We start from the raw sequence: 273,826 nt of genomic DNA on the forward strand, positions 1-273,826 counted from the left end.
AACGAATACGGGAAAACCACGTTGGAGTGAAAATTACAACTAAGCGCCAAACAAGATACTGGGCACACGTTCAAATACGTGAGATAATGTATGCAAATAATTCAGTCCGGTGCCGGGTGCTCTAAAGAAATGTTACATTTTGTTATCCACCGTTTCATAATGATAACAAGTATATAGCATGTTTATATTATATACTTAATAACTATATTTGTATGATCATTTCAAATGCCCCCTCATATCTGTGAGGAAATTTTTTAAAACTCCCTCTTAAAAGATAAGAAAACTGAGGCTTGGAATTCATGAACTTGCTCAGGGTCCTTGACACTTAAAGTGTCAAAGCTGGAACTACCCCTCTACACCCCTCTCGGTTTCTTCTGGACTTCAGAGATCCTGCATTAAGTAGCCCAGCCAGGCTCCAGCTCTCTCCTCAGCACCCTCACTGGGATGTGTGGAATACACTGTCAGAGACATTTCATAACTTCTAAGAGATGACTTGCCAGAGCTACAGACACTGAAAATCATACTCAATCGTGCTTGTGAAAATTCAAGTTGTACGACTTTTACATTTTTTCTTGTTTTACTTATACTGCTACTGGGACTTCCCTGGTGGTCCAGTGGTTACAACTCCGTGCTCCCAATGCAGAGAGCACGGGTTCGATCCCTGGTCAGGGAACTAAGTTCCCGCATCCTAAGATCCTGCATGCCGCACCACATGGCCAAAAAAATAAGTTTTAAAAAAAAAGTATGCTGCTGCTCACTTTTTGATATTAAGGAATTGCCCATTTCTTTAGTTTAACGATGGCACTTTCTTTTTCCGATGGCACTTTTTAAAGTCCATATCCGGGCTTCCCTGGTGGCGCAGTGGTTGAGAGTCCGCCTGCCAATGCAGGGGACACGGTTTCGTGCCCCGGTCCAGGAAGATCCCACATGCCGCAGAGCGGCTGCGCCCCGTGAGCCATGGCCGCTGAGCCTGCGCGTCCGGAGCCTGTGCTCTACAACGGGGGAGGCCACAACATGAGAGGCCCGCGAACCGCAAAAAAAATAAATAAATAAAAAGTAAAAAATAAAGTCCATATCCTTCAGAGAAATATGCTGAAACATTAATATATTAATTGATCTGATGACCAGGATGTGCTTCACCGTAATTCAGATGGAGGAAAGAGGAGGGCATGGAGGGCTTATAGCTGAAGACATTGGTCATGAGTTTATAACTGATGAGTAGATGACGGTTCATTTTACTATTCCACTTTTGTGTGGTTAGAATTCTCCATGATAAAATGTTTTAACAACTCCTCCAAAAATGGGCCTCATGCAGAATTTGCTGCCACATGGGAGAAGGTTCACGATGCACTGATAAACTCCATATATGAAGTACATAAATCTCTGATTAATGTGCACTCCAGTTGTGGGGCTAATTTCAGCGTCACCCTCAAGGATGCCTGCCTGCCCTCCAAACTAAGGCAGGGCCCCAGGACATCTCTCCTGGATCCCATAGCTTCCCTCACAGCATGTACCAAAGCCATATTTTACCCTCATTTGCCAACTTCATTAGAGAGGCAGTAAAACTGCTTACGAGAAGGGGTGTGCTCACAAGTGTCAGGAAAAGATCCCTTTGTGGCAATTGTATTCAACCCTTTCAAGGACTGACATAGCTATCACGGCACAACTGTGGGTGGGGAAGGGCCTCCCACATTACTTTGTTAGCTCTTGCATAGTTTGAACTTTTTTTTTCATCCAGCTTACATCACTTTTAAAAACTTACTGGGTTTTTTAAACTAATTTATAAAAAGTTGAAAGAGGAGGTGCTCTCATCCCAGGAGATGCCCTACCGGCTTTCAAAGTCTCACACATGCCCACCCACAGCGTTGGTTAGACGTTAAGTAATAGAGGCCTTCTTCCACCAGGCAAGATGTGTGTCCTGATTTCACACGAAAAGAAAAGCCAAGTGTGCAGGCCAAGACTACTCTTGAGGGCATACTATCACAGCTTGTTAGCCCCTCCTTCCCAGCCAGGGGCATGGTGGGGGACCCAGGATAGTAGGGTTGGGGGTGGAGGAGGCCTCTGCCCCATGAGGTCATTTCTACTTTCTAGCCCTTGGCTGTTTAAGTGAAAATGATGAGCTGAGAAACCACATGCAATAAACAAGAAGGAGCAGCCAACAAAATCTCTTAAAATCTCAGAAATGTTCAATAAACATTTGCAGAACGAGAAAATAAATAACAACGAAAAGGAGCCAGCAGCTCTCTTTTTCCCCTCATGTTAGTCAGGTTCAGGGTATATGTGTCTCCAGACAAGTCACATGTCTTGAAGGCAGGCCAGTCCCAGCAGCTGTGCACTTCACCCTCCCCCAACGAGTCCCCCACACCCTCACTGGACAGCTCCTGCCCTCAGAGAGCCCTTCAGGCCTCAATCACTTCTCAATCCTGGCTCCCTTCCCAGACCAGCTGCCCAGAGTCCTGGTTCCTCTCCTCAGCTCACAGGAGCCGCTTCACCAGCTGGCCAGAGCATCCACACCAGCCATGCCATCGAGCGCCAACAGCTGGGAACTTGGGCTCATCCCCAGAAAGGTCTGGTGGGCTTGGTGGCCAACAGGAAAACCCAGGGCTTCCAGGGGCTTTTGGCGGAGGTGGCTCGATCCCAGCCCTGGCTGCCAGACAGACAATGCCAGCCTGTCCACTCGACAGAAAAACACACGCTGGCTGCCTGCCCTGGGGTGTTTCCAGAAGAGAAATTTAATCTAATTTACATACTTCTAGGTACATCGATAACCAAAATGTGGCCACTGAAAAAAGTTAAAAGGTCAATCAGCTCCCGGTTTCTAGCTGGCCCAGGACTGCAAAATAAAAAGATCCACGTTCCTTATTCTCTACACAAAATGCGGTTTTAAAAAAGTGGAAAGGTCTAGGGAGCTATACATAGAAAGCAACAGTGAAAAGAGGGAGGGGAGTGAGGGTGGGGAAGGAGAGTCCCACCCCCACCCCCTCCCAGGCCCTGGAGCCCCCAAGGCTCTGGGGGCCTTGACATGGCAGGAGGCAGCTGTCAGCTCTGAGCTCTTCCCAGCTGGGAAGGCCCCTCTTGTGGGGGTGGCCAACAAGGATTTCCGTGGCATTGTGGGCTCAGTGGGGGGGCTCCCAGGCCCCAGCAGCGGGCCACAGAGGGAGTGTGGCTTCCCCTGAGCAAGCACCGTGGCATGATGTGGTTGTCGTTCGACCCGGGAACTGGAGGGCTGGGGCAGATTCCCGGGTCTCACGAGGTACGTTGAGTGCGTGCGTGCATGCGTGCGTGCGTGTGTGTGTGTGAGAGGATATTCATAGGGGCAAGAGGGAACCAGGACAGGGGTCCTTGGGGTCTTTGCAAGTGGCCACGGATGGCAAACATAGCCTGCCTGGCTGTTAGACGTGGGAGAACGCTGGCCTTCCTCCCTTGTGAACAGAATGGCTGCCACCAGAGACCTGGCCGCTGCCCCTGCTGAACTGGGTGGGCAGGTGGGTGTGGGCTGAAGGAAGATGCCCTGTGTGTGGCCCCAGAGTCCTCAGGCTGGGGGAAGCATGGCTAGCTGGCTTCCAGTGCCCCGGATGTAGTGTGCCCGGCTCCTGAAAGGTGCCGGTTTGAGGTTTTGGCTTGCTCCTTTGGAAACGGAAAAGAAAGAGGGAGGAGAGGGAGGAGGAGACTGCGGAGGAAGAGGAGATAGAGGTGGCACGAGAGGGGATCTGGAATGCTTTTGTGTTAGGGCGCCTCTGCTGCCGCTGTCTGTGCCTGTGGGGCCTGGGGCTCCTCGGGCGGAGGGTCCGCTTTGGAGAAATTCATCTCCAGGATGTGCCGCTGTAAGTGCCGCACCCACTCCTCCTGGATGGAGAGGGGCCCCTGGAATTCCACTTCACAGAACCTGTAGGGGGGGAACAGAGAGAAGGAGAAGTGGCCACTGCAGTGAGGAGAGGTGGAAGCATAGCCCTGGCCACACCCTGAGCATCAGGCACACCTACTGCTACTCAGAGTCAACAAAGTAAGCCCAGGATTTGACAGAAGGGGGACCCAGAAGCTAGATGTTCTCCCATGTACAGCTACCTCTACCCACCATGGGGTCACGGTAGGGTCCCCTGGAGACCCCTGTCTCTATGCTCAGGGCAGTCTGCTGGCTCAGGGACTGGGTATGGGCCATCCAGCTTCCCAAGCACCTTTGCCAGCTGACTGAAGCATGTGCTCTGAAATGGGAGAGGACATAGAGAAGCAGATCCGACCCCACCAGGCCCCAGGAGAGAATGATGGGAGCCAGGGAAAGGGGGTTGGGCACTAACTCCTACCCATCCAACTCACTAGCTCCTCATCCTCTCGGCCCCAAGGGAGGCCTCACAGCATAGGGGCCCAGAACCCAAGCTCATGGCTCCGAGACTTAGGTTCCAATCCTACCTCTGACTTGGCCTGTGTGGCCTGAGGCAGGCACATCACATCTCAGACTCTGTTTCCTGGCCTCTGATGTACACATGGACTTTGGTAAGAATGAACTGAGACCTATTTTTTTCTTAATCCGGCAAATACTTGCCAAGTGCTTACCATGCGCCAGGCACAGTTCGAATGCTTTATACTCAACTCTTTTAATCCTCATAACAAATCTATTAGGTAGGTCTGTTATCAACCCCGTTTTATAGGTGGGAATATTGAGGCACGCAGCAGGAAATCCTTGCTCATGGTCACTAAGCTGGGGTCAGAGCTGGCAACTGAACTCAGGTCTTGTTGACTATAAAGCTCAAGGTCTCAGCCTGATGCTCTGTGGTGCTGCTGTCTGTGAGGAGTCCTTAACCTGGGTCCAGCCACAGCCCAGGGCAGTCCTTGAGGCTACATCTCCTGCCTCCACCAGCCCAAGTCCTGTTCAGAGGCTCTGGAGGGCCAAGCCCCGGGCGGGTAGTCTCTCTCCCTCCCTCCCCTGCGGGCTGCATACCTGCACTTGAGGGTGTAGATGTTGCCAACGAACTTGACGAGTGATGTCTGGGGGGGCCGGGGCACCAGGGAGGGGACTGGCCGGACCCGGGGCGGAGGCTGCCGCACCTCCTCCAGCTTCTGGTGCAGGTCATTGGCCTCCTCACCACCCCGGGCCGCAGAGGAATCTGGAGGGCGGGCTTGTCGGCGCTCAAATTCTGAGGCGGGGAAAGGTGGGGAGAGGGACAGGAGATGAGCCAGAGGGCAAGTCCCCTGAGGAAGTTCCTGCCTTCAGCGAGCAAGGGGCAAATGCTGTGGGGAATTTTAAGTCAGGACAACAGATGACTGGACACCTCCTGGACCTCGGGACAGGTGGGATGAAGGATGGATGACTGAACGGGAGGGCAAACTGGGAAAGCGACTTAAGGGCAGATGCACAGCAGAGAACCCAGGGGGCATCCAGGGGAACCCCAGTAGGTGGCAGCACATGACCCTCCTCCACCAGCACTCACTGTTGATGTTCTGCCGTTGGTGCTCCTCAGCCTTCATAGTGCCTGGCGGGCTGGCTGCCAGAGGCCGCTCACCACTGTCAGCTGCCCGGCCAGCCTCGAGCCCTGGCTCACACCCGGCACTGCGGCCCACCACGGCCAGGCCCCCGGGTGCCAGCCCCAGGGGCGGCCGCTTGTCGCCATCGCGGCCATGGCCGGCACTGCGAAACTTCTTGGTGAAGGGACGGCCGCCCTGGATGTAGCTGCGGTAGGCGCCCACCTTCTGGGGCCGGTGCTTGATCCACTCACTCAGTGTCTCGATGGGTGAGCCGTTCACACACCACTCGGTCACGCCGAACTGCCGCAGGTGCGCCCGTGCATGACTGGCCAGGGCCTTGCGGTTTTCGAAGTAAAGGCCACACAGCTCGCAGCAGGCCTCAGTGGCTGCAGGCAGAGGGGGTGCTGCTGAGCCCCAGCCCAAAGGGAGCAAGGGTACCCAGAAGGCGCTGCCCAGGTCGGGAGCCAGTCCCGCCTCCCACTGGGGCCTTGACCCCCACTGGGGATAAGTGTGTGCACGGCATTGCCCAGCCCTACAGGCCCTGGCAGATGCCCTCCCAGGACCCTGCCAACCACTGCTTACAGGAGTGGGAGGTCTTCTCATGGAGGGTCTTTGCCTTGAAGGGCAGTTCAGTCTGGATGTAGGTCTTGGCCTTAACCTCTGCTGGGAGGAGGCGGTCCTCCTGCAGGGGCCGCTTGGCTGCCACTGAGCCCAGGTAGCTGGTGGCTGAAGGCTTGGCACCAGTGATGGGTGCCAGGCTGAGCTCGCGGGGAACCTGGGCTGGCCCAGCTCCTGGTTTGCCTGGCCGGCCAGCCATTGGCGCCAGCGGCAAAGGGGCCTGCATGGGCCCAGGGGCCACCGTGAGGGGCCCGTCCTCAGCCAAGGCAGGGGCCAGGTCTCCGGCCGGCGGCTCCTTCTTGATGAGGCATGGTTTGGATTTCTTCTTGAGGATCTCCCGCAGCGTGTCGATGGGTGAGCCGTTGACAGACCACTCGGTCACACCCATCTGCCGCAGGTGCGAGCGTGCATGGCTCGACAGGCCCTTTCGGTTCTCGAAGAACTCGCCACAGAACTCACAGCGGATGTCACGTACTGGCTCTGCCCGGGACGCTGCAGGGGGTCGGGGCAGGGGGAGGAGAAGGAGGTGGTGGCTGTTGGCAGGAAGCCTCCAAGCTCAAGGTCAGTGTTAAGTGCCCTACTGTCCCATCCATGCAGCCCCAGACCTGAATGACCCGCTCCTTCATCTGCCTCCAGAGGCCCTTGTGTACATCATCCAGCCCTTCTGCTTGTTCTGTAACCTCAAATTCTAGCTGCCTTCATGATGACTCCCTATGACATTGTGAAGTATCAAGGAACAAGCACTCCCTAGATCCTGGGCTCAGACGCAAGCTTGGCTGTGACCCCCTGTGCGATGCTGGGCAAGCCACTTGCCCTGAGTCTCAGTTTCCTCCTCTGCAAAATGGAGATGGAAACCACCTCCCTGTGTTACTGGGGCGGTGGGACCCTAAAGCGGGAGCAATTCAAAGCACGTGGTATAAAGCAGACGTGAAATGCATGTGAGCACTAAGGCAGAGGCCTGGGCCATCCTCACCTGCTCGGCACACAGCAGCTAAGTGACAGTTTGAGAGGGAAGTGCACTTGCTTGTTATAATAGGGATGTTACAGCTACTGCATACAGAGCTTTAAGCGTTAAAGCTAAGTGCTTTACACCACTTAAAAAAACCCTGTTACAGAGTTGGGACCATGCTGATCTCCATCTTCCAAAAGAGGCAACTGCCCAAGGTCATATACTGCTAGACTCTGGAGCAGCCGAGACCTTAACTTGAACTCCAAATGTCAAGCACTTAGTGACCAGGAATATGAGAAAGACACCCATTTCCAATACTCATATACTCTTGCCCATGGCAGACATCACCAATTGATCCCTAGGAATCTGGATGGTAGCCACTACCAATGGATTAAAGATGGTACAGAGATAAAATCTTTTTGCCATTGCCTAATGACACAATTCTGCCGCCCTCACAGGAATGAAGAATAATCAAGAAGCAGCTCAGTTGGGGGTCTGCATAGCAGGAACACACAGCTAGCCCCTTGTCCTTTGGACCTGTGTACTTCCCTTCCATTGCAACCCTGGGTGTTCTGGGTATCCCCGAGGGAAGTGTGGGGGAAGACTGTTCTCCCTGTCCTGCCCCAGGGTCACACTTACACAGGTTCAAGGGGGTCATGTCTTCCCGAGGTGCCACCCAGGGACCCTCGGATGGGTGCGGCTCCCCATGAAGGGCCCCCGGCAGCATCTCCCGCTTGATCTCCACCCGCATTTGTTCAGGCTTCAGCTTCTTGGGCAGGGAGGGTGAGGAGAGGCCTGGGAACATCTTCCGGGCCGTGGGAGGAGAAGAGGCAGTCGGTGAGTGGCCCAGGGGGCTGCCTGGTGGCGGTGGCAACTTCTTGGCCAGGGGTGAGAGATGAAGGTCCGCGGGGCTGCGGGCTTCCAGTGAGCTGCCAGGACCTCCGCTGCCCACCACCTTGGCCAGGGCTTTTGGGCTAGGCCCTGACGGGTTGGCGTGTCCACCAGGCCGGGACTGGGTCCGTCTCTTGAGGATCTCCCGCAGCGTGTCGATGGGTGAGCCGTTGACGTACCACTCGGTCACGCCCATCTGCCGCAGGTGCGAGCGTGCATGGCTCGACAGGCCCTTTCGGTTCTCGAAGAACTCGCCACAGAACTCGCAGCGGATGTCACGTGCCGGCTCTGGGCCTGAAGCTGCAGCAGGAGAAAGGGGCAGTTAGCACCGTGGGCACTGTTAGCACAGTCACCTGTGGGTCTCCTGGTCGGCTGGGCGTGGACAGCAGCACGTCCAGGGGCTGGGGTGGTGGTGGAGGGCAAGTGCAAGTGAGGGAACTGAGGAGCAGGGCGGGGGGGCCAGACACCCGGCAGGAGCACAGGGAGGCTCTAGAGAGCGCATGGGCCCTTGGTCCTGGCAGAAAAGGACAGAACCAAGACTCGACGGCTCTGCGGGTCCTAACGAGGATGGGGGCAGGAAGTGGTAGCCCTGCCATCCAGACCAGGGGCAACCATGGGCACCTTCCACACCAAAAGGCAGCACCCCACCCTTGGCCTTCATTCTCAGGGAAAGTCTCAGTCATGGAGGTCAAAGGCCAAGAGAGAAGGCCTAGCAGCCGACTGCCGACAAGATCTCTGGGCAGAACCGGTCCACTGCTAAGGGCCCCTGTCCACTCCCTGCCCCAGCAGGGAGGGAGTAGGGATGGGGCTGTGACCCCCACCCTGGGAGGGGCTCCAGGGCCCGCAGGGAGGAGGGGGCGGCTGAAGCGAGAACCTACAGAGGTTGAGAGGAGACGGCTCCACATCAGAGGCCCAGAAAATGCCAGCGGCTGCGGCGGCTGAGAGGTCCTGCTTCCCCCAGGGGCTGGCCATACCCTCGGCCTTCAGCTTGGCCTTCGTGGCCGGCGGTGGGGGGGGGAGCAAGGAGAGGGCCGCAGAGGCGGGAGGAGGCCGCCCCAGCAGGGCCAGGGTGCCACGCCCGGGTGGGAGGCGGATCTGGACGCCGTCCCTCCTGATGAGCCCGTGGAGCACGTCTATGGGGGATCCCTTGGCGTCCGGGTCGCTGACGCCCAGGTGGCGCAGGTGGGCGCGGGCGTGGCTGGACAGGCCCTTGCGGGTCTCAAACCAGGCACCGCACAGCTGGCAGTCCAGCTCTCTGCCCCCGTCACTATCTAAAGCTGCGGAGACAAAACACAGGGGGGTTCACGGCCGCCACCTTGGCCGGCCCTGGGGGACTGAGGCGGGAGGGCCTGGTGTGATTCTCGGCTGCCCAGGCTGCTGGAGGTCCAAGACTCGTGCCACAGATTTAAGAGGTTTTGGGAAGCAGAAAGTCCTGTTCTGTGCCTAGCCCTCTGGCATCAAGGTGAGTGTAGAGAGCGTAAGGATGTGCAGTACAGAGGCAGTGGCCAAATTCCAATGGCACAGTCTGATGCTTCCAAGCCTTCTTCCCAGGGACCTCAGCTATGGAGCTGTGCAGGGTGTGGGGCGGGTCCAAAGCAGGGGCCCACAGGCTGCTGGGCATCATACAGCCAAGGGCACACCTGCTCAGAACGCTGCTCCTGGAAGCACAGCAGACAGTGGAAGCAGCTTCATCGGAATGTGAGGTGCAACTGGGGTGCCCTGTTGGGCAGGGTGTCAGACCCTAGGCTCACCCCCAGACTCTCATGACCACAAATGTGTGGGAAGGCCTAACTTCCTAAGGGATGCCCTTGTTAAACCTGCTCACGCCTGGGAGTTTCTTTGCCATGCCCACAGGCAGCCCAGGAGGCACAGCTCCATCCCTGGGCACAGAGGCACCTCTGCAAAGGACACCAGGAGCAGGAGGATGTGAAGGCAGGGCCAACCATGGGACCTCCTGTCAGGTGGACCACTTGTCTACCTGCAGGACCCAAGGTGCCCCACGGGAGCCCTGGTTACCTTCACTGCCCCAACCCTCAGGCCCAGAGAAAGCCAAAAGCTGCCCCTAAGTGGTGAGGATGACCCTGGCAGACTCAGTAGCCACAGCCAGGCTTCCAGGGGTTAGAAAATCGAAGTGAAATGGGAGACAGATAATATGCAGCATGGCTGGCCCAACAGGAGACGCAGCACCTTGATTAACACACTCTGGCCCAGTCGACTCAGGACACAGGCGCTGCAGTCCCCATTGCCCCCACCCTAAGCCCTGCAGCCCAACCTGAGGCCCTGCCCCTCCCAGCGCCAGGACCTCCCTCGGCTCCCAGGACCCGCACTCACTGAGGTTCAGGGGCCCCTCGTCCTCAGACTGGGGCCACTGTGCCTTTGGGGAGGCCGGCCGGGGGCTCAGGGACAGCTGGGGGCTCTTGTCCTCAGGATTCTTGGGGGTAGGGGAGCCCGCCAGGGCCAGTGATGCCTTCTTGAGCAGTGGGGAGCTGGGCGGGTGGGCCAGGCCCTTGGCCGAGAAGCCGGGAGGTGACTTGATGGCCTTGTTGACAGCAGGGGCATCGAGGGGCTTGGCCAGGGCGAGCAGGCCGGGTCGTGGGGCTCCAGCAACCATTTCCTTCGGCGAGCTGGACTTCTTAGTCAGGCCCGGGGGCAGCCCAAGGGGTGTGTCGGGCAGGCCCTTCTGCTTCACGAGCTCGTAGAGGAGGTCGATGGGGGCACCGCTGCTCTCCGACTCAGCCACCCCAAGCTGCCGCAGGTGGGAGCGCGCGTGGCTGGACAGGCCCTTGCGTGTCTCAAAGCAGGCACCACAGACCTCGCAGGTGGTCAGGCTCTGGGCTGGAAGGTGAGATGGAGGCCAGGAGAGCTAGCTGTGAGGCTGCACAATCTCTGTTCTCCCACTTCTCCTCCCCTTGGGGCCCCACTCACCCAGGCTCTTGCAAGTGTTTTGCTTCTGTCAACACCTCCCACCCTTAAAATGACCCTAATGAGGCAGGAATTAGCCTGTTCAGTTTGCAAATAAGGAAACTGAGTCTCAGAGAGGGGAAGCGTTGTGCCCAAAGGCACACAGCAGGAGCTGAGCGCTTCTGTGGTTCAGCCAGTGGAACGCCTTTCGGATCTCTAACGTACCAGGGTGCCCTGGCAGCAGGTTTTCACACAGATGCTGACCTGCCAGACGAAAGCTAAGGCCTAGCCACCATCTGCAGCTTAATTCATGCCCCAAACGCTAGGCTGGAGGCCTCAGCCGTGGTCTCTGTGGTGCCCTGCCTGCACCCTCTTCTGCAGAGCCCTTATCCCTGCCTATCTGCTTCTCTGCCTCCCTGCTCCCCAACTTCAGTGACTCCCAAGGACAAGAGCCAGGTCTGTTTTGCATCTCTCACATCCCTAGGGTCCAGCACAGTGCCTGTCATTACTCAATAATGACCTGAGAATCAATGGACAAACAAGGCAGTTTCATGCAGAAGATCACATAGCTATCAGCAATCAAAGTCAGCAAATGAACTGGGTCTGGGTGTGAGCTCTGGATGAACATGCCCACTGCTTCTCCGGATGCCCCTCCCTTGACCAGGGCTCAAGGCCATGCATGCCTGTGACAGCAAAAGCTCAAGAGAGAAGATAGCTGGGTGTCTCCTTGGTGCCATGAGAGGCCAGAGAGAAAGCTGTGGCCAACATGGGGCCCCACATTAACTCCCGGGCCCCACATTAACTACCAGGCCCAAGAGCTCCCTGTGAGTGTGACCAGCCTGGCCGGCACCCTTGCCTCCTGCGCCACTCACCCTTAAGGTCTGGCAGCTCCTGCTTACTGCCATGAGGAACCTCTGCAGCCACTTTGCTGCTCAGCCGATTGGCCACCTGCTCCAGGGGCCCAGGGACAGGCAGGCTCTTCTTGGGGAGCAGGGGGGAGCCCAAGTCCATGGCCACCATTGCGTTTTCCTCAGAACCCAAGCCTGTGAGGTTGGGAAGACAGGCTCAGCCCAGGCAAGGTGTGGGCTGTCTACCCCTGTAAGGACTGAGGGCCAGGGGTACATTGGTGGTGGTGGTGGGAGCCTTCTTCCTCATCTTTGGTGCCTGCTCTCACTTTGGAATGCAGCTCACCCCATGAAAGCTGAGGCTCCGTCCATAACCCCGAGCACCAATATGACGCAGGGATGTCAAGGCTGCCAACTGACAGCAGAGACTAGGAATGGCTTCCACCTACCAGAACACGGACAGGTCAGGGGACGCAGTGCTAGTCTGAGCCAAGACTCCCACCTTAGCAGATCTCAGAGAAAATATCTCTCTGGGCAGAGAGATCTCTCTGGGCTCCTCTCTGTGGAGGGAAGCATCTATCAGTCTTGGGGGCGGGTAGGTGGCAGTCAGAAGGGGAATTCAGTAAGACAAGGCCAGGGTCAGAGGCCAGAGAGGCAATGCAGAGGCAGGGAGCTCAGGACATGAAGAAGGCTCCAGGGAACTTGTGGGGAATCTCCACCAGACAAGACAGCTGGGGCTGGGGTTGCAGAGACAACTGGGGATCCTGGGGTGGTCTTATCACAAGCTAAGCCCTAGGTGGGGTAAGGTAAGAACTAGGATCCTGGACCAGCAGGGGACCTTACTGGGGACAGAGAGAATAGGAATCACAGAACTTTATAGGAAGTCTCTGAGGCATCCATCAGGCCAGGAAGCTTCTCCGGGTGAGGCGTATAGGAGGACAGACAGTCAAAGGTGAGTTTTCAGGGTCTAATTTTGCAGAAAAAGGGACTTGAGAAGCCTCCTGAGCCCCGGGTTTAGCATTCAGAGCATGGAGAGAGCGCTGAGAATGAAGGAACTGTGTGTCAGACGGGACCCTGAAGGTGCTCAGTGTTGTTAATAGGAGGGCAGGCAGGCAGGTCCCTGACTCAGTTTGACTCCTACAGAGGCAAGGAGACGTAGGTGGTCGGGGGATGCACCGGGGCACGGGACGCCGAGGACTTTGTCAAAGCCTCCGGGTGGAGTGGGCGCGTCTGTCAGATGGGGCAGGGCCCTTGTCAAGGCTGAAGTGACTTGGAGTGGGTTTCCGCGCGGGAGGTACAGGGACTGTGTTAAGAGACGATCCAGAGGCTCCAAAGGGTTCAGGGGGCATCTGTCAGATGGGGTGAGGGTTCCGCGAAGTGACGGCAGAGAGTGTTTCTGAAGCCCGGGACCCTGCGAGCCGCGACGGGAGGCCCGGGGTCCCCGCGACTGGAGGGCCTGGGGGGAGGGGAAGTCCCGGAGACTGGATGGCGGGCGTCGGGGCGGCGGCGGCGGCGGCAGGGGGCGAGCGGGGCGCCAACTCTGCCCTCCCCGCACCCTCCCCGGCGCGGGCTCTTACCCGGCGCGGGCGCGGGCCCGGGCCCCGGCTCCGGCTCGGCCTTGGGCCCGTCCCGCGGCGGCAGCGGCGGCGGCGGGGGTGGGGGCGGCGGCGGCGGCGGCGCGGGGAGAGCCGCGGGGCCCGGGCTCTGGGGGCCCAGCGGGGGCGCCCCCGCGGGCGCGCGCTCCCGGGCGCCCCCCGCGCGCGGCCCCGCCGCCGCCTTGCTCTCCGCTTTTGTCACTCGGCACTGGGCGGTGGAGGCGGCCATCTTGGCTCCGGCGCACGCGGAGCGGCCGCCCCAGGCGGGAGCAGCCGAGCGCCGAGCGCCGCCGCCGCGGAGTCCGCTCCGCTCCGCCCCGTCCCTAGGGGCGCGCCCAGGGCGGCCGGCCGAGCGTCGAGCACAGCGAACGAAACCCTTGTCCCCGCCAGGCTGGAGGGGAGCTTGCGGACACACGCACGCATTGCTACGAGCGGCTGCCAACTGCTGCCCCAGCCCAGGTCTCGGCGGACCGGGACACTCTTTCCCCACCCCGGACATCCCTAAAACTACTATAGGAATCCTCCGGCCACACGCATCCGCCTGAACAGCATCCAGGCTCCTAGAGCCCGACGGGCGGAGCTAGGACCTGCCCCGGGACCCTGTTCCATTCCCTTCCTTGCAAGTCTCCCCTCTGGCTCGGGAATCCTGGAAGACACCTGATCCCCAACTAGGAGGATCCCCCCGACACCATCCTGGTGTCCAACTGTCCCCCGACGGCGCTGTCCGGCAATCCTGCGGAACTCCCCACAAGAACGGCACCACATTTCAAGCACAACCCGCTTCTCCCTCCCTAAAACTAAACGGATTGCCCCCAGCTGTTATTTGACAGCTGGGTGGAGCCAGCATCTGACCGTTGCCCCGCCCCCAAACTGGCCACGGCTCCCTACCGCCAGCTTAGGGAGGCATGGGAGAGGCTTCTAAGGATAGCCACTTTGCAGGGTCGGTGCCCAGACCGAGCCCTAATCCTGGACATCTTTCCTCAGGCAAGGTTTCCGGGATCTTCTCAACCACTCCTTAATGCCCTCACCCCCAGCGTGTTCACTGAAAGACTGATCATAGCTTCCCCCCATGTACAGGGCCAGTGCAGTACCAGGCTGACTCCTACGTCTTACTGACTTGGCCAGTTCCCTCAGCACTAACTAGGGGCTGGTACATTGGTCTTCTGGTGGAAACAGCTTAGCCAGAGCTGAACCTGGCTGCTGGATGCAGGCTGCCATTCTTGGGGTGCCTGGCCCAGGTGCCGGGTAAAGGGCGTAAGCTTGACATTCAGGCCTCTGCTGGAGTGACAGAGAAAGAAGGGGGCAGTGCTGGAGACTACAGACTGCTTCCTGTGCTCCCCAGCCATCTTCAGAGCAAGCTGCACCTCCTAGCCACCACTGAAACACCACAAACCTAGCCAGGTATGTGAGCTGAATGCCTAGGGGATAGCCTTCACAAAGGCAAGAAGCCTGAGGTCACATCCCCACTCTGCCTCTCCCCGAAGTGTGACCTCAACCAACAACTATCCTCTCTGTCCACTATCCACCATCAAATCTCCTCCTTCTCCAAAGAGGAGAGGGGGCTTTGATAGCCCCCCTCTTCCCTTTGCAGACCCTCAAGTGCCCTTCACTGGTAAGGAGGCTTGTGGATGGGTCCAGCAAAGCCCAGAGTACAGAACTAGGTAGGACCCTGGAAACTCCAGGTAGGAGAAACAGAGATGAAAGCCTCAGCCCCAGGCAGCCCCTGGACAATTCCCTTGTTCAGGCACCTTCTCCATTCCTCAGAGCCCACCGTCTCTTCACTGCTGAGTTTTCTGCTTTGAGGTTCAATAAAGTCTCCCACAAAGTCAGGCTTTGTAAGGCTGGGTCCTTCACCTTTCCACTGCCTCCACGGTGTCCAGCCCCAGGCTCCTTCACCAAAATATTACTTCTGGATTTCCCAAGCCATCCTACACTGGAGAGACCACCGAACATGGTGTGCATAAGTCTAGCTCTGCTGCTTTGTGGCTGTGGCAAAGCAGAGGACCCCCAGTTTCCTCATCCATAAAACAGGAACACAACAATCCTCAGCTCCACAGAATTGTTTTCAGGTGTGAGATGAAACCCTGATACACAGCAAGCACTCATTTACGGGAGGGGTTATCAATGCTGCGGGACACAGTAGGCACCATTGAAAATCTAGAATGTAGACTCCTGATCCGCACTGTCCAACTGGATCACCATTAACCTTGTACTAGCTGCATTTCAAGTGCTCAGAAGCCATATGTGGCCACTGGTGACCCTGTAGAACAGTACTGTTGTCTAGAGAGATTTCCATCGTCTCAGAAAGTTCCACCAGACAGTGCCGTGCTAGATAAAAGATATCATTAACAGAAAGGATTCTGGAGCCTACGCTTCCTGGGCTTTCAAATCCCAGCTCCACATGCTTTCAGCTGTATGACCTCAGGCATGTTAATTGAACTCTCTGGGCCTCAGTTTCCAAATCTGTAAAATGGGGATAATAACACCTGCCTTTAAAGGATTGTTGTGAGGAAAAAAAAAAAAAAAGAAGGATTGTTGTGAGGATGTAAATGAGTCCACATTTGTGAAGTGCTTAGGACAGGATCTGGCTCCTAGTAAAGAGCTCAATAAGCCTATGTTAAAATCACTGTCAGGCAGGGCAGGCAGGAACTGGATCTAGAAGGAGCCCTGGCCCAGCCCCTGAGTAAAACAGCAATGACCCCTAAGTGGCAGGACAGTTGTTGACCTACTTTGTAAAGTGACTTGAAACACTTCCAGGAAAGCAGAGTGGCTGCCCCCTCCCACTCCTCCATCCCTCCGGGCCCCTGGGAAGGGTCAGGGCTCTGGCCCTACCTGCCCCTTCTCCCCTTACCATCTCCGTAGGCTGGCCCAGGGTCCTCAGCCCAGGTGGGTGGGAAGGGCACTGTAAGAGGTAAGCGGGGCCGGCGGGAGGTCAGGAAGCCACTAGGCGGCACCCCAGGTTCACGACACAGGGGGCTGGGGGGCCGCTCAGCAGCTGAGGTGGCCAGCAGCTCTTGCAGGATGTTGATGGGTGAGACAGTGAGCTCCCAGTTGGTGATACCAAAGTCACGCAGGTGGGCCCGGGCGTGGCTGGAGAGGCCGGCACGAGTGTCAAAGCCGGCCCCGCAGAAGTCACAGCGCATCAGGCTGAAGGTGCTTGGGTCGAAGTTAGCCACTGCAGAGAGAGAGAGGACATGGACTGCCTGGCTGGGGGTGGGGGTGGGGACAGCCCCAGCTTTCCCCGTTCCCGGGGCTGCTCATCCTCAGCGGATCACACAGTGCCGTTCCTCACCCTGGATGCCTCCCTCGTCCTTTGCTGTTCATGCTCCTGCCTGTATAGCTCACTCCAAGAAGTCTTCTCTTCTTGACCTTCCATTTTCTCCCCTTGCATAGCTCAAAGCATCAGGGACCCCACCTTCAGAAATACTTCTCCAGGGTGGATTTGCAATCATTTGGGTCAGTTTGGGTATTTGATTAATACCCTCTTTCGTCTAGAGCTCCTATCTATACACCCCAGTGTTATAAATTACATCTTTGCTGAATGAAGAAATGGACAAATGGATGGGACACCTTCCTCTGGGAGTCTGCTTGGATCCCCCAGGCAGAGTCAGGGAGCTTCTCTTGGCTTCCCCAAACTCCTGGTTCCCCGAGCTTCCCCCATCACAGCCCTGGTCACTTAACATTGTAACTGCCTGGTTTTGTGGCTGTCTGTCCCCTGCCCCTTCCCCACAGTGCCCATACACACACACTCTCAAACACCATACCAGCACCTCCCCACGTAGGCTCCATGTCTGCCAGCATCAGAACCACCCAGGGCACTGGTGTTGGAGACAGACCCCTGAAATCAGAACCTTGGTGCCTGGGAATCTGCATACACCACAGGCAGCCCAAGGGGTTCTAAAGTCAGCCAGGGTCCCACCACTCCTGTTACTGGGCTGTGCACTCCAGGAGGGCAGGGACTGCTGTTCCGTTCACTGTTGTGTTCCCAAGTGCCCAGAACAGAGGGGACCTAACTCAATAAATATTTGTTGAATGAAGGAATCAATGAAATTCCGTGCCTGGGGCTGACTTCCCTGCCCATACTCCTTCTTCCAGCTGTTGGAAGGGCCAGGGCATTGGGGTGTCCCCGCACCTCCTCCAATGTGGTGACCTTTGCCTCAGCTCCCAGGTCTTCTGAGAGGGGAGGCCCTGACTTCACCCTGCTTGGCACTACGGGAGGATTTAGAGTGAGGGTTGGTTGGTTCAGAACTCAGCTGCCCAGCTGTGCATCTCCCAGGTGTTGGAGGGAGGTGGGTGCCGGAGTGAAGCTGCCCTACCTTTTTTCTTCTTCTTCTGGAAGGAGAACCTGCGCTCGATAGCCTTCACCTCCTCGGCGGAGATGAAATGCCGCACGTTGTAGCTGACGCCCACGCGGTTCAGGTGGCCCCGAACGTGGTTGGCCAAGCCGATGCCATTGTGGAAGCGATCTGGGCAGTAGGGGCATTTCCGCTCCTCATGCTTCAGTGCCTCTGCTGGGTCCCCATCCAGGAATGTGTCCAGCCCCAGAGGGCCACCCAGTGGTGTGTCCAGGAGCAGGAAGTCCAGGGGGTGGCCACCCCCCAGCCCCAGCTCCTCAGGCTGCAGCCTCGGGGGGGCCCTGGCTGCCGCAGCCATGACTTGCGGCCCGAGCTTCGCCACCAGAACGACCGGCACCATCCCACAGAGTTGCTGCTGCTGTGCCCCTGAGGCTTCAGCTGTCTGCAGGGCTTCTCGGAATGTCCGCTTGAGCTCCAGGGCTGACTGCGGGATGAGGCCGGGGGTGGCTGACGATGCAAAGACCCCATTTTCGGGGGAAAAGTCCATTTCCGAGGCCAGCAGTATGTCCTCCTCCTCGTCCTCTTCGCTCCAAGGGTGCCTCTGGTCCCCCAGTTGGGCTGAGAGCCCCTGTGGGTGGACAGCACTCTTGCTTCTACTGGCCTGTAAGGAGTAGGGGGCAGATGCTAGTGACGAGGAAAAGGCTGGCCTTCCCTGAGGCCTCTGGCTCGAGCCATGTGGGAGTGGCTTTAACAGTGGGCAATCCCTCATGCCCAGCTGCTGGCAGCCAGGGCCAAAGGACAGGCTGGGGTCGTATCCAGCAGGGTTCCCCTGCCACATGGGGGCCAAGAGCGGCTGAGCTTTGCCAAAGTAGTCAGTGGCATCAGAGAATCGGGCATAAGCATCCTGGCTGGTGCCGGGCCGGCTGGCAGGGTCCTCCTCAAAAGCCTCACCATCCTCCTCCCAGTTGGCATGCACAAGCCTCACGTGCTCCCTGAGCAGGCTCTCGCTGGGCGCGGGGAAGCCACAGAAAACGCAGGCACTGAGGCCCAAGGAATCTCCGTAGGGTTGATAGGTGAGGGAGGTGGCATCGGGGCTTGGGCTGCCAGCCCTGCTGCCGCCCCCGAAGGGCTCCTTTGCAGCCTGGCCTTGTGGCTCACGCATGTGCAGCTTGGCATGCTGCACAAAGGCCTTGGAGGAATTGGTGCCAAAGACGCACTTGGGGCACTGCAGCCGTGCCTCCCGGCCCTCGTCGCCTGGGACCTGCTTCAGCTTCTGGATCTCCTCGATAATCTTCTCCCGGGAGGCCTGGTGCAGCTGCCGGTGCTGCTCAAGGGCGCCAGGGTCAGCGAAGGCCCAGCCACACTCGCCACAGGCCAGGGGGGCCAACTCGGCGGGGGGCTCTTGGCCCGGGGCTCGGCGGTGCTGGCTCATGTGCTCCAGAAGGTGCTCCTTCTGCTTGAAGTAGATGCTGCACTCGATGCACGGGAACACGGCTGGCTCGTCGTCCTCATCCTCGTCTGGGCTGGCCACCCCCTCGGCCACTTCCTCCAGCAGTTCACACAGATAGGGCCTCGTCCGGACGGGGGCGAGCAGTGGCTGCAGCCGCTCCACAGATGCCTCTGAGTTCACCGTCCAGGTCTGTGTGGCCACCTCTGAGGCCGACCTGGGCAGGCTCCACTCGGACGGCTGGGCCAGGCCCTCCAGGTCTGCCAGGTGTTCTCCGGTGCCCACCACTGGCACATCCAACGTCTTAGTGGTATCTTCTACCGGCACGAGCACCGTCCGGAAGGAGGTGAGGGGTGGCAGCTGGGGCGGCAGGTCCAGGTGCAGCGCTGCATCCTGGAGTGGGGCCTGTTCTTCTGGGTCTTGGAGCCAGTCGAACCTGGGGCGGCCCCGGGGGACCTTCTCCAAGAGCTTTGATTCACCCTGATGGTACAAGAACCTTCTAGAGCCCTCGAGCTCAGCGTGGGGCTTCACGGTTCTTATAATGACCGAGTCCTCGAACCTCCGCTCAGATGGGATGCCCTCCCCGGCCTCCTGAACCATGGGGTGCTCCCAGGGCCCCCGGCCATCGGGGGGGCCAGGGAAGTGGCCCAGGGGATGGGGTGGTGGGGAGCCCGGCTGGAAGTCCAGGCTGCCTCCATCCCAGCAGCTGCAAGGAAGTGCCAATGGGGACAGGTTAGCTGTGGGCCTCAGTTTCCCTTCCTTGGGCAAGGGAGGGGGTCCCAGGCAGTCTGAGACAGGCTCCAGAGACCCAGCCTGAGGGCTGCCTCAGAGGGGCTTGCGTGTTGGGGTGCGAGTCGGGAGGTAGAGGGAGTACATGTGGACCCTTCCAGGGCCGTTGGGTCAAACGCTGGATTTAGCTCCCAGGGAACACCTGTGTATGTAGCCCAGCCCCGCTGCATGTGGTTGGGGGGGGGGAGTGTGCAGAGACCACAGCGGGGATCACAAGTAGTGTCCCCAAGTCTGGTGGCACAGTCAACTCTCATCCGTCCCCTGGGAGGGTCCAAGGCTCCGACCTATGCTTCAGGCTGCTTTTTTGTCTTGGTCCTCCCCAAATCGGGGTGATCTAGTTTGTTTAGCCTCATCTTTCCAGCAAATTTGGTGAAACTCTGCAGCATAAACAACTCAAGCAAATTTACCTTCCTCCCTGCATCTCCCCTCCTAGAAGGGCAGAGTCAGGAGAGGTGCAAAGTCCCTGCTCAGCCTGTGGCCCCAGTGACCCTGACCTCCTTTGGAGGAGAGGGGAGGTAAGGCAACCTCACTGAGCCTCAGTTTTCCAATCCTAAAAATGGGGATGAGTCCCAAGAACCAGGAGCTTCTGTGCCCTTATGCAATGACTAAGGGAACCTTCTCATACCCATAATCAAAGAAAACCTAACACACTGCAGGTGCTTATTAAAATGGGGACCTTGACCCCATGAAGTGTAGGGTGAGGATGACACAACTCAAGGCTGGGAAACGCTTCACTTGGCCTGCTGCCTGATTCCCAGTAAGCCCATGACCACTGTGGGTTCTTATTATGACTGTTCCTGATCAATCCCCCTCATTTTCAAGATCTTGCCTCCACAAGGGGCTGTGGATCACACCCACGGAACAGATGCGGAAACAGGTTCCACTGAGAGGCTGAGCGGAAATCACAGGGTTACCTCTCTAAGCCCCATCAGTGACATGCAATGTTAATGGGACCATTCCCCCCAGGGTTATGGCAAAGACTCAGTGGGTAAACCTGTGCTGAGGGCCTAGTACGCAGCAAGCGCTAAATAACTGAGAGCTATTATTAATCCCAATGTGGATGTTATTACATATTAGCACCCCCAAGCCATTTAATAAAAGGCTGCTGCCATCAGCATTGCTGTCAATTCCTGCTCCTACCCAACGTCCCTTGGGTCCTCGAGGTGAGGTTGTGAGATGTATCTTAGGGACTCCATTTACCGATGAGGAAACTGAGACTCAGAGAAGCCGAACATTATTCTAAGGATCACCTGGCAGAGACAGGACTCCAAGGGTCCAACCTCCAGGCTCCTGGCCCACTGGCCCTGCTCTTGGCAGGGATAATGAGAGTTGACTGTCTGTGTTAATCCCAATCCTCCCTCCACCCCCTACAAATGCCCAGGGGCTTGCCTGCAGGGAGCCACCTCCTCCTACCTGGCCTCCAGATTCCCTCCTATCCCCTTCTCACTCTTGGGGGCTTCTCTCAGGCCTAGGCATGTCCTGCTTGCCCCCCTGCCCTCCCTGAGGTCAGGGCCAGCGTGGCACTCACCAGCTGCTGATCCGATGGGTGGCGGAGGTGGCACGGGGGAGGGCTTCGCTGAGGCCAGGATGGGGCTGCCCGTCTGCAACAGAGAGGGGAGACCCTGAGGGGCTGGGGTCCCCCTGGCTGGGGCCCTTCACAGCACCCCAGCTCTGGAAGCCCTGCCGGGCACCTCGGAAGGGCCCGACCGGCTCCCCACTCCTCTCCCCTGAGAGGCCTTTGGCCTCTGTACTCCTGAGCCTTGAAAGGGGTTTCTTTGGAGGAGTCCCCTTTGCTTTCCTAGGGGACCACCAGGGCTTGCTGCCTTCAACCCTTCTCTCTTTGCCCCCATCTGGCAGCCAGGGTGATTTTTGTTTAAGTCACACCCTGGTAAAATCTCACCTGGCTTCTCATCATACCTACAATAAAAGCCAGATTCCCGACCACCACCTACAAGGCCCTGTGAGGTCAGACCTCTGCAGGTCTTTCCAGCCTCACCTCCCTCTCCTCCTTACCCCTCACTCACTCTGCCCAGACTCCTCGTGAAGCCTCAAACCCACCTAACTCTTTCTGACCTCAGGGCCTTTGCACCAGCTATTCCCTCTGCCTGGAGAGCCCTTCCCTGGCCACCTGCTAAACTGAGCCCCTACGATTTTCTCTCTCATTACCTGTTTTTTTTTTTTTTTTCTTAGCACTCTCTGAAATTGCCTGTGTCCCCTGCTAGCACATAAGCTGCCCCACCCCCACCCCAGGGCCTCATTCACTGCAGCACCTCAGTGCCCGGCACACGGCAGGTGCTCAACCAATACTCGCCAGATGAAGAGTGAGGAGCCCTCTAGTCTGAGCTGCAGAGGGCCCGTCCCTGCCTCCTGCCTCCCAGAACCCCTTCCAGGCCTACATGGTAGAATCACATGCCCTCCTAGGAACCCTCACACAGATAGAGCCAACTCTCCATTATCCGCCTGTGGAGCCAATGCCTGGAGCGACCACAGGAATCCTGGCCTGTGCCTCCTCTGCCTGCCGCACCCGCCTGCCGCAGGCGAGCATGCCAATCGGGGCACAGGCCAATTGCGTGGGCCAAGGTTAACACACTGGGGGAACTTGTGCCCCATCCAGAGCCCAACAGATGCGATTGCTGGATTAGCTTCAATTTGAGGATGGTCCAGAAAGAGGGCTAGTGCCGGGGTTTGTACTTTTTCAAATCCCCTACTGTCCAATTTGCCCAGGAAATTGAGAGCTGACTGTCAGAGGCCAAAAAATTAAGAGCTGTTGAGGGTAGAGGGTAGGGGTCAGCAAGTTGTGACACTGCCAGGGGTCTTTCCGCTGAGTCTGAGAGAAGGGTTGTGACTGTCATGTGGCCTCTGGAAGGTGAAGGTGGTGATGGGGATACAGAAATTTGCATCATCTAGAACAGTTTCTCAACCTTGGTGCTACTCACATTTGGGGCCAAATCATTCTCTGTGGTGGGGGGCACGCTGTGTATTGTAGGATGTTCAGTAGCATCCCTGGCCTCACCCCCAGATGCCAGTAGCCACCCCCCGCCCTGACCCTTGGCCCTGCAGTCATGACAACCAAAAATGTCCTCAGACATTGCCAAAGTGTCCCTTGGGGCAGAATCGCCTCCATTTGAGAAGCTCTGGGGTAGACTGATGGGGAGCAGGGCCAGGTCGGAGTGTGCTCGGATGAAAGGGCTGGTGTCAGGGTGGGAGGATGGAGTGGGTGGAGCGTTGCAGAGGGTGGGAGGATTGGGAAATCAAGGCCTGGACCAGCTAAGGGAGTGAGACCCCAAGAAATGGGTCTCTTGAGAACACAAGAATCACAGACATGAGTTCTCAGGAGAGGGCAACCATTTCACAGGCAACGAGCCCCAGCACAGGCTAGAGGTGCAAGTCTGAGGGTCCGGGTGTCCTGATTCTGAGATTCTGGGACCCCAAGCTCCTGAGATTCCGAGTGTCCCAGATTCGATGATTCTGCGATTGCCGTTGTCTAAGAATTCCACGAGCCAGGGGGCCGTATTGGCCTCTTTGTTTGAGCGGCTCCAGTGAAGCTCCTATTTTTAGTGGCAGCAACTTTGGAGGAAGCAGACCCAGCAGGGCCCCGTGTCCGAGACACTTGGGGGCTGGGGGCTCATCCAGAGGCCTCCACAGCCGGTGGGGGTCCAGACAAGGCACCTTGGATGCAGCCCCCGGCAGTGGCCATGCCGAGGGGCCCTCATTGGCTCCTGCCATTTGGGGTCCCCGAGGGGCTTTGAAAATGAGAGACTGAAAATGAAGAGCGTGTCCGTGAGCAGCTTGAACCCCAAGCCAGGCAGCTTGGCAGAGTGGCCAAGAATCTAGACATTGGAGTCAGACAGATCCAGTTCCAGCCCAAGAGGGAACCTGAAGGGCATGCCTTTCCCGCTCCAAGCCTGTTTCCTCCTCAATATAATGGGAACAGCTATGGCCCCAGTCTCGAAGGGCCAGTGACCGATGCCAAGGAAGATCACAGAGTAAATGCTCGATCCAGAGAGTCGGCGGTGGAGGGAAGGAAGGGAGATGGGTGTGCCCGGGGCGGGGTTCAGGGCTGGCTGAGACATGTCCCAGGTTGGAAGCTGGAGGCTTGACCGGGAGCCTCAGGCCCACTCACTCCATGCTCTGATTTCCTCCTCAGCCTGGGGCCCCACGAGGGCAGAAATGACGCGTTGTTCATCCCCTAGCCCCCTGGTCCCAATGCCAGGCATGCGCCAGACTCTTCAGCAATCCATGCGGACCATCTCAGCCCCACAAGCTTTGGGTGCACCCAGGAGGCCAACCAGAGAGGCCAGACTGTGGGTGAGGGGCTGCAGGGAGGCTGTAGGAGCTCCAGGCCAACAGCCATAACGGAGGACAGAGAAGGCAGGGGATTCATCCGTGTCTAGGTGGAGTTTGGAGGTAGCCACTCCAGGGGTGCTCTTGAGGGGCTCCAAGGACTAGGTGGGCATGAGGGAGGGCCCAGGCTTCTGCATGGAACAGCAGCCCCAGAGGCTGTTCCTATTAATAGGCATCACAAGACTCCTAGGGCAGGTGCCTGCTTCAGGGAAGGCGGGGTGGAACGGGCTGAGAGGGCAGCGGGGGGAGACACTGTGTCCGACGCCCAGGCCCTCCTCCAGCTTCCAGGCCGCGACCCTACTCCAAGTCAAGCCACCCTTGCCCCATGACCCATGTGCTCAGGGACACCGGTAAGGGTGGACCTCACCCCCCTCAGCAGCCACATTCCCCTCCTCCCCAGGCACATGCACTGGACCCTGGATGATTCCCCAGGGGGAGTGAGGACATACCTACCCACCTACCTACCTTCTTCTCTCCAGACCTGGGACCTCTGCCAGGTACAGCAGAGCGCCCAGTTTCTCAGAACCAGACTCAGAGAGGGCCCCAGGACCCAGAGCCTGTTCCGCAGGGCTCCCACAAAGTCAAAGTCCTGGGCCTGTCTTGGCCAGCCGCATGACCTGGGACACGGTCCTGCCTCTCTTTGGGCCTGAGTTACTAATGGTTTGGAGGAGGGGATTGCTAAGGTTCTCTGAGCAGGGGTCTCACCCCCTCATCCCCTTCAGGTGCCACCAGTCACCTCCACGCCATTGCATGTGTGGAGCCCCCTGCCTAGATGTCTCCTGCCTCTTTGTCTGACTCAATGTTCCTCATCCAGGACTCCTGGGTGTCCCCCAGCTTGGGCTTCGCCCATTGCAACCTCAGTGACTGTGTCCTAGCACCTGGTGGCTGCTCTGTCTGTCTGACCCCAGATGGCAGGGTCCAGTGGGGGCGGGGATGGTGTGTACACTTGGTCGCTGTGCACCAGTGACCCTTAGGAGGTGCTCTGTAAATATCTGAGTGTCATGAGCATTGCCAAGGTGAACTGGGGCAGGTCAAGGATGCCCTGACACAGGGTGGTGGTTAAGGACGAGGGCTGTCAGGTTACTGCCTAGCTGTGGGCCCTTGGGCAACTTACTTGACACCTCAGATGGGGTCTGAGTTTCTCCATCTCTAACATGGGATAATAATAACCGAGGCTACCCCAAAGGGTTTTTTTGAGAATGACATGAGATGATCACATAAAGGGCTTGGTGTGTAGGAAACCCCTGACAGAGTGCTTGGAGATTCCTGGAAACCAAGGCCTTTAGAGCAGGCCAAGGAGATGAAGGGAGGCATGTAGTACATCAGCCTGTACTGCACTCACCACTCTTCACCTACACCAGGCTCCTGCCTGGCCCTTGAACATGCCAGGCTCCTCCTCACCACAGGGCCTTTGCACCTGCTGTTCCCTCTCCCTGGCTTGCCCTTCCCACCATTCATTCCATGCTCCACTCAAATTCTACCCCTTCAGGGAGGCTTTCCCAGGTTCCCCAGGCATGATCCTGGCACTCTGTTTAATACCTTCACAGCACCTGTCACTACCTGCCCGTATGTTATTTTTACAGTTGCTTGCTGTCTGTCTCCCCTACTAGAATGGCAGGTCCCTGAGGGCAGAAACTTTTGCCACTTTTGTTTACAGCTGTATCTCCAGCACCTAGAACAGAGCCTGGCACATAGTAGTTGCTGAGTATTCAATGAAGGAATAACAAATCTTGAGGTGGGGACAGTGTGAGATTCCCTTTTGCTGGGAAACCGAGGCATAAAGGGGTGGCTGTCATCCCTGACTACCCAGTCTCTCCCTAACCACTAGAGGGCATAAGCTGTTTGGGACCAATGGCTCAGGAGCAGGACTCACCAAGACAGTGCAGCAAGAGGGAACTGGGATAGACTGATGGGAATGGGGTATGCCCATAGGGAACAAGTGGGCTCAGGGAGGGGAGCTAGGGGTGCTAAGCTGGGCACCTGGACCCAATTAGTACGCTCAGAGAAGGAAGCCAGGCAGACTTGAGTCAAGTCCCAGCTCCTTGTCACCCACTGGGGGGCCTTGGTCAGGTCATTAGCTCCCAGGACCTCTGTTTTCACAACTGTAAAATGGGAAACTAAGCATAATGCAGAGGCTCTGAACCCAGGCAGAATCAGAATTCCAACTCCGCCCCTGCCGGGCTCAGTGACTTGGCCCTCCCGGAGCCTCGGGGACCTGGCTGGATGCTCCCCCAGGGCCACAGGGCCCACCCTCTTACCGGAAATGCCACCTCTGCCATCCAGAATGTCTCGAGGGCCTTCCTTGGTGACAGGCAAGTAATGGGTGGACCGGAAGATGCAACCTTCCCCCTCAGCAACCTCAGCCCCACCTTCGATGTCCTCCCTCGGCGCTGGGCCAGGCAGTCTCTCGGGGCCTCGAGGACGATCCGGGGCGGCCAGGCCGCCTGCCGGGGGCCCATCCATAGATGCTCTCTGCTTGGCTCCACTCAGCTGCCCGCCTGGCTCAGTGAGGCATTGTAGGTCTGGGGGCAGAGAGACAGGTGCTTAGGGGAGGTAGGAAAGGCACGCAGTCTACCTCAGTTTCTCCTTCCTTGAAGCCCTAGTCCTCACCCTTGCAGCTCAGTGCCTCAGTTTACCTCCCAGCACAGGTGAGCAAGTACATGGTACTGAGGCCCTATCCTCACACATTGTATCCCAAAGGTCCCTAACCTCAGCATGCCTCAGTCTCCCCATCCATGACTCCTCTCTTTACACAGATCCTGCACTGCCTCAGTTTACCCCATTTTACAACATGCACACTCAGCCACCTTGTTTTCTTGCAGCATTAATCCTATCACTTCTAGATGGCTCCCTTCATTCATACACTGCTGCACTTTCCCCAATTGTGCCCTCACTTCCATGCACGTGCATATCCTGTGCGCATGCCTCAGCTCGAATCCCGAATCCCGGCCACTTCTACACTCTGATCCTATACGCTGTCTCAAGTCCCCCCCCATCATTACCCCTGCACTTTTCTTGCTTCTGTTGCCTGTATCAGTTACCCCTGCACTTTTCCCACACTCCAATCCTCCTTCCACACACAACCTTAGGCTTCTCCAGCATTAACCCCTTCACCCTCACACTCAGCCTCAAGTGACCCCAGCATTAAACCCCCTCGCTTCACCCCAACATTACCCCTCATGCATACCCAGCCTGGGTTCCTTCATCCCACCCTCCCAAGATCTCTTTAGTCTGAGGGCAAAAGGGAAGGATGGGGCTCCTGGTCCAGAAATGAGGACCCTGGGGAGGCTGTGGGGGTGGGGGCTGTCTTCTCCACCTATAAATACCTTCAAGGTAACGGCGGAAAGTGAAGGGCAGGAATGAGGCGCCCTCCCCAGGGAGATGGTGGGAGGCCGAGCCCAGGCAACCGGGGCGGGGCCGGGGCTCCAGGCCTGGCTGCAGGCGCTGCCCTCGGGGGCCTGGAGGCTCCCAGGGGGCCCGTCCGTGGACTGGCCGTTGTGGTGGGGGGTCCCTGCCCAGGCCCCAAGGAAGCACTTGCGGGTGCCCACCGGGTGGGCACTGCCCTCGGGGAACGGGCGGGACCGCAACTTCGGAGCACTTTGGCAGCGTGGGGAGGAGGGCTCCCTCCTGGACACCCCCGGGGGTCGCAGGGGTGGTGGCGGCGCCGCGCCAGCGCACCCCTCGGGGCGCCAGGGTCCGGGAGATGCGCCCTCCGCCCGTGCACCTCGGGGCGGGAGACCCCGCGGGACGCGCCGAGGTAGGGGGGACACCTGCCCCAAGACCCCCGCTCCTCCCCACAACCTGTGCGGCCCCGCCCCCGACAAGGCCCCGCCCCTGCAGGCCCCGCCCCCGCCCCCCGCCCCGGGGGGTCCCGCCTGGCCCTGCCCGGCCCGGGCCTCCCCCTCCCCGTGCCGGCTCCGCCCCGCCCGCGGGCTCCCCAGGCCGGGCCGGGCCTCACCGGGGAGGCGGCGCCGCCGGCTGGGCGCCGGGGCTCGGAGCTCCCTTCTTTGGTGCGGCCGTCGCTGCCGCTACGGTCCTCGCCGCTCCCGGTGCCGGTGTCGCGGCCTCCGCAGCCGCCGCCGCCTCCACCGCTCGGGGGACATTGTCCCTTTAAATCGCTCCCCCCGCCGCCCCGCCCCCCCGGCGCGCCGCCGTGACCTCAGTGCGACAGCCCCGCCGCGCCGCCATGATGGGGAGGTCCGGGGGCACTCCCTCCCCCCCACCCCCGCCTAATCCACCTCGGTGGGGGGGCAGCTAGCAGCCGCGCCGCCATGTTGGGAGTGGCCAGTCGGGTGGCCCTTAAAGGGCCCGCGCGGCCTGAGAGTCCAGGGAGAGGCTCTGTTACCATGACAACATTCTTGTCCTCCTGCCCTCAATGGCACTTCATCACCCCACTGGTTCTTCCAATGCTAGGACTGCTAATAGCACCAGAAGAGTGGGGAGGGGGCAGGGAAGTTCCCCCGTGGGTCATTCATAGGTCATTATTGAGGACTCCACATGGCGAAACCTTAGCCTTCAGTCCCCTGCTCCCAATCAGCTACGTTCCAACCACAAGCTCATTCCCTACTTCCTCATTATGCACAGTGAACTTCAGTACCTCCATGCCCCTAGAGCTGCCCTAGGTCCCCAGTGTAAGACCCCCTTCTCCACCCAACCCCCAGGTTCACAGTCACTAGGACTACCCTATAATGCGCACATAATAGGACTGCTGCTTCGCCCACCCACCACCCATCCACATGTCCAACCACCCATCCATCTCCCCACCCATTCATCCACACATTCAGTGGATCAACCACTCATCTACCCAACCAGTCAACTAACCAACCACCTATCCACCCACTCCTCCAACCACCTGTCAATCCATCCATCCCTCCATCCAAATACCCACTCAAACCAACCATTAACCTCCCATCTACATACTCATCCATCCACTACCCAAGTAAATACCTACTTATCCAAACAACCAAGCAAGCATCCACCCATCTCTACACATAATCCTTTCACCCAGTCACCCATTCACCCAACCATCAATTGCATGTTTGTTTGTCTTCTCCAGTAGAGGGTAAGTTCCGTGAGAACAGGAGCCTGTCTATCTAGTATATTATTGTTTCCCCACTGCTCAACTCAAGAGTCTCAGGAGACCTCAACAAGTGTACATGCAATACATATAACCACTTAATTATTTCAAATGTTTATTTCCTATTACCATCCAGACCTTTTCTAGGCAGACATACCCATCCCAGCTAACCACGTACTCAACTAATCACCTACCAGGCCAAACATCCAGCAAATGCTAACCTATTCATCTGCCTTTTGTCCTACCCACCCTATCCCTCACCCATCCACCCACCCATTATTCAAATGTCCACTCATTTTCCCAGTGACCACTCGCAGAGCTTAACCATCTCCACACCTACCCACCCCTTCCTTCATTTGCCTCCCAGACCCACGCCCTCACTGCATGAGGGAGCCGGTGTGGGATTCGGGGTCCTAGGGAGATGCTCTCGTCTGGGATCTGGGAATTAGTAGAGGTGGGATCTGGGCTTCACTGAGAAGCAAGTGCTGCCCCTAACAATGACAAATACCTTTTACTGAACACTTTAAACTATGGGTCTTCTACTGTGTAAGGGACTTTAGATCCATTTTACAAATGAGGAAATCAAGGCTCTGAGAGAGTGAGGGCCTAAGGTCACACAGCTGGTGAGACTCTCCCTATATCACCCCCCTCCCCTGAGACCTCCAGTTAGGGGAGAGTTTGGGAGAGCTGAATGGGGGGGGGGGTTGCTTTCTGATTGGCAACACTTAGGCGCAAAAAAACCCCATCAATTTTTTACTGAAATCAAGATTTTACTGGGCAACCTGATAGTGCCAGACTGGTTGGCACCTACAGCTCCACTCCATACTGCAGGCCACGTGGGTTTGAGGCAGGGGTTGGAAAGGCCCCTAAGACCGCTTTCTCTCTGCTCCCAGAACACGTAGGGCCGAGTGGGCAGCTCAAGTGGTGTCTCCGTTGATGCAGGGTGCTTTGAGGGGCAGGGGCTGGCTCTGGGACCCCGATGTCCTGGGAAGAAGCTGCAGGCTCTGAATGGTCTCCCTCAGCTGGGCCTGAGTACTCTCTATCTCGGCCAGGCGGCACTCCTGGGGAGGCAGCGGCAGTGGACTCAGAGCCGGGGGAGGGTTGCGCCCAACTCTTGTTCCCTTACCCAGCCCAGATAGGCCCCAGGGCTCGGGCAGGGGTCTCACCAGACTTTTCAGCCTGTGGTCCTCATTGGTTGGAGGATCGCGCTCTGGATCCAACTTCGCGGTCCTGTGGGGATCAGGGGCAAAGGGAAAGCGTCAGAGGCTGAGGAACATCCCTCCAGCTCTTGGTAGGAGAGTCAGGGGCTCGGGGGCGAAGCTTGGAATGGAGGCGGGGTTTATCCAGGCTGGGGGATGGGGCCTAGATCAGTCTGAAGAAGGGGCTGCTGAATTAGAGCCTGGACCGTAATGGGATGAAAGGACAAACCAACCAACCGTTGGAGGCGGGTCTTGGCTAGTCCTGAGCTGGGTCATGAGAGGGATGGGGGAATGCCCAGACTAAGAGATAGTGGGTCTGTCCCAATCTGTGTGGGAGAAGCTGACTGAGGGACTGGACGAGAGGCCCTCCCAGGGACTTGGGGCTGGTGGAGCTCAAGAGGCGGGTCTTAGGTGTGTTGGGGCGGATCTTGCAGAGGGGGCGTGGCCGTGACAGGCATGATTTGGGAGGGACTGACTGGGAGGCGGGGCCTGAGCAGATCTCTTTAATAGAAAGCCCACCTGGGGGCGGAGCTAGTGGGAAGGGCGGGGCTTACCCTTCTTGGAGCCTGGTAGCCAGGTTCTGAAGCTGGCTCCGAAGCTGCTCCTGCTGCTCGCTCAAGGCCCGGATGTGGGTGCCGAGTGACTCCACGAGGCCGGACAGCGCCTTCTGATCCTGGCGCAGGGCGGCCACCTCGCACTGCAGCTCCGTCATCTGTGGGGAGGGAGCAGCTGTAACCTGAGCCATCGTCCCGCCCCTTCTCCCCAAGGACCCTGACCTCCCTGTACCCTGTGCTCTGCCTCCTCACCGCCCTGCCTATTGGGGAACGGTGCCCTAATTGTACAGAAGAGGAAACTGAGGCTCAGAGAGGGTTGGGTTATGCCTGGGTCACACAGCACAGCAAGCTCGGTATTTGAACCGAGACCTGCCCATCTTTCAGTCTTTTTCCAATCCTGTCTCCCCACTCTGTGTGCGGGCGGACCTGGGCTGTACCTCACCTTGCCCATGGGTCGGTGGGTGCCCAGCGGTTGGTCTCTGTCCCGTGGCTGGTCCAGCTGGCGCTGCCAGGGAACCGACGGCTTCCGAGGCAGCGATGCTGAGGTTCCGGTCCAGGGCCGGCCGCGGGGCACGGGTCCCGTGCGTAGGGAGCCTTTGGGTCGCGGCCGCGGCCCTGCAGACGGGCGGTGGCGAGCGGGGCGGCCAGCCGGGACGCTCTGCGTGCGCTGCACCGGCCGAGGCAGCCGCGGGGGCTGCTCCTCGTCCGGCCGTGGCCGGGCCCAACTACCTGCGCCGTGAACGCTGCGCAGGGACTGGCTCTTGGAGATGAGAGGGGTATGCTTGGGGAGGTCTCGGGGGGCCAGAAAGCCAGGCTTCTCTCCTGCAGAGATGCTGGGGGTGGGATGGGGGAGCTCAGACGCTCCACCGGTTCCTGAGCGGACTGCATCTCTACCTCTGACCAGAAATAACCCCGCCCCTGATCTTTTACTTCTATGTGACCCTATTGCTGAAGGGATCACATTTTGACTTCTGATCCTGTCCTGGACTTCTGACAATACTCTCCCTTCTATGACCTTTGACACAACGTCAATCTAACCTCTGATTTCTTTCTAGCCTTGTCCCTGAACTCTGACACAGTGTTACCCTTGGCTTGAACCTCTCTGTAACCTCTGCTTCCAGTTTGCCTGAGCTTGGCCTCTGCTCACAACTGTACCCTCTTCCTTCCCAATCTGACTCCGTCTTGTTCCCAGCCTCTGACCTTAAACTCACCCTGTCTCAGCCTCCTGAAAGAACATAGTCCCTGACTTCTGACCTCCAAAATGACTCTGCCCATAACCCTTGACCCCATCTGACCCTGGGCCCGACCTGTTTGCAATATGAACCTGTCCCTGACCCTTGATGATGTGTCTCAACATCCATCTGACCCACTCTGACCCCTGATTTGACCCTATCCACAACCTCTCACTGAAACCTGCCCCTCATTGCTGACCACAATGTCACTTTCTCTCTGACCCCAGACGTGACCTCTCCCTGATCTCTGCAATGCTTAATCCCCACCTCAGATTCCAATCTGACCCTGTGCCCGCCCTCTGACTGTACTGTGAGCCTCTCCCTGACCCCTGAGATGATCCTGTCTCCAGCCTCTGACCTCCATCCTACACTGCTTCTGACACTGACCCCAACATGACCCTGTTGTCTCTGACCCCTGACATGATCCTATCTTCATCTCTGACCACAGTTTGACCCTGTGATGCCTTTGGCCCTTCCCCTGCTCCTACCCATCAGAACTGGATCAGACTTGAGGCAGGTAGGTTACCTGGAATGGACCTGGGCTGGAGGTGGTGCGAGACGCATTGGCACAGACACAGGTACAGGTCGGCCCTCCTCGATGGCACTCAGGATGGTGGGCAGTGGTTCCAGGCTGTCACGGGTTGCCTGGTAAAGCAATGCAGGGAGGATGCTGAGCAAGCTCTCCAGGACCAGAGGCTCCCTACTCTCTTGCCTCCCTACCTCATATTCTGGGCTTTGGGCTCAGGCCACACCTGGTCAAGTTCAGCAAAGATGGTACAAAGCTGGGCATGCAGGACTGCCAGCTGGAGGGCCAGGTCACTGCTGCCCTGGTAACCACTGGGTGCTGTGTGCACATCCACCATGGCCACCTGGTCCAGGAAGCGTTGCATGGCAGGTCCATGATCCTCCAGGAAGCTATTCATGAAGCTCATGTAGGCCTCCTTCTCACCAAACCTAGATCGAGGCCCAACTGGGTGGGTCAGGTCAGGCATCTGCTACCCCCACGGCCCCAGCATGGCCTCCCAGCCTCCCAGGACTTACGGAGCATGGTTGGCGAGGTTCTGGATGACCTTGGCGATCAGCGTGAGGGTGCGGGCTGGGCCAGGTGCCGGGTGCTCTGGCGCTAGGCCAAAGAGGCTGGGTGAAAGAATGGCAGGACACAGGAGCCGCAGGAAGAGAGAGGCACAAACTAGTCGGTACCCCAGTGCCTCAGAGCCACGTGCCTTGCATGCTTCTCGCCAGCCTGAGAACACAGTGCCCAGCTCTGCTGGGAACCAGCTGGGGCAGAAAAGACAATGGTCAGAGTGGGAGGATATGGGCATAAAGTTCATGGATGATCAAAGTGCTACGGTCAGGTGTCAGGAGACACCGGCATTCTGGGTCAGGATTGAAGACATTGGGGATAATGATGCTTGGGGTTATAGGTCCATTTAGGGTCAGGGTTTGTTTGTGGTGTAGTTATCGTGGTGACTTCTGGGGTCAGTAATCTTAGATTTGGGGATACAGGTTCACATGAGGATGGAGGCCATGAGCTTGGGATGTAGCTATGACTGGACATGAAATTGGGGTGCCAGACATGACATGAAATAGGATGGGATTGGGGTTACAGGGTCACCTAGGTTCAGAAATCATGAGATCGATATCCTAGATGGCATGGGGTTAGGCATACAGGTTAACCTAGGGTCAGAGGTCAAGGAATTAGAATCCTAGGAATCCCAGTTACATGGGATTTGGGACACAGTGTTACTTAAGGTCAGGGATCATGGAATTGGGGGTATGCCATTACTGGAATCAGAGGTCATAGGAGTGAGATCCTATGTTAATTGGGGTCAGGTGGCATGGACTTAGGGTCAGGTGGCATGGAATTAGGGTATGGGGTCACCTGTAGTTTAGAAGACAAAGAATTTGGTCCCAGGTTACTTGGGGTTAGGTAGCATGATATTGGGAATGGGTTGCCAAATTTAGCAAATAAAACTTTAGGATAAACAGTTAAACCTGAATTTCAGATTTTAAAAATGAACACTTTTTTTAGTGTAAGCATGTCCCAAATATGGTATCACATTTAACTGGGCATCGTGTATTTTATCTGGAAACCCTAATTGGGAGTCAGGGTTAGCACAGTGGCTAAGAGGCAGGGTTAGGCTCGGGTTCTGGGGCCCTGATTCTCACTCGTAAGAGTGGATGATGCTCTCAAAGACCTCCTTGCAGCTGTTTCGCAGTCTGATCTGGTGCTGGGGCAGCTCTGAGGCCGGGCACTTGCTGGGGTTCACCTCACAGTCCTCAGTGGAGGCACAGAGACGCCGCACGACCTGTCCTGCAGTCCAGCACAGCCAGAGAGGGGCCAGCCCATGACCACCACAACCCACAGCACCCAGCCTCCAATTCTATCTCCAAATTACTCTGGAGGCACCTAAAATCTTGGGGAACCCCTGATTCCTTCTAGGATCTGAGCATCCCCAGGGCACCACCCACTACCAGAATCCAAGTTACTCAAGGATTCTCAGATCTCCCCTGGGGTGTCCTAGCCGGCTCAGCTAGGCCTCTGACCCCTGCCCCACTCTGCTTACCCAGTGTCTTTTGGAGGTAATCCTGTGCTACCAGCTTCATGTACTCATCGATGGCCTTGGTGGCCAATGTGTTTTCCCGGAACAGAAGAGCCTCACGGCCTCCACTGCGTGCCAGCTCCGCGGTGCCCAGGTCTGTCACCAGTGCCTGGGCATAGTGGGGTTACGATGCGTTGGGCGCAGACTGAGTCAGGGGGAATCCCTGCCCTTGGCGGGTCCCTCACCCCTGGGGCACAGGCCCACTCCTCATAGCTGCTGCCCAGGCCCAGCCCTCGCTGCTGGGGCTCTTAACAGGCCGGAACCTCCACCCCTCCAAGCGCAAACTTGGGCCTCGCAGTGCAGAGGCTCAGCTCAGACCCCGCCCCTCAAGCTGCCCAGCCCCTCGAAAGTGCCACTCTGGTATTGTCCCCACCAACTCCCCCCCGGAGCGCGCGATCGGTCAGCCCCTGGTCACCCGGGTTCGTCCCGTCGCAGCGCCGCACCTGAGCCCGGCCGGTGGCCCGCAGCACGCGCACCATGGCAGCCGCCAGCTCTTCCTTGGCCTGAGCGGACAGCGCGAGCTCGAGCGCCCCGCAGAGGCGCGCGTAGTGGAAAGTGAGGAACTCAGCCAGCTCCTTGTAGCGTTCAGAGGGCAGCACGCGCAGGCGCCGCGCCCGGATTCGTGCCCGCAGCGCCGCGCCCGCTGGCGCCCCGAGAAGCGGGAACCAGCGCTCCAGGCCCGCGGCGGGCGCGCGGGGGACGCCTAACTCTTCCAGCGCCAAGGCCACGCGGCCCAGCACCGCGTCCCCCGGGCCCGCTCCGCGTAGCCGCAACGACAGGCGACGCGCGGGCGGCAGCGCCTCAAAGTGGAAGCGTTCCGCCCAGAAGAGCTGGCCCGGGCCAGCCCTCGGAGTTGTGCGAGCCAGCAGTGCGCCGTCCAGCCACAGCTCCGCGCGCACTCCCGGCGCCCCCGCCGCCGCCCGGGGCAGCCCCTTCACTTCGTGCACCCACACGCTCAGCCACGTCTCTTCCCGCTCAATGTTGTCCTGCGGACCGGAGTAGGGGCGGGGGCGTGGCGTCTGTGCTCCACATCGGACACCAGAGGTGAAGAACGGGGCCCGTGCTCCCAGGGGGTCACTGGGCCCCTGGGGGAAGACAGTGAGGCCACGGGGGTGCCCAAGACGGCTATGCGGAAACCCTCTAGCTTTTCTGGGCTCTCCCGGAGAGATCAGGGCTCTAGGGCATGGAGGAGTAGCCGCGGGGTGGGGACTTGGAGACTGCCTGGGGTGCAAATAGGGCTCGGATTGAATACAATCCGAGCTGTGCAAGGGCTGGTAATAGATGCAAGTTGGGGGGGAGGATCTCGGAGTGGCTGCAAAAGTGTAGGGGGGCAGGTGTGTCCAAGGGGCAAGGTTTTGGGGCGAGTGGGATTTGGGGTGGGTGGAAGGGGCGGGGCCCGGGCTGTGGGAGGGGTCTCCAGGTCCGACCTTGCGCACTACCGACCTGACTAGGCTGGAAGTGGCGACGGATGTCCTCTATCCAGCGGTCTCTCTCAGCAGCCGAGCGACAGGAGAAGCAGCGGCTCCCTCCCGCCCACGTTACCTGTTGAGGAGGGGCATCCAGCGTGCGGTTGAGACCAAGGGTGCAGCCAAAGGGTCAGGCGAGGCGGAGAGTTGCCTGCACGTACCTGGAAGCAGTGGGGCTCCTCCAGGAGGCTGGGGTGCAGTGGCCAGACCCGCACGTCCCGCTCGGCGCCCAGGTCCAGTTCCGAAAGCTTGGCCAGCGATTCCCGAGAGCCCAGAGCACTGGGGGGTCTGGTGAAGGCGCACATGAACAAGCTGTCATTCCTACCCACTACCCCTCCCCCACCCCAACTACCCCTTACAGCCTGAAGGGTGGAAGCCAGGAGGGACTTGAACCTAAATTGGACTTGAATCCTCCTTTTGACACTTAATTCACTCTCTGAACTCCACAGTCACACTGGCCTTGTTTTTGTCACTTCATCCATCCTCTTGACCTTTGCACTTGCTGTTCCCTCTGCCTGGAATGCTTTTCCTGACCCTTTCGGCCTAGTTAACTTCCATCTATCCTTCAGATCTCAGCTCAAGTGTCCCTTCCCTGACACTCCCAGACCAAGGTGTTGACTCAGCTGCAGTTTTAGTTATTGTGTCAGACTCTGCCCCCACCATTCAACAGAGGGCTGGCTCAATGCTAAGGGTCTTTCAGTGGCCCCAGCATTGCCCAACATGGGGCAGGACACAGAGGGCCACAGGGGATATTTGGTGAAAGTCAGAATTATAGGCAGGAGGAGGGGGAGGGGCAATGTTGGATCCCAGCCCCTCCAGCTCCTCAGAGACCCTTACCCATCCTGGGAAGCATTGGCTCCTAGCTCCGATTTGGCCTTTTTCTTCTCTTTCAGCCGCTTGAGCAGCCCCTGTGGGGAGGGGGATGTCAGCTGGGCACAACCCTGTGTTCCCTCCTCAGCTCCCTTCCCCCCAGGGTGTCCTGGAAGATCTGTTGGTCTCGAGGGATCACAACCTCAGGCTATATTAGCAGGAATATTAAAGGCAATCAACAGCTCCCATTTCTAAAGCACCAATCATATGCTTTCCTACATTCCCTATGGACTTTTCATAAACAGCCCCAAGAAGGAGCTTCTCTTTCTGGCTCCATTTGACAGATATGGACACTATGATCCTGAGAGGGTCAGTGACCTGCCTAAGATCACCCAGGAAGAGTCCCCCTTTCACCTCTGAAGGTCGGAAAGTCTTTGCTCTCCCCTCCACCCCGCCACTTACCCGAATGTTGTGGACCTCGTTGGGGCCAGCGGCCTCTGGCTCGGTCTTTCCAGAGATCCGATCTGTGGGTGGTCAGGGGTGGAAGTTGGGGGGGTGGGATCGTCGTGGATTCTGCCCCACCCTGAGAGGCTCCCAAATCCCCAGCCCCCATCTCTCAAGCTTACCTGGATCCCTGAGGTTCCCCAAGGCCACCTGGATGCTGCCCTCGGAACTAGCGCTCCCCACCCGGGGCCTGCAAGGACGCTGTCCCCCAAAAAGGGTGGGTGGTCAGAAAGGAGAGGCAGGCAGACAGACAGAGGGAGAGGCAGACGCCTTTCTGTTATGCCCCCTCATCCCCCGCCGTTACCACTGTTCTGTCTCTCTTCCTTCCTCTCCTTCCCTCCCCTTGCCCAGGTGTCCCCTCTTACCTCCTCCTCACCCCCAAGCAGCACCAGCCTCCCATCAAATAGGGTGAAGGCCCCGATGTTCCAGATGGGCACGTCGGGTGCGGGGGCCTCTGGGATCTGTGGGGCAGGGGGCTCCAGCTCCGGCTCAGGCTCTGGGTAGAGGAGGAGGTGCTGGGGACGTGGGAGTCCTTTCTTCTCCCTCAGAACAACCTCTCCACTCACCAAGGCTCATCAAGGGTTGCCTCCTAAGTGCCCCCTCTTCCCAACCCACCCAGCAGCCATGTCAGGTGTTGGACAAGCCTCCACCCCTCTCCGGGCCTTGTCCCCACTAACCATGGGTGGTGATGGGTGGTGGACACAGCCCCACCGACTATGTGCCCCGCGTACTGTGTTTACTGCTTCACACACCTCTCATTTAATCCTCCAAAAGCCATTTGATGGGCTATTAAAACACCCATTTTACCAAGGAGGAAACTGAAAACACATAGAAATTGAGTGACTTGCCCAGGGTCACACAGCTTGTGAGTCACTGAGCTGGGCTTCGGATACAAGCATTCTTCTCTCTCTCTTTTTTAATTGACTTAGTACCATCTTTACACAAATCGAACACACACACAAACACATCAACAACTATGGAACTGTATCCATTAAACTTTGATAAGACAACACAAAGAACTAACAAATAGCTAAGATGTTGCTGAATTGAAAGCATTTCCAATGAAAGTTTAATTTTAAGAGGTCCATATTTACATAGTATGTTAAATGCTTCTGCATCTCATTTTAAATGCATGATAAATAAAGAACAAAGATAAAGGTCGCAACAGATCTTCCGAGAGGGTTCAGCCTTGTGGTGGTCTGATCTCACTGCGAGAAATGCACTGAAAATGGAAATAACGTTACTTGCTAATTTTCCTTCTTTCCTTTTCATAGTTTCCTTCAAGGAAACTAAGCCTTTGTTCCAAGGCCTGGCTGGCACTAACAGAGCCCATACTCAAGGGTCGGGTACATACAAGCATTCTTCTCTTAAGCAAGACAGTGGGCAGGTCCAAGAGGTTAAAAAACAGGACAGCAGCCTTGGTTCCTTACATAAATAACAAGTGTAAGGGGAAAAGTGTTCAAAGTTTGAGAAAGGAACAGAAGAAGGGCAGGGTTGGGAGAGGTGCAGTAGGAAGGCCTCCCAGAGAGAGTAAGTTTACAATGGGTCTTTTTTTTTTTTCTCTCTAATTTTTTGGCCATGCTGCGTGGCATGTGGGATCTTAGTTCCCCAGCTAGGGATAGAACCTGAGCCCCCTGCAGTGGAAGCGTGGAGTCTTAACCACTGGACCACCAGGGAAGTCCCCTGCAATGGGTCCTGAATAACAGATTGGGTTTTGACAAAGATGGAGGAGATCGTGGCATGAATGGCTTGAGCAAAGCCTGGGAGGTGGCACATGGCCTGGCCCAGGGAAATAAAGGGAGGGGTGAGAAGGGCTTGGAGGGCTTGGAGGCTGGAGGGGAAGGTTCAGGAAGAGGTTAGTGCGGGGCTTTGGGTGTCAGTTAGAAGAGCTGGGGTTTTATCCTGGAGGTATGAGGAGCCATGGGAGGTGTTTGAGTAGGGGAGGAGCCGGTCTGCTTGTTAGAGAGCTCTCACTGGATCCTATGGCGTGGGCAATACCTGATACCGTGGAGGGGGCTGAAGGGATGCCTCTGCAAAGTGGGAATATGAATGATGAGAATCAGATGAGCTTCCGGGATAGGAGGGCTGGATCAGGCCGCCCAGGTTACCTGTCTGTCCCATTGTTTTACCACCGGGGGAATAAATGATGACCGCCACTTGTTAACGGATCACATAAAATGTGCTGAGTCCTAGACCAGCGTTACATTCATGAGCTCCAGTCCTCATGATATCCTTTACTCTTCTAGATCCCTCTGTGTGACACTTAGCCCCATCTGTCATTTTCTTGTTTGTTTGCTGTCTGTCACGCCCACTACACTATGAGCTCCACAGGGCAGGCAGTTTCGTCTGTTCTGTTCACTGCTGTGTCCTCAGTGTCTAAATCAGGGCAGGCCTAGAACGTAGTAAATGCTCACAGACCTCTGTCTGAATGAATGAATGAACGAATGAAATAATATATCCTTCAAGGTAGGAATCATGATTCCCATTTAACTTATGGGGAAGCTGAGGCTCAAGGAAGTGAAGAAACTAAGACATGGAGGCTGGAGGGCAGGAGAGCAGGAGGCAGCAGAGATGGGTATCCAGGCAGGAGAGAATAAGCCTGGGCCATTGAATGTGAGGAGAGACCTACTGGGGCCAAGAGCCATTTGGCATCTGGACCGTGCTACCATCAGTCTATTCCCTGTCCCTTCCCAGGGCTGGACCCCCAGCTCACAGGTCCCTAGCCACTCCCACCATGCCCAGGCCCTGGGTAAGGGGGAGAGAGAGAAGAGGGCAGCCAGCCGGGCCCCAGCCACTTCCTGTCGGGCTTTTGCACTCCCCACAACTTCCTGTGTCTGTAAGGCTGATGCTCCGGAGGCAGACAAAACCCAAGCATCTGGGCCTCCCAGCCTGGGTGGGGGAGCCGTGTACCTGAGGTCTCTGGCTCTGGTTCTGACTCCAGCGGTGGGCTCTTATGCCTTCCCCAGAGGGTCTTGGATATTCGGAGGCGGCTCGAGCGCGACTCCTTGTGGGGCGCAGAGAGGACACGACGAAACAGCGAGCGAGGGGCCGGCTGGCTGCTGACTGTGGGCTCCTGGTGGCTCAGCGCCCTCCCCCATCCTGCAAGGCGGCCCCAGCGGAACCCTCCAGCCCCCTTCTCCCCACAACCTCCTGAGTGCCAGTGGTAGGAGGTTAGCGGCGATGGGGCTGCTGGCTGGGTTTGGGAGGCCAGGCTCGGCGAAGGTGGGTCCATGGCAGAGATTCTCCTGGGGGATGATAGGGTGACAATTCTGCCCAGTGTCTGCCCACACGTTGTCTTCATCTTGGCCCCCTCCCTACTCTCAGCTCTGCCCCCAGGGAACCCCCTTGGGGGCCATATGCACTCCCTCTCTTACCTTGATTTCCTGACCAGCCCCAGAATCAGCAGCCGTCTGCACCCTGCCTGGCTTCCTCCCGCTGAACGCAACTCCACGTGACCCTGTCTGTCCCACCCCACCCCACAGCCAAGCTGGGAGGGCACAGTGAGGGCAGGATGCAAGAGGAGAGGAGGTGACAGAGCAGGACTCAGAATCTCTCACTGACCAGGAGGCAGCACATGCCCCTCTCTGAGCCTCAGTGGCCTCCTCTGCAAAACGGGCACATGCTGACTAAATGCTGGAACTCTCATCCACTGCTGGTCAGAGTGTAGACTGATTCATCCAAGCTGGAAAACTGTTGTGACCTATGAACATTGACCACACCCTTCTCCTCTGACCCAGCAGTTCCACTGCTAGGTATACACCCAATAGACATGCCCACCAGCGCTATTCATGATAGCGCCAAACGGAAAACAACCCAAGTGTGCATGTACTGTAGAATGAATAAATTGTGGTCTCTTTACATAGTGGGATATTATGTATCAATAAGAAGGCTCGAACTCAGATGAATCACAATGTTGAGCAAAAAAACCCAAACAATGAAGAGTAAACGCTGTGTGTTTCCATTTATATGGAGTTCCAAAGCAGGCAAAACTCTGTTTAACAATTCAGGATATTGGTTTCCTTTGGAAGGGCCAGAGACTGGGGAGGTGGGGAAGCACAACGGAGGCTTCTGGTAGCTGATCATGGTGGGTTTTTTTTTTTTTTTTAATTGAGGTGAAATTCACATAATATAAATTTAACCTGTTCTATTTCTTGAGCTGGGTGTTGATGACATGGGTATGTTCTGTTGTGAAAATTCATTAACCACACATTTTGGTGCCCTTTCTTATATCTCTATGATACCACAATAAGTATTTACTTGAAAAAAGAGGTGGCCACATGCTGTTCTGAGTAATAAGTGAGATAACTTGAGAGTCAGTAGAATCCTGGCCCGCTGGCCCCAGAGTGGGTTTGAGTGCCAGCTGGTCCTTCTCTCACTGTGTGACCTCAGGCAAGTCATTTCCTCTCTCAGAGCCTTGGTTTCCTGATTTGTACAAGATGATAACATCAGTTTCAGAAGGTTTATAATGGGACACTTTGTTTATTCAGCAAATGTTTCCTGAATGCCTACTATGTGCTGGGTACTGGAAAAGCTACAAGGAACAAAATAAACTGGGTTCCTGCCTTCCTGGAGCTCACAGTACAGCAAGAGAGACAAATCTTGAACATGAAGGCAGGACATTTCTAGCTGGTGAAGACTTGGAAGCAAATAGACAGAGTAGAGGCTGAGCAGAAGTGATGCACTTTGAGCTGGAAAAATCCAGGAGGGCTGAGCATGAGGAGGAGCTGGTCATGGGAAGAACACGCCAGGTAGAAGGGACGGCTTGTGCAAAGGCAAGCGTGACCGGAATTCACAGGGTGGGATGGGTAGGACGGCCTTCACGAGCATGTGACCTGTGCAGTCACCGGGCTCAGAAGGGCTCTGCATTGCGCTTGATTTAACTTTTTGGACAGGGCCTGCATTTTTCATTTCGCACTGGGCCTTGAACATTCTATAACCTGTCCTGAGGAAGAGGGTCTTCAGCGAGGGTCAAAAATCCTTTTCCTGGTGCTGGACATGTTCTTGCGGGTGCACATACCTTAGCTATGCCCACCTCATTCTTACCACACTCAGTCCACTCACTGCACATACAGGTAGAGTCTCCCTGTGTTCCACCGTATCTCTGAGCCTGTACCACTTCACTGCATACGGGCCCCACTCCCAACTCCCTGCATTTTTGCTGGAGGACTTTCTCTGACAGGTGGAGTCCACACTGCCCGTGCAACAAGCAGTCCCAGAGTGCCAACACATTAACACTGCCCTGGGAGCAGCCCTCAGCCAATGACTATGGAAGTTGGAGGATCAGTACTCCAGCTGCCTTGCCCTTTGAGTGGGATGACTCTGCGGTGTGTGACCTACACTGTCCCCCAAAGGTCCCTGGTGGGATTGAGCTCCACGTGCCTCCCATACCCACATGCCTGATAAAGCACCCTTTCCCAGCTGCCTTCCCTTCCCTGTGTCGCTTCCTTATTCCCCAGCTGCCATGTCCTGGGATCACTGCTCAGACGACTACTTATCGACAAGGATTCTTGTCCCAGGGTCTGCTTCTGGGCAACCCTAAACTAAGACAGAATGTGCAAACGCAGATGATGCATGGACACAGGCTTTCTTCCCATGGTCTCTTTATTGGAGGTCTGTGGCTAGCAGGATCGTTGGAGGTGGCCCCCTACTGGATCACCTAGAGGCCCTCCTGGCAGTTCTTGGTTTCACGTTCTAAAAAAGACAAGGGAGTGTGAGGTTTGGCGGTGGGGTGGGTGAGGGGTCGTGGGGCTGGGTCTGCCTTCCTCATGGTGGCACCCTAGATGGTAAGAGGACAGGGGCCCAAAGTGAGGGGGCAGGTACAATGCCAACGGCAGGCCAGCCAAATGAAACGGAGTGGTAGCTTGAAGGTACAGCTAGATAGCACAGGGATGTTATAGAGGTGTTTTTGTGATCATGATCAGAGGTTGGGGTGCAGCCATCAGGCTGAGGTTGTGCTGACTGGGCCTGGATTGCTCCAGCGTAAGAGTTGTCGTCAAGGGTCAGGAAGGCTGGGGCTAGCAAGCATCCTCAGGATTGTCTCTCTGAGACTCTGAGATTGTCTGAGCAGAGGATTGCAATACTAGGTTAGGGGCTGGACAGAAGCTGTGCAGGTAAAAGGGTTTTCTGTAGAGGGTCACAGTCTGGGTCAGTGTTGTGTGGATGGGTGGGGGCGGGGCTTTGGGTGGGGGCAAGGATGAGGGCAAGTTTGGGTGGCTGGGATGAGGTTGTGCAGACAGAGTGGCAGAGTGGGTAGGCTATATTGCAAGCAGAATGACTGGAGTCTGAGTCTAGATTGCCTGAACAGACGAGCTGCAAGGGGGTTCAGGGTCCTGACTGAGGCTGTGTGGGCACAGGGTTACAGGAAGGAGTGAGGGGCCTGCTGAGTTTAGGCAAGCAGGCAGGGATCAGGGGCCGTGCTGAGCTTGTGTGGACAGATGGGCCTCAGGCCGAGGTAGTGCAGGCGTCGGGGACTCACCTTGTCGAAGTGCGGCCAGGTGCGCAGCTGGTTGAAGAGCCCGTCGCCCGGGCAGTCAGTGCGCACGAGCTGGCGGTGGCCGAGCAGCGCGTAGTCTGGCCGCAGGAAGCCGGCGCGCACAGCGCAGCGCGGGAGCTCGTCGCGCACCGCGCGCAGCGCGGCCTCTGCGGGCCGGTCCGCAGTGTAGTTGCCTATCAAGGCCACGCCGAAGCCGCGGGAGTTGTGGCCGAGTGTGTGCGCACCCACCCAGTGCCAGCCGCGGCCCTCGTACACGTAGCCGTCTGAGCCCACCACGAAACTGCGAGGAGAGAAGGAAGCATGCACCACTTGGCGTGAGGCCCCGTCTCTCATCTGGCCCTCTACCCCAGTTTCCGCACCTGTGCCAAGGGCCGCCGCCACCCCAAGTCCCGCCCGGTCGCGCTGACTCTACCCCGTCCAGCCGTGTCCCACTCCCCGACCTAATGCCACCCCAGAAACCGTCCCGTTTCTCTGGATCTACCCCCAACATTGGCCTCATCTCTTTCTACCCAGCTCCCTCCCCATTGTCTCAAGTCCAACTCCTGCCCAATTCAGAGCCCTTTTCTGTCTTAGGTCATATCCCATCACTGCCCCGTCCCAGACTCAGCCGCTACCACAGGTCCTGCTCCTCTCCCAAGTCCGGACTCCTTTCCTAGTTCCCACCCCAAACTCAGGAATCCACTGTTGAGCTATTTCTGCTCCATGTTAAGGCCCGGATCCTAGTCTAGGCCGCTCCCCTCTCCACACTGGCTCCACCCACCCTAAACTCCTTGCCAGCTTGGCTCAGGTCCAAACCCCGCCCCCCTCAGTCAGGCTCTGCGCCCCCAGGCTCTACACTGCACCACCACTTGGTCCGCCCTGCCAGCGACTTGCAGGTTGCCGCCCACCTGTAGCCTATGTCGTCCCAGCCGCGAGTATACTGGTGGAAGCGCTGCATAGAGCGCATGTCGGCGGCGCAGCGCTCAAAGTCCGTGCAGGGTGACGCGGGCACGTATGTGTGGTGTACATACAAGAACCCGAGCGGCAGCTGCAGTGGCTTCGGGCGGCCCTGGTACGGGGCCGCGACCCAGCGGCAACGTGGGTGGATGGCTGGACACCCTGAGAGGAAGAGAGTCCAGCACGGGAGTAAGCAAGCGTTTCTCTGCCTGCCGCCTCCTCCCACACTAAGAGCGCATATAAGGATCATCCCTTCAGTCTCTTCCCAGATTTGGGGACAGTTCAGTCTCACACCACACTGGCCCCCATTGGGATCTAACTTAACTAAATCTACCAGCATCCTAGTCCTGTTGGCCTCCCAGCCAAAGCCCTTATTTACCCCTCTGGAATCCCCCAGTCCTAGATCCTCCTGACCTGTGGGGCACTGAGAATGTCTGTATATATGAGAAGGAGCATTACAGGGGGTGGGGGCCCTTCTCACCTAGGAAGGCCTCAGTGAACTCCTTGGTAGCATGGGTGGCCACCTGTGCCAGCTGTTCTTGGCTCATACCCTGAAGTTGAGGGTGTGCTGGCTCCAGCCTCTGCAGCAGGATGAGGGCCCCCCATACCTGCTGGGTCAGAATGGGAGTTGGAGTCAGAGCAGCTCCGTTCTGCCGTCGGAAGTTGCTGCGAAATCCTGGGTCTCCTGCTACCCCGGCTCCGTAGTACTGGCTCAGCAGGTGGCTGAGGGGTGGCCGGGGCTCAGGGGACCGGCTCAGGTAGTCTCCAAGGAGGGCCCCATCCAGGGCACCATTGAGGAAGGCCGTGGTGAGGGTTGATGCTTCAGGGTCCAGGAGCGTGAAGGTCCGGGGAAGAGAGAGCTGGTCCCAGCAACCCTCAGTTCCCAGTGAATGGCTCCAGGTCTGAGGGCCCTGGAGGAAGTTCAGGCCCAGGTCTCTGGCCAGGGTGACCACTAGGAGGCTGTCCACAGTGGTTGGGAACTTGGCTTTGGTATCTGCTGAGGAGGCTTGGACATCTGGAGAGGTGACTTGGACATCTAGATCTGTGGCTCTAACGTTTGGAGACACAGCTCCGACATCTGCCCAGGTGACATCTGAAGAGGTATCCCTGAGTCCTGGGGAGGTGGCTCTTACATCAGGAACCGTGGCTCCAAAGTCAGGAAAGGTGACGCCAGCGTCCGGAGGGGTGCCCGTGCTGTCTAAGGGCAGGTTTACGACCCTGTTCCCCTGCAGCCCTGCCTCCAGCCCTGCCAGAAGAGGCTCCACAGCCACGGTTGAGCCATCGGGTGCCAGCACCACCCCGCATTCCTTCCCGTCCCACACACCATGTCTCGCCACCTCCATGGTCAGGCCTTGAAGCTCTGGGCTCAGTGAAGGAGGATCCAGCATGGTGGTCTTGAGACTCTGCTCCTCCAGCAAGAAGTGTTGGAGAGGGTTGTGGGCACAAGAGTCCTGGGCTGACAGCAGCCATGAAGAGGCAGTGTGGCCAGCCTCGGTGGCTGGTGCCTTCTGCTCGAGCTCAGCCAGTGCCTGGATGACAGAGTCCATGAGCAGGGGCAGGGTCGCTGAAGGAGGAGGGATGGTATTAGCCCAGCAGCCCAGCACCACCTGTTACTGAGCCTCCCCCTGCCGTTTCTACATCTTCTCAATGCCCCCTGCCTTCGTTGGACAATCTTATGATGTCTGACATTGTCCTTGTGTAGGTGAGGAAACTGAGGCACAGACAACAAGTTAAGGAGCTTAGACTATCAGCGAGCACTGGGGAGCCATGGCAGGTTCATGAGCAGGGGAGATACATGGCCAGGTTGGAATTCTGATTGCTCCTTTGAGTGCTGTGTGGAGAATAGATTTTGGGGGGACCAGAGTAGAGAAGGGGAGAGAGTTTGGAGGTAAGCAATGAAGGTGGCTGAAGCCAGGATGGTGACGCTGTGATGGACAAGAGTGGGCAGAGTCTCCAGATATTTTGAGGGAAAGATGGACCGTTTTTCATGATGGATTGGAGTTTGGGGAATTTTAGAGGGAAAGGTGTCTCAAAGGATGTCCAGGGGAGGGTGGGCCTGTGCCTTGTGGGAGAAATGTCTATGGCTGAACTTGGAACTTAGAAGTCTGGGACTCAGAGCTGGGGTGGGTTGTTGAATAATTAAACCTTTACTATGTGCCAGGCACCATTCTAGGTGACTTATATAACAACCCAGTTAATCTTCGCAAGGACCCTATGAACGTGGAGAGGTTAAATTATCTACCTAAGATCACATAGCTAGGAAGTGGCAGAGGCAGGATTTGAACACAGGAAGTCTTAATCCTTACACTCTGCTGACTGCTGGAATTCAGGTTCTTCTCCAGACAGTTCACTCAGTGATTCCTCTCTAGCTTTGTTCTTCTTTCTGCCTAAAATGTCCTTTCCTGCTTCACCACCAAGTAAAATTCTTCTTCCTGTCCTAGATCTATGTCCCCTCCTGCAGGAAGCCTTCCTGATTTTTGCTCTTTTGGCCCCAGTTTCTTCCCCCAGCCCTTGCCCTGATCCTATGGGGCTGGGAGCATCTGTGTTCCCAGACTGGAGGTTCCTTGAGACTGGGGCCTCCTGGATCTAGCCTCACCCTGTACAGGGCTGGACACAGAGGGGCAGCAGTATACTTCTGCTGAAATAAGAGTCCTGGCCTCAGGCCTCTGCCTTTTGACCTACCTGTGCCTGGCTCCGGCTGCAGCAGCAATCCGTACAGGATCCATAGGATAGCCTGGACCACCATTGTGGGCTTCCAGTTTCCAGGGGAAGTATCCAGTTTACCTCAGTGGAGACTTTGGCAGAGCTGGAAGGAGACAAGCATGGAGAACTGAGAGTGCCTTTGGCTACTGTCAAAGTCCAGCGGTGAATGACACGGCTGCCACTTGCAGAGCTGTGGGCGGGAGGCAGTGGTGGCGTGGGTACAGAGTGCCCTGGCTCAACGTCATATGGGTCTCAGGGGCTTCCCCCATCCTATCCTGTTCCTCCCAGGGTGAGGTCAATGGTCAGTAAGCCAAGCGCATTGCAGGAGTGGCCTGGAAACTAGGTAGCTCAGATTCCAGCAAACTCTGCCCATTCCCCAGGAGTGGTAAACTGAGGCTAATGCAGCAATCCACCCTTCCTATGGTGATCGTTCTGTAGCTGCTTCTGGCCACCAGAGGGGACTCTCAGGTGCCTGCCCGACTGGTAAGACTGGCTGTGATGAGGGTGAGGAGAGAAGGAGAGGCCTGAACTCGGCGCTGCCTCTGCTTTCTTTGATGCCAGCACTTTAGCCTCAGGCAGAGGATGAGTGCAGGGGCCGAGGATTGTTTTTGTTGAAGTAGCGTAGGGGGACCTGAAGATGTCATCTCTCATCTCATTCCAGCTCCGGATCCCAAGCTACCAGAGGTAGCTGAGAGCAGGAATTGGGCTGGGGTGTTTGGGACCCTGGCTTTGTCCCCGGAGCGGACTTCTGGGCTCACCTGGGTTGGCAGTGAGGGGTCCTCCCTCTTCCTCTGGTGCCTGTGGCCAAGTCCTGCTGAAGAGAGCCCTCCTCCTCTTTATCCAGCATCGGGTGGGATGGGCTCATCATGGCTGGGGCTGCCGTGTAAATTACTTCACTGTTGGCCTCCCATCTCGAAACTAGCCTGGGGAATTTCCAGGAGACCCACCAGGCTGGGCACTCAGCACAGGGCGGGCCTTGGGCGGGCCTGGGAGTGCCCAGGCTAAGCCAGGCCTGGGATTCCCCAGGGGACCTGCTTAGATATTGAGTGTCCTCTTTCTGGGCACTCAGCATGGCCTAGCACAAAGCTGGACACACAGTAGGGGCTCACAGAGTTAGATGCTAAGAGAGGAGGATGAATAGAGGCTGCTCCCCAGGAGATTCTGAGGAAATCTCCTCCTCCATGTCCCAGTTTCTGAGGATTTGGGGTCAGGGGCTCTGCCTGACAGAACCATGTGGAAGATGTGGGCTGTGTGTCCATCCGGTGCAGGACTAGCGTGAGGAGAGTGAGGGTGTAAACTTTAAGGTGGTGCCGAAAATCTCAGCATCAAGATAAATAATATTCTAGCACAATGCTTTAAAAGACTAAAAGAAATGCAAAAAAAATCCATGATGAACAAAATATCAACATTTTAATAAAGACAGGGTCAGGGGCAGTGCTGTGCTTGGACATCTTGGAGCCAGAAGTGAAAGGAAAAATCAGGAATTCTGATCCTGTCCTTGTGCCTCCCTTGCCTTAACTTCATCCAGGCCCTACATCCACCAGGGGGTAGCCCCCAGGATGTTGCGGGGTAACCGTCACATGAGATCCTCACCTAATGTCTGCTTGGTCTGGGAATGACCCTGATGTGGCATCATGGACCTTGGGTTTGTCCCTCTGATTCTCCCACTGATTGTGGCTGTGGAGAGACCCTTACAATTTTATTTAACTGCCAATTTATGCTCATTTTACCCAGCAGGAGGGTGAGCTCAGAGATGTTAAGTAACTTGTGCAAGGTCACATAGCTAGAACCTGAGGAAGACTCCAAGCCCAGTGCATGTTTTCACTATCCTGTGGCTAGGTCAGGGTCAGCGTAATTATACCTCTTCATGCTGGGCAAGTGTTTGCAGACTGGCTACAGAGCAACTTCACACCCAGTAATTCTTGGGCCAGCCAGATGGGCAGCCTTGATACCCGTTTAAAGCCTGAAGTTTGTGGTAGGAGCTGGGTTGTATTGGAGTCAGGGACATGTCATGGCCAGCCAACATTTCCCTCAGGGTCTATCTGGGATTTGTGACCTTCTTGGGTAGGACCCTTCCTTCAGGAAGGCTCCTTGATTACCCCTGGCTCCCCACTTCTCCCATTCTGGCTCCCTAGCCCGGGATTCCTACCTTTGACCCAGACCTGTCCATACAAGGTCTAGAGTTTCTCTGTCTGGTTCCATCTCCCCCAGACTAGGAGATGTTGAATTCTCTTGGGATGTCCAGAAATGCCCACCACAGGTCAGGGACCAGATGGGTAGCAGGGAGTGACTGTTGAGTACACCATAGACCTGATTGAGGATGTGGGGTCAATTTGAGGTTAGGCTCTGAAACACACACATGCAGACACCCACACACCAGCGCACCTGGTCTTGGCTGGGCCTGGGAGGCAGCACAAAGGCTGGGATTCCCATGATGAGTCATTCCCCACCCCTGCTTCCCTCCCACTTCATGAGGCCCACTGCCAGGATATGCCAAGGCCCCTCCAGGCTGCAGACAGACCAGGGGTCTCATAAGAGTACCCAGGGCCTGGGGTCATCTCTAATGGAGGTAGCATTGGCACAGAGAGACAGAACCCTGGGCTTTGGATCTGAAGTGAACCTGGGATCGAGGCCAGAGGCCAGAGGAAAAGGAACTTGGGGCGGGGCAGGGCTGGGCTTGGGGCCAAGATCAGAGTTAATAACATTCATTTTGGTAACAGTAATGATAATAATAATGAAGACCCTGATAATAATAATAAAAACTTGTGTGCAGGTCTCTGAGATAAGATTTTATATGCCTACATTTTTTTTAAATTTAATTTTTTAAATTGAAATATAGTTGATTTACAATGTCGTGCCAATCTCTGCTGTACAGCAAAGTGACTCAGTTATACACATAGAGACATTCTCTTTTTTTTTGACCACACCTTATGGCATGTGGGATCCTATTTCCCTGACCAGGGATTGAACCTGTGCACCCTGCAGTGGTAGTGCGGAGTCTTAACCACTGGAACGCCAGGGAAGTCCTGAGACGTTCTTTTTTAAAATATTCTTTTCCATTATGATTTATCACAGGATACTGAATATAGTTCCCAGTGCTATACAGTAGGACCTTGTTTATTCATCCTATATATAACAGTTTACATTTGCTAATCCCAAACTCCCAGTCCTCCCCTCCCCCACCCCCATCCCCCTTGGCAACCACAAGTCTGTTCCCTATGTCTGTGAGTCTGTTTCTGTTTTGTAGATAGGTTATTTGTCCCATATTTTAGATTCCACATATAAGTGATATCATATGGTATTTGTCTTTCTCTGACTTACTTCGCTTAGTATGATAATCTCTAGTCATATCCATGTTGCTGCAAATGGATTATTTCATTCCTTTTTATGACTGAGTAGTATTCCATTGTATATATGTACCACTTCTTCTTTATCAGTTCATCTGTCGATGGACATTTAGGTTGTTTCCATGCTTTGTATATGCCTACATTTTAAAATTCAGCTCTGGGTTTTGTGAAGAGATGTAATATTCCATTGTATATATGTGCCACATTGAAGAGATGTTTTAAAGCAAGACTGGGCAAACCACAGCCTATGGATTGACTATCTGTTTTGTAAACAATATTTTTTGTTTTTTTTTCAAGGTGAAATTCACCTAACATAAAGTGATGTTTTTATTACTTTTTAATTTTTTCACACCTTTATTGGAGTATAATTGCTTTACAATGTTGTGGTAGTTTCTGCTGTACAATGAAATGAATCAGCTATATGTATACATATATCCCCATATCCCCTCCCTCTTGAGCCTCCCTCCCACCCTCCCTATCCCACCCCTCTAGGTGGTCACAAAGCACCGAGCTGATCTCCCTGTGCTATGCAGCAGCTTCCCACTAGCTAACTATTTTACATTTGGTAGTGTATATATGTCAATGCTACCCTCTCACTTCCTCCCAGCTTCCCCTTCCCACACTGTGTCCTCAAGTCCATTCTCTACATCTGCGTCTTTATTCCTGCCCTATCACTAGGTTCACCAGTACCGCTTTTTAAAATTCCATATATATGCGTTAGCATACGGTATTTGTTTTTCTCTTTCTGACTTATTTCACTCTGTATGACAGATTCTAGGTCCATCCACCTCACTACAAATAACTCAGTTTCATTCTTTTTTTTTTTTGCAGTACGCAGGCCTCTCACTGCTGTGGCCTCTCCTGTTGCGGAGCACAGGCTCCAGACGCGCAGGCTCAGCGGCCATGGCTCACAGACCCAGCTGCTCCGTGACATGTGGGATCTTCCCGGACCGGGGCACGAATCCGTGTCCCCTGCATTGGCAGGCGGACTCTCAACCACTACGCCACCAGGGAAGCCCAGTTTCATTCTTTTTTATGGCTGAGTAATATTCCATTGTATATATGTGCCACATAGAAGAGATGTTTTAAAGCAAGACCGGGCAAACCACAGCCTATGGATTGACTATCTGTTTTGTAAACAATTTTTTTTGTTTTTTGTTTTTTTTTTCAAGGTGAAATCCGCCTAACATAAAGTGAACCATTTAAAAGTGTACAATTCTGTGGCATTTAGTACATTTACAATTTTGTACAACCATCGCCTATATCTAATCTAGTTCCAAAATTTTCATCACCCCAAAATAAAACCTTGTACCCATTAAGCAGTTACTTTCTGTCATCTACCAGCCCCTGGCAATTGCCAGTCTGCTTTCTGTCTCTGTGGATTTACCTATTCTGGTCATTTCATATAAATGGAATCAAACAATATGTGACTTTCTGTGTCTGGCTTTCTTTTCATTGAGCATAAAGTTTTCAAGTTTCATTCATATTGTAGCGTGAATCAATGCATTTTATTATGAATCATTCCTTTATATGGCTGAATAATATTCCATTCAATGGATGTAGCACAATTTGTTTACGTAAAATGAAAGTTTATCGGAACACATCCTCTCCCATTTGTTTACATATTGTCTATGATTATTTTCATGCTCTAATGGCAGAGTTGAGTCATTGTGATGGAGACCATTTGTCCTGAAAAGTTGAAAATACTTTGTGCATCCCCCACCTCCAGTTTTATTGAGATATAATTGACATATAACATTGTATAAGTTTAAGGTGTGCAACGTGATGATTTGTTATATGAATGTATTGCAAAATGATTACCACAATAAGGGTGGTTAACACATCCATCGCCTTACTTCACATATTTATTTTTTGTGTGTCTGTGGTGAGAACTTTAAGGTGTACTCCCTTAGCAACTTTGAAGTATACAAAATTGTTGACTATAGTCACCATGCTGTATGATAGGTTCTCAGAACTTATTTATCTTATAACTAGAAGTCTGTACCCTTTGACCAACATCTCCCCATTTCCCCCATCCCCAGCCCTTGGCAACCACCATTCTACTCTGTTTCTATATGTTTATTTTTTTTTTCTTTTTTAAATTCCACATGTAAGCGAGACCATACAGTATTTGTCTTTCTCTGCCTGACTTATTTTACATAGCATAATGCCATCAACTTCCATTCAGGTTGTTGCGAATGGCAGGACTTGCTTATTTATTTATTTTTTTTTTAGGACTTGCTTATTTTTTAATGGCTGAATTGTATATTTATTTATATTTATATCTATCTATCTATCTATCTATCCATATCACCTTTTCTTTATCCATTGAGAGGCACTTAGGTTGTTTCCCTGTCTTGGCTATTGTAAATAATGCATCAGTGAACATGGGGTGCAGATACCTTTCTGGGTAGTGGTTTCATTTCATTTGGATTCATGTGGCCTTTAAATAAAGTTTGCTGACCCCTGCTGAGCCATCCCACCCAGATTCCTATTCTCACACTGTTTCTTACTAGCTAGAGAAAGAGCCTTAGTCTTGAGCCCTCATTTTGTCCATCTCTGAAATGGGATAATAGTACCAAACTCATAGGGTTTTTGTGAGAGTTAAACAAGGAGATACATGCAAAATGTTTAGGACCATGCCAGCATGTGGAAAGCATTCAATAAGTAGAGTCATTTCTGCTCATCCACCTGACTGCCCCAGCCTCCCTAGCAGAGGGTCAGCCCACAGGATAATCTGTTACGGCCAGACTCCATGTCCTGGATGAGTCCAGACTCACAGTCATTTATTATTTCTGCCCCTGGGGTACTAGTCCAAGTCAAGTCTTCCCTACTGGCCCCAGTCCCCCACAATACACACATATCATCTCAGAATAACATAACAACAGTACCTTAAACAATGTGATTGTTGAAAATCCATTTAAGACGTTTTTTTCTGGGTTTTTTTTTTGTCTTTTGGGTATATCCCATTGGGAACGCGCCATCAAATTATTGTCCCGTAATTGTCTCTTGAAATAGTTTCATTTTGTAGTTTTGCCCCTAACCTGAAGCTTTTGATTTTTAGGAAATTTCTTTTGGAGGACAGAAAGTTTTTATTTTTTTTAAAACCGTAACAACAATAAAAACAACACCTCATGATAAGATTGTGCATTATAATTATGTGACTAGAAAAAAATGTGGGATTAGAAAACATCTCAACTAACAGGATTTATATTATTATAATAACTGTTATTATTATTGAAAAATTCACCTCACTATTCCACCACCCCCATTTAAAAATATCTCTGAATATTGTACTATAACAAATGCAACTTAGACTAACTGGGTCATTCAAATAAGGTAATGCCACTTTACCTTTTTTTATTGTGGTTAATATACATAACATAGATTTTACAGTTTTAACCATTTTTAAGTGTACAGTTCAGTGGCATTAAGTACATTCACATTGTTGTACAACCATCACCACCACATCTATCTCCAGAAATTTTTCATCTTCCCCAACTGAAATTCTGTCCTCATTAAACACTAACTCCCCATTCCAGTTTCCCCCAGCCCTTGGCACTCACCATTCTATTTTCTTTCCCTATGAATTTGACTGCTCTAGGAACCTCATATAAGTGGAATCATATAATATTTGTCTTTTGTGACGGGCTTATTTCACTTAGCAAAGTGTCTTTAAGGTTCATCACTGTTGTAGCCTGTGCCACCATTTCCTTCCATTTTAAGGCTGAATAATATTCCATTGTATGGATACATTGCACTTGGTTTATCCATTCATCTGTTGATGGACATTTGGGTTGTTTCCACTTATGACTATTGTGAATAGTTCTGCTATGAACATGGGTGTACAAATATCTATTTAAGTTCCTGCTTTCACTTCTTTTGAGTATACACCTAGAAGTGGAATTGCTGGGTCATGTGGTAATTGTATGTTTACTTTTTTGAGGAACTCCCATACTGTTTTCCATAGTGGCTGCACCATTTTACATTCTACCAACAGTGCACAGGGTTCCAAGTTCTCCACATCCTCACCAACATTTGTTATTTTCTTTTTTTTTTTTGCGTAAGCGGGCTTCTCACTGCTGTGACCTCTCCCGTTGCGGAGCACAGGCTCCGGACGCGCAGGCCCAGCGGCCATGGCTCACGGGCCCAGCCGCTCCGCGGCATGTGGGATCTTCCCAGACCGGGGCACGAACCCGTGTCTCCTGCATCAGCAGGTAGACTCTCAACCACTGCGCCACCAGGGAAGCCCTGTTATTTTCTTTTTTTATATTAGCTATCTTAATGGGTGTGAAGTGAGGAAATTATTCATTAAATCTAATATTATTTTAGAATTATGTAAATACTTAAATGGTTCCAAAGTCAAATCTACAGAATAAGATATATAGAGAGACATCTAGCTTCTATTCCAGTACCCTCCATCATGTTCTTTCCCTTCCTCTCAGATAGCAATTTACAATTTTTTTCATGGTTTACTCTCTCTCTCCCTCTCTCTCTCTCCATGTATATATATACATATATATATACACACACACACATATATGTGTATATATATATGTATATATAGATAGATAGATAGATAGATTCCATTTTGCTGTTTTTCCATTTAACACTGTTTCCTGGAGATCTTTCCACACTGATATACGGAGCTCTTCCTCATTGCTTTTTACAGCTACATAGTACTCCATCATGTGGCTGTGCCACAATTTGTTTATTCGACCATGCCCTACTGTTGGACATATGGACATTTCCAGTCTTTTGACAGTTTAAATGGTGCTGCTATGAATAACCTTGTTCATTCATCTTTTCTTATTTTTGCAAGTAAACCATTGGGATATATTCCTCTAAGTGGATAAATACCTATATAATTTTGCCAGGTATTTACTAATTTCCCCTCTCCAGGGCTCATATCACTTTGCATTTTCCCTAGTAAAGTCTGTGAGTGTGTAAAGTACAAACTTTTTCATTCAACCCAGTGGACTCCTATACATACTTCAAAACCCATCCCCAGTATCCAGGAAGCCTTCCCTTCTCCTCAGGCTTTCTCTTCTTGCCTTTCCCAGCTCCAGAGTCCTTTCTCTGGTTCAGCCCTGACACCAAGAGTCTGTGAGTGTCTATGTCACACTCCATACTCTCCAGACTAGGAGCTCCTTGAGTGCTGGCTCCAGGGATGAGTCTTCTTGGGGCATTCAGCCCAGGACTAGGAACAGAGAGGTGACAATAACAAAGGTTTTCTGCCTGGACAAAGGACAGCCCCTTAGCTCTGGGTCTCCCTGGCTTGGTTCTCCTGGGCCAGAGGAAAAGAACCAGGTCAAGTTAGCAAATATCCTGTGTTCTTCTGTTTGCCTTCTTGCTGAGTCACCTGTGCTTCCAGGGTCACGATCTCACTGTGGGTATCTATCACCTGCATGGCTCCCAGGCAGAGGAGTGGAAACTGCTTGAGGTCAGAGAGACCCCAGGTCCAATTCAGACTTCCCCACTCCCTGGGTGGAGCACCTCCTCTCTCTGTGCCTTGATTTTTCTATCTCTAAAATGGGAATAATAATGTATCTATCTTATGCTTGTAGCAAATGTATGGGTGATATGAAATCACATCAACCTGCTTCCCACCATTTATATCTAATTTATTTATTATTGAGGTGAAATTCATGTACCATAATATTAATCATTTCAAAGTGAACAATTCAGTGGCATTTAGTACATTCACAATCTTGTATATCATCTCTATCTAGTTCCAAAACGTTTTCATCACCCCAGACGGAAACCTCATACTGATTAAGTAATCACTCCCGGTTTCCTCTTCCTCGCTCCTCCCCAGCCTCTGGCAACCACCAATCTGCTTCCTGTCTCTAAGAATTACCTACTCTGGACATCTTATATAAATGGAATCATACATTATGTGACCTTTTGTGTCTGGCTTCTTTCACTCAGCGTAATGCTTTTTGAGTTTCATCCACGTTGTAGCGTGTGTCAGGGCTTCATTCATTTTTATGGCTGAATAATATTCTAATCTATAGATATTTGGTATTTTGTTTATCCAGTCATCATTTGATGGGCATTTTGGTTGTTTCCACTTTTGGCTACTGTGAATAGTGCTGTTAGGAACATGCCTGCACATGCACTTGTTTGAGTACAGTTTTCAATTCTTTTGGGTCTATATCTAGGAGTGGAATTGCTGGGTCATGGGGTAACTCTACGTTTAACTTTTTGAGAAATCACCAAACCTCACCATTTATTTTTACACATTTGATATCTCTAATGCCTCCCAAAGCCAGTGAAGAGAGAATTCTAAGTCCCCATTTTGCAGCCAAGGAAACTGAGGCTGGGAGAGGTGGTGTCACACCATCCTGAGGTTAATAACCATAGAATAGTTCCCATCTGCTTAGTGGCCACTGGGAGCCAGACACTTCCTAAGGAGGGTCTTTGGTTTGGACCCCCATAGCCTCACCATCCCTGGAATCTGACAGATCTAGTTTAACTCCCAACTTGGGCAAGTTATACTCTGAACCTCCATCTCTCTTTATAATCTGAGTCCCAACCTTAATGTGAGAAATGAGTGTGGTAATGTAGGCAGACAATGGAGCATGTATGAAGCCTTTGATTTACAGATGAGTCACGCAAAAAAGTGGTCGACTCAGGCTCAAAGGGGTGAAGTAACTTGCCAAAAGTCGCATAGCAATTGGTGGCTAGATCCAGCCTGCAAGCATTTTTGAGGTTTCCTGAAGTTTAATCCCTTTGGAAGCTAGTGAGGTGAGGTCCATAAGGCAGGTCCTCTTGTGGGGAGGCGTTTGCTGCTGTGTTGCTTTGTTCTTTGGGGAGCTGACCTTTGACAACACAGAATCTTGCTGAATCAGCCTAGGATGGCCTGCGGTCAAGAACAACAACAGATTCCCTGGCAGAGGTCAACTTTGCCGCAAACTGTTCACTCCCTTCCTGCTCTACAGTTTATATCAGCACAGCTGAAGGCAGGGTGACTCCTGGGGCCCCAAACAGGCATGGACCAGGCACCTCCTTGCCTCTAGGCATTGGCTCCTGCAGGTCCCTCTGCCTTGAGGCACCCACCCCGCTTCCCTCTCATTTCTGCCTTGCATACACTAGAATCTTCACAATTGACTTCTTCCCCCACCTCTGATCTCCTCTCCTAGTGCGTTTCCTGCTCCAGCCCACTGGCCTCTTGCTCCGTGAGGATGCCACCCTCACTCAGTCCCAGGGCATTTTCACTTGCTGTTCACTTTGCTTGGAACAGTCTTCTTCATATCTTCCTATCATTCAGGGATCATTCAAACATAACTTCCTCCTAGAGGCCTAGCTCTGACCACCTTATCTAAACTAGGTTCCCAGTCCTTCCCTGCGAGAACATCCTATTTACTAAGATCCTTACCAGACATTATCTTATTCATTTGTTTAATTACTGCTGCCTTCCCCACTTGGATGGAAACTCCAGGAGGGCAGGGACCTGTCCTGCTCAGTGCTGCATCCTCAGGGCTGAGACCAGTGCCTGGCACACAGCATTCAGGTGTTCAATAAACATCTGTCAACTGAGTGACCACTTGGCTCTTCATTATAAATATGAATTTTCTTTCCTCCTAAATTGGATGATGAGTGTGAAGGCTTTTTTCACACTGGGCGTCCAAGTCCCAGAACTCTCAGATGGGTCACAGGAATTAATATCCTGACTCTGTTTTCACCACCAGGCAGTGTTACCTTGGGCAAGTCACTGGCCCTCTGTGGGGCTCCAATTTGTAAAACAAAGTCCTTAATCCCCTTTTTTTTTCAAAATCTGGTGAAAGCTGTCGCTCTCAGTCTCCACTGAAAAAATGAATTCATGATTTGGTACTTGATATTAAGGCATTTAATGATTTCCCCCAAAGTCCAATTCTGGGTTTCCTCTCCAGATAATCAGTATTAAAATTGATTTGTTCATGGACTCAGTTGGTCAGCAGTTATTCAAATGGCAGCAATAGTCTGTGCCCAGTCTCATGCTGGGAGATTCTGGGGTCCCAAAAGACCTAGTCCCAGGCTAGCTGGGAGGGTCCACAGTGGGAGCTTGAGTACAGCATGGGAGAGGAGCACAGAAAGGCTCCTGGAGGAGGGGCTGCTGCAGCTGGGTTTTGAAGGATGAATAGGAGTTTGTCTGGCAGGAAAGGGTATTCTAGTAGAGGCAACAGCTTTTGGGGATTTGAGGGAGAGAGGAGAAATACTAACACACATGTATACAACATATAAGGGAGAATCCACTTTTCAGGTTGGAGTCTCGGGACCACCCCAACAGGGAAGGAGACGACTGCCCTCGTTTTACAGTAGAGAAGAATGAGACACAGAGATGCTAAGAAGAGCACTCCAGTCCACAGAGCTGGCAACTGGCAGAGCCAGGCCTACTGCGGGCTTCACCTAAAGGGGCATTCTTATTGATTGAGGGACAAGAAGGTTGTTTCTGACAGGCTGAGGTGGGGAAGGGGCGGGCTGAGCCAGATTAGCTGAGGGACAGGAAGGTGGAAGTAATTGGTTAGGTGGAGAGACAGGAAGAGTCTAATTGGCTGAGAAGTAGGATATGGGAGTCTGACTGGTTGAGGATTAGGTGAGTAGTTTAATTAGCCAAGGGGCAGGAAGGTGGAGTCTGGTTGTCTGAGAAGCAGGAGAGTGTCTGATTGGCTGAAGAGAGGGAGGGCAGAGTCTGACTGGCTGAGGGCTGGGAGTGAGGGGGGAAGGGGGCGGAGTCTAATTGGATGAGAAACAGGAGATTGGAGTTTGTTCAGCTGAGGGATAGGAGAGCATTTAATTGTCTAAGGTGTGGGAGGAGAGAGTCTGATTGGCTTAAGGGAGGTAGAATGAAGTATCCGCGGATGTCAGTGGTATCGTTTACCCTCTATTTCACATATACTGTGTCCCTGGGCCCTGATGCAGGGAGGTGGAAATTAATCCTCCCGGAACTATGGGGAAATGGAGACAGGTGTTTGCAGAGGAAGGGTGGGGGCTGGGTCACACTAGACAAAGGCCAGAAAGGACACCTTGTTCTTTACTGCTCATTTCGCCTTCTCCATAGTAACTAGGTCACTAAGATTCTGCCCAGGTGGGAGATGAGTCACCCCTGAGAGGGAACAGAATTCTAGGCAGAAGGAACAGCAGTGCAAAGGCTTTGAGTTGGGAGAGATGGCCTTTGTTGGTTTGGAAAAAATGGTCTCAAGTGGCTGGCTACTGTGAATAATGCTGGTATAAGCATCTGTGTTCATGTATGTGTTTGAGTCCCTGTTTTCAGGTTTTTTGGGTATATACTTAGGAGTGGAAATTAGAGAGTTCATATGGTAATTCTATTCCTCAAAAAAGGAACCACCATTGGGATTGACATATATACACTAATATGTAAAAAATGGATAACTAATGAGAACCTGCTGTACAAAAAAAAAAAAAAAGGAATCACCACACTGTTTTTCCATGGTGGCTGTACCATTTTACATCCCCATCAAGAGTATACGAGGGGATTTCTCTTCTTTTCATCTCTGCCCCTTAAAGTCTGCTGTGAGTACCAGACGGCTTCACAGGCGAATTCTATCAAAATTTAGAGAAGAGCTAACACCTATCCTTCTCAAACTCTTCCAAAATATAGCAGAGGGAGGAACCCTCCCAAACTCATTCTACGAGGCCACCATCACCCTGATACCAAAACCAGACAAAGATGTCACAAAAAAAGAAAACTACAGGCCAATATCACTGATGAACATAGATGCAAAATCCTCCACAAAATACTAGCAAACAGAATCCAACAGCACATTAAAAGGATCCTACACCATGATCAAGTGGGATTTATTCCATGAATGCAAGGATTCTTCAATATACGCAAATCAATCAACGTGCTACACCATATTAATAAATTGAAGGAGAAAAACCATATGATCATCTCAATAGATGCAGAGAAAGCTTTTGACAAAATTCAACACTCATTTGTGATAAAAACCCTCCAGAAAGTAGGCATAGAGGGAACTTTCCTCAAAATAATAAAGGCCATATATGACTAACCCACAGCCAACATTGTCCTCAATGGTGAAAAACTGAAACCATTTCCACTAAGATCAGGAACAAGACAAGGTTGCCCACTCTCACCACTCTTATTCAACATAGTTTTGGAAGTTTTAACCACAGCAATCAGAGAAGAAAAAGAAATAAAAGGAATCCAAACCGGAAAAGAAGTAGTAAAGCTGTCACTGTTTGCAGATGACATGATACTATACATAGAGAATCCTAAAGATGCTACCAGAAAACTACTAGAGCTAATCAATGAATTTGGTAAAGTAGCAGGATACAAAATTAATGACAGAAATCTCTTGAATTCCTACACACTAATGACGAAAAATCTGAAAGAGAAATTAAGGAAACACTCCCATTTACCATTGCAACAAAACGAATAAAATACCTAGGAATAAACCTACCTAAGGAGACGAAAGACCTGTATGCAGAAAACTGACACTGATGAAAGAAATTAAAGATGATATGAACAGATGGAGAGATACACAATGTTCTTGGATTGGAAGAATCAACATTGTGAAAATGACTATACTACCCAAAGCAATCTACAGATTCAATGCAATCCCTATCAAACTACCAATAGCATTTTTCACAGAACTACAACAAAATATTTCACAATTTGTATGGAAACCCAAAAGACCCTGAATAGCCAAAGCAATCTTGAGAAAGAAAAACGGAGCTGGAGGAATCAGGCTCCTGGACTTCCGACAATACTATAAAGCTACAGTAATCAAGACAGTATGGTACTGGCACAAAAACAGAAAGATAGATCAATGGAACAGGATAGAAAGCCCAGAGATAAACCCACGCACATATGGTCACCTTATCTTTGATAAAGGAAGCGAGAATATACAATGGAGAAAAGACAGCCTCTTCAATAAGTGGTGCTGGGAAAACTGGACGGCTACATGTAAAAGAATGAGATTAGAACACTCCCTCACACCATACACAAAAATAAACTCAGAATGGATTAAAGACCTAAATGTAAGGCCAGACACTATCAAACTCCTAGAGGAAAACATAGGCAGAACACTCTATGACATAAATCACAGCAAGATCCTTTTTGACCCACCTCCTAGAGAAATGAAAATAAAAACAAAAATAAACAAATGGGACCTAATGAAACTTCAAAGCTTTTGCACAGCAAAGGAAACCATAAACAAGACCAAAAGACAACCCTCAGAATGGGAGAAAATATTTGCAAATGAAGCAACTGACAAAGGATTCATCTCTACAATATACAAGCAGCTCATGCAGTTCAATATCAAAAAAACAAACAACTCAATCCAAAAATGGGCAGAAGATCTAAACAGACATTTCTCCAAAGAAGATGTACAGATGGCCAAGAAACACATGAAAAGCTGCTCAACATTACTAATATTAGAGAAATGCAAATCAAAACTACAGTGAGGTGTCACCTCACACCAGTTAGAATGGCCATCAGCAGAAAATCTACAAACAACAAATGCTGGAGAGGGTGTGGAGAAAAGGGAACCCTCTTGCACTGTTGGTTGGAATGTAAATTGATACAGCCACCATGGAGAAGAGTATGGAGGTTCCTTAAAAAACTAAAAATAGGACTACCATACGACCCAGCACTCCCACTATATACCCTGAGAAAACCATAATTCAAAAAGAGTCATATACCACATTGTTCATTGCAGCTCTATTTACAGTAGGCAGGACATGGAAGCAACCTAAGTGTCCATCGACAGATGAACGGATAAAGAATATGTGGCACATATATACAATGGAATATTACTCAGCCACAAAAAGAAATGAAATTGAGTTATTTATAGTGAGGTGGATGGACATAGAGTCTGTCATACAGAGTGAAGTAAGTCAGAAGGAGAAAAACAAATACCGTATGCTAACACATATATATGGAATCCAAAAAAAAAAAAAAGGTTCTGAAGAACCTAGAGGCAGGTCAGGAATAGAGACGCAGATGTAGAGAATGGACTTGAGGACACGGGGAGGGGGAAGGGTAAGCTGAGACGAACTGAGAGAGTGGCATGGACATATATACACTACCAAATGTAAAACAGATAGCTAGTGGGAAGCAGCCGCATAGCACAGGGAGATCAGCTCAGTGCTTTGTGACCACCTAGAGGGGTGGGATAGGGAGGATGTACCTCTCCACGCCCATGCAAGTGGGAGGAGATATAGGGATATATGTACATGTATAGCTGATTCAGTTTGTTATACAGCAGAAGCTAGCAAGCCATTGTAAAGCAACTATACTCCAATAAAGATGTTAAAAAAAAAAAGTCTTATGTGAGCTTCTGGAGCCCCAGGAAAAGCCCTTCCCAGCACCCATGCCATGCTCCACCTTTACCCACTTCCAGATGTCTTTTTGGTACCATCTCCCTGGTCTGGCCACTGCCTCCATTTCCTCCCCTCCCACTCTGACCTTAGTCTATTGAGCCAGGCTAAAGACTCTGGTGAATTGGTAACCACACAGTTCTGTCTCTTGCTACGGCCTGAGCTCCATGACCTCTGGCACAGCTGATGGAACTTATTACCATGCTTCCTCAGCCCCCCAGATGTGACCCATCTCCACCTCCAGACCCATGCCTCTGCCTGTCCTCTTTCTAAGTGCAGTTGTGATCAACACTTCTGCTTTCCCATCCTCTTCTCAGTCCAACTCCTGGAATAACATCACTGACTCACTCTGCTGGCATCCACTGTCTTCCCAGTACAGGTGACTCACAGATGCACTTCTTCTGATGGGCCTAGCTGCCTCCTGGGTGTCTCCCTGAATGGCCCACAGGCCTTTTAGACTCCAGGTAACCCAGAGTTTCTCAACTGTGGCACTACTGACATTTGTGGCTGGATCATTCTCTGTGGTGGAGGCTGTCCTGTGCATTGTAGGATGTTGAGCAACATTCCTGGCCTCCACCCAAAAGACCCCTGTAGCATCTCTCACTCCACAGTGTGACGATCAAAAGTATCTTGAGACATTGCCAAATGTCCTCTGAAGGGACAGTCTGCCCCAGCCGAGAACTGCTGGGATAGCCCAAATCAAACCACAAACTTGAAGTGCTGTCGTTTGTCCAGCCCATGCTCTGCGCCCATGCATGGGGCTGAGCGCACTGCAAACACCATCTCATCTTGTGGTCATCTCCCCCGTTTTATCTATCAGGAATGGAGGCCTACAGGGGTCACATGACTTGCCCAAGGTCGCGTGGCCAGGAAGTGTTTCCCCATCCCCGGGCCCCTCAACTTGCTCCTCCTTCCTTTTCTCCATCTCTCTAAAGGCAGAGAAGCTGGGCTGACACCCTCTCTTCTCCTCCTCAGTTCTCTCGAAACCCACATCCAGCTAGTCACCCATGTGGACATCCTCCACAACCCTAAAAACTAAATAAGCTCCAATGTGCTTTAAAACAGCCAACCGGGAATTCCCTGGTGGTCCAGTGGTGAGGACTCCGCGCTCTCACTGCTGAGGGCTCAGGTTCAATCCCTGGTCGGGGAAGTAAAATTCCACAAGCCGAAAAACAAGTCAACCAACAGGGGGCTTCTTCCCCGCTCAAGCACTGTCCATGGCTCCCCACTGCTCCCCAGGTCAACCCTCAGCCACTGGGATTGGCCTTCAAGGTCCTGCACCCCTCCAGCCTCTTTGTCTCTCACATCCCGAGGCCAGAGAAAGCCACCCGCCCAGCCACACCCTCTGGTTTCTCTGTGCTCGAGCCCTACTCCCTTTCCTGCACCTGTTGAAATCCAACCTCTCCCTGCCGTCCCAGCTCAGATGTCACATCCCTCATGTTGCCTTTCTTGGCCTCCCTTCTGCCTCCTCCAAAGCAGCAAAGTTTCAATTATTTGTATCTCCTCTTCTTCACCTTGAAACACTGTCCCCTCTCACCCTCACCGTCTAGTGAGACCTTCATGAAAATGAAGGATGAAGAAATCATCCAAGTCTACCACCTGCTGGGGCAAAGCGGGGCATCTTACACTTGTTCTAGAATTCCCTCCTTCAAGTTTTGAGCCCTCTGCTTCTTGTTTTCTGGAATTCGTATTTTTCCAAAACTCAAATTCAGAGATCTTCAGCCTCCTCCTCTGTCTTTATCTTAATCCAGACTGATCGTTTTTGATTCTGAAATTTCAGCCATTCACAATTACCTGTCACCACTTTTTGCCCTATGTACTTATTACCTTTCTATTACTTAATGAATAGTTTTCTCTCGGGGCTCTTCCTTTTAAGCCTTATTATTTTAAGCAAAATTTATAATGCTATTATTATATCCATGAGACTGCAGATTTGATGTTCAGGCCAAATATATATTTTTCTTCTACATATCCAAACGAATCTCTCATTTAATATAACTACATAAACCAGAAAATGAATAGAAAATGTTCCTCCACGTGCCATATACAATTACTGGGCTTGAGTTCGGGTTTTTTGTAGCAGAAGCCACCGGTTTTCCTTACTTGGCCCTGCAAAAAACCTTTCTCTGGTCTAAAATGAAATGAAATGAAATAAAATAACCAGGCTTAATAGCTAAAGTAACCAGGCTTAATAGCTTAATAACCAGGCTTAATAGCTAAAATAACTTGTATCAGCCTCTGGGAACCAGCCAGAGCATTTTCTGTAAGGTTCAGACTTGTAAAAATTCATTCATTCATTCAAAATTTATTCTTTTCTGGCTTTATTTAGGTATAATTGACAAATAAAAATTGTGTATATTCAAGATGTACAACATGATTCAACATTTATTCTTGTTATTCAGGTTTTAGCCAGTGACCTGATACCCAGCCTCATACAGTAGAATCCCTTCTACCTCATGTCAAAACCCTTTGTTATATCCCTTCATTGATGGAAATATCTGTATCTATTTCCCCACTTGAATCTCAGTTCCATGAGGACAGGGATTTGGTCTGTTTTATTCTCTGCCATATTCCCAGCACCTAAAACAATGGTTGGAGCACAGTGGGTGCTCCATTGTTGCACAGACTAATTCTGAGCCAATCACTGCCCAGCTCAGCACCAGCTGATCCTGGGAGGGGGCACTGTCAGGGAGACTGGCTGTGTTGGGTCTTTGTTGCTGCGCACGGGGTCTCTCTAGTTGCAGCGAGCAGGGGCTACTCTTTGTTGTGGTTCGTGGGCTTCTCACTGCGGTGGCTTCTTCTATTGTGGAGAACAGGCTCTAGGTGTGCAGGCTTCAGTAGCTGTGGTGCACGGGCTCAGTAGCTGCGGCTTGTGGGCTTAGTTGCTCTGCAGCATGTGGCATCTTCCTGGACCAGGGATCGAACCCGTGTCCCCTGCATTGGCAGGCCGTTTCTTAACCACTGTGCTACCAGGAAAGTCCCTCTTGAACTTCTTTATGGTTTACGGCAGTTCTAACTCTGGAACTCATTGAGAGGGGAGTATTATCTTCTCAGAGCTTCAGGCTTCTCTAATTGACCTGGCCCTTGCCTGAACCTGGACAGTCATATCTCTCCTCAAGCCTGCATCCTGTGCCTCAGTTTTCCTAGATGGACCTGCACTAAAAGCTTGGGCCTCTGCTCTCCAGTGTTTTTCCTCCGCTTTGATGGATATTTTTGGGCATCTGGTATGTGCAAGGTCGTTTGCTTGGTCCTGGGGAGACGGTGGGGAGCTGGGGGCCAGCTGTGAGCCCTCCCAACCTGTCTGCCCACTTGCCCAGATCAGCCGCCCACTCACCAACCAGGGAATGGTATCTGCCTCACATTAGGGGGCAGGGCTGACTCTGGGCACATCTGGAGAAGATGGGCTGGCCAAGGAGAACCTCCTAGTTGGAGGGGTCAAGGTGGCTGGCAGGGGATGGGTGGGGTGGGAGGAGCAGAAAAAGTGTCTGTGGTGCATTTTTTTTTTTTTTTTTTGCAGTATGCGAGCCTCTCACTGCTGTGGCCTCTTCTGTTGCGGAGCACAGGCTCTGGACGCGCAGGCCCAGCGGCCATGACTCACGGGCCCAGCCGCTCTGCGGCATGTGGGACCTTCCTGGACTGGGGCACGAACCCGTGTCTCCTGCATCGGCAGGCGGACTCTCAACCACTGCACCACCAGGGAAGCCCTGCTTTTTTTTTTTTTTTTTAATATTTATTTATTTATTTAGGCTGCACTGGGTCTTAGCTGTAGTACACAGGATATTACTTGCTGCATGAGGGATCTTTAGTTGTGGCATGTGGACTTCTTAGTTGTGGCATGCATGCGGGGAGCTAGTTCCCCGACCAGGGATCGAACCCAGGCGCCCTGCATTGTGAGCACAGAGTCTTACCCACTGGACCACCAGGGAAGTCCCTGTGGTGCTTGTTGAAGCTGGAGGTCTTCCTGGAGGGAGAGGCTGGCTGCAGAGCTCCAGGCTGGTGCGTTGGACCCAAGATCCAGAGGGAGCAGAACGGCTGGCTCCCAAGGGCTGTGGAGTCTGCAGATTTCTGGCGTCCCAGAGGAGGCCCTGTGGCCCGTGGGGCACCAGGGATGCTGGCTTAGGGACTCCTGTCCCAGCTTGGGAGCAGGCCCTGAACTGGAGGCCCTGAGGGGTGCTGGTGTGGGAGGAGTGGGACCACTAGAGAGTGGTCCAGAGCGGGATTTGGGCGCTAAAGGGAGTCAGGGTGGCAGGAACCCTGATGGTTGGGGCCTCTGGGTATCTTAAGTCTTTGTCTCCTTGCCTGTGTCTTTCTCTGTCTCTGTGTCTTTCTCTCCATCTCTCCACCTGTCACTCTCCAACTCATCCTCTGTTGTCTTTCCCTTTCTGTCCCTCTCCACGCCTCCATGTCTCTTGTATCTAGTTTTCTCCATCTCTGGAGGCCGCACCTCAGTCCCCGCCCAGAGGCTGTTGATATCGGGGGCGTGACAGGGGCGGGCCTCTCCTTGTGGCCGGCTGGTCTGGGTTAAAGAGCTGGGCCGCCTGACGGCAAGTCAGAGCCGAGGTTTCGGTTCAGGCGGATCTGGTTCGAGGGAGGGAGGCCGAGACCCGCAGGGTGAGCGCGCGTGGGGTGGCGGACTGTAACCTGAGGGCGGCCTCAGCCCTGCGCGGTAACCCGAGGTGCACCAGCTCCGGGGCTGGTAGCGCGGGTACGAGGGTCTGCGCGCGGCGGCGGGCGGGTGCACTGCCGGCCCCGGGAATCCCCAGGAACCAGGACGGGACTGCCTGTGAGGGACTCGTGTGTGTGTGTGTGTGTGTGTGTGTGTGTGTGTGTGTGTGCGCGCGCGTGTGTCCCCCCGACCGTCGCTGCATTTGTGTGAGGTTTCTTCTATGTGCGCCTCGGAGTCCTGGGTGTATCCTTCTCTCTGGGTGTCCATGGTGGGAAGGGCCTCAAGAAGACACCTCTCCGAATCAGGGCATCTTAGACGGATCCAAGCCCAGCCCTGTGACGCCTGCTTAAGGCTGGCTGGGGTCACTGGGATTTCACCACTCCACATTGTCTTAAAGGGGAGGCAGTGCGCCCCACTGATGGACCTTAGGCTTGTGGTGCCGCCGCCTTCACAGTCTCACACACATCACAGGCGCAGAGCCTCCAACTGACCCTCTATGAAAAGAGGATGCCTGCCTGGGTCCCCACAGTTGGCCGTGAGGGTCGCGTGAGGTCCTGCAGTTGGTCCCAGCTGATGTTCGTTGGATGTTTGTTTGAAAGAATGCTCCCTGGTGTCCCAGGGGCCTGGCCCTTCCCCCTTGGACCAGAGCGGGGCTAGCCAGCAGGGACCATGCAAAGCAACTGAGGCCCACCAGCTGATAGGTCTCAGGCTGGAGGTGGGAGGGAGACAATGGGGGAGCTGGGATTTGAACAAACCAGCCCCAGCTGACCCCAAAATCCTGGGCACTTTCCGAAGGCTCTGGCCTCTCTGTATAGCCCAGCTTGGGTTTCTGAGCAGTAACATTAGCTCTGGGCTAGTGTGCAGCCGTGACCTTGGTTGGTATCCGCAGAGGGATTTGGTTGACTCTGGAGACATTCAAGAGTCATCCAGACGGTATGGGACCCCATCTCTTCTCCCTGGAAAGACTTGGGCCTGATTCTCGAAATCCTGGGTGGCTGAGTTACAATAATGAATGTGATGGTAGTACCAACAGCCGTGAGAGGTACCTCTGATCAAGGACTTACTGTCCTTGATGAAGCACTGAGCTGAGCACATTAAAAAACGCTTAGTTGTCATCTCAGCCCCATGAAGTTGGTAATAGGGTTCCTGTCTTATGGATGAGGAAGTTTAGGCTCCGAGAGGTGCAGACACTCACCTGAGGTCACACAGCTAAGATGCAGAGCTCCAAGGAGTCCTTTCTGAGGTGCACATCCAAGCATGGCCACATTTGATGGAGATGATGGGCAGAGACAATTGCAGCCCTGGAATGATCTAGATTACTGGTAGTTTTTTTTTTTTTTTTTTGCGGTACGCGGGCCTCTCACTCTTGTGGTCTCTCCCGTTGCGGAGCACAGGCTCCGGACTCGCAGGCCCAGTGGCCGTGGCTCACGGGCCCAGCCGCTCCGCGGCATGTGGGATCTTCCCGGACCGAAGCACGAACCCGTGTCCCTTGCATCGGCAGGCGGACTCTCAACCACTGCGCCACCAGGGAAGCCCTTACTGGTAATTTTTAAGCTTCTTTTTCTGCCAGGATCTCCTTTGGGCCAAAGAATCTGCAGGCAAATGCCTAAAGTATGCCCAAAGCTGTGGTGAGACTCACCCCTCCACATCCTGTTCTGCCAACCTGGCCCTGCCGTCATAACTGCCCCTGAAACTCTCAGAACCCCAGATACTTGGGTAGGCCCCCTCCCAGCTCATAACGTCTGGGGTCTGGCACTTTGGAAAAATATGGGACAGCCCTTTGGCATAGAGGCGTTCGAAAAGGTACCATGAGCCAGCTTAGGGGGCAGGCTGTCTGACTACAGGCTGCTAGAGGGAACGGAGAGCAGGGCTGGGATGTAGGGCAGTGGGGCCAGTGTTGGGTGCCTGGCTGTCAGGCCACCATGTGGGGAGTGGAGGTAGTATGTACAGTGCCTGTGGCTCAAGAAGAGGCAGATATATGGTTTCTGGTGGGCCAGGTTCCACGTTACTGCATTCGTTCTCAGGAGTCCACACACCTTGTATGACGAGTCCCCGTTTGGTGGCTGGGCTAACTTGACAAACCAGCCCTCCATGGGTGTGGGCCGGCCTCAGAGCCAGTCACTGTCACCTCCATCTTCAGATAATGCCCACCCCAGTGGGGTGGGCGGGGCCACCTCTGCCAGGGCGGGGCTGCTGCGGCCCTTGCCTGGCTTCTGGGATGAGATTGGGGGCTGGTGCTGAGAGGAACAGGCATGCCAGCCTCCCACAGCATCCTGAGAGTGTCAGCTTTGAATTTGTCTCACTTTGATAAATATTGTGATAGAAATAGGAATAATGGCTGAAATTTTGCATGTTATGTGCCAAGCCTCATCTCACTGAAGTGTCCCAGACAAGCTTAGGAAGTAGGTCCCTTTATTATTAACCCATTTCACAGATTGGAAATGGGGATGCTGAGGATGGGGACTGGACTCACTCCAGGCTGCTTACTTGGGGAGGGGCAGAGCTGTGATTTGAATCCAAAAATGCATTTTTAAAGAATAATGCAATCCCCAAACACCTCTTCATTTTATTTTTAATTTTTTAAGTTGAAGTGTAATATACATACAGGAAAGTGCACATTCTAGAACTGGGGTTTTTGCAAACTGAACCCACGCATGTCACCAGCACCCAGATCAAGAAAGAGAATAACTGCCTGCATCCCCAAACATGCCCCCCCATTGAAGCATCTTAATTCATTTTTCATTAATTTCAACTAATTAATTTTTTATTGACGTATAGTCGATTTACAATGTTGTGTTAATTTCTCCTGTACAGCAAAGTGATTAAGTTATACATATATATTCCTTCCTTTTTTATATTCTTTTCCATTATCACAGGATATTGAATATAGTTCCCTGTGCTATCAACTAATTAAATCTTAACAGACTTTACTTTTTTTTTTTTTTTTTTTTTTTGGTACGCGGGCCTCTCACTGCCGTGGCCTCTCCGGTCGCGGAAAACAGGCTCCGGACGCGCAGGCTCAGCGGCCGTGGCTCACGGGCCCAGCTGCTCCACGGCATGTGGGATTTTCCCGGACCGGGGCACGAACCCGTGTCCCCTGCATCGGCAGGCGGACTCTCAACTACTGCGCCACCAGGGAAGCCCCAGACTTTACTTTTTAGAGCAGTTTTAGGTTTACAGAAAAATTACCCAGAAAGTATGGGGTTCCAACACACCCCCTCAACTCGACTGTTATTAACATCTCTCATTAGTGTGGTGCATTTGTTATACTTGATGAACCAATATAGAACATTATTATTATTTTTATTTTTAACATGCTAGGTTTCCCCCCCATCTTTCACTTATTTATTTATTTATTGGTTGCGTTGGGTCTTCGTTGCTGCGCGTGGGCTTTTCTCCAGTTGTGGCGAGCGGGGGCTACTCTTCCTTGCAGTGCTCAGGCTTCTCATTGTGTTGGCTTCTCTTGTTGCGGAGCGCGGGCTCTAGGGCGCGCTGGGCTTCAGTAGTTCTGGCTCACGGGCTTAGCTGCTCCGTGGCATGTGGGATCTTCCTGGACCAGGGATCAAACCTGTGTCCCCTGCATTGGCAGGCGGATTCTTAACCACTGCGTCACCAGAGAAGTCCCTAGAACGTTGTTATTAACTAGAGTCCATAGTTTACATTAGAGTTCATTCTTTGGCTTGTACAATGCACTAATTAATTTTAATAGTTAAAACACTTTTGAATGGTCAATATGTGCTCAGGGTATAGAAAATCCAAAAGTCCCCAAAGATGGAGACAGAAAGGTAAGCCTCCCTTCCAATCCTGCCCCCAGTTTTTGCAGGCTCCTTTCAGAGGCAGCCACCATGATAAATTTCTCATGGGTCTTCAAAACCTTTTTTTCTGCATTTAAAAAAATTGAGGCAAAATTCATCTAACATAAAATAACTATTTTAAAGTGAACAATTCTGTGGCATTTAGTACATTCACAATGTTGTGCAATCACCACATGTATCTGTTTTCAAAACATTTCCATCACCCAGAAAGGAGACCTCCTCACTCCCCACTCCCGTTCCCCCCAGCCCCTGGCAACCACGAATCTGCTTTCTGTCTCCCACCTATCCTGGATATTTTATATAAACCGGATTATACAATACATGGCCTTTTGTGTCTGGCTTCTTTCACTCAGCTTGATGTTTTTGAGGTTCATCCGTGTTGTAGCCTGTGTCAGTGCTTCATTCCTTTTCATGGCTGTATAATATTCCACTGTATAGATACACCATATGATATCTATCCATCACCAGTTGTTGCACATTTGGGCTGCTTTCACCCTTTGGTGATTGTGAATAGTGCCGCTATGAATATTTATACACAAGTATCGGTTGGAGTCCCTGTTTTCCATTCTTTTGGGTATACACCTAGGAGTGGAATTCTGGGTCATGGAATGATTCTATAGTTAACTTTTTGTGGGACCATCAAATTGTTTCCCACAGCGGCCGCACCTCCTCAAAACTTTTTGTAGCACTTTCTTTGGGGGTTTGGACAGAACTGCTCTGTTTGAGGGGAGGAGGAACCCAGCTGTGGAAAGTAGAGGACTTCCTCAATGCACCCATTTGTTGAGCTCCTCCCATGAACATCAGATGGACCTCTTTCTTTTATTCCCATTTTGTGGATGAGAAGACTGTGGCTCCCAGGGGGAGAGCCAGTTGGGGACCCACAGCATGTGTTTTTTCTGCTAGGAGTAGAGCCGGTGTCTGTCCCAGGAAAGACTGCAGCCTGCACCTGTCCTGAGGGATGGTGAGGTGGGCACAGGGTTTTCTCTGGCCCTCCCATGCACCCACCCACCTGGAGCAGGGACCCCTTTTTCAGGGCTCACACTTTATCTTGTTCCAATTCCTTCCCATTTCAATCCTTCAGGAAGACATCTCTTTGGTCAGAATATCAGCTGCGATTTTCCTGGGTGGAGGTGGGGGCTTTTGCTGTGACTCCAAGTCCCCCAGCTTCCTCTGAGGGTTACTGGAAAGATGAAAGGCATGCATGACTGTGAAAGTCACTGCGTACAGCAGGTACTCAGTAATTCTTTTGAGAGCAAAGGAAAGGAGGTAGATGATTGCCGTGCAAAATGGGCTGTCAGGGCAGAGCTGGGCCTGGAGGACAAGGGGAAGCTGGTGCGGGCAGAGCTGGGGGAGGGGCATGCAGGGTGGAGGGAACAGCAAGTGTAGAGGCTCTGAGGTAGGAATGAACTTAGCCTGTGGCTGGAGTGGCCGGAGTTGGGTGAGTGAGGGGGAGAGCGGTGGGAGACAGAGTTGGAGGTGTCAGCAGGGGCAGGCCACACAGGGCAATGGGGTCCATGGGAAGGAGTCTGAATTGCTTTCAGAGTGTAATGGGGGGGCCATAGGAGGAAGGGGAAGGTCATGTCTGATTTAATTTTAGGAAGAGCCCTCTGACTTCTGTGTGGAGAATGGACTGCTGGGGGCCAAGCATGGAACTCGGGACCGATGGGAGGAGGCTACCACAGCGGTGAATTGACATCGATTGGGATGATGGATGGAGAGAAATGAATGGATGTGAAAGATGTTTAGGCTGGATAACTGGCAGCAGCTGGCAACAGATCGAATGGAGGAAGAAGGAAGGAGGTGGGGGTGAGGGGAATCTGATACCCGTGGGGGAATATCCAGGAGGTGGCTGGACCTATCAAGGGGGCCACTGAGACATGGGAGGCACCTCAGAGACGAGTCACGGAGGCCATGGGAGGGCGTGAGATCCTCAGGAGGTGTGCACAGAGGGAGAGGAGACCACCCAGGACCAAGCTCTAAGGAACACCAACATTTACAAATTGGGTGAAGAAAGGGGGGGTCCAAAACGGACTGAGAAAGGGGAGCTTTGTGGCTGAGGTGGAGGATGGACAGGGTTCACCTCCCAAAGGGCTTTGGATACCAGGCTGGGGGGAGTGGGGAGCCCTGGAGGGAGTTAGAGCAGAGGAATGACAGGCCTTTCGAAAGGTATCTGTAGTGGATGGGGTAGAAGCCAGACCACAGCCAGCTTGCCCAGGGGTTAGATGTGACCCATGTGACCTGTTGGCTGAATATGTTGACTCCAGACCACACACAGGAAAGGTCATACCATGGTGGACTCAGAGATCATCTCTCACAGCTACCCCCAGTTCCATATGGGGAACTGGGGGTGACAGTAAAAGCAGTCAGTGGAGGAGTTAGGATTAGAACCCAGCTGCTTATGGTGTATGTGTGTGTGTGTGTGTGTGTACATATTTCAGTAAGAAAACCCCCTTCATATAGGTTCCTCACTTCACTCAGGCCTCTGCCCAGATATCCCTCTCCAGAGAGGCCTCCCTGGACCACTTCATCTAAAAGAATTGCTCCCCATCCTCTTACTCTGAGTATTAGTGCCCTGTAGCTGCTGTAACAGATTTCTGGGAACTGGATGGCTTAAAACAACACAATTTATTAGCTCTCGGATTTGCAGGCCAGAAGTCTGCAATCCAGGTGTTGGCAGGGCCACACTCCTTCTGAAAGCTCTAGGGGAGGATCCTTGCTTGTCTCTTCCAGCTTCTGGGGGCTCCAGGTGTTCTTTGGCTTGTGGCCGCATCACCCCAATCCCTGCCTCTGTCTTCACACGGCCTTCTCTTCTGTGTGCTGGATCTCCCTCTGCCTCTCTCTCACTCTCTTTCTTTGGCTGCGCTACGTGTCTTACGGAATCTTAGTTCCCTGACCAGGGATTGAACCCGGGTCCTCGGCTCCCTCTGCCTCTCTCTTAGAGGGACACTTGTGATTCCAGTTAGGACCCACCTGGACAATCCAGAATCATCTCCCCATCTCTAGATCCTTACCTTAATCCCACCTGCAAAAATTTTTCCATATAAGGTCACAGGTTCTAGGGATTAGAATGGGATATCAATGGGGGGGGCCAGTATTCAGCCACTCCCCCATCCCCACTTTACCTTCTTCAGAACATGTAGCCTTTCTGTGGTGTCCTAGCATGTCTGTTGGTGGTCACCACCCCTAAGGGCCAGGACCATGTCTGTCCTGCCATCATTACATCCCCATGCCTAGAACAGAGTCAGACACATAGCAGGGGCTCAGAAGTGATTTGCCAACTGAATTCTGAAGAGAAGCATGTAGAACCCTTAGTGGAAGTCCTGGCCTGTGGAAGCCAGAGGAAGGTCACAATTCTTCGTAGTAACCGCTAGCTGGCTTCCCCGATATTGCTGGCAAAAATCATTATCCATCGCTAAATTGGTAAAGAAATAAATACCCATGGCTACTTCCTGTGGCGTGTGTCACCTAGAGCTGCCCATGAGAGAGGCAGCCCAATTGCACATCAGTGGTCTTAGTTCAGAGCATATGCCTGGGACTCGTGACTTGGAGCTCTCTGTGTTTCATTTTGGAAGGTTGCTTACTCTCTCCCCCTCCAGCCCTCCAGAGGGCATATTGCCTACACCAGGCTTTCTGTATTTTAAAAAAGATTTTTAACTGTGGTAAAATACACAAAACATTTACCATTTTAACCATTTAAGTGTATAGTTCAGTGGTATTAAGGGCATTCACATTGTTGTGCAACCATCACTACCATCCATCATCCCCAGCTAAAACCGTGTATCTGTTAACATTAACTCACCATTTCCCCCTCCCCCAGACCCTGGCAACCACCATCCTCCTTTCTGTGTCTATGAATCTGACCAGTCCAGGGACCTCATATAAGTGGAATCATACAGTGTTTGTCCTTTTGTGTCTGGCTTATTTCATTTAGCATAATGTCATCAAGGTTCTTTGGTGTTGTAGCATGTGTTACAATTTCCTTCCTTTTTAAGGCTGCATAATATTCCGCTGTGTGAATGGACCACATTTTGTTTATCCATTTTTTCATTGATGGATGCTTGGGTTGCTTTCACTTTTTGGCTATTGCGAATAGTTCCACCATGAACATGAGTGTACAAATATCTGTTTGAGCCCCTGCTTTCATTTCTTTTGGGGATCTACCCAGAAGTGGGACTGCTAGAACATACGGTAATTCTATGTTTAATTTTTTGAGGAACCACCATACTGTTCTCTGCAGCACGGCTGCACCATTTTACATTCACTCCTGCAATGCATAGGTTTCCAATTTCTCCACATCCTTGCCAACACTTGTTATTTTCTTACTTTCTTTCTTTAATAGTAGCCATCCTAATGAGTCATCATGTCATCTGCCTTGTAAGTCAGACCATTCCAATGGGGTCCTCCACATTTGGTAATGACCCATCCTCCTGCTTTCCCAGGACACAGCAACCAATAGAAACTTCACCTCTGCCTGGATGATGTGGTTGGACTTTGGCTGGTGGAGGAGCCAGTGGCTTGGAGGTCCTGGGAGGGGGCACCCCTGGCAGGGGTGGGTGGGTGTTGAGGACACAGGTGAGAACCTGCAGTGCAGGGTTTCTTTAGCTCTGTTGTCCAAGGAGGTGGGAGCACAGAGGGAACCCTTGGCTCATAGGACTGAGTGGAAAAGATTGATGAGAGCAGGACCTGAGCATTTTCAGCAGTCTCCTTGGTGTTGTCTGAGATCCATGGGCCCTCAAATTGATTGAGGTTGGCCTTGGTGGGGGTTCAGGGGACCCCGGCCAGCTCCCAACTCCCGTGAGTTGGAGGCACTGAGCTTGAATTGTCTTGAAAATGGAGAGAATGACGGGACCTGCCTTCAAGGATTGCTTTAAGATTCCATGAAATGAGGCACCACCCTGATGGTGGTGCATGGCAGGTAGTAAGCGCTCTACACCTGGTCACTGTGTTATTAGTATTATTGGTACACACCCACTCTGTTTTGGTTCCTTCAGGAGCTGACGCTAGGGCAAGGATTTGAGTGCAAGTAGTTTATGTGGGAAGTGATCACAGAAAAGACGAATAAGGGAGAAGGCAGTGAACCTAAAAGAATTGAAAACAGGGACTCAAACAAATACATAGACATGCAGGGTCATAGCAGCACATTTCATAGTAGTCAGAAGGTGGAAACAACCCAAATGTCCAATAGATGAATGGATAAACAAAATGTGATAAATTCTTACAATGGACTATTACTCAGCAGTATAAGACATGAAGCACTGATACATGCTACAAAGTGGATGAACCTTGAAAACATCATTCTGAGTGAAAGAAGCCACAAAAGACATGAAAAGTCGCTGTGTATGACTCCCTTTATATGAAATGTCCAGAATAGGCAAATCCATAGAGACAGAAAAAAGATTAGCGGTTTCCAGGGGTCGGGGGGAGCGGGGAGTGGACTGCTAAATGGAGACGGGTTCTCCCTTTGGGGTGATGGAAATGTTTTGGAACTAGATAGAAGTGGTGGTTGCACAGCATTGTGAATGTGTTAATGCCACTGACTTGCTCACTTTAAAATGCTTCATTTTATATCATGTGAGTTTTACCTCAATTAAAAAAAGAAGGAAGAGGAGAAGAAGAAGGAGGAGGAGGAGGAGGAGGGGGAGGGGGAGGAGGAGGGGGAGGAGGAGGGGGAGGAGGGGGAGGAGGGGCTGAAGTTTAATGCTGCTGGGGAACCCTAGCAGTGCATGCAGAACCCACATCTCAGGGTCATTGGCCTGGAAAGAAGGAGCTGGGTTATTTATCCAGCAACGCTCATCAGTCATTGATTGAGAGCTACTTTTGGCAAGAAGGAGGAGGGGGAGTTTGTTTCAATTTTCTAATACTCTGGCCACCTGTGCACGGGCAGAGACGTTGGGAGGGATGCCCTGAGAAGTCAAGGCTGAGGGCATATGGGCGGGGCCAGCTGGCTGGAGGTCACTGCTCTGGGAAGAAGCATCCTTGGTGTCTGGGACTTACATGGACTGAGTGCCTACTATGTGCCAGGCACATCACGCTTGGCTCCACAGGTCATCATGTGTATGGCACACATGTGGCCAGAGGGTGGTTCCCCCCTGCACTGACCCCCACCCTGTGTGTCCCCCCAGGATGCTGCCCATCACAGAGCACCTGCTGCACCTCCTGGGACTGGAGAAGACGGCGTTCCGTTTGTATGCCCTGTCCGGGCTCCTTCTCTCCCTGCTCTTCTTCCTCTTCCGTCTGCTGCTGCAGTTCCTGAGGCTCTGCTGGCACTTCTATATCACCTGCTGCCGACTGCGCTGCTTCCCCCAGCCGCCCCGGCGCAGCTGGCTGCTGGGTCACCTGGGCATGGTGTGTGTGGCTGGGCAGGTGGGCTGGGCAGGGCAGGGGAGGTGCAGATGTTCAGTAAGGATGACGGACCTGCTGGCTTCCCTCATCCCCCCAAGAATCTAGTTGGAGCCATGAAGAGACCCATTTTACAGGATCGGAGTGAGACTGAGGTTCAGAGAGGGCAAGCAGGAACCCAGGATCACACAGCTTGGATGAGGCAGAGCTGACTCTAAAGCTCTCTCTACAATTCCAGGCTATTGCTGTAGCAACAGGTACCAGTGCTTGTGAAATCCCAGAGCGGGAGGCGGGGCACCCCTGTAGATTTTGTTGCTTCACCTACCCCACAATGTGGTTTCACACACTCTCTCTTTCTCTTTAATGCTGTGGTCCCAGGTGAGGATTCCAACGCTTTTCTTTCATTTCATTTCTTATTTCACATATATATTCCAGGTATTATTTCAGGCACTTTATAAATATTAACTCCTTTGGTCCTCTTGACAACCTTAGAAGGTAGGCCCTGTGATTATCTCCATTTTTCTCCGGAGAATACTACGGCACAGAGAGGTTAAGTAGCTGGCCTTAGGTCACAGAGCTTGTAAGTGGCAGCATCTGGGTTTAAACCCAGGCTGTCTGGTTCCAGCGTCCCCGATCTTAGCTGTCTACCCTTGCCCCTCTAGCTTCTGGATGAGAAAGGCTGGACTTTTCTAAAAGGGCTTCAGAGGTCAGAAGAAAGAAAGTCAGACTCCTGAGGGTGCTGAGGCTTTGGGGGCCAGAGTCCAGCCCCTATTTCCCTGCTGGACTCAGCTTATCCCCCTTCCAGGCCTAGATGAAACCGAGGGACAGTTGTGGAGACCTTCCTCATGCTGAACTTGGAGGAAGACTTTGGAGAGGCACTTTGGGGCAATGGTCACCAGTGTGGACTTGCCAGTTTCTACCATGTGCCGCCTGTGTGACCCTGACAAGCTATTTCACCTCCCTGTGCCTCAGATGACTCATCTGCAACGTGGAACTATAATCATTCCTAATAATCTCGTGGGATTGTTTCAACGATTCCTGAAGTCGTGTCTGTGGCATGCTGGGCACTGAGCCTGCTACACCGCGGTGGATGTATGTGCTCAATTCTCAGGTCCTGCGGAGACTGGAAGTAACAAGTGATTCTAGACACATTTTAGATACTGCTTGGAGTGAGTGTCTCAGAAGAAGGAAGCAGGAGACATTTCCACTCAATAGTGCAAGAAACAGTCATTTTATTATCCTCCTGCAGCCAGCACTCACCAAGTTTTGGCTGTACCTGAATCTCCTCCCTCTTTCCCATTCTCCAACCACTGCTCAGGCCTCCTCCTCTCCTGCTGTTCCATGGTCCAGCCTCCTCCCTGGGCTCCTGCCTTTAGTCTTACCCCTCCAGTCCATCCCTCATCCTGGTCCCAGAAGGATTCCTGAATCCAGCCATGTCCCTCCCCTGCTTATACACCCTCCATGGCTCCCCATTGCTGTCCTGAGAAAGTCCCAGCTTCTCAGCTGGAGTTCAAGTCCCTTTAGACTCCAACCCCCACCCTCCTCACCTGTTCTACCATCTCCCTCTAGTCCCATAGAATGACTTTCTGCTCCTGGAACAAGCCTCTGACTTTCCACCTCCATGGCCTTTGCCGAAACTGTGCCCTCTGCCCAGAATATCCTTCTCTGTTAGATGAACTTCTACTCATTTTTCATGCCCCATATCCAATGCCCTTACTCCAGGAAGCCCTCTGGCATGGATGGTGGTCCTGGAAATAGTGGCCAGGCTCTGGTGCCATGGGAGGTTGGCCAGCACCAGTTCTGAAGTCCAGCCTTGACCCCGTGGGCCCATCCTGCCTCCCAGGCCATGAGACCTGGATGACGCCATGATCTCCCTTGGGTGTGGATAGGCTCAGGGCTGAACCTGATCAAGAAGGAGACACAGAAACCAGAGAGGAGTCATTTGTTCATTCATTCATTCATTCTACAATTGCTGGACCCTACCATTGGCCAGGCACTGGGTTAGGCTCCTTTATATCTGAGCTCTCCCAATTCTCATAGCCTATGAAATAGGGATGGACCTGCCCTATATTATGGATTCGATCTTTGGGGCTCAGAGAGATTAGGTGACTTGCCCAAGATCACACAGCTGCTGAGGGTGGATTTGAGCTCAGATCCATCTGACATTGAGCCTGAAGTGCTCTGCCTCATAGAACATGTTGGTTAAGAGCAGGCGTTTTGGAGCTTGGGGGCCTGTGTTCAAATCCTGGCTTTACCACTATGGCAGGTGATGCCAGTGTCTGCGCACATCCTCTCGGCCCATGTCTGGCTTCAGTGGGCTGACTTCTAGTTGCTAGCACCCGTGTTCTAGGGCTTTCTCTAGCAGCTGAAGCCCACTCTGCACGGGCGGACTGTGAACTTCAACCTCAGCCGGTGATTATGGGACTAGGGGAGTTGGTATAAAAACACCCCAGCCCCCTCACCTTCAGGTGGGTTGACTCTGAGATGGATGTCCCCCAGAGATCCCCAATGGGGCTGAGCCCCAGTTGCCCATGGGAGTAATTCCCTTGACAACTCTTTGCTGGCTGCCTTTCCTCTCTATCTCACTTCTCCTCTCCCCACCCGTGTTTCTGGGGATCACCCCCCAAATAAACTGCTTGCCCTAGAACCCTTGTCTCAGGTCCTGCTTCTAGGGGAGCCCAAACCAGGACAGTCGCTTTACTCACCTGTATCTTAAGACAAATCATTTGACCCTTCGGAGTAAAGTAAAATGGGGAAAATAGTAGCAACTATGTCATAGGGTTCTTGTGTGGGTTGAATGCATGAATATCTGAAAACTGCCCACAGCAGCACCCAACTGCAAGCATGTGTACGTGTTAAAGAGAACAATACTAGTAATATTTTGTTACGAACGTAGAGGTACTAGATTAAGTGCCAACCGTTATCATTATTGTGTTTACTCTTACTGCTTTTATTTCTTGAACACCCGCCGTGTGTCAGGCCCTGTGCTGGGGCTCTTCCACTTTGCTATTCCATGAATCCTCTCAACTACCCTCAGAAGGGGAGTTGACTTTTCCCCCAGTTTTCAGATGGGGGAATGGAGGCTCCGTGAGGTGCAGCCAACTGCCCACAGTCATACAGCTCTTCCTGGCTTGTTTTGAGGGCCGGGGAAGTGGTGGGAGGGAAGGGCTGGGGGAAGCCAGGGCTGGACACCTTCTCACTACCCTTCTCTACCACCCTCTGCAGTATCTCCCGAATGAGACAGGCCTCCAAGATGAGAAGAAGGTGCTGGACAGCATGCACCACGTGATCCTGGTGTGGATAGGACCTGTCCTGCCACTGGTGGTTCTGGTGCACCCTGACTACATCAAGCCCCTGGTGGGCGCCTCAGGTAGGTGGGCTGGGCCTCTGAGTGATGAGTAAACCCTCAACTCCCAGAGCCTACCTGGGTTTCTAGGCAGGTGGGCTATCCAGAAGAAGGGCCGTTTGAAGGATGAATAGGAGTTTACCAAAGCCACGATGGCAATACAGATAATGGGAACAGCATGGGAAAAGGCGTGACAATAACATTCCCAGGAACTTTTAGAGAATGTTCACCTCTCAGAGTCAGAGCAGACATGTTCGGATAGGCAGTTGTTTGCCCAAGCTTTTGTTAAATGGTTGTTGCTCAATTTTAAGCCATGGCACTCCTATCATTTGGGTTCTGACACTCCCACTGTGGCTATCGCAGCCTTCAGGCTGGCCCTGACTGGCAGAGAGGGAGAGGTAGAAGGATTGCTTCTCCCTTCTGCCATCCACACCTATTTCAAGGTGCAGGATTCCCAAGTGTGCTTGGCAAGCTCTTGCTCAGGCTTCAACATGCAGCTCTAATGACCTTCTCCTCCAGGAAGCCTTCTTTGATTCCCCCAGACAGACCATAGGTCTCTCCTCTAGACTCTCCCATTCTCACTCCTAACCATTTAGTGCTGAATGTGTCTGTGCCTAGCACTATCTTCCTCATGAGAGGGGCTCTGGGCCCTCAGGGGGGCCTCGCATGTACCTGGGCATCTCCAGAGGCATAAGGGGATATTTGAGAGAGGAAGGATGGGAAATAAAGAGCTCCAAGAATTTTAGGACCTCTGGCCTCAGCTTTGGTCTCTGCAAACACACGTATGGAGACCACCTTCAAGGCTGCCCCCTGAGCTATGAAGGAGGAAGGAACTGCCATCCTTCCCTTTCCCAGCTCTGCCCTCCTCATGACTCAGTGTCCCGCATTATTGCATTTGTAAGGGAATGACCATCCCCAATGAACAAAGAGGGAAACCTGGACGCTGGGAAGGGTGACTCTTCCAAGGGATGGGCACCAAGTTGTGGAAAGAGTCCTGGGCCAGGACTTGGGTGGGCTGGGCTTGAATCCAGGCTGGAGCATGTACTTGCTGTGTGACCCAGCAATTCATCTAGCTTCTCAGGGCTTCAGTTTCTGATCTGTAAAATAGGGTGGTTGTGAAGAGTCAGTAATATAGTGTGAGTTGGTGCTGATAAAGGTTTTCTCTCTTCTGCCTTTTTAATATCTTTTTTCTTTCTTTCTTTCCCCCTCCCTCCCCTCTCCACCAGCTCAGAGCATCTGTTTTCTGAGTGTCACCCTGCATGGTTATGAGACTCCAAGCAGACCAGGGAGTAGAGCCCCCATCATAAGCTTGGCAATTTAGTAGATGCTCAGGCCTCTTCTTCTCCTCTCCCCTGCCCTCTCTCAGGACAGGCAGGATATCTAGTGCCTCCTCCACTGGAGGAGCTGGATGGTAGACTCCAGCTTGGGGAGGGTGGGGCTGTGTGAGTCAGGAGGCATCAGGCCTCCTGGCCCCAAGGTGTCCGGGCCCCTCCATGCCTGTCTGCCTGAGATTGGACAGACCTGGTCCTAAGTCGTAAATTCCATCCCCTATTGGGGCCTCCTTGGGACCACATCTCGGGGGTTTGCTCCTCTAGGCTTAAACCCACATAGCTGATGGGCCCTGAGAAAGGCATGGCTCTTCCTAGAACCTCTGTTTCTTCATCTTTGAAGGGGCATTTGGGATATACAGAGAAAGTAGGTGAGAATGCTTTATAGAAGACAAGGCAGGATATACAGGCATTTAATTGTAGCTTGTTTTCATATATTCATTTTAAAAATTGAGCGGAAATCACATACCATATAATTACTTATTTTAAAGTGTAAGGTGTTTAGTGTGTTCACAGTGCTGTGCAACTGTCACCTCTCCCTAGTTTCAAAACCTTTTCATCGCCCCATAAAACACTCCGTAGCCATTAAGTTATCACTTACCATTCCCCCTTCTCTTCCTCCAGTGGTAAATACTTTCTGTCCCCATGGATTTTCCTTTTCTGGGTATAGCATAGGAAAGGAATGATACAAAATGTGGTCCTTTGCAGCTGACTTTCACTCAGAATAGTTTTTGAGGTTCATCCTCATTGTAGCAATGATCAGGACCTCATTCTTTTTTAAGGCTGAGCAATATTTCATCGTATGGATGTACGGATATACCACATTTGCTTATCCATTCATCTGCTGACATACATTTGGGTTGTTTCTACCTTTTGGCTGTGATGAATAATGGTGCTATGAACATGTGTGTACAAGTTTTGGACATATATTTTCATTTCTCTTGGGTAGGTACCTAGTTGTAGAATTGTGGGGTCACATGGGAACTCTATGTCTAACTTTTCAAGGAACCACCAAACTGTTTTCCATGGTGTCTGTGCACTCATTTTTCCCTATTAGGGTCCTGCTGTGAGCTGGGGACCCAGCTATTCATCTCACAAGTTCTTGACACAACTGAGCAATAATTATAGTCACAGTAGTAAAAATAGCCAACAGTTGGTTAGTTATTCATTTATGTGCATGAATATTTAATGAGCACTTACTGTGTGCCAGGAGCACATTAGTTCATTGAGTTTTTGTAGGGTTGCCATGAGGTAGGCAAGATTGTTCGATTTTCTTGCCCAAGTTTACACAACCAGTTAAGGCTGGGATTTGAACCCAGACCTGGCCAGCCCAGAGGTCAAGCTCTCAATCACAGTAATATGAAGCTTCCTGCTGGGCACTTGTGGGGGCTTTTCTTATATGATCTTCTTCAGGGTGGATGTTACCATCTCCTTGTTACTGGAGGGGAAAGTGATGGGAGAGGCAGCCTGGACACAGGCTCTCCTGGCATTGAGTGCTGAGGGTTGGATTAGAGGAGGGACCTGAGGATGACAGAGCAAGGGTTTAGCTGAAGAGAAGGTTTGGAGAAGGTTTCCTGGAGGAGGCATCAGTGAAACTGGGCTTTGAAGGATGCATAGGAGTTTGCCTGATGAGAGGTCCCAGGTAGAGGGTCCTAAGTGCAAAAGTGCAGATGTGTGAAAATACCAGGGGAATTCAGGTGACTTGGGGTGTCTGGAGTGAAGATGACATGTGGGGAGAAGTAGGAAATGAGACAGGAGCTGGACTCAGAGCACCTATGTACAAAGTGAAGGAGCTTGTGTTTTATCTTGGGGGTGTTAGGGAGCCATGGGAGGTGTTTGAGCAGGATAGCCATTGGACAAGTTTGTGTGTCAGAAAGACCCCTGAAGGGCCTAGCGTGGAGTCCAGAGCCCAGAGAGGAGAGGCGTGACTAGACTCCCACCTCCTCCTCCAAAGCTGCCTCTTCCTGGAAGTCTGCCTTGACTTCTAGTAGCCCTTTCTCTGTGCCTCCCTCTGCTCCTGGCACACATTCTACCTTCTTACTAATTACATGGCATGTCTCTGCTTCCCTTTCCCACTACACCCAGAGCTCCTCCAGGCAGGGTGTGGAGCTGAGCCATCTCTGGGGCCCCAGCATGGGTTGGGCACAGAAAGGTGGCAGCAGAGGTGTGTAGAATGGGAGAACGAGTGGACAGATGATTGTGCATACAATTGGCCAATGCCTGGGGAGTGTAGGTGGCTGAATCATATCTCAGGTAAAAGTGACATTACTTGAGTTTCAGGTACTTCCTTCCTGGGCCCTGCCCATCCTGTCCCAGATCTATTCAGCACATAGAAAGGGAATGCATTCACTCATCCATCCACCCACCCACCCCCCCATCATCCATCCATCTATCCATCCATCCATCCATCCATCCAACCATCCAACCATCATCCATCCATCTATCCATTCATCCATCCAACCATCCAACCATCCATCCAACTACCCATTGATAGTTCTCATTCATTCATCCTTTGATTGGTTAATTCATTCATACAATAAAAATTTATTTAGCACCAAGATGTTAGTGATCAACAAGGTCCCTCCCTTCAAAGGGCTTGTAACTGGATGGATACAATCCAGAGTGATTGGTGGGAGAGGGAATGGCATCCAAGCAGAGACTGGAAGAATGAGGAAAGAGTGTTGGAGGCAGAGAGGACGCCTGGTGGAAAGACTCAGAAGAGAGAGGGAACACAGCTTTTCAAGGACCTGAGAAAAGTTCTATGATGTTAGCAAGTTGGGTGTGTGCGGGAAGGGGTGGCTGTGGTGGAGGAGAGAGGTGTTCTGAGAATGGTCTGGACTGGGATACGTCATTCAAGGCTTTGTAAATGGGCTGAGCAGCTGTGCTTGAGGCTGATGGGGCTGTGGGCAGAAAAGGACATGGTCAGATCTAGAGTCAAGTAAGATCCCCCTGGGTCTAAGGTACAGGACAGACTGGAAAGGGCGAGGCTGGAGGCTGGGAGCACAGGAGGTGTAATTCAGATGGCCTGAGTTGGCAGAAAAGAGGGGGTGGATTAGGAGAAGAATCAGGTGAAGAAAGCCATACTGGAGAGAAAGCACAGCCTGGGCAAAGGTTTGGAAGTGAGAGACAACGTGTGGGGTTATTTGGTGTATGCTGAAGGATGAGATGGGAGAGGCATACAGCAGCAAGGTAGGGCAGGGCCCTCAGTGCTAGCCTGAGCTTGACCTTTTTTCCAAAGGTTTTAGGGAGCCATGGGAGGTGTTTGAGCAGGGAAGGCTCATGTTCAGATCAACATGTTATAAGGCTCTCTTTGGGCAGGTGTGGAGGATTGGACTGGAGGAGTGACGTGGGAGGTGAGAGCCCAAGGTGGAGGCCCAAGGAGGTCATAAGCAGAGGTCAAGGGTCAGAACTCTGTTTTGAGACATCATCACCTCTTCTCTCTCCACAGCTGCCGTTGCCCCCAAGGATGACCTTTTCTATGGCTTTCTGAAACCTTGGCTGGGTGAGCTTGACACTGGGTAGCCTGGAGCTGGGGCTTCAGGAAAGAGGGGGCAGGGTGTGGGGTTTGTTGGTGAGGTCCTTAACCTTGGTCTTCTGGGTCCAGGAGATGGGCTGTTGCTCAGCAAAGGGGACAAGTGGAGTCGGCACCGCCGCCTGCTGACACCTGCCTTCCACTTTGACATACTGAAGCCCTACATGAAGATCTTCAACCAGTGCGCCGATATCATGCATGTGAGTCCCAAGGTTTCTTGGGAAGAGGGTATCCTGGAAGTGAGGCTGGTCCAGGCTCCAGCTCACGGGCAAACCACATGATGCCAGGAAGCCTCACTTCCTTTATCTATAAAGTAGTCTTGTAGTGAACTTGCCGCTGGGTCATTGTCAGCCCGGCTGAAGGTCTGTGGTCTCCGTACCCATTTGCCACGTGTCTTTCTCTTCCAGGCTAAATGGCAGCGCTTGGCAGAGGGCTCAGAAGTCTCCCTTGACATGTTTGAGCATGTCAGCCTCATGACCCTGGACACTCTTCAGAAATGTGTCTTCAGCTACAGCAGCAACTGCCAGGAGTGAGTGTGGCCTCCCTGGGGAACATAGAGTCAGTTGCTCCAGGGGCGAGGTGATGAGAGGAAAAAGGAAACTCTTAGCTGTTAGGCACTCCTGCGCGGCTGGTGCTCCGTCACTGACAGGCTGTGTGGTTCCGGGAAACTGACATCACCTCTCTGAGCCTGTTTCCTCATCCCCCAATTGCACATCTCCATCCCATCCCCACAGTCATCGCATGAGAATTATAGGGGATAATGTGAGTCAATAGCTTGGCATACAGTAGGTGCTCGGTAGACGCTAGTTTCACTCATTCCTCCACAGAAGGTACGTGGTCTTTGGAAAGATCCTCCCCACACTTTCTGAGCCTCAGTTTCTTTGTGAAATAGGGATGACAATCCCTGACCTTCTGAGAGGCGTTTAAAGCATAAAATGATATAGCACTGCCCTGGCACATGATGGATGTCGAGTGAATATTTGTTGAATGAATGAAATAACCATAGCTCTGGTTCATTCATTCATTCATCAAATATTTGTTGTGTACCTACTATGTGCCTGGCACTATGCTAGCCACTGGGGATATGGTGGTAAGCACTAAGCCCAATTCCTTGGAGCTTACAGTCTAAGTGGGGATATAAGGAATAAGGGACATAATGCCTGTCAAGTTTGTAGCACATAGTAGGTCCTTAATAACAAGCTGCTGACTTTGTTACTCAGGGCCTTCTAGTGGTATTGTTTCCGTTGGGTAAGGTGGAGATGGCCTTAGTAATTAATTCGTTAATTGATCCAAGAAATATTTATCGAGTGCCTACTGTGTGCCAGCTCTAGAGTAGAATACAGTGGTCAACAAAACAGATGAGGTCTTGCTCACCTGGAACTTACATTTTAGTGGGAAGACAGGCAGTAACCATGAACAAATAAACAAGAAAATGCCAGTTGGTGATTAGTGCATGAAAACAACAAGCATGCTTCAGAACTAAGGACAGCTCTTTGCAATCCTGCCCCCTGCAATTTAGTTTTTCTTTCTTTTTTTTTTTAATAAGAACTTTACTGAGATGTAATTGACATACCATACAATTCACCCATTTAAAGTATACAACCAATGGTTTCTAGTATATTCACAGAGTTGTGCAACCATCACCATAATCAATTTTAGAATATTTTCACCCAAAAGAAACCCTGTACATTTTAGCACTCGTCTCCCACTTCCCACTTCCCTTCCAGATCTAGGCAATAACTAATCTTCCTTCTGTCTCTATAGATTTGTCTTTTATGGAAATTTCATATAGATGGAATTACACAGACTTCTGTTTCTGGTTTCTTTCAGTCAACATATTGTTTTCAGATTCAACCATGCTGTAGTTGAATTATCAATAATTCGTTTTAAAAATTGCTGAATAATATTCCATTTACCACGTCATACCACGTTTTGCTTATCCAGTCACCTGTTTATAGACATTAAGGTTGTTTCCATTTTTTGGCTATTATGAGCAATGCTGCTATAAACATTTGTGTACAAGGTTTTGTGTGAACGTTTTAAATTCTCTTGAGTATATACCTAAGAGTAGAATTACTGGGTTATACGATAATTCTATGTTTAACCTCTTTTGGAACTGCCAGACTTTTTCCATAAGCTGGTTGCACCATTTTACATTCCTTCCAGCAGTATGTGAGGGCTCCAGTTTCTCCACACCCTCATCAACACTTGCTATTATCTGTCTTTTTGATTATAGCCATCCAGTTGGGGTAAAGCGGTATCTCACTGTAGTTTTTTTTTGCATTTCCCTAATGGCCAATGCTTTTAAGCATCTTTTCATATGCTTGTTGCCCAGTTGTATGTCTTCTTTGGAGAAATGTCTATTATATTCTTTCCCCATTTTAAAATCGGGTTATTTGTCTTTTTTATTATTGAGTTTTAAGAGTGCTTTATATATTTTAGATGCAAGCTTCTCATCAGGTATATGATTGGCAAATATTTTCTCCCGCTCTGTGGATTGTAGCCATTTAATTTTAGTGATGCTACCTCTATTTAGAAGTCCTCATCCCTCTTTGGGCCTGTTTTAAAAATGTACCTAGAAACAGATCAAGAAAAATTGCCATGGAAAAGACAGTGTGTTACTTACTGCTCCCAAGATGAGGGGGCATGCCACACCACACAGAGCCACATGGGGAAGCCCCAGAAGAAAGCATGGCCAAAACATTTTTGGGGGTGTTCTACGGGAAGCATTGAGAAAGGCAGGGTATGTAGGCTTAAGATTGGCTAGTTTGAATAATTTCAGCAGGCTCTGGGGCACAGGGGTGCCCCCAAGTTATCCAGTGCCTGGCCCTGGGGTGATTAAGGCAGGGGGATAGTGGCTCCACCCAATAATGTTTGGAGTATGGACTCTGGATTGGCTGGTTTGCAAAAGAAAGGCATGCTCCTGGGTGAGTCATTTGCTATCTCTAAGAAATGGCTAGTCCTGGGAGGGGTGGTATCTCTCCAGTCAGTGAGGCCCCAGATGGCAGAGCATCAAGTATACAAAGAAATAAGGAAATAAAGTGAATTCAGGGCCTCTCTTTGTAACCTGCCCTTTGGGAGAGGAAGCTTGTCTTAGGGTACGGGGCTTTGCTCATGGCCTTTCTTCTCCCTGGCAGGAAGATGACTGATTACATCTCGGCCATCATTGAGCTGAGCGCACTGGTGGTCCGGCGTCAGTATCGCCTGCATCACCACATTGACTTCATCTATTACCGTACAGCAGACGGACGGCGTTTCCGGCAGGCCTGTGACACCGTGCATCACTTCACCACGGAGGTCATCCAGGAGCGGCGGCGGGCGCTACACCAGCTGGGGGCTGAGGCCTGGCTTAAGGCCAAGCAGGGCAAGACCTTGGACTTCATAGATGTGCTGCTCCTGGCCAGGGTGAGGCTGGACCCTGGAGGGTGGAGCTCTGCCCAGGACAGCCTCCTCATGAGTTGCAGCAATTGTGCAAAATGATAAACATCCAAACTTACATGGATTTAGAATGCAGGCAGATGCAAAACACGTAAGACTGTCTTCGTTCGTTAGCGTTGCCGTAAAAAAGCGCCACACACTGGGTGGCTTAAATGACAGAAATAAATTTTCTCAGTGTTGGTTTCTTCTGAGGCCTCTCTCCTTGGCTTGTAGCTGGCTGTCTTCACCTGTGTTTTCACATTGTCTTCCCTCTGTGCATGTCTGTGTCTTCATCTCCTCTTCTTATAAGGACACCAGTCATATTGGATTAGAGCCCACCCTAATGACCTCATTGTAACTTAATCACCTCTGCAAAAGGCTTATCTCCAAATTAGGTCACATTCTGAGGTACTGGGGGTTAGGATTTCAACTTAAGGGTTCTGGGGTGGGGCTGGGGAGGGACAGAATTCAGTTCACAATACAAAGATGCAATACAAGACCTTGAAGAAATGTGACACCGGCAGAGATAGGTGGTCACCTATTTGTGGTGCTTCTGTGGAGTTTCTGAGCAGCACCTGGGTTCTGGATTCAGACAGTCCTGGATTCCGGTTCGATAATAGCTCTGCTGCTTCATGGATGTTTGACCTTAGTCATCTAAGTCTTCCCTCTGAGCCTCAGTTTCCTCATTTACAGCATGACGATCGTAAGACCTGATCACAAGATGGTTGTCAGGCATCTGGCAGGATGCTTGGCGCTAGGAGCTGCTGAAGAAATACAAAGTCCCTTCTTCCTCTTATCTTTGGCTCTCTTTCCATCTTTCTTAGACAAGTTGCATACATCTATCTGCCTGGAATCCTTTCCCCTGCAGCTTGGCTTAAGATAAAGAAGGGGGTGTCTTGACTTTGGAAGAACTCCTAGGATGTGGCGGGTGGGATGAAGTGAGCTGAGCAGAGTCTGCTGCCCATTCCAGGATGAAGATGGGAAGGAACTGTCAGATGAGGACATCCGAGCTGAGGCAGACACCTTCATGTTTGAAGGTGAGGACATGGGGTGTGGCTGGGGAAGGATGGGAAGGGGCCCCATTGTCTGAATACAGCATCTCCTCTATCTTTGGGCAGCATCCATTTAAGCTCCTTACCTGCCTGCAGGTCATGACACGACATCCAGCGGGCTCTCGTGGGTGCTGTTCAACTTGGCCAAGTACCCAGAGTACCAGGAGAAGTGCCGGGAAGAGATCCAGGAAGTCATGAAAGGTCGGGAGCTGGAGGAACTGGAGTGGTTAGTCTGGGGTCATGGGGGTAGTGGGGGCAGGTTGAGTTCAAAGCCTTGAGTATAAATCTCTCTGCTCTACCACTTACTGACTGTCTAACCTCAGACAAGTCACTTAAGCTTCTTGAATTTCAACTTCTTCAACTGTAAATTGGGGATGACAAGTCACGCGTATGCCTACCTCATAATGCAGGAGTTAAGAGTGTCTTAGTCAGCAATGGTTGCAATAATGCTGCCTAACAAACAGCCCCCTAAGTTCAGTGGTTTGCAGCAAGCATTTATTTATTGCTCTTGTCTGCACATATTTCTTGCTCTTGTCTGCATATTACTCTTGTTACTCGGGGCTGCACTGAGTTGAGTGGAGATGCTTCCAAGCTTAGGTTTGGGTTCAGGTTTTTTCCACGTCTCCTCATTTTTCATGGACCAGCAGCCACACTGGGCATGTTATCCTCAAGACAGACTCCAGAAGCACAAAGAACCACACAACTTAAAATCTCTGCTTGCATTGTAACATTCCATTAGCTAAAGCAAGTCATCTAGGGCTTCCCTGGTGGCGCAGTGGTTGAGAGTCTGCCTGCCGATGCAGGGGACACGGGTTCGTGCCCCGGTCCGGGAGGATACCACATGCCGCAGAGCGGCTGGGCCCGTGAGCCATGGCCGCTGAGCCTTTGCGTCCGGAGCCTGTGCTCCGCAACGGGAGAGGCCACAACAGTGAGAGGCCCGCATACCGCAAAAAAAAAAAAGCAAGTCATCGGGCCAATCCCACCATGAATGGGGTGGGACATATGCTCCAGCCATCCGAGCAGAAGATACTCAGAATCACATGGCAAAGGGCATAGTGTAAAATTCCAATGTGGGGGGAAGTGTAAGAATCAGGAATAATAATCCGATTTACTTCAGACGTGTGCTGTGTGGAGCTGATTCTGGGTGATGCAAAGAAAACACAGCATTGAACAGTGAGAAAGTTCCTTTTGGTTCATTGTCAGCCATTTGGATTATGACCTCAGGGAGACACTTTCAGTTGGTACCATTGTGTCTTTAACACCTTGCTAATCCTTGCTAATCTGCCTTTTTAACAAAGGGAGAAGGTACCTCAGGTTCTGAGAATTGGGCAGGAGGTGGTATCTAGCCAGAATTTAACACCTGTCTTCTGTTTTCCCAGTGGTGTTTATATTTATGGATACCTTTATGCCAGGCATGCCATTTGCCCTTTATGGTAGCAACAGAGAGTTTCTATGAAAGATAACCTGTTAGTGTAAAGAAAACAATCTAGATCATTAACCAAGGGTTATAATTAATCCAGTTTTTTTTGCCCTGAATTCCAAAGGAAAAAAAAACTAATGTACTGTAAGAAGAGGATGTATGGGTTTATAAATACTGAAATTGATCTATACAGGCTGGTAAATCGCTGCTACCCCAGGTCCCCCTGGCTGTCCTGGCACCTCCCCAGGGATGCCCCCTGACCTCCACATAATTCATCAGTTAAAGGGTTAATGCTGGGCTCACAGACGTCCGGCTAGTGCTGCTGTGATTGGTCAGGGGTCAGATATTTTACTTGCTGAGGGTTAGAGGTGTGTGCAGGGCACAACTGCAAATGCCTGAAGTTGGGGCAAGTCTGAGATCCTGGACTGGTTTCCTGCAGCTGCTCCTAATTGCCTGTGCACATGTGTGTGTATATGTGTCTGGGGAAGGGAGTGGCACCATGGCCTGGACCCTAGTTACCCACTGTTCCACATTCCCCAGGGATGACCTAACCCAGCTATCCTTCACCACCCTGTGCATCAAGGAGAGTCTCCGCCAGTTCCCACCTGTGACCCTGATCTCCCGCCGCTGCACGGAGGACATTAAGCTCCCAGATGGGCGCATCATCCCCAAAGGTGCCCTCTATGTGCTCCCTGCTGCCTGCCTGCTCTGTTGCCTATGGGGTCCTGGCCATGCCTGCCCCAGGTGCATGGTCCCTGTAGGCAGTTTATAGCCTGTTGCTTCTGGGGTGATGGGGGAGACTCAGTTGTGTGTGCTGGGGAGATAGAGGTTGGTGAGTCCAAGCAGAAAGGAAGGAGTGGGTGTGGCAGGGTGGGTCCTGTGAGGGTGCAGGTAGGGAAGGGTTGATTTCATTCCATTGCCAGATACTCCCTGGAGACCGGGCCCTGTCCTGGGTGGTGCTGGGCATCTAGAGAAGCCTCATCCCCAGGCCCAAGCTTTGAGTACCACCCAGACTGGGGAAGATACATCAGGGCACAGACATTCCCAGACACATGGGGTGAGGAATGGGCTAAGGGGAGGGACAGAGGCTGGAGCAGCCCCCAATAAGGAGCGATGGCTGTATCTGGGGGTGGAATGCAGGGAGATAGGTGTATCTGGGAGGGAATGCAGGGAGGGCTGCCTGGAAGAGGTAACGTGAGAGGTGAGGCTTGCGGGTTGGAAATGAGAGCATGTTTATGGAGCAGAGCCTCAGGGTGCAGACAGTGAAAGGCCTTGAATGCCAGGTTGAGGCACTTGAACTTGATCCTCAGGGCAGTAGGGAGCCATGGGAGGTATTTGAGCTGAGGAGGAGCAATGTCAGATATATGAGTGAGAAAGATCCCTGTGTGGCCAGGATGGCAGCTAGAAAGATGGTGATGGGAACCTCTTATGGAGAAGCAGGGGGAGTGGATGGGGCAGCAGAATGTTTAAGGAAAGAATGGGAAGGAAAGGGTGGCAGATGGCTTGTGGGAATAGCATGGCTCCAGGGAGAGCCAGGGAGGCGTAGGTCTCCAGAGGAGGTCCTGGTTTCCCTCGGTTCCACCGACCCAATGACCCCACCCCTCCCCACAGGAATCATCTGCCTAGTCAGCATCTATGGGACTCACCATAACCCTACAGTGTGGCCTGACTCCAAGGTGAGCTCCTGCCCCAACCCTCTCTTCTCTCAGCTTCTTTCTTCTCAGAAGGGGCAGTCCTTGGTCAGCAAGGCCTCCCCTCCCCTCCCCTCCTCCCCAGGGAGCCAGATGGCAGGGCTGGGTGTAGGGCTTGAGTCCTCCTCCCATTTATTCACCCATTCACTCTTAATTCATTACATCAGCAAATCTTTATGGAGCATCTCCCGTGTGTCAGACCCAGTGCTGGGCACTGAGGCCAGAGGAAGATACTGTCTTTGCTCTCACGGAGCTCACAGTGAAGTGCAGAGGAATAAAATAAGCTGATAAACAAGATCATTTTGGATATTGATAAATGCGCAAAGGAAACAAAACTGGAGTGGGTCGGGGGGTGGGGGAGAGAACTTTAGCTCACACGGTGAGGAAAGGCCTTACCAAAGAAGAGATGTTTGAGCTGAAACTGAAAACATTCACACTGAAAAGTGAGGAGCAGGGAAAAGTGTGTTCCACATGAAGGAAACAGCAAGTGCGAAGGCCCTGTGGTGGGAATGGGAAGGAGACAGGTGGGGCTGGCTTGTAATGAGGTTCTCTCTGTCCTGCTGGTCTGGTCCCCAGAGGCTGAGGGCGGGAACCAGGTTGGGATGGCTGAACCAGCCCTCAGGCTCACCCCCAGTCTGCTCTTGCCTAGGTGTACAACCCCTATCGCTTTGACCCGGACAACCCACAGCAGCGCTCCCCGCTGGCTTACATGCCCTTCTCTGCAGGACCCAGGTAACTTATATTTTCCCCAGTCCAGGTGAAGCGTAGGAGGAACATCGAGGTCAGTGGAAGATCAGGGATGCACCCATCAGGAGCAGAAACCACGTCCACTCGGGTGTCCCCGCCAATCCGGTACCCTTTTTGTGCCCTCAATACACCAGGAAGCCCCCAAATCAGACTCTGCTGTATCATCCATGGGTACCAACTATCTACTGTATGCCAGGCCCTGAGTTCTGGGCTCACATGCTCCTAATGGCTCTATGATGCCTTTGTCTGGAAGTTGAGGTTCAGAGGGGGAGGTCATTTACCACATCCCAGGGACCCCGCACACACAGAGGCTGGGCCTGAGCTCCCTGTTCCCTGTCCTTCAGGAACTGCATCGGACAGAGCTTCGCCATGGCTGAGATGCGCGTGGCCGTGGCGCTGACGCTGCTGCGCTTCCGCCTGAGCGTGGACCGAACGCGTAAGGTGCGGCGGAAGCCCGAGCTCATTCTGCGCACAGAGGATGGCATCTGGCTCAAGGTGGAGCCGCTGCCTCCGCGGGCCTGCGGGTCGGCGCGCCCCTGAGGATCCCCGGGGGCCCAAGCCCCGCCCAGAGAGGCCCAGGTTCCGCCCCCGAGGGCCCAGGCCCCGCCCTCAAGATCCTGAGGGCATAGACCACGCCCGTCGAAGTGCAGGCTCATTAAGCAGCCTGGTGGCGCAGGTCACACCCACTTAAGGCAAGGCTCCGCCCCTGGAGGGTCTGATCCCGCCCCCTGAGGTCCAGGTCCCGACCGCTGAATGCCAGTTTCTGCCCTCTTGTTTCAAGGACCAGGATTGGCCACTCCCCTCGGGTTTAGGCCCCGCCCCAGCATCCTTCGGATTCAGGCCTTCAGGCTCCGCCCATTGAGCCTTCCAAGGACCTAAGACCTGACACCTAAGGCCTCCGGGATACAAGCCCAGTCTACTTCAGATCCCGGCTGGCTTTTAAACTGAGGATTTGAGAACTGGAGCCTGAGATCAGAACCTTGAACCGAACATCACCTTCTTGAGGCCCCCAGCTCATGTGGATGAACTCCTCAGGAATTGGGTTGCATCCCAGGGCCCACGCTGTTTGTTGTTGATTTGTAAACCCAGACTCTCCCTTTCAAGCTCCTTCCTTCCTCCCTTGCTCAAAGGCCCTTTGCTGAGTGTCCTGATTTTTGCAGAATAAAAGCAAGGGATGCAGACATCCCCCATCATCCATCCCCTAGCCAGGTCAGATCCTTACACCTGGATTCCAGCAAGGAAATGAGGGGTCCTGGACAGTTGGGAAGCTGTGGGCTAGGAGGCTGGGAAGCCATTTGTCTTCGGACATAAACTCAGACTTTTGGGGACAGTTTGTGCATTCATTTATTTCAACATACTGCATAGTAAGTGTCTGCTGGCACTGGGCCAGGAGCACAACACCAGGCAAATTTCTGCCCTCAGGAGGTTGGGGGGGGCATATGTTGGACAAATAATTCCATGGGTAAAATTATTTGCGACCTGTGACAAGAGAGGCCTTGGTGCTGCACAAGCATAATGGGGGTGGAGGGTGGCTCAAGGAAAACTACTCTGATGCTGAAGTTGGAGTAAAAGTTGAGTGGTGACAAGAGAGAAAAGAGCATTCCAGGCAGCAGGAACAGCATCTGCAAATGTCCTGAGGTGGGAGAGAGTGTGGTATGCTTGTGGAACTCACAAGGGGCCAGGGTGGCTGGATCTGGGCAGTGGGGGCAGAGTGGAGGAATGGTGCGCAGGGCCCAACAGCACAAGAACTGTGGGCCGCATCACAGTTCAGGCTTTATGCAGAGGGTAATAGGGAGCTATAGAGTGTGTGTGTGAGCAGGGGCAGGGGAGGTTATGGTCAGATCTGGGCTGTCAGGGAGGTGGCTGGGAAAGGGTGTACAGGGGGCTGGAAACTCAGGGAAGAGAGAGGCTGAGTTTGTGGGGAGAGGAGGGGTGACTATCTAGCTGTGAGAGCTGAGGGGAGAGAGGAGGTAAGGGTGATTGCCAAGTCTTTGACTGGGGGAGTAGTGCCTGATATGGTGCTATAGAAGGTGGGCCAATGACAATAATCATATAATAATCATATTAATTCATCAAGTATTTTTTGAGCATCTGCTGTGAGCCAGGCAGTGTTTGAATCCTTGCGTCCTTGACATTCTAGAGGGGGAAACAGATGACAAGTGATAAATAAGCAAATAAATAAGTTCACACAGCCTTGGAGGTCATTGAAAGGATTTTGAGTTTTATTGTGACAGAAGTGGGGAGCCATGGAGGGTTCTGAGCAAAGGAGGGACAAGATTTGTCTTACAGTCTTGGGTTGCTACATTGAATAGAGACTGTGGCAAGGATGGGATGAGGGAGATCAGATTGGTGGGGGGGTGATGTGAGATGATGGTGCCTCTACCCAAGCTGGGAGCTGTAGAGGTGCAAAGGGGTGGTTGGATTATGATGAGAAATGATTGTTTCATGAAGGTAGTGCTGGCAGGTCTGCAGATGGTTGGAATGTGGGGTTTGGGAGGATGGGAGGACCCCATGTTTGGGTCTGAGCACCTGGAAAGATGGAAACACTATCAGTTGAGATGGAGAATCCCAAATGGAATAAGTGGTGTTTTTTTTTTTTTTTTGGTGAGTGGGGGGAGTGAGGTGGGGGTGAGATCAGCCTGTTAGTTTGAGCCAGGAGGAGCTGGAGATGTCAGGCTGGCGGGTGGATAGATGGGTCCTGAACTTGGGAGAGAGTTCAGGGCTGGTGATGTACATCTGGGGAGGCTCAGTGTTTACATGTTATTTTAAAAGCCTCAGGACTGGGTGAGATCATCTGGGGTGTGTGTGTGTGTGTGTGTGTGTGTGTGTGTGTGTGTGTGTGTGTGTGTGTGTGTGTATACAGAGGAGGGGTTTAAGGACCAAGCCCCAGGGGTCTCCAGAGTTAATAATGAGATATGAATCGATTGAATGCTTCCTGTGTGCCCTTCCCAGATATTCTCATTTAATTCTCAAGGGAACTCTTATCATGAAATGTGTACTGTCACTATCTCATTTAACAGAGGGGGAAACTGAGTTCCCCACAGTGAAATGACTCACCTAAGGTCCTACAGCGATATCCTTGGGACCTCAGAGGGGGCCCTGAGTTCTTTCCTACCCCATCTCTCGGGCTCCTCGTCCTGGCTGGGTCCCTAGCCCCTCTTTGCCCAGAAGAGGGTGTCCGCAGGGATGGGGTAGGGTTGGGGGGGCGTGGAGGAGATAAGGCAAACCTAGGATGCCGATCCTGGGGCGCCCCCAGGTGGCGCGTGGTGGGATCGTCGGCCGGAATCCCCTGTCCGAAGCTGCTCGCGGACTGAGTGGGAAACGTGCGATCCCTGGCCTTACAGGAGTCACCCGGCTCTTGCCGATGCTGCCTCTTCCACATCTTCGTCCGGACTCAGGGTCTCCAAGCGCGCATCATTCCCTAAACATTGTACCGGCCTCTCCCCACCCCACCTTCCCTTGCAACTCCATCAGACACCAGCAAAAATAACTTTGCCTTGGGAGGCGACACATGTGGGTTCAAACCCCGGCTCTGCACCTTATTAGCCGTGGGCTCGGCACGTGACTGCTCCTCTCTGCACCTCCGTTCTCCCCTGTCATGTGGATTTTACAGGATCATCATGCTTGTAATGTAGATCGACTTTCCGCTAAAGGCTGTGATGGTGAATGAAAGAGACAGGGAGGAAGGGAGGAGGGCCCGGGAACTACAGGCTCTAAGGCATCTGGTCTCCACTAGTTCGGCGTGTGTGTGTGAGCGTGTGTGCACGCTCAGTCTTGTGTGACTTGGTATGTTGGGGCGCATTTGGGTGAATATGTGAGCATGCATGTGTGTGCAAGTATGTGAGTGTGTGTATGTAAGAGTCAAAATGTGTGTGATTGTGTGAGTACATGTGTGCTGTGTGTGAGATTGTGTGTGCATGCATCAGTGTGTGCATATGTGTGTGGCTGTGTGTGGATGGGTGTGTTGGGAAGAGAGGAGAGGAGACTCTCACTCACCAAATGACTGTCACTGTCCACATCAGGCTGTGTTCATCGCAGGAGCTGCTGTCCAAACCTCCCTCCCTTCTGCTTGCAGCAGGCAGGACATTCTGGAGAAATAATGCCCTTGGAAGCAGCCCTGATGGAGGACTGGTGGGTGCATGTTCTCTGCTATCTCCCAGAGGGACTGAGCCCCAGGTGCCCGCGGTGGGAACTTCCTTGATAAAACACCTTTTACCTGCTGCCTTCCCTTTTCTGTCTCATTTCCCCACTATCTTACTAGCATTTCCTGGAATCACCTCCCAAGGAAACAATTTACAGTTGATTTCTTTTCTCAGGGACACCTCCAAATAAAGTATTATCACTCGAATCCTTGCATCAGAGTTTACTTCCAGGGAACACAAACTAAGACACATACATGGGTTCACTTCTCTAATTCCTATAGACCTAGTCTTATGCCCTTTTTACCAAGAAGGAGATGAGGCTCAGAGAGGGCTAGTTGCTTGCCCAAGGTCACACAGCTGGAGAGTGGGCAAAGGTGGGCTTTGACTGGGCTTTCTGACCCCAAACCCAGTGCTTTCTCCCCTCCTGGGAGCCTTCTCCTTGCTAAGGGCTGTGGGAATGAACGGGGTGGGGCCTGTAAACAGCCAGTAAGGTCCCTGATGTGTGCACCAGAGGGACCCGAAGCTCATGCCTGGTGCCCATGTCCTCATTCTGTCATAAAATAAGAGAAATAATGGCAAACACCAGGCGTGGTGCTGACCTTGTGTCAGGGAATGTTGTTGTAAGCACTTTATTATTTATCTCCTCTCTCTCTCTCTCTCTCTCCAAATATTACCTGGGAAAAAGTTCCACTCGGTTTCTGCTCCCCAACCCCCAGCCCAGCAGTTTGGTGTGATGTCTTTTTAGTTTTAAAAAATTGTGTATACGAGCATTTTCAATGTATGTACAAACATTATGCGCACATAACTATTTTTTGAGGACTCCAAATATATTGGGAAATATATCTGTTTGTGAACTTTTATTGTATAATGAACTCCCAGAAAGTTTAGTAGTTTAAAATGACCAACTTTAGTTTGCTTACAAACTTATAATTTGGATAGGGCTCCACTGGAGCAGCTGAAGATCCACTTCCAAGATAGCAATTTGGTAATGGCTATTGGCTGGGGGCCTCAGTTCCTCTCAGCGTAGTGCCTCTCCAGTGGGGTGGCTTGGGTTTCCTCTTAACATGGCAGCTGGGTCCAAGAGGGTGTATTCCAAGAGGACTTGAAGGAAGCTGCAAGGCTTCTTATGATCTAGACTCCCAAGTCCCCAAAGTCACTGAGGACAGATCAGGTTCAAGGAGAGGGGAATTAGGCTTTACCTCTGTATCAGTCTGGCTTCTTCAGAGAAACAGAATGAACAGCATCTATCATCTATCTATCTATCTATATCTATTTACATCTATCATCTATCCATCCTCTGTTTATACATATATATTTATCTTAAGATCTCTCTATGATATAAATCTTATCTGTAAATTTATGTCTTGAGATTTATATATTTATCTTAAGATATATAATACAGATATTTATTTTAAGGATTGGCTCATGCAATTCTGGGAGGGCTGTCAAGTCTGAAATCTGTAGGACAGCTTGAAACTCAGGCAGGAGTTCATGCTGCAGTCTTGAGGCAGAATTTCTTCTCTGGGAGACCTCAATTTTTGCTCTTAAGGCCTTCAAACTGATTGCATTAGGCCAATTTACATTTAAGTAAAGGAGTATAATTTACTCCTTTACTTAAAATCAACTGACTGTAGATGTTAACTATATCTACAAAACACTTTCTCAGCAACACCTAGGTAAGTGTTTAACTAAATAACTGGGTACTATAGTCTAGCCTAGTTGACAAACAAAAAAAATAATCATCACAATCTCTTAAGGAGAGGGGCAGCAAACAGTTTGCTGCTATCTTTAATCTACCACTTGGGGAGGAGAGGGGGACAAATGGTCTTTTTTCTCACTGTTGTGGGCTCTCCCGTTGCCGAACACGGGCTCCGGACGCGCAGGCTCAGCGGCCATGGCTCACGGGCCCAGCCGCTCCGCGGCATGTGGGATCTTCCCGGACCAGGGCACGAACCCGTGTCCCCTGCATCGGCAGGCGGACTCTCAACCACTGTGCCACCAGGGAAGCCCTAAATGGTCTTTTTTTTATAGCAGTATACTTCCCAATGGTCCGTTCTCCAAGCCTCCCTACTGTGGCTTGGGGTGGTCCTTGGTGGTCAGGCTAGTTTTTGTGAACAATCATCACCCAATAAACAGAGGGGGGCAGAGGAGTATGAAGATGAGGAGGAGGAAGGGGAGGAAGGAGACTATTAATGATTACATTGCCTACAATAATACACCCTAGTGGTTTTTCCTAGCTGTGTGTGTCCTCTGTACTTTTCCTAAGTTTCCTCCAGGCTTTCTGGCTCCCAAACCAGTTTGTTTGATCTGCCACCTGGGCCAGGAATCTGGCAACTCTGCCAGCTGTTCCTGCCTTCAATGTGGCCTCAGGGGCCTGTCTGTTGTTGATCTCAAACCTGCTTTGGGGCTGAGAGTTGGGTCAGATTTCATCAGCCACTATGGGTCTCCAGTATGGCTGGTTCCTGCTGCCCCCACCAGCCCTGATTATCTCAGCACATTTAAGGACAGAAGTAAGAATGAACGTGTTTAAGAACGAACATGTGTGCCCCACTCTGTGCTGGGTCTTTACAGTCCTGGCATGGCTTCAGGGGACAGTCTTTATTGATGACCTACTTTTCCCTGTCATTCAGGTTTCTGCTCAAAGGTAACCTCCTCAGGGAGGGCCTCCCAGATTGCCCCGTCCAGAGCAGCCTCCTTGGTCACTTTCTAGCATGTCTCACTCTGTTAATTTCCTTCATTACTACCACCATCTGACTTGGTCTTATTTCCTTTTGGCTTCCCTCATCAGACATGAGCACAACAATCCAGAGACCTTGTCTATCTTGTTTATCCCATGTCCTGAGTTCTAGCAGTGTGCCTGGTACAGAGTAGTTGGTCAAGCACAGTTTTGTTGCTGAGGAATGAACTACCTGGGTGGTATAAATCCACTTCTCCATTTACAGAGGAGGACATGAGGCTTAGAGAGGGCAATTGACTTGCCCAAGGTCACATAGCTAGTGAGTGGCAGCACTTGGATTTGAACTCAGTTCTGCTGAATCCAGAACTTGTTCCTTCCCAACAGCCGAGGAAGGAAAGGTGAAACTCCAGCCATCAGGCAGCCTGCATGCTTCTTCCAGAGAGACTCCAGGCTGACTCCTGGGAGGTGTGTCTTTACGGTGACACCAAATAAGAACTGCTCATCTGTTTTGTGTGCCAGCTATGTGCCCCTCACTGTGCCAAATCCTTATTTCTTTTTAAAATTGTGCTTTAGTGATAGAAGTTATAGCAGCTCAGTGTGGATGAAAAATGCATTAGAGACTCCAATTCTACTTCCTCCAATTCCACTGTGTTGTGTGGATTCTACTGGATTTTTTCAATGCATATACAAACATGTGCACGCATACACGTTTACAAGTTTTGTTTATAATTGAACCTCTACTCACATACCATTTTGAAAGGTACTTTCCCCTACTCTCTCTGCCTGTGTCTGGTAAGACTCTTGCAACTGTCTGTGAGGTTATTTATTTATTCTTTTGGCCATGTTGCATGGCATGCAGGATCTTAGTTCCCCAACCAGGGATTGAACCTGTGCCCCCTGCTGTGGGAGTATGGACTCTTAATCACTGGACCGCCAGGGAAGCCCCGATGTGAGGTTTTATCAGCCCATTTTATGGATGTGAAGAGTGAGGTTCAGAGGGGTGGTGGGCTGTGCCCAAGTCTGGTGACTCACAGTGACTGCCCCCGCCAGGCTGGCACAGCTTTGCCCACTGCCTGGCTGTGGATGGCGGTAGAACAACCCCTGGAGAAGGGGCAGGGGGTGAGAGGCTTCCCTCCTTCCAACACTGGCTGGGGGACATTCCATAAGCCAGGCTTGTGTGATTTGGCATTTGAGATGTTCCTTGTTTGATGAGAAACCATTGGGGACAGTCCAGCCTCCTCAGGCACAGAACAGAGTGTCCCCACCTGAGGCTTCCCGCCCCCCATGCTGTCTCCCTTTACCCTTCTACCATCTGATCCAGAAAGCTGGGAGACCCGGGTGATGGATCCTGCCCTCCGGTGGCCCCAGAGGCCTGCTGGGTTTTGAGTTCTTGGCCATGATGAAGGAATCTTCAACACCTGCTTCTGGATTAAATGTTGGACCAAATTTTGTCACCTTAGCTGTTTCTCCCAAGGACTCAGCAACTGCAGACACAGTGTGGGTGTTGAAAGAACAAGGACAGGCTTGCTTGTGTCTACTTCTGGGCACTTCACCCCGTGACCATGGGGCCCTTTCAACCACACAGTCCACTCTCCCTCTTCAGTTGGGTCCCTCTCAAAGGTCACCTCCTCCTGGAAGCCCTCATGTCCCTATCACTGTCTGGTACATTCTTGATCATTTATCTGATCATTGCCCTTCTCCCCCTTAGAGGAGCCCCTTGACAGAAGAGAGGATGTCTGCTGTGCTTACTGCTTCATTCTAGCATCTAGAATTGTGCCTGGAACATAGTAGATGCTCAATAAACACATAGCCACAGAGACCTGGCAAGTACAGATTTTTCTCCTCATTTTACAAATGAAAAGACTGAGGGAACAGACAGGGTAAATTTTCCTAAGATACCTTGCAGAGCCTGACTCAGGTCTCTTAAAGCAGTGACTCTCAAACTTTAACAAGCACAGGAATCTCTGGGATCTGGTTAAAACATAAATTCTGATTCGGTAGGTATAATCCTGCGGCAATGATCTGTCACTTTGTAATGAACAGACCCCAAAACTCAGTGACTTAAAACAGTGACTATTTTTTCTTATGATTCTGCATGTCGACTGAGCTCAGATGGATGGTTCTTTTGTACCATGTGATGTCACCCAGGGCTGTGGTCATCTGGAGGCTCAGCTGTGCTGGACCATCCAGGTGGCTCCCTCACGTGGGTGGCAATTGACACTAGCTGTTGGCTGAGAGATCAGCTGGGGCTGTTGGTCAGAGCTTTTTCATGGGGCTTGGGCTTCCTTATCGCATGGCGACTGGGTTCTAAGGGGGAGTGTTTGAAGAGCAAATGTAAACTTAAGCCACCAGGTCCTCCTCGAGGCCCATAACTAGCATGGCACCGCCTGACCACACAATGTTAGTTAAGCAGTAACAGGCCAGTCGAGATTCAAGGAGAAGAGAAATAAGCTCCTCCTCTTATTGGGGACAAGGGCAGAAAATTGCAGCCATCCCCTTTGCGGGTTGGAGCCCCCAGTTCTGCATCTCCTAGATGCTGCTGGTAAAGCCAATGCTGCTGGTCTGAGGACCACATTTTGAGGGGCTGGTTCTTAGCGTTCATGGCTATAAAGGTCCCTTTCTTCCCTAAACACGTAATGAGCACCCATCCTATGCCAGGATTCACTTTCACTAGTGCTGTCTTGTTGAATTACTTCTCCGTGTGGCTGGAGGGAGTTATTGCACCTCTCTGGACCTCCGTTTCTTCTTCTTTCCCTCTGCTTCTCCCGACCTCTATCTGGCTAGCCCTGCTGCCTCTCACCTACCTAGCCCCGCCCCTGGCTCTTCTCTGGATGGACCTGTCAGCAGGTGGATCCAACTCAGCAGAGGAGGGAAAGAATCTCGGGCAGCGCACCCAAACTTGCTGGAGGGAATGTGGGGTGGGGGTGGGGGTGGGGGTGGTGGGGGGAAATTTAGGCATTTTCCCCAATATTGTATTTGTTGCAGGAAGACTGTCCGAATCCTCTCATTCAGCAGCTCCATCCTTCAAACTCACCCTCATCTTGGAGCCTGACCACGAGGAGACCTCATGGGGGCTGAGGCCACTTTACAGGGAAATTTGGGAGCACGATCTGGATGTGATGTGTTCCCTTTTGTCCTTGTTCCCATTTCCCAGGTGGGAAGGCTGAGCCCGGAGAGGGTCGGCACAGCCCACAGTCACAGTGAGGATGCCCACTCAGGATCTCCCAGCTCTGCCCTCCCCTGTATGGACCCTGTTCTCTCTCTCGGCCCCTTGCAGCCTTACCCCTCGTGCCTCCAGGTGCCCTCTTCCGATTGGACCCTTTATCCCCTGAATCTGACGCAGGTAACCCCCAGCCAGGCTGGTTTCTCTCTTCCTGCTTCAGCAGTCATGTCTCGACCTAGGCCCTGGGCTGCTTGGAGGAAGGACTTGAACACCTTCCAGGCGGTGTGCTCTGGAGGGCAGAGGCTTCACGCCTCTGAGCTTCCCAATTCTGTGCTGAGAGATGGTGCATGACGTCTTCCCGGCCCACGCATGGAGAGGAGCCCTGGAGATGTTTGGGGACAAGACTGGGCAAGGCCCTGCTCACCTGCCACCTGAACATTCATGATTTTACTTGTCGCACCCTGGCCTTGGAAGGGCAGGGCTGGCTGTAAACTTGGGGGCGCAGGGTCACCTTTGCCCATCCCCCAACAAACCCGTGTGGGAGGTGCTGAGTCCTGAGAGCGCAGTGTCTGCGCCATGTGACCCTGAGCTGGTTCCTCTCTGGCCTGCAGCCTCAGGTTTTAAGTCTTGGGCAGACGCCAGGCGAGGAGGAGGCAGCCAGGCTTGCAGGGATTGGCTGACTCGGCCAAGCCCAGCCTCCCTCAGTTCAGAGGTCGGACCAGGGAAAAGGCCTCCCAGGAGGAGGGCAGAAGTTGTGATGGACAAGCTGCTCTGACAGAAGGTGCCAGGCTAGTGTTGGCGGGGCTGAGGATTCTGGCCTGGGGCAGGAAGTGTATGCTGCCCTAGACAGGGTGGCTCCCGGGAGAGAGAAGGCCCCAGGGATGATGGTTTCCTCGTAATTGGAGCCCCTGACAACCTTCCATTGATTCACCACTGTTTCAGTTTGGGCATTTCTTCGTTCGTCTCTTCCTTCCTTTCTTTCTTTCCTCCTTTCTTTCTTTCTTCCTTTTGTTCTTTCTTTCTCTTCTCTCCCTCTTCCCCTCCCCCTCCCGTCCCTCCCCCTCTGGGTCTCCCTCCCGTCTCCCAGACCTTGTCTGCCTTCTCTGAGCCCTTCTTGCCCTGCCCCCAGCACTCACCATCCCTGCCCCTCACTCCCTTGTTCCTGTCCCTCTATGTGTCTCTGCCTCACAGCTCACCATCATCGGCCCCCGTTCCTTCATCCTCAGGAGCTCACCCTCCACCGCGTCTGCCCCATAGGATGCTGCAGCTGAGGCTGTCCTGGCTGGGCCTCGGGTCCTTGGCAGCCTCCCCATGGTTACTCCTGCTGCTGGTCGGGGCCTCCAGGCTCCTGGCCTGCAACCTGGCCTTGACCTACACCTGCTACAGCAATTCTCGCCGCCTCCAATGTTTCCCGCAGCCCCCAAAATGGAACTGGTTTTGGGGTCACCTGGGCCTGGTGAGTGTGGATAGCAGGACGGTCTGGGGGATCAGGGTGGATGGATTTCCTGAGGGTTCAGGAATGGGGCTCAGGGACCTGGGGGTCTGGGATTGGGCTGGGGTCTAGGGTGGTAGAGAAGTGAGGGAGACCTCTTGCCTCACTCCCCCACTGGGTCCAATCCTGTCCTCTCTGTTCACTCTATGCCCAATGCTTTTCTTGTTCTTACCTTTCCTCACCCCAAGCCTGTTTGGGGTCATGTTCCCCCCTGTCTCCCCCACATTAGTGCACATCTGAGGGGATCTCTGGGTGGGCTGCAGAGAGCTGGGTCCCCTGGTGGCCTCACAGTCCCCGCTGCTCATCTTTAGGCCTCCTCAGGGCCACTGTCTGAGGTCTGTTCCCTGCCTGGCACATCTCTGTTGGCCTCAGGCCAGTGTCTGCTCCTCTGTGGGCTTCTGCTTCCCCACAAGAATTAACTAAGACCTCCACCCCATCTTCCCCGCATGGGGGCACAGCTGGGTTGGAGGAGACGTGTGGGCAGTTTCTCCTCCTCCCCTTCCTCAGGCACCTTCCTTTTTTTATCTTGCCTTCCACGCCCAAGACATATCAGTGAGCCCCACTGCCCAATTTGGATAAAGGTGAACCACTCCCCCTTTCAGAAGGAATCACTCTGCCCTAATGGCCAAAATTCCTGGGCGGAGGCTTCTGGCCCACTTTCTTAACCTCAGCCCCAGAGGCCCTTCCTCTGTGCTGCACCAGCCTCCTTTTTGCCACAATCCACAATCACACTTAAGATTTTGTCATCACCCATAAAGGCACCACCTCCAAAGCCATTGATCTGAGGGCTACATTCTCTGACCACAACCCCTCTTCCTTCCATCTTCTTTTTTTCCCTCCTCTCCTGTCCTAGACCCTGCCAGGATGTCCAGTCCCCTCTACACCCCAGTTTAACGGCTTCCTTTCCATCCTACTTCCTTGGATACATCTAGCTTAGTTTCTCATCCTTTGCACATGGGCTGAAGTCTCTTGCCACTTGGGCTTTCCTTCATGGCTCTTTGGAAAAGCTTTGCCTTGTGTGAGCTCAACCCTTCATGTCCTCTGATCTCTTATCCACGGTGATACGAGAGAAGGTCACAAAACAGGTCAGAGGGGTGACATGTACATCCCCACCTGCCTATTTCCAACGGACTTCATTCTGCACAAAACCTCTGGTCTGCTTGAGCTGCTGTCTCCTCGTGCACAGAGATGCTTTTGCTCATTGCCTCCCTTTCTCTGCTTGCTCTACCTGCTCCAGTCTGGTCCCCACCTCCATCATGCTCCTGCATGATGGCTGTGACTTCTAGGTCTCCAAATCCCATGGACTCCGTTGGGGCCCATCTCATCCACCTCCCAGCAGCTCTCTGAGCTTGTGGACCACCCTTTCCTCCTGGAACCTCCTTTTCCTCTCGGCTGCTCCTTTGCTCCACCTTTGCATGTGGGGAAAGCCCCAGCATCCTAACCCCTTCTCCTTCTTCTCTCTATCCTGAGGCCATCTCCTTACCCAGAGCTCCAACTCCTAAGTGGACCATCAGTTCCCTCCATAAGTGAATTCCAAGTTCACTTCTCTCCTGAGCCCAAGGTTATGTATCCAGCTCCTTCCTCCTCTCCTCATGTGGGGGGTCTTATAAACACTTCATTCCTTGGTCAGAATCTGAACTCATGTCTCCCTCCCCAACCCTGCCCCTGCCCTCAGTCTAGTCCATCCTTCCAGTTGCCCACATCCCATAGTTTGTGGCCCCTGAGCCTGCCTGTTCCTCTCACCCATGCATCTGGTCCTAATGTGCTGCCCCCCAAATCTCTCCTCAATGTCACCTCTCTGCATCTTCTGTCACCCATGGCCCCATCCACCATCATCTTTCTCCAGGAAGCCCCTCCCAGCCTACTCTCTGGTCTCTTCATTGCCACTATTGTACCCTCTCATCCACTCTCTCTTTAGCCCTGGAGAGCTTTTTCTGAAATTCAGTTTAGATCATGCCACTTTTTGGCTGAAAACTGTTCACTGACTCCCTATTGCTCTGAAGATAAAGACTAAATGTTTTCTGGCTCATCCCGGCTGTCCTCCTCAGCCTTGTGCATGTCATGGTCACTCTGACCTTCTGCTCTATCTCCTCAATGAACCAAGCCCTTCCCACCGCAGGGCTTTTGCTTGTGGAAGCACTTTCCTTCCTGCGGTTACCCAGTGGATTCCTCCTTATCCATTTTCGGCTCAAGTATAATTACCTTCTCTAAGCCTCCCTTGACCCCCACCGCCCCCAGACCCTGACCTATGGCTTAGCCCTGCTCATGCTTAAATAGATAATTGTTCAATTATTTGTTTATTATCCATCTCTCCCACTAGATGGCAGTTCTGGGGACAGACACGATATCTACAGTGGCCCAGCCCAGGGGCTGACATACAGAAGGCATTTAGCAAATGTTTGATAATGTTGTGGTGGAGGCCTGGGTAACTCGCCGTCACTTCCCTTTGTTATCCAAGGCCAAAGGCAGGAGCGTCCAGCTCCTCTCCCCTCCTCCCCCAGACCAGCTTGTCACAGAACGGTATGTCCCAAGCTCATCGTAAAGTTTGCCTGAGATTATGGGTCTTGGGATGTTCTCAGAGAGCCCTGGAGGCAGCGGGAACATTACAAAGTTCCCACAGTTCTGATTCTCCCTCCAAGGGCTTGACTGTAGAGGTTGGTCTCAATCGCTCCTCTCTCCTACAGTCTCTCTTCCTGTGTGACCCTGGCTGAGTCCCTCTCCCTCTTTGGACTGATCTCATCAAGTGCCTCAGGGTCCTCAGGGAGGAGGGAGCAGGGTACAAAGGTGAAAAAGACTTATGTTCACCTACCTGGAACACCCCGGGGCTTGGATGGGGTGTCCTGAAGGACGGGAAGGGATGCCTCACCAGAAACCAACCCTCCCTTCTTCCCCTTTTGGGGGATATGGCCTCAGTTTCATTTGTAATTGACATGACTTATGGGAGTGTCCATGGGTTCAGGAGAGATAGATGGATGGCTCGGATGTAGTACTATGAGAAATGTCTAGACAGGATGTACTAGATAGATAGATAGATAGATAGGATATAGTACTATGAGAAATGGATAGATAGACAGGATGTACTAGATAGATAGATGATAGATAGATAGATAGATAGGTAGACAGGTTGCACTATGCACAGAGCCTCGCCAACAGAAGGGGCTCATAGGTGAGAAGGACTGTCCTGATTGATAGGCAGAGTTCACGTGTGTCCCTTGGGGTCTGCCAGGGCTGGAAGGTCCCAGGACCGTAGACCCTTTACCATGTAGAGAACCGAAGGCTATGCGGATGGGCCAGAACATGAAAGGATGTGGGACCAAAACACAGGAACAAGTCCTGAGGTTACCTGGCTACCCACAAACCTTTTCCATGGGGATCACCTCCTGTGGCCGCCCCTGGGGCTGGAACCACTCCCAAGATGAGAAAACTCCATTTTCTCGAGCTAAAGTCATCCTCCCTGTGGGCAGAGAGCGTGTCTTCTCCCTGTGCCCTGGGATACATCATTGGGACTTGAAGAGGCTCCAGGACCCTCCCCCAGAGTGAAGGAGCGAGAGCAAGCAGCGATTCCCTCCATCTGTGCAGAATCCCACACACTGTCCACTGCAGAGGGTCCTTCTGGAGAGTGATGGCCCTTGCCTTGCCTGCAGGTCCCCCCAATGGAGCAGGGCTTGAGGGACTTAACTCAGCTGGTGGCCACCTGCCCCCAGGGGCTTATGATCTGACTGGGCCCCATCATCTTCCTTATCGTTTTCTGCCACCCTGACATTGCCTGGTCTGTCACCAGCACCACAGATGCCTGCCTGGAACACATGGTAGTGGGTGCTGTGGCAGCATCTGAGGGCTCTGATCCCCTCCCTGGCAAGTTTCTGGGCAGCCCCTGCACGTCCCAGCACGCCCCCCCCCCCCCCCCGCTCTTGGGCACCCTTGGTCATCTTTTTCTTTCTTCCATTTATTTGCCAACCCCATTCTGGTGTTCTGGACATTGCTTGGGGATTCTTGGGGAGAATCAGCCCCAGGCTTTGCCGTGGAGGAACCTCCAACCTTGGGCATACAGGATTAGAGATACCACTAATCCTGTGTGGTCAGGGTGGGTCTGAGGGAGAGACAGGGGCTGGGGGAGCCCAGAGGGGAAGCAAGGCATCTGCTCTTTGGGCACGCTGGAAAGTTTCTTGGAGGAAGAATTGTTGGAAGTGGGTCTGGAATAATTAATAGGCATTTTTTAAGTGAAGAAGAGAAAGTGTATTCTCTGGATAGGACTAGTGCACTCAAATGCCTGGAGGTGAAAGAGTGAACACTTGGCTTTTGAGCAATGGGGAGGAGTTCAGTGCAGCTAGAGTGATGCAGGTGAGAGGCAGAGAAAAGGTGGAGAGGAGAGTAGGGAGAGCAGGACTTCAAGACCAGGCAGGGACAGGGGATTGATTCTGAGAGCGATGGGGAGCCATGGAAGGTGTAGAGATGATGAGAAACAGAGATGGGGAGTTGGAGAGATGGACAGAGAAATAGGGGCAGAGAAAGAGAGAGATACAGAGAAAGAGTGAGGGAGAGAGACAGAGAGAAGGACACAGAGAGGTATACATAAATGGAGCAAAAAAAACATACATATACACAGATACAAACACATCTATCTATCTATCTATCTATCTATCTATCTATCTATCTATCTATCATCTATCTATTTATCATCTATCTATACATTTTCCATCTATTCATCCATCCATCATCTATCTGTCCACCTATCATCAATCTACAACTATCTATCCATCCATCATCATTTATCCATCCATCATCTAGTCATCCATCCACCCATCCATCCATCTTTCTATCCATCCATCTATCCACCCATCATCTAATCATTTCTCTATCATCCATCCATTCATCTATTATCTATCTATCATCTATCTGTTATCTCTCCCTGCCTCTTTCCCCCACCCTCTTTCTCTCTCTCCCCCATCCCTCCTCTCTCTCTTTCTGTCAAAACACAGGGATGAAGAGAGTAAGGGGACAGAGAGAGGTACATAGAGAGACATGAAAAAAAAAAAGAGAAGCCAACAGAGAGAAGCTGACTTAGTGAGATGGAGAGAAGTATAGATCAATAATCCAGGTAGAAGGGGAGAAGGGGGTGAGTGGGTGTGGTGGGTAGGGGGATGTATGAGAAGTTGTAGCTTCTGAGGCCCCCTGCCAGGCCTGGCCTTATTCCCATCCATTCCCAGGTGACGAGCAATGAGGAGGGCATGCGGCTGGTGGAAGATCTGGGCCACTACTTCCACGAGGTCCACCTTTGGTGGATGGGGCCTTTCTATCCCATCCTGCGACTTGTCCATCCTACCTTCACTGCTCCCCTGCTCCAGGCCACAGGTATCTCTCCCAGGAGCCCCCACCCCAGCTTCTCCCCTGCCCCTGCTCCCAGCCCTTTCCACTCCTGGACAGACCAGGTTGAGCAGGGGAATGGGCAGTATCGACAGAGACCTGCTGGGTAACTCTAGGCAGGTCCCTGGCTCTCTCTGGTTGCCAAAGACTTTTTCAGTTTTGAATGGTGGAAACTCAACACTGTTGGTCTACCATGTTGGATGTTCCAGGAGATGTCAGAGAGTGCTGGGGCAAGCGTGGTGTCCTCGGTCCCTGTAAAGGCATTTTGTAGAGCGCTGGGCTGTGCTCGGGTGTTTAGCACATGTTAGACATGTAGGAGCCATGTCAAGGCATGCTGGGACATGTTGTGTCATGTTGGGGTGTGTCTAAGCATATAGGGTTGTGTCTTTGGGGTCTGCCTTTGCTCTACTCTGTGCTACAGCCTTGTCTGGTCCCCCCCCCACCTCCCCCTTCCTCCCTGTTCCTCTGTTCATTGTCCCATTCCAAGCTATACTGGGCTTGGAGGAGAAATGTAGACCCCTCCCTGGGAGCTTCCAGCCCCCACCAAAAGTCCTTCCCTCCCCCTCTCCGTGTTCTAGCTCTCATGTCAGCCACTATCATACCCAAGGATATGTTTTTCTACATCTTCCTGAATCCCTGGCTGGGTGAGTAACTGTGAGTGAAGGGGGTGAGGACAACCTTGGGGGCCCAGGGGAAGGTGCCGCCCTTGCTCACTCCTCATGGCTGCCTCTGCTAGGGGATGGGCTCCTGCTGAGTGCCGGTGAAAGGTGGAACCACCATCGATGCCTGCCGACACCTGCCTTCCACTTCAAGATTTTGAAGCCGTATATGAAGATTTTCACCAAGAGTGCAGACATGATGCATGTGAGTTTCTTGAACTCTGGGTCCCAGCTGGAGCCCTAGGAAAAGGGGAGTGGGCTTACACACATATGGTCTGGAATCCTGGCCCTGCTGGATGGCTTTGGGGGTCACTGATTTTCCTCTCCAAGCCTCAGTTTCCTCATCTGTAAAATCGGGATAATAATCCCTTCTTAAAGAGTCATCAAGATGATGTCGTGCAATCGTGTTCCTGGCACATAGTAGGTGCTCAGAAGGCTTTAGTTTCTAGTCTGCTTCGTGGAGGCTCTGTAAATTCAGGACAGAAATGATGAAGATTGCATAGTAGTTCTTTCTGCATTAGGTACCACCTTAAAACTCACGGACTCGAAAGAATTAGTGTTTGTTATTGTTCATGAGATGATGGGTCAGTTGAGTCATTCTTCTCATCCTAGCTGGAATTATTCATGTGTTCATGGTCATGGGTAGGTTCCGAAGACAGCTCTGCTGATCCAGGTTCAGCTTTGGCACATGTTTGGGGCTCGGGTAGCTCTCGGCTGGTTTAGGATGGCCTTGGTGGGACAATGGACTCCTGTATTTGTCTCTCATCTTCCGGTAGGCTAGCCTGGGCTTGACTACGTGGTGGAGGCTGGGCTCCAAGAGAATGAGCAGAAACATGCAGTACCTCTTGAAGCCTGGTGTCAGAACTAGCACACGATAGTTTCCACCTCCTGTTGACCAAAGCAAGTCCTAGCTCAGCTCAGATTCAAGAGAAACAGGTTCCACCTCCTAATGGAAGAGCTGAAAAATCTCACTGCAAAGACTGAGGGTAAAGGGAGGGATAAAGAATTGGGGACATTTTTGCAATTGTCTACCACTATGATAATGATAAAGATGATGATGGTAGTTAACAATTATTTAACACTTACTGTATATCAGAAATTGTGGGCCAAGTCCATGGCATGTGTTGTCTAATTTATTTTCACAATCCTATGAGGTAGAGATGATTGTCATGGCCATATTAAGGATGATGAAATGGAAGGTCAGAGAGGTTAGGGAAATTGCCCAAGATTGCTCATTAGTAAGTGAGTTGTACGTGGTGGGGCAGGAATTCTAACTTCGTTTGTCCAACACCAAAGCAGGTCATCTTAACTGCTACTAAAATTTGACACTTGGAATTTGGAATTCCAAATTTCCATTTGGAAAAGCCAAATGGAAAGCAATGAGTTGACCAAGGGCACACAGAACATAAGAGGCAGAGCTGGACCTTGAAACCAGGTCTCCTGACTACCAGCTGTGGGGTCTTCTTGTCTTGATAGTAACAGCTTCCACTCCCACTCAAGCCTTGTCTTCCCTGGAGATAAGTGCTTGGGGCAGAGGACCAAGAGGCCAGGTCTGGGGGAGTCCATCCAGGTGGTTGAGATTGGGGAGGGGCTCAGGAGGGGGAAGTCTCAGCCCCAGCTCTGCCCTCTTCTCTGTCCAGGCCAAGTGGCAGTGCCTGGCTTCAGAGGGCAGCACTCGTATGGACATGTTTGAACACATCAGTCTCATGACCCTGGACAGTCTGCAGAAATGTGTCTTCAGTTTCGACAGCAATTGCCAGGAGTAAGTCTCAGCCCGGGGCCTGGGAACATGAGCCATAGACCCAAGGGAGTAGATGGGGGAGGGAGGACTGACCAGGGAAATCAGAAGGGCCTTCCTGGAGGAGGTGTGTCAGAGCTGGACATTGAAGGACAGGGAAAGGGAAAGCAAAGGAGCTATCCTTTCAGGTAGGTAGAACTGTTTGATAAAGACCAGGAGGCTAGGATGAGCAGAACATGTGTAACAGTGAGGAGACGCCTTGGGTATGAGGTTGGAGGAGTGGGCAGTTATATCTTAAGGACATTCTGAAGTCAGACAAAGAGGATATGGACTTTACCCTGATGTTTCCAGGAAGCCACAGAAGGTCTTTGACCAGATGAGAGTTGTGGTCAAAGCTGAGCTTGAACATCCGACTTGAGAGAAGACTGATTGTTGTGTAGACACAGGATGTGAGAAGACCACAGAGGGGAGGAAACTTGAGCTTGGTGGAGAAAATGTGGCAGATTTGGGGGAAACTGAGAAAGAATGGCAGGTCTAGATGTTGTGTGGGAGAGTGGAGAGATGAGCATGATTCCCAAGCTCTGCTCTGAGATCTAGGACATGAGGCAGTTCACAGAGATGGGAGGCAGAGAGAGAAACATGACTGAAGGGCATTCTTTTCTGGATGGGATGTGGTCCTGGGTTACTGACTGGACGTGCTCCTGCAGTATGAGATCATGAAGGGAGGCAGCAGCTTAAAATATGTGAAGCCTAGAAACCCGGAGCTTCCTCCTATCAGGGTTCCCAAGACTTCCTATCAGGAAACAGTCTCTAAGAACAGATGGCCCACAGATACACAATACTGCTTCTTAAGGCTCTCTCTGGTCTGACCCTGTAGGAAACCCAGCGAATATATTGCTGCCATCTTGGAGCTCAGTGCCCTTGTGATGAAATGGACCGAGTAGATCTTCCTGCACATGGACCTCCTGTACTACCTCACCCGCGATGTGCAGCACTTCCATGGGGCTTGCGACCTGGTGCACGACTTCACAGAGGCTGTCATCAGGAGCGGCATTGCACCCTCATTAGTCAGGGTTCCCAAGACTTCCTCAAGGCCAAGGCTAAGGCCGAGACTTTGGACTTCATTGATGTGCTCCTGCTGGCCAAGGTACGCTTCTCTGGGATCTAAATTCAAGAGATAGGCTGGACCTTGTTTTCAAATGTCAGGTCAAAGAACTTGGACTTGATCCAGAGAGTGCTAGGGAGTCATAGAAGGTGCTTGAGGAAGGGAGGGACAGGTCAGAGAGAAGTTTTAGATGTGACTGTGTAGAAGGCTATCTGGAAGGAGTAAACAGGAGGCAGGAGACTAAGGAGGAGTCCTGTGGGGTGGGCTCTGGAGATGAAAAGGGAAGAATCCTGCTTGGACGCTGGAGCTCAGGGACTATCTCAGGTTAGGCTCAGGTGTCCCCAGAACTGGTGTGATTTGGAGGATCTTGCTTTCTCTCCAGGATGAAGATGGGAAAGAACTGTCAGATGAGGACACCTGAGCTGAGGCTGACACCTTCATGTTTGAAGGTGAGGGTCCCAGTGTGGGACTACAGAATAGGCAGGGGTCTCTTCATCCCAGGGACTTGGCAGCTGGGCCCTGGATCATCCCATCTTGCCCATCCTTCCCATCGTCTTTGTGGGGGGTGGTGGCGGTGGGGGGGGCGGGGCTTAACATGGTGCTGTCCACCCTCTGGTGCTGTAGTAGCCCAGAGACCCAAGCCTGTCTGGCTGACCCTCAGGCCATGACACCACAGCCAGTGGCCTCTCTTGGGTCCTGTACAACCTTGCAAAGTACCCAGAATACCAGGAACGCTGCCAGCAGGAGGTGTGAGAGCTCCTGAGGGACCGTGAGCCTAAAGAAATTGAATGGTGGGTGCAGGTCCTCATGGTCTGTTCCTGAACCCTTCTCATTGTCTCTGCTCCCCAGCTGGGATAGTAGAAAGATTTTTTTGTTGATTCTGTCATTATTGCTTAGTGGGAATAGGAGCAGAGCCCAGAGGCAGGGTCTGATACCCAGTCTGAATAGCAGGTGAAAGTTTGTAGTCTTTTGGGACACAAAGATCTGAGTGTTCACATTAATGCCCCACTAACTTGTTATGTGACTTTAATAAAACCAATTCCCTTATCTGAATACCATTTTTCTCCTCTATAAATTGGGGGTGGGGTGGGGAATCTCTCCCCTACAGGGCTACTTGGAGTATTGTGACAATATGTGTAGAACAGATGCCACCCAATACATGTTTAGTATATGAAATTCTTTTCCCCTCTCTTGCTTTTCTGCCTTTGGTCTTCCCCCAAAGACCCTCATTTCCCTTAATTTTTGCTCTTTTCTCTAATTCCCACTTAATAGTCTATTCCAGGGATTCCCAAGAGATCTTTGGGGGTAAAAAAGTCATCCATCTTTTTGTTCAGTAAACATGTCTACACCACCTGCCCTTACCCAACTCAGTGTCTAGTCCCATTGGAGTCCTACATGGGCAAGGCTGGGGCACAGAGGAAAGGAGATGAGGCTTGCTAGTAAAAAAGTGAATATGAATTCACCACTCTGGGTGTGTGTAGTGGACAGTGCCAAAGCCAAGGGGATAGCTTGTGCAAAGGCCAGGATGGAAGCATGCAGAAGTGGGCCTGGAATGTTTGGGAGGAAGTAAAGGTGGCTGGGTCCTTGGGAAATATACAGTGTGAGGAACAGAGGGGCCCCCAGTAAGGCTGGAGCCAGTAATGGAAGCCCTTCTTGGAATGCTTTGGATACCATGTTAAGAGTTTTCAAAGGTGTCAGTTCACGTACTTTGGTAAGCCAATATTGGATAAAAGATAAAAATGGGCAGCGATGCTGCCATTAGGGGAGTGTCACATTGGGCAGAAACGGTCAGGCAGCAGTGGCCCACCGTGCTCAGTCATTGGCTGTGGGCTGCCCAGCAAAGTGTGGACTTGGCTTGAACGCTACAGCAGAGCCCAGAGACCCTATAGCTGGAGGCTATCAGCTAATAGCTCTCCTTGCAGCTGTACCGCAAGTCCTTTCTTGAAGGGAGATCCATGACTGAAGTAGGAGGGCAATGGGGAGCCATGGGAGATGTTTGAGCAGGGGATGGTCAGGTCAGATATGAGTATTAGAAATAACTCTTTGCAGCTACAGGGGCAAACTGGAGGGGATGAACTGCAGTCTGGGGGTCCAGGGGTAGATTCTGGGCCAAGGACTGAAGGATGACGAGGAAGTACTGGGCTGGACAAACGTTTTGGAAGTTGTGTCCTCCTCAACTGCAAGGCTTTGCTCAGCACAGCAGTCCTGTGAGGTGGAAAAATGTTTTTGTGCTTCTCCCAACTTCAAAAAAAATTATGCACTTGGTTAAAATCCAAACAGCACGGAGGGGTTTACAATGAATATAAACCTCCCATCAACTCCCCCCACCAGCTTAACTGAGATATAATTGATGTATAGCATTATGTAAGTTTAAGGTGTACAACATGATGGTTTGATATACGTATATATTGCAAAATGATTACAATAAGGGTAGTTAACACATCCATCACCTCACATAAGCCTCTGTCATATGCCAGCGTCCCAATCCCATCCCTTCCTTCAATGGTTTCCTGTGTCCTTCCAGACGTTGTTCAGTCTATTCCTACATTTATCTGTTCACAGTCCCTCTCACCTTAATCATCCATTCTGTCTTGTCTCTCTACAACCGAGAGTATATACAGAGCATTCAGGCATGCACATTGACAATATAACTTCAAGATCCTTTCTTTTCTTTTTAAGTTTTGGAAAATTAAATTTGAATTGCAAACTCAATAATGAGAATAGGTTTTTTTTTCTTTGCACAAAATGAAACATCCTGCATAAGATTAAGTTATTACAGTTTAACATAAATACACATACACACACATTTGGTCACTTGTTCTTTTCACTCAATAATGTGCCTTAGATTCCTTCTCTCTGAGTGCTGCATAGCATTGCTTAAGGCAGGCTGCTTCTGCTGGGGACATTTATGTAAACATTTTCAATTAGAACAGATATTGCCAAATTGCCTTTTGGTGTCTCTGTACTGATTTACCCTGCATGGTGTGATAGGACTAGTTGATCCCTATATTCACCTTTTCCATCGTTGTATAGTATTCCACCACATGAATGTACCATAATTTATTTAAACATTCCCTCATCAATGGACATGTGTATAGTTTTCTAGCCTTTTGCTATAATAAACATGACGTAGTGAACATCCATTTTGCTTCTATGTGTGGACATGTCTCTAGGACAAATTCCTGGAAGTGGTGTTGCTGGATCAAAGACCATTTGAGTTTTGCAATTTAATAGCTCTTGGCAAATTCACTCCTACAGATTTTGAGACTGCCAATTTCCTTGTATCCTCACTGATAGTGTGCATCATAAAACTTAAAATTTTGCTTTCTGTTAGGTGAAATATAATACTTTGTTTTATTTTGTTTGTTTGTTTGTTTTTTGGTACGCGGGCCTCTCACTGTTGTGGCCTCTCCCGGTGCGGAGCACAGGCTCCGGACACGCAGGCTCAGCGGCCATGCCTCACGGGCCTAGCCGCTCCGCGGCATGTGGGATCTTCCCGGACCGGGGCACGAACCCGTGTCCCCTGCATCGGCAGGCGGACTCTCAACCACTGCGCCACCAGGGAAGCCCCAATACTTTGTTATTTTAGTGAACGTCACTTCAAATATGTGTAAAGTTGAGCGCTGTTATCACATTTGACCAACCCTGCATATTTCTTTTTCTGTGGAGGGTCAGTTTGCATAGTTTGCCCTCTTCACTTTGAGTTTTTTCTTTACTGGTTCATAAGAACGTTTTTTTTCCTATTTATTTATTTATTTATTTTGAGTGGCGCCGCATGTGGGATCTTAGTTCCCCGACCGGAGATTGAATCCGTGTCCCCTGCATTGGAAGGGCAGAGTCTTAACCACTGGACCACCAGGGAAGTCCCTATAAGAACTTTTTTAAAAAACTGAGGTATAGTTGATTTACAACGTTGTGCCAATCTCTGCTGTACAGCAAAGTGACTCAGTTTTACACATATATACATTCTTTTAAAAATATTTTCCATTATGCTTTATCCCAGGAGATTGGATATAGTTCCCTGTGCTATACAGTAGGACCTTGTTGTTTATCCAAGAACGTTTTAAATATAAAGAAAATTAGTCTTTTTCAGTTATGCAAGAATTTTTCCCCAGATCATCTTTTGACTTATTTGGTTTTCATTTATTTATTTGTAGTCAGATTCATTAATTTTTTTTTACAGCTTCTGTGTGTGTGTGTGTGTGTGTGTGTGTGTGTGTGTGTGTGTGTGTGTTTTCTAAATCGTGCTAGGAAAAAGCCTTTCATACTCTAAGACTACAACATAAAACTCTTGGGAATTGCCTGGCGGTCCAATGGTTAGGACTCCGAACTTTGGTGGTCCAGTGGTTACGATTCTGTGCTTTCATTGCTGAGGGCCCGAGTGAGGGCCCAGGTTCAATCCCTGGTCGCGGAACTGAGACCCTGCAAGCCGCGAGGAACAGCCAAAACAAAGTAAAACTCTTGCTTGTTTTCCTCTTCTGGATTTATTTATTTATTTATTTATTTATTTATTGATTGATTGATTGATTGATTGATTGATTGATTGCGGTACGCGGGCCTCTCACCGCTGTGGCCTCTCCCGTTGCGGAGCACAGGCTCCGGACGCGCAGGCTCAGCGGCCACGGCTCACGGGCCCAGCCGCTCCGCGGCACGTGGGATCTTCCCGGACCGGGGCACGAACCATGTCCCCTGAATCAGCAGGCGGACTCTCAACCACTGCGCCACCAGGGAAGCCCTCTTTGTCAGATTTTTAAACATTAGTGTATAGGAATGCAAGAGACTTCTGTGCATTAATTTTGTATCCTGCTACTTTACCAAATTCATTGATTAGCTCTAGTAGTTTTCCGGTAGCATCTTTAGGATTCTCTATGTATAGTATCATGTCATCTGCCAACAGTGACAGTTTTACTTCTCCTATTCCAATTTGGATTCCTTTTGTTTCTTCTTCCTCTCTGATTGCTGTGGCTAAAACGTCCAAAACTATGTTGAACAACAGTGGTGAGAGTGGACAACCTTGGCTTGTTCCTGACCTTAGTGGAAATGGTTTCAGTGTTTCACCATTAAGAACGATGTTGGCTGTGGGTTTGTCATATATGGTCCTTATTATGTTGAGGTATGTTCCCTCTGTGCCTACTTTCTGAAGAGTTTTTATCATAAATGGGTGTTGAAATTTGTCAAAAGCTTTTTCTGCATCTATTGAGATGATCATATGTTTTTTCCTCTTCAACTTGTTAATATGGTTTATCACAGTGATTGATTTGTGTATAGTGAAGAATCCTTGCATTCCTGGGATAAACCCCACTCGATCATGGTGTATGATCCTCTTAAAGTGCTGTTGGATTCTGTTTGCTAGTATTTTGTGGAGGATTTTTGCCTCTATGTTCATCAGTGATATTGGCCTGTAGTTTTCTTTTTTTGGTGACATCCTTGTCTGGTTTTGGTATCAGGGTGATGGTGACTTCGTAGAATGAGTTTGGGAGTGCTCCTCCCTCTGCTATATTTTGGAAGAGTTTGAGAAGGTGTTAGCTCTTTAAATATTTGATAGCATTCATCTGTGAAGCCATCTGGTCCTGGGCTTTTGTTTGTTGGAAGTTTTAAAATCACAGTTTCAATTTCAGTGCTTGTGATTGGTCTGTATATATTTTCTCTTTCTTCTTGGTTCAGTCCTGAAAGGTGCTTTTCTAAGAATTTGGCCATTTCTCCCAGGTTGTCCATTTGATTGGCGTATAGTTGCTTGTAGTAATCTGTTGTGATCCTTTGTATTTCTGCATGTCAGTTGTTACTTCTCCTTTTTCCTTTCTAATTCTATTGATTTGAGTCTTCTCTTTTTTCTTCTTGATGAGTCTGGCTAATAGTTTATCAACTTTGTTTATCTTCTCAAAGAACCAGCTTTTGGTTTTGTTGATCTTTGCTATCATTTCCTTCACTTCTTTTTCATTTATTTCTGATCTGATCTTTATGATTTATTTCCTTCTAACTTTTGTATTTTTTTTTGTTTGTTTGTTTGCTTTTCTGTTCTTCTTTCTCTAATTGCTTTAGGTCTAAGGTTAGGTTGTCTATCTGAGATGTTTCTCTTTCTTGAGGTAGGACTGCATTGCTATAAACTTCCCTCTTAGAACTGCTTTTGCTGCATCCCATAGGTTTTGGGTCGTCATATTTTCTTTGTCATTTACTTCTAGGTATTTTTTGATTTCCTCTTTGATTTTTTCAGTTATCTCTTGGTTATTTAGTAGCATATTGTTTAGTCTCCATGGGTTTGTCTCTTTTACAGATCTTTTCCTGTAATTGATATCTAGTGTTATAGCATTGTGGTTGGAAAAGATACTTGATATGATTTCAATTTTCTTAAATTTACCGTGGCTTGATTTGTGACCCAGATATGATCTATCTTGGAGAATGTTCCATGAGCACTTGAGAAGAAAGTGTATTCTGTTGTTTTTGGATGGAATGTGCTATACATATCAATTAAGTCTATCTGGTTTAAAGTGTCTTTTAAAGCTTGTGTTTCCTTATTTATTTTCATTTTGGATGATCTGTCCATTGGTGAAAGTGGGGTGTGAAAGTCTCCTACTATTATTGCATTACTGTCAATTTCCCTTTTTATGGCTGTTAGCATTTGCCCTATGTATTGAGGTGCTCCTACGTTGGGTGCATAAATATTTACAATGCTTATATTTTCTTCTTGGATTAATCTCTTGATCATTATGTAGTATCCTTCTTTGTGCCTTGTAATAGTCTTTATTTTAGTCTATTTTTTCTGATATGAGTATTGCTACTCCAGCTTTATTTTGATTTCCATTTACATGGAATATCTTTTTCCATCCCCTCACTTTCAGTCTGTATGTGTCCCTAGGTCTGAAGTGGGTCTCTTGTAGACAGCATATATACAGGTCTTGATTTTTTATCCATTCAGCCAGTCTATGTCTTTTTGTTGGAGCATTAAATCCATTTACATTTAAGGTAATTATTGATAAGTATGTTTCTATTACCATTTTCTTGATTGTTTTGGGTTTGTTTTTGTAGATCTTTTCCTGCTCTTGTGTTTCCTGCCTAGAGAAGTTTCTTTATCCTTTGCTGTAAAGCTGGTTTTGTGGTGCTGTATTCTTTTAACTTTTGTTTTTCTGTAAAGGTTTTAATTTCTCCATTGAATCTGAATGAGATCCTTGCTTGGTAGAGTAATCTTGATTGTAGGTTTTTCCCTTTCATCACTGTAAATATGTCCTGCCACTCGCCTCTGGTTTGCAGAGTTTTTGCTGAAAGATCAGCTGTTAACCTTATGGGGATTCCCTTGTATGTTATTTGTTGTTTTTCCCTTGCTCCTTTTAATTTATTTCTTTGTATTTAATTTCTGATAGTTTGATTAATATGTGTCTTGGCATATTTCTCCTTAGATTTATCCTGTATGGGACTCTCTGTGCTTCCTGGACTTGACTGACTATTTCCTTTCCCATATTAGGGAAGTTTTCAACCATAATCTGTTCAAATATATTCTTAGACCATTTCTTTTTCTCTTCCTCTTCTGGGACCCCTATAATTCAAATGTTGGTGCATATAATGTTGTCTCAGAGGTCTCTGAGACTGTCCTCAATTCCTTTCATTCTTTCTTCTTTATTTTCCTCTGTGGTAGTTATTTCCACTATTGTATCTTCCAGGTCACTTTTCTGTTCTTCTGCCTCAGTTATTCGGCTATTGAGTCCTTCTAGAGAATTTTTAATTTCATTTATTGTGTTGTTCATCATTGTTTGCTCTTTAATTCTTCTAGGTTCTTGTTAAACGTTTCTTATATTTTCTCTATTCTTTGTCCAAGATTTTGGATCATCTTTACTTTGACTTCTTTTTCAGGTAGACTGCCTATTTCCTCTTCATTTATTTGGTCTGGTGGGTTTTACCTTGCTCCTTCATCTGATGCATATTGCTCTGTCTTCTCATTTTGCTTAACTTACTGTGTTTGGGGTCTCCTTTTTGCAGGCTGCAGGTTCACAGTTCCCGTTGTTTTTGGTGTCTGCCCCCAGTGGGTGAGGTTGGTTCAGTGGCTTGTGTAGGCTTCCTGGTGGAGGGGACTGGTGCCTGTGTTCTGGTGGATGGGGCTGGATCTTGTCTTTCTGGTGGGCAGGGCTGTGTCCGGTGGTGTGTTTTGGGGTGTCTGTGAACTTATTATGGTTTTAGGCAGCCTCTCTGCTAATGGGTGGTGTTGTGTTCTGCCTTGCTAACTGTTTGGCTTGTGGCCTCTAGCACTGGAGTTTGCTGGCCGTTGGGTGGAGCTGGGTCTTAACGTTGAGACGGAGATCTCTGGAGAGCTCTTGCCGATTGATATTACGTGGGGCAGGGAGGTCTCTGGTTGTCCAAAGTCCCGAACTCGGCTCTCCCACCTCAGACGTTCAGGCCTGGCACCAGGCTGGAGCACCAAGACCCAGTGAACCACACAGCTCAGAAGAAAAGGGAGGAAAAAAAGAAAGAAAGGAAAATATTTTTAAAAAATAAATAAAATTAGATAATTAAAAAATAAAAAATTATTAAAATAAAAAATTAATAAAAACAAAGAAGAGAGCAACCAAACCAATAAACAAATCCACAAATGATAACAAGCACTAAAAACTATACTAAGATATACATAAAAATCAGAAACAAGTCAGTCACAGACAGCAAACCCCAAGGCTACAGTTGCTTCCAGATCCACCACCTCAATTTTGGGTTGATTCGTTGTCTATTCAGGTATTCCACAGATGCAGCGTACCTCAAGTTGGTTGTGGGGATATAATCCGCTGCTCCTGAGGCTGCTGGGGGAGATTTCCCTTTCTCTTCTTTGTTTGTACAGTTCCTGGGGTTCAGCTTTGGATCTGGCCCCGCCTCTGCGTGTAGGTCGCCTGAGGGCGTCTGTTCTTCGCTCAGACAGGACGGGGTTAAAGGAGCCGCTGATTCAGGGGCTCCGGCTCACTCAGGCCGGGGGGAGGGAGGGGTACGGAGTGTGGGGCGAGCCTGTGGCGGCAGAGGCCGGCGTGACGTTGCACCAGCCTGAGGCGTGCCATGCGTTCTCCCGGGGAAGTTGTCCCTGGATCCCGGGACCCTGGCAGTGGCGGGCTGCACAGGCTCCCCGGAAGGGAGGTGTGGATAGTGACCTGTGCTCGCACACAGGCTTCTTGGTGGCGGCAGCAGCGGCCTTAGCGTCTCATGCCCGTCTCTGGGGTCCGCGCTTTTAGCCGCGGCTGGCGCCCTTCTCCGGAGCTCCTTTAAGCAGCGCTCTTAATCCCCTCTCCTCGCACACCAGGAAACAAAGAGGGAAGAAAAAGTCTCTTGCCTCTTTGGCAGCTCCACACTTTTTCCCGGACTCCCTCCCGGCTAGCCGTGGTGCACTAACCCCCTTGAGGCTGTGTTCACGCCGCCAACCCCAGTCCTCTCCCTGCGATCCGACCGAAGCCCGAGCCTCAACTCCCGGCCCCGCCTGCCCCGGCGGGTGAGCAAACAAGCCTCTTGGGCTGGTGAGTGCCGATTGGCACCGATCCTCTGTGCGGGAATCTCTCCGCTTTGCCCTCTGCACCCCTGTTGCTGTGCTCTCCTCCGCGGCTCCGAAGCTTCCCCCCTCCGCCACCTGCAGTCTCCACCCGCAAAGGGGCTTCTTAGTGTGTGGAAACCTTTCCTTCTTCACAGCTCCCTCCCAGAGGGGCAGGTCCTGTCCCTATTCTTTTGTCTCTGTTTTTTCTTTTTTTTTCTTTTGCACTACCTAGGTACGTGGGGAGTTTCTTGCCTTTTGGGAGGTCTGAGGTCTTCTGCCAGCGTTCAGTAGGTGTTCTGTAGGAGTTGTTCCACATATAGATGTATTTCTGATGTATTTGTGGGGAGGAAGGTGATCTCAGCGTCTTACTCTTCCGCCATCTTGAAGCTCCTCCTTTTAAAGAATTGATTGAAGCTGTTCACTTGTGTGAGACGAGTGGTTATTTTACCAGCTAATCCAATGAACCTTAAAAGTGAAAGCAGACTGTTGGCAAAACAGCTACAGGCAACATTCTTTTACAAAGGTGCAGAGCCAGCACGACTAAGCACAGACAACAGAGTACAAAGGTTAGAGACAAAGGACTAGATCCAATGTGGAGTCAGGTTTGTTCTTCCCAGTTTTAATAGGAGTCTGGCCACCTACCTGCAGCCCGAGTCAGAGAAGGAGATGATGTTTGGTCAATGGAAGGCACCTGCAGGCAGTCGGAGGGGATTAGAGGACAGACATCCATCCTCTGCCAAAGGCCACTGCTGCTTTCAGCTTCAGCTAATCCCTCTGGGTTCCAGGAACAGCTACTACCTGGCCCGGAGGTGGTGTCAGCTCTCAGCTGGTGCTAGCCCCCAGGGGCCTACACTAGCCTTGATGGTTTCCCTTGGCCCACTGTCAACTGAAATAAAAAATGCACAACGTCAGAGCAGTGAGATTCAGTTTTATTCAGGGACATTACTGAGGACTGTCGCCCAGGAGACAGCCTCTCAGATAGTTCTGAGGAACTGCTCCAAAGAGGTGAGGAAGGAGGTCAGCATATATGTGATTTTGGCTAAGGGGTACATGCAATCCAATATACAGCATGGTAGTCGTCATGAGGAACAGATTTCTCAGTAATTTTAGTACTTTTCTAAGCATGGGAAGATGCAAGAATTCAGGCTCATAAAATTTTTCCTAAATATCTAAACTATCTAAAAGCCTGTTTTCCCAATGTGCAGAGTGCCTCTTCCTGGTCTCTGTCCTTAATTAGCAACTGCAGTGGCTAATGATTTAATCCTAGTAGAACTAGATGGCAGGCAACATTCCTTATTTACACAGCCAGTACTTTGTAAATGGCCCCTACTTAAAGCCACTCTCATGTAGCCCATCTGAGGTCTCTGCCAGGACCCAAATATTACATTCTGCAAAGGGATGGGACACCTCAGCAATCCAGTTATGTGAGTGTTGATGTTTGTGTAGGCACAGAAAAAAAATGAAAAATTATACCCAACACCTGGAATGGGAGGGCAGAGTAGGAGGAAGAATGGTTCTGCTATATGTCTACATTTACCCAACTGTTTCCTTTTCTTAGATGAAGCCTGCAAAACGTTTTTCATTATAATTACTAATCTATGGAATTACAAATTATTTATATATTTTTTAGATTTATTTCTTTATTATTAATTAATTAAATTTATTTTTGGCTGCATCGAGTCTTAGTTGCTGCATGCGGGATCTTCACTGAGGCACATGGACTCTTCTTTGTGGCGCTCGGGCTTCTCTCTAGTTGTGGCATGGGGGTTTTCTCTTCTTTAGTTGTGGTGCACAGGCTCCAGGGCCCATGGGCTCTGTAGCCGTGGCACGTGGGTTCCAGAGCACGTGGGTTCTGTAGTTTGAGGCATGCAGGCTCTCTAGTTGAGGTGCATGAGCTCAGTAGCTGCGATGTGGGGGCTTAGTTGCCCCACGGCATGTGGGATCTTAGTTAACTGCCCAGGGATTTAACCCGAGTCCCCTGAATTGTTAGGCAGATTATTTACCACTGGACCACGAGGGAAGTCCCACAGATTATATTTTTAAAGGGAAAAATTTTTAGTGTTATGCATAGTACCATGCTACTGCATGCTTAGTGCCATGCCAGAGAGGTGGCAGGATGCAATATATGCAACCTGTAGAAGCCAGAAGGCATCATGGTTAAGAACAAGGACTCCAGGTGCCAGGGTTCAAATCAGCACCAGCTGAGTGAATTTGGGCATGTCTCTTTACTTTTCTGTGCCTCAATTTTCTAACCTGAAAATTGAGGGTAATGACAAGGGGGTTATGAAAATCAAATAAATTAAAATGAGTAAAGTGCTTACAATACTCCCTAGCTCACAGTCAGCACCAAGCATGAGTAATTGTCTTATTTCTCTTATTTTATGACAGAACGAGGACACAGTCACCAGCAATGAGCCTTAGCCCCTACTGGCACACACATCAGCTGTCTTGCAGGCTATGAACATCCCCTGTTCTTTCCCTCTGCCCTTAGCAGGGAAGAGGCTCCTTAGAAAGGAGCAAGCACTGGCTTGGGATCAGAGGGCTCCTGGTCAAGGCTAAGCTTTGCCACTCTCCAGCTGTGTGACCTTGGGCAAGTAAATTGCCCTCTCTGAGACTCACATTCCTCCTCTGTAAAAAGGGAATAATAACAGACTCTTGGAGATTGGAGGAGCGAGCCTATGTGTGTCTTAGTTTGCATCCTCTGGAAGTAGATCCTCATGCAAGGATTCAAGTGCAAATACTTTATTTGGAGGTGACCTTGAGGCAAGAATTCAACTGCAAGTTGTTTCCTTAGAAATTCCTTGGAAATTATTTCCTTGGAAATAATCCCAGGAAATGCCAGTAGGGCACTGTGGAAGTGAGACTGGGAAGGGAAGGCAGCAGGTAAAGGGTACTTTAGCCAGAAAGCTCACACTGTGGCACCTGGGGCTCAGTCCCTCTCGGGGACAGCAGAGAACACACACCCACAAGTCCTTAGTCAGAGCTGCTCCCAAAGGCATTATTTCTCCAGAATGTCCTGCCTGCACTGCACGGCTGAGGTCTGGGGACAGGCCTCCCACAGCAGTTGTTTTCAGGAACACAGTCTGGTGCAGACCATTACAGTGGTTCAGTGACTTCAAGACACATACATTTACACCCTTACACACATACACACACGTTCACCCACACATGCACACAACTGCGTACACAATCACATACACATACACACTGTGTACACACAGACACACACAAACACAGTTACATACACCCACGTGTGCTTGCAGCTACATACACACTTTTACACACACATGCACACACATGAGTGCAAAGCACAATATATGCATGCATGTAACCATGCACACAATTACGTGCATACACTCATATACACACACCATGACACATATGTGTTCACAGTCACACATACACTTACACACAATCCCACACACAGTCACATAGTCACACACACACATTGAACTAATGGAGACCGAATGTCTTAGAGCTTGTTGTCTCCGAATCTTCTAGCAGAAGGAGCCTCCAACACACTCAGAAGAGGAATGGACACCTCACAACAGCCAGTGACTGAACCAGGCCTGGGTGTGTCTTAACAATTAAGCAGGGGACCCATGGGGTCCATGCCTCCCTTCCTCCTTGTCCCTTATTCATTCACCATCACAGCCCTTAGTGGTCAAAGCCCATTTGTAGTGGGAGAAAAGACATTTGACACCCCAAGTATAGATAACTCTTTGAAGGGGTTAGCTTCATGGTGGGGGAAAGAAACTGTGGGTTAACAGGTGGGAAAGTGGGATCAAGCGCAAGGATTTTTTTTCAGAGATTGAGGAAATAGCAGCGTTATTTGTATTCCATTGGGAATGACCCAATAGACTTCAGGATACATGGTTAATATACAAAAATTAATTGTATTTATATATTCCAGGGGGTGGCAAACTATGGTCTATGGGCCAAGTCTGGCCTGTGCCCTGTTTCTCTAAGATATACAAGCAATGAATTGTTTTATATTTTAAAAGAATTACAAAAGAAGGAGAGGAAGAGGAGGAGGGCTGTAAGGCCTGAAATATTTACAATATGGGTCTTCACAGAAAATGCATGCCAACCCTTCTCTACACTAGTAATAAACAATTGGAAAATGTTTTCAAATACCATTTTTTCAAGGATCATGTACCAGAAAAAGTGAAATACTCAGGTATAAATCTAACAAAATATGTGCATGATTTCTTGGATGAAAACTTCAAGACACTGATAAAAGAAATCCAACAAGACCCAAATTAATGGAGAGATATACAATGTTCATGGAGGAGAAGAGTCGATATTGTTAAGATGCTAAGTCTATTCAAATCGGTCTACAATTCTATGAGATCACAATCTCAGGAGGACTTTTGCAGAAATAGAGAAGCTGATTACAAAATGTGCATGAAAATGCAAAGGATTTATCAGTGGCAAAATTTTTCGGAAAAGGGAAAATTTAGTTGAAGGATTTACAAGACCCCTTTCAACACATAGTATAAAACAGTAGTAATAATGACAGTGTGATACTGGTCAAAGGCATATTAATCAATGGAACAGTATAGAGAGTCCAGAAATTTTTTTTAAAAACTTGCAGGGCAAGTCAATGTACAAAGGATAGTCTTCTCAGTAAGTAGCACTGGAAAAATTCGACAACCACATGCAAAAAAAAAAAAAAAAAAGTCATCCCGTACCTCACATTTTATACAAAATTTAATTTAATATGAACCATAGAACTATAAATAATGTAAAAATGTAAAACTTTTAGACGAAAACATAGAAGAGAATCTTTGTGGCCTTAGGTTAAACAGAGAGTTCTTATATATAACACCAACTGCATAATCATAAAATGAAAAAATTGATAAACTGCACTTTATAAACATTTTAAAATTTTGCTCTGTGAAAGAAATTTAAGATAAAGACCAACCACACACTAGGAAAAAAGACTTGCAAATCGCATATCTGACAAAGGATTTGTATGTAAAATGCAACAGTGGAAGGTAACAATCCAAGGAAAATTAATGGGCAAAAGATGTGAACAGGTGCTTTACCACAGAAGATATATGGATGGCCAATAGGCACATGAAAAATTGTTCAACATTATTAGTCATTAGGAAATGCAAACTAAAATCACAGGGACATATCATTGCACACCCATAAGAATGGTTGGGGAAAAACTGACACTTCCAGGTGCCCGTGAGTATGGGCAGCAACCAGAACTCTCACACATTAACAATAGGAATTTTAAATGACACGGACACCTATGGAAAACAGTATGGAGATTCCTCAAAAAATTAAATATAAAACTGCGGTATGATCCAGCAAAACTGAAATCAGGATCTCACAGAGATATCTGCACTCCCATCTTCATTGCAGCATTATTCACAATAGCCAAGATATGTAAACAAACTAACTGTCTATCAGTGGATGAATGGATGAAGAGGATGTGATACACACACACACACACACACACACACACACACACACACACACACAATGGAATATTATTCAGCCAGGAGAAAGAAGGAAAACCTGCTCGTTTGTGACAACGTGGTTGGACCTTGAGAGCATTATGCTAAGTGAAATAAGTTAGAGAAAGACAAATACAGGCAGCCTTCCATATCTGCGTGTTCTGCATCTGCATAGTCAACAAATCCCAGGTCAAAAAGATTCGGGGGAGGGGGAAGTCCAAAAAATTCCAAAAAGCAAAACTTGAATTTGCTGTGTACCAGAAACTATTTACATTTACATTGTATTTGGCATTATAAGTAATCTAGAGATGATTTAAATTATACAGGAGGATATGTGTCGGTTGTATGAAAATGCTACACTATTTTATATGAGGGATTTGAGCATCCCCAATTATTGGTATCTACGGGGAGTCCTGGAACCAATCCCACCATCCCTAGCAGATACTGAGGGATAACGGTACTGTATGATATTACTTTTATGTGGATTCTAAAAAAGACAAACTCAAAGAAACAGAGTAGAGTGATGGTTACTGGGGGTTGGATAAATGGGGAGATACTGGTCAAAGGATACAAACTTCCAGTTATAAGATTAACAAGTTTGGGGATCTAATGTACAGTATGGTGACCACAGCTAATGGTACTGTGTCCGAAACTTGGATGTTCCTGAAAGAGTAGATCTTAAATGTTCTGACCGCAGAAAATAAATGGTAAGTATGTGATGGGGTAGAGGTGGTAGCTAATACGATGTATCATCACTTTCTAAGCTATAAATGTATTAAATCAACGTGTTGTACACCTGACATGGAAAAGTTATGTGTCAATTATATCTCAATAAAGCTGGGAATTTTAATGAAGTTAAAAATTTTAAGTGGCACACTTTGGAAAAAGTTTGGTTGTTTCTTCTAATGTTAAACGTACATATGTAATATGACCCAGCCCTCCCATTCCAAGAGCAGTGAACGGTTGTACACAAATATTCATAGTAGCTTTATTCATGACAGCACAACATTGAAAACAATCCACATGTCCTCCAACTGGTGAAGAAAATGTGGCTCACCACACTATGGAATATTACTTAGCCATAAAAAAACAAAGTATTGATGCATGCAACATGAATGAATCATAAATGTGTTGTAACGTGAAAGAAGCCAGACTACAGGGATGGAGAATAGATCAGTGTTTGGCAGGAGTTGGGGTGAAACGTTTTTGACTATCAAGTGTGACTATGGTAGTGGTGGTTACACAACCCTAGACATTTCAAATCTCAGAACTGTACACCAAATAGAGCTAACTTTACTTTTAGTAAATTTTGTAAATTTACATACAGTTTTAAAATGAGGCTGAGGGTAACTAAGCACATATATTATTTGCATAAATATACTGTGAAATGATATACAAAAAGTATTTACCTAAAGGTGAAAAAACTGGGAAAACAAAGGACATATGGAGGACAAGTATTTTCACTGAGCATCTTATTTTGTACATGAGTGAATGAATCCCCCGTCAAAAACACTACATTTAAAAAGTTAGGCACCACTCATCCAAGAGTGTCTTCTAGTAATCCGGCAGTGGTTCTCCAGGTGATCTGATGCACCTGGGGCTGAGACACCTTGAAAATTGCTTCCTTGGAAGCTAAGGCATGAATTCTGAAGCCAAGCTGACCAAACTTACCCCCACTCTACCACTCATCAACTGAGTGACATTGAGCAAGTGAGTTAATCTCTCTAATCTATAAGATTGGTGTGAGGATGAAATCAGTGTTTACCTGGGGGAGCTGAAGTGTCATAACCTTCTCCCCTCAGTGATCTACTTCTGTTAATAGGACCAAAATCAGTGTCTGTGGAGTCATCAAGCCTTATGTGTTGTATGAAAAGTGTTTAATGACACCCACACCTTACATGAATGCATGTGTATCTATTGCTATAAAAATGAAATTTCTACACCAAAAGTTATGTGATTAAGAGTAACTCAATATGTAATTGGTTGTGATATCTCAAGCTTATTAAGGTGCATAAAGAGAATTCTTGCAAAGTGAGACAAACTAAATGATTTCCTGACATAATGCTATTTACAAAAATAAAGAGTGGCTTGAATACTTAACACAAAGGTTTTAAAGACCCCCAAGATGATTTTATGCTGTTGAAGGATGTCCACAATACATTATTATATGAAAACCCCAGATTAACAAGAAAAATGTAAGATAAAATAACATTTTTTATGTTGAGATAAAACTCACATAACATAAAATTCATTCATTCCTGAAATTCATAACATTAAAGCATCGATTCCATGCATCCAGTACATTCACAACAGTGTGCAACCACCACCTCTCCTCTATCTAGTTCCAAAATATTTTCATCACCTGCAAAGCAGACCTGTACCCATTAGCAGTCATTATTTCCCCCTCCACCCTCCAGCTCCTGAATCTATCTCTATGGATGTATCTATTCTGCACATTTCATATAAATGGAATCATATAATATACGACCTTTTGTGTCCAACTCTTTTCACTTACCATAATGTTTTTAAAGTTCATTCATGTTGTAGCATGCATGAGTGCTTCACTCCTTTTTTATGACCCAATAATATTTCTTGTTATGGATATACCTCATTTTATTTATTCATTCATCTGTTAACAGATATTTGAACTGTTTCCCAAATATCCAACTTTTGGCAATTGTGGATGGTGCCACTATGAAGGGCCATGTACAACTTTTTGTTTAAACCCTGCTTTCAATTCTTTTGGGTGCATACGTAGGCACAGGATGGCAGGGTCATATGGTAATTCTAGGTTTAATTCATTGAGGAAACACCAGGCTGTTTCCCACAGTGGCTGCACCATTTTCCATCCCCACCAGCAGTGTATGAGGGTTCCAATTATCCCACATCCTCACCAACCCTTGTTATTTTCCATTGTTTTATATTCTTGCCGTCCTAGTGGGTGTGAAGTGATATCACACTGTGTCATTGATTTGCATTTCCCTAATGACGAATGATGTTGAGTATCTTTCTATGTGCTTGTTAGTCAGTATAATAGTAATTTTAAAAAGGAGATTATATGTAAATGTGATACATTTAGATGTAAATTAAAATTTTTACTTGTATAAAATTACATATAAAATTAAAATTTGGCAGTATATGTGAGAGAATATGAACAGTGATTGCTTTGACATGCTTGGATTACGGATATGATTTTTATTTCTTACTTTTTATTATTTGTATTTTCTTCTATGGCAAGGTATCATTTGGGGGAAAAGAAAAACATTTTGAATAAGAACTCTGAAGGCAAAGGAAAACATATGTGATTTTCAGCTTAGAATATAGTAAATATTTCCTCATTTCATGTTACAGTGTTTCTTTCTAATTTTGCAACCAGTAAGTCTTCTGGCCCCTGAAAGGCTCTGAGACTAGGACTCTATCCCAGGACCTCCTACAGCCTGATTGGGGCAAGTCCTGAGGCAGCTGCTGTCCCAGGTGCTGAAGGAAGTGGGCCCCTCCCCCCCCCCACTCCTGCCCCCTCCACCTCCTCTCACTATTGTGGACCTTCTTGACCTCCACTTCCTAGATGAAAATGAAGTCCTGGGTCATGCCTCTCCGAGGGAAAAAATTTTTTTTCGGTTCCTAGCTTCGGACCAGCTTCACATCAAAGCCCATTGTAACTATGTAACAGATGTAACTATGGAGATTTTGAATTTACTGAATCTTCTAATGACAGTTACCTTCAACGGCAGGTTTCCACACGTCCCAAAACTTAAATATAACTTTTATAACTTTAAGACATTTTAAATTTGAGAAAGTGATGCAAAAAGTAGGGAAGAAATGAACCCTTATTGAGTACTGATGCTTACCAGATACTGAGTCAGTCATTTTGCTAATGCTTGCTTATAAATCTCCACAACCCGCAATAAGGAGGCTACTATTATGTAATAAAGGCACTGAGGCTTAGAGAGAGACATGATTTTCCCCAAGCCAAGCAGCTAGTAAATAAATGGCAGACTGGGATGGTGACCACTATAGGAGGGAGTGGTGGATCCAGCGTCATCTGAACCTGACGGCATCTAGCTCTCTGCTCCACCTTCCCTAAAGAGTATCCTTGACCTTGTGATCCAAGATGGAGCTCAAGCTACCACATCAATATCCACCCCCTCCCCACCCCCTTCCCCCGCCCCCCCAGGTTCATAGCCTCTCAGACCCGCCTGGATCCCCCCAGGCCCCAAGCCCCCCTCTCAATGAGACTGGGGCAGACATGGCAGCACAGTTTTATTCCTAGGAATCTGCAAAGTGAGGTGTCTAGGGTCAGGGTGGATCGCAGGCCAGACGGTGGCGGGTCACTGCTGACTTGCACTCAGCGGCTCCACACGCAACCAAAGTCCGCCCTCCGCGCGCATGATCAGCTCCGGCTTCCTGCGTGGCTCCTCCTTGTCCGGCAGCACACGGAAGCGCAGCAGTGTGAGCGCCAGGACCACCTTCATCTCTGTCATGGCGAATGACTGCCCAATGCAGTTCCTGTGGGCGAGAGCGGGAGCTCTGACTGCGCCTGGAACCCTCATCCGGGCCCCACCGCACCGGGTATCTGGCCCACAACCCCCATCCCCACCAACAGGGATGGAGAAGGAGGCTAACCGTGCCTGGAACCCCCACGTGGGTTTACATATCCCCAGAGCTTAGCCCACACTCCAAGTCCTGAACTCCGATCAGCAGACAGGGGAACAGGGCTCTCAACACACCTCGGACCCCTCCTCGGGCCCACCACCATTCCCCAGACCCTTACCCATAACGTCCAATGGAGCGGAGGGAAACTCTGAACATCTTAAATTTTCCCTCTTCCTGGCCCCCAAAATCAAGGCTGGAATTTCAGTCCCAGACCCCTGCGCCCACCACTCCATTCCCACCTCAGATGCCCCGTCCTCACCTGGGCCCCGCGGAGAAGGGAATAAAAGCCAGAGGTGACCTCCCCTTGATGTTTTCTGGGTCAAAGCGGAAAGGGTCATAGACCTGGGGGCAACGCAAGACAGGGCTACTTGGCAGATGTTTCTATAATGGGGGGAGGTGATGTCTGATTTACTAAGCCAGAACCCTGTGCCCTCCTCTAGGGCCCCCGAGGGGAGTGGGCTAGGATGAGGGAGGTGGGGGGTAGGGGAGGCAGCACCTCAGGGTCTGGCCACACCGATGGGTTGTGATGGGTCCCGAAAATACTGATGAGGCAGATAACACCTGTGGGAGAGGAGGGACCAGTCAGAACTAGGTCCATGCCACCTGATTGGGCCCCTCTTTCTGACCAGGAACCTCCTCCCCTAGTCATCGTGGGCACCTTTGGGGATGACCCGTCCATCTGGGAGCACAGTGTCCTGGGTACAGCGGCGGGAGATGACTGTGACTGGAGGGTGCAACCGCAGACTCTCCTTGATGCACATGGTCAGGAAGGGCAACTGGGCCAGATCGTCCCTAAGGAATCCCCATGACAATTATCCAGGGAGCAAAAACAGAGACATCGCCTCCCCCAACTCCAGCCCTCCTGCTGTCCCATGAGATCCTCTCTCCCTATAACAAAATTGCAGATGGATCAAATATCTCCAAGCACATTAAGTTGTATACATTAGATAGGTACAGTTTTTTCTTTGTCCATCATACCTCAATAAAATGGTTCTTAGAAAGAAAGAAAGAAAAGCAATATCACAGAAGAACCAGACAAAATTTAGTGAGATATTTTTAGAAGTTTTTCTAAGCAAAACATCGAAAAGCCAACCATAAAAACGTTTACAAATTCTTATAAAAATAAAATATTCTTTATGGCAAGATAGCAAAATCAAAAGGCAAATGAGTAAGAAACAAAAGATCGGATTCACTGTTGACTCTTATTTATTACAGCATTAGAGATACTAGCTAATGCAGTTAGACAAAGGAAAAAGGAGAGCAATGCCATTTGAAATGTGGGGTAAATACGTCATTTTCGGCAGATAATGATTTTATACTTAGAAAACGAGAGAATTCACTGGAAAGCTTTTATAAGCATCGAAGATAAGATTCAGTAAGGGGACTGAATTCTTTTTCTTTAGTCCCCTTCATTTTGTGTGGTGTTTTAAATTCTTAATAGTTGATACAGTTAACTAGTTCAAAATTGGAAAACTACAAAACACCGCCCCCATGGCCCAACAGCCCTCATTTCCCCTCCTCACAGTTTGCCTAGTGATTATTTTATATGTATCCTTCCAGAGGTACTTTTTTGCATTAAAAAAAATATATATAGTAGCATACTATGTACTATACACACTGCTCTGTATCTTTTTCATGTAACAGCATAACAATCTCTTCTTGTACATCTCTTGGGCCCAGTGTCCAAAACAGGGCCTTTCCTCCTCTGGAGCTATAAAATAATTTCCCATGGTTTCCTCTAGAGCCTTTAAGACTCCTTTAGTTTTTATTTTAAATATTTGATTCATGTAGATGTTATTTTCTTATGACATAAGAGCAGGTTGAATTCACTTTTTTCCAGGTAGCTCTCCAGTTGTTCCAAGTTTTTATTAAATGATCTTTATTTTTCCTATTGATATGGGACTCCATATTTAGCATTTACTACGTTCACTGCACAAGAAATTTATATCCATAAATTATTAGTTTTCGTATTAGAAAGAATAGATGATGAAAGAAATGATGATGATGATATAAAATATCTGGATTAAAATTAACAAGAAATGTGAATGTATTCCAAATGAACTTATAAATATTTCTCAATACAGACAGACTAGATGATTCACCATAGCAACCAGAGTATCTAAGGGTTAATTTAGCAAAAGCTGCATAAGATCTCTATACTAAAATTTTAAACTCTATTAAAAACCTAAAGATTATTTGAATATACAAAAATGGGTATTCATTCCACACTCTGGGATAGTGTGTGTTAATATTATGATGTAATCTGTTTTCCACAAGCCAATCATATGTTCATTTAAACCTCCTCCCTCACTTATTTCTCTCTCTCTGTCTCTCTTTCTCTGTCTCTTTCTCCCCTTCCCCAACATCACTTCATTTTTGCCCGGCTGTCTCTTTGACCTAACTGCATCTCAAATGCATCCAGATATCTACTGATCATCTTTCAGGGTCTCAGCTGAGGCACTTTTATCCACCTTCGACTTTGCCTCTCTTACTCTAAACCCCAGCACTGCCCATGTACACTGGGAGTGTCCTGACCTGGGGCTATTCCTCACCAGGCTGGGAGCTCCTGGAAGGCAAAGACTGGGTCTGGGTCCTTCCTGAGTCTCCAGGACACAGAATGGGGCTGGAAAGGGTTGGAAATGGCATAGAATTGGGGATAGAAGGCAGTTTGGCAGTGTTTCCTAAATGGGAACTGGATGGATGAAGACGCATTTGTTCCTGGACAGGAGTTGAATGACTTTCGTCCTCAGGTATTCCCTGTGAATCCTGGACTAAATAATATGAAGAATTAGGGGACAGGAGATCAGAAAACACTCAGGGATGAAGATGTTTGAAAACATGTGATTCAGAGAGAAAAGTAAGGGAGTGGAGAGGAAGTTCACTTACTGAATATGTGCTAAGTGGCATCATCAGCCCTCACACATTGTCACTAATTCTCTCAGAAATCCAGGTCTTTCTGTCCCAAGAGCCTGCAAACTTTCCCCTGTTATACATACTGGGTACTAGACCCTGCCTCTGGGATCTTCTCCTATTCCCACTAAGCAATAATGACAGAATCACAAAAAGATTTCCCATCTTCCCCAGCCAGGGTGCAAGGCCAATGTGAGGGGCTCAGAAAAAGACCAGGAGGACCTGCACTCACCATTCAATCTCCTTAGGCTCACGGTCCCTCAGGAGTTCTTGCACCTCCTGCCGGCAGCGCTCCTGGTATTCTGGGTGCTTTGCAAGGTTGTACAGGACCCAGGAGAGGCCGCTGGCTGTGGTATCATGGCCTGAGGGGCATCAGAAAAGCTTGGGTCTCTGAGCTACTTCAGCACGAGAAGGCGGACAGCACCCTCACAGTAAGGCCCATGGGGAGGATGGGGAGTGATGGGGTGATCTAGGGTCCACTCGCCAAGTTCCTTGGTGGGGGAGAGACCCCTTCCCGTCTGTAGTCTCACACTGGGACCCTCACCCTCAAACATGAAGGTGTCAGCTTCAGCTCGGATATCTTCGTCTGATAATCCCTTCCCATCTTCATCCTGGAGAGAAAGCAAGATCTCCAGAATCACTGAGGGCCCCTGAGCCTAAACTGAGACAATCTCAACCTCCATTATCCATCCAGAAACCCAAGCCCACCCTGAACTCCTAGACCTCGTTTGCTTGCTATCACACGAGGGCCCACCCCACAGGCCTCCTCTTGACCTCTTTGCCTCCTGAATTGTCCCTGGTGAAAGGAATCAATGATCTATAAATATTTTCATGTCTCTACATGATGCAACCTGGGTTACAGGATGATTGAGTGGCAACTTGACTTGGAAGCTATAGCTTGAGCATGGCCCCAAAGCCATTTGCTCATATGTTAGCATAGTAAATCCAGGGATTCCTTATCTCTCCTGGGAATAAGGAACGGGTTATAAACCTGTAGAATCTATAGACTTTGCCTTCTCTCCCACGAGGATTTGTTCAAGTTCAAGAACAATCTCTTCTCGTCCCTTCTCTTCCCTTCTCTTCTCTTCTCTTCTCTTCTCTTCTCTTCTCTTCTCTCCTCTCCCCTCCCCTCCCCTCCCCTCCTGTTCCCTTTCCTTCTCTCTCTCTCTCCCCCTCTCCTTCCCCCTGGTAAGGAAGAAGGGGCAGATGTCCTGCATAAATTCTAAAGTTCAAAACCTGGAGGTACTTATCCTGCAATGCAAGCATGGCTGCATGTATAGGTAAAACATTATGGAGCCCTCAGAGAAATTTAGGAATGGGGAACCATAGCTACAATTCTACTCTGGCTACTGTTACTGCTATAAGCCATAAATGGGCTGCTCTGATCCAGAGTTTTGTATATATACATACATGTATATATACAGTCTGCCTCTGTGGTAGACTAACTTATTAGCTTGGAAGTAGAGTAAAATCTCAGGACTTCACAGTTTCAGACTCAGCAATCCCCTGCAGGGGGATTCCACACACTCATCTCTAAAACTTATCCCTGACCCATCCCTCCCTCAAGCACCTCACATGGCTCCCCAGTACCCTCTGCATCCCGTCCAAGCTCTTTGATCAAATCGAGGTCCATTCTCATACTTCTGCTCAGATACCAGAGGAGCCTACCTTGGTCAGCAGGAGCACATCAATGAAGTCCAAGGTCTTGGACTTAGCCTTGGCCTTGAGGAAGTCATCAATACCCTGACTGGGGAGGGTACGCCGCCGCTCCTGGATGACAACATCTGTGAAGTTGTGCACCAGGCGGCAGGCCCTGCGGAAGCACCGCCCGTCGGGGGTGAGGTAGTACAGGAGGTCTACGTTCAGGAAGATCTGCTGGTGCCGCTTTGCCACTAGGGCACTGAGCTCCAAGATGGCAGCGATATATTCACTGGGCTTCCTGCAGGATGAGAGCATGAAGGAAGCCAACAACATAAAACACCTGAAACCCAGAAGCCGAGAGCTACCTCCCTTCAGGAAACTGAGTCTCCAAGAACAGATGGCCCACAGACACAGTGTGGGGTGGAGCCAGGATATGAGACTCTCCAGACTCTTCTCTCCTACATCCCATCTCTGTGAGCTGCCTCCATGCCCCAGGCACCCAGAGCACAGCTTAGATATCATGCTTCTCCCCTCTGTCTCTCAGCCAGTACCTGCCCCTTCTCCTTCCCCAAACTGTCCACACGGCTCAGAACTTATCCTCTGCTAGCTGGTCAATGGAACAGCCCTTCCCTATTCTCCTTACATCCAATATCAACAACATTCAGTGTCTACATGACAGTTGGTCTTCTATTGAGTCAGATTTCCAAGCTCAAATTTAACCAAGAACTTCATCTGCTCAAACACATTCCCTGGTTCCCAGGAAACTTCAGATAAAGTTCATATCCTCTATGTCTGACTTCAGAATGTCCTTAAGATATAACCCTGCCCACTCCTCCAAACTTATTTCCATGGTGTCTCCTCACTGTTGCACACACTTTGCTCATCCTACCCTCCTGGCCTTTATCAAACAGTTCTACCTACCTGAAAGGTTAGCTCCTTTTCTTTCCCTTTCCCTGTCCTTCAATGTCCAGCTCTGACCCACCTCCTCCAGGAAGGCCCTTCTGATTTCCCTGGTCAGTCCTCCCTCCCCCATCTACTCCCTTGGGTCTATGGCTCATATTCCCGGGCCCTGGGCTGAGACTCACTCCTGGCAATTGCTGTCGAAACTGAAGACGCATTTCTGCAGACTGTCCAGGGTCATGAGGCTGATGTGTTCAAACATGTCCAGATGGGTGTGGCCCTCTGTGACCAGGTGCTGCCACTTGGCCTGGACAAAGAAGGGGACAGAGCTGTGGCTGGGAACTGACTCCCCTGACCCCTCCCTAACCCCTAAACACCAAGATGCACTCCCCCAGATTCTGACTCCTGGGCCCAGGCACACAACCCCAGGGAGGACCAGACCTGGGTAGGTGTGAAAGCTGTTACTATTAGGGCATGAAGTTACCATGGCTGAGAGTCAGGAGATCTGGGTTTTTAAATCCTGGCTCTGCCCGCTATACTCTTTGTACCCTTGGTCAACTTATTGCGTAAAGTAAGTGCTCAACAAATGTTAGCTTCCATCATCTTCATTGTTATAAGTTGATTAGGAAAATGTCCCCTATGTTGAGAGAGGTAGTCCTCCATGGGTCCTGAGTACCTCTGCACATTTTTGCTGGGTATGCCAAAAAATTGCAAGACTCTGATGTTCTTTACCTGGGCTATTTCTCAGAGTTGTGTTTGTAGCAAACAACCTTGAGGAGTGAGGTCATGTTGAAACCTTGTAACCCAGATTGAACCCATGGTCTTTTAACTGAAATCACACGCTTGGTCTCAGGACTTAATGAAGCTCAGGTTCTTGATGTCTCATTGCAGAAAGAATTCAGTGAGAGACAAAGTGATCGGTAAGAAGAGGATTTATTTAGGGAGAAACACATTCCACAGAGTGTGCGCCATCTCAGAAGGCAAGAGACCTTGGGAGAAGCACACTCCACAGACAAAGTGTGAGCCATCTCAGAAGGTGAGAGCGGCCCCAGGGTATTGGGTTGTCAGTTTTTATAAGGGTGGGTCATTTCATAGGCTAATGAGTGGAAGGAGTATTCCAGCTATTTGGGGGAAGGGGTGGGGATTTCCAGAAATTGGGCTACTGCTCACTTTTTGACCTTTATGGTCAGGCTTCCAACTGTCATGGCACTTGTGGGTGTGTCATTTAGCGAGCTGATGTGTTACAATGAGCGTATATTGAGGCTCAAGGTCTAGTGGAAGTCGACTCGTCCGCCATCTTGGATCTATTTGGTTCTAATCCGTTTATGTCATGTCCTCTGGCTATGTCATTCATTTAAAGGTTGTGCCCTGCCCCCTTCCCTCCTGTTTCCATGTCTCCCCCTGGACAAATACCAGGCTTGCTTTTCATTGCTATAAAAGTCATAGTCTCTAAACCTAGGGCTCCTTCCCTTGTAATACAACATACTATCCGAGCAGGCATCTATTGAAGCCCACCTGTGTCATCCTCAGGGTATTTGGTGACTTGGAAGAAGAATGCAAACCAACAAGAAGCACAGGCTGCTTTCTGTGCCAAAAGTAATACATTGTCCTTTGTCTCTGACCCAGGAGTCTCAGGACTTCTGGCAGACGCCACAAAAGAGTAACAAGCTCCCTTGTCAGCTTGCAGGCATGGAAAAATCTGAGGTGCTTCACAAAATCCTACGTCCACTACTCCATTCCCATGTATATATCCAAACCTTTTGCAATGTATTTTTTCAGTAACTTCTATTAGGAGGTGCAGCCTACTTCACCATTCTTCGATTCTGAGCTGGCCTTGGACTTGTTTTGGCCAATAGACTATGGTGAAAATAATGAGGTGATCATCCCAAACCTAGACCCCACGGGCACTGCAGCTTCCTCTCAGTCTTTTCAAACCCTGCCTCTGCCATTTGAACCAGCCTGAGATGTCTTCTGAAGGGAGAGGATCACATGAAAGGAAGTCTAGTTGCCCTAGCTGAGGTCATCCTAGGTCAGCTTGCATCCAACCAAGCTCCAAACATGTGAGAGGACTGACCCCAGATCAGCAATGCTTCGTATCTGTATGGTCAGGCCGCCCAAGATAGTTGTCCTCTTGTTCTCTGTACATCCCTTGCTTGACCAGTCCTTGTTTCACCTACACCCTATTCACGTGGCTGACCTTCCCTCTTAATCATAGAGCCTAATCAGTAATTGCCTAAATACTGGCCCCCAGCCCCAGATAGTCATTGTTCTAATATTTAGATCAAAACATCTCCACCATGATAGCTTATCAAAGGGGTAGTGAGGAGTATGCTCCTCTGCTGGTTTCCTTGGTAACTTATGAGCCAACCTGTTGTCAATTCCCCTACAACTGGTAACCTCTCACCCATCCACCCCCATAGGAAGACTGCTGCCATGTCCTTCCCGCTGTGGGCCGCACATGGTGGGGTGTCACCCCAGGACCTTGCTTCAGATGTGTAAGATGCCCCCGTCCATTAAACCACTGATGTCTCCGTTACTGACTCCAGCTCCTTCTCCAGTCTTGAGGCTGCAGGCCTGTGGGGTGCAGCCCAACACTATCTGACCCACAGCTGATTATAGATACGTGAGTGACCCCATCTACATTCAGAGGAACCAGCCAACTGACTCACAGACTTGCTGTCCATACTAAACCCTTATTGTTTTGAAGTGATTTGTGACTCAGGAATAACTACCACATGATATTCATCGTTATCATCAAACGTGCCTCAAGATTCCATGGTTTCTGTGAAGGTAAAATAGAAACGATTACCTTCTCAGCACCTACTATGTGCCAGGGACATGGCTCCGTTATGTTATCTCTACCACCCTGCAAAGCAGGGATCACATTATACTCATTTTATAGCCAAGGAAATGGAGGCTCAGAAGGAAAGAACAATGGCCCAAGCCACGCAGAAGAGCCAGAATTACAGACAAGGTGTGTCTGAGTCCCCGTTGTCCCCAAGACTCCAGCTGGGACCCTGAGTTCAAGACACTCACATGCATGATGTCTGCACTCTTGGTGAAAATCTTCATATAGGGCTTCAGGATGTTGAAGTGGAAGGCGGGTGTCAGCATGCGACGGTGGCTGCTCCATTTGTCACCGGAGCTCAGCAGGAGCCCGTCCCCTAGCCGAGGCAGCCACGGGGAGTGGGCAAGGACAGCACCTTCCCCCGGGCCCCCAAGGGTGTCCCCAACCCCCTTCACTCACAGTTACTCACCCAGCCAGGGCTTCAGAAAGTCGTAGAAGTGCACGTCCTTCGGTGCGACGGTGGCTGACATGAATGAGGACCATCAGGGGCCAGGAAGAAGGGGAGGGGAGGGATTTTGGTGGGGAGTGGAGGCTCCCAGCCAGGAACCTGCATTCCTCCTCCAAGCCCAGCATAGCAGGAATGGGGCCAAGAGCACAGGAAACTGGGAGGAGGGGGGAAGGGAGGGTGGAACAGACCAGGCTGCAGCACAGAATACGGTCAAGACAGAGCCCATAGACACAACTCTATATGCTTAGACACACCGCAACATGACACAACATACCCCAACATGACTTGACATGGCCCCTTATAAACACCGAAACATAGCCCAGCACTTTACAAAACACCTTTACAGGGACCTGGGACGTTACATCTGCCCCAGCACTCTGACCTCTCCTGAGACATCTGACGGGGCCCCAACATGCACGACACAACCTGACATGACAACACGTGCTCTGCCACGGACCTGAAGACAATCTGACATGACCTCAGGGTGCCCCAGACAGGACCTAATACACTTATATCACAGACCTGAAACAGGCAAGACCAAAACCTACTCTAAGACCTGCATCAGACACGACTCACACAAGGTCTCAGGCATTTCTCAGAGTGACCCTGAGTCCCAGACCTCACACAAACTCCAAATGTGGCCCAGACGTGACCAGCAGGAGAACCAGACAATCTCTAATGGCATCTCACATAAGAATCAGAGACTCCAAGATGCCTCAGATGTCCTTGGCCACAGCTGAGCCCCAGACATGACTGAGACCATCTCCATTTGAGCTCAGGTATAAACATACACAAGGTGTCACCAGGTATAACATACCCCAGCTGTAACCAGAATCCAGGTAGAAACATACGTGACCAGACGTGGCTATACAGCAGACACTGCACAGACATGACCTCAGGTCAGGCAGGTGGGAGTCCGGGGGAGAGGGAGGCAGTGGCATCTCTGCCACAGCCCCTTCTGTCTGCACCTTGGTCACCTGCCCACCTGGAGGCAACACAGAGACCATGGCAGTGGGCAAGCTGTGGCCAGGGAGGTGTCTACCTGGAGCAAAGAGCACAGGCTTGGTGCAGGTGGGGTGGAAGATATGGGTGACCACGTGCCAGGGTCCAACCCACCAACGGCACACATCCCATAGGTGCTGGCCTGGCCCTGTGTGTACAGGAGACCTTCCTCCGAGCTCTGAATCTGGACAGGCACAAAAATGACCCAATTCACACTCTTCCAGGCTGCCAGAGGGAAGGACTTGCAAGGAAGGGATCCAGACCTGAACCTATGAATCACCTCCAGCAGCCGCTCGTCTGTCCTCAGCCTCCTCCTGGGCTCCCTCCCCACACTCTCCATACATGACAATTGGGGTCCCTCAGGTGCAAGGATAGAAAGGGTTTTTCCCTGTTTGGATCCCAAATACCATGTTCACCTGACTTCTCTTCCATCCTCATATTCCAGGTACAGAAACTGAGGCTCTGAATGATGAAGTCATTTGCCAACAGTCTCCCAGACGCTAAGCCTGAGACTCCAGCCCAGGTCTGTCTGAATCCGGGGCCTGAGTTCTTAACCATCCAGCTGCTCTGAGCCCCAAAACAATAGCTCAGAGGACCCTATGCTTCTCAGGGCACTCAGCGTCTCAGGGACACAGAGATTGGTCCCATGACCCAGGCAAGGGAAATTAAAGGGAATCCTGTATCTTTCCCTGGAAATGTTGTGAATGAGGTCACTTTTCCATGGGGGTTGAGTTTCTGGCATTCATCTTTACCATGATGAGAGTGAAGCCATCACAGATAAACACAGAACTGAAAGACGAAGACAGATTTCTGCTGACATCGTTTAAGACCTGGATCCAGCTGGGCCTGAAGACACCCTCCTTGGACTTTACTATCAATTGATTCGCTTTCTTTCCTTAGAACATACAGGGTTGCATTTCCACCACAAACAGCTGAAAGAGACTTCAGCAGCCAGAGAGAGCCAGGGATCTTCCCAGAGTCACTGAGCATCCTGGTGTTTCAACCAAGGTCTCTGTCAGTTGCTGCCTGTTCATTCCTCTGCTTGCCAGGTCTGTCTGGGGATGGGAGGAACAGGGGACAAGAGAAGGGAGACAGGGTGCGGTGGAGTCTCCTCAGGGAGATTCCTGGGGACTGGAGAAGGAGGGCACTGAACTAGAAGTGGTCGAGCTGCAGGATAGAGTCAAAGAAACTGACCCACCAGAGAGGTGGATGTCATGGAAATAGCAGCGCAGATCTTCCACCAGCCAGAGTCTTCATTGCTCTGGGCCTGGGGATGGGTGGGACTGAGGGCAGGCCTGGCAGGGGGCCTGGGATGCTATGGATTTCCACTGCACCACTTTACCCTCTGCTTTAAAAAATGTCTGCTCATCGATCCAGACACAGTTCCAGCAACTCCTCCTCCAGGAAGCCTTCCGGGATGCCCCAGCAGAAAACCTTGCTTCTCCTCTGGGTTGCCACAGCCCATCTCCCTCTGGCCAATTCCTGACCACACCAGGTCAGGGATCTCTCTGTCCAGACCTGTGTCCTCAAGATTGGGGATGTCCTTCACCCAGAACACCAGGGTGGGGGTGCAGACGGCAGTGACAGGAGGAAGGAGGCAATGAGATGGGGGCTGGTGAATACTTGAAGGAAAGAGGAAGATGGCTGAGAGAGAAGAGGGGAGAAAGGGCCGGGGTCCTTTAGGGGCCACATTGAAGCTTGGCAGGGAGGAGCTGGAAGCCCTCAGGTGTGTCATAGCACCACCACCACAAGCTCTGCATGGGTACCTGAGGCATTGGCGACATTCCGGATCAAGTCAGGATGGCAGAAAATGACCAGGGGGGTGATAGGGCCCATCCAGATCATGTATCCCTGGGGGTAGTTGGCCACCAGCTGAGTTAAGCCCCTCAAGCCCTGCTCCGTGGGGGGGTACTGCAAGGAAGGGAAGGGCCATCAATTCCCAGAAGGAACTGTTGCAGTGGACAGTGTGTGGGATTCTGCACAGATGGAGGGAATCTCTGCTTCCTCCTGTTCCTTCTCTCTGAGGGCAGGAGGGTCCTGGGGGCCTCTTCATGTCCCCAGAGTGTATCCCAGGGCACAGGGAGAAGACATGCTCTCTGCCCACAGGGAGGGTGACCTTGGCTTGAGAAGACAAATTTTTCTTGTCCTGGGAGTGGTCCCAGCCCCAGGGGCGACCACAGGAGGACATCCCCAGTGGTGAGGTTTGTGGGTAGCAAGGTGGCCTCAGGACTTGTGGACTGGGTTTTAGTCCCACATCCTTTCATATTCTGGCTGGTCCACATGGCCTCTGGTTCCTTGCATGGTAAAGGGTCTGCAGACCTGGGACCTTCCAGCCCTGGCCAACCCCAGGGACGGTCGTGAATTCTGCCCATCAATCAATATAGCAATTCTGCCCTCTGAACCCCCTCTGCTGGCCATACTCTACGGAGAGTGCATCCTGTGCGTCTATTTCTCTGCAAGCTATGGACATGCCTTTCAATTGTGCCATTTACAAATGAAGAAACTGAGGCCATATGCCCCCAAAGGGGAAGAAGTGTGGGTTGCCTCCTGGTGAAGCATCCTCTCCCCAGGATGCCCCACTCAAACCTGACAAATACCCCCAGGTACTCTAGACAAGTAAACATAAGTCATTTGCACGTTTGTGACTTGCTCCTGTCTCCCCAAGGACCTTGAGGTGAGGATTCAAAGCACTAGATGAGATTGGTCCGGAGAGGGAGAGTGACTCAGCCAAGGTCACACAGCAAGAGGGGCTGGAGGAAGGAAAAGTGACCAAGACCGGCCCCTTACAGACACGCCCTTGGAGGGGAAGGCAGAACTGCAGCAACTTTGTAACATTCCTGCTGCTTCCAGGATGTCTTGAAACCATTCCAAGACCTAGAATCTCAGCACTGTGAATCTCACCTTCACGATGAACTTCGGAATGCCCCCGTTCTGAACTTTGCCTTAATGAACAGTGATTGCAGCAAGTCCCGCCCCAAGTTGTAGTTCTCCTCCCAGGCAGGAAAGGAAAGCTGTCTGGGAGATAGGAGGAGGACACCCATCCCTTTGACCTTGACTGAGGGGGGTGATGGCAAGTTCCTCACCTTGGTCATCAAACATTTATTTTGCATGCCTACTGTATGCCAGTCCTGGACTGGGCACTGTAGTGTCTGCTCCCCAGAACTATCATCAAATTGGAAAGATGGTTAACAAGTAATTGGACAATTAACTGTTTAATTAATGATGAGTGGGGCCAAGTCAAAGGTCAAAGTCTGGGGCACAAGGTAGGCAGGCATGGAGGATGCGGAAGTGTAAGAAGGCTTCTGAAAGAGGAAGTGAGTGGCCAACTTTATCCAGATTGGTCAAGGCGCCCATTGGGACATCTTGGCGGGAGCAGGGGGAAGGGAGTAAGATTAGAAGGAGGGGTCCTGGAGAGGGGAGGGGGTGGGTAGCTGTGCACCTGTAGGTGGGAATGGGGAGGTGATAGCTATTTCCTGTGGGGAAGATGTAGCCCAGAAAAAGACACAAGGAAGTGGGCCACATGCAGAGCAGACCCTGGACAGCGCACCTCATGTGTGGAAGACAGGCAGGAAATGGACCCCAAAGCAGGCTAGGGATAGAAGGACAGGACGTGGGGAAGGTCTCGATGGCAGAGCAGAGGAATGAAGGAGTGAGGAAAAAGGGGGCTTCTCATCCTCCCTGGCTTCTCTGCTGTCCTAGAGCCCCTGAGCCCCGTTCCTGACCTTGCAGGAAGTCCACCCACCCTGATGCTCCGGACTCATCCTGCTGTCCACACTCACCAGGCCCAGGTGACCCAAGAACCAGTTGCGTTTTGGGGGCTGCGGGAAACATTGAAGGCGGCGAGAGTTGTTGTAGGAGGTGTAGGTCCAGGCCAGGACGCGGGCCAGTAGCCAGGAGGCCCCGACCAGCAGCAGGAGTAACCACGGGGAGGCTGTCACCGGCCCGAGTCCCAGCCAGGACAGGCTCAGCTGCAGCATCCTGTAGGGCAGACGCGGTGGAGGGTGAGCTCCTGAGGATGAAGGAACGGGGGCCGATGATGGTGAGCTGTGAGGCAGAGACACATAGAGGGACAGGAACGAGGGAGTGAGGGGCAGGGATGGTGAGTGCTGGGGGCAGGGCAAGAAGGGCTCAGAGAAGGCAGACAAGGTCTGGGAGAGGGGAGGGAGACCCAGTGAAATCAAGGGGAAGACAGAGAGACAGAGACAGACACAGAGACAGAGAGAGAGACAGACAGACAGACACACACACACACACACACACACACACACACACACAGAAAGTGTGTGTGTTAGTTACCCACTGGTATCCACTCATCTCCCAGGCCAGCTCATTCCCTTGAGCAGTGGCCTTCCCCACCCCGGGGCCAGGACCCCCAGCCCTTAGACCCCCAGCCTGGCACCTTCTGTCAGGAGTGCCTTGTCCCACGCAACTTCCTCTCCCCTCCTCTGGGGAAGGCTTTGGCTGGCCCCTGACCTAGAGGAAGCTTCCAGGGGCCGGGCTAAGCCAGCCAATCCCTGCAGCCTGCTTACCTCCTCCCCACCTGGCAGCTGCCCAAATAGAAGGTGGAGGGAAGGGGTTACAGTGTTGTTGAGAGAAGCCTGTGAACCAGCTCAGGATCACACGGTGTGGACACTGGATCCTCAGAACTCAGCACCTCCTACATTGGCAAGTTGGGGTGCGGGCAAAGGTGACTCTGGACCCCAAGTTCGCAGCCAGCCCTGCCCTTCCTAGGCCAGGGTGCAGCAGGTAAAAGCATGAACATTCAGGTGCCAGGTGAGCAGGGCAAACGTGGGCCAGGAGTGTGTCTGCCCCATTTCTTGTCATAGAATCAGGAAGCTCAGAGACGTGAAGCCTCTGGCCTCCGGGGCACGCAGCCTGGCAGGAGTTCAAGTCCTGCCTCCAGGCAGCCCAAGGCCTGAGTGGAGACATGATTGCTGGGACCAAGAACAGAGAACCCAGCCTGGCCGGGGGTTACCTGCGTCAGATTCAGGGGATAAAGTGTCCTCAGCTAGAAGAGGGCACCTGGAGGCACGAGGGGTAAGGCTGCAAGGGGCTGAGAGAGAACAGGATCCAGACAGGGGAGGGCGGAGCTGGGAGATCCTGAGTGGGCATCCTCACTGTGACTGTGGGCTGTGCCGACCTTCTCTGGGCTGTCTTCCTATCTGGGAAATGGGTTGCTAGATGAGAGCCTGAGAGGGGGACCAAGGAGGGTTCTGCAGGAAGATGGTAGGGATCAACAGCTCCCAGAAAGATGGAATGAGGGAAAAGTGCTGGCAAGTAGTACTTGTGTTACTCTGTGCAGTACGCCACGTAAAGTATCCTTATTCTGTGAAGAGAACTATATGCAACGAGTGCCTCCTCTGGGCTGGACACCTCAAAAAGCACCCCTCAGTGTGTCAGCTACTCCACATAAACTGTGCCTACTATTTGTCAGGTGCTCTACATAAAGCGTACCTACTGTGTGCCAGGTACTCTATGTAAAGTACACCGACTGTGTGCTGTGTGCTCTATGCAAATATGCTTCCTGTGTGTCAGGTGCTTACATAATGTGTACCTACTATACATCCCGGGATTCGACGTGAGGTCTCTACAACAAGCATGCAGGCTGCCTGCTGGCTGGCATTTCCTCTTCCCTTCCTGGGCTGTTGGAAAGGATCAAGTTCTGGATCAGCAGAACTGAGTTCAAATCCATGCTCTGCTACCTGACGGTTATGTGATGGGCTAGTCACTTGCCCTCTCTAAGCCTCATGTCCTCTTCTGTAAATGGAGAGATGGATTTCTATCTCTCAGGTAGTTCACTCCTCAACAACAAACTGTTCTTGAACACCTACTCTGTATCAGGCAGAGTGCTTGGACCCAGGACATTGGAGGAACAAGACAGACAAGGTCTCTGGATTGAGGTGCTCATGTGTGATGGGGGAAGCCATCAGGAAATAAGACAGGGTCAGATAGTGGCAGTAATGAAGGAAATTAACAGCCTGAGACAGAATAGAAAGGGACCAAGGGGACTGTTCTGGACAGGGCAATCAGGGAAGGCCTCCCTGAGAAGGTGGCCTTGTGACTGAGTCCAAGCTTGTACTGCTCCACACAAAAAAGTTTAATGAATTGAGAGATGAGCTCTTGGGGTAAGGAATGGTGACCTTTTTGTAAAGTCAGCAGACCAAGAAGTTGGTGGACTAAGAACCATCTTACCTGAGTTAGAATTCAGGCTTCTTTTATACTAAAAGTGGGGTGAAGGTCTGTGTGACTGGTTGCTGGAATTCTTTGTTCTTGCAGCTCTCCAGGAGGTCCAGTCCCATTGCTCCTGTAATCCTCCAACAAGACAAACGTTATTCTTTGTGCCACAACTTTTTATCTCTAATGAATGAAAAGTGTTATACCTTTAAAAGTCAGGCCTGGGAAGCAGAGCCTTGAGAAAGGGCTATCACGTATAGCTCAGGCTACAGGCAACGTTCTTTTATGAAGGTGCAGGGCCAGCATGACCAAGCACAGGCAACAGAGCATAGAGGTTATATAGAGATAATGGAGTAGATCCAATATGGAGTTAGGTTTGTTCTTCTCTGTTACAACCTTTGAGCAGAAACCCGAATGACGTGGAGAATTGGGTAGCGAGTGAATAAAGCTCACCCCACCTCCCTCCCCCCAAGCCTGGCTAGCACTGGAAAGACCCAGCACAAAGTGGGGCAAACAAATGGACTTTAAAAATGTGTGATTCTTGCTTCCTTCCTCAAAGGCGATGAATTAAACAGAGAAAGTGGGGCAGTTTCCCTCCTTGTCTATCCATGGGGGAAACAGGAAATACCCGTGCTGGAGACCACATTGATGGTGAAGTGTGGCCAGACCTCAAGCAGGAAGCAGTTGCTGTATTGCACTTACCATAATAAAGATCAGGAAATCTCACCAGCCCCTGAAGACACATTGAGCCAGGCCAGATCTGTAAGCTGGGGCTGCCAACGTGTTGGCAGAGGTACCAGGAAAACTGATGAGCTGGTTTTGGAAAAAATAAGGCACTAGGAAAGCTTCAGGAAAGTCTAGAAGACCTGTGATAGTTGCCCCAAATGGGACCTATTGGGTGATGCCAGTTCTGAAAAGTAGCCTGACCACCCCCTCCACTGAGAAGTGAGGGGATTGCAGTGGGGCTCAAAAGAGAACATCCCTGTGGAGGGCAAAGGAGGGTTCTCATCCAAAAACCAATGGAGGGAGGCCCCAAGAACATCACTCCAAAGGAGAGAAAAAGCCTGAAAGGGGAGAGACAGAATTTTGCTCCCCATTCAGGGGTCTGCTTAGTCAGTGAGCAAAGGGACTGGCCAGGTGCACAGGAGGTTCATGAATCCCCATCTGTGGGGACATTGTGGAGCTGACACTGACCCAGGCTGAGAAAAGGGGCTACAACAATGTGACCGAATCCAAACTTGTACTGCTTGCCACACAATAAGACAATAAATCGAGAGACGAGGTGCTGGGACAAGGAAAAGACTTTATTCTGAAACCCAGCAGACCAAGGAGATGGTGGACTAGTGTCCCAAAGAACCATCATACTGGAGTTAGAATTCAGGCTTCTTTTATACTGAAAGGGAGGGGGGTGTGGCTGGTTGTTGCAGACTTCTTGGTGCTAGCCAGATCCCCAGAATGGATGGTATAATCCTTTGTTCTAGCAGCTGTCCCTGTAGGTCTGGTCACAATGTTTCTGCAAACCTCCAACAAGGCCAATGTTATTTTATGTCCTGCAACTCTTTATCTCTGTATGAATGAAAAGCGTTACACACTTAAAGGTCAACCCTGGGAGGTAGAGCCTTGAGAAAGGGGTATCATGGATATTTCAGGCTACAGGCAACATTCGTTTACAAAGGTGCAGAGGCAGCATGACTAAGCACAGGCAACAGAGCACAAAGGTTAGAATAGATCCACTGTGGAGTCAGGTTTGTTCTTCCCTGTTCCAATAGGAGTCTGGCCACCTACCTGCAGCCCAAGTCAGAGAAGGAGATGATGTTTGGTCAGTGGAAGGCACCTGCAGGCCGTCGGAGGGGATTAGAGGACAGACATCCATCCTCTGCCAAAGGCCACTGCTGCTTCCACCTTCAGCTAATTCTCTGGGTTCCAGGAACAGCTACTACCTGGCCCGGGGGTGGTGTCAGCTCTCAGCTGATGCTAGGCCCCAGGGGGCTACACTAGCCTTGATGGTTTCCCTTGGCTCAGGTGTCCGTGATTTTAGATAAGGGGGATGTGCAATCCAACATACATCATGGTAGATGGTTACTGCTAGTCGTCATGAGGAACAGATTTCTCAGTTAATAATTTTAGTACTTTTCAAAGCACGGGAAGATGCAAGAATGCTGGCTCATAAAATTTTTCCTAAATATCTAAACTATCTAAAAGCCTGTTTTCCCAATGTACAGAGTACCTCACCCTGGTGTCTGTCCTGAATTAGCAGCTACAATGGCTAATGCCTTAATCTTTGTAGCACTAGATGGCAAGCAACATTTCTTGTTTACAAAGCCTGTACGTTGTAAATGGCCCCTACTTAAAGCCACTCTCATGTAGCCCATCTGAGGCCTCTGCCAGGACCCGACTATTACATTCTGCAGAGGGATGGGACACCTCAGCAATCCAGTTATGTGAGTGTCGATGTTTCTGTAGGCACAGAAAAAGTTGAAAACTCTTTCTGGAATGGGAGGGCAGAGTAAGAGGAAGAATGGTTCTGTCAAATGTTTACATGGAACCAATTGTTTCCTTTTCTTAGATGAAGCCTTCAAAGCATTTTTCATTATAATTGCTAATCTATGTGATTACAAATTATATTTTCCAAAGGAAAAATGCTTAGTGTCATACATAGGTGCATGCTGAGTGCCATGCCTGATGGGCAGCAGGACTCAATACGTACGAATTGTGAGAAGCCAGAGGGCATCATGGTTAAGAACAAGGACTCCAGGTGCCAGGGTTCAAATCAGGACCAGCTGAGTGAATTTGGGCATGTCTCTTTACCTTTCTGTACCTCAGTTTTCTTGCCTGAAAATTGAGGGTAATGACAAGGTGGTTGTGAAAATCAAGTGAATTGAAATGAGTAAAGTGGTAACCACACTCCATGGCTCAGAGTCAGCACCAACACGAATAACTGCCATTACTTTGTGACAGTGTGAGGACATGGGCACCAGCCATGAGCATTAGGCTGCACTGGCACACACATCAGCAATCTTGCAGGCTATGAACATCCCCTATTCATTCCCTCTGACCTTAGCAGGGAAGAGGCTCCTTAGAAAGTAGCAATCACTGGCTTGGGATCAGAGGGCTCCTTGTCAACGATAGGCTTTGCCACTCTCCAGCTGTGTGACCTTGGGCAAGTAAATTGCCCTCTCTGAGACTCACATTCCTCCTCTGTAAAAAGGGAATAAAAACAGACCCTTGGGGATTGGAGGAGCGAGCCTATGTGTGTCTTAGTTTGCATCCTCTGGAAGTAGATCCTCATGCAAGGATTCAAGTGCAAATCCTTTATTTGGAGGTGACCCTGAGGCAAGAATTCAACTGCAAGTTGTTTCCTTGGGAAATAATCCCAGGAAATGCCAGTAGGGCACTGTGGAAGTGAGAGTGGGAAGGGAAGGCAGCAGGAAAAGGGTACTTTAGCCAGAAAGCTCACACTGTGGCACCTGGGGCTCAGTCCCTCTCGGGGACAGCAGAGAACATACACCCACAAGTCCTTAGTCAGGGCTGCTTCCAAAGGCATTATTTCTCCAGAATGTCCTGCCTGCACTGCACGGTTGAGGTCTGGGGACAGAGGCAGGAGCCTTCCACAGCAGTTGTTTTCAGGAACACAGCCTGGTGCAGACTGTCACAGTGGTTCAGTGACTTCAAGACACATACATTTACACCCTTAAACACATACGCACACAGATACACATACACACAATTGCATACACAATCACATATACACACCCACAGTGTGCACACAGCCACACACAAGCACAGTTACACGCACCCACGTGTGCTTGCAGTCACATACACACTCTTACATACACATGCACACACACGTGTGCACATGCACACACAATGCATGTACCTGCACACACAGTTACATGCATACACTGACATACACACATGCTCACACATGTGTGCACACAGTCACACATGTGTGCACACAGTCACACATACACTTACACACAATCCCACACACAGTCACATAGCCACACACACACATTGAACCAATAGAGACCGAATGTCTTAGAGCTTGTTGTCTCTGAATCTTCAAGCAGAAGGAGAGATACGGACACCCCACAGCAGCCAGCGACTAGAACAGGCCTGGATGTGTCTTGAGAATTAAGCAAGGGACCCACGGGGTCCATGCTGCCCCTTCTTCCTCCCTCTCATTCATGTACCAGAAAAAGTGAAATATTCAGGTATAAATCTAACAAAATGTGTGCATGGTTTCTAGGATGAACAAGACACTGATGAAAGAAATCCAAGAATACCCAAATTAATGGAGAGATATACAATGTTCATGGAGTAGAAGACTCAATATTGTTAAGATGTTGTGTCCTCAAATTGATCTACAAATCCAAAGAAATCACAGTCCCTGGAGGAGTTTTTGTAGAAACAAGCTGATTAAAAAATCTACATGAAAATGCAAAGGACTTAGAGTAGCCAAAATTGTTCTGAAAAGGAAAAATATAGTGGAAGGATTTACAAGACCCCTTTCAACACATAGTATAAAATAACAGTAATCATGACGGTGCGATACTGATCAAAGACTGGACACATAAATCAGTGGAACAGAATAGAGTCCAGAAATTAAAAAAAGCAAAACAAAACATGCAGGGCAAGTTAATGTACAAAAGACAGTCTTTTCAATAAGTGGTACTGGAAAAATTGGACATCCACATGTAAAAAAAAAAGTCAACCCATACCTCACACCTTATACAAAATATAACTTAATATGAATCATAGAACTAAAAAATGTAAAAATGTAAAACTTTTAGAAGAAAAAATGGAAGAGAATCTTTGTGGTCTTAGGTTAAACAGAGAGTTCTTATATATAACACCAATAGCATAATCATAAAACAAAAAAATGGATAAACTGCACTTTATAAACATTTTAAAATTTTGCTCTGTGAAAGAAATTTAAGATAAAGACCAACCACACACTAGAAAAAAAGACTTGCAAATCGCATATCTGACAAAGGATTTGTATGTAAAATGCAACAGTGGAAGGTAACAATCCAAGGAAAATTAATGGGCAAAAGATGTGAACAGGTGCTTTACCACAGAAGATATATGGATGGCCAATAGGCACATACAAAAATGTTCAACATCATTAGGGACATATCATTGCACACCCATAAGAATGGCTGGGGAAAAACTGACACCTCCAGGTGCCAGTGAGTATGGGCAGCAACCAGAACTCTCACACATTAATGATTGGAATTTTTTTTTTTTTTTTTCGGTACGCGGGCCTCTCTCTGTTGTGGCCTCTCCTGCTGCGGAGCACAGGCTCCAGACGCGCTGGCTCAGTGGTCATGGCTCATGGGCCCAGCCGCTCGGCGGCACGTGGGATCTTCCCGGACTGGGGCACGAACCCATGTCTCCTGCATCGGCAGGCAGACTCTCAACCACTGCGCCACCAGGGAAACCCAATGATTGGAATTTTAAATGATATAGACACCTATGGAAAACAGTATGGCGGTTCCTCAAAAAATTAAAAATAAAACTACCATATGATCCAGCATAATTGATATCTGGATCTCATAGAGATATCTGCACTCCCATGTTCACTGCAGCATTATTCACAATATCCCAGATATTGAAACGACCTTACTGTCCATAAGTGGAAGAATGGATGGAGAGGATATGATATATATATATACACATACATACATACAAAGAAGGAAAACCTGCTCGTTTGTGACAACATGGTTGGACCTTGAGTGCATTATGCTAAGTGAAATAAGTTAGAGAAAGACAAATACAAGCAGCCTTCCATATCTGTGAGTTCTGCACCTGCAGATTCAACAAGTCCCAGATCAAAAAGATTTAGGGGAGGGGGAAGTCCAAAAAGTTCCAAAAAGCAAAATCTGAATCTGCTGTGCACCAGAAATTATTTACATAGCATTTACATTGTATTTGGCATTATAAGTAATCTAGAGATGAGTTAAAGTATACAGGAGGATATGTGTAGGTTGTATGCAAATGCTACACTATTTTATATGAGGGATTTGAGCATCCCCAATTATTGGTATCCACGGGGAGTACTGGAACCAATCGCCCCATCCCTCGCAGATGCTGAGGGATAACTGTACTGTATGATATTACTTATATGTGGAATCTAAAAAAGACAAACTCAAAGATACAGAGTAGACAGTGATGGTTACCAGGGGTTGGGGAAACGGGGAGATACTGGTCAAAGGATACAAACTTACAGTTATAAGATTAACAAGTTTGGGGGTCTAATGTACAGTATGATGACTACAGCTAATGGTACTGTGTCAGAAACTTGAATGTTCCTGAAAGAGTAGATCTTAAATGTTCTGACCGCAGAAAATAAATGGTGAGTATGTGATGGGGTAGAGGTGGTAGCTAATACTATGTAGCATCACTTTCTAAGGTATAAATGTATTAAATGAACGTGTTGTACACCTTACATGGAAATGTTATGTGTCAATTATATCTCAATAAAGCTGGGAATTTTAATGAAATTAAAAATTTTAAGTGGCACACTTTGGAAAAAGTTTGGTTGTTTCTTCTAATGTTAAACGTACCCATGTAATATGACCCAGCCTTCCCATTCCAAGAGCAGTGAACGGTTGTACACAAATATTCATAGTAGCTTTATTCATGACAGCACAACATTGAAAACAATCCACATGTCCTCCAACTGGTGAAGAAAATGTGGCTCACCGTACTATGGAATATTACTTAGCCATAAAAAGACAAAGTATTGGGGTTTTCCTGGTAGCGCAGTGGTTGGGAGTCCGCCTGCCGATGCAGGGGACACGGGTTCATGCCCTGGTCCGGGAAGATCCCACATGCCGCGGAGCAGCTGGGCCTGTGAGCCATGGCCACTGAGCCTGCACGTCCAGAACCTGTGCTCCGCGATGGGAGAGGCCACAACAGTGAGAGGCCTGCGTACCAAAAAAACAAAAAAAATATTGATGCATGCAACATGAATGAATCATAAATATTTTGTGAGGTGAAAGAAGCCAGACTACAGGGATGGAGAATGGATCAGTGTTTGGCAGGAGGTGGGATGAAAAGTTTTTGACTATCAAGGGTGACTATGGTAGTGTGTTTACACAACGCTAGACATTTCAAATCTCAGAACTGTACACCAAACAGAGCAAACTTTACTTTTAGTAAATTTTGTAAATTGTAGGTCCAGGCCAGGACTCAGGCCAGGAGCCAGGAGGCCCCGACCAGCAGCAGGAGTAGCCACGGGGAGGCTGTCACCGGCCCGAGTCCCAGCCAGGACAGGCTCAGCTGCAGCATCCTGTAGGGCAGAGCGGTGGAGGGTGAGCTCCTGAAGGTGAGGAAAGGGGCACTGATGGTGAGCTGTGAGGCAGAGACAAATAGAGGGACAGGAACGAGGGAGTGAGGGGCAGGGATGGTGAGTGCTGGGGGCAGGGCAAGAAGGGCTCAGAGAAGGGAGGGAGACCCAGAGAAATCCAGAGGAAGAGAGATAGAGACAGACAGAGGAGTTAGTAACCGACTAGTATCCACTCATCTCCCAGGCCAGCTCCTTCCCTGGAGCCACGCTGCCTTGAGCAGTGGCCTTCCGCGCCCCGGGCCAGGACCCCCAGCCCTTAGACCCCCAGCCTGGCACCTTCTGTCAGGAGTGCCTTGTCCCACACAACTTCCTCTCCCCTCCTCTGGGGAAGGCTTTGTCTGACCCCTGACCTAGAGGAAGCTTCCAGGGGCCGGGCTAAGCCAGCCAATCCCTGCAGCCTGCTTACCTCCTCCCCACCTGGCAGCTGCCCAAATAGAAGGTGGAGGGAAGGGGTTACAGTGTTGTTGAGAGAAGCCTGTGAACCAGCTCAGGATCACACGGTGTGGACACTGGATCCTCAGGACTCAGCACCTCCCACGTAGGCAAGTTGGGGTGCAGGCAAAGGTGACTCAGGGCCCCCAAGTTCGCAGCCAGCCCTGCCCTTCCTAGGCCAGGGTGCAGCAGGTAAAAGCATGAACATTCAGGTGCCAGGTGAGCAGGGCAAACGTGGGCCGGGAGTGTGTCTGCCCCATTTCTTGTCATAGAATCAAGAAGCTCAGAGACGTGAAGCCTCTGCCCTCTGGGGCACACAGCCTGGCAGGAGTTCAAGTCTTTTCTCCAAGCAGCCCGGGGCCTGGGTGGAGACATGATTGCTGGGAGCGAGAACAGAGAACCCAGGCTGGTTGGGGATTACCTGCATCAGACTCAGGGAATAAAGGGCGCAGTCGGAAGAGGGCACCTCGTGGCATAAGGGGTAAGCCTGCAAGGGGCTGAGAGACAACAGGGTCTAGACAGGGGAGGGCGGAGCTGGGAGATCCTGAGTGGGCAGCCTCACTGTGACTGGGGGCTGTGCCGACCCTCTCCGGGCTCAGTGTTCCCATCTGGTAAATGGCATGTTGGATGAGAGACTGAGGAGGGACTGGGGAGGGTTCCACTGGAAGATGGGAAGGATCTGGAGCCCCAAAAAGATGGAATGAAGGAAAAGTGCTGGCAAGTAGTACTCGTGCTACTGAGTGCCCGTACTCCACATAGAGTAAGCCTACTCTGTGCAGACAACTGTATGTAGAGTGCCTACTCTGGGCTGGGTACCTCAAGAAGCATGCCTAAAGTGTGCGGCAAACGCTAGATTAAGCATGCCTACTCTGTGTCCGGTGCTCTATGTAAAGTGCATCTACTGTGTGTGAAGTACTCTGCATAAATCCTATCCACTTTATGCTAGGTCTTGTGCATAAAGCATGCCTCCTGTGTGCTGGGTAATCTATGCAAAGCACACCTCTTGTGTGTTGGGTGCTCTATGTAAATATGTCTACTGTGTGCCAGGTGCCCTACATAAAGCATACCTGCTGTGTGTCAAGTGCTCTACATAAAATAAACCTACTCTGTTCCAAGTACGTTACCTAAAGCATGCCTACTATATGCTAGATACTCTACCTAAAGTGTACCTACTATAAGCTGGGTACTCTAAACAAATCCCGTCTATTGTATCCCAGGTGTTCTACATAAAACATGCCTACTGAGTGCCAGACATACTACACAAAGAATGCCTGCTATGTGCTGGGCAGTCTACAAACATCATGCCTGCTCTGTGCCAGTACATTACATAAAGGGCTCTGTGTGTGTGTCAGGTGCACGACCTAAAGTAAACCCACAGTGTGTCAGATATTCTGCCAGCAAGATAATAAATCACCCTCCCCTCACTGGGTCAGAACTCTGGGATCAGGCAGAGAGACGCAAGTGATGGCAGGAGGGAAGATACCTATTCAACAGAAGAGAAAACAGAAGCTCAAAGAGGGCAAACCTCTAACCTAAGTTGCAGAGCTGGAAGGTACCCAGGTCTGTCCTACCACCAAGCCTAAGCCTTTTCCCTCTGCCAAGCTGCTTCACCCCCAACCATAAGGGACGATGCCCTATTAATCCAGGGACATTTATAATGGTGGAATCTCAGGCCATACGGTGACCCCAGTGGGGAGATGCCTTGAGGTCCTTGTATCATCTCATGGATCATCTTCCCACATCCAGGATGCACCACCCAATGGATCTAGAGCTCCCCTCCTGGCCCCCTCTGGATCCTGTCCAGAACTGCCCTGTGGGGTGGTCTCCGGTGACAGAGAACTTGAAGGGTGGGGCTCCTGGCAGAGCTACTGAGCAGGAGAGTGGGGGAAGGACAGTCTTCCTGACACTGGTAGCATGCTGGGGAGAACCCAAAACTTCTTCCACCTCAACACTGGCTGAGGGAATCAGATGGAGGATCCTAAAAACCTTAGTGGAGTGAGGTGCACCATCCCCGCCGAATCTCTACCACCTCCGCAGGGGTAGACTTTGCCTCCTGGCAGGTCCGTCCACATCATGGTCAGGTGGGCATGACCAGAATATAATAAACCAGGCAGGGTGCTGGGACACAGAGGAGAAAGATCCCCAGTGCCCAGATGGGTTCAGCTCACTTCAGACCTACTGTGTGCCGGGAATAGGCAGGCAGCCTGGATCAGGAACCGCAGCCACCGCACCAGCATTTCCCACATAAGCCACTGAAGCTGTTTTAAGCCCCTTAGGTATATTAATTTTTTTTTTCATTTTACAGATGAGGAAACTGAGACTGAAAATCATATGCGTGACTCACCCAAAGCCACAGAGCTCTTGGAATTAGTCCGTGCCCCAGGCTTTACATTGAATACCCTGAACCACTACGCTCTGCTCCTTCTGTATCTATAAATGTGCATTTCATTAGCAACACCTCCCAAGACGGTGGGAATCCTTAAAAGAGACAATGCATGTAAAACACACAGGACAGAGGAAGGGTTCAATAAACACAATCATTATTGCTGTTGTCATTGTTTTTGTTGTAAACATTCAACAGCGCTGCAAGATCAAACTCATGACCTGTGTTTACAGAAGAGGAGCAGGAGATTCAGAGAGCTGAAGCAACTTGCTCCACCCCCCAAGAGCAAATTAGGTAAATACAACAGTACAGGTGACAGCAAAGCCTGGCACACAGGACATGCTCATTAAATATCCGGGGAAGAAATATTTCTGAACTGGGGTTGGTTGAATCTGCAGATGCAGAATGCACAGACATGGAATTCTGCCTGTATTTGTCTTTCTCTCACTTATTTCACTTAGCATAATGCTCTCAAGGTCCACCCATGTTGTCACAAGCAAGCAGGTTTTCCTTCTTTCTCCTGGCTGAAGAGTATTCCATTGTATATGAACACCACATCTTCTTCATCCATTGATGAACAGTTAGGTTGTTTCCATATCTTGGCTATTGTGAATAATGCTGCAGTGAAGATGGGAGTGCAGATATCTCTATGAGATCCTGATTTCAATTTTGCTGGATCATATGGCGGCATTATTTTTAACTTCTGAGGAACCTCCATACTGTTTTCCATAGGTGTCCGTGTCATTTAAAATTCCTATCGTTCATGTGTGAGAGCTGTGGTTGCTACCCATACTCACTGGCACCTGGTGGTGTCAGTGTTCCCCAGCCATTCTTATGGGTGGGCAATGATATATCACTGTGATTTTAGTTGGCATTTCCTAATGACTAATGATGCTGAACATTTTTTCATGTGCCTATTTGCCATACATATATCTACTGTGGTAAAACACCTGTTCAAGTCTTTTGCCCATTAATTTTCCTTGGATTTTTACCTTCTATTGTTGGGTTTTACATACAAATCCTTTGTCAGATATGTGATTTGCAAGTCTTTTTTCCTAGTGTATGGCTGGTCTTTATCTTAAATTTCTTTCACAGAGCAAAATTTTAAAAGGTTTTTAAAGTGCAATTTATCAATGTTTTCTTTTTATGATTATGCTTATGGTGTTATACATAAGAACCCTTTGTCTAAACTAAGGTTACAAAGATTCTTTTCTATTTTTCATCTAAAAACTTTACAATTTTACATCATTTAGTTCTGTTAAATTTGTATAAGGTGTGAGGTATGTGTTGACTTTTTAATTTTGCATGTGGGTATCTAATTTTTCCAGTACCATTTATTGAGAAGGCTATACTTTGTGCATTGATTTGCCCTGCATGATTTTTTTTTAAATTTCTGGACTCTCTATTCTGTTCGAATGATTTATATGTCCAGTCTTTGACCAATATTGCACCGTCATGATTACTGTTGTTTTATAGTATGTCTTGAAATGGGTCTTGTAATCCTTCAACTACATTTTTCCTTTTCAGAAAATTTTGGCTATTCTAAAGTCCTTTGCATTTTCATGTAAATTTTGTGATCAGTTTCTCTATTTCTACAAAAAGTCCTCCTGGGATTGTGACTTCTTGAATTTGTAGATCAATTTGAGGAGACTTAACATCTTAACAATATTGAGTTTTTCACTCCATGAACATTGTATATCTCTCCACTAATTTGGGTCTTGTTGGATTTCTTTCACCAGTGTCTTGAAATTTTCATCCTAGAAATCATGCAAATATTTTGTTAGATTTATACCTGAGTATTCCACTTTTTGTGGTGAATGACACTTGAAAAATGGTATTTGAAAACATTTCCCAATTGTTTATTGCTAATGTACAGCAGGGTCAGCATTTTTTTCTGTGAAGACCCGTATAAGAAATACTTCATTGGCTGCAGGCCATATTCAGGAACTCCTTATCCTCTTCCTCCCCCTCTTTTGCAATCCTTTAAAAATATAGAACAATTCTTTGCTTGCATATCTTACAAAGACAGGCCATAGGCCAGCTTTCATCCATAGACCATAGTTTGCTGACCTCTGGAATATAAAAATAGAATTAATTTTTGTATGTTGACCATGTATCCTGAAGTCTATTGGATCATTTTCATCATAATAAAAATAATGTTTTTATTACCTCAATCTTAAAAAAAAAACCTTCCCTTGACCCCATTTTCCCATCAATTAATACATGATTTTTTTCCCCCACCATGGAGCTAACCCCTTCAAGAGTTATCCATACTTGGGTGTCAAATGTCTCCTCTTTCACTAGAAAAGGGCTTTGACTTTCCACTAAGGGCCATGATAGTGAATGAATGAGAGCGAGGGAGGAGGGGAGGCATGGAGCCTGTGGGGCCCCAGATGCTGCTGCACCTGTGTGTTTAATTCTCTATACACACCCCAGGCCTGGTCCAGTCACTGGCTGCTGTGGGGGTGTCTGTTCCTCTCCTGAGTGTGTTGGAGGCTCCTTCTGCTGGAAGATTCAGAAACAACAGGCTCTAAGAAATTCGGTCTCCATTAGTTCAATGTGTGTGTGTGGCTATGTGACTGTGTGTGACTGTGTGTAAGTGTATGTGTGACGGTGTGCACACACGTGTGAGCATGTGTATATGTGAGTGTATGCATGTAATTGCATGTGCACGTACATGCATGTATGTGTGCACGTGCATGCGTGTGTGTTTACATGAACATGGGTGTAAGAGTGTATATCTAACTGCAAGCACATGTGGGTGCATGTAATTGTGCTTGTGTGTGACCATGTGCACACAGTGTATATGTAATTGTGTGCATGTGTGGGTGTATGTATATTGGTAAGGGTGGGAGTGTATGTGTTTTGAAGTCACTGAACTGCTGTAACTGTCTGCACCAGTTGTGTTCCTTGCAACAACTACTGTGGGAGGCCTCTGGCCCTGTCCCCAGACCTCAGCCGTGCAGTGCAGACAGGACATTCTCCAGAAGTAATGCCCTTGTAAGCAGCTCTGACTAAGGACTGGTGGGTGTGTGTTCTCTGCTGTCCCCCAGGGGGACTGAGCCCCAGGTGCCCCCAGGTGTGAGCTTTCTGGCTAAAGTACCCTTTTCCTGCTGCCTTCCCTTCCCAGTCTCACTTCCACAGTGTTCAACTGGCATTTCCTGGGATTACCTCCCCAAGAAACAACTTGCAGTTGAATTCTTGCCTCAGGATCACCTCCAAAGAAAGTATTTGCACTTGAATCCTTGCACTGGGGTCTACTTCCAGAGAATGCAAACTAAGACACACACATAAACTTGCTCCTGCCATCCCCAAAGGCCTGTTATTATTCCCTTTCTGCTGAGAAGGAATGTGAGGCACAGAGAGGGCAAGTCACTTGCCCAAGGTCACACAGCTGGAGAGTGGCAAAGCCCAGGTTTGACCATGAGCCATCTTACCCCAAGCCCAGTGCTTACTCCTCTCCTGGGAGCCTCTTCCTTGCTAAGGGAGGAGGGAAAGAACAGGGGATGTTCCTAGCCTGCAAGATAGCTGATGTCTGTGCCAGGGGGACTTAGGGCTCATGGTTGGTGCCCTGTCCTCATTCTGTCACAAAATAAGAGAAAATGCCAATTATTCATGCTTGGTGCTGACCCTGAGCCAGGGAGTGCCGTTAGCACTTTTCTCATTTCAATTCATTTGATTTTCACAACCACCTTGTCAAAACCCTCAATTTTCAGGCAAGAAAACTGAGGCACATAAAGGTAAAGACACCTGCCAAAGTATCTCAGCTGGTCCTGATTTGAACCCTGGTACTTGGAGTCCTTGTTCTTAACCACGATGCCTTCTGGCTTCTCACAGGTCGTATATTTTGAGTGCTGCTGCATGCCAGGCATGGCACTAAGCATACAAGCATATAACACTAAGCATTTTTAAAAAAGAAATATAATTTGTGGGACCTCCCTGGTGGTCCAGTGGTAAATAATCCACCTTACAATGCAGGGGATGCGGGTTCAATCCCTGGTCAGGGAACTAAGATCCCACATGCTGCAGGGAAACTAAGCCTGTACGCCACAACTACTGAGCTCATGTGCCTCAACTAGAGAGCCTGTGTGTCTCAAATTACAGAGCCCACAAGCTCTGGAACCTGCGCGCCACAACTACAGAAAAGCCCGAGTGCCGCAGCGAAGAGCCCATGAGCCTTAACGAAGATCCTGCATGCCTCAACTAAGACCCGATGCAGCCAAAAACAAATAAAATGAATAAATAATAAATCTAAAATATATAAATATGTAATTTGTAATAACATAGATTAGTAATTATAACGAAAAATGCTTTGCAGGCTTCATCTAAGAAAAGGAAACAGTTGGGTAAATGTAGGCATTTAGCAGAACCATTCTTCCTCCTACTCTGCCCTCCCATTCCAGGTGTTGGGTATAATTTTTCAACTTTTTTCTGTGCCTACACGAGCATCGACACTCACATAACTGGATTGCTGAGGTGTCCCATCCATTTGCGGAATGTAATAGTCAGGTCCCGGCAGAGACCTCAGATGGGCTACATGAGAGTGGCATTAAGTAGGGGCCATTTACAAAGTATTGACTGTGTAAATAAGGAATGTTGCCTGCCATCTAGTTCTACTAGGATTAAATCATTAGCCACTGCAGTTGCTAATTCAGGACAGAGACCAGGATGAGGCACTCTGCACATTGGGAAAACAGGCTTTTAGATAGTTTAGATATTTAGGAAAAATTTTATGAGCCTGAATTCTTGCGTCTTCCCATGCTTAGAAAAGTACTAAAATTACTGAGAAATCTGTTCCTCACGACGACTACCATGCTGTATATTGGATTGCATGTACCCCTTAGCCAAAATCACATATATGCTGACCTCCTTCCTCACCTCTTTGGAGCAGTTCCTCAGAACTATCTGAGAGGCTGTCTCCTGGGCGACAGTCCTCAGTAATGTCCCTGAATAAAACTGAATCTCACTGCTCTGATGTTGTGCATTTTTTATTTCAGTTGACAGTGGGCCAAGGGAAACCATCAAGGCTAGTATAGCCCCCTGGGGCCTAGCATCAGCTGAGAGCTGACACCACCCCCGGGCCAGGTAGTAGCTGTTCCTGGAACCCAGAGGGATTAGCTGAAGCTGAAAGCAGCAGTGGCCTTTGGCAGAGGATGGATGTCTGTCCTCTAATCCCTTCCGACTGCCTGCAGGTGCCTTCCACTGACCAAACATCATCTCCTTCTCTGACTCGGGCTGCAGGTAGGTGGCCAGACTCCTATTGGAACAGGGAAGAACAAACCTGACTCCACAGTGGATCTAGTCCTTTGTCTCTAACCTTTGTGCTCTGTTGCCTGTGCTCAGTCGTGCTGCCTCTGCACCTTGTAAAAGAATGTTGCCTGTAGCCTGAAATGTACATGCTAGCCATTCTCGATGCTGTGCCTCCCAGGCTTGACTTTTAAAGGTATAAAACTTTTTATTCATATAGAGAGATAAAAAGGTGTGGCACAAAGAATAACATTTGTTTTATTAGAGGTTTACAGGAACATTGTGACTGGACCTCTGTAGACAGCTGCAAGAGCAAAGGATTCCGGCATCAAGAAGCCTGCAACAACCTGTCACACCCCCAACCCCCCTTTTAACATGAAAGAAGCCTGAATTCTATCTTGGTTAGAATGGTTCTTTGGGACACTAGTCCACCAATTCCTTGGTCTTCTGGCTTTCGGAATAAGGTTACCGTTCCTTGCCCCAAAACTCCTCTTGATGCCTGTCATGCATCAAGCAGTATGAGCTTGGACTCGGTAGTAAGGCCACCTCCTCAGGGAGGCCCTCCCTGATTGCCCTGTCCAGAACAGCCCCCTTGGTCACTTTCTAGCATGTCTCATGCTGTTCATTTCCTTCATTTCTGCCACCACCTGACGTGCTTATTTCCAATTGGCTTCTCCCATGAGACATGAGCACATAATCCAGAGACCTTGTCTGTCTTGTTCATCTCGTGTTTTGGGCCCCAGCAGTGTGCCTGGTACAGATTGGGTGGTCAAGCACAGTTTGCTGTTGAGTAATGAACTACCTGGGAGGTATAAATCCACCTCTCCATTTACAGAGGGGGACATGAGGCTTAGAGAGGGCAATTGACTTGCCCAAGGTGACACAGCCAGGAAATGGCAGAGTTGGGATTTGAACTTAGTTCTGCTGAATCCAGAACTTGTTCCTTTCCTTCCTAACAGCTGAGGAAAGGAAAGGTAAAACTCCAGCCAGCAGGCAGCCTGCATGCTTGTTCTAGAGACCCCACGTGGATTCCCGGGAGGCGTGTCTTTATGATGACACGAAATAACTGCTCATCTGTTTTGTGTGCCAGTTATGTGTTCCTCACTGTGCCAAATCCTTATTTCTTAAATTGTGTTTTAGTTATAGAGACTCCGATTCTACTTCCTCCAATTCCACCATGACATGTGGATTCTTCTGGATTTTTTTTCAATGCATATACACACATGCGCACACACACAAACATTTGTAAGTTTTGTTTATAAATGCAAACTTTATGCACATACTATTTTGAAACATACTTTTCCCTACTCTCTCTGCCTGTGTCTAATAGGACGCTTGCAACTCTCTGTGAGGTCTTATCAGGCCCATTTGACAGACATGAAGAGTGAGGTTTAAAGGGTTGATGGGCTGTGCCCAAGCTAGTGACTCACAGTGACCACCGTCGCTGGTCTGGCACAGGCTTGCCCACTGCCTGACTCTGGGTTTGGGTGGAAGGACCACTGGAGAAGGGGCAGGGGGTGAGTGGCTTCCCTCCTTCCAACACTGGCTGGGGGACATTCCATAAGGCAGGCTTGTGTGATTCGGCATCTGGGATATTACTTGTTTGATGATGCTCTAGAACATCCCCAATGATGAACAGAAGGTCCCCACCTATGGTTTCCTGCTCCAGTGCTGGTTCCCTTTCCCCTTCTACTGAAACCACACACCTTGTGTCAGGACTTACTGAAACATAGGTTCTTTTGTCTCGGTGCAGAAGGAATTCGGTGAGAGGCAACTGTCCGGACAACTAAGTAGTTTTTATAAATGAAAGAAAAGTGGGGATGGGGAGAAGACCACCTTCTTCCTCATTTTTTGAGTAGACATCAAGCTTTCATCATTAACTCCTCCTACATATCGGGTGGGGGAGTTTTTGACCCTATACGGCCCAACTGGGACTGTCATAGAGCTATGTAAATGAGCAGAAGGGTGGCAACATATGCAAATTTATGGTGAGTCATCTCAGGTTTCAGGATAATGTCACCTTTCCCCTAGTTTCTTTCACCTTTCCCCTAGTTTCTTTCACCTTTCCCCCATATTCCTATGTAAGCCACTGCAAGAAAGCAGTTTTTCAGGGTCCATTGTCTTGCAGACCTCACAAGGCCAATGCAGTCTTGTTACCATTGTTCTGTGGTACACCTCGTTCCTAATCATATAGATTAGTGACCTAAGTAAGTCTGTTTCGTTTTAAAGTGTTACCCTTGTTGTTTAGCTACCAGATGTTCTGGGCATTTCCTGGTTGATGTCTAACTTACGGTGATCTCCCGAAGTCCTTCTCTATCTATCTTCCCCTAGTAGGATTTCTGAACTAGCTGTGCAACTAACCTACTCTGTCCCTATCACTACCACCTGATCTAGGAACCAGAGGTAGACCCTGCCCTAGTAATGGCTGCAGAGACCTGCTAGGGTTTGAGTATCTGGTCACAGTTAGCGAAAGCTCCAAACCCGCTTATAGCTTCCATATGGGGCCAGAATTTGCTGGCCACTTTGGCCTCCCCAAGGAGCAATTGCATGATCTCGCATGTTAGCCCCAGGGTCAAAAACTGCTCGTCTTTCTGTGTAGCCTGGGTGTTCCACCCAGTGTCTGTTCTTGGAGTCCTTCCCTCCTCATTCAGGTCTCTGCCCACCCTGACCCCTGGACTAAGGTAGAATGTTCTCCAGGCACATAACTCACCACTGTCTGACAAGTCATTGATTATTTATCGCTCACCACCCATCTCCTCACAAGATGTAAGCCCCTTGACAGCAGGAAGAGGTCTGCAGTGCTCACTACTGCATTCCTCGTGCCTAAAATAGTGTCCAGTACATAATAAGTGATCAGTAATCATGGTTGTATGTATGAACAGCTCTGGAAGGTATAGATTTTTCTCTTTATTTTATCACCGAAAAAGCCCTCTGAGAATTAGAGGGGTTGTGCTCCCTGCCTCCTTTGCAGAATCCAGACTCAGGAGTCTTAAAGCAACACTTCCTAAAACTTGAAGAAGTGCACCCAGTTCCCCTGCAGATCTGTTTAGATGCAATTCTGAGTCAGTATTTTGGGTGAGGATGTGAGATTCTGCATTTACTGCAAACTGTCAGGTGATGCAGATGGTGGGATGGTGGAGGTTTGAGGAACACAATATTAGCACCAGCAACTTAAAACCCCCTGCTGCAAACCTTTCTCTCTTCCCCAGATATTTAATGAGCACGTACTATGTGCCAGGCTTTGCTGTCACCTGTACTGTCATATTTACCTAATTCGTTGGGAGGCTGGAGCAAGTTGCTTCACCTCTCTGAATCTCCGGCTCTTCTTCTGTAAAAATGGGCTCATGAAATTGATCTTGCAGGGCTGTTGGATGATTACATCAACAACGACAACAACAGCAACAATAACAATGACTTGCATTTATTGAGCTCTTCCTCTGTCTTATGTGTTTTCCATGCATTGTCTCTTTTAATGATTCCCACCATCTTGGGAGGTGGTGCTCATGAAATGCCCATTTACAGATATGAAGGGAGAGCTTCATGGTTCAGGGTACGCAGTGTGAAGTCTGGGGCACAGCCCGTTTCCATCACCTGTGTGACTTTGGGTGATTCACTCGTGTAGTTTTCAGTCTCAGTTTCTCATCCGTAAAATGAAAAAAAAATGTTCATATACTTTAAAGACTTAAAACAGCTTAGTGACTTACGTTGGCAAATGCGGGTGCGGTGGTTGCGGTTCCTGCTCTAGGCTGCCTGCCTGCCTATTCCCGGCACACAGTAGGTCTGAAGTGAGCTGAACCTCTCTGGGCACTGGGGCTCTTTCTCCTCTGTGTCCCAGGACTCTGCCTGATTTATTATATTATGGCCTTGTCTGCCTGACCCTGATGTGAAATGGACCTGCCAGGAGGCAAAGTCTACCCCTGCGAAGGGGGACGAGATTCTAGGGGGAGGGTGCACCCCACCACACTGAGGGCTTTAGGATCCTCCACCTGAATCCCCCAGCCAGTGTCGAGGTGGAAGGAGTTTCGGGGTCTCCCCAGCATCCTACCAGTGTCAGGAAGACTGTCCTTCCCCCACTCTCCTGCTCAGTAGCTCTGCCAGGAGCCCCACCCTTCAAGTTCTCTGTCACCGGAGACCACCCCACAGGGCAGTTCTGGACAGGATCCAGAGGGGGCCAGGAGGGGAGCTCTAGATCCATTGGGTGGTGCATCCTGGATGTGGGAAGATGATCCAACTGATGACACAAGGACCTCAAGGCATCTCCCCACTGGGGTCACCATATGGCCTGAGATTCCACCATTATAAATGTCCCTGGATTAATAGGGCATTGTCCCTTATGGTTGGGAGGGGAGCAGCTTGGCAGAGGGAAGAGGCTTAGGCTTGGTGATATGACAGACCTGGGTACCTTCCAGCTCTGCAACTTAGGTTAGAGGCTTGTTCTCTTTGAGCCTCAGTTTGCTCTTCTGTTAAATAGGTATCTTTCCTCTTGCTATCACTTGCGTCTCTCTGCCTGATCCCAGGGTTCTGGCCCAGAGCACTGAGGGGAGGGTGATATATTATCTTGCTGGCAGAACATCTGTGGATTACTTTATGTAGAGCACCCGGCACACAGAGTATTCTATGTACGATACCTGGCACGCAGTAGGAATACTTCATGCAGCACCCAGGTCATAGTAGATGCTCTTTGCATAGTACGTTGGGCACTCAGTAGGCATGCTTTATGTTGAACACCTGGGATACAGGAGACAGGATTTGTGTATAGTACCCAATGTAGAGTAGTTACACTTTATGTAGAGGACCTGGCATATAGTAGGCATGCTTTATGTAAAGTTACTTCTCACAGAGTAGGATTACTTTATGTAGAGTACCTGACACACAGTAGGTGTGCTTTATGTAGGGCACCTGGCACAGAGTAAGCATACTTTACATAGAGAGTCCAGCACACAGTAGGTGCATTTTACAGAGTACCCAGCACATAGTAGGTACGCTTTACATAGGGTTCCTGGCACATAGTAGGTGTGCTTTATGTAGAACATCTGGCATAAAGTAGACAAGATTTATGCAGAGTACTTGGCACACAGTAGATGCACTTTCTGTAGCATACCTGGAACATAGTAGGCACAATTTATGTAGAGTTTCTGACACACTGGGGGCATGTTTTTCTGAGGTACCCAGCACACAGTAGGCCCTCTTTACATACAGTTGTCTGCACAGACTAGATTTACTTTATGTGGAGTACTGGCATACAATAGCAAGAATACTAACTGCCAGCCCTTTTCCTTCACTCCATCTTTTTTGGGGCTCCTGATTCTTCCCATCTTTCCATGCAATCCTCCGCTGTCCACCTCTCAGGATTTCATCTGAGGTCCCATTTCCCAGATAGGAAGACTGAGCCCAGAGAGGGTCGGGACAGCCCACAGTCACAGTGAGGTTGCCCACTCCGTGTCTCCCAGCTCTGCTCTTCCCTGTGTGGACCCTGTTCTCTCAGCCCCTCACAGCCTTACCCCTCCTGTCTCCAGGTGCCCTCTTCCGATTGGGCCCTTTATCCCCTGAAGCTGATGCAGGTAACCCCCAGCCAGGCTGGAGTCTCTGTTTCTGCTCCCAGCAGTCATGTCTCAATCCAGGCTTTCGGTTGCTTGGAGGCAGGGCTCGAACTCCTGCCAGGCTGTGTGCCCCAGAGGCCAGAGGCTTCGTGGTTCTGAGCTTTCTTTGATTCTATGCCAAGAAATGGTGTATGACGTCCTCCTGGCCCACATGTGGAAATGAGCACCGGAGATGTTTGCCCTGCTCACCTGGCACCTGAATGTTCATGCTTTTACCTGCTGTACCCTGGCCTTGGAAAGGCAGGGCTGGCTGTGAACTTGGCATCCGGAGTCACCTTTGCCCATCCCCTAACTTGTTAACATGGGAGGTGCCGAGCCCTGAGGATCTAATTTTCACACTGTGACCCTGAGCTGGTTTACAGTCCTCTCTCAATAACGGTCTAGCTCCCTTCTTCTCACCATCTATTTGGACAGCTGCCAGGTGGGGAGGAGGTAAAGAGACTGTGGGAGTTGGCTGACTCAGCTAAGCCCAGCCTCCCCTCGTTCAGAGGTCGAGCCAGGGAAAAAGGCCTCCCAGGAGGAGGGCAGAGGAAGTTGTATGGGATAAGCGGCTCTTGACAGAAGGTGCCAAGCTGGGGGTCAAGGGGCTGGGGGTCATAGCCTCGGGTGGGGAAGACCACTGCCCAAGACAGTGGTTCCAGGGAATGAACTGGCCTGGGAAATGAATGGATACCAGTGGTAAGCACACACACACACACACACACACACACACACACACACACACACACACACACACACACACACACACAGTGAAGGTTGTGATTTTTTTCATACTTGGGAGCTGCAAGTGAGCTTGTTACTGTTTCATCGATTTGGCCAGAAGACATGAGACTCCTGGGTCAGAAACCAAGGACAGTTTATTACCCTCAGTGCAACAAAGAGCACGTGCTTCTCATTGGTTTGCATTCTTCCTCCAAGTCACCAAATCCCATGCGGATGACACAGGTGGGCTTCTATAGATGCCAGTCATGTAGCATGTTGTGTTATAGCAGGGAGGAGTATAGGTTTAGGGACTCTGTGACTTTTATAGTTATTAGAAGCGAGCTTGATATTTGTCCAAGGGGAGACATAACCTCACTCCTCGAGGTTGTTTTCTACAAATACAACTCTGAGAAATGGCCCAGGTAAAGAACATAGGAGTCTTGCAATTTTTTTTGGCATACCCAGCATTAAAGGGCAGGGGTGCTCAGGGCGCATGGAAAACAACCTCTCTCAATATAGGGGATATTTTCCTAATTAATTTATAAAAATGATGATGATGAAAGCTAACATTTGTTGTGCACTTACTTTATTCATTAACTTTACCAAGGATACAGAGTGTAGAAGGAAGAGCCAAGATCAAAAACCCACATCTCCTAACTCCGAGCCATGGGGACTTCAGGTCCTAACAGTAACAACTTTTACTCCTACCCAAGCCTGGTCTTCCCTGGGGATGGCTGCCTGGGGCCAAGAGGCAGGGTCTGGGGGAGCCCATCAGGTGGTTGGGATTGGGTAGGGGCTCAGAGGAGGCAATTCCCAGTCCTAACCCTGTCCCCTTCTCTGTCCAGGCCAAGTGGCAGCGCTTAGTCACAGAGGGCCACACCCATCTGGATGTGTTTGAACACATCAGCCTCATGACCCTGGACAGTCTGCAGAAATGCGTCTTCAGTTTTGACAGCAATTGCCAGGAGTAAGTCTCAGCCCAGGGCCTGGGTACATGAGCCATAGACCCAAGGGAGTAGATGGGGGAGGGAGGACTGACCAGGGAAATCAGGAGGGCCTTCCTGGAGGAGGTGGGTCAAAGCTCGATATTGAAGGACAGGGAAAGGGAAAGAGGAGTGATCATTTCAGGTCGGTAGAACTGTTTGATAAGGGCCAGGAGCCTAGAACGATCAAAGTATGTGCAACCGTGAGGAGACACCTTGGAAATAAGTTTGGAGGTGTGGGCAGGGTTATATCTTAAGGACATTCTGAAGCCAGACAAAGAAGATATGAACTTTATTCCGAGGTTTCCAGGGAGCCATGGAAGGTGTTTGATCAAATGAGGGTCGTGGTCAAAGCTAAGCTTGGACATCTGACTCAAGAGAAAAATGACCATAATGTAGACAGTGGACGGTGTTGACATTGGATGTAAGGAGAATAGAGAAGGGACTGGGCCATTGACCAGCTAGCAGAGGATAAGTTCTGAGCCGTGTGGACAGTTTGGGGAAGGAGAAGGGGCAGGTACTGGCTGAGAGACAGAGGGGAGAAGCATGATATCTAAGCTGTGCTCTGGGTGCCTGGGGCATGGAGGCAGCTCACAGAGATGGGATGTAGGAGAGAAGAGTCTGGGGAGTCTCATGTCCTGGCTCCACCCCACACTGTGTCTGTGGGCCATCTGTTCTTGGAGACTCAGTTTCCCGAAGGGAGGTAGCTCCCGGCTTCTGGGTTTCAGGTGTTTTATGTTGTTGGCTTCCTTCATGCTCTCATCCTGCAGGAAGCCCAGTGAATATATCGCTGCCATCTTGGAGCTCAGTGCCCTAGTGGCAAAGCGGCACCAGCAGATCTTCCTGAACGTAGACCTCCTGTACTACCTCACCCCCGACGGGCGGTGCTTCCGCAGGGCCTGCCGCCTGGTTCACGACTTCACAGATGCTGTTATCCGGGAGTGGCAGCCTACCCTCCCCAGTCAAGGCATTGATGACTTCCTCAAGGCCAAGGCTAAGGCCAAGACCTTGGACTTCATTGATGTGCTCCTGCTGACCAAGGTAGGCTCCTCTAGTATCTGAGTAGAAGTATTAGAATGGACCTCGATTTGATCAAAGAGCTTGGATGGGATGCAGAGGGTACTGGGGAGCCATGTGAGGTGCTTGAGGGAGGGATGGGTCAGGGATAAGTTTTAGAGGTGAGTGTGTGGAATCCCCCTGCAGGGGATGGCTGAGTCTGAACCTTGAAGGCCTGAGATTTTACTCTACTTCCAAGTTAATGTTAGTCTACGTGTGTGTGTGTGTGTGTGTGTGTGTGTGTCTGTTGTTGTTGTAGTATACATACAGAACCCTGGATCAGAGCAGAGCATTTATTTCTCCCAGCAGTAACAGTAGCCAGAGTGGAATTTAGCTCTTTTTCCCCATCCCCAAATTCTTCTGAGGGCTCCATGCTGCTTTTACCTGTCTATGCAGCCATGGTTGCATCACGGGAGAATTACCTCCAGATATTGAAATTTGGAACTTATACAGGACAGCTGATATATCTGCCCATTCTTCTGTATGGAGAATAGGGATAGGGATAGGGATAGGGATAGAGATATGGAGAGAGTAGAGAAGGGAAGAGAAGAGAAGAGGAGAGTAGAGGGGAGGGAGGAGAGGAGAGGAGAGGAGAAAAGAAAGAGAAGAGAAGAGAAGAGGAGAGAGAGATTGTTCTGGAGCTTAAACAAATCCTCTTTGGTGAGAAGGCAAAGTCTATAGGTTCTATAGGTTTATAACCCATTCCTTATCTCCAGGAGACATAAAGAATCTCTGTATTTACTATCCTAGCATGTGAGCAAATGGCTTTGGGGCCATGCTCAATCTCTAGCTTCCAAGGCAAGTTGCCATTCAATCATCCCATAACCCGGGTTGCCAGCAATTTTTTCTCAGAAATTCCTCTTCATGAGGAAACATGAAAATATTTATGGACCATTGATTCTTTTCACCAGGGAAAACACAGGAGACGAGGAGATCAAGGAGGAGACCTACGGGGTGGGGCCTCTGGTGACAGAGGGAAGTCTAGGATTTCAGGGTGGGCTTGGGGTTCTGGGTGGATGATGGAGGTTCAGAGATTTTCTCAGTTTAGGCTCAGGGGCCCTCAGTGCTAGTGTGATTCTGCAGATCTTGCTTTCTCTCCAGGATGAAGATGGGAAGGGATTGTCAGACGAAGATATCCGAGCTGAAGCTGACACCTTCATGTTTGAGGGTGAGGGTCCCAGTGTGGGACTACAGAGGAGACATGTGTCTCTCCATCCCAGGGACTTGGTGTGTGGACCCTGGACCACGCCATCCCTCCCCATCCTCCCCATGGGCCTTCCTGTGAAGGTGCTGTCCACCCTCTGGTGCTGAAGTAGCCCAGATATCCAAGCCTTTCTGGATGCTCTTCAGGCCATGACACCACAGCCAGCGGCCTCTCCTGGATCCTGTGCAACCTTAAAGCACCAAGAATACCAGGAACGCTGCCAGCAGGAGGTGGGAGAGCTCCTCAGGAACCGTGAGCCTAAGGAGATTGAATGGTGAGTGCAAGTCCTCCTGGTGTTTTTATGAGCCCCTCTCATTGGCCTTGCTCCCTGGCTGGGGAAGAGAGAAAATATTTTTGTGGATTCTGTCATTACTGCTTAGTGGGAATAGGAGCAGAGCTCTGAGGCAGGGTCTAGTACTCAGCATGGGTAGCAGGACAAAGTTGCAGGCTTTTGGGACAGAAACCTGGATTTCTGAGATAATTAGCAACAATGTGTGAGCGCAGATATTGCCAGTTAGCACATATTCAGTAAGTGAACTTCCCCTCCACTCTCTTACTTTTCTCTCTGAAATCACATGTTTTCAAACATCTTCATTCCCGGGCTTCCCTGGTGGCGCAGTGGTTGAGAATCTACCTGCCAATGCAGGGGACGTGGGTTCGAGCCCTGGTCTGGGAAGATCCCACATGCCGCGGAGCAACTAGGTCCGTGAGCCACGATTACTGAGCCTGCGCGTCTGGAGCCTGTGCTCTGCAACAAGAGAGGCCGCGATAGTCAGAGGCCCGCGCACCGCGATGAAGAGTGGCCCCCACTTGCCGCAACTAGAGAAAGCCCTCGCACAGAAACGAAGACCCAACACAGCCATAAATAAATAAATAAATAAAATTAAAAAAAAAAAAAAGAATGATCCATGCTTTAAAAAAAAAAAAAATTCATTCCCTGGGTGAACATTTCCTCCTCCACATTTTCCCTTAGTGACCAGTAGATGTCTCCATCACAGCCTTTCACATCGTGCTTTGGCTGCTGGGCTATGCATGTGGGACTGGGCGTGATTCACCTCTGGGTCCCCAGGGCCTAATAACAGTGCTGGACACACAGTAGTGACTCAATATATGTCTCTTGTCTTACAAGAGTTCCATGGCAAGAATTCTCCTATTGTCCAGAGTCCAGACTCTCAAGCCTGAGGTTGAATGTCCTATAATAACACACAGAGTTTCTGGTGGCATAGTAAGTGGCATATATTGTGTTCATATGAACACAATTAATCACCAGAACCACCCTGGCAGCTAAAGTCTGTTATTACACCCAGCTTGTAGATGAAGAAATGGAAGTTTAGAAGTTTGAGTAACTTTTCTCTGAGGTGAATGGCCTGTTGGTGATGGAGCAGGCACAGTGGGTGGCAGGCTTCACAAGACCTCACACCAGTGGGGGAGAATCTCTGCCCATGCCCAGGTAATCAGGTGAGTCAAGAATCTCAGGGTAAAGTATCTTTATCCACTCTCATGTGCTGGGTACTAGGTACACTTGAGTAGTTTGACCGATAGTGGGTAGAGGAAGCTTAGGATCCTCATAACCCTTGGGACCCCTCCTGGACTCTCATGGTCATTTGCCATCTCACCCCTAAAGTGATGAGTGATTCAACCTCCTCACTCCCCAGTCCTAGAAGCTTTGACTATCATAGCACCCTTGTGAGTCTGTGTATATCGATCCTAGACCCATTGCCCACTGCTCAGCAGAATGAAAAGCTGCCCCGGGATGAGCTCTGGAAGTCTTGTTGCCTGGCAATGACCTTGATGCTGCTTCTGTTGTTCATTATCCTTGGTTTGGTCCTTGCCAAGGGTGAGGTGACCAGACCATTGGGATCAGAAGGAAACAGGCCCATAGTCTTCAGTCTACAGACATGGGTCTTACGGGGCTAGGGTAGAGAAGGAGTAGCAGGGGTGGGTGGGTTGCATTCCTGGTCAGCAGGATTTTAGAAGTAAACTATCTTCCCCCTCTCAGCCTGGAGGATTTTTAAGGTGGGAGGAAGAACCAAGAAGTGGTCCAAAGGTCTAGAACATATCACTTTGTTTCCCCCACTCTTGCTGTCCGTATGTCAGCTGCAGAATGAACTGAAGCAACTGGACATCAAATGTGAGTGCTGACAGGAATGATGGGATTACTCCCTTCCCCCACCCCCACATATCAGACTTTTCTCCTTCCTGGTTCTTAACCAGCTTTTCTTCATGAGTCTGTTAGTCTTACAAGAGCTGGCAGATGCTGGATGTAAATGGGACATCATTTGGGAGAAATGTTGCAACAGATGGAGTATGTGTGGGCAGGTAATGGTAAGCAGTCAGGGGACAGAGTTGGATGATGGGGAGTAAGGTTCGGGAGACGGATATTGGGTTTTCTTCACCACGGTTAACAGTACCAATCCTGGCAGTATATCAGTGTGTGATGGACATTTTAACCAATGCCTCCCCCCTGCCCCCGTTATAGTTGATGTTAACACAAAGTTTGAGGCATGCTACATTGCATTATGTTACCTTCTGATAATGCCCATCTCTGGAATGGATACATGGAAAGCTAGCGTGCTCCCTATTGCAAAGTGTCAAGGATGCAGGAGGTGGGTTGTATTCAAACCATTTTGCCTGACTGAAGGCTCGATTCAGTGGCCAGCACAGCTACCAGTCGCAGCAGAGCTGACCTGTTTCCCATCCCCAAGGAGTCTCCTGAGACGTCTGCCCCAAGGACTTTCTTGAATTTGGTGTCTCCTGATATAACTTTTCTACAAGCAAAGACTTCTGGGTCAAGGCCAAGAATCACTGGGCTGAGGAGTGTGCTCATCTGGTCATCATCAACAACCAAGCAGAGAAAGTAGGAAGTGGGGAAGGAATTTGGGAATCTTTCCAAATCACGGCAATGTCATGTCCCTGTCCGCTGCATAATCCAGTGCATTTATTCTGTCCATAATAATATACATTCACTGTCTTGACATGTAGAGCTGGTCACCATTCATTTTTTTTTTCTTTTTAACATCTTTATTGGAGTATAATTGCTTTACAATGGTGTGTTAGCTTCTGCTTTATAACAAAGTGAATCAGTTATACATACACATACGGCCCATATCTCTTCCCTCTTGCATCTTCCTCCCTCCCACCCTCGCTATCCCACCCCTATAGGTGGTCACAAAGCACCGAGCTGATCTCCCGGTTCTATACGGCTGCTTCCCACTAGCTATCTATTTTACGTTTGGTAGTGTATATATGTCCATGCCACTCTCTCACTTTGTCACAGCTTACCCTTCCCCCCTCCCTGTATCCTCAAGTCGATTCTCTAGTAGGTCCGCATCTTTATTCCCGTCTTGCCCCTAGGTTCTTCTGATTTTTTTCTTTTTTTAGATTCCATATATGTGTTAGCATACGATATTTGTTTTTCTATTTCTGACTTACTTCACTCTGTATGACAATCTCTAGGTCCATCCACCTCACTACAAATAACTCAGTTTCGTTCCTTTTTTATGGCTGAGTAATATTCCATTGTATATATGTGCCACATCTTCTTTATCCATTCATCTGTTGATGGACACTTAGGTTGCTTCCATATCCTGGCTATTGTAAATAGAGCTGCAATGAACATTTTGGTACATGACTCTATTTGAATTATGGTTTTCTCAGGGTATATGCCCAGTAGTGGGATTGCTGGGTCATATGGTAGTTCTATTTTTAGTGTTTTAAGGAACCTCCATACTGTTCTACATAGCGGCTATATCAATTTACATTCCCACCAACAGTGCAAGAGAGTTCCCTTTTCTCCACACCCTCTCTAGCATTTATTGTTTGTAGATTTTTTGATGATGGCCATTCTGACTGGTGTGAGATGCTATCTCATTGTAGTTTTGATTTGCATTTCTCTAATGATTAATGATGTTGAGCATTCTTTCATGTACTTGTTGCCATTCTGTATATCTTCTTTGGAGAAATGTCTATTTAGGTCTTCTGCCCATTTTTGGATTGGGTTGTTTGTTTTTTTGATATTGAGCTTCAAGAGTTGCTTGTATGTTTTGGAGATTAATCCTTTGTCAGTTGCTTCATTTGAAAATATTTTTTCCCATTCTGAGGGTTGTCTTTTCATCTTGTTTATGGTTTCCTTTACTGTACAAAAGCTTTTAAGTTTCATTAAGTCCCATTTGTTTATTTTTGTTTTTATTTCCATTTCTCTAGGAGGTGGGTCAAAAAGGATCTTGCTGTGATTTATGTGATAGAATGTTCTGCCTACGTTTTCCTCTATGAGTTTGATGGTGTCTGGCCGTACATTTAGGTCTTTAATTCATTTTGAGTTTATTTTTGTGTATGGTCTTAGGGAATGTTCTAACTTTTACATGTAGCTGTCCAGTTTTCCCAGCACCACTTATTGAAGAGGCTGTCTTTTCTCCACTGTATATTCTTGCCACGTTTATCAAAGGTAAAAGGACCGTATGTGCGTGGGTTTTTCTCTGGGCTTTCTATCCTGTTCCTTTGATCTATATTTCTGTTTTTGTGCCAGTACCATACTGTCTTGATTACTGTAGCTTTGTAGTATAGCCTGAAGTCGGGGAGCCTGATTCCTCCAGCTCCGTTTTTCTTTCTCAAGATTGCTTTGGCTATTCAGGGTCTTTTGTGTTTCCATACAAATTGTGAGATTTTTTGTTCTAGTTCTGTGAAAAATGCCAGTGCTAGTTTGATAGGGATTGCATTGAACATATAGATTGCTTTGGGTAGTAGAGTCATTTTCACAATTCTTGATTCTTCCAAACCAACAACATGGTATATCTCTCCATCTATTTGTATCATGTTTAATTTCTTTCATCAGTGTCTTATAATTTTTTGCATACAGGTCTTTTGCCTTCTTAGGTAGGTTTATTCCTAGATTTTTTTTCGCGGGCCTCTCACTGTTGTGGCCTCTCCCGTTGCAGAGCACAGGCTCCGGACGTGCAGGCTCAGCAGTCATGGCTCATGGACCCAGCCGCTCCACGGCATGTGGGATCTTCCCAGACCGGGGCATGAACCCGTGTCCCCTGCATCGGCAGGCAGACTCTCAACCACTGCGCCACCAGGGAAGCCCTATTCCTAGATATTTTATTCTTTTTGTTGCAATGGTAAATGGGAATGTTTTCTTAATTTCACTTTCAGATTTTTCATCATTAGTGTATAGGAATGCCAGAGATTTCTTTGCATTAATTTTGTGAAAGAATGCTCAATATCATTAATCATTAGAGAAATGCAAATCAAAACTACAATGAGATATCATCTCACACGGGTCAGAATGGCCATTATCAAAAAATCTACAAACAATAAATGCTGGAGAGGGTGTGGAGAAAAGGGAACACTCTTGCACTGCTGGTGGGAATGTAAATTGATACAGCCACTATGGAGAACAGTATGGAGGTTCCTTCAAAAACTGCAAATAGAACTACCATACGACCTAGCAATCCCACTACTGGACAAATACCCTGAGAAAACTGTAATTCAAAAAGAGTCATGTACCAAAATGTTCATTGCAGCTCTATTTACAATAGCCAGGACATGGAAACAACCTAAATGCCCATCATCGGATGAATGGATAAAGAAGATGTGGCACATATATACAATGGAATATTGCTCAGCCATAAAAAGAAACGAAATTGAGCTATTTGTAATGAGGTGGATAGACCTAGAGTCTGTCATACAGAGTGAAGTAAGTCAGAAAGAGAAAAACAAATACTGTATGCTAACACATATATATGGAATTTAAGGGAAAAAATGTCATGAAGAACCTAGGGGTAAGACAGGAATAAAGACACAGACCTACTGGAGAACGGACTTGAGGATATGGGGAGGGGGATGGATGAGCTGTGACAGGGCGAGAGAGAGGCATGGACATATATACACTAACAAACCTAAGGTAGATAGCTAGTGGGAAGCAGCCGCATGGCACAGGGATATCGGCTCGGTGCTTTGTGACCGCCTGGAGAGGTGGGATAGGGAAGGTGGGAAGGAGGGAGACGCAAGAAGGAAGAGATATGGGAACATATGTATATGTATAACTGATTCACTTTGTTATAAAGCAGAAACTAACACACCATTGTAAAGCAATTATACCCCAATAAAGATGTTAAAAAAAAAAAAAGAAAGCAAAGACTTCAATGCTGACGTACACTGAAAGCATATCATGGGGCCAAACGTAGCAGATTATATGCATTACCTGATTGAAGGAGATGAAGATGCTTACAAAAAACAATTCTCTCTATACATAAAGAACAAAGTAACTCCAGAAATGATGGAGGAGATGTATAAGAAAGCTCAGGCTGCAATACAAGAGAATCCATGTATGAGAAGAAGCCTAAGAAAGAAGTTAAAAAGAAGAGGTGGAACCGTCCCAAAATGTCACTTGCGCAGGAGAAAGATCGAGTAGCTCAGAAGAAGGCAAGCTTCCTTAGAGCTCAGGAAAGGGCTGCTGAGAGTTAATAAACCAAACCACAGTTTTTATGAAGATTTTTCAGATAAAGATATTAATAATCTTATTGAACAAGTAAAAAAAAATAAGAAAGAGAAAAAGAAATAAAAATAAGAAAGAGATTCATAAGTAAAATAAATGTTGGGGACTTCCCTGGTGGCACAGTGGTTAAGAATCCATGTGCCAGTGCAGGGGACATGGTTTCCAGCCCTGGTCCAGGAAGATCCCACAAGCCACAGAGCAACTAAGCCCGTGCGCCACAACTACTGAGCCTTTGTGCCACAATTACTGAAGCCCATGCACCTAGAGCCCGTGCTCTGCAGCAAGAGAAGCCACCGCAGTGAGAAGCCCATGCACCACAGCAAAGAGTAGCCCCCACTTACCGCAGCTAAAGAAAGCCTGCGCACAGCAACAAAGACCCAATATGCCAAAAATAAATAAATAAAATAAAAATTAAAAAATAAGTAAACTAAATGCTGTTGTTGTTTTAATCCACTAACTTTTGGGGTTATTTGTTACACAGCAATTGGTAACTGAAACAGCTGGGACAGAATTCAGCCCCCACCCCACCCCCCAAAAAACTTCAAAAACGTCAAAAAGACAATCAGATATGCAGATTTTTATGCAGTACATTAGCCATGATATATGCCTTGAGGTATAAGCTAAGAATACTATGAAGCCCCCATAATTATAAATCCATCTAAATAAGATTTATTTCATTCTTCCTTTTGTAAATTAATATTTACAGGATATGGTTTATAAAATATTTAATATGATCTCTGTAGTAGAGGTACATAATTTATGAGTAAGCATAAATATGTGGTTCAAATGCTTTTACTTGTAAAAGTCTGTGTCAAAAAGTTGTAGAGATCCTATCTAAGGATGGGAGCCATGGTGAGATTTTGACCAGGAGAAGGACACTATTGATTTGCCACCAATGACCCAGAAGCGCCAAAGGAATTCTGCCATTTCTAGGGCCCTTGAGGCAGTTTGTCCCCAAGATAAGTGCCTCAGAGATAAGGGTCTCTCACTACTGCAGGCTTAGCAGAAGTGGAGGAAAAGAAAAAAGACAGAAAGAATGAGTGTTGCTCTCTTTCCCCAAGAGGCTACATCCAGGAGTGGTTTCATTTGCAGCAAACATTATTTGGCATCTGTATCCCTAACAAAGCATTTGGGGACTCAGCCCAGCATGCAGGGGCTGGGGTATAAATGCTAAAGGTCTTTCCTGAGAGACCTCAGACCTGCTTTCCCATCACTCAAAGCCCAAGACCCCATTCTCCATGCAACCCAGCTTGCCACTCAGTAGATATCTCCAGACCCAGAAAGCAGAGATATATGTACCACCTTCAGCTTAGTGCCTGATATCACAGCTCACCTGCTAGGTAAGTGGGGAGAGAGGTAGAACAGGAGGAAACATAAAGAAAGAGCAGGAGTTCTGGAGTCTGCCAGGTTTTAGTCCAGCAGGACTTAAAAGAAACACTTGAGGAAGTAACAGCTAAAATCTTCCCAAATATGGCAAGAGACAAAGCCTAGAAACTGAAGCTCAGTGAACCCCAAAACGAATAAACCTAAAGAAATCCAAGCCAAGATACATCATAATTAAACTTCTGGAAACTAAAGAAAAAATCTTGAGACTAGTCAGAAAAATTATACCTTATCTATAGGGGGAAAGCAATTAGAGTGAGAGTGGATTTCCCATCAGAAACCATGAGGCAACACTCAAGGAAATGGCACAATATTTGTTCAGATGCTGAAAGAAAAGAACTGTCAATCCAGCAGAATATCCTTCAGGAATAGAGGGGAAATTAAGACATTCTCAGATGAAGGAAAACTAAGAAAATTTATCTCTAGCAGACCTACTCTAAAAGAATATCTAAAGGAAGTTCTCTGAACCCAAAGGAAAATGCATTCTGTATATGTGTGCGTGCTGTACACGTGTATTCACAGAGATACATTTAGACAAACGTACCCTCAGATGAGGGTACTTCATCTGAGTACCCTCATCAAAGGGTACCAACACCACTTGTTTGCACCAGCAAGAATGAAAAAATAAAATGCTGCTAAGTAGTTAAGATAGATGCTGCACCACTATGGAAAACAGCATAGAGGTTCCTAAAAAAACTAGAAATATAATTATCGTATGACACAGCAATCCCACTCCTGGGCATATATCCAGACAAAACTATAGTTCAAAAAGATACATGCACCCCTATGTTCATAGCAGCACTATTCACAATAACTAAGACATGGAAACAACCTAAATGTCCATCAGCAGATGAATGGAGAAAGAAGATGTTGTACATGTATACAATGGAATACTACTCAGCCATAAAAAAGAACAAAATAATGCCATTTGCAGCAACATGCATGGAACTAGAGATTATCATACGAAGTGAAGTAAGTCAGAAAGAGAAAGACAAATAACATATGATATCACTTATATGTGGAATCTAAAATATGACACAAATGAACATACCTATGAAAGAGAAACAGACTCACAGACATAGAGAACAGACTTGTGGTTGCCGGTGTGGGGGTAGGTGGACTGGGAGTTTTGGGATTAGCAGATGCAAACTATTACATATAAAATGGATAAACAACAAAGTCCTGCACAGAGAACTATATTCAGTATCCTGAGATAAACCATAATGGAAAATAATATTAAAAAGAATATATATATATGTATAACTCAATCACTTTGTGGTACATGAGAAATGAACACAACATTGTAAATCAACTATACTTCAATAAAAATTTTAAAAGATAGGGGAATTCCCTGGCAGTCCAGTGGTTGGGACTCTAAGACTCGGTACTTTCACTGCCATGAGCCCAGGTTCAATCCCTGGTTGGGGAACTAAGATCCCATAAGCCACTTGCGGCACGGCCAAGAAAAAAAGATAGATGCTACAAGGTCTTTGTAATGAAAATCATGCAAACTTTTTACGGGTAGGATTTCCAACTTTCACTCAGGTCATCAGTTCTTATTTTAGTTATGATTCTAACAATCGTAGTTCTCTTAAACAAATTACTGATATTCCTGAAGCCTCAGTCTCCTCGTTTGTAAAGTGAGTGTGTTTGTATAAAAGCTCCAGAGTTAGAGATCAGATATAAAAGTCCCTAACGCTGTACAGCACACATAAAACACACAATAAATAATAGCATTATTATCATGGCTATTGTTACCTGCTTCCCCAGCCTAGAGAAAAGAAAATAGCAAATTAGAAAATGTGTAAATGAAAAAACAAAGGAAATGATTTTGTTAAAGGAAACTTGGAACATCAAAGAGAAAGAACCTGGTAAGAGGGACCTCCCTGGTGGTCTAGTGGCTGACTCCACACTTCCAATGCAGGGGGCCCAGGTTCGATCCCTGGTCAGGGAACTAGATCCCACATGCCACAACTAAGTTTGCATGCCGCAACGAAGATCCTGAACGGGGCAATGAAGCTTCCGTGTGCTGCAACTAAGACCCGGCACAGCCAAATAAATAAATATTCCAAAAATAAAAAAACCTGGTAAGAATAATATAAGGAAATATAATATACTTTCCTTCTCCCCATGGGTCATCTAAGTTGTTTGATGGTTGATGCAAAAATCATGACACTGTCTAATGTGGTTCTAAATACATGTACAGGAAATATTTAATACAACGTTAAAATCAGTAATCACTTTGCAATGAAAGCATACTCCCAGCCCACAGAGCTTTTCAAAGATGCTCAAGCCATCATTACCAAGGCATTTCTCAATTCCTAATGGTGGGGGTATTCTATGAAACCTCCTGGGGGCTTAGAGCAATGATGCGGAGTGGGAAGGTTGCACATAATAAACATACTTTACCTTTTCTGTTTCCATATGTTCTTTGATTCTTACCTTTATGTCATACCAAGTTCCTGAATTTCAGTCTTATTAAATGTACATCACAGTGGTGTCCAAGTTTCTGTTAACCAAACTATTAGAATGATTCCTAGCTACTTGAACTCAGAATTTCTGATAATTGCATTCACATAAATAAATGCAGGCTCATCCGACACTGTCTTCTCTCTTCCTTGATACAGAACATTTAGACTTGCTCCCCACACATATTCCCCAGGTTTCTGTAATATAAATTCGTAAAAGTTTGTGACTATTTTGGTGTGAAACCGTATTCTCCCAGATCAGAGACATCAGTAAGATGTCTCTTGTTATCCATATCTATTTGGTTTCTGTGTTTCAGTAAAGAGAGTTTTGGTGTGACTTTGGAAATCAAAAAATACCATGGTATCAGAATCTGTTGAGTTTCTGAGTCTTGGATAAGCGGAATAATGCCCTCCCCCAAAGATGCCCACACTGTAACCCTCAAAGCCTGTGAATAGACTAGGTTACGTGACAAAGAGGAATTAAGATTGAAGGTGAAATTGTTTGCGAACCAGCTGACCTTAAAATAAGGAGATTATCCTGGATTATCCAAATGGATCCAAATGTAATCAAAAGTGTCCTTAAAAATTTGAGAACTGTTGAATTTGGGTGAGGCATATCGAGGCTCATTGTAAAACTCTCTCAGTGTTTGTATCCATTAGAAAGTTTTGTAATAAAAAATTAAATATATTTTTAAATGTTCGATGTCATGAAAGACTAAGAAAAGTTGAGGAACCAAGAAAAGGTTTGGATGAAAGGAGACAAAAGAAACATGACAACTAGATACACCTGATCCTGGACCAGATCTTGGATCAGAGAAAAAAATATTGCTATAAATTATAGACATTTTGGGGACAGTTGGAGACATTGGAATCTAGATTATCTATTAGACAAAAAAATTGTGTCAATGATTAATTTTTAGGACTTGATAAATTTACTGTAGTTTTCAAGAGAATACCCTTGTTCTTAGGAAATATGCAGTAAAAGTATTCAGGGGTAAAGGGGCATTATGTCTGAAACACTCTCAAGTGGTTCAAGGAAAAAAAAATGTATGTCTATATAGAGAGATGGAGCAATTTTAAAACGTGAAGAAAAGAAAAAAGGTTAACAATTGGAGAAACTGGAAAAAAGGATGCAAACAGTTTCTGTGTAATATTCTCACAACTGTTCTGCAGGTTGAAATTATTTTAATTTTATATTATTTATATTTTACGTATTTTAAATTATTATTTTAAAAGTGATAATTTCGTGGATGTATTTGTATGTCAAAACTTATCTAATTGTACACTCTAAATTTGTGTCATTTATTGTATGTAGATGATACCTCAATCAAACCCGTTTAGAAATACAATTAAATGAATAAATAAAAGAATGGAGAGGGAACTTTCGGTGCAAAGGCAGACAGGCGTGTGAAAGGAATGCAGTGTCGGGAGGGAAGGACACTTCCTTCTAGTCAGAGTTTGGGTTTCATGGAGACGGAACAACTATGGGAGAAGAGTCAGGGTAGCTGGGAAGCCATCATGGCTGTAGGTTCACTTTTCTGCAACGCCACGTAGGGGATGATCTGCACCCTCACAGGGTGTGTTTCCCAGTTCGGACGCTGGGGGACGCCAGTACACCGCTGCGCATGTACGTTTTCCAGAAGTCTTGGAAAATGCTCCAAGAACTGGGAGAAAAAATTTTAAACGGCACAGTTTGATGATGGAAAACATAAAAGCAAGGCTGAAAAATCAAAATCAATAAATATTTGACCGAACTGTCTTTTAAACTAACAGGATGTCAACTTCATTCATTCTTGTCTTTAACATTCCTGCAAAATGTCATTAAGTTGGAAAGTTATTTGTGGGTTTGGAGGGCTGCGTTTGCAAGAATTCCTGCAGATGTACCATAATGCTGGGGAATTGTGTTGTATACTGGCCCTGAATGTAGGAAAACCGAAGAACTTTCATTTACATTCATTTTTATCTTCCAAAAACTTTTTAAATAACAGTAATTAGAGAATGGACAAAAGACATGAACACTTGTACACTTCACCAAAGAGGATATACAAAGAAGGACCTGAAAGATGTTCAACATCATTAGCCATTAGCGAAATAAAAATTAAGGCCACAATAAGATGCCACTGCACACATATCAGAATGGCTAAAAAAAAACCACTGACAAGAGCAAGTGTTAACAAGGATGCAGAGTAACCAGAACTCTCATACATTACTGGCGGGAATGCAAAACGGTACGGAAAAGAGTTTGACAGCTTCTTATAAACTTACACTTACCAGATAACCCAGCAATCTTACTCCTAGGTATTTACCCTGGAGAAATGAATACCTGTGTACATGAATATTCAGAGTGGCTTTATTTGTAATAGCCAAAAGCTGGAAACAACTTAAATGTCCTTAAACTGGTGAATGTCTGTACAAACAGCAGTTCATCCATACAATGGAACACTACTCAGCACTAAAAAGGAACGGACTATTGATAACATATGACAGCCTGGATGGTCCTCTAGGGTAAAAGAAACCAATCTCAAAAGGTCGCATGCCGTATAATATTATTTACATAACATTCTCGGAATGACAGAATTGTGGGGGTTATGACTGCCAGATTATGGTTGCCAAGAGTTAGGAAAGGGTGGGAGTGTTGACTACAAAGGGGCAGCATGAGGAAGTTTCTCTGGGTGATGGAACTGTTCTGTATCCTGATTGTGGTGTGGTTACATGAATCTACACAAGTGACAAAATTTCACAGAATGTTTCAAAGCAATTGAGTGAATATTATAATTGGTGAACTCCAAATAAGGTTTTTAGTTAATAGTGTCGATGTTAATGTCCCGGTTTCTATAATTGTCTATAATCATGTAACTACACATAATATTTATATGTAAGTACATAATGCATAATTATATTTAAATTGATTATATATAAATATATATAATCATATAATTGTAAGGTGTTTTTTTGTTGTTGTTGTTTTGTTTGTTTGTTTGTTTTCTTTGCGGTATGCAGGCCTCTCACTGTTGTGGCCTCTCCGGTTGTGGAGCACAGGCTCCGGACGCGCAGGCTCAACGGCCATGGCTCACTGGCCCAGTAGCCGCGATCTTCCTGGACCGGGGCACGAACCCGTGTCCCCTGCATCAGCAGGCAGACTCTCAAACACTGCGCCACCAGGGAAACCCTGTAAAAAGTTTTTATTGGGGGAAGGTGAGTGAAGGATACACTGGACCTCTCTGTATTATGCTTTCCACTTCATGTGGGTCTAAAATTATTTCAAAATAAAAAGCTTTTAAAAAATAAAAATAGGGCTTCCCTGGTGATGCAGCAGTTAAGAATCTGCCTGCCAATGCAGGGGACACGGGTTCGATCCCTGGTCCGGGAAGATCCCACATGCCACGGAGCAATTAAGCCCTTGTGCCACAACTACTAAGCCTGCGCTCTAGAGCTCGCAAGCCGCAGCTACTGAGCCTGCGCACCACAACTTCTGAAGCCCGTGCACCTAGAGCCCGTGCTCCTCAACAAGAGAAGCCACGTCAATGAGAAGCCCGTGCACTGCAACGAAGAGTAGCCCCCGCTCGCCCCAACTAGAGAAAGCCCACGCACAGCAACGAAGGCCCAACGCAGCCAAAATAAATGAATAAATTTTTAAAAAAAATAATATGAACTTTACTAACATTCTCTATTTTGCTAGAGTGACTCTAGCTTTCAGCTGATTTTGGTATGAATAACACAGTTTCCATGTGCCAAGATTGGTAGACCTACAGGTTGTATTATCTATGTTTCTCTCAGTCAGTCATCAAAAATAACTCCTGTGACATAAAAGACCACAGGTTGACCCTAATGCCAATCAAAAAATGTTGGTGGAGACACATTGACCCCTAAAATGTCTATCCTCTATGTTAGACAAAGAAATCAGTTGTGATTAGAAATAGTCAAACATTCTTCAACTGTCAAAAAGCATATTTGTGTTAAGGATTTCTATCCATGACCCTTAATCATGAACTCTGCCTCAGGGTAGCTTGAAGTATTAACTACTATTAGTGTTACTGTTAGGGTGGTTTGGAAACAACCAAAAGTTTATTCATCCTAATAGCTTCTCCTTTTAACTTACATTTGGGAGACATGTTTTATGTTGATTGTGCTACTACCATGGTGTGATATTTAGCTTTTAAATAAATATATGTATAGTGGGGGTATGTGCTCAAATATATTTTACCAATAGATATGCAAGTTCTAAAATATTTGGAACATAAAAGATGCTCAAAATGATTATTCATCATGGAAATGCAAGTCAAAACCACAGTGAGATACCACTTCACCCCCATTAATATGGCCATAATAAAAAAGACAGATGGCAAGTGTTAGTGAGAATATGGAGAAATTGGAACCCTTGTGCACGGCCGGTGGAAATGGAAATTGGTACAGCCACTGTAGCAAATAGAATTAAAGATAGAATTACCAGATGACCCAGCAATTCTACTTCTGCGTATATATACCCAAAGGAAGTGAAAGCAGTGTCTTGAAGAGATATTTGTACACCCACGTTCATAGCAGCATTATTTTTTTTAAATGGGGTATAGTTGTTTTACAATGTTGTGTTAGTGTCTACTGTACAGCAAAGTCGAGTTTCCTGTGCTATAGAGCAGGTTCTCATTAGTTATCCATTTTATACATATTAGTTAGTGTATATATGTCAATCCCAAACTCCCAATTCATCCCACCCCCTTTTCCCCCCTTGGTGTCCATACGTTTGTTCTCTACGAATGCCTCTATTTCACAGCAGCATTATTTACGATAGCTAAAATGTGGAAGAAATAGCTGCATGACCCGGCAATCCTCGTCCTAGGAATGTACCCAAAACAACTGAAAACAGGGGCTCCGACAGAGACTTGTAAGCCAATGTTCATAGCAGCACAATTCACAGTAGCCCAAAGGTGTAAACCGTTCCCGGTGAATTTAAGGTTCTTTCTTCATCGCAAAAGAATTCGGAGACGAAGCAGAAAGGTAAAGAAAGTTAAGTGAGAGTTTATTGAAGGAAGGATATGGTCTCAGAGGGAGAACGGGCAGACAGGTGGCAAGCCAGTTATGAGGGACATACAAATGAAGGGGCAGAATATTCACTGGGGAAGGAGGAGTTTGGGGGTCATATTCCCTGATTTTGATCCCAGCTCCATCTTCCCGAGGGGAGGAGGGATTTTCGTCGCTTATTTAGCTTAGATCAGAAATGTTGTGGTGTTGGTGCATGATGGGTACTTCTTATCCATAAGGCTAATTTTATTGTAATGAGAGCATAATGAGCAAAAGGTTACATTCGGATGCAGGAGATTCGCTCTTTCCCCCTTTCTTTGTCTGCTACTCAGACACTTATCACTCAAAATGTGTGCTTTCCTGTCAGTCTGGAGGTTCCTGCTTTCCTTGGTCTGGATACGGATCCCCGATGTTTACAAGGTTTGTGATTTCCCACCACCTGGCCCCTGCCCCCATTTCTCTGTTCATAACTAGTTAACCCTCTGCTGTAACAAAACTACCCAACATCCATCAATGGGTGAATGAATAAACAAAGTGTGGTCCATTCATACAATGGAATACTACTCAGCCATAAAAAGGAATGAAGGGAACCTTCAAGATGGTGGAGGAGTAAGACGCGGAGATGACCTTCCTCCCCACAAATACATCAAAAATACATCTGCATGTGGAACAACTCCTACAGAACACCTACTGAATGCTGGCAGAAGACCTCGGACTTCCCAAAAGACAAGAAACTCCCCACGTACCTGGCTAGGGCAAAAGAAAAAAGAATAAACAGAGACAAAAGAATAGGGACGGAACCTGCACCAGTGAGAGGGAGGTGTCAAGGAGGAAAGATTTCCACACACTAGGATCGCCTTTGCATGCGGAGCTACGGAGGAGAGCGCAGCAACAGGGTTGTGGAAGGCAAAGCGGAGAGATTCCCGCACAGAAGATTGGTGCCAACCAGCACTCACCAGCCCGAGAGGTTTGTCTGCTCACCCGCCGCTGCGGGCAGGGGCTGGGAGCTGAGGCTTGGTTTCGGAGGTCGGATCCCAGGGAGAGGACTGGGGTTGGCTGCGTGAACACAGTCTGAAGGGGCTAGTGCGCCACAGCTAGCCAGGAGGGAGTCTGGGAAAAGGTCTGGAGCTGCCAGAGGCAAGAGACTTTTTCTTGCCTCTTTGTTTCCGTGGTACTCGAGGAAAGGGGATTAAGAGCGTCACCTATGCTGTGCAAAAGCTTTGAAGTTTCATTAGGTCCCATTTGTTTATTTTTGTTTTTATTTCCATTTCTCTAGGAGGTGTGTCAAAAAGGATCTTGCTGTGATTTATGTCATGGAGTGTTCTGCCTATGTTTTCCTCTAAGAGTTTGATGGTGTCTGGCCTTACATTTAGGTCTTTAATCCATTTTTAGTTTACTTTTGTGTATGGTGTTAGGGAGTGTTCTAATCTCATACTTTTACATGTACCTGTCCAGCAAAAGAAACCATAAACAAGACCAAAAGACAACCCTCAGAATGGGAGAAAATATTTGCAAATGAAGCAACTGGCAAAGGATTAATCTCCAAAATTTACAAGCAGCTCATGCAGCTCAATAACAAAAACCAAACAACCCAATCCAAAAATGGGCAGAAGACCTAAATAAACACTTCTCCAAAAAAGATATACAGATTGCCAACAAACACATGAAAGAATGCTCAACATCATTAATCATTAGAGAAATGCAAATCAAAACTACAATGAGATAGCATCTCACACCGGTCAGAATGGCCATCATCAAAAAATCTAGAAACAGGGCTTCCCTGGTGGCGCAGTGGTTGAGAGTCCGCCTGCCGATACAGGGGACGTGGGTTGGTGCCCCGGTCCGGGAAGATCCCACGTGCCGCGGAGCAGCTGGGCCCGTGAGCCATGGCCGCTGAGCCTGCGCGTCCGGAACGAGAGAGGCCACAACAGTGAGAGGCCCGCATACCAAAAAAAAAAAAAAAAAAAAAACAAAATCTAGAAACAATTAATGCTGGAGAGGGTGTGGAGAAAAGGGAACACTCTTGCACTGTTGGTGGGAATGTAAGTTGATACAGCCACTATGGAGAACAGTACGGAGGTTCCTTAAAAAACTACAAATAGAACTACCATTCAACCCAGCAATCCCACTACTGGGCATATACCCTGAGAAAACCATAATTCAAAAAGAATCATGTACTAAAATGTTCATTGCAGCTCTATTTACAATAGCCAGGACATGGAAGCAACCTATGTGTCCATCAACAGATGAATGGGTAAAGAAGATGTGGCACATATATACAATGGAATATTACTCAGCCATAAAAAGAAACGAAATTGAGTTATTTGTAGTGAGGTGGATGGACCTAGAGTCTGTCATACAGAGTGAAGTAAGTCAGAAAGAGAAAAACAAATACCGTACGCTAACACATATATATGGAATCTAAGGGGAAAAAAAAAAGGTCATGAAGAACCTAGGGGCAAGACGGAAATAAAGACACAGACCTACTAGAGCATAGACTTGAGGATATGGGGAGGGGGAAGGGTAAGCTGGGACGAATTGAGAGAGTGGCATGGACATATATACACTACCAAACGTAAAATAGATAGCTAGTGGGAAGTAGCCCCATGGCACAGGGAGATCAGCTCGGTGTTTTGTGACCACCTAGAGGGGTGGGAGGGAGGGAGATGCAAGAGGGAAGAGCTATGGAAACATATGTATATGTATAACTGATTCACTTTGTTATAAAGCAGAAACTAACACACCATTGTAAAGCAATTATACTCCAATAAAGATGTTAAAAATAAAAAATAAAAAAAAAGAGCGCTGCCTAAACGAGCTCCAGAGACGGGCACGAGCGGCGGCTATCAGCGCGGACCCCAGAGACGGGCATGAGACGCTAAGGCTGCCGCTGCTTCTACCAAGAAGCCTGTGTGCAAGCACAGGTCACTGTCCACACCTCCCCTCCCGGAAGCCTGTGCAGCCTGCCACTGCCAGGGTCCCGTGATCCAGGGACAACTTCCCCAGGAGAACACACGGCACGCCTCAGGCTGTTGCAACGTCATACCAGCCTCTGCTGCTGCAGGCTCATACCGCATTCCAGTTATGACTACCGTACCCCTCCCAACTCCTGGCCTGAGTGGGCAACAGTACCTTAATCGGCCGCTGCTTTAACCCCCTCCTGTCTAGGTGGGAAAAGATGCCTGAGGGAAACCTACATGCAGAGGTGAAGTCAAATCCAAAGCTGAACCCCAGGAGCTGTGCGAACAAAGAAGAGAAATGGAAATTTCTCTGTGCAGCCTCAGGAGCAGCGGATTAAATCTCCACAATAAACTTGATGTACCTGCATCTGTGGAATACCTGACTAGACACCGAATCATCCCAAAATTGAGGCGGTGGACTTTGGGAGCAAATGCAGACTTGGGGTTTGCTGTCTGCGAATGACTTGTTTCTGATCTTTATGTTTATCTTTGTTTAGTTTTTAGTGCTTGTTATCATTGGTGGATTTGTTTATTGGTTTGGTTGCACTCTTCTTTTTTAATTTTTTTTCTTTTAATTATTTTTTTTAATATTTTAATTTTTTTTTCTTTCTTTTTTACTCCCTTTTCTTCTGAGCTGTGTGGCCAACAGGATCTTGGTGCTCCGGCCTGGTGTCAGGCCTGAGCCTCTGAGGTGTGAGAGCCAAGTTCAGGACATTGCACCACCAGAGACCTCCTGGCCCCAAGTAATATCAATTGGTGAGAGCTCTCCCAGAGATCTCCGTCTCATTGCTAAGACCCAGCTCCACTCAATGGGCAGCAAGTTTCAGCGCTGGACACCCCATGCCAAACAGCTAGCAAGACAGAACACAACCCTACACATTAGCAGAGAGGCTGCCTAAAATCATACTAAGTTCACAGACATTCCAAAACACACTACCAGACGTGGCCTTGCCCACCAGAAAGACAAGATCCAGCCTCATCCACCAGAACACAGGCACAAGTCGCCTCCACCAGGAAGCCTCCACAAGCCACTGAACAAACCTCACCCACTGTGGTCAGACACCAAAAACAACGGGAACTATGAACCTGCAGCCTGCAAAAAGGAGACCCCAAACACAGTAAGTTAAGCAAAATGAGAAGACAGAGCAATATGCATCAGATGAAGGAGCAAGGTAAAACCCACCAGACCAAACAAATGAAGAGGAGATAGGCAGTCTACCTGAAAAAGAATCCAGAGTAATGATAGTAAAGATGATCCAAAATCTTGGGTATAAAATAGAGAAAATACAAGAAACGTTTAACAAGGACCTATAAGAACTAAAGAGCAAACAAACAATGATGAACAACACAAGAAATGAAATTAAAAATTCTCTAGAAGGAATCAATAGCAGAATAACTGAGGCAGAAGAATGGATAACTGACCTAGAAGATAAAATAGTGGAAATAACTACTGCAGAGCAAAATAAAGAAAAAAGAATGAAAGGAATTGAGGACAGTCTCAGAGACCTCTGGGACAACATTAAGTGCACCAACATTTGAATTATAGGGGTCCCAGAAGAATAAGAGCAAAAGAAAGGGACTGAGAAAATATTTGAAGAGATTATAGTTGAAAACTTCCCTCACATGGGAAAGGAAGTAGTCAATCAAGTCCAGGAAGTGCAGAGAGTCTCATACAGGATAAATCCAAGGAGAAACACGCCAAGACACATATTAATTAAACTATCAAAAATTAAATACAAAGAAAACAGATTAAAAGCAGCAAGGGAAAAACAACAAATAACATACAAGGGAATCCCCATAAGGTTAACAGCTGATCTTTCAGCAGAAACTCTGCAAGCCAGAGGGAGTGGCAGGACATATTTACAGCGATGAAAGGGAAAAACCTACAAGCAAGATTACTCTACCCAGCAAGGATCTCATTCAGATTCGATGGAGAAATTAAAACCTTTACAGATAAGCAAAAGCTAAGAGAATTCAGCACCACCAAGGCAGCTCTACAACAAATGCTAATGGACGTTCTCAAAGCAGGAAACACAAGAGAATGAAAAGACTTACAGTAACAAACCCAAAACAATTAAGAAAATGGTAATAGGAATATACATATCAATAATTACCTTAAATGTAAATGGATTAAATGCTCCTATCAAAAGACATAGACTGGCTGAATGGATACAAAAACAAGACCTGTACATATGCTGCCTACAAGAGACCCACTTCAGACATGGGGACACATACGGAATGAAAGTGAGGGGATGGAAAAAGATATTCCATGCAAATGGAAATCAAAAGAAAGCTGGAGTAGCAATTCTTATATCAGACAAAATAGACTTTCAAATGAAAACTATTACAAGAGACAAAGAAGGACACTACATAATGACAAGGGATCAATCCAAGAAGAAGATATAACAATTGTAAATATTTATGCACCCAACAAAGGAGCACATCAATACATAAGGCAAATGCTAACAGCTATAAAAGAGGAAATTGACAGTAACACAATCATAGTAGGGGACTTTAACACCCCACTTTCACCAATGGACAGATCATCCAAAATGAAAATAAATAAGGAAACACAAGCTTTAAATGACACATTAGACAAGATGGACTTAATTGATATTTATAGGACATTCCATCTAAAAACAACAGAATACACTGTCTTCTCAAGTGCTCATGGAACATTCTCCAGGATAGATCATATCTTGGGTCACATATCAAGTCTTGGTAAATTTAAGAAAATTGAAATTGTAATAAGTATCTTTTCTGTCCACAACACTATGAGACTAGATATCAATACAGGGAAGAAAACTGTAAAAAATACAAACACATGGAGGCTAAACAACATACTACTAAATAACCAAGAGATCACTGAAGAAATCAACAAGGAAATAAAAAAATACCTACAAACAAATGACAATAAAACACGACGACCCAAAACCTATGGGATGCAGCAAAAGCAGCTCTAAGAAGGAAGTTTATAGCAATATAATCCTACCTCAAGAAACAAGAAAAATCTCAAATAAACAACTTAAGCTTACACGTAAAGCAATTAGAGAAACAAGAACCAAAAAAACCCCAAAGTTAGCAGAAGGAAAGAAATCATAAAGATCAGATCAGAAATAAATGAAAAAGAAATGAAGGAAACAATAGCAAAGATCAATAAAACTAAAAGCTGCTTCTTCAAGAAAATAAACAAAATTGATAAACCGTTAGCCAGACTCAAAAAAAAAAAGGGGGGGGGAGAAGACTCAAATCAACAATATTAGAAATGAAAAAGGAGAAGTTATATCTGACACCACAGAAATACAAAGGATCATAAGATACTACTACAAGCAACTATATGCCAAGAAAATGGACAATATGGAAGAAATGGACAAATTCTTAGAAAAGCACAAACTTCTGAGACTGAACCAGGAAGAAATAGAAAATATAAACAGACCAATCACAAGCACTGAAATTGAGACTGTGATTAAAAATCTTCCAACAAACAAAAGTCCAGGGTCAGATGGCTTCACAGGCAAATTCTATCAAACATTTAGAGAAGAGCTAACACCTATCCTTCTCAAACTCTTCCAAAATATAACAGAGGGAGGAACACTCCCAAACTCATTCTACGAGGCCACCATCACCCTGGTACCAAAACCAGACAAAGATGTCACAAAAAAAGAAAACTACAGGCCAATATCACTGATGAACATAGAGGCAAAAATCCTCCAAAAAATACTAGCAAACAGAATCCAACAGGACATTAAAAAGATCATACACCATGATCAAGTGGAGTTTATCCCAGGAATGCAAGGATTCTTCAATATACACAAATCAATCAATGTGATAAACCATATTAACAAATTAAAGGAGAAAAACTATATGATCATTTCAATAGATGCAGAAGAAGCTTTTGACAAAATTCAACACCCATTTATGATAAAAACTCCCCAGAAAGTAGGCATAGAGGGAATCAACCTCAACATAGTAAAGGCCATATATGACAAACCCACAGCCAACATCATTCTCTATGGTGAAAAACTGAAACCATTTCCTCTAAGATCAGGAACAAGACAAGGTTGCCCACTCTCACCACTATTATTCAACATAGTTTTGGAAGTTTTAGCCACAGCAATCAGAGAAGAAAAAGAAATAAAAGGAATCCAAATTAGAAAAGAAGAAGTAAAACTGTCACTGTTTGCAGATGACATATACTACACATAGAGAATCCTAAAGAAGTTAGCAGAAAACTACTAGAGCTAGTCAAGTAGCAGAATACAAAATTAATGTACAGAAATCTCTTGCATTCCTATACACTAATAATGAAAAATCTGAAAGAGAAATTAAGGGAACACTTCCATTTACCATTGCAACAAAAAGAATAAAATACCTGGGAATAAACCTACCTAAGGAGACAAAAGACCTGTATGCTGAAAACTATAAGACACTGATGAAAGAAATTAAAGACGGTACAAACAGATGGAGAGATATACCATGTTCTTGGATTGGAAGAATCAACGGTGTGCAAATGACTGTACTACCCAAAGCAATCTACAGATTCAATGCAATCCCTAACACACTACCAATGTCATTTTTCAGAGAACTAGAACAAAAAAATTCACAATTTGTATGGAAACACAAAAGACCCTGAGTAGCCAAATCAATCCTGAGAAAGAAAGATGGAGCTGGAGAATCAGGCTTCCTGACTTCAGACTATATGTCAAAACTACAGTCATCAAGACAGTATGGTAGTGGCACAAAAACAGAAATATAGATCAGTGGAACAGGATAGAAAGCCCAGAGATAAATCCATGCATACATGGTCACCTTGTCTTTGATAAAGGAGGCAAGAGTATACAATGGAGAAAAGGCAGCCTCTTCAATAAGTGGTGCTGGGAAAACTGGATTTGGGGAAGTGACTTTGCCTCTCTGAACCTCAGTTCATTTGTCTGTATAATGAGTACAAATAAAACGTGAAGCACCCTGTGTGTGCAAGCCCTGCTACATGTAAGAGAATGAAATTAGAAGACTCCCTAACACCATACACAAAAATAAACTCAAAAGGGATTAAAGACCTAATTGTAAGGCCAGACACTATAAAACTCTCAGAGGAAAACATAGGCAAAACACTCTATGACATAAATCACAGCAAGATCCTTTTTGACCCACCTCCTAGGGAAATGGAAATAAAAACAAAAATAAACAAATGGGACCTAATGAAACTTAAAAAGTTTTGCACAGCAAAGGAAACCATAAAGAAGACGAAAAGACAGCCCTCAGAATGGGAGAAAATATTTGCAAATGAAGCAACCGGCAAAGGATTAATCTCCAAAATTTACAAGCAGCTCATGCAGCTCAATATCAAAAAAACAAACAACCCAATCCAACAATGGGCAGAAGACCTAAATAGACATTCCTCCAAAGAAGGTATACAGATTGCCAACACATACATGAAAGGATGCTCAACATCACTAATCATTAGAGAAATGCAAACCAAAACTACAATGAGGTATCACCTCACACCGGTCAGAATGGCCATCATCAAAAAAATCCACAAACAATAAATGCTGGAGAGGGTGTGGAGAAAAGGGAACTCTCTTGCACTGTTGGTAGGAATGTAAGTTGATACAGCCACTATGGAGAACAGTATGGAGGTTCCCTAAAAACTAAAAATAGAACTACCATATGACCCAGCAATCCCACTATTGGGCATATACCCTGAGAAGACCATAATTCAAAAAGAGACATGTAGGCCTTCCCTGGTGGCGCAGTGGTTGAGAGTCCGCCTGCCAATGCAGGGGACGTGGGTTCGTGCCCCGGTCCGGGAAGATCCCACATGCTGTGGAGCAGCTGGGCCCGTGAGCCATGGCCGCTACGCCTGCGCGTCCGGAGCCTGTGCTCCGCAACAGGAGAGGCCACAATGGTGAGAGGCCCGCATACCGCAAAAAAAAAAAAAAAAAGAGAGACATGTACCACAGTGTTCATTGCAGCACTATTTACAATAGCCAGGACATGGAAGTGTCCATCGACAGATGAATGGATAAAGAAGATGTGGCACATATATACAATGGAATATTACTCAGCCATAAAAGGAAACGAAATTGAGTTATTTGTAGTGAGGTGGATGGACCTAGAGTCTGTCATACAGAGTGAAGTAAGTCAGAAAGAGAAAAACATATACCGTGTGCTAACATATATATGGAATCTAAAAAAAAAAAAATGGTTCTGAAGAATGTAGGGGCAGGACAGGAATAAAGATGCAGATGTAGAGAATGGATTTGACGACATGGGGAAGGGGAAGGGGAAGCTGGGATGAAGTGAGAGAGTGGCATGGACATATATACACTACCAAACGTAACATAGATAGCTAGTGGGAAGCAGCCGCATAGCACAGGGAGATCAGCTCGGTGCTTTGTGACCACTTAGAGGGGTGGGATAGGGAGGGTGGGAGGGAGATGCAAGAGGGAGGGGACATGGGGATATATGTATACATATAGCTGATTCACTTTGTTATACAGCAGAAACTAACACAACATTGTAAAGCAATTATACTCCAATAAAGATGTTAAAAACAAAAAAAGGAATGAAGCATTGGCACATGCTACAATGTAGATGAACCTCAAAAACATTATGCTGAGTGAAGGAAGTCAGTCACAGAAGGTCACACATTGTATGATTCCTTTTCTATGAAATGTCCAGAATAGATAAATTCATAGAGACGGATTCGAGGCTGGGGGATGGGAAACGGGGAGTGACTGCTAATGGGCATGACGTTTCCTTGTAGGAGGGTGAAAATGGTTTGGAACAAACAGAGTTGGTGGCTGCCCAACATTGTGAATGTGCTAAATGCTACTGAATTGTTCACTTTTAAATGTCACTGAATTGTTCTCTTTTAAATGGTTAATTTTATATCATGTGAATCTCACCTCAATTAAGAAGTAATGTTTGCAAAACATTGCTCCCAGCAGTGGGGCGCCAGAGACACAATCCAGTGGTTAGGCAGGTCCCTCAGAGCTGGGGGAATCCCTCTGGGCCAGGCCCTGCAGAGAGGTCCCCCAAAGAGGCCCAGAGTCCCCATGACCCTGAGCTCAGGAGTAAAGGGAAAAGCCCAGAACAAGACGTGGTCGCCCTTCTCCCCAAAGAGACAAGCCAGCAGGCACAGAGTGTGGAGCGGACAATTAGCTGGTGACCTAACAAGACATGAGGGACTGAGCCTGAGGTGCAAGGATGGAGGGGTAAATTGGGCTCTGCCAGGTTCTCGTGATCCCTTGTGTGGGAACAAAGACCTCCCTCCACGTTGCACGCAGCCCAGGAAACTCTCCCAGCAAAAACTGTGTCACCTCCTGCCAAATATCTCCAAAGCCAGAGGGGACACCTTCCATAGGTCAGTGGGGAGAGAAGGAAGCAGACAGGAAAAGAAAATAGCAAGCTGGGGGCTGCACATCGCCAGCCAGGCCTGCTGTGTGACCTTGGGGAAGTGACTTTGCCTCTCTGAACCTCAGTTCATTTGTCTGTATAACGAGTACAAATAAAACGGGAAGCACCCTGTGTGTGCAAGCCCTGCTAAGAGGTTCCAGCTTCTGGGTCCTGCATGGCAGAATTTTAGGAGCTTTGGAACAAGAAAGACTGTGAGATACTGGGTAGTGGATTATTCTCTCCAAGACTCCTCATCCTATAAATGGAGGTAACAGTGCCTATCTTAGAAGATTAAGTAAGAGGAAGCATGTAGAACACCTTGTCATCGTGTCAGGTGCACAGGAAGCATGTAAGAAATGTTAGGTGTTAGTAGCAGGGCGATAGGGAGCCAATGCAGGATTTAAAGCAAAGAAAAGTTTGGTCATTTCACCCTGGTGGTGGCCATCGCAGAGGCTGAACCAGAAGAGTAAGCCTGGAGCCAGAGAGACCAGAGAAGGGATGGGTTTGAAGTCTCAGAGTGACAAGATGAGAATCTGGTAGGGTGCTGGGAAGGAGAGGAAGGGTAAGGAAGAAGAGAGGGGGCAAGGTGAAACTGTCAGGATGCAGCAAATGGGGCTGAAGGAGACTGGCTGCCACCAAATCTCTGGCCCAGGTGACCAGGCAGTCAGCAGGGTCACTGCTAAGCTCAGGTACAGCAGAGGAACAGGATTGAGGGTAGACACCGAGCTAGGTTTGATAAAGGGTAGAACCAATCTGGGGGGGCTCGGCAAAGATGAACACCCAAGAGGTGTATCTGTACCCTCAGGATGGAAGCTCGAGGGACACAGTGATCCGGACCAGAGAATGCGGTGGTATCCATCATTTACTTGCCCACGCACCTGGCCCTCTCTCTCCTAGTGAGCTCCTTGAGGATAGGTGGGGACCATGATGTGTGTGTGTGTGCACGTGCACGCAATATTTCAGGCACGCAAAAAGGCGGAGATCATAATTCAATTTGGAACAGAGCTATATTCATCATTCAACTTAAGAAGTAAAATGTCAAGTACAAGTCTCCACTCCCACATTTTCCTCCGTCTCTCCCCCCTCCCCCACCCCTAGGTAACCAACATCCTACATCAAGTGTTTATCACGCCCATGTACATTTTTCGTCTTTACTACACAGGATGTGTCCACCAACAATATACTGTATAGAATTGTGCTGCATGTTTTAAAACTTTATATAAAGGGCAATATTCTGTACACGTACATCTATGATTATTTTTTCAAGCTTTTGAGATTCGTCCAGGTTGGTGCAAGCCATTCCACATTTGTGCCATTTCTGTGACTAGAAGCATCCACGAAATGGGAGCATCGTATTTGATGGAGGCGCCCCTATCGTGGGCGGATGCTCCTCTTTCCAGACCTCCTTGAACATGCCTCACGGTGCCCCTTCAAGGGAATTCCTCTGTGGTGGAATTGCTGGGTTGGGAGGGGGACTCTGTCATCATCTCAGAATTCCTGTCCACAGCTTGGGGAATGCCTCAGTGAAGATGCCCAAGAAGGGGTCAATGAATCAACAAGGAAGTGAGACAGGGCATGTAGACTTTCTGGGCAGGGGAGGAGAGAAACAGGGCAGCAGGCAGAGGGACCCAGAGAGAAGGTTCCTCTCCAGGTCCAGAGAACACAAGTCATTAGAGGACAGAGGATTGAGCAGCCACTGTGTGCTGAGCTATAGGAGAGGGAAGGATTTGAGATGGGTCTTGAAAGCTGGAGTAAAGTCCTGAAGGAAGAACATTTGAGGCAGAGGAAACAGCAAGTGCAAAGGTCCTGGGGAAGAATAAATCTTGGACAAAGAGACCTGCATGGCTGGGAGACAGTGATATAAATGGAGATGGGGGAGGTGAGCAGGACCTAGACTTTGCAGAATTCGGAATTTCTTTTCACTTATTTTAAGATTCCATATACATTTGATACTATGCAGTATTTGTCTTTCCCTGTTTGGCTTATTTCACTTAGCATAAGGCCCTCAAGGTATATCCGTGTTGTCGCAAATGGCAGGATTTCCTTCTTTCTCACGGTTGAATAATATTCATATATACATTATATGAATATTATATAAAACCACATCTTCTTTATCCATTCTTCCATTGTTTCCATATCTCAACTATTGTAAACAAGGCTGCAATGAACATGAGGATGCAGGTATCTCTTCAATGTCCCATTTTTATTTCCTTTGGATATAAGGAAATAAAAGAAGTGGAATTGCCAGATCATATGGTAGTTCTATTTTTAATATTTGAGGAAACTCCATTTGTTTTCCATAGCAGTTGCACCAGGATTTGGAATTTTACTCCAAATATTACTGGGAGGAAAGTACTATGTGAAGGACAAGATCTAATTTACTTTTGTAAAACCTCCTCCTACCTGATTAATGGAAATATTATCATAGGGGCCAGAAATAGAAATCAGAGCTATATGAATATCTGGGGAAAAGAGCGTTCTAAGCAGAGGGAACAGCAAGTGCAAAGGCCCTGAGGCAGGAGCATCTCTGGATTATTCAAGGACCATCAAAGAAACCAGAATGAGCACAGGAGATGAGATCAGAAATGAGAAGGGAGGGACAGATTTGAAGGTGATTGTCACTAGGTCTCTTGCAGCTTTAAAAAAATAACGCTTTTCTTTTAATGTCAATAGCATTGTACAAGGTGCTGAGTCCTCTCTTAGTTTCTACTAAACTAACAGAATTAAAATTAAAAGCAAAGTCCTAGCTCTTATAACCCTGTCTGAGATTTTTATATATTCAATACCTCTCTGTGTGATTAAGTCCTAGGAATGGTTTAATTGTCCTATTTTTTTATTTTTTTGCAGTACGCGGGCCTCTCACTGTTGTGGCCTCTCCCGTTGCGGAGTACAGGCTCTGGACGCACAGGCTCAGCGGCCATGGCTCACGTGCCTAGCCGCTCCGCAGCACGTGGGATCTTCCCAGACCGGGGCACGAACCCGTGTCCCCTGCATCGGCAGGCGGATTCTCAACCACTGCGCCACCAGGGAAGCCCCTGTCCTATTTATTTGATCAGCTTAATTTTATTAATATTTGTTCCACAGAGCTGCATGGATATACTTCAATCAACTTCTAGGATTCAATAAGTTTATGTTGTCCTCAAACAACAAATTCATTTTCGTAAGAGTTAGTAGAGGACCCCCTAAGAGTTTCCATCCCACACCTGGGATTGATATTTATTTTGTTGATTTTCAAATGGCATATCATTTCTATAATTATCTTACATTTCTCTTCGGTCGTTTTCTTTATTTGCAAGTGTTCAATACTTTCTATTTATTTTTTTTCTGGAAAGTATAAATTTGTTTCCTTTTTTTAATTTAATTTTTTATTTTATATTAGAATATAGTTGATTTACAATGTGTTAATTTCAGGTTTACAGCAAAGTGATTCAGTTATACACATACATCCATTCTTTTCCAGATTCTTTTCCCATGTACGTTATTACAGAGTATTGAGTAGAGTTCCCTGTGCTATACAGTAGGTCCTTGTTGATTATCTATTTTTTAAATTAATTTATTTTGGCTGTGCTGGGTCTTCATTGCGGTGCGTGGACTCTAGAGTGCACAGGCTCAGTAGCTGCATCGTGTGGACTTATTTGGGTATGTGGGATCTTTGTTCGCTGATCGAACCCGGAGCCCCTGCATTGGGAGCTCGGAGTCTTAATCACTGGACCACCAGGTAAGTCCCGACTATCTACTGTATATACAGTGGCATGTATATGTTAACCCCAATTTCCTAATTTATCCCTCCCCCTCCCCTTTGGTAACAATACTTTTTATATATCAAATTATTGTCAGCTTTAACAACTGAAACATTCCTTTCTTGTAAGACTGAATGAAGTGTTGATATCCCTGTTAGAACTGCATTTATTAAATCCAAATCCTTAAAAAAAAAAGCACACACATAATTATTTTCTAATGTTAACTCCTTTCTCGTAATTTTTATTGAGAAGAATTTACAAGACTTGACATGATTTTCAGGCTGCTCTTACAGCTGCAGCCCCTCAGGTTGTCCATCTGGATCCAAATACTCTTCTTGCTTTCACTTTTTCAATCCCCAGCTTTTTAGATATGTTGGTTATCCTCTCTGTGTTTATTGGATGTATGGTGGCATACAGAAAATTTTACAGAAAATGTTTAAAGTGTTTCAATTGAATTATATCTTTTTTGAATCACCCAGAGATAACTGAACAAAGAGACTTCAATGAAACCAAATTAAAATATCCAGGAAGTTTTGTAACTTTTGCCTGAAACCCCAAATTTATATTATATCTGTATAAAAGCCAAGAAGATATTCACGTGACTATCTTTCATTGAGAAGACGTTTCTAAAATACCATCTGATCATCTCAGACATCATTTGACCACGTTTCAGAGTCAGTAAATGTAATTCTGTTTTTTACTTTTTTCCAATTTTATTTCAAATGTTCTGAAATAAATCACAAGCTCATGTGATCAACAAACTTAAACTACCTTCAAAGTCTTGAATTTCACTTTATAAATAAATTGCAGGGGAAAAAAAGTTAGTGACACTGATGAAACTTCATTGGTAATGGCTGAAATTTTACTGACCTGATGTCGTTTTCCAAAAAGGTATTTTCTCTTTCCAGTAAATGGGTTTTACCACAAGCAGGTGCATGTGTCAGAATGGCAATGTCATGCCTACATCAAAATTACAATTTTTGAAATTCTGTTAATTATTTCGTAACTGAAAAGTCTCAATTACTTTTAACCATACACTAGAGTGTTTTAAAAGTCCTGTATTACTTTCTAAATGCTTTCTGTCTGCTTTACCAACATATAATACTTTGATATAAATTTTTCCCAGAACTTTCTGTTGTTCAAACGCTTTTTAGTGTCTCACTGAATAATGATGTTCTTTTCATTTTTCCTCATTGACCATTACAAATTTTCTTTATTTGAGCCCAAAAGGAACAAAACATGATTGCTATTCAGATGAAATATTTAAGTATGAGCACTTCCAACTTTAATGAATGGTTTTGAATAGCACTTGGACCCAATATTTATATCACCTGTTACCATAAACTACCCATATTTTTATTTTAAAAAATTGTCTTTCATTCCAAAATTATAAATTAAGTGTTACATTTTACAGTGAGCCTTACACAGTAGCAAAACTGTTCCAGGTTGCTCAACTTCTGCAGGTATCAGATGTTCCAGGACTGCTATTCACTGTGAATATCATTTCTTTTCTATTCTTCCACAAATACAGCAATATTTAAAGGGAACATTATCCAATCTTTGTTGCCTTTTCATTCTGGATGCTTTCTTTTCATGTTTATTGTAAACTTTTGATTTTATAATTATGAGAACATTGCACACTGACAATTTAGACAAAAACTACAATGCACAAACAATAAAAACCAAAGTAAATCTTAACTATTTAAAACCAGGACCAACCTCAAAATTTGAGGGTAATGATAAACTGGTACTTCTCCTATAGCACAGATAATTTTATAAGCACACAGCCACACTGCTCACAGTGACAGTAGCCAAACTGGCAAAAAGTTTTGCAAATGTTTCTCAGATGTTGCCCATGTTTCAAAGTTCATTACAACATTCAACAACAGTAAACTTGGAAGTGTGTTTATATTATAATTTGTATTGTTAATTAATTTTACTATTCTTTGGATGTTCTTTAAGGGTATATTCCAGCCTCTGCCGAATCTTTCTAGATTTTAGCAATGGGACTAGTGTGCTGGTGCATACTGATGTATACTAGCCTTGTATTAGCAATAGGAGGTCGTGGTTGCTCTTGACATGCAAGGACAGGCAATGTTTTTGAGGAGTATGAGATCTAATGGAGCAGAGAAAGGGGAGTTGTAGCAGGAGGGCTATTTGGGACAAAGAAGGGATTCCTTCAAAAATAGAAGATTTTTTTGGAATCCTTGCATTTTAGTTTGAAATCTCCCCAAAGCATGTTCTGAGTCAAGAACTTGAGTGCAGGGCTTCCCTGGTGGTGCAGTGGTTGAGAGTCCGCCTGCTGATGCAGGGGACACGGGTTCGTGCCCCGGTCCGGGAAGATCCCACATGCCGCGGAGTGGCTGGGCCCGTGAGCCATGGCCGCTGAGCCTGCGCGTCCAGAGCCTGTGCTCTGCAACGGGAAAGGCCATAACAGTGAGAGGCCCACATACCGCAAAAAAAAAAAAAAAAAAAAAAAAAAAAAGAACTTGAGTGCAAATAGTTTATTTGGGAAATAATCCCAGGAGACCCAATGAGTGTTTGGAGAAAGGAGGTGTGGATAAGTAGGTTCCCACTCTTGGCAACCGAGGGGTCATCTTTCTAGGGATCCTTGAGAGAACACACCCCAGAACTGCTTCACTCAGAAGTGATGAAGCCGGGACATTCACCCAACATGGCCTGTCCCTCACTGGCCAAAAGTCACTCTTGGGGTGCCAACCCCCAACACTTCCATGTTACCCTGTGTGCAGGCTGAGCCTACTCTGGTGACCAGATGAAACCTTGGGGCATAGAGATACACGTGATGGAAGTGAGAAATGGTCAGTGTGCTTGGGAGCTGTCCACCAAACTCCAGGTGACATCTTGCAGGTGGGCTGTGGGGAATGAATGGTGTGTTCACTGACGGAAATGATGCAGCAAATGGTGGGGGAGGGTCCTGTTGCAGGAGGGAGTGGGAAGAGCTGATGAATGGCTGAACTAACAAGAGGGGATGAGATCCAGGGTGCAAAGGAGAGGCTGGCCTTGGCCAGGACCCTGGACAGCTCCGCTGTGTCATTTCTGATTGATTCAGGATGGCCGTTGAAGGGGCAAATCTCACCCTGGTCTCTGAGTTCCTGTTCCTGGGCTTCTCGGAGGACCCCAAGCAACAGCAGCTGGTGTTCATACTCTTCCCGAGCATGTACCTGGTCACAGAACTGGGGAACCTGCTTATTATCCTGGCCATTGCCATCGACGTCCAGCTTCCATGTACTTCTTCCTGGCCAACCTGGACTTTGTGGACATTTGCTACACCTCCACCACCATCTGCAAGATGCTGGCCAATCACATGTCAGGACACAAAGGGATTCCTTATGCTGGCTGCCTGACCCAGACGTTCTGCTTCACGTTGTTCGCCAGCATCGGCAGCTTCCTGCTGACCGCCATGGCCTACGACCGCCATGTGGCCATCTGTCACCCTCTGCACTATGCCACGTCTGTGATACCACAGCTCTGTAGCCTCCTGGTGGCAGCATCCTGGACTGCAACCTTTGGGAATGCCTTGACCTACACGATATCACTGACCCACCTCTCATTCTGCATCCACAACCAGGTACCCCATTTCTTCTGTGACCTCAGCCGTCTGCTGAAGCTCGCATGCTCTGACACCTTTCTCAACAATGCAATGGTGTACACCGTGGGCGCCCTGCCCATCATCACCCCCTTTATGGGCATCTTGGTATCCTACACACACATCTTTGCTGCTGCGTTGAGGATCCCGTCCACCAGAGGCAAGCGGAAGGCCTTCTCCACTTGTGGCTCTCACCTCTCTGTGGTGTCCCTGTTCTACGGCACACTCATCAGGGTTTATTTCAGCCCCATGTCCTCCCGCACGGCCCAGAAGGGCACAACCGCTGCAGTGATGTACACCATGGTCACTCCCATGCTGAACCCCTTCATCTACAATCTACGCAACAATGACATGAAGGGCGCCTTGGGGGCCCTCATCAGCAGGAGACCAGTTTTTATTCGGTGACCACAGCATTGGAATGCCTGTCCCAATACAGCTCCCATCTGTTCTGAACTTCCGGGCACAGTCCCAGTCTTAGATAGTTCCTTCATATCACTCTTGGTTCATTTGTTTATTACCTCATCCTTCCAACAGATATTTATTGAACATCTGTCACATTTTACTATTTACTGTTTAGTATTTACAGTCTTTCAAGAGTCTGGCAGAGAACAAACAAAATCCCTGATCTTGTGGCACTTAAACTGCAGCCTAAAGGACACATAATGGTTAAAAGGAAGTACTCTGGGGCTCCCCTGGTGGCGCAGTGGTTGAGAGCCCACCTGCCGATGCAGGGGACACGGGTTCGTGCCCCGGTCCGGGAAGATCCCACATGCCGCGGAGCGGCTGGGCCCGTGAGCCATGGCTGCTGAGCCTGCGCGTCCGGAGCCTGTGCTCCGCAACGGGAGAGACCACAGCAGTGAGAGGCCCGTGTACCGCAAAAAAAAAAAAAAAAAAAAAAAGGAAGTACTCTGGAAACCAGAGAGATCAGGATTCAAGCCCCACATTGGGTTAAGGGTCAGGTTAAGCTGCTATAAGAAAGAGACCCAAGGCAAAAGCCCAGAAGTCATAAGATTTTGCAGACTGAACTCGGAATTTTTAGCAACATTGTTGCTTCAGAAAACTTAGTAGACATCTGGTCTAGTTGCTTCTAGCTAGTTCCATTGCTAGAACATTCCGTGTTCTTTTCTAGCCAGAGTTCTTGTGTCTATTTAATTTGCAGTATTTGCTTCATTGAACTATCTACATCTTTGTTATTCTCCATTAATGGTCATCTGAAACAGCAGCCTTAGGCAGCCTCCTTGTTTATACTGTTTAGGGGGCGAGGAAGCTGTTGGCTCTTCCAAACTTGTGATGTTCCTGACTTTGAAAAGTGGCCAATTCTTGTGTAAGAGCATCTCTTTCTTGTGATTTCTTGCTGAAAGCAGCAAGGAGCATCCCACTTACAGTGACATTCTAACACTTTACAATCTTTACAATCACTTCTAGAAACACAGGCTTAGTAGACATACGATCTAGCTTTCAGGTAGGTGATCACGGGTGATGACATTACCAAATGTTGTTCTTTGGCATAATGAGGGTCAGTTATCTAGTATGCAATATTTGTGACCTTACCAGCAGGTCACTAAGCTAATGCAACTAATTTTTTTTTTTTTTTTTTTTTTTTTTGCAGTACACGGGCCTCTCACTGTTGTGGCCTCTCCCGTTGAGGAGCACAGGCTCCGGACGTGCAGGCTCAGCGGCCATGGCTCACGGGCCCAGCCGCTCCACGGCATGTGGGATCTTCCCGGACCGGGGCACGAACCCGTGTCCCCTGCATCAGCAGGCGGACTCTCAACCACTGCGCCACCAGGGAAGTCCTGCAACTAAGTTTTGATTTTTGTGATTGCAACACCCCATTCCTGATACTAATTTTTGTATTAGGTAGGATGAATAGCCTACCTGCTGTATTTGGGCTTCTATAACAAAATACCACAAATTATATGGCTTAAATCACAGAAATTTATTGTCTCACAGCTCTGGAGACAAGTCTGAGATCAAGGCATTAGCAGGTTGGTTTCTTCCAAGGCTATAAGGGAGAGTCTGTTCCATGCCTCTCCCCTCACTCCTGGTGGTTTACTGGCTATCTTTGGTGTCCATTGACTTGTAGATATCTGCCTTCATCTTTACATGGCATCCTCCCTGTGGGCATGTCTATCTCCAAATGTCCCCTTTTTATAAGGAAACCAGTTACCTTGGATTAGGAACTCACCTTACTCTAATATGGCCCCATCTTAACTACTATATGCAAAATCAGACACATTCTGAATACTAGAGGTTAGGATTTCAACACATAAATTTGGGAAAGGGATGTAATTCAATCCATAACATTTGCTTAAACAAAAGACTAAATGAATAATGGGGACACCCCCCTGGTGGCACAGTGGTTAAGAATCCACCTGCCAATGCAGGGAACATAGGTTCGAGCTCTGGTCCGGGAAGATCCCATATGTCACAGAGCAGCTGAGCCCGCGTGCCACAACTAACTACTGAAGCCCTTGTACCTAGAGCCCGTGCTCCGCAACAAGAGAAGCCATTGCAAGGAGAAACCCGCATACTGCAACAAAGAGTAGCCCTGGCTCCCCACAACTAGAGAAAGCCCGCAGGCAGCAACAAAGACCCAACACAGCTAAAAATAAATAAATAATTTTAAAAAAATAAAAGAGTAATGGCTCAAGCAAAGTAGAAGTTTATTCCCCTCTCAACTAACAGTCAGAGTTCTATATCAGTGGGTGACTCTGCTCCTTTCAATCAATCAGAAACCTCGGTTCCCAATGTTCTATTTCTTGTCTATTTCCCTGAACATTATTATTGTCTGTGAGGTTGAAGCTGTGAACTCTAGATTGAAAAAAAGAAGAAGAAAGAAATCAGCGAGCACAGGGGAAGAAAGTCCCTGATCTTGAAGTGTCACGTACTTTTCGCATTCCACACTGGGTAATACCTAGCTGCAAGAGAGGCTGGGAAATATGGCATAGGTGGTCAGCCATGTTGCTAGGCTGTGATTCTGTCATTACAGCAAAAGGAGAGAGTAGATTTTTGTGGAGAGCTGGCAGTCCACATTCCAACCCTCCAGCCACCGAATACATGAAAGCATGCTTCTCCCCACCCATAGAATCCACTTATACCCTGCCCTGAAGAAGATAACCTAAAGTCCCATCCAGTGATGCTTTCAGCTCAGAGTCCAAAATCTCTGCCTGATACACAGTCTTCTTCAGCAGAACAGAATGTTTATCCCATGATCTAATAATTTTTAAACTAGAAGTTTATTTATCTGGCCCTCCTCTCACCCATAGTACAATATGAGACCAGCTACTGGTCCATCATAACGATCAAATCCCACAGGGCAGAATCTATTTAAGATTTCCCTGCTTATGAAGTGGAATAAGTTCTTTGGCTGTAGAGGGGAAACCTCTTTGTCTGTTATTCACTGCAGTCTCTGGTTTTGCCATCTGGGATATTCTTCCTTGTCCATTACCCTCTGTGGCCACCGTCAATGAAAAATGAATCAGTTGATCTAAGAAAGAAATGGAAAATTTTATTTGAGCCAAATTTGAGGATTATAACCCAGGAAGAGCATCTCAGAAAGCTCTGAGAACTGTTCCACCTGTTAGAAGTCAAGGCACAGTTATATAAGTTTTTTTGAGACAGAAGGCTGTACATCAAAAGGTGTATTATTGACAGTTTACATAATCCAGATCTAAGTGTCATTGTGGTGGGTCACGTGACCCCTGATAAGCTCAAGAAGAAATGCTATCTTTTTTTTTTTTTTCGCGGGCCTCTCACTGTTGTGGCCTCTCCCGTTGCGGAGCACAGGCTCCGGACGCGCAGGCTCAGTGGCCATGGCTCACGGGCCCAGCCGCTCCACGGCATGTGGGATCTTCCCGGACCGGGGCACGAACCCGTGTTCCCTGCATCGGCAGGCGGACTCTCAATCACTGCGCCACCAGGGAAGCCAGAAATGCTATCTTTGAAGGAGTTCTCTGGTTGATGCTAGGAATATGTTGCTCTTTACGGCAGGTATTCCTGCCAATGGGGGAGGTTTGATGGTGAATAATGCACATACACAATGCACAGTTCGGTGGAGAGACAAGGCCAAAAAGCAGAGGAGAATTTTTATGGTTGAATTTTGCTTGTCTTGCCATAAAGTATGAATTTTATTTCACACCACATTTGAAGTAAACATAGAAGGAAATACCCTTCTTGGGAATTTTACAGCCATCATCGCCTGATTCCTCTAATGCAAATTAGGGAACCTGGGAATTTTTTTTTTTTTTTTATAGCTGCTCTGGATCTTCGCACGGCTTTCTCTAGTTGCGGAGAGCGGGGGCTACTGTTCGTTGCGGTGCGCAGGCTTCTCATTGCGGTGGCTTCTCTTGTTGTGGAGCACCGGCTCTAGGCACGTGGGCTTCTGTAGCTGCGGCACACAGGCTCAGTAGTTGTGCCGCACAGGCTTAGTTGCTCTGCGCCATGTGGGATCCTCCCGGACCAGGGCTTGAACCCGTGTCCCCTGCACTGGCAGGCGGATTCTTAGCCACTGCGCCACCAGGGAAGCCCGGGACCTGGGTAACGTTTTAAGGCTCAAACAGGCACAGACTGGGTGCATGGTTTCGAAATAATTCTCTGGAACACTTCACAGGCTATTTGTTCCCAGTCAGTAACCATACCGGAAGCGGAAGCTTTTTCCCAGCCTAAGTTTTTGCATTCCTTGATTTACCCGGGTCTCTTTATCATGTGAATGGTGGCTACCTGAGGTCCTTTGAAACAAAGGTCTTGGGTGAGAAGGTGTGTCAGTCTCAGCTGGGAACACCTGGGGTCACCCACCTGGACATGTAACACTTGTAGGGACCCCAACAGACATTTCCGCAACCAACCAGAGCCAATGGTGTGGCTGGACTAGCCCTTGTGGTTCTTATGATTTCAAGACACCTCAGCAACAACCATTGGAGAACTTTGAAAAAAAGATTTCTTACAGGTCCTGGAGGGTACAGGACACACCGAGGGCCACACAGTGAGGTCACAGGTAGAGAGACAGCACAGACCTGGGGCTCTGCCTTTATTAGGGTCCAAGTGTGGGGTGCCTGGGGTGTTGCAGATTCACTCTTTATTGGCTAATTTAAAGCCTAATAACAAGAATTAGGGCACAAGAAGGGAGAAGTAGGGCCACGCAAGTGGTCAGTTATTTAGGTTACCCAGGGCTTTCTGAAAGGAGAGCCTCATGGGTGGGGCAGCCTAGTTCCTTATCTGGTTGTTTATCTAGTAGCTGTATCTTATAGCTGCCGATATGTTTATTCAAGATGAATGAATTACTATTTGGCCATAAAAAAGAAAAAAATTCTGCCATTTGTGACAATTGGACCTTGAGGGCATTATGCTAAGTGAAATAAGTCAGACAGAGAAAGGACAAATACCGTTTGATGTCCTTTATACAGTTATATGTGGTATCTAAAAAAACAACAGCAACAAAATGAATTCACAGATACAGAGAGCAGATTGGTGTTACCAGAGTCAGGGAGTGAGTGGTAGGGTAAATGGGTGAAAGTGGTCAAAAAGGACAAACTTCAGGTTATAAAATAATTAACTCAGGAAGTGTAATGTACAGCGTGATTTGTATAGTTAATAATACTGTACTGTGTATTTGAAAGTTGTGAAGAGAGATCTTGAAAGTTGTGAAGAGAGATCTTGAAAGTTGTGAAGAGAGATCTTGAAAGTTCTCTTCACAAGAAAAAAAAATTGTAACTATGTATGGCGATGGTTGGGTTTTTTTGTTTGTTTTTATTAAAGTATAGTTGATTTACAATATTGTGTTAATTTCAGGTGTACAGCAAAGTGATTCAGTTATACACATATATGTATACATCTATATTCTTTTTTTTATTCCATTATAGCTTATGGTGATGATTGTGCACTAGACTTATTGGGGTGATCATTTGACAATATATACAAATATGGAATCATTATATTGTGTACCTGAGTGCTGCCTGGGATAAGTCATTTCACCCCTCTGAGTCCCCATTTTCTCATATGTAAAATAAAGGTAATAATGCCTAGTGCACAGGGATGTTAGGAGGATTAAATGAGATAATACAGTTCATGAATGACTGGCAAGCAAGATGACTGTAGATGTGAAATGAGGACTCTCCTGGCAGTCCAGTGGCTAAGACTCGGTGCTTCCACCGCTAGGGGCGCAGGTTCCATCCCTGGTCAGGGACCTAAGATCCCATGTGCCGTGTGGCAGGGCCAAAACAATTAAAAATAATTTTTTTAAAGTGTGAAATGGATAAACACATTTTACTTAAATGTGTAGAAAACACAACTGGTACCTCAACCCTGCACTATGATGAGGCCAAAGAAGTTATTTGAGTTTTTTTTTAATCGTCAGCTGGTAATAACAACATAAGGGTAACAATATGAAGAAATGTTTTAGAACCACACTCCCAACAAAGAACACCTAAAAAAAACAAACTGCGTTGCCTTCTCAACAATTTCTCACTTCACTGGTCATTTCTAGCTGGAGACACTTTTTTTTTAAGTTTTTAAAGTCATGTTTATTGACGTAGAATTTACATTCAGTAAAACTCACTCTGACGTTTGACAAATGCAATGACCACCATAACCAAAGAGTAGAGCAGTTCTTCAGCCCTGCTGACTTAAACAATATTCACAACCTAAAAGCTGAGAGTCATGTTTTATTCGGCGGGAATTTTTAGGACTTCAAGCCCGGGAAGCGGCATCTCAAGTAACCCTGAAAGAACTGCTCTGGGGAGGCCAGGGGGAAGCCAGGTTATACAGGCGTTTTGCAACAAAGGGCAGATGGTCTGAACATCGAAAGATTGTTAATTAAAGAAAACCAGATATGTCAAGTTAAGGAATTTAGTGCTTTTCTACGTATAGGAAGATACAAGAGTCTGGGCTCACTGAAATCATTATTTTGATATGCACCTCTGTTATGTGGGGCCAGTATCCTGTGTTTTCACATCCTGAGTTTCCACAGGGCTCACTGTGGGGAGGGGCTGCAGTCTGATGGCTGCTAGATGGCAGGTATTCTTTCCTTCCTTAGTTCCCTCAGGGCTCACCGGCTCACGTCAGAGGGCTGCAAGCACTGAAGACTGTAACATCCTTCGTTTACTGATACGGCAGGCAATATTCCATTTATCAGCCCTGACCCCCCACCCCAAAATCCTATGCAACAAACTCTTCCCGATCCTTAGGAATGCACTGATCTGTTTTCTGTTGAAGGGGTTAAATTTAATCAATAAAATGATCTACTATAGAAAAAAATTGTAAGCACAAAGAAATAAGTTTTTAAAAGGATGCTTTGAAACATACAATCTTTAACATAGTCAAAAGAATGGAATTTAAATATAATCTTTGGAAATTAAAGCAGTTGACAGTTCTCTTAGGATAGTTGTAGAATAAATAGCTAGTCTAGTTACTGTGGCAAGCTTCAGGCTGGCGCCAGTTAGTAGAAAAACTATTTTATTGTATTTATTTTTTTAAAAACATTTTTTATTATTATTTGGCCCTGTCAGGTCTTAGTTGCGGCACTCGAGATCTTCATTGCGGCACTCGGGATCTTCGTTGCGGCATGTGGGATCTTCCTTTGCAGTGCTTGGGCTCTTCATTGTGGTGCGCGGGCTTCTCTAGTTGCAGAGCACAGGCTCTCTAGATGTGGTGCATGGGCTCTAGAACGCGCGGGCTGTAGAACGTGCGGGCTCAGTAGCTGCGGCATGTGGGCTCAGTTGCCCTGAGGCACGTGGGACCTTAGTTCCCCAACCGGGGATAGAACCCCATCCCCTGCATTGGAAGGCGGATTCTTAACCACTGGACCACCAGGGAAGTCCCCTAGAAAAACTATTTTAACTAATGGAATTGAATTCTACAGAAATTCTCTCAGGGGCAGATATACGTTCTTAGATATTTGGCACCTTCTCAAAAGTTTACCCTGCTACCACCATGAAAGGGACAAAGAAAGCAAAAACCTTTATTCTATAAATATCAATCGTCACATGTTCAAATACACTTTAACTCCTTGAAAAGCTTCTTTCAAGCACCAAAATTCTGTCTTTCAAGCACCAGCCCTGAAGTTTGTCAGCATCTTGAACTAGACTGAACCGAGTCACGTGCCATGGCCGAAAAGTTCTAGTTGAAGATACTTTGTTTTGTTTTGTTTTAATTTTATTGAAGTAGAGTTGATTTACAATGCTGTGTTCATTTCTGCTGTAGGACAAAGTGATTCAGTTATACATATATATTCTTCTTCATATTCTTTTCCATTATGGTTTATCACAGGATATTGAATATAGTTCCCTGTGCTAGACAGCTTGTTGTTGATCCATTCTCTATATAATAGTTTGCGTCTGCTAACTCCAAACTCCCATTCTAATAGACATTTCTCCAAAGAAGATATACAGATTGCCAACAAACCCTTGAAAGAATGCTCAACATCACTAATCATTAGAGAAGCGCAAATCAAAATTACAATGAGGGGGTCAGAAGGGCCATCATCCAAAAATCTACAAACAGTAAATGCTGGAGAGGGTGTGGAGAAAAAGGAACTCTCTTGCACTGTTGGTGGGAATGTAAATTGATACAACCACTATGGAGAACAGTATGGAGGTTCCTTAAAAAGACTAAAAATAAAACTACCATACGACCCAGCAATCCCACTACTGGGTATACACCCTGAGAAAACCATAATTCAAAAAAAGTCATGTACCACAATGTTCATTGCAGCTCTATTTACAATAGCCAGGACATGGAATCAACCTAAGTGTCCATCGACAGATGAATGGATAAAGAAGATGTGGCACATATATACAATGGAATCTTACTCAGCCATAAAAAGAAATGATATTGAGTTATTTGTAGTGAGGTGGATGGACCTAGAGTCTGTCATACAGAGTGAAGTAATTGAGAAAGAGGAAAATGAATACCGTATGCTCTCACATATATATGGAATTAAAAAAAAAAATGGTTCTGAAGAACCTAGGGGCAAGACAGGAATAGAGACGCAGATGTAGAGAATGGACTTGAGGACATGGGGAGGGGGAAGGGTAAGCTGAGACGAAGTGAGAGAGTGGCATGAACATATATACACTACCAAATGTAAAATAGATAGCTAGTGGAAAGCAGCCGCATAGCACAGGGAAATCAGCTCAGTGCTTTGTGACCACCTAGAGGGGTGCGATAGGGAGGGTGGGAGGCAGATGCAAGAGGGAGGGGATATGGGGATATATGTATATGTATAGCTGATTCACTTTGTTATAAAGTAGAAGCTAACACACTATTGTAAAGCAATTATACTCCAATAAAGATGTTAAAAAAAAAAAACCTCCTAATCTATCCCTCCCCCATCTTCTTCCCCCTTGACAACCACCAGTCTGTTCTCTACATCTGTGAGTCTGTTTCTGATAAGTTCATTTGTGTCATATTTTAGATTCCACATATAAGTGATATCATATGGTATTTGTCTTTCTCTTTCTGACTTATTTCACTTAGTATGATCATCTCTACGTCCACCCTTGTTGCTGCAAATGGCATTATTTTATCCTCTTTTATGGCTGAGTAATATTCTAGTTGGAGACACTTTGGAGCAGAGTAATATTACCTCCTTTGAGCATGATCCGCCCCAGGTGTTTTCTTGACTTTGTTTTAGAATGAATCCCTCAGCATCATCTGATATAAGGTTTCTGTACTCATTAAAACCAATGATACAGCCCTCTATCTGCATACTCACTTGCTCATAAAGCTACAGTTGAGGGACTTCCCTGGTAGCACAGTTGTTAAGAATCCACCTGTCAATGCAGGGGACATGGGATCAAGCCCTGGTCCGGGAAGATCCCACATGCCGCAGAGCAACTAAGCCCATGCACCACAACTACAGAGCTCGCACTCTAGAGCCCGCGAGCCACAATTACTGAGCCCACATGCCACAGTTACTGAAACCCACGTGCCTAGAGTCCGTGCTCCGCAACAAGAGAAGCCACCGCAAGGAGAAGCCCATGCACTGCAATGAAGAGTAGCCCCGGCTCGCCACAACTAGAGAAACCCCATGCGCAGCAACGAAGACCCAACGTAGCCAAAAATAAATAAATAAAATAAACTTATACTAAAAAACAAATAAATAAAATAAAGCCGGACTTGAATCCGAGATCTCTTTTGCAAGTATCTGAAAATGATGGGGTGCACTGTCACCTTCTACACCTTTTGGTTCTGACCATGGTACCCCATGGTGGATGCTCACAATGACTAACCCACCTGAGATTTTTTTTTTTTTTTTTTTTTTTGCGGTACGCGGGCCTCTCACTGTTGCGGCCTCTCCCGTTGCGGAGCACAGGCTCCGGATGCGCAGGCTCAGCGGCCATGGCTCACGGGCCCAGCCGCTCCATGGCATGTGGGATCTTCCCGGACCGGGGCACGAACCCGCATCCCCTGCATCAGCAGGCGGACTCTCAACCACTGCGCCACCAGGGAAGCCCCTGAGACATTTTTAAATGATAGATTTAAAGAAAAAAAAATCAAGGAAATGATAGAACCTTTGGTACACAGACATGGCTTTAGCAGCCACTGTTGGTGACCTCTCCCCACATTCCTTCAACACACCCGTAGTTCACCTGCAGACAGTTCCCATCACATGCCAACGACTTCTGATACAGAGTGTTCTTGGCCCGCGTGTGGCAGACCAGAAGCTGCAGGGTGTTAATGCCCAGGGTGTAGCCATCAATCTCTGAGGGTCAAGAGTTGGTGGGCAAATACCCCCAGCATCCTGACCTTTCAGTTGGATGACTCTAAGATGACTTCAGAGTAGACGTCAGAAGTGTTCATAAGATCCCTAGTGGAAACAACCCCTGGTTGCCCGCAGCGGTAGCCACTCATGAACGTACCTCCTCTTCCTGTCTCCTTTCCCCACTCTCTCACCAGGCTTCCAGGAACCACCTCCCACAAACTCTTGTTTGGGGGTCTACTTTTGGGGAAACCCAAAGTAAGACATGGGCAAAAGGGTAGAGGTGACGTGGGGATAACTAAAGTTTGTAAACTCTGAGATACTGCATCTAAAACACACGGGGCCTGGTGCATAGTAAATACTAAACAGATGCTATTGGTTGTTTTGTTGTTGTTACTTTTTTAAAATTGTGGTAAAATACACATAACATAAAATTTACCATCTTAATCTGTTTTCAGTGTATAGTTAAGTAGCATTTCATCTCGCAAAATGGGGACTCTGTCCCCATTAAACACTGACTCCCCATTTCCACCCCTCAGCCGCTTGCACCCACCTTTCTACTTTCTTCTGTCTCTGTGAATTTGACTACTCTAGGGACCTCATATGAGACGAATCATACAATATTTGTCCTTTTTGTGACTGGCGTATTTCATTTAGCATAATGTCCTCAAGTTTCATCCACATTACAGCTTGTGTCAGAATGTCCTTCCTTTTTAAGACTGAATAATATTCCATTGTGTGGGTGAACCATATTTTGTTTATCCATTCGTCCACCAAAGGCCATTTGGTTTGCTTCCACCTTTTAGCTATTGTGAATAATGCTGCCATGAACATGGGTGTACGGTGTTGTTGTGACTTTTTATCATTTGCTTGTTAACTCATTCATTGTTCCAAAGTCACGAGACTTCCAATATGCCAGTGTTCATACTGAGAGTAATCTAGGAATCATTTCTATATATTGACAATTTGGGAGTGGAGAAGGATCTCTCTGAAAAATAGACTCCCTAAGACAAAGAAGGCAGCTTTTTCTGTTGCCTAAGCTGTCGGTCCTTCCTAAAAGGAGTGGTTCTCAACAAGGAGGATGATTTAGGCCACACACCAGGGGGCACTGACAATGTATGGAAACATTTTACCTTGTCATGACTGGGGGTGGGGTGCTAATGGCATCTAGTGAGTAGTGTCCAGGGTTGTTGCTCAACATCCTACAGTGCACAGGACAGCCTTATACTATAAAGAATGATCCAGCCCAAAATGTCAACGGTACCAAGGTTGAGAAATCAACCTGAAAGAATGACATGCTTCACGTCATGTCATGCCTCACGTTCCACTCTGCACCAGGTCAGAAAGGCAGCAGCAGAGGTGAAACCTAAACAGGTTAAATCCAGGATCCCTGGTGAGACATCTTGGTGACAGCTGGCATCATAGAGAGAGCAAATAGGTATCTAGGACTGTGAAGGGTCTGAGACTTTACCTGTAAGCTGACAATTTAACCTGCCAGTTTCATGGATGCTGGCAGAAGATACGAGACTCCAGGGTCAGAGACAAAGGACTTTACTACTCACAGCACAGCAGGCAGTATGAACTTCATGTTTTTGCTGGTTCCTCTCAAATGCCACGGAGACAATGCAGGTGCACGTTGGGTTTGCACCACAGCTGAGTAACTCTGAGCTCAGAAACTCCTGTCTTTTCTAGTGGACTGTGAACAAACCTTTATCTCAGAGGGAAGCATTAACTTGGTTACATGGACAGCAAACAAACCTGCCCTCTGCCCCAGAGCAAGAAATTCTCTCTATCTTCCGGGGCTGCTTGCTACACGAACATTCTTGAAAAGACAGCCAGAACGAAAGCTGTTCACACCCCTGCTTGTGAGTTGTGTGGAAACACCCGGGACTCACAGAGAATCATCTCTCAGTAGTGGTAGCTCTGACACCCAATGGGAAGCAGCTGTCATCTGCAAAGGTAATTTGGGCTGGAGGTCAAGCAGATGAGGCTGTTCAGGGCATAGTACAGAGGTTCAGGGTGTTAACTCTGGAGTCAGACAGCCTGAGTCCAAATCTTGATTTTGCCATTTTCAGCTGTGTGGCCTTGAGCACGTTTCTTGACCTCTCTGTGCTCCAGTTTCTCCTGATGTAAAATGGGAATAATAATAGCCCCATCTCATAGGGTTATTGTGAAAATTAATATATGAGCTTATATATGTGAGGCATTTAGAACAGCACAGGCAGATTGAGGGAAATGTCAGTGTTAACCATAATTATTATTAATTATTATGATGATGCCATAAAGCTTGTGGTCATGCCTCTTTTTCAGCATTTGTGGGCAAGGTCTGTAATCCACACAGTTCCTTGGAGTCTGCCTCAGAGAATTTGGGGAGAACACGGGGCCCTTTGCTCCCTCCTCCCCACACTGGCTCCTTCCCTGGTGATTCTTAATAAACAGGGCAGCAGGGCTGGAGCAGTGGTGGTTTCAGGGTCGGGGGAAATCAGACAGATTCAGGTTCAAATCGTGGCTTTGGCACAGTGCCAGCTGTGTGACCTTGATAAGCAACTTTCCTGCTGAGGGGACTCCAAGTACACACTGCACAAGGGTCTCAGTGAAGGGTCGAGTTCCCCATCCCCGCCCACCCCTTGCCCACGTGCTGCACGTGACCGGCTCAGCACATCTGTTGACGCTCTGGGTCATCTTTAGCCAGTGCCATGTCGATTATCATCCTTGTTATATTATTATTCAGTGAGCAAGATTCCATAGGATGCAAGCTGAGACCATCTTTGCTCTTTTCCTCCAGTACTCGGTAAATTCACTCTGGCCCCTCGGTCTCTCTGCATGCCTCAAACTCCAGGAGAGATTTGGAGCAGGGGAGAGGCAACCCCCTTACAGTCCTCCTTCAGCCCTCACCTCAATTGCCACCTCCTCAGGGAAGCCTTCCCTGATTTCCACCCCAAATTAATCAGGTCCCCCTATACCAAGGGCTTTCTTCTTCCAGCACCTATGCATGGTGGGGTGCGGGGGTGTCTTTCTCCAGCTGCTGAAGCTGGTGGTGGCCCTATATCAACACCCCAGGATCAGCCTTCAACCGACAAGGATGGGAATTGGTAGATAAATACCCCAGCTCCTTCACCCCTCAGGTCCTCAAACTCTGAAGGGCATGCTCTCTGCTGCCCCCCAGAGGTCCCTGGTGGCACTGTGCTCCAGACTTCCAGAGTGGTAACGCTTCTCACTTCCCCACCCGCTACCTGTGTCTCTTTGGGTAGCTTCCCAAATAAATTACTTGCTCTCGAATTTTTGTCTCATGTTCTGCTTCTGGGGGACCTCAACCTAAGACAGCAGTTTGCCTTATCCTAACAAATTCCACAGGGGTTTGCAGGTATTGGTTGTCTCTCCCCACTGGGCTGAGTCATGTCTAGCATCATGTCTCCGAAGCCTGCACAGTGCCTGGCATGTAGTAGGTGCTCAATAAGTGACTCTGAGTCTCAGGGCTGTGAGGTGGCCTGATGGCAACACAGAGCTCTTCCCCCACCCCGGTTCTCAGAAGTCCCCAGTTGGAGAATGACGGTGCAGGAGGGCAGCCCACTCCTTCTGAGCTATAAATGGCAGGCTTCATCCACCTCATGCCCCAGGCCACGCAGCCTGGACAGCTGGACCAGAGTCCCCAGGGGCCAGGAACCCCAGATGACCCTTCCAGTCCTGGCCAGGAATTCTGGGGTGTCCCTGGGGCAGATACACAGAGAGAGCATAAGGTTACAGGGCAGGGGGCACAGCTGGGCTCTAACACCGTTCCTAGCCGCCTTCTCCCCTCCCCGGCATCAGATTCCACCTCTGGGAGCTCCCTGAGCAAGAGGCCATTCCAGGGACAAGGGTCTACCCTACAAGGACGTGGAGCGAGCCCGCATCTCCTGGGGGAGGGATCCCTTTTTGGAGCCGGTGGTGTCAGGCCTGGAATTAGCCACACCACCTGCGATGAGGCTGGTTCCAGGGTCTCCTGGGGGGACATCAGGAGTGGAGAGAGCTGACCTCTGATGACTCAGCCTGAGATAGTCAGGGGATGGGAGTTGGGGGGCAGGAAAGCATGGTGGGAGGTGGGGTCTTAGAACTTCCCTCCAGCTCTGTTCTAGAGTCAGCTGGGTCGAGTGTCAGCTCTGTCACTCACAAGCTGGATGACCCCGTGTGGGTCACTCTGGGCCTCAGGTTCCTTTTCTATAAAATGAGAATAAAAACAGTCCACTACCTCTTAGGGTTCAGGGAGGCTTAAGTGAGATGCTGCGTGTCCAGTGCTCAGTGTGGTGTCCCTCACGTGGTACTTGATCAATGAACAGTATTCCATGATCTACCTAGTGTCCTTTAATCATCACTGACATTCTTCAAGATGCAATTATGACACCCTACTTTTATCATAAGAGGAAAGAGTCTGCACAGCCAGGGCATGGGGCGGGGGTGAGATGAGGAAGGCGGACGGAGAACTGAGCTGGGGAGGAGTCTAGGTTGAGCTTTCTTAGCTCCTGAACACGGGGAGAAACCAGTATCCTTGGAGTATGGGGCTGGGGGCGGGGGTGCAGGGGAGGTGTTCTCACCATGACAGAGAAAAGGAAGCTGGCTTAAGGGACAGTGAAGGAATCAGGAGGGGGCAGAGAGGTGCTGGGAACTCTAGATCTCACCCCTCATACTCTCCAGCAGCGCTGCCCACTGCCCAGTCCCTTTATCTCACTCCCTCTGCGGCCTCAGGCAGGAAACACAGAAGCCTCACTACCTGCACTCCATACCACATAGAAGTCTTTTTTTTTTTTTATAGGTCTGGGATTTTTTTAAATTAATTAATTTTTATTGGCGTATAGTTGCTTTACAATGTTGTGTTAACTTCTACTGCACAGCAAAATGAATCCACCAGACCTAAACATACAGCCCCTCCCTTTTGGATTTCGCTCCCATTTAGAACGCCAGAGTGCATTAGGTAGAGTTTCCTGTGCTATACAGTATGTTCCCATCAGTTGTCTATTTTACACATAGTATCGATAATGTATATGTGTCAATCCCAATCTCCCAATTCCTCCCACGCCACCCCTCTCCCCCTTGGTGTCCATATGTTTGTTATCCATGTCTGTGTCTCTATTTCTGCTTTGCAAATAAAGTCATCTGTACCATTTTTCTAGATTCCACATATATGTGTTAATATACGATACTCGTTTTTCTCTTTCTGACTTACTTCACTCTATATGACACTCTCTAGGTCCATCCATGTCTCTACAAATGACCCAGTGTCATTCCTTTCTATGGCGGAGTAATATTCCATCGTGTATACCACATAGAAGTCTGGATGCAGGGCTAGGTCTGGGGCTCTGTCTAGGAGTCCAAGAGGGTTTCTTGGAGGAGGGAGGCATCTGATCTGAGCTTTGAAGGATGAATAGAAGTTTCCTAGTTAGAGAGATGGGTCTGTGTGTGAGAGAGTGTGTGAGTGTATAGAGCGAATTGTTCATTTTAATTTACAAGGACTTTCTGATCCTCTGGGGGGTGGGTGCATTCAGGGCACCACAGATAAGACCCAGGCACAGGCCTGCCCCAAAGCTGCTGATGGTCCAAAACAGATGATCAAATAATAACAATAATAGTAATGGCTCCCACATTCCAAGCCTGTGCTTCTGGGGCTCAGCACGTGAGAGATATTCTGTGTTTCTCAAGTGAATGAATGAGTGAATACATCTTTCTTTCTTTTTTTTTTTTTTTTTTTTTTTGCCGTACGCAGACCTCTCACTGTTGTGGCCTCTCCCATTGCGGAGCACAGGCTCCGGACGCGCAGGCTCAGTGGCCATGGCTCACGGGTCCAGCCGCTCCGCGGCACGTGGGATCCTCCCAGACAGGGGCACGAACCCGCGTCCCCTGCATCGGCAGGCGGACTCCCAACCACTGCGTCACCAGGGAAGCCCTCTTTTTTTTGAATACATCTTTCTGAAGGCAGTGAGTCCCTGCTCCAGTTGCTGGAGGGAAGGCAAAACAGGCAGAGGGGACCGAACATGCAAAGGCCTGGAAGAGGGGAAATGGCAGCCCTGCCTGGAAAGCAGTGGAAGGAGCTGAGCTGAGTGTGGGGAGAGCTGGGGGTGGGGGTGAACAGGAGTCTTGAGTGAGAAGCTAAGCCGCCTCCTGTTCCTGCCGGTGCTGGGGAGCCGGAGCCAGATTCGGAGTGGGAGAGGGAGGGGGCAGGATCTAAGGAAGGCATCAAGGGTCTGGTCTGGGCCCGCCTTGGCCTCCCAGAGTTTCCGAAAGAAAGACAGCCCGGGTCCATCTCGCCCCTGTGGGCCGGATCCACAGGGGCAGGTGAGATGACGGAGAGAGACAGAGACATAGAGGAGGAGATAGAGAGAGAGAGAGAGATACAGAGAAAAGGATACAGAAAAAGTCTGAGAGAAAAAGACCATAAGAGACGGGGAGACAGAGAGAGGGAAATGGAGACAGACACAAAGAGACAGAGAGATGGAGAGAGACGCAGAAACAAAAAAGAGATGGAGAGAGACACAGAGACAAAAGAGATAGAGAGAGACAGAGACAGTCACTGAAAGAGAGAGGGAGATGATGAGACAGAGACTGGTCAGACAGGTGGGAGTAATCCAGGGAGTCCCCCAGGGGTGGTAGCAGATGGGATGGGGTCCTGACCCCCCAATACCTGGAGGGACCCAGAGGGGAGAAGAAGGGAGGACAGGAGCCCCGTCACCGCACCACACCCCTACTCTGCACCCCCCCACAAGCCCTCTTCAGCCCACCCAAGCACAGATGGGGAAACAGACCAGCCGGCAGGCCGCCCTCATCCTCCTGGGCCGGCGCCGTTCCTGCTCGCGCACGCGGGACCTGTGTCACCAGGTTAAAAACGGAAACGGGTCGGGCCTTTTTTTTTTTTTTTTCCTTTGAGAAAATCCTAGACCCAAATAAGGCGAGGGCTGTGGGGAGGCTGGTGAGCTGGCCAAGTCCTCCTGAACAAGCAAGCGAGTGGTGGCTGGCCCAGCCGGCCTGAGCTTGGGCCTCCTCCAAGACTCGCCCCGGAGCAGGGTGGCGCACCCTGGGGAGCCTATAAGGGCCTCTCCACCGCCCTCGCCGCTCACTTGATCCCGCAGCCCTTCCTGCGCCTTCGCCCCCCGACTGCCCAGCCATGGAGGCCATCAAGAAGAAGATGCAGATGCTGAAGCTGGACAAGGAGAACGCCATCGACCGGGCCGAGCAGGCGGAGTCGGACAAGAAAGCTGCAGAGGAGAAGTGCAAGCAGGTGACGGACGTGCCTCTGCTGGGCTGCGCCGGGCAGCCCAGCACCCTCTCTGAGCTGGCGAGCTTCTGGGGCCGACGGTGGGGGTCTGGGAAATCTTAGTACTCGGAGGTTGGGGGAGACATAGGGGGTGATGCTCCGGCTGAGAAAGAGTGCTGCTTCGTCTTCCCTGGAGAGGTCTCTGGGCTGGGAGAGAGGGGGCCAACTGGACCCACTCCCGACAAAGCCAGTGGGAGCAACGCGAATGAGAGAGAGAGAGAGACTAAGAAAGCGTGTGAGGAAGAGAGGGGTGTTTGTGTGGGCTGGTTGTGTGTGTGCAAATGTGAGGGTGTGCGGATGTGTGTTGGGGTGAAGGCATCAGTGTTGGGGGGTATCCTAGAGGGGGTGGTTTGGGGATGCTGTGTGTCTGAAAGGTATTTGTGTGTGTGTGAGCATTTGTGTGTTCACATGTGTTGTGTGTGTGTTTCAGCTCTCTGGAGGGGTGAAGGTGACTAAGAATGTGTGTGCAGAGGGAAGCCTGTGCGTGCAATTGTTGGAAAGTGGGTGTGGAAGAGTACGGCTATGTTTGTGAGTCTGCGTGTGTTGGTGGTGGTATCAGCAGGGGTTTGGGTGTATGGGGGAGAGGCTGGCTGTGTGTGTGCTTGGGCAAAAGTTGACATGACATTAATGGAATGTGCGGGTGTCAGGGTGAGTGTGTGTGTGTGTGTGTGTGTGTGTGTGTGTGTTAAGGTGACTGTGTGTTTGGGCTGGCGTGCGTGCGTGTGTGTCAGGGTATGTGTGTGCCTGTTGGGGTACCTGTGTCAGTGTGGGTGACCCGGTGCCCGTGTCAGAGCACACTCAGGTGTGACTGTGCGTGACAGTCCGAGGAGAGTGGCCAAGTGTGGGTGCATGGTGGGGCCGGCTGTGACCAACTGCAGGGGCAGCTGAGTGAGGGGCTGGGGGACTAGGGCGGGTAGAGATTTGAGGGTGAACCTGAGAATCTCAATGTGTCTCTGTGTATCTGGGGAGCCCTTGCTGTGAGCCTGGCAGGGGAAGGCGGGGATACCTGTGGAAGGCAGAGGCCCCAGACCCAGAGCTTTGGGGACAAGGTTCCCGGGAGGCCCAGGCAGCCGGGACACATCAGAGAGCTAATGGAAGTGTCCTGGGCTGGGCCATCCCAAGGCCGTGGCTTGGGACACAGCAGAAGTCAGCTGTCTGTGTCTGGGTGGCCAGAGCCGCCAGGGAGAGGAGGGAAGGGGGTCCTGAGCCCTCCCACAGTGCCCTGCCCCCCACGGCTCATCTGCACCCTTGGGGTCAACTGCCAAGCCCTCAGGAGCGTCAGGGTCTCGAACCAGCCCCAGGAGGCGCTTAGGACGGTACCACCAAGGGCCCAGCCCTGCCCATCCCAGGCGTCAGGCCAGCTCAGCAGGTAAAAGTGCGGGCTCTGAACTCAGGCTGGCCTTGCTCACAGCTTAGTCACTGAGCACCCTGGAGCAAACACCTTCACCTCTCTGTGCCTCGGTGGCTACTTGTGTGAAATGGGGAAGTGAAAGTGATGCCTTCCTCACCACCATGGGAGGACGAGGGGTGACTAGGCAGGTGGAGCCCTTGGCCTGGGACCCGGCACAGTGTAAGCGCTCAATAAACCCAGGATTCTTTCCCGCCCTGCCCTACCTCCCCTTTGGGCCTCCCCATCCCCCAGTGTCCTGGGGCTGCCCTAGGCGCCTGTGACACATCCGCACAGGACAGCCCCACCCCAGTTCTCCCTGCCATAAACTCTCCTCCTCCCTCCCTGGCAAACACAAACACCCATCCTGGGCTGGCCCTGAGCTGCCGGCTTCCATCCATCATTTAGCCCTTACCAAGAGGGGCTTAGCTAGGAATTCAGAAAAAAAGCAATTCTATGGCTCTAATTTTCACTAAGGTGTGAGTGACTGATAGAGCACACTCTACCAAGGTGCACACAAGTTCAAAAGGGAAGGCTCCTCAAAGCATCCAGCCAGCTGCACGGCCAAGGAGGCAGGGACAGGTTCTCTGGTCTCCAGCTGGATTTTCATTCTGTTCTCTTTTTTTCCACAAAGCTGCCCACTGGGGTGGACTTGTGCTCAAATCCAGGCCGGATCATCTCCTAGCTCTGTAACTCAGGGCACATTGCTGCCCCTCTCTGAGCCCTCAGTGCTCTTATCTGAGAAATGGGGGCAAACAACGCCTTCTGATGGCAGGGCACCCAAGATTCCAGAGGTCCAAAGCAGAAGTCTGAGCCCCATAGCGCAGATGGCCATTTCTGCCTGGGGCAAAGGCGGGAGATGGTGAAAGACTCAATTTATCTGGACTGCCTTATGCTTCAGGAGGCCAGAGAGCATGGGTCTTAGGCCAGCCTGACCCTCAGGGAACCTGCAGTAAAGTCCCAATTCCAAGCCCTCTCTCTCCAGTATGGAAATGGGACCAGGAGGCCCAGCCTGCCCACATCCTGCCCGCTCCCCTCCCAGGGCAGCGACATCCGCCCCAACTGGCCTTTGACCCCACATCCTGCCTCAGCCCTGCCCAAAGGCCCCATTTGCCGGGACTATGGTACGCAGCCCATGACCCTCCTGGCCAAAGTTTTACAGGCAGGGAAACTAGGCCCCAAGAAGGAAGCAACTTGAGGGAGACCTTGCAGAGTCAGTGCAAGGCTCAGCGCCCCCCCCGCCCCAACCCCGGCAAGGCACCACGCACCCGTACACACTTTGTGTGTGGAATTCGGACAGAGGGAAAGGAACCCGATCTGTGTCCACTTTATTTATTTTTCAGACTCAGCTCCAACCACTGAGGGGTTTGCAGTTGTGTCATTGATTCATTCTGCAAACTTCCCCCGGGGTTCTGTGGCGAACATCAGGCCCAGTCCCATATTGGGTGATGCTGGAGCCCAGACTGACCTCAGCCCCAGGCCTGTCTCGCAAGGAGCCCCAGGCTGGGGGAGACAGAACCAAACACGGAGGGCACCCCCTGCCTCAGGGGTCAGGGTTGGGCGAGAGGGTGGGACAGGGACTGGGGGCCCAGGGCAGCAGTGCAGGCCACCCAGGGGAGGGGGCTGGGTGTGGAGGGTCAGTGGGAGGAGGGCGTGATGGGCAGTGGGCACAGTATAGCCTACCAGTTTTGGAATCAGTCTGACAAGGGTTCCAGTGCCCTATCCGTACGGCGTTGGGCAGGTCCCTTTCTTGTTTAGGGACTCAGTTTACCCTTCTGTGACACGAGGCTTCAGGGGGACGGTATTTGTAATGTGTCTGGCACATTCTAACTGCTTCATAGGACTCTGCCTCCCTTATCACAGTCCCCACTCCTTGTTGTCCAAACTTTGCCAGAAAAAGTCGTCAAAAACAATCTTGACACCCAAATGAGCCCGACGCTGCAGAACCTGCCCTCACTTTTTCATGTTAAAAGAGCGTTGTGCCTGGCACACAGTTGGCACCTAGGAAATGCTCTACCACACAGATCTGGAAGGAAGTCAGGTGGACGCTGAGTCAGGCTGACCTGTCTTTAAGGAAACTGGCTCATTTTCTCAGTGAAAGTGGAAGTTCAAAAGCAGTAGCCAGGGCGCTCAGAGACCACCACGTCAAGGCTTCCATTTTGCAGATGAAGAGACTGAGGCCAGAAAAGGGGACGGGGTCATACAACTGGGATTTGGAGTCAGGCTTCCGGGCTCCTTGCCTAGAGGTCAAGTCAGGGTCGGTGGACCCTGTCTTAGGCGGGAGCTGCGGGAGCTGCAGCCACTCTCCTCCTCCTCTGATCTCCCACCCTCTTTTCCATTCCCCAGCTCAGCGGTAGGACACTCAGTAGCCCTGGAAATGGGAGGCTGGGTGGGAGATTGGGATAGCAGCCCTTTTAAGAATTTGCACACATGCACGTGTGCACGCGCGCGCACACACACACACACACACACACAGAGAACCTGGCACATCTTGCACATTGTCTCAGGCGTGAACATGAGCAAGTTAGGGAGGGATGCAGAAAAGCAGGCCTGTTACGAGGGCCTGTTCAGATGTGGGTTCAAATCCTGTTCTGTGTGATCCGTGGAAAGTCACTCCACCTCTCTGGGCTTCCTGCTGTGAGGAGGAGGAGGATGCAGGGCCCATGGGGGCTGCCTGCCCACGTTGGGAGCATGAACAGGACCAGGGGTCAAACCACCTGAGACATAAAATCAGATCAAAGCCTGATCTGGACTGACCACCCCAGCCTAGAGTTACTGCAGGGGAGGGAGGCGCACAGAGGGAGGGAGGGAGGGTGCTGAGAAAGCTTTCTGAGCTGACCCTTGACTGGTGTGGTGGGGGGTGATGGAGAGGTGAAGGGGTCTGTGGTTTGTATCCCACAGACCTGACCTTCTCAAACTGGGGGTGCCAGGAGGCTGGCAAGACTCTTGGGATAAACAAAAGAGGACTGAAAATGTGGGGAATGCAGGAGACACTTTTATTAAAACGAACACAAGCCAGATTGCAAGAATTTAAGAGATTTAACCTGAGCCTTCCAGGAAAGTGATCTTTAAGGAGTAGCTCTCTTCTAGTAAGCCCCCAAAGTCCAGGAGTGGGGGGCGGGGGCGGGGATTGAGCCTGTCAATCCTTCAGGGTATTTTGTGAGAACCACTCTCTTGGGCAATAGGGAACCATGGCAGGTTCTAGACAGAGGGAGGGTAAACATACTTAGGAAGATCCTCTGCTGCCAGTGTTGGGAAGGCTGAGGGTAGAGGGATGGTCCAGGCCCAGAGTATGAGACTCCCCTGAGGAGGCTGCAAAATTGAACGCGTGTTTGTAGGAAACTTGTCGGGACTTGTTTCCCAAAAGCTGTGATCCATTCTGCAAGAGTATTGGGGGACTCCAAAAAAAGATAAGCACAGCTGGTCCCAGGATAAGGAAAGGATGTGAAAGTCATATTAACAGGTATGAGTGGTGCGTTTATTGAGTGGTGCGTAACATTGTTACCCCTGTTTTACAGATGAGGAAACCTGGACTCCTATGAATGCGGGGGACGCCCCTGCGCCGCGAGGACGTGGCCCCCAGGCTGATGCGTCCCCCTATCTGTCCCCAGGTAGAGGAGGAGCTGACGCACCTCCAGAAGAAGCTGAAGGGGACGGAGGATGAGCTGGACAAATACTCCGAGGACCTGAAGGACGCGCAGGAGAAGCTGGAGCTGACGGAGAAGAAAGCCTCCGACGTACGTGCCCAGTAATGGGGGCGCCCGTGGCAGGGCCGGACAGGAGCCCCGGGGCCGGGCGGGCGGGAAGCGCTGGAGGAAGAGGAGGAGGAGGAAGAGGAAGAGGAGAAGGCGGTGCCTCCCGGCGCTTTCTCCAAATAAGTCCCGAAAGAGGGCACTTTCCAGCAGCTGCGGCCAGCGGTGCCGACGTCAGGCCCTCCCCCAGCGGTGCTGACGTCGGCTGCCCGGCCGGGTGACCTCATCGCCCCGACAGCGGCCGGGCCGGGGGCGGAGAGAGGCGGGGGCGGCCCTGGCGCAGGCAAAGGCTCTGGGGCCGGGGCGCGGCTGCTGCAGCTCTCGCCGGAGCCGAGCCGAGACGAGCGCCCGCCGCTGCCCGCCGCCCGCTGCGTGCGCCTCCGCGCCATGGCTGGCCTCAACTCCCTGGAGGCGGTGAAACGCAAGATCCAGGCCCTGCAGCAGCAGGCGGATGAGGCGGAGGACCGCGCGCAGGGCCTGCAGCGGGAGCTGGACGGCGAGCGCGAGCGGCGAGAGAAAGTGAGAGCCTGCGCGCCGGCTCCTGCACCCCCGGCTGCGGCGCGCCCTCCTTTCTTCCCTTATCCCGGCGCCGCCCGCTTCCCGCGCTCCCTGCGCGCCCGCCGCTGTCGCCCCCCATCATCGCCCCCATTATCCCACCTTTGCACCCTCGGGCCCCGGCGCTCCCGATCGCGGACCCGCAACCTGGGACCCTCTGCTGAGACCCGTTCCTCCATCGCCATCCTCCTTCCCTAGCCTGGGACGGGGGAGGGGGCGCCGCATCCGGGTCGGGCGGGGCCGGCCGAGCGGGAAATGGGGGGATGGGGCGGAGCGGGGGGGTGTACGCGATCCTGGAGTAGGGAGAGGGGGTAGGGGGCACCCTGCTGCCTTCCGACTCGCCGCTGGCGCCGGGGTCCGGGCGGGGGAGGGCGGGGAGCTGCTGCTCCACCTAGGAGCGGGAAGTGAGAGTGAAAACGTTGAACTTCCATTGTCTAGGGTTGGACAGGCCGAAACCGGGAGTGGAGCTGGGGGCGTCGCACTTTCTCGCCTCTTCCGAGGCTTCCCGGTTCCTGCCGAACTTTCCCAGCTGTTCCCAGGGGCGCGGCGGCGACGTGTCTGCTCCAGACTTGGGGCGGAAGTTCAGTCCCGAGCCGCGGGCCTTTCCCTCCCCAGCTGGTCCCTGTGGGAACGCGGGCCGCGGAACCCGCCTTCCTCTAGAAGACCCTTGGAATGTTAGCATGGGGCCCCCGACCCAAGATCGTTTTGTGTGCGGCCGCTGCAAGTTGCGGGGCTTGAGGCAGATAATGGGGCTGAATGAGGAGGGGGCCTCACCGCCCCCTCTCCGCCCCCTGATTGCCCCTTGGGACGGGACAGGTGGTGGCCACCAGTGGGGCTGGAGAGAGGTCTGTATTGGTGTACTTAACTGCTAGGAGCGTGTCTCCATCTACAAAGTAGGGATGACAATAATGCTGACCCCAAGGATAGTTGGGAGGGTCTCAGGAGTAAAACCTCCCTACATGGCAACTGGCATATAGTAGGAGCTCTGTTACTGGACTTTTTTCTCCCCTCGTTCTACCCCTAGAGGAGCTCACAGCCTAGTGGGGGGGGGGGGCAAGGAGAGTCAGACAAATAGGCTGATTAACATTGTGGGCGGGGTGTGTCTGCGTACTGTTATGGGAGCATGACAGAAGTAGAGAACCAGTGGGGTAGGCTTCAAAATGGAGGTTGAACAGTCTTATAGAATAAATAAGAGTTTTCCGGGACAAGAGACTGTGCAAAGATTCAGAGGAAAGAAAGTTGGGGGAGAGGGTGGAAGCCCAGGGTCCCTGAAAGCTGGAGTGCTGGGACTCAGGGTGGGTACCCCAAAAGTGGAAAAAGTGCCCAACCAGATGGAGCTGCCATGTGTACTGACAGGTCTGGGGAAGAGCCCCCCAGACTGTTGTTTCTCCGCTGGCCAGAGTCAAAGCATTTAATCCTGTAAGGGCTGCTCTGGCGTGAAGAGGCCTCAGAAACCTGGTGTAAGCCTCCAACAGTAGCCAGTTTGGCCTCTTTCGCACACGTAACCGGCATAACCCTCCCTCTGATCTCATCCCAAGTCATCTCTGGAGGACAATTACTTATGCTTAAAAATGGCCCTCAGCCGTGAGCCAAGACTCAGGAGCGGGACAGTCCAATATGGGAGGAGAGATGTTTTTGGAAAGTTTCGAACTTCTTAAAAAGTTCACTTTTCAAGGCATGCTTCTCTTGATCAGGAAAGGGGAAAAGCCTTAAGAAGGTTCCTGGGCAAAAGGAATTGAGCCCAGGGGGGAAGGGGGGGCACTTTTTCAGTCTCTTGTAGAGAAAGCCAAGAGCCGGCGTGTGGCAGACTTCTGGGTCTGCCTCCCAACAGCTGGTTTCGTTTAGATTTTTGTGTGATTAACCGACATCTTCCTGTTCCTTTGCCACATGTATCTAGCAAGCCTCTTTTACCTTATAAGGGAAATCCTTTGTAGCGTGTAGAAGCTTTGATTGCAGGAAGGGGTGGAACCGAAAATGACTAGCAGTGACTAGCAGTTTTTCAAAAATACATATGTATGTATGTATGTATGTACATATATGAATGTATCTCAGAACTGTCTCGATTCCAGATAGTTGAAAATGTGCCCAAAGCTTGGTTGTCGGGATTCAGAATCCCCCACGTAAAGAGGCAGTGTTTTGTTTTTTTTTAAGACTACTCGTGAATCAAGCACCTCTGCATGATCTAAAACGTCCGTTCCTTGACTACTAACGGGTATGAGGGTTCTTTTCGGGGTGACAAAACGTTTGGAATTAGATAATGGTGTTGGTTGCACCATTTTGTGAGCGTACTAAAAAACACGGGGTTGGGGGGAAGTCAGTTCCTGCCCCAGTTGCTGAAGGAGTTAAGATTCATCTCATTTAAAAAGAATAAAAAGCACCCACTCGTTGGAACGAGTGGGTGACATTTCTTAAAATAGTTCATCAGTGGTTTAAATGGATTCCCCAAACTGATGTTGCAGAGGAAGTTGCAATCAAAAACACCTGTGGGAGCTTCTGCTCCCCCTGCTGCTAGGACTCCGGAGCTAAGAAAAGTTTCCTGACTCTGTGCTTTTCAGCAACTCTGGCCTTATTCTATTACTCCACGGATTTTTACAGCCTTCCCCAGTTCGGAGATTCTCGTCTTGTTATGAAGAAGCCAGGGTAGCTTTATATTTCTCCCGTCGGTTGAGCTCCATTTTACCAATTTGCAATATTCCTAAGTGTGTGGCCTCGAAGCCCCTGCAGGACTCAGAGCACAGGTTCGGCGAGGGAAGAACCCTGGGCTGGGGCTCAAGAAGCCGTTCCCTACCAGCTCTGTGACACTGAACCAAACTACTTCGCCTCACTGGATCTCTCAATTTCCCCAGCTGTAAAATGGGTGAGATACGTGAGGATTAAATGAGGTGAAACCGTGGCAGTAAGAACTGCACTTTGTGGGACTTCCCACACGCCAGGTGCAATGCCATACCCTTCCTTTACAGTCCCCACAGAGGCGCGAAGCAAGCAGGCCCTGGGATAGGGAGGCTCAGAGCAAGCCGTGAAACGACCTGCCCAATGCCACGTGGCTATAAACTGGCAGAGCGGGGATTCTGACCCAGCACACTGTGATCCTGGAGTTCTTGCTTTTATGCACGCCACCATATTCCCTTCCTTGTAGGTGAAAACATCTTGAAAAGCCACTAACAACATTCTGACATCCCTCCCATGCCTGTAACCAAGTTTTCTTTCCTTTCCTTTCTTGTATCTTTTTGTCCCAACATCTCTCAGCCAGGCTTGGTTAAGGACGGCGTTCCAACTGGGCCGCCCCCAGCCTCCCTCCCAGCTGTATGGCCAACATGTAACTGAGGCGTCCAGATTCTTGCATTTGTCTTGCCATTCAGGTGGCTGGGAGCAGACCTTATGTGACAGGGTGAGCTGGCCACTGGTGGCCTTGCTCTCTAGCAATACCACGGAGAGGCCAGCACCGTCCTCTTGGAACATACAGCTTACTTATCTCTCTCTCCTGTATTGACTTGACAGACTGTCCTATTGTGGTAGATGTTTGCTGACATTTGGGGGAAAGATCATATGGAAAATTCACATTCTCCAGATGAGACAGAGTGTGAACTCCTTATCACCTGGATTCCTGGGTGGGCTTTGGCAGGGGAAGCGGGTTAGCTGGGGGAAAGGGCACTGTGTGAGTGGAGGGCTCCTGCTGCTAGCTGACCCGTTTCCTTCTTAACCTGGCTGCACCTCTGACCTCCCTAGGCTGAAGGTGATGTGGCAGCTCTCAATCGACGCATCCAGCTCGTTGAGGAGGAGTTGGACAGGGCTCAGGAACGACTGGCCACAGCCCTGCAGAAGCTGGAGGAGGCAGAAAAGGCTGCAGATGAGAGTGAGAGGTAAGGACGCTTTGAACCCAGTGGCATTAGCGCTTGCTTCTGGGAAACGGGGATCGTGTTGTAGAGCGGACCTGCCAGAGCTGGGGTGAGAGTAAATGAGATCACACAGACCTGCACGTGTGCACATACGTACAAATGCGTATGGTGTGTACGTAGGTGCAACGCCTTGTAAACCATCATGCTGTAGGTAGGGGCATTTGATGTGGTGGCTCCAAAGGAAAACGAACAACAGGCAGAAGAAGGCAAAAAATGGACACATATAAGATTGCAGCTGCAACTGTCACTGGCAATCAGTTTGCAGAACGCTGCTTCTCACATTCTCCCTGAAAGTCGCTGTGCGTCTCGTCATCAGTGTTCTCAAGACATCAGTTTCCAGGGTGATGTGAGAAGGCGGGGGATGAAAATTTGGAATAGGCCATCTACATAGATGTTCGCTGGCAGTGCTTCAGGCTTTGGGCTACTGGACAGCTGTGTGTCAGGGACATGCACGAACCAGTCCCATTAATATATTTGCCACTGACAGAGCTACGCTGCCTCCAGAAGGGTACTGTGTCCTCCAGAGTGGGCAAGTTCTCTGGCACGCCTTGGCGCAGGCTCTGGAGGACTGAGGGCAGATTGTGTAATTCACAGAAGCAGCTGTCTCTGTGTGGTGGTAAATGGGTTCCTTGTGTGGTCATGGTGTGGGCTGGCCCATTGGGCCTCGTGTATCTGCCACATCTTCACAACAGAATTCTCACCGGACCCATCCACCATAGTTTTCTGGTATATACTCCTCCCAAGGGTTCATTCCCGATTGTACTGTTGTGACCATACCCTGGAGAAGCAGAACCAACCGGGGAATCTTGGAGATTGACTTTTCGAGCTGCCCAAGTGGGAAATTTCTTCCCGTGCAGTGGAATAGTCCTACCCAGGGCACAGATCTCTGCTTCAGCCACTTAATAGAGGGAGAGGGTGGCCGCTCAGGGCAGTCTCAAGGAAGTGTGAAGGATCCAGTCACAAGTTGCTCATGGCTGTGCCTGGGGCCTAGATTAGCTGCTACCGTTGTTCACAGTCAGACCAGCCTGGCCAGATTGTCTCACTTCTGTGACCTCCCCAAGGCAAACCACTAGAGCCTGGGAAAGCCCCTCACTTATTGGTATCACGTTACCAGAGGCCTTTGATGGTACCCCTGTTAGACACTGCTGTTTAGGTAGAAAGAATCTTATACTTGGGAGATGGAGAATCTAGATTTAAGTTCTTCCAAAAAGCCACTGCCATTTACTGTGTGGCCTTGGACAAGTCACTTTGATCTCTCCACTGCTGCAGAGGGTTTTCCAAACTTGACGATCTTGAGGACTGGTACAGGCATGGACAGTGTTTTGATAGTCAGCTGAGAATGGTAGTGATAGTCCGAATGCAAGTATTTGTTAGAAGTATATGGTGGGGGTTGGGGTGGTGTGATGAATTGGGAGATTGGGGTTGACACACGTACGCTAATATGTATTAAATGGATAACCAATAAGAACCTGCTGTATAAAAAAATTAAACGATTCAAAAATTCAAAAAAAAAGAAAAGAAGCATATGGTCCTCTGCTGTGGGCAGGCACAACACACGTCGATACGTTATCCAGCGCTGGCCTCTTCTTTGGAAGTATCTGATCTTACCTTGTCCACCCCAAGCAGTGCAGGCTAGAGTGAGCTCCATTTCATGGTCAAAAGTTGTAGGAGACTTCCAGCCATCCCCAGGACGCTGTCCTTTCCAAAGTGGACTTCAGTTCAGTATCCACTTCAGTTCAGGCCTTCCTCACCCATCACTTTGTGGGTACCTGCCTCTTACCTGGTCTTCCCACTGCAGTCCATCCATCATTCTGGTTTCCACTCACTCCTGCTTTTGAAACCCTCCTGTGGTTCCATGTCCCCTTGGCATAAAACACTTAGTGTGTCATTCAAGCAGCCTATGGTCCAGCCACCCTGACCTCCCTGCCATATTCTTTCATTCCTCTGGGGCTTTCTTGTACAGCCCCGTCTCACTGAAGAATACCTTTCCCCTCCTTGTTCATTTGTGGACTTTCTTCTGGGAAGTGCCTTGTCTCTCTCTCTCTCTCTCTCTCTCTCTCTCTCACACACACACACACACACACACACACACACACACACACACACCACTTCACTGCAGCAGAATTCATCATTCCAACAGCCAAGCTGGGCCCAGACCTCCGATCACATCGTGGTAACTGCTGGCGTACAAGTCCCCCTTGTTACTAGTTAGTGAGAGACTCTATAGGATGGGAGCGTGGACTCGAGCCACATCACCAGTTTGAATCCCAGCTCTGCCACTTACTGGCTGTGTAACCTTAAGCAAGTTATTTGCTTAACTGAGTCTCTCTATGCCTCAGTTTCTTCCTCCGTGAAATGGGGATAATGTACCTACTCTGGGGGCGGGGGTTGTGAAGTTTGAGGCACTTAGTGCCTGGCATTTGGCAAAGATGAAGTGAACGTGAGCAGCTCTACAATTTCCTGTTTGGAGTACGGTTCTTGGTAGATGTCAGAGAAGTGTTTAGATGAGCAGATGCATGGAGGTGTGTGATGAGGCGGTAATGTATGGAAGTAATGACGAGGTTTGCTCCTTGCAGAGGAATGAAGGTGATAGAAAACCGGGCAATGAAAGATGAGGAGAAGATGGAGATTCAGGAGATGCAGCTCAAAGAGGCCAAGCATATTGCTGAGGAGGCTGACCGCAAATACGAGGAGGTGAGTTGGGGTGAGTGGGGCTGGTAGATGGCAGCAGCAGGAAGTGGGGAGGAAATGGATCTGTGATAGGGAGAACCCTGGGGCCGCCTAAAGGAAGTTCTTGGTCAGCTCAGCTGTCCTTCTGTGTCCACATCTGTTTTCCTAAGACAGCCACTTGGCTAGGAAACCATATCTTCCACGACGCCAAAAGTCCTGGGAAATTCTGTGACACTCAGACAAGTGGGGACTTAGACTTAATGCGGAAACCAAGTGATCAGATCCCTTTTTTGTCCTGCAGCTTGGTGTTAGGCTAACATGGGGAATTGTGGTCCCCAGTCGTGGGTCTTCAGGCCATGAAAGCTCAGTTGCTCCTTCTGCCTGCCCTCATGGTCCCATCTCTTCCTTCACTTCCCGGGGTCTGAGGGAGAGAATTTAGATTTTCCCTGGGACTGTCTGAGTCGGAGAAGCAGCTGAAAGCCCCGCGTTGCAGATGGTCTGGGCGTGGCCTTGCTGTCTGCACGGGGGAGGGCATTGAACTAGACGTGGCTCTCAGGGGTCAGTCTTGATCGATCCTTCCTGTCTCTGCAGGTAGCTCGTAAGTTGGTCATCCTGGAGGGCGAGCTGGAGAGGGCAGAGGAGCGTGCCGAGGTGTCTGAACTGTGAGTGGCAGAGCAAGGCTGAGTGGCGCCCAGCTCAGCTCCGGGGCGGGGGTGGAGCTGGGAGGGAGTTGGTTGTGTTGGGAATGGATACCGACCAGGGCCTCTGGTCAAGTGGACGGGCATCTGAGACTCATTGCTCAGTGCCTCCTCTTTGCCTCCATGGCTGACAAAGAATGATGGGCAACTGTTTGTTCTTACTGCCCTGGGCAGTGCTGCCCACGTGTTGACTCTTCCCACAAAGGTATTGGGAAAGATGAGTGAGACAGGGAGAGCAGAGAAGCCCAGAAGTCCATTTTCCCAGAGAGGATCCCTCAGGAGGCTGTGCCTTCTTCTTTTTTTTTTTTTTTTTTGGTGGTACACGGGCCTCTCACTATTGCTGCCTCTCCCGTTGCGGAGCACAGGCTCCGGACGCGCAGGCTCAGCGGCCATGGCTCACGGGCCCAGCTGCTCCGCGGCATGTGGGATCCTCCCCGACCGGGGCACAAACCCGTGTCCCCTGCATCGGCAGGTGGACTCCCAACCACTGCGCCACCAGGGAAGCCCTGTGCCTTCTTAAGGAAACACTGAGGGCAGGGTGCCATGTCAGTGTTTAAATCCCTTGTTCTTGATGTCATTGTTGGATTGGGACACATTCCTGGGGGGAAAGGTGAGAAGGTTGACCGGAATCCCCGCAAGCTCCCCACCAGAAAACCAAAATGCCTCCCCCCTCGGACTTGGGTGAGGAATCCAGCTCCCCGGAGCATTCCTGCTGTGCTGAGAGAGATCTGGTTTCGAAAATCCGCTCCAACCTTGCTTCCTGGAGTGTCCGCTGTAAACTCCGATTGCTCCCAGCCCCCATCTCATTCTTAAACACCTTCCGGAGTCAACCACATCAGTCATAGATTTCACAAGTCCCTGTTGCCTCAGACTTGGCAGGAGCCCAGGAGTGCTTTACAAACCTTCCAAATACTCCTCGGCCTGCCGCGCCTTTGCCTGGCATGATAGGGTTTTGATAAACACACAGCGCTGTGTCTTAGAAAAAGCCATTAACATTTTTCCCCCCCGCATTCCTTCTGGGGGCCCCTGGAAGTGCGATTCCTCCTTTTGAAAACTTCTTTTAGGGGAATTGCCTGATGTAAGATAAGACACAAAAATCCCTTGTCTTTGGGCAGAAAATGTGGTGACCTGGAAGAAGAACTCAAGAATGTCACTAACAACCTGAAGTCGCTAGAGGCTGCATCTGAAAAGGTTGGTGGTTGGCTTGAGCTGGAGGGTGATTTGCCGGACTTTCTTCTTTTCTCCCCCCAACGTACGCAGGAGCGTGCTAGGGTATCAGGGATCTGACCTGTATTTGCTAACAGTAGCTTTGGTGCCCAGCAGCCAGGTTTTCCCCTACAGAAAGAGGTGTCCAGCGGCTATATTTCCCCCCTTTTAAGATGGGGTCTTAGCACCATCTTTTATCTCTACCTCCCGGAAGGTGGAGATGGAATGAGACTGGGACCTGGCCAGGCTCCTCTTAGGTAGATCTGAGGATCATCATATAGATACAGAGCCTACAGAGCCTCACTCTCAACTGAATCCCTGGGTTCCTCCAGAAATACTTTCTAGAAGGTCGAGCGGCAATCAGGGGTGGAATTGGGCTTTATTAGCGGAAACAGTACCCAAAGCAGTCATTACAGGAGAGAGCATTAGGAGCAACGTACACGCTCTTCCATGGCCTTCTTCCCACCCCCCCGCCAACCCCTGCATCCTCATCTCTTCCTCATTCTCCCTCCTCCTACTCCCCTCCAGTTGCATTGAACTTCAGTTTCACAAACATTCCATGTGGGTCACCTTCAATACCTTGAACCTGCTGTCCACTCAGCCTGGGGTGGCCTTCCCTTTGCTCTCTGCTTGGCAACCCCCTATTCATCCTTTAGGCCCCTGCATGAGAGGCCCTCCCTGATTGCTCACCTAGGTTAGGTGTTTCTCAGCTGTGTAGCCCCACCTACTTCTTTTCCTATCATGATGGTTGATCACATCTATCAAAATTAATTGCATGCCTTCCTTGCTAGATTGTAGGTTTTAAGGACAGGGACTATGTCTTGTTTAGAGCTGTGTCATTAGTCCTAGCGTTGTGCCTGGCGTATATCTCATACTAGGATAGGTGGTGAATAAATGCAGACCACATATGTATGCCAGATGCTGCCCTGGTCACGGGGAGGGATGCTACAGTGATGGTACGGCTTCTGTTCTTGAAGATCTTGAAGTCTAGCTGAGTAGAGGGGTTGATAAAGTAACAAAGTGCAGTGGGGCTTCAACAGGGGGACTTCACAAAGTTGGGAAAGGTGTCACGAGGAGGTGACGTTAGAAAAGACCGTAGAGCGGGATGCTGGCCAGGAGCTCAAATTCCAGAGTCAGGTTCCAGTCACGGCTTGGTCACTTCGTAGCCATGTGACCCTAGACAAATTAGCTAACCTGTCTGTTACTCTTTACTCTTCTGTAAATTGGGATTGATGATATCTAGCAACATAGCAGGCAGTTAATGAAGGTTTGCTACTATTCATCTGAGTCGAGCCCTGAAAGACAAACATAACTTCTGACAGATAGTAATGAGGAATGGAACATTCCATGCTGGGGGGCCCAGTTGTAGTCAAGGGCTGGAGACCAGAGAACACTCAGAATAGGGCTAGGAAGTGGCCAGCACCTTGGGGAAGCTGATGGGAAGTGGGGTTGGAAACATAGGTTAGGCCAGCTGCTGCGGAGGGCCTTGAGTAGCCTATTTCCATGCAGTCATCTGCACCATATTCATCACATGTGTATCCTGAGTTGTCAGCTCAGGTCTTGAGATCAATACCAATCCAGAGGGATCTCTCCCGGATTCTCTGAGTTATGCACACATTTCTTCTGCCTGGGAAGGTGCCTGTCTCCACTTCTTAGGCAGGTTCATAGCTTCAAGCACACACTTTTCTCCGAGGAACAGGGAACATGCATTCTTTGTGCTTTTTTTCCCTTCCTTTTTTAAAAGCAGTGTTTTGGTCTCTCCCACAGTATTCTGAAAAGGAGGATAAATATGAAGAAGAAATTAAACTTCTGTCTGACAAACTGAAAGAGGTGCGTGTGATTTCCATCCAACTAGTTCAGGTTTCTCCTGCGGCTGGTCTTAAAGCACTCATAGTGACTCCTTTCTTCTGCCCTTAGGCTGAGACCCGTGCCGAATTTGCAGAGAGAACAGTTGCAAAACTGGAAAAGACAATTGATGACCTGGAAGGTATGAAATTACCATATAATTATGTTTGCTCTGCCTCCCTCTACACGACACATCCCCAGACAGTTGGGGGGAATCTGGAAAGGCTGATTTGGGCTTCGTCCACTTTAGGATAGCAAAGTGCAGAGTGATGTCACATGTGGAAGTCTGGAGCCCTGGAATGGAACAGTGCAAATCAAATTCAGACTAGGGTCGCCATTTTTCAAGAACTAAAATATTTCTGCTTAATTAGCTCCACATGTGAGTAAAGAGACCCAAATATGGCTGATTCTTTTCAAGTCTTTAGAATTTCCTTTAATTTGCTCATTTCTGACACGCCTTGCATTTTTTAAATGCCTTGCATTTTTACAGAAGCTCTCTCCCAGAGAGTGCAAAGCTTATCACAGTATGAGAAAATGGAAATTTAGAGACTGTGGAGACCTGAATTAAGACTCCAGTCTGTGAGTCTGCTGCCCACATATCCCAGAATTTCTTGAAGAGTTCCAGCTTTAAAAAAAATTCTGTCCCATGTTCTTCATGAAATAACCCAGAACTTCCAGAATCTTGGGGTTCAAACGAAATCTCCCAAACTGCCTGTCCCACCCAGAAAGGGTACAGAACTCATTCCTCAGACCATGTGTCCCAATGTTTGATTTAGGAAGTGAGGTTTCCATATAAGGGAAAATGCCCCATTCCAAAGTACAGCCTTTGGACTGGATGACATCATTGAAAGTCAGAAATAACCTGGGGTGGGAGATTGGTGGGGAGAAGCTCTAGCCATTTCTAGTCACCACTCTTTTTAAAGGTTCATTATGGCTAACCCCCTGCAGAACTTCACACCACTTAGAAATCACTCCATAGATCTTTTGCTTTCTCTTTTGTGTTACACAGGACACGACTTTCTCCTAGTTCATGCTTTGTTTTCTCACTTTTTTTTTCTTCCTCTCGTTGCTCATGTGTGGCACTCCATTCCGACCCTCGCGTTCTGTACCCTGTACCTCTTCTTCTGAACTCTCTCCCTGGGGACCTCCGCCCTCTAGACGAGCTATATGCTCAGAAGCTCAAGTACAAAGCTATCAGCGAGGAGCTGGACCATGCTCTCAACGACATGACCTCTCTCTAAGAGGCGGCTGGGGTGCTGCCCTCTGTCCTAGCAATACTGAAGTCTGCCTTCTCACTGTGGTGCCTATACTCCTGTGGGCTTCTGGAAGCTAGAAGCTCCAGTTTCCTGCCTCCTGGTTTGACCTTTCAAGCCTTCTTCTGCTGTGTCTGTGACTGTGTGACAGAAATAAAGACAGGCAGTCCTCACCTTCATGCCCTCTCATTTTCATTTTCTCCACTTGCCGCTTTTGAGCCATAGCTATGAGGCCCTTGACCATGATTGCAACCAAAAGTGAGTGGTTCAAATGAAGAGCTCGTTTCAAAAAGAAAATTATGCCCACATGATTCTTTTCTGACAATGTAAAAACAAAAGCCAACTTGGCCTGAGCTCTCAAATGTATTAGCTAACTGTATCTGCATGCCAATAGCAGTTTTTCCTTAAATAGAAATTATGTTGAATGGAGACTCATCCAACCTCCTGAGCAGCTTAGTAGAGTCAGCAGAACTTGCAAAAACCAGCAGGCTTATCGCTAAAAAGAGGCTACCTTTGGATGGGGCTTCATCTGTGGATTCAAATAGCGGCAATGGCATTTTGGTCTCCTTAGTCCTCCTTTTCTCATGTTTTCTCTGTGAAATACTTGGAGAGTGGTGCCTGGGGTTCCCTATGTCTTCATTGTTCACTGAACACCTCTCCAGTTCCCAGTCCTGGGAGGAAGCTCACCTCTATACCCTGCCCTTAGAAAACAACTATACAAGGAATTAAAGGGCATCCCATTAACAGGGCAAGGGAATGGAAGCTGCTGGAATGCCAAACAAAGGAAGTGAGGCGATTCTTTCCTGAGTTCCAAACGAAGTTGCCTGAGATGCTAACATCTATCTCCCCTCATACTTGAGTTAACTAGAGCCAGGAACCTTGGTTTAGTGACAGCTCATAAAATTTGCGTGTGGGTGTTGAAAGCTCACACCTATGGTGACCAAAAGCTCATCAGTTTTCCCAAGAGAATCCAAATTTTAAATAGTCTGTGTGGCTCTCCCCTGCACCCCACCGCTGCCACCACCTTAAATTGTCCCAGAAACACTGACATTTTGATGTCCAAGCCGTCTTCCAGACTGCCCCTTGAACCTGAAAATGGCATGAAAAGCTCCAGTGAGATCATTAATTTTTGGTCACTATAGCTTGTTATTCCTCATCCAGTAATTTTTTATTTAGGTGGGAACCTCTGTCACAATTCTTTATATTCAGTCCTCCAAAATACATCTTCCCTAAACTACCCATGCCCTTCCACCTCCAACCTTTCTCTGTTCCTAACTGCTGTCCACCCTGAACTTCTACATAAACCACTCCCCTCACATATTCCTATACATATGCCCCTGGAAAGATTAAACTGTGTAGGGGTAGGTGTTTTTTGTTTTCTCTCTCTGCATACTTGTTCCTGGGATTTTTCCAGCCATATGTAGCCTCCACCCTTGGAAATAACCGCAGCCCTGTCTATCCAGTCAGTCTGCATAACTAAGCACCTAGGTGGAACTTCATTTAGTGATTAGGGCTACGGAGATCTACTTCTACCTGTTGACAGCGTGGGGGCCTGTCCCATTCTCAAGGGCAATTAACACTTTAGGGGAAAGTTAGCCTCAGACCTAATGATAAAGTAGATGCCAGGGAATCCAAGTGGCAAGGTGTGAAGTGAGGTCGAGATTTGGAGTTGGGAAACCTGGGTTTACATCCCAGCTCTACCATTTTAGCTGTGCAACCCTGAACAAGCTGCTTAGCTTTTTTGCAAAAACAAAAGTGATAGCTCAGTGGTTGAGGATTAAATAAGGTAATGGAGAAATTGGTTCACACATAGTAGGCCCTCAGTTACTTCTGTTAATCCAGACTGGACAGGCCCAAGTAACTGTCCTCTGAGAGAATCCTCCCACATCATAGTCACTAGATTAGATTTTTAAAAGTGCCACATCAAATGAAAGGTTCAGTAGCTTTAGTTGAAAGGCTGCCATCTTTTGCAGTCACTTTTATTCTTTCTGAACATTTCCAAGCTGATCATATCACATTTTATGAGGCATTTTGCTTTCCTCTGGTATTTGAATAAGTCTTGCCCTAGTCCTTATCAGCCATCACTCATTGCAAACCAGTTCTCTCTCATGCTCTGTCATGCACAGCCCTAGATGGCATCTTAGATTTTTGGGTTTTGTTGGGTTTTTTTTTGTTTGTTTGTTTCATCACCTCAATTACTTCATAATGTACCTATAGGCTGGCTTAAATTTCAATCATGTTGCATTTACCTGCAGTTTGACTACACTGCTAAGGACACATAGAAACAATAACACAATTATGCGTGGAATTTAAACAGCCATTCCCAGAAGCTCCAAAGGAAAGATGGTTACAGGATTATCTCTCCCTACCATAAGCTCAAGGATTAATTAAGCACTAGGGAGAAAATGCATTAAGTCATCCATATCTTAGACTAAAATCTGTGTAGCATTTCATAAGTTCTGAAGCATTTCTCATTTGTGCCTCATAATAACCCCCATGCCACACAATGGTATTATTATCCCCATTTGATAGATGGGGAAACTGAGACCTAGAAAGGTTAAATGGCTTACTTCATTGGCCCAACTGGGGCTTAAATCCAGGTGTTCTGACTCTAGGATTGCCAGATTTATCATATTAAAATATAGGACACTCAGTTAAATTTGAATATCAGATAGGCAATGAATAAATTTTTAGCATAAGTATATCTCAAGCAACATTTGGGATACACTTGTGTTAAAAAATTTATTCGTTGTCTATCTGAAATTCAAATTTAACGGAGCACCTGTATTTTATTTTGCAACCCTATCCGGCTCCCAAACTTGGCATTTAGTGTCTGCTAGTCCACGGTGTTCTGCTATAATTAAAATGTAGAGTACCTTCTCTGCTCTTTCACTCTGGCAATGTGGAGTTTAGAGACCTTTTTTTTTTTTCCTTTAACAAAGATGCTTATTAATTTATTTTTCCCTCATTCTTAATTCTCACCAGAAAAGCTTGCCCAGGCCAAAGAAGAGAATGTGGGCTTACATCAGACACTGGATCAGACACTAAACGAACTAAACTGTATATAACCAAAACAGAAGAGTCTTGTTCCAAAAGAAACTCCAGAGCTCCGTGTCTTTCTCTTCTCTTGTAAGAAGTTTCTTTTGTTATTGCCTCTTCGCTTTGCTGGAAATGTCAAGCAAATTATGAACACATGACCAAATATTTTGTATCAGAGAAGCTTTGAGCACCAGTTAAATCTATTCCTTCCTTTTTTCAAATGGCACCAGCTTTTTCAGCTCTATTTTTATCCTTAAATTGCATTTATTCCTAAGGTAGGCAGGGTATTTCATATTGAGCATACTCTCTTAAGACTGAGGGCATTTGGTTCCTGGGAGAATAGACAACCTCACACTTTCGAAACACAGATTCCGATATCTAGTCATGGGTCAGTTTAAAAGGCTGAAGAATATTCACCATCGGTCACACTATAGGAGGCCAGGGACCGTCACATTAAAATGGGTGGGGATTTTCCATCCAGAGCAAAAAAGGGGGGTGGGGGTGGGATTACTATGGGAAGTCATAAACCAGAGAGGTTAACCTGATCATCCTGCCTCTTTTCCACCCTCCACCGTGCAGAACAAACATCCTCTGAGCAGTCAGCATGAGAATGCCTGGAAAAGAGTCATAATAATTACCCAGATGTTTTCGGAATAGATGATTGATATGCTCTTCTCCATGCTTCTTTCACTCTAAAGTTGTTCTCTGAGGAGCTAATGTTTTATTCCAATAATGACCCATGCTTATCTGCTCCGATATGAGGCCATCCACTCAGCAGGAATGAATGTTGTAGAATTCAGTCCTATTCAGAGAAGCCGTATCAAAAACACTGCTAGCATCAATAATTAAGACTCTTTTTCTATAAACAAATATTGGGCAGAATGGCGCTCTCTGACATCAAAGTAAAGATGAAAAAGTAAGTGGCCTAACTTCATCTCCTCTATACTCCAGGGACTGGCAAATTGGAGATTTACTTATCTGGAATTTTAATTCCTTCTTCAGGACAAAGTTAATCAAAGACCAAGAAACTCCTGATTAAACTGGATATGGAGTATTTTGTAGACAGGGCTGCACATTTTGTCTTTGTTAGATTTCTGCTTTCTCAGTTAACATCTCAGAGCTGAAACATTCCACATTCCCCAGCAGTGTGGGAGCCAACTCAAGTTTACAATTCTGACTAAAAATCACCCTGCTTCTAGCTTATCCAAATCCTCTGCCCCTCACTCCTATTTATTAAGCATCACACTACCCAGGAGATACACTAGCAAATTGTGCAACTGAATAAAACCCACACTTTTCATTTAGATTCTTGCAACTGTATCATATGTAATAGTATCACTTTTTCTACATTTTGGTCAAATAAATTTTTACATAAACTACAATTTGTGTGAATTTTAGAGTGTGTGGGGACATACACAGCATTATGGTTTGACAAATGTAAATGGGATAGAAAGGAAAGATAACTGTACCAAGAACTCAGCAAATGTTATTTATTTGCTGTCTACCATGACTACCTGATATAAGGATTATGATCTCTATATTACAGGTGAAAGCTCTTTGCCTTAGTAACTCAAAGCTCCTGTCCTTTGTTATCCCCAATCCTGCCTGAGCCAGACTAGAAGAATGAGGAAGATTTTAATAGACAAGATAGGAGCAGGAAAGATGGTCCCTATCACTTGAGTCATGAAAGCACAAGGCCTGGCTGGGTAAGGTTTTCTCTGTGTGACATATAAAAAAGAAAGAAGTAGGAAAGCTGGAAGGTAGGCGGGGTCCACACTGATGAGAGCCTGAACTTAAATTAAGTTGGTCCGGAGTGGAGAGCCACTGATCAATAATCAATAAATAAAAGAAATAAATTAGGAAAATCCACTTAGCATGCATTGTCAGGAAGGACTAGAGTGGGGTAGACTAGAGGCAGGAAGATCAGTTAGAAAGGTATTTCAGTTAATCCAGGACAGTGCTTGCCAGACTGGAATAAGAAGGAAGAAGTGATCTGAAGGAAAGTAATCTTTAGACTTGGCTTACTGGATGGCAGGAACTTAAAGAAGAAAGTGTCAAGGGTGGCTGCAGTTTCACTACCTGAATTGCTTTGAGGTTTGCCTTAAGATCTGATCTTGGGGAAGGGGGTTAGGGAATCCAAAAGAAATGAAAGCCTTTAAGACATGAATGCAGTATGCAAACAATTTTTTTTGTTACCAAGTACAGTTAAAAACATTTCCTTCATTTTAATTCAACATTTGGCTGACACTGTGAGCTTGTTTAGGTGGTAGAGGCAGGGAATGTCCATGAATAAAGTATAATGCCCCCCTCTAAGTGCCCTACCACTGCTAGATTGAAGTTCCTCCTCTCCCTCCTCCTCACCCCCTTGGGCTGTAATCTAATCTCAGTATACTGCTTTAGTCATCCTGGTGCCTCAGCACCTATTATAAGTATTTAATGTTTGTTAAACTGACATGTCTCAGCTCTTGGGGAGTTCCCAATCCCATGAAGTGTGGGTGGGACAAAAGGTGAGGTTAGGACCAAACTGTGAGGAATTTATCCTGCCAATAGACCATGGATGGATATTGGATAAATGTTTTAGACTAAGCTCACTGCAGGGTGGAATCTGGATTAGAGAACGATCAGGGAGAGCAGTGGAGAGATGTGATGATCTGACGAGCAAAAGAAATAGAAGAGGGCTTCCCTAGTGGCGCAGTGGTTGAGAGTCCGCCTGCCGATGCAGGGGACACAGGTTCATGCCCCGGTCTGGGAAGATTCCACATGCCGTGGAGCCGCTGGGCCCGTGAGCCATGGCCGCTGAGCCTGCGCTTCCGGAGCCTGTGCTCCGCAACGGGAGAGACCACAACAGTGAGAGGCCCGCGTACCGCAAAAAAAAAAAAAAAAAAAATAGAAGAGCAAGGAACTTCCCTGGTGGTGCAGTGCTTAAGAATCTGCCTGCCAAGGCAGGGGACACGGGTTCGATCCCTGGTCTGGGAAGATCTCACATGCCACAGAGCAACTAAGCCCATGTGCCACAACTACTGAGCTCACGTGCCACAACTACTGAGCCTGCGCTCTAGAGCCTGTGAGCCACAACTACTGAAGCCCGCGTGCCTAGAACCCGTGCTCCACAACAAGAGAAGCCACCGCAGTGAGAAGCCCATGCACCTCAAGGAAGAGTAGCCCCTGCTCGCTGCAACTAGACAAAGCCCGTGCAGCAACAAAGACCCAGTACAGCCGAAAATAAAATTAATTAATTTAAAAAAAAATAGAAAAGCAAGGTTTCAGAGCTATTTAGAACATCCTTAAAAACCAGGCTGTGAGGGATGAAAGAAAATATGGTGGCTTAGGTCTCAGAAAAGTAATTCAAGACAAGCTAGTGTGAGTACAAGATGACAAGTTCAGTTGTGGACATGATGAGTTTGAAGTATCTTTGACAGATCCAAAGGTAAATGCCCAGGAAGTAGTTGGGTCATGGAGGGATGGCTGGGCTATGGGTTCTCTAAGAACTGAGAATCACCAGTATGGAGACAGTAGGAGCCAAGAAGTGAATGAGATCACCCAGGAAGCAAGAACAGACATAGAAAGAGGAACACCAAGCAACCCCCCCCCCCCCACACACACACACAAAACTGCAATGGAATCTGGAGAAGCAGCACCCAGAGAAGGGGAGGTATAGGTAATAAAAGAAACAGGCAAATAAAATGGGAAGTGTACCAAGAAAAGGAGAACTGCCAGAGAAGGTGGTCAAGAGTATCAAATGCCACAGAGGCTGAAGCCAACCAAGTGGTCTATGGCTCTGGTTGAAGCTTTTCCTAACCGGAGCCAAATAAGCAGAAGAATGTGCTGCAGTTGGAGGCAGGGGCCATCTTTTGTAAGATCCTTGGGCAAATCTCCAGGACTGACCCCAGAGGGACACATAGCGGTGACGCCACGCAGGTGGTGTGTGGCCCGTCTCTACGATGCAGGAAACCAACATGATCAAGACCTCAGCCTCTGAAGCTGGTCACTTTGAGTTCAAAAACCAACTTGCCTGGGAAAGTCACTTAACCTATTTGGCCTCGGTTTTCTCACCATAAAACGGGGGGCGGGGGGGGGGAGGACAACAATACCTACCTCAGTGGGTCGGGGTGGGAATAAACTATTTCATGTATTTTTTATAAGTGCTAACAACACTGGCAGGCACAGAACCAACGCTCGTAAGTATTCCCTATAATTCTCACTGTGCTAACTACCTCGGCAGGTTTTAATTCTCACTGTGCTAACTACCTCGGCAGGTTGCGAGGCCCCCGGGGCGCGCCTGAAAGGGCTGAGGCGGACGAGACTCTGGGGTAAGACCCGAACAACCTCTACATAGGTCGAGGGCCCTCCAGGGGAGTCCTGCGAGCCTCAGTACATAGCTTGGTGGCTGGAGCCTGGCTATCTCTAGGTAGGTCCCCTGGCCAGCGCCGAGGTCCCGGAGCACGTCTCGAGGGGACCTCGCTTCGACTATGACGGCGCCCCTATTCTCCTTTTCTCTTTGGTTCCCCCTGGCCGGACGCGGAGACCTCTAGACTACCAACACAGCCACGCCGCCTTCCCGCGCTCGTCCCGGTACCAACTGAGGCTGCGCGGGCCTTGAAGGGCGGGAGCCACAGACCACACGCGCGTGCGCCCTCTGCTGGCGCCCAACGGTCTTCCCGGCGCGCTTGCATATGCGCCCCAGACCCCGCCCCCGGGTTGAGGGAGCGCGGAGCCGTTGGCCAAGCTCCCCGCCCTCCCCCTCCCATCGGGGGGCGGGGCCGCCCCAGAGTGGAGGGCAGAAGGAGGGGACACGGGCTGCCACGCCTCTGCCCTGTCCCCATTTGAAGCCCCTCGACTCCTCACCGCTGGCCAATCACAGTCCGCCCTGTCCTGAGCGCCGGCCAATGAGCGGCACGCTCGGGCCGCTTCCGGCTCCGTGCCCAGCTCGCCCCTTCCCCACGTCTTCCCGAGACAGGCGGGGCGCGGGGGCGGGCGTCGGCCGCGGTGACGCGCGTCGGGCCGGGAGCCAATGGGGAGGTGGGATCGGCGCTGATGGACGGGCCCAGGGGCCAGTGGCGAGGCGCTGGCAGCACTTCCCGTCGGGGAGAGAGTGTAATATGGCGAAGACCTACGATTACCTGTTCAAGCTGCTGCTGATCGGGGACTCGGGGGTGGGGAAGACCTGTGTCCTGTTCCGCTTCTCCGAGGACGCCTTCAACTCCACTTTCATCTCCACCATAGGTAGCAGGGCTGGGGAGCGGCCGGGGGCGCGGGAGGCCCGGGCCGGGCGCGCCCCTGAGGGGCTGGGGCTGAGGGAGCGGCCGGGCCGGATGGGGAAAAGAGCAGAGGGTCGAGGGAACTGGAGGGGAAAAGAGCAGTCGCCTGCACCGCCGTTTGGCGGCTCCCGGGCCATGGGCGGGGTGGGCACCAGGTGCCCATTTTGCAGATGGGGAGACTGAGGCACCAACCCTCAGCCTGCTCAAGGAGTGTATGGCTTGGACGAGGTCTTGGCGCCCGTCATTTTGTTCTGTCCTCGCAGCATACCTTGAAGCAGTTCTTTGGGGTCCTCGTCTTACAGAAGTGGAAACTGAGGCACGGAGAGTTGTCCATGGGGAAAGGACAGTGACAAGTGACATCTGATCTTACTGAGCATTTACTGTGTGCCAGGCGCTTTATGTGCATTACCACACTTTCCAGTCCTCTGTGTCAGGTGCTGTTATGAGTTCGTTTCACAGTGGAGGAATTTGAGGCTCAGGGAGGATACTGGACTTGCCAAAGGTCACTCGGTCTACAGGTGGCAAGGATGGTATTTGTACCTGGGTGTGTCTGACCCAAAACTCAAGGCTCAACCATCCCAGAGAGATGCGAGCACAGCTGATCCACTTTGAAGCCAGGACTCCAACGCAGACCTCTCCTGCTCTTTCCTCTGGAATGTTCAGGGGTTGAGCCCCTCTCCCTGACCCTGTTTCCCCCATGAATGAATTTCTTCTGGAAGGAATGGTGAGAGGGAGTCCAGACACTTCTCCTGCGCGGACTTCCATCTCACTCGAGGGTGACAGAAATGGCAAGTGACAGCCGCCTGCCCTGGGACCTGTCATCCGGAGGAGATGCCAGATAAAAGCTTCAGTGAGAAACCAAAATCAGCGGCTGCCACAGACAGCCCTGACTTCCCTATCGCTAGGCCCAGGACACCGGTTGTCACTTCGCAGAACAGCCTTTCCTGCAGGGCCAGCCCACATTGTGGTTGAGCAGAATTGGCTTGTTGCTTCCCAGTTCTGACATACACAAAAGTGGAGCAGACTTCTTCCCACACCACAAAAACAGCCATTGCCCACATGAAGAGTTTGACTTGGAAGTAACACCCATCAAGCAGAGTGGCCTGTAAGCTACGCAGTCTTGCTCTGGAGTGGGGAAGCAGGAGAATGGTCCCCAAGCCCAGGAGCTGGAAAAAACCTGGGGGAAGGGCTTTGCTTTACCCCTGTGTACCTTATCTTCCTAAACCCCACAATTAGCTGCGGATTCCATCCTTGCCATCCTCCAGGAGCTGCACTTTGCAAGACACTTAGCTGCCAGATGTAAAGAGAATTGGGCTGGAAATCATCATGCCTGGGTTCCAGCTGCTGTTTGCCCTTGAACAAGCACTTCGCCTCTCCGAGCCCTGTTTCTTCAGCTTAGGAGTGGTGTTCTTTGCTTTGGCTATCGCCTGGATTGTGGAGGATCAGAACTATACAATGAATAGGGGGTTGTCACCACTGCCAGAGACCATGGAGAGGAAGCAGAATGTCTCTTGTAGTGACCGCATCCTTCCCCTAGGCACATGTCTTTCTGATTCCTCCCCTTCCCTAACTCCAAGGTCAAACTTTGGGATAGCCCATGCGTCCCCACCAATCAGGAAGTGATATTAACTCCTGGTAGACTGTGGCTCGCTCTCAAACCCAGACCTCAGTTTCCCAGAGTCAGAACGTTCCTAGTGAGATCAATTCAGGGGTTGAGTGGTTTGTCTGTTTTTTAATTCTTGACCAGGAAACCCAGTCTAGTCCTTTAAGGCTCTGAGGAGGCCAGCCTCCACTTGCAGATGAGGACATAACTTGGGCGAGGTCGTCTAAGGAGGTGGGTGTGGCACTCAAACCCAGGTTCCCTCCCTCCCATCCCGGGATTCTCATTACATTTGTAGCCTTCCTGCAGGCCTCTGTCTTCTAGGAAAGTTTAATTCCCCCTGACCTTGAAGTTATGGCCTCATGACTCTTAGGCCTCGTAAAGTTTACACTTCCTAATTAAATTTGGTGTGTTAATAAAACCCAGGAGGAAGATAGAACAGAGTGATGCTTTGGGTTCTGTGGACTGAACAGTGCTTCTTGATTTCATATGTCCTGTGCATCTGTGAGAGGAGCGGGGTATGTTTTAGGAAGAGTTAACACTGGGTGGCTTAGTCCTGAAATACATTCTGATGCATAGAGGTGATTCTGTATGGGCACTGAGTGTATCTCTGTATTTTCTGTATAGATCAGGGATTAAGTGGCTGTTCACTGTCTGCCCAGGTTACATTTTGCCGAAGCCTATTCTCATAGGCTCCGTCAATCAATCATTTGTGGTGTGAACTTGGCCCCGTGGCTCCTGGAATTGGCTCTCCCCAGCCTGGCTCAGCTCCCAGCTCCTCCTCAGGGCCCCATTCATTCATTCCTTCAGAGAAGTGGTTGATGTACGTGAAAGTGCTTACTTGGTAAACTGTGCGGCACCACGTAGATCCCGTTGCACTTTATTTTTTCATCCAGCCATCTTTCCCCAGTGCCTGCTGTGCACCAGGCATCCGCCTCAGTGCAGGGGCTGCAGAGACGACTGGGATGAATCAGAGGGAAGCAGAACTGTAACAAAGCCTGTAGTCAAAGTGTCTGTGCAGGACGAGATGATCGGCTTCTAGTAAATACGTACTCAGGCCCTGCCATGCATTCATGGAGATGCAACCATGAATAAGACGTGTGAGTCCCTGCCCTCCTGGAGCTTATGTTCTAGGAGACAAAACTCAAATACAGGCTTATATTCCCTGTGGTCCGCAGGACAGCTCCTGAGGTGGGCAGGGATGGAATTAGCATCCTCATGCCGTGTTCTGAGGGGGTCAGGCCAGGCCTCAGTCTCAAGGCTTCACAGGCGGAGATTTAGAACCAACTCCTGGGGGCAAAGGCTGGATTTGGCTCTTACCCCTCCACGCAGGCCATTCCAGTTGGCAAGTTTTGCTCCCATGTGCATGGAGCAAATACACAAATCTACGACGTCAGGGATAGTGCGTGAAGAAGATGCAGCAGGTGAGGGGAGAGAGGATGTTTAGGAAGGCTCCCCTGAGGAGGTGACTTGAACAGAGACCTGAGTGAAGGGAGAGGGGAGCCAGATGGCCATGGAATGAAAGAACATTCCAGGAGGGGAAGGAGCAAGCGTAAAAGCCTGAGGCTGGAACACGCTTGGGCATTGTGGCCGGAGAGGAGGGCAAGAGCCGTGGATGCTGCGGTGACCAGGTTAGGAGCACTCAGGCAACTGTTTTCACTTTATTCTGGGGCCCAGGAGGCGGTGGAAAGGTTTTCAACCGTTTAACGGTTTTATTGTTGGGAATTCCCAGGTGGCCTTGTGGTTAGGATTCCGGGCTTTCACTGCTGTGGCCCAGGTTCAATCCCTGGTCGGGGAACTAAGATCCCACGAGCCACGTGGCGCAGCCAAAAAAAAAATTACGAAAAAAACCTCAAAACAGTTTTACTGACGTATAATTCAACTCACTCATTTAAAGTGTACAAGTCAGCGGCTTCAGGTATATTCACAGAGTTGTGCAACCATCACCACAGTCAGTTCTAGAGCATTATCATTATGACAGAAAGACACTCCACACCCCTTGGTCAATCTCATTAATCTACTCGCATCCACGCCCCAGCAACCACTAACCTCTTTTCTGTCTCTCTGGATTTGCCATTCTGGATATTTCGTATGAACAGAATTACATACTGTGTGACCTTTCACGTCTGGTTTCTCTCACTCAGCATTATGTTTTCAAGATTAATCCACGTTGTAGCATGTGTCAATGTTTCATCCCTTTTTATGGCTGAGTAATATTCCACTGTAGGGAAAGACCACATTTTGTTCATTCACTCATCTGTTGGTGAACACACTGGAAGGTTTGGAGCAGAGCTTAGCTTGGTGACATGGTTGAGTGTGTGTTTTGGAAGCTGGGGAGGGGATTGAGGGGACAACGGTGGGAGCCTGGAGAGCAGCCGGGGAGGCTGAGAGCACCCTGGTCCTGGGGAAAGGGGACTAAAGCCAGAGGGCGGGAAAGAGGAGGGCAGGGTCAGGAAGGCTTCTTGGGAGGTGACCTTCCAGCAGGTCTTAAAGGAGGAGAAGTTTGCCAGGCTGACAGGCGGGCAGGGTAGGGACCACCCACAGAGAAGGAACAGCACGTGTAAATGCTAGAGGCCCACCTGCATCAGGTACATCTCGGGGCCCAGCATCCCGTGTGCTTGGAAGGCCGGGTGCAGGTGGCTGGAAGCGTGGGGCTCTGGCCCGAAAAGGGCTGTGGAGCCTGCTTCACGAGACTGCCTCCTGGGAAAGGGAGGAGAACACGGCTTTGGCACCTGAGCTACCTGGGTTTGCCTGCCAGCTCTGCCCCTCACCAGCTTCACTCTTTGCAGCTCCTTTCTGCCCTCTGAGCCTCAGCCTCCCCTTCTGTGAGAGGAGAAAGTTCGCCGGGTGCCTCCAGATTTGTTTGCGGGATTCAGAGATTCCCACGTGCCCGGCAGATGCTCCAGAAACCATGACAGCTGTTACCTGCACAGGTTGTCAGCATTCGTCCTAGACACAGCTTGGGAAATGGACTGACACTGATGTGCATTTTTTTCTTTTCTTTTCTTTTCTTTTCTTTCAGGAATTGACTTTAAAATTAGGACCATAGAGCTCGATGGCAAGAGAATTAAACTACAGATATGGTAAGATTCGTTTCCTTCATCAGCCCCTCACCCAGCGAGTGCTTTGAGCCCGAAGCCCCTGGTGCCCCGCCCGCCCCCCCCCGCCATGACCACGGCCTCCATCTCTCTGTGCCCAGCCCGGACACATCGGGCTTTCTTCAGAGGCCCCAGGAACGGTGCTCTGCTTTCTGCTGGGGCTTAGAGTCTGTGTCAACCCCTTCTGAGGACATAGCTACCAGTCCCAGTTCCGAGGTGGGCACAGTCTGGGCCTGGGCTTCAGAGCCACCTGCTCCCATTGAACTTGGAGAGAGCCCTCCTGGTGGCGATCAAGGCTGCCAGGATAGCAAGATACCACAGCCCGGCATTTCCTTCTAAGCCTATCAGCTCGCTGAAGAAGGCCTGACATCGCTTCCTCTTTTGTCTCCTGGGGACGCCCAGGCCTCACTTCCTAATACAGAGACCTGAAATCCCAGAACTGAAAATAAGCTGAGGCCAGGCCCAACAGTGAGACCTGTTTCTGTTCTGCTCACCTGGGGTTGACTTCCCATGCTACGTAAAATCAGGGAATTTGTGAGTCCCCGTCACGGATGGTGACTCTGGTCTGCAGCCCACTGCGCTAGGAAGGCTGGGCTCAGATGGTCAGAGGGTAGGAGAGTCCTACCCTGCAGCCACATCACTTGCAGGGAAGCACGAACCCTGAGCAAAAGAGAGAGAAGTCACATTTGGGAGAGTGGCTCAGTCCTTTCGGTCCAGGCACGTGCCTGCGGGTGGGAGGGCTGCCGTGAGATGGACTGTGAAGCCTCCCTCCCAGCAGCTTGTCTCCCCAGCTCAAATCTCAGAGCCTGGACACAGCCCCGCCTGCCCAGCAGGTCCCCTTGACTTCAGTTGTATCCGCCTCTGAACCTGGCTTCAGAATCGAAATCTGGGTGTGGCCTAACCAATCCTACTGAGCTCCGCCGGCAGCAGCCAGTCTCTGGCTGCCTCGTAAGTTACAGGGCCGTAGAAGTTCCTCTATTTACAACACGTTGGCTCCCCAGCAGTCTCAGTGCCCAAGTCCAAGGTGACACTATACCAGCAAGCAGAAGTTTTTATTTCTTTTCCTCCTGTCCTCGTGCTTCTGCTCTTAGCAGTCGCAGTGGGGTTAATGACTCTCTTAAAATTCTTCTAGAACAGTCATAAAGTAATTGGTCATAACCCCTAACGTCACCTGCTATTGGCAGCAGAAAGTCTACTTAGCCCCAAATGAGGTGTGTCTGTACAGTCCAGACGTGCAGAGCCCTGCAAAGGGGGAGGTGCAGGGTCAGAGGAGGAGCCCTGGGCCCAGAGACAGAAGACGTGGTCTTGCCCTGGCTCTGCCACTGACCGGTTGTCACCTTTAAACCAAACACTGAATACCCTCCATGCCAGGAGCTGGGCTAGGCATGGGTGCGTGTTACCCAGGTATCTCCACCGTACCCACGAGGAAGGACTTTCCCCCGACCTCCACCAGGATGGCGAGTGTGGAAGTGCTTCCTAAGCCCCGCTGAGCTCGACCAGCTCAGCCCACCAGCAAGGGCTGTGTTCCCGTGCCATGTGACCAGCCGCTTCCACATACAAGGCTCCAGGTTTTCACAAATAATAACATCCAACCTTGGCTCTTCTGTGGCCCAGAAACTCTGGGGAAAATCCCCAGGACGACAAGATGTAGCAGAGGAGTCACTGCCACATCCCCAGCCAGGAGACATCAGACACCTGCCCAAGCCACAGTTTCCTTCTCTGTAATAATGGGGGGCTGCCCCACAGCAGGATGATGAATCAGGAGATGACCTATGAGAAAGCTGGGCGTCCATACTGGGTAAATGCCCCTCATTCTCACTGTGATGATTGTTCTCTTTCTGTGTCGCTAATATCCCTTTTTCTCCTCATCGTTAGGGACACAGCTGGTCAGGAACGGTTTCGGACGATCACAACGGCCTACTACAGAGGCGCCATGGTATGGATTGGTTTGGCGTGGGGGGGTTGTCTTTTTTCTTTTTTTAAGTCAAAATGAACATCAGTGCCTTGGATACCAAAATCTGGATGTTTCTGAGGAGCCCGTGCTCTGGCTTCTCAGGGGTCCTTGGTCCCAGGTTAGTTTTAGGAAAAGGCTGTGTGCCCCACCTCTGCCCCCTCGTCCTCCATACCTCCCCTTCTGGCTCCAGAAACAATGCAGGGTTCAAGGAAACCTAATTCTCCGGGAATGAAGAAAGACACAGGAAGCCGGTTCTTCCAGGTGAGGTCAGAGAAATCAGAGCCAGCGTGCCCCAACACTTCGGAGCGCTCATGTGGCCCGTGTCAGCCTCTGTGGAACTTGCTACTGAAAACTTAAAAGATCATCCAGGAGCTGACTTGCTCAGGGCTGTTGGCTGTTAACATCCATTGCCTGCGCCTGAGGTGGGGTCATGTGATAGGAAGACTCGTTCATCATCCCTCAAATTTTTTCTTTATATAAATTTGTTTATTTTATTTACTTATTTTTGGCTATGTTGGGTCTTTGTTGCTGCGCATGGGCTTTCTCTAGTTGTGGTGAGCAGGGGCTACTCTTCGTTGTGGTGCGCAGGCTTCTCACTATGGTGGCTTCTCTTGCTGAGCACAGGCTCTAGGTGCGCGGGCTTCAGTAGTTGTGGCTCTTGGGCTCTAGAGCACAGGCTCAGTAGCTGTGGCACACAGGCTTAGTTGCTCTGCAGCATGTGGGATCTCCCCAGACCAGGGCTTGAACCCGTGTACCCTGCACTGGCAGGCGGATTCTTAACCACTGCGCCACCAGGGAAGCCCATCCCTCAATTTTTTTTTTTTTTTTTTACGGTACGCAGGCCTCTCACTGTTGTGGCCTCTCCCGTTGCGGAGCACAGGCTCCGGACGCACAGGCTCAGCGGCCATGGCTCACGGGCCTAGCCGCTCCGCGGCATGTGGGATCTTCCCAGACCGGAGCACGAACCCATGTCCCCTGCATCGGCAGGCGGACTCTCAACCACTGCGCCACCAGGGAAGCCCATCCCTCAAATATTTTTACCGAGCACCTTCTCCAGGCCAGGCCAGAACTAGTTGCAGAGGGCAACCTGGATTGGGCCAGGGTCCTGTCCTCGAGAGCCCTGAGCTGGTCATGCACCTGCGAGGGGTAGACAGAGCAGGGTGCTTGGGGGCCACGGGGAGTGGGAGGCAGATCCTCAGGACCTTGTTCAGCCCCCTGGGTCACCCTCTGAGCTTGGTCTCCTTACTTGGAAAGTGGAACAGAGAACAGGAGTATGCTCCAGGCAGCTGTGAGGATAGATGGCCAGCTCCCCATTTCCAGCTCCCACTGCACTCCATCCTTTCCATGATGCACCCCATCAATCAGCTATAGACCCGTTTCCTCCACTAGGCCATAAGCTCCAGGAGGGCTGGGCCACCTTTTGGTCCCTGCCACATGCACGGTGCCTGGGACCATGCTGAATATGCGGTAGGAGCTCAGGAAATACTGACGGATAGCAGAAATGAATAGAGGCATTAAGTATTTAGAGCATCCCACACAGTGTCTGAACATAATAGAAACTCAATCATGTGGGTTGCAACCTTAGTGCTCCTCATTAAAATTAATTTACTAATTTTCCCCTCACCTTGCTTTGCTCTGGTGGGGCGGGGGGCCTTGGGGCACTGGGGTCCTGGGGGAGCTTCTGCATACCATTCTGATGTATGGCCTCAGGTAGGCCCAATCCCTCTCTGGGTTGAAATAGCACCCCCTGCCCCATTCACCAAGCCCTTCCCTCCAGCAGGCAGTGGCCCCAGGTCTTGGCCATAAAGCCCTGAGTGTGGGTGCCATATCATCCCCATTTTACAGATGAGGAGGCTGAGGCTTGGCACCATTCCAGGCCCTGCTTAAATTCACACTGAGGGTAAATGTCTGGGCTGGTAGTGGCTGGCCCTTTCCAGCTCCCACATCTCAGCCAGCCCCTGACGAGGCTGGACTGAGCCATCTGTAAGACCTTGTCCAGCCCCAAGATGATTGTATTCTCCTAGACCTGCGCTAACCTGTACAGAAGCCTCTGGCTGTGTGTGGCTATTTGAATCTAAACCAGTAAAAGTAGGACATCCAGCCCCTCGGTCGCACTGGCTGCATTTCAGGTGCCCCGGAGCCATGTGCAGCCAGTGGAGACCATGTAGGACAGCACAGAGAACATTGGCAATGTTGCAACTCCGTCATCATCTTTGTTCTTGTGGCAGTGGACCCTTGGGTCCCAGATTTGGGGAGCATCGGGTGTCTGGTGTCTTTTTGTGAGCTTGCAAACAGATATGGGGAGCTGTGCCCAGACTGGGGCCAGGAAAATGGTCACTTGGAGCCCCGAGGGGAGCTTCACGGAGAACCTGGAATAGGGTGACACTATGTTTTCCAGGGACTTCTGCTCTTTCCTGATAGAGAGCTCTATTCACTGCCCCCAACACCGCAGAGGTAAAAATCTGGGACCTTGGAATCTTGCATACATGGTGCCAGCCTAGTGGCGGTGGTGGCAGAATCCTGGGCTGTCAAAAGGGCCGGTCCCTGGATAAAGGGGCAAAAAGCCCTCAGAGCCCTGTGGCATTTCTTGCCCCTGACAGTGGGAGGCCAGCTGCTGCGCAGAGGCCCCAGTGATGCTCGACTCACAGAGTCCATCCACCAGTGTCTTTATTCACTCTGGCTTTGGCTGGAGCATGTCACACATCACGGCCACTAAAACTCCTCCAGGTCCTCCCGTCAGCAGTCTCTATTCAGTCTCCCCAAGAGACCACTGAGTGAGGGTTCCCAGATGGCATTTTTGAGGGGTTGTGGCTGTAGCAGGCTCTAAGGCGGCTGTGCGTATCCCCAAGGTCACAGCGGGGATTTGGAATTGCAGCGGCTCGCTTGCCCTGTCTGTGTGGTTTTGTCACACACCCTCACCCCTGCGGTTATCTGCCCAGCACACAGGGCCCGGGTTCTTACTCTGCAAATTCAGGCAGCCTCAGAGACGTCTTGGCCAGCACCAGAGCTTGTGGATGGAGGGCTGGGCCCTTGGAGCAGGTAGAGTGAAGGAATGGAATGAGCCGGGCCTGGGCAGGACAGCTGGGGCCTTGGAACCCCGGGGCTGAGCCGCACCGGGGCTGGCGATAGTATTGCTGCAGGCTGGCTCACCACGCGTGCCCTGCGGGGATGTCCAGGGCAACACGGGGACTGTCGCAGGGTGGCCCTGAGCGTTGCTTGATCCTGATGAGGACCCGGGGAGATTCCTAATGGGAGCCAGTGTCATCAGCTCCTTTAGAGCTGGGCTAGAATCTTAAAGGTCACCTCTTTCTGCACCTCAGTTTCCCCTTTTATCAAGTGGGGATATTTGCCTTTCTCCTCGGCAGTGGCGAGATTGTGGGCTCAAGCAGAGATGGGTTCACTTTGCAGCTATTTCAGAACCCATGGACCGTCTCCCAGCTGCTCACGCATTGGTTATGGAATCACAGAGGCCTCAGCACTGCCTGCCCCAGTGCTTGAAGCCAGCCCCGACTCCGGTGGGGTTGTTGGAAGGCACGTGGGCATTAGGGTCTGTCCCCCCGGGCTTAGACCTCAGTTGTGTCCTTTACTCTCTGTCGTGTGACTGGGGACAGGGACCTAACCCCCCACCCCCCAGCCTCAGGTTCCCCATTCTCACAGTGCAGACAGTGGGACCACCCGACCCAAGCCTGTGAGGCTCAGGGAGACCCAGTTGCAGTACCTGGCTCATGGTAGGCACCAGATGAGGGGTGGAGCTGGGGCGACCAGTGGAGGCGGCCCTGGCTGAGCCCAGGAGATGACTCAGGGCAGGGTGGGGGGCGAGTGAGAGTTTGGAAGAGGCTGGGCATAGCCAAGGGTTGGCAAGAGGGGGAGCCCAGTGGGCATCAGGGCCATGGAATACAGCCTGCAGAGCAGGGGGCTGCAGGATGCGAGGCTGAGAGGTTGGCCACTGGGACCTCGCTGGCTGCCGAGACACACGGGCCGTACTTATCCTGCCAGTAGTGGGGAAACAGCAGGGCTCCTTTGTAAGCACAGGTATGGTAGGGTCTGGTCTGTGGGGTGAAGGGTCACGTCAGTGGCCGAGGAGCAGGGGACTGGAGCCTGGGACACCAGAGAGAGGCTAGTGGTGGAGCCCAGCAGAAGCAAGGACCCCGGGGATGGTGTCCTGTTGGGGTCCCTGCTGCCCACCTTGCTGGGGCGTCCCCCTCAGAGGGCTCGCGGCTTGTCCAGAGCGCGTGTCTCTGTCTCCCTCTGCTTATTAGGGCATCATGCTGGTCTACGACATCACCAACGAGAAGTCCTTCGACAACATCCGGAACTGGATTCGGAACATTGAGGAGGTAAGGCTCGGGGACCCCTCCCATGCACAGGAACCTCCCACGCATCCTCTCCTCAGCCCTCACCCTGGAGCTTCCTGGTTTACACATGAGATCACTGAGCCCAGAGGCACCTAGAAGTAACTCGCTGGGAACAGTCAGGGAGACGGGAACCCACGCAGTCAACCCTGGAGAACACGCTGGCCCGGCCTCATCACAGAGCAACCCTGAGAGCCCATTTCCCCAGCCGGGCTGTCGGGTTTGGGCAATATCGAGGTGAAGGAAGAAGGATATCCAGTCACTGTGAGCATTTGGTGCTTTCTAGAGAAGGAAGGTTCTAGAGTCAGCATGACCTTTGTATCTGGTGGGTGTGGTGAGGGCATGTGTCAGGTTGGACTTTGAACTGCAGCGGAGCAGGGTTTGAGCTGGTATGAGCTCTCTGTGCCCATGCTCAGGCCAGCAGCGGCAGCTGCCTGTGGAAGGAGACCTTGAACCCCGAGGGAAGAGAAGGCGGCCAGCGCCGCCTCCCTGTCCCAAAGCCAGTGTCGTCACCTCCCCGCTCTCCACAGAGCTTACCCTCACCCTCAGAGCCTCCCTGGACAAGGTGCTTGTGGCTTGTGATGACTCACCAGGTGGGGTTCATGAAGACACGGCAGAAGGTTACATCCCAGCCGGCACCTGTGAGGAGTTGCACTGGGCCACCTCCTGATGACCCCGTTATTTCCTGGCAGGAGGCTGCACCTGGCCTGAGGAGGGGGTCCTCACACTGGTCTCTGTGGAACTTTTCTGTTCCGGCCGGTAGGCGAGAGAGCCTTCCAGTTAGTAGAAAGTTAGGGAGCAGAGAGGAGCGCGTTTCCCTGAGACCAGATCTGAGCTGCAGCAAGAAGGGCCTTTCTGATGGTCCAGTCCTTCAGGAAGCGAGGCCCACTGGGTTGGAATGTGGGGGCGGGTTGGAGGAAGGGACCATTTTCAGGTGTGAAGGTAGAGTTAAGGGAATGCCAGGGCACAAAGGGCTGGTGGCGGCCGAGGTCTGCGCCCACCCCCAGCACAGCCTGTTTCTGGAGCCCAGAACAGGGGCGCTGAAGCAGGGCAGAAGGTCCCAGGACAGCAGCTGGGGTCGCCAGCAGAGGAGCCGGGGAAGGAGGGAGGCGAGCAGAGGTCAATACCCCAGCCCCACTTGCCTCCCATAGGCCAGACCTGGCCGGGAGTCCGAGGACAGCCGTGGTAGCCTAGTTGGCGTGGCCCATAGAGAAGCTGTCCTTGGCAGCCAGAAGGCGTGCGCTTGGTCGGGGTGGCAGCCAGAACCCTGAACTCTGTCCTGGCACTGGCTCAGTGACGTAGGACAGGCCTCTCAGCCTCTCTGAGCTTCAGTTTGTCATCTGTGCAGGGTGTGCCTAGCAGTCCTGACACCATCACTTTGATCTTGGGGGGTGGGCTACCAGTTGGTTGGTAGTCCGGTCTGACCTTACCTCTCACCTCCACCATCTGCCCCTCCCCTCCAGCACGCCTCTGCAGACGTCGAAAAGATGATACTTGGGAACAAGTGCGACGTGAACGACAAGAGACAAGTTTCCAAGGAACGGGGAGAAAAGGTAGGCATGGTGGCCGGCTTGGGCCTGGCACTGCCAGACACCTCGGGGCAGAGGGACCTCAGCGTCTGGGGTTCCCTGCATGGAGGCCAGCCCTGCCCTGCCCCAGAGGACCCCCCGATTGCTCACTGATGGTGAGGCTGGGCTTTTGGGGAGACTCCCTTAACAATCTTTTTGAGCATAAGATGACCCATCTTCTGGGATGCAGGGCTTGGCTGGGCACGCAGATGAGTCGGTTGTCCAAGTGGGGCACGTGCCATGGGAAGGGAAGGTGGAAAGCACACGCCCAGCCGGGCTTCAGGCTAAAGACCGAAAGCAGCGAGGGCCTCTGGGTGTGCTCTGCTTGCTTCCGCACAGCGTCTCGTGGGGCCCGTCGAGGCCACAGCGGGCGGAGAACAGAGCCATGGTTTGAGCCAGGCCCCTTCGACCCTCCTGCCACGGACATTCACCACCTGCTCTCCACTGGTGGCTCGAGGGAGCAGGCCCCACTCTGTCTGTCTGTCTTGGCCCCCCTCAGGGCGCTGTGCAGAGGTCTGGGTACCTGGTGGCTGATGTTGCGTGTTTATCTCCCTCCCTCGCAGCTGGCCCTGGACTATGGAATCAAGTTTATGGAGACCAGCGCGAAGGCCAACATCAACGTGGAGAACGTGAGTCCCGGGCCCACAGCGCCGGCCCATTAGGGCTAAGGATCGGGCCGCACCTTCCAGGGAGGCTCTGTCGCAGGGACTGGTCACAGCTTCGGCTGCCTCTTGGACAGACGGCTGAGAGGCACTTCTTGGGCAGCACCATGTGCCAGGCCTCTTGCAAGGCCCAGGGGGCCTGGGGGAACCGCCCCCATGTTCTGACATCAGCAGGTGCCAGCCCCAGCTGGGCACCTAGGACATGATCTCACTGGCTCTCACGCAGCCCTGGGGAGCAGGTGCACTTTTGCAGGTGGGGAAACCGAGGCTCAGAGAGTCTCTGCGCTGGCTGGCGCCCAGGCCTGCCTCCGGGTTTGTGCTTTCGTTCACACCACCCGCACAGACAGGGTCACAAGCCCATACAGAGTAGGGCACCCTGACCGAGCCTTGGCCCAGGCCTCCTCCTACTGTCCACCAGCAGTGCCAGCCCTGCAGCTCACTTGCCTTCTCCTCCTTACTGCCACTCCCGTGGTCTTTCCAAAATGGATCTTCCACGCCACTCCCAACCTCAGCCCCTGCATGAGGCACAGAAGGCCCTCCCTAGCTGGCCCCAGCCAGTGTGTGCCGCCCACAGCTCAGGCCTCGCCCACCACTCTCCGTCCCTGGCCGCCTGTGCCTCACCTTCCTCCAGGCCTTTGCCACAGTCCCTACGCCCCCACCTTCCCATCAGGGACCAGCCCATGTGGCCCCTTCCCGAGGAGGCCTCTGCCGTTCCCCAGGCCCTGAGGCCCACTTTAGGCATCCGCAGCACCCCGAGATACCCTCCGCGACAGAGCTTTCCACGTCACATGGGTGTTTGCTAAGACTCTGCTTCTCGCCGAACCAGGAGCCCCTCGACTGCAAGTGCTGAGGCCAGCTCATCTCTGTATAAGGCCCGGAGTAGGGTTGGTGCCAGAGTGGGGTTTATAAGTGTTGTCCAGGTGGGGGAGGGAAGAAACGGTCAGGAGCCTGTGACAGAGGCAGCAGCCTGGGGTCAGGCCTTCGCCAACCCTTGAAAGATGAACCTTTCACCCTACCTACCAGGCCTTCTTACTGGGCGAGGACCCAGAATGAAGCTCGTTTGGCCAAGGAGCCACTTGTCTTTCTGCCCTGCCCCTGACTGTTAGAAGCGAGGCAAAGTGGGCAGATAGAGCACAGGGGTCAGGGACGGAGAGCTCGATCAGTCAGTCAGCCACTGAGTGCCTTGAGACAAGTCACTTGGGCACCCCCTCTCCAAGCCTCAGCTTCCTCTCTGACCAGCCAAGGGTGATCCCACCTTCCAGAGTCATTGGTTTAGGGGAAGTGGTCCAGGTGGGTGGGGGTATCCCTGTAGGGGCAGGAGGTGGGGCTGAACAGGTGAGACCCATGCCCAGGTCTCTGTCCTAACACTGTTCCCCACCCTGGCCCTGCTGGTGAGCCACACCCTCTGTGTGGCAGCGTCTAGGAACCAGCAGGCCCCCCACCTGCTTCCCACTCCTGGGCTACTAACTACGTGCTTATTCCACAGGCATTTTTCACTCTCGCCAGAGACATCAAAGCAAAAATGGATAAAAAATTGGTGAGTGTGTGTCCTCCCCGGATCCCCACATGCATCCCTGTTGGAGCTGGCTGGCATCGCTCTCAGTGGTGTGATGCATCCCCGGGCAGATCCTGCTTCTTAGGGCCCAGGTGCACCTAGTAGGGCATCTCTAGGAAGGGGGGTAGAGTTATCGGGTGTGGTGGGGACATCCACCCTGAACATGCCTCTCAACTTGATCTTTCCTCCGTGGCCCAGAGCTGCTCAGTACCAGGCGCTGCTCACTAAGCACACAAGCTAGCTGGGGACACCGGACCCTTTCCGTCCCTCTTGGGAGCCAAGCATGCACGAAGGTAGAGGGCCTCCTGCAGAAAAGCCCCCCAGGCAGGCCCAGAACCACGGTCCACCCCGTAACAAGGCCCCCAAGCCAGGCTCGTGTCTGACAGCTGCCGGCTTTCCATCCTGATGAGTCCAGCAGGTCGATAGCCTTTTTCTTCCTTCCAGCCCCAAATTCTGCAGGTTGTGACAACCTTCAGTGGGTGCCGGGGCCCTGAGGCCTCCAGGAGGTCCTGCCTGAATCCCTCCGCATCCACCTTTTCATTCATTTCTAGCCTTTCTGTTTACCACGTGAGCAGTTTCACAGTCCCCAGCATTCAGCATAACTAGTGCTTTCTTGGTAGGGTCTGAACGCTGAGCTATATTTTGGGCACGTTAGCGGCTAAACACTGTCGTGAGTCTTACTCCAAAGCCTCTGTTCCAGTGACCACTCTTCCCGCCAAGTGATGCTCCCTGTTGTCTGATACGAGAGCATAAAGCACTCTTATTTGTGACCTGTTCTATGTCTGTGCATATAGGACTGCTCACACTATACAAAACGCCATTCAAGTAGTTCACATCTGACTTAAAATGAGTGTCATTTTCATAATTCTAAGATGCTGTGAATTGAATTGCAAGGCACACGATCAATTTAGTAGCAGCTGTTCAGCCAAAACAGAAAAGAGTCTGTGTAAAACCACTGTACTTTTAGAATTTTCTTACAATTGTAATTTTCTTAGAATTCTTTCCTCTTCAATAGAACAGTAAAATTTTGATTTTTAACGATCCTGCTGACTCACTCATGCCCACCGGGAGTTACACGGAGCCTCACGGCAACACTTTGCCTGTGCTGTTGATACCGGCCTGTTGATGGCCTCCAGAATGTGCCGTATCCTTCCAAGGCATAGACTGTGAAGTGCTGATGTTCACCGTAATCCTTGCAGTGTCTCTTTTTTTCTTAACTAAGTTGCAAATCACCAACAGTTAAATTCTATTCATTTCCTACCACCTTTGTTTATGTTCAGAGTCGCAAGCCCATACCACTTCTATCAGTCTTCTTTTTTTTTTTTAATGTAATTGACATAGGACATTGTGTAAATTTGGCACCGTGTAGACATTCAGCAGTTACTGTTGAATAAATTCAGGTTTTATCTGAGAGCTGAAAGATGAGAAGGAATTAGTCAAAGAAACAGGGCTGAACCTTTCCAAACATGGTGATGTGAGAGAAAGTAGGATTTCAGTTCCCAGGGTAGGCGGGGATCAGAACAGAGGCTTCAGATGCCGGGCGACAGCACTGATGGATTTTCAACAGGGCTTGAGTTTAGGGCTTACCTCACCTGCAGCAGGGTGGAGGGTGAACTGTGGGGAAAGGTGGGGAGCCAGAGCCTTGGCACAGGGGCAGGGAGACCAGCCGGGTGAGTGAGTGGCACTGGGACCTTGAACCCAGCCACTCCAAATCCCAAGAGAGAGTACCTTTCTGCTGCCCTCAGCTGCCTCACTGATAGGTGCTCAGCACAGATGGGTAGATGGATGGGAAGGAGGGAGGGGTGGGTGAATGGAAAGAAGGAAATAGGGAAAGAAGAGAGTGAGATGGGTAAATAAGTGGTTGGAAAGATGCTGAGAGGGTGAATGGAAAGGGGTGGTTAGGTACGTGAATGAGTGATTAAAGGTATGAATTGTTGGAAGGAGTGATGGGTAGTAGATAAAAAGCAGATCTATGGGTTTGTGAAAGATGATTGTTAGTTGGAGGGGACAGTTGGATGAATGGGTGGATGGTTGGTTGGAAGGGGATGGATGGGAGGGGATGGATGGATGGTTGGTTGGAAGGTGACAGATGGATACATAGGCTGGCGGTTGGTGGGTTAGTTCATTAGTTGACTGGCTGGTTGGTTAAGAGACATAGAGCTCACGTCGCTCAGCCGTAACCTCAGAAAACCTCTTGTGATTTCAGGAAGGCAACAGCCCCCAGGGGAGCAACCAGGGAGTCAAAATCACACCGGACCAGCAGAAGAGGAGCAGCTTTTTCCGATGTGTTCTTCTGTGAGGAACGCCGCCTTACCCTGAGCCTCGCTCAGCCGAGCTGACTGTGCCTGTCCTGAGTGAGCCCCTCACTCAGCCGGGGCCCTCCCCCCCACCACTCCCCGCCACGCCGCGGCCCCCGGGCCCGTGGCCACCAGAACACAATCGAGAAATTGTTTATTTTGGTAACTGATCTTTTTCAACTCTGGAGATGGAAGAAGTTAAGAATCTGCTACCTTTCCTGCGACATCCACTGAATGGGTCCACGCACCGTGTAAAGCTAGAGAGAGAGGTGGAGCCGCGGCACGGCCGTCAGTAGCAGCCCACACGGCAGGCCTCCATCTCTGGGCCTCGACATAGCTAGAGCCCCGCCGGAAAGCCCGTGCATGTCCCCCGCGGCAGAAGCGAGGCCCCCAAAGGCCAGTGATAGCTCCAGGGGAGCCCGTCTCTGCACCCTGAGCGAGGCAACTCACATCAGGCCCGGGAAGCGTCTGCCCAACAAATCCAACACCCGCTTTCACCTCTTCTCTCAGTTTTTGGACAAGTGACAGAAACCGTTATCTACTCCCCGCCCGCCCCCCCCCCGGCTCCACCCCCTCACCCCCGTGTTAACTGTCAAACCAAAGGGAAGCACAAATTAAGGAAATCCTGAGGAAAGAAGCATAGAGTGGCCTTTCCTGTTTACAGCCAGGTTTGGTCCCGGGGTCCAGCCAGGCCTTGGGCATGGCCAGTAGGTCCCTCCACAGTCCCCACCTGAGCACTGAGGGGTCTCCGTGCATGCCACGGTGACCCCAAAATGCAGTCACACACGGCCCACCCTCGATCGGGGCACCTACTCCTCTTCGTCCTCCCACTGTCTCCAAATCGGACGTTCTTTTCTAGAGATTTTTATTTTTCCAGATCTGTAGTGTCAGGAGGTGATTCTCTCCTTGATTTACAAGAGCAGACCCAGGCGATCGGGAACACACGCACCCCCCCCCCCCAACCTCTCGGACGTGGCTGAGTGTGGGGTGGCCTGTGGGGCCTGACTGCAGAGCAGTCTGGGTGGGTTTTTAACTGCCATTGCTCAGTTCTGTTTTGACATCTCTACCTTCCCGTAGAGACTGCGGTTGGGACCAGGTAACCAGGTCAGGGGGGGTGTCACCAGGGAGCCTTTCTTTTTCTTTTTTTTTGAATTAAAACCAACATACCAGCAATTGTCTGCTCTCCCCTTGGTATCTCTTAACATGCTCTGTTTACATCGATAAATGCACTTAAGGAAAACAAATTAAAGCTCATTTTAAAGTTAACGGATTTTTATGTCCACATTCTCTGTAGGTACACAGATGTGGCCAAATGTTGGGTTCACAGGATGCCCGCTGTCAGCAGGGGCCTCAGGTCTGGACAAGATCAAAGTAGAGGTGGCAGGTTACCCCAGGCTGGAGGAGAAGGTCACCCCAAGCTCTGAGGAGGTGACACATTATCAAAAGACTGACGGGAGAATAAGCTTCCCAACCTGCCCCCTTCCCCAAACACACGCAGCACAGAAAAACAAGGAGGTGTCCCTCCCTGCAGCACCACTTCATACACCACACCCCCTGCTTAACCCGCTCGGTCCACATCAGTCCCCGTCATGCCACCAAGTTTCTCTCGTCTTGGTCCCTACTGCACCCATTTTGCCAAGTTGAGTGATCCACTCTGAGCCCCCCCTCACCTCTCAGGAAGTCTCCGCCCCATGATCCTGCTTCAGACCCACGGCACAACCAGGGGCTGAGCCTCACTGGGGCATGATCATGGTTCCCACCTCATAGGATGGCTATGAAGATCCCATGAGGGCGCATCCCAAGCTAACTGCTATCACATTGTGTCATCATATTCATATCCATCATCATTAGCATCATTATTTGTCTTGTGCCCCAAGAGAAAAGCTCATCTCTCTTTTTACACCGTGTCTCTAATGGGGAACAAGTCATCCAAGTAGCTTACAGCTTTGAGCTGTAAGTATTTGCCCCATAATGCCCCAACATTCCACCAGTGGCCCCCCCAACCAGGTCAGGTGGCATCCTTGAACTCCTCACTCCAACCTTGTACCAGCCTCTTGCTCAGAGAGTCATTACTATTCCTTGTGTCTAAAGACTTTGATGGGGTGGCAGGTGGGGAAGCAGCTCCTCAGCTACCATCCTCTTGTACCGAGACAGATGACACATTGGCTCTTTTTCTAATAACAGCTTTATTGAGATGTAATTCACACACCGTACAATTCACCCACGGAAGTGTGCAATTCAGTAGTCTTTACTATATTCACAGCATTGTGCAACCATCACCAGAGTCAGTTTTAGGACGTTTTTATCACTCAGTACCCATTAGCGGTCACTCCCCATTCTCCCTCCCTCAGTCCCTGGCAACCACTAATCTACTTTCTGTCTATGGATTTGCCTGTTCTGGATGTTTCGTATAAATAGAATCGCACGCGATACGGCCTTTTGCATCTGGCCTCTTTCACTCAGCATAAAGTTTTTGAGATCAGTCATGAGCTTTCATCCCTTTTTATGGCTGTGTAGTATTCCACTGTGTGGATGGACCATATCTTTTATGTGTTCATCCACTGATGGATGTTTGGGTTGTCTCCACCTTTTGGACACTTTGCCTATTGTCTGTTTCTCAGGTGTGCCTAGTTTGTTCCTATCCCAGGGCCTTTGCCCCTGCTGTCTCCTCTTCTGCCAACCTCTCCCGCATGTGGACTTCTGTGGCATCAGTCTCCCCGTGGAGTATGAGCTCCAGCATGACATGGACAGGGCCTGTTTTGTCTTCTGCTTCATCCCCAGCATCTAACATGGTGCCCACACTTGGGGCTCAGTCAGTTTTTGTGGAATGAATGAATAGAATGGAGGCATTGGAGAATGAGAGAACTGTGAAATTGCGTAAAGCCCAGAGTTGACAGAGCCTAAGGGCTTCCCCACCCCTGACATCGACAGCCCCAGCATATCCCTGGGCTGAGACACCACTGTGGCCACCTACCCCAAGAGCCACCCCACATAGGGGCCAGTGAATGTCCCACTCACCAACTGGGGCTTCCAGAAGCCCAGACCTGACTTTGGAAGGGTAAGGGGCTGACTTCAGAGGGGCAGGGGCCTTGGAGTCTCCCAGCCCCACCATCTCCCTGCTGGTCCCCTTCTGGAATGTTCCTCTGAGGGCCATGTTCAAGGGCCACAGTTCATGACTGTGGCCACCAAGAGATGGGGGATGATTCTGTTGTGACAGTCTCAGGGAGGACATTAGTTTGGGAAAGACCACATCCCCCCCAGGCAGGTCAGGCTAATCAGGGCGGTGCCCTCTGTGGTTGGGCCTCAGGGGGACAGGCTGGAGGTGAACTGAAACACCCCATGTTTCTGGAGACTGAACTCTATGTAAATGAGATCCCCGATGGCCAGACTTTCTAAGTGACAAGGGTCTCTTGGACAATTCTGATCCCCTGCCCAAAGAATTGCTCTTCTCCTCGAGGTTGGGACCTGGTCCATTGGGCCGTGGAAGGCATGGAGGATCAGAGAGGTGAAATGAGTTGCCCAAGGCAGCCCAGCTTGTGAGATCAGGAGGCCAAACTTGCATCTACCCCAGCCAGGCACAAAGGCATCAGCTTAAGTCACAGGGAAGAGTCCTAATATTTCTCTTAACTGAGCCCCATGCTGCATGCTTGAAGGTTGTCTTGCCTAATCGTCGCCACCTGACTAAGGAGGGCTATCTTCGTGCCCACTTCACAGATGAGGAAACTGAGGCCCAGAAGAGTTTGAGTGACTCACCCAAAGCCGTACAGCGAGTGAGTGAGAAACCAGGTTCCATGTGTCTCCTGTTTGAGCCTTACTGACCCGCAGGCTCCAGACAAGGCCAGCACCACCACCCCCAACCCCCGTCAACAACCCCAGGAGCAGGGGATGGTGATGGCATCCATCTTGAGCCTGCAATGGGGGGCTATCTATACCAGCTGCACCAGGGTGATAGGTCTGCAGGGAGGCCCCCAGCTCAGCCACAAGGATCTGGGCCGTTTCTCTCTGAAAAGGGAGGAGGAAGTGGTTTTGCCTGTGTGCCGGGGACGGGTGAGGCAACCAGCACGCATCTGGGACTAGCTGATGTGTTAGGCAGGGGTTCCCACACTCAGGGCCCACAATGTGTGTAGGGGCTCCCAAAATGTTTTAGTGTTTTAAAATCAGGAGAAAAAAAGTGGATACAATAATAATGAATATATAAAATAAATCCAGCCCAGGATACGTTAGTCTTGATATCAAGGAGGTTATAAAAAATAATTTTAAATGGGTGTGTTCTTTTTTTTGTTTGTTTTCTTACAGAGGAAGTCATAATGTAGCCCTGTGGCACGCAGTGAGGCCTCAGCCTGTCCAGGCTCAATCCTGCCTCAGGGATTTTGCTTGTGCTGTTCCCTCCCCCTAGAGCACTCTTTCTGTGCAACAACCCGGCAATCAAGTTGACTCCTACCTGCCCCCCCAGCAAGCCCTTTCCTCCAGATCAGTTAGGCCCCCCTCTGTGGGGTTCTTGCAACTCCAGTTGCCCCTTCCTGACAGGCTGTCCACTTTGA

At 49.4% G+C, this 273,826-nt stretch overlaps 9 protein-coding genes, 1 long non-coding RNA gene and 1 pseudogene across 27 annotated transcripts; 6 read left to right on the forward strand and 5 right to left on the reverse strand.

Annotated features, from left to right (window-relative positions):
* Positions 1 to 2,164: 2,164 nt before the first annotated feature.
* WIZ (WIZ zinc finger) lies at positions 2,165 to 28,248 on the reverse strand. 12 transcript variants are annotated; one of them, XM_033853792.2, is made up of 13 exons: positions 28,093 to 28,248; positions 26,393 to 26,656; positions 21,319 to 21,391; positions 17,576 to 19,707; positions 16,111 to 16,434; positions 11,692 to 11,862; positions 10,250 to 10,753; positions 8,797 to 9,195; positions 7,667 to 8,218; positions 6,043 to 6,570; positions 5,427 to 5,846; positions 4,937 to 5,132; positions 2,165 to 3,886 (listed from the first exon to the last, which is right to left on the reverse strand). In XM_033853792.2, exons 2-13 carry the CDS (start codon positions 26,595 to 26,597, stop codon positions 3,727 to 3,729), a joined length of 5,664 nt encoding a protein of 1,887 aa, XP_033709683.1. In that variant the 5' UTR covers positions 26,598 to 26,656; positions 28,093 to 28,248; the 3' UTR covers positions 2,165 to 3,726. The 12 variants fall into 12 exon arrangements, with proteins under 12 accessions (XP_033709683.1, XP_033709684.1, XP_073659074.1 ...); XM_033853793.2 differs by lacking the exon at positions 11,692 to 11,862; XM_073802973.1 differs by lacking the exon at positions 8,797 to 9,195.
* A 1,070-nt stretch (positions 28,249 to 29,318) lies between these two features.
* Positions 29,319 to 41,009, reverse strand: RASAL3 (RAS protein activator like 3). Of its 2 annotated transcripts, XM_033853799.2 has the most exons (18): positions 40,954 to 41,009; positions 40,490 to 40,824; positions 37,945 to 38,075; positions 37,702 to 37,780; positions 37,538 to 37,599; positions 37,103 to 37,173; positions 36,427 to 36,553; positions 36,243 to 36,341; positions 35,243 to 35,785; positions 34,764 to 34,908; positions 34,366 to 34,510; positions 33,238 to 33,474; positions 32,949 to 33,150; positions 32,723 to 32,841; positions 31,407 to 31,797; positions 30,965 to 31,122; positions 30,378 to 30,441; positions 29,319 to 30,272 (listed from the first exon to the last, which is right to left on the reverse strand). In XM_033853799.2, the coding sequence occupies exons 2-18, from the start codon at positions 40,809 to 40,811 to the stop codon at positions 30,129 to 30,131; spliced, it is 3,039 nt and encodes a 1,012-aa protein (XP_033709690.1). In that variant the 5' UTR covers positions 40,812 to 40,824; positions 40,954 to 41,009; the 3' UTR covers positions 29,319 to 30,128. The 2 variants fall into 2 exon arrangements, with proteins under 2 accessions (XP_033709690.1, XP_033709689.1); XM_033853798.2 differs by having other exon boundaries at positions 40,490 to 40,982.
* Positions 41,010 to 41,110: 101 nt separating this feature from the next.
* Positions 41,111 to 48,629, reverse strand: PGLYRP2 (peptidoglycan recognition protein 2). The gene is made up of 6 exons (XM_033853800.2): positions 48,470 to 48,629; positions 47,691 to 47,814; positions 45,490 to 46,572; positions 44,960 to 45,170; positions 44,055 to 44,352; positions 41,111 to 43,270 (listed from the first exon to the last, which is right to left on the reverse strand). The coding sequence occupies exons 2-6, from the start codon at positions 47,752 to 47,754 to the stop codon at positions 43,232 to 43,234; spliced, it is 1,695 nt and encodes a 564-aa protein (XP_033709691.1). The 5' UTR covers positions 47,755 to 47,814; positions 48,470 to 48,629; the 3' UTR covers positions 41,111 to 43,231.
* A 19,288-nt stretch (positions 48,630 to 67,917) lies between these two features.
* CYP4F22 (cytochrome P450 family 4 subfamily F member 22) lies at positions 67,918 to 97,359 on the forward strand. Of its 3 annotated transcripts, XM_019951226.3 has the most exons (14): positions 68,897 to 69,611; positions 78,007 to 78,229; positions 81,449 to 81,593; positions 86,346 to 86,399; positions 86,502 to 86,629; positions 86,837 to 86,958; positions 89,567 to 89,834; positions 90,817 to 90,883; positions 90,995 to 91,124; positions 92,859 to 92,992; positions 93,930 to 93,994; positions 94,659 to 94,741; positions 95,101 to 95,197; positions 95,538 to 97,359. In XM_019951226.3, exons 2-14 carry the CDS (start codon positions 78,008 to 78,010, stop codon positions 95,616 to 95,618), a joined length of 1,596 nt encoding a protein of 531 aa, XP_019806785.1. In that variant the 5' UTR covers positions 68,897 to 69,611; position 78,007; the 3' UTR covers positions 95,619 to 97,359. The 3 variants fall into 3 exon arrangements, with proteins under 3 accessions (XP_073659085.1, XP_019806785.1, XP_019806784.1); XM_073802984.1 differs by lacking the exon at positions 68,897 to 69,611 and adding an exon at positions 67,918 to 68,014 and having other exon boundaries at positions 95,101 to 97,358; XM_019951225.3 differs by having other exon boundaries at positions 68,899 to 69,611; positions 95,101 to 97,358.
* An 8,156-nt stretch (positions 97,360 to 105,515) lies between these two features.
* LOC117311891 (cytochrome P450 4F2-like) lies at positions 105,516 to 175,872 on the forward strand. Its single transcript, XM_073801934.1, is given in 9 exon segments — positions 105,516 to 106,194; positions 109,875 to 110,003; positions 112,145 to 112,238; positions 112,331 to 112,458; positions 173,197 to 173,318; positions 174,063 to 174,375; positions 175,492 to 175,558; positions 175,741 to 175,786; positions 175,788 to 175,872. Coding segments are annotated over 9 exon segments (1,182 nt in total). The 5' UTR covers positions 105,516 to 105,996.
* On the forward strand, positions 113,660 to 118,231 carry LOC101322723 (uncharacterized). Its single transcript, XR_012330585.1, has 3 exons — positions 113,660 to 114,015; positions 114,869 to 115,138; positions 115,479 to 118,231. It is a non-coding gene; the product is annotated as an uncharacterized lncRNA (long non-coding RNA).
* On the reverse strand, positions 134,311 to 148,602 carry LOC101325805 (cytochrome P450 4F2-like). The gene is made up of 12 exons (XM_033855162.2): positions 148,239 to 148,602; positions 146,226 to 146,370; positions 143,419 to 143,472; positions 143,198 to 143,325; positions 140,347 to 140,468; positions 139,289 to 139,559; positions 138,165 to 138,231; positions 137,853 to 137,982; positions 135,369 to 135,502; positions 135,207 to 135,271; positions 134,970 to 135,052; positions 134,311 to 134,563 (listed from the first exon to the last, which is right to left on the reverse strand). Exons 1-12 carry the CDS (start codon positions 148,434 to 148,436, stop codon positions 134,386 to 134,388), a joined length of 1,575 nt encoding a protein of 524 aa, XP_033711053.1. The 5' UTR covers positions 148,437 to 148,602; the 3' UTR covers positions 134,311 to 134,385.
* Positions 175,873 to 208,126: 32,254 nt separating the features above from the next.
* Positions 208,127 to 209,067, forward strand: LOC101332315 (olfactory receptor 1f45-like). Its single transcript, XM_019951145.2, is given in 2 exon segments — positions 208,127 to 208,295; positions 208,298 to 209,067. Coding segments are annotated over 2 exon segments (939 nt in total).
* A 9,143-nt stretch (positions 209,068 to 218,210) lies between these two features.
* On the reverse strand, positions 218,211 to 218,868 carry LOC101334774 (small nuclear ribonucleoprotein E-like; annotated as a pseudogene).
* A 7,577-nt stretch (positions 218,869 to 226,445) lies between these two features.
* TPM4 (tropomyosin 4) lies at positions 226,446 to 248,323 on the forward strand. 4 transcript variants are annotated; one of them, XM_033853804.2, is made up of 9 exons: positions 226,446 to 226,604; positions 231,639 to 231,764; positions 236,061 to 236,194; positions 238,807 to 238,924; positions 239,492 to 239,562; positions 240,714 to 240,789; positions 242,572 to 242,634; positions 242,722 to 242,791; positions 243,808 to 246,873. In XM_033853804.2, the coding sequence occupies exons 1-9, from the start codon at positions 226,491 to 226,493 to the stop codon at positions 243,888 to 243,890; spliced, it is 855 nt and encodes a 284-aa protein (XP_033709695.1). In that variant the 5' UTR covers positions 226,446 to 226,490; the 3' UTR covers positions 243,891 to 246,873. The 4 variants fall into 4 exon arrangements, with proteins under 4 accessions (XP_033709695.1, XP_033709693.1, XP_033709696.1 ...); XM_033853802.2 differs by lacking the exon at positions 243,808 to 246,873 and adding an exon at positions 246,888 to 248,323 and having other exon boundaries at positions 226,447 to 226,604; XM_033853805.2 differs by lacking the exons at positions 226,446 to 226,604; positions 231,639 to 231,764 and adding an exon at positions 231,912 to 232,298 and having other exon boundaries at positions 243,808 to 246,871.
* A 3,616-nt stretch (positions 248,324 to 251,939) lies between these two features.
* RAB8A (RAB8A, member RAS oncogene family) lies at positions 251,940 to 270,551 on the forward strand. The gene is made up of 8 exons (XM_033853806.2): positions 251,940 to 252,164; positions 256,822 to 256,882; positions 258,773 to 258,833; positions 263,111 to 263,188; positions 264,667 to 264,756; positions 265,335 to 265,400; positions 266,920 to 266,970; positions 269,195 to 270,551. The coding sequence occupies exons 1-8, from the start codon at positions 252,041 to 252,043 to the stop codon at positions 269,285 to 269,287; spliced, it is 624 nt and encodes a 207-aa protein (XP_033709697.1). The 5' UTR covers positions 251,940 to 252,040; the 3' UTR covers positions 269,288 to 270,551.
* The last annotated feature ends 3,275 nt before the right edge of the window (positions 270,552 to 273,826 follow it).

The sequence above is a fragment of the Tursiops truncatus genome, chromosome 3 (genome assembly GCF_011762595.2).
Source record: "Tursiops truncatus isolate mTurTru1 chromosome 3, mTurTru1.mat.Y, whole genome shotgun sequence".
Taxonomy (NCBI): Eukaryota; Metazoa; Chordata; class Mammalia; order Artiodactyla; family Delphinidae; genus Tursiops; species Tursiops truncatus.

What these genes read in the sequence shown, in the direction of transcription:
- TPM4 (XM_033853804.2), top strand. Translation starts at nt 226,491, where the DNA reads ATGGAGGCCATCAAGAAGAAGATGCAGATGCTGAAGCTGGACAAGGAG. An exon ending in CGGAGAAGAAAGCCTCCGAC is followed by an intron (nt 231,765 to 236,060) that starts GTACGTGCCCAG and finishes TGACCTCCCTAG; the next exon opens with GCTGAAGGTGATGTGGCAGC. An exon ending in CTGACCGCAAATACGAGGAG is followed by an intron (nt 238,925 to 239,491) that starts GTGAGTTGGGGT and finishes CTGTCTCTGCAG; the next exon opens with GTAGCTCGTAAGTTGGTCAT.
- LOC101325805 (XM_033855162.2), bottom strand. Translation starts at nt 148,436, where the DNA reads ATGCTGCAGCTGAGCCTGTCCTGGCTGGGACTCGGGCCGGTGACAGCC. An exon ending in TTCGACAGCAATTGCCAGGA is followed by an intron (nt 139,560 to 140,346) that starts GTGAGTCTCAGC and finishes CTCATCCTGCAG; the next exon opens with GAAGCCCAGTGAATATATCG. An exon ending in CGGTGTGGCCAGACCCTGAG is followed by an intron (nt 135,053 to 135,206) that starts GTGCTGCCTCCC and finishes CGTTGCCCCCAG; the next exon opens with GTCTATGACCCTTTCCGCTT.
- WIZ (XM_033853792.2), bottom strand. Translation starts at nt 26,597, where the DNA reads ATGGATGGGCCCCCGGCAGGCGGCCTGGCCGCCCCGGATCGTCCTCGA. An exon ending in ACCCATCGGATCAGCAGCTG is followed by an intron (nt 19,708 to 21,318) that starts GTGAGTGCCACG and finishes ACTTCCTTGCAG; the next exon opens with CTGCTGGGATGGAGGCAGCC. An exon ending in CCAGAAGAAGAAGAAAAAAG is followed by an intron (nt 16,435 to 17,575) that starts GTAGGGCAGCTT and finishes CTCTCTCTGCAG; the next exon opens with TGGCTAACTTCGACCCAAGC.
- PGLYRP2 (XM_033853800.2), bottom strand. Translation starts at nt 47,754, where the DNA reads ATGGTGGTCCAGGCTATCCTATGGATCCTGTACGGATTGCTGCTGCAG. An exon ending in GCAGCCGGAGCCAGGCACAG is followed by an intron (nt 46,573 to 47,690) that starts GTAGGTCAAAAG and finishes CTCCTCCTTCAG; the next exon opens with CGACCCTGCCCCTGCTCATG. An exon ending in TGGGACGACATAGGCTACAG is followed by an intron (nt 44,353 to 44,959) that starts GTGGGCGGCAAC and finishes CTCTCCTCGCAG; the next exon opens with TTTCGTGGTGGGCTCAGACG.
- RAB8A (XM_033853806.2), top strand. Translation starts at nt 252,041, where the DNA reads ATGGCGAAGACCTACGATTACCTGTTCAAGCTGCTGCTGATCGGGGAC. An exon ending in CACTTTCATCTCCACCATAG is followed by an intron (nt 252,165 to 256,821) that starts GTAGCAGGGCTG and finishes CTTTTCTTTCAG; the next exon opens with GAATTGACTTTAAAATTAGG. An exon ending in CCAAGGAACGGGGAGAAAAG is followed by an intron (nt 264,757 to 265,334) that starts GTAGGCATGGTG and finishes CCTCCCTCGCAG; the next exon opens with CTGGCCCTGGACTATGGAAT.
- CYP4F22 (XM_073802984.1), top strand. Translation starts at nt 78,008, where the DNA reads ATGCTGCCCATCACAGAGCACCTGCTGCACCTCCTGGGACTGGAGAAG. An exon ending in TGCTGGGTCACCTGGGCATG is followed by an intron (nt 78,230 to 81,448) that starts GTGTGTGTGGCT and finishes CACCCTCTGCAG; the next exon opens with TATCTCCCGAATGAGACAGG. An exon ending in TGGGCGCATCATCCCCAAAG is followed by an intron (nt 92,993 to 93,929) that starts GTGCCCTCTATG and finishes CCCTCCCCACAG; the next exon opens with GAATCATCTGCCTAGTCAGC.
- RASAL3 (XM_033853798.2), bottom strand. Translation starts at nt 40,880, where the DNA reads ATGAAGACAACGTGTGGGCAGACACTGGGCAGAATTGTCACCCTATCA. An exon ending in TCTTTGCTGAACTTGACCAG is followed by an intron (nt 32,842 to 32,948) that starts GTGTGGCCTGAG and finishes TTGCTTTACCAG; the next exon opens with GCAACCCGTGACAGCCTGGA. An exon ending in CCCACCGACCCATGGGCAAG is followed by an intron (nt 31,123 to 31,406) that starts GTGAGGTACAGC and finishes CCCTCCCCACAG; the next exon opens with ATGACGGAGCTGCAGTGCGA.